General features: G+C 37.2%; 2 protein-coding genes and 1 long non-coding RNA gene across 5 annotated transcripts; 2 read left to right on the forward strand and 1 right to left on the reverse strand.

Moving 5' to 3' along the window:
- The first annotated feature begins 51,415 nt into the window (after positions 1-51,415).
- COL3A1 (collagen type III alpha 1 chain) lies at positions 51,416-105,253 on the forward strand. Of its 2 annotated transcripts, none has more exons than XM_062579341.1 (51): positions 51,416-51,626; positions 68,006-68,217; positions 70,428-70,466; positions 71,039-71,155; positions 73,923-73,994; positions 77,453-77,518; positions 78,153-78,206; positions 78,387-78,440; positions 79,189-79,242; positions 79,397-79,450; positions 81,252-81,305; positions 81,819-81,863; positions 82,063-82,116; positions 83,115-83,159; positions 83,848-83,901; positions 84,409-84,507; positions 84,632-84,676; positions 84,796-84,894; positions 85,691-85,744; positions 85,875-85,982; positions 87,194-87,247; positions 87,369-87,467; positions 88,449-88,502; positions 88,845-88,943; positions 89,119-89,172; positions 89,285-89,338; positions 89,877-89,930; positions 90,301-90,354; positions 90,578-90,622; positions 90,713-90,811; positions 90,916-91,023; positions 91,529-91,582; positions 92,592-92,645; positions 92,750-92,803; positions 93,423-93,476; positions 93,913-94,020; positions 94,103-94,156; positions 94,687-94,740; positions 96,224-96,385; positions 96,504-96,611; positions 97,585-97,692; positions 98,066-98,119; positions 98,309-98,416; positions 99,052-99,105; positions 99,221-99,328; positions 100,548-100,601; positions 100,812-100,919; positions 101,592-101,871; positions 102,362-102,549; positions 102,742-102,984; positions 104,102-105,253. In XM_062579341.1, exons 1-51 carry the CDS (start codon positions 51,548-51,550, stop codon positions 104,246-104,248), a joined length of 4,386 nt encoding a protein of 1,461 aa, XP_062435325.1. In that variant the 5' UTR covers positions 51,416-51,547; the 3' UTR covers positions 104,249-105,253. The 2 variants fall into 2 exon arrangements, with proteins under 2 accessions (XP_062435325.1, XP_062435326.1); XM_062579342.1 differs by having other exon boundaries at positions 71,039-71,143.
- A 9,201-nt stretch (positions 105,254-114,454) lies between these two features.
- Positions 114,455-226,845, reverse strand: COL5A2 (collagen type V alpha 2 chain). 2 transcript variants are annotated; one of them, XM_062578244.1, is made up of 54 exons: positions 226,578-226,845; positions 169,792-170,016; positions 168,303-168,316; positions 166,514-166,546; positions 165,769-165,801; positions 165,066-165,119; positions 161,250-161,360; positions 159,352-159,429; positions 157,198-157,242; positions 156,022-156,075; positions 155,262-155,315; positions 153,958-154,011; positions 151,471-151,524; positions 150,665-150,718; positions 149,013-149,057; positions 148,054-148,107; positions 147,185-147,229; positions 144,105-144,158; positions 142,502-142,600; positions 142,006-142,050; positions 141,803-141,901; positions 141,440-141,493; positions 140,178-140,285; positions 139,451-139,504; positions 138,695-138,793; positions 137,886-137,939; positions 137,034-137,132; positions 136,871-136,924; positions 136,716-136,769; positions 136,169-136,222; positions 135,587-135,640; positions 135,197-135,241; positions 134,628-134,726; positions 133,635-133,742; positions 133,457-133,510; positions 131,701-131,754; positions 131,529-131,582; positions 130,377-130,430; positions 129,436-129,543; positions 129,284-129,337; positions 129,011-129,064; positions 127,774-127,935; positions 127,553-127,660; positions 126,400-126,507; positions 126,182-126,235; positions 125,777-125,884; positions 125,631-125,684; positions 124,235-124,342; positions 123,383-123,436; positions 122,564-122,671; positions 120,101-120,392; positions 119,025-119,212; positions 116,869-117,093; positions 114,455-116,005 (listed from the first exon to the last, which is right to left on the reverse strand). In XM_062578244.1, exons 1-54 carry the CDS (start codon positions 226,678-226,680, stop codon positions 115,859-115,861), a joined length of 4,491 nt encoding a protein of 1,496 aa, XP_062434228.1. In that variant the 5' UTR covers positions 226,681-226,845; the 3' UTR covers positions 114,455-115,858. The 2 variants fall into 2 exon arrangements, with proteins under 2 accessions (XP_062434228.1, XP_062434230.1); XM_062578246.1 differs by lacking the exon at positions 226,578-226,845 and adding an exon at positions 178,025-178,117.
- On the forward strand, positions 176,434-178,349 carry LOC134141809 (uncharacterized). The gene is made up of 2 exons (XR_009958728.1): positions 176,434-176,630; positions 177,513-178,349. It is a non-coding gene; the product is annotated as an uncharacterized LOC134141809 (long non-coding RNA).
- Positions 226,846-284,258: the final 57,413 nt, after the last annotated feature.

Here is a 284,258-nt window from a genome sequence, read left to right on the forward strand (position 1 = left end):
GATTACATCTAGGTCAGCTTTTAAGCTTGAGAAGGAGAGAGTGAGGAGCTTGCTTGATTTCCGTTTATTGTCAGCCTACAGCTCTATGCTGGAGCTACTGAGTATGCACATTCTCCACTTCCTGTGCTTCCTGTGAAGGCAAAGGCTCAGCTGCCTAGCTGACAATTTTGCTGATAATATTTGGTTTACTCTGCTGTAGAAGCACTATCTTCAGTATCAAGCAAACTATGGCTTTGGTCAAGAGAGAAAGCAGCAACAATCACAAATTAGTTGAAATATTGTGGAAGTGGTATGCTTATACTGAATTTTTTTTACTGCATCCAAATTTAAGACACACCTTCGTGTAACAGCTATTCATAAAGAATGGCTGCAGAGACTATAAAAAACTCTGAAGGGAGCAGCTTCTGTTTGCTCTGCCTAAACCACTCTACAGAAAGATTTTCTCTAGCCAAGATTTTTTTTTAAATATATCTTTTTACAAGCTCTCAGGTTACTAAATATGCATTGAATTTTTTTCTAGTACCTTCGTATTTTCCAGTGAAGTTGCTACACAGTTGTTCAAGTAACATCTGTGGAATTAAATTAAAGATCTGTACAAGATGACTGTGTTTTTTCCCATGAAAAACATGCATGTGCCAAATAGCACGTTGTTGTAGTTATTATCAATTGGACATTTTAAAACCACATTATTCTTTCATACTCAGGAAAATATTTTAGTGACTAACTGTGGTTGTCTTCTCTATGGAACACCCCATTCATTCTGTCAGATAGTCTGTTTCTGACAGTGAAAAATGCTGTAAAGGTTTTTCATATCCCAAATGGGTATATGGCTGGTTCTTGTGTTTTCCAATTGCTCTTTAGGGAATTCAGCTTCTTGCTTCAGACTTTCCCATGTGATGTAATGGGTATCTACAGATTGGTAACTACACTGTAGATTTATTATTAAAAAAAAAAATGAACATACTTTTCCAGCAGTTTTTGACATCTCCCTGTAATTATGCTGTTACTGTAGAGCTTGTATGCTCAAAGCAAAGATAAAACAGAAATAACAAAAGAACTGTAAAGGGAAGACCAGATTTAAGTATTTGGGGAGGTCTGAGTTGTTTCTCTGTCTTGGATTTTGTGCAGAACGAGCATTGCAGTATTTTATCTGAAAGTGAAAACACATTTGAATTCTCAACTACAAACATTTACACTGAGTTCTTCAGGATATTATTAGGCAAAGGCCTTTAATGCTCAGCACAAGACACTAATCTTAACTGAGCTTTGTAAGCTGGAATTGCTTAGTAACAACTAAAAGGATTTGTAAGTGAAATAACGCTCTCTTCTTACATTGTTATTTCCCTCCCTGTGTTTTGTCTGTGCTTGTAGCAGCTTAAACTTCTGCACACACTTCAATTTCCTTAATAATAATAAAACTTTAAATATTGATTAGTATTATTCAATCTAATACGTTGTCACTCTGTCTTCTGAGATATGTATTTGTCTTCTCTATCATGCGAATAGTCACAGCACTGTGGTTTTAACTAATCTGAAATCTTAAATACTGATAAAATTAGGGGGATAAGTGTGCATGTTCATAAAGTTACCCTCCGAATGAACATTAAATTATTATTTCTTCTTATTTCTAAACATCCTATTTTGGAATTAAATGGTAGATTTTTCTCATTTTCCAGTATCTGAAATCTTGAGGGAGAAATTCTTTTAAATTTAAAGCATCCTAATTCAAAAAAATTTTCTACCCTGCCGGCATTGCAAAATCTTCATCCTTGCATAAAATATACAAATAGAATTTATGTCTTTTCTTTACTGGGTAGGAGTTGGGTGTGAATTTTCTCAGGCTTTGATTGCATTCAGCTCAGTCTCTCCTCCTCTCTTTGACAGAAGAAGGCATTTGTGTTCACAAAAATGAATCTACTGCTCCATCTCACGAGAATAATATAACAACACTGCGAGAGATCATTGTTTCCAGCTGTGGTGAAAACAATTTGATGACTGTGATTTTGCCTAACGTGAATATAGAACAACAAATGAAGCTCTACAAGATTTCACCATTTCTGGAAATCTTAAATACAACCAATAGGCCAGTGTGTGATTTCTTACTGTATTCAGCTAAGATGTGCAGAAATAAGCCATGCTGGTTGCTGTTACTAGTGTATAAAAGGAGGAGAATTTATGTTCTTTCTCTAGTATCTTCATATAATAAAGGGTGGCTATTGTTTGAAGGCTAAAGCAGTTTCACAGCCATAACTTTGAGATTTATTGCTGACACCAAGTAGCAGTGGTTCATGTGATCTCTTACAGGACAGTAGTAGTGGAGATGCTAAGTGTGTATCTAGGTACTTTGCCTGACTGTTATCTCTAAGACCCTGTCCAGAGGGATGCTCTCACCAGTTAATTTTGTAGTCCCATTTTAGAACACAATGATAATCTTAGAATAATGTCTTGTTAATCTCTTGTTTCAAACCACAGAGAATTTGTATATGAGGCAAATGCTTGCCTGAGGCCTTGGAATTTATGCCTGTAGGTTAAGTGCAAGCGCTGTACTAGAGCAGTACTTCAGATAGTGCCACAAAACATTGCAAAGGATCTGTTGGCAAGATGCTCTCGGCCAGTAAAGGACACTCTCTTCCCTTTAATGTGAGAGAGTACACAGAGTACAGTAATTCTATCTTGAGAGTGATCTTCCGTAATTATGTTGGTAACTCCTGATTCCACTGTGCTGTAGTTCTTCCTCTTGGGAGCTATTCAAAGATGAATCATTACTAGGAATGAAAGCAGCTGTATTTTATATTTCAGCATCAAGAAAAGTTTGCAGTTGCTCTCATCAGGAATATATAGGGAGAGGCAGCTAAATTACCATTATTTATTTGTGATTTAAATTATTTAGTACAGTCTTATGGATAAGGTTATGTTTATACTTAGATAAAAATATGGATTCCTTTATGCTGGCTAGTCAGATGAGGCAGTAGCTTTTCAATGAGTCAATAAGTAAACAGAGAATCTTTGATGCGCTTTACTGTAGCTCTTACTTAAAGGCCAAAGCAAATTCTCCTCTTTGGCACTGCTCTGTTTCAAAAACATTTCTCTTGTATGTACATTTAAGATATTTTATAGCTATGTTTGGCATAGACAAAGTGAGCTGCAAGTATCTTGTTTATCTGTCTTTGACATCAGTAACATAGTTGTATAAATTTCATCTGTAGAATCTTTTCAAAAACTGTCTGAAAGCAATCATTTTCTAAAAGGAAAAACAACCTCACTGTAGACACTCTTGTTTAAAATAATCCAACAGACACTCCTCACAAAGAAACTAGAAGCAGGGAAAATAAATTTAAAAAAAAATCAAGTTTACATATAACTTGTACCATTTTGGAAAAGATATGTAAGCATGGGTCATTTAAAAAGATGTTTAAATTTAGGTATCCTGAAGTATGAAAAATCTAATTGCAGAAGAAGAAGAAGAACCCATAACAAAAAATATTATAACCGTAATAAAAAATTTCTACAAAATGACTTAGAGAAGACAGAGTTCAGAAGTGGAAACAGAGAATATAAGGTATGGAAACTGATTAAAAATTAAAAAAAAAATCCTTCTTGCTGGTATAGTCCTCTTGGACATCATGATGGCTAAACCAGATTTTCTATTTATACTTTTCTGCTATATAGAAATATGAATTTTTATTTTCTGATAAAGGTTAATTCTGTATATGTACAAACACACATACAGCATGTCCATGTCTGTATAACATCTGATCCCCAAAAAAGAGAGGCCTCACTCGAATGCTCTGTACAGAATTGCATGAGACTGTGTTTTTTCCTGACAAACTTTTTGCATTTCTAAACAAATTTTGTCAAAGCCAAATGTGAGTTTCTGTTCAGGCAAGGGAATTTATCTGGAACCCATGTTTTACAGGTGTCAGCCAACCTGAGGACTATTTTTCTTCTCTGCAATTGCAGTTAGAGATGAAGTGTGTTCAAGCCAGCTGAAGCATACTAGGCCAGTATCTTTGGATTAAAAATGTGTGTTGGGACCCTGACAGAATCATCATGCAGCTGATGAAGAAGAATAAGAAATCATTCCTAGCAACAGCTGTTATGATGAGTGAGGATTCTCAAGTGTAAGTGAGCACTGTTAGGCAGTATTGATTTAAAGGAATCTCATCGTTATGAAGACTGTAAAACTTCTCTTTTCAAACAATGGCTTACTGAATGGTCTATTTTGCAGTTCCTGGAACTTTGAGCATCATCAAAGCACTTGTCCCCCGAACTATCCTCTAAAGCCTACTTTGAGCAGAAGAGCTGTTCAGTTAAGCAGCAATGGCAGACTGTCAAAAAATTTCTTAGGCATCTGTTTAATCCCAGTGGGCTGATTCACCATTTCCATGCAGAGACAGTGCAATGTGTGTATAAATGGCAAATTTAAATGGAGTGTTTCAGATCTCTTTGGTGATAGCAGAGATAGCGTAATATTTATGGAGGTGAACAGTCAGCTTTTCAGGAGTCTAGATTTGTTTTGCTTTACTTTGCTTTTACCCCTTGTCCTAGCTCTCTAAGAACACTAATGAAAGAGCAAAAACGCGTTTAAATCTGGTACAACCAGTGATCTACTAAAACAATTTCCTAACTATGTCTGCTTGAATACTATGGTAATAAACGTATTGAGTCCTTGTGACCAGTGCTGCTTGTAGTGAACAATATAGTTCTGTTATTTCTGTACAACACTCCAACTCTCTGATTCAATCCATTACTATGTCTGACTTACAGCTGAAATGAAAACCTTCTGGAGCAGAAGCTAGTTTCAGATATATGCTAGTGTAGTGCCAAGCAGAATGAAGCTCTGGCAGTGGCACAAACTAATAAATAGTATGGAAAGTCATAGTAGCTTAGTCAGGGTCAAGCAGAGATGTTCCCAAACATAAAAGTCGTAGTAGCAGAGTGCTTTGTTCACGATAAATACAACCAGTTCCATTTATCTGTCTATTCATATGCTTGCTGTTAAATTGTTACCCTCTGTTAACTGTAAACTCCTTTTAGAAGAATGAAAAGGCTATCTGCTGGGGCACCTGATTTATGAGGGTTCTGCTCTTCTATGCAAAGTGACTTACTCCTGTAACAGATCAATCTTAAGCTTATCACAATTTAATTGGTGCAGGGATAGCAATAGGAAATGTTGAAATAACTCATTAGTTTTCTTTTGCTCGGTAGGCTTTTTTTAAGATGCCTTCTATAGTATTTCTTGATATCTTCATCCTTCTTTCTAAGGGTCCCTGAAAATATTCTATACTTCTGTAACACTGAGGTGCACAACCTACGGATAAAGTAATCTGGGAGACTGTCCAGGACCCAGGACCATGAAAGAAGACAGTGCCCTAGTTTAAGCTAGGTGGAAGTCATCCACAAGATTCTGATTCCTCAGGATGACTTGGCTGTTAGTGCTAGCAGGAGTCTAAAGATGAGTAGGTTATCATTTACATTATATACATGTACTTCTGTAGCGTTTATGGCCAAGCACTCCAGCCAAGTATGTGCTAATGTGTGCATTTAGGATAATAGGAAAATTCAGGTTGGAAGGAACCCGAGGAGGTTTCTAGTGCTGCTCACAGAAAGGTCATTTTTGAGATCAGACCAAATTACTCGGGGTTTAACCAGTGAGGTTTTGAAAATTTCCAATGATGGAGACTGTAACTGCTCTGGATAACCTGACCTGTATGACTTGTCATGATGAGTATTTTGTTATATCCAATTGAACCTCTCTTTTAATTTGAACTTATATCCGTTGTCCCTCATCCTCCCACCATTCATCACTGTAAAAAGCCTGGCTACATCTTCTCAGTCATCTCCTCATAGGTATGGCACGGCTGTAGTTACATTCCTCTGAAGATGTCTCTTCCCAGGCTGAACAAGCCCTGGTTCCTCAGCCTCTCCTCCCAGAGCAAGTCCTTCAACCCCCGACAATCTCGCTGGCCCACTGTTGAACTCATTGCAGTTTATTGATGCCTTGCCTGAATTGGGGGTCCAAAACTATGGGCAGAATTCTAGATGTTGTCTACTGAATGCTGAGTAAAGGGGAATAATAGCTTCCCTCAATCTACTGACTGTGCTTCTGTTGATACAGCTTAATTAGTCCGTTCCTCCAACCTGTCTATAATAATTCATATTATATTTCCATGAGCATTTAAAAGTAAGTCAGATGAGCCATAAGATGATGATTCATTTTGACAGATCCTGTCTATGATCGTAGGAAAGCTTTTCTATTAATACAGTATTGGGTATTGTCCATGGAGCAAATATTTTCTAACTTGAAATTTTCTATTTAATTTTTTATTCCTTCTCCCTTTTTCTGATTTTCTATCCAAAAATTCTCTTCTGTGATTCTCTTTAAGTGTGACCTCATCAAAATGATAAGATTTTAGATCTCATTTGTTCCTTCTTAATTAATTTTCCCTTTTCCCCACCAAACTAGCTACAAAGTAAGTTATGATTCCTTCTTTACTGAAATAACTTTGCTTGACCCATTTTTGTCTTTCCTGTGTTATGTCCCTGGCTTTTGAAAGTTGGTCAATTATTTAAAGGAACTAAATGAAAGAGTTTTGCAATACCCTTTATTGAAACAGTGAGGCTTTTTCCCCAATACATACAAGCTGGAGATGCAATTGGGCTTTGTTTGTTTGTTTGTTTTTGGTTCCCCGCCACCACCACCTTGATGTACTGCTCAATGGAAATTCGTTCCAGCAAAGGCAGAAAGCTGTGGCTAAACATCGTTAATGGATGAGTCACTTAAAGAACTGGAAAGAAAGGAAAGAAAAAACCCTCTGCTGCTTGATAAGGACCAGAGTACATGCAGATGGTCTCAGTAAATCTTCCCATGCTTGCCTGAAGAACAACTGACAACGTCCAGGGCTATGCTTGCATTGTCAGTAGTTCTTGTTTTCTTAACACAACAGGAGCTTTCAAGCCCATAGGAATTCTCTTCTTCGTCAGATTTCTGCACAGATTAAGGTCGTTAAGACCAAACTCAGTGCTACACTGCTTCTACAGGTGCTGGAACTTATTATCAGCTTGATAATAACAGTTATAACTTATTATTAAACATAAGAGTTAAATGATTAAAGACTTATTAATATGGATAATTGAAAATACAGGAGAGAGAGGTCAACTCCTGTACTCAGACCTTTCAAAGTCACATGCAACCCTGCACTCTAGTTGTAGGAAATCCCTGCTGAACCTTTGGCTCGATTCTAGGATAGAGTCTCTAGAGATTTTAATTATGAAGATGAGGCAAATCCCAATAAGCATGTGCAGGCTGTAGTGTTTCAAGTGTTTGAATTGGGCAGATTTGGGTGGATTTTCACAAGAAAAAGAAATGTTAGGTGGCATCCAGTCAAATTTCAAATTCAGACTTAGAGAGATACTGAAGGTTTTCAACTAGAAGCATGATTTTTTTTCCTCTGTATTATTTTCAGAAGTGATAGAACTGTTTTGTCTAATATTCTTCCACTAATTCTATATCAGGATGAGACAGGAAGATGGCCTAGAAAACTTCAACCAGAAGAGTTAGAGCTGTGCAAATTAATAAAAATGAAAATAGAGTTGTGTGATGGGACACTTGAGCAAACATGATAAAATGGTGCTGCCTGCATGGTATATGTGTGTGTTCAGAATACTGTGTGTACTTATATGTCGAAAATGTAAATGTGTTACACTTGCTACTGCCCCCCCCCCTTTTTTTTTTGCTGCTAAGTATTATATTATTAGGCAAATATCCTTGAACTAAGAGTTAAGAATGTTTTAAAAATGTGAGATACTTGGAGAATGTGAGGAGGGTGTATACTTATGCAATACTTTTTTTTTTGATAATCAGAACCTGACATGGCATACATTTTCTGCAAACTATGTGAAATCTGTATCTTAGGTATGTAATTTTTCCTGTAGGTTAGAGCGTCTGTGAGCTGTTGGTTGATGATTAAAACTGTGTCAAATGACCGTTTAAGTTTAACTTGCAGATCTGCATAGCCATTAGCAGATGTGGTTGCCATGCATCACTCACCACTTACTAATCAGTCAATTGAAATTCAGTGCAAAGGAGATGCAGATAAGAATACATTTTAGAAGAAAAATGACATTAGGAAGCATAATCTTTTTGCAGGCCCCACTTTGCAAACATAAACATAATTACTTTTGAAGTTGTTCAAGTCAGTGTCAAGTCAGTGGGTTTGGGTCTGAAGTTCTTGGCTGAAATATTTCTGCAGGTTGATATGAAAAATAAATTATCAGATGTGGGCCAGAATGAAGTAAAATTTCTGGCAGCTGATCTTTGAATTCACCCTGCTCAGGCCACAGGCTGAAATCTGATATTGTAAGACACCTTTCCAGCTTATCAAAAAAGTCCTACTAGCTTGGGAAGATGTGGATGTAATCACAGCTGTGTAACCTTTGACAACTAAACAACATAAAACTTGTTTGAATTCACGTCATACTCTGGGGAACTCCAATTTCTAGTCTTCTTCCACCCACTTTCTCCATGTCATATATAGTAGAAGCTGACTGTTGTTCACCTTTTAAAGGGAAGTGGGTAGAGCAGTGACCTGGACAACAACATATGAAGTTTTGGAGTAAGTTGCTGGTTCTCTACTGCATTTTTTCCTGACTTTGCTGAAATCAGGGGCTGGGAGTCGTTAAGTTAAACTTACTTCCCTATAAGAGAAATGAACCTAAATCATTTCAGTGGTCAGTACAGCTGGCTTGAAATTTGAAAAGGGCAGTATAGGGACAGTATGCCTTGCTGGAAAGCATGTCAAACAAGGTAATTGCAATAGATTTTTCTTTGGATTTGGCTAGGCTGTTTGATCTCAAAATGCAAAGCAAGTCCCACATAAGCTGAAATAGAAGGAAAATAGCTCCAGACAGTCCTAAAAAAATGGAACTCCAGGGCTTCATTCATTTCACAATGTGAGGAACATGACAAAGGGGAATGAATTTTAAATTGTTTTTTAACCCTGATTTAATTAAATGTGAGCATCTGTTGGGTTTTTGGTTTGGGGGATTTTTTTAATCAGAATCTTAGATGTGAGAAAACCTTTTGCTTAAAAAAAGCTTCTTTCTCCTAGCTGAAAATCTGGAGGGAAAAAAGGTTGGAAATATTTTCAGCGAAGTTAGAAATTCATACCTGACATTAACCAAGCTCATTTTATATATTTATAGTGTGTACATTTATAAATTGGAGATGTTTGATGAAGCTGGTGTTTATGTGTAGGGATGACAAGTTTTTTGACAACAGTAGAGAGATGTGTCAGTGTAAGTTGAACTTTTCTCTCCAGCAGCTTCATTATAGTATAAGCTTCTTCTCTTCAGTAGTAGCTTAATTTCCAGGTTAGGCATTTTTGTGTTTTGAAAAATTATACTATGGCTTTCTCAATCACTTCCTTAAAGCTGTCATGGAATTGCTTTTTTGGAATGTGGTCTGTCAAAAGAAAGTCAAGAAGAAAAGTGGGCTAGACTTTTAAACTGTGCAAGGTCAGCCAAAACCCACAATCTGTAAGTTCTATTCTATTTATTTAAAGGATAAAATGGATGCTATGGAAGTGTTTTGCATTTATTCTCAATCAGTGATTTGATCTCAGAATCAAATCAAAAGATTATGAATGACAAACTGTTTTTTTAAAGCCTCCTTGTAAAGCACTTTTTTTTTTTTTTTTTTTTTTTTTTTTTTCCTGATGGTGGAATTGTCTTCATGGGGAAGTGATGGAAGTACCATCAGTTGAGATATTTACAAAATAATAAAAAAGCTAGACAGAGTACTACTGAGAATAACTCAGCCTTGGATTTTGTTACCTGTAAAATGTCTTCCACAGATATTATCTGTTCCCTAATGGAGAGAAGATTTTGTGTGTCCACAGATTGTTTGTAATACATTCCAACAATAAAGAAAGAAATGCAGAAATGCATTCTTTAAATATCTCAACTGCTGATAAGAAACAACACAGTGTCATTAATGTAGATTGCAAATTCTGCAAACAGCAGTATCTTCTCCTGCTTAATATTCTCTCTGAAGAGCTCTGTTGTAACACATTATCACATTAAGAATGTTCAAGAAAATAATCAAGAAAACTTAGCAAAAATTTCTAGTTTAAACATTGAAATAATTTCCCAGATTTGTTGGAAAAAAATAATTTCTCTTTCACATGACAAAGTAGAAACATTCAGAATTCAGAATTACTTTACTTTCCTTCTAGAGCAAAGTTCACAGTAAACTTTGTGGATAATAGGTATTCTGTGAGGTCATTTTCTGGGTACTGTGCAGAACCAGTCCTTTAAAGAAAAAATGAAAACAATAATTATCAAGCTATTCTGATTTTTTTTTTTTATTTTTTTTCCTGATGTATCCAAAACCCAAAACATAAATTAGAGCCTTTGTGGCAGGCCAGCTAGGTAGCTGTTCACATGTGTGTGGTACTTGCTATGAGACCATTCCCTCTTAAGTACAGGGAAACAAATAACAGCAAAAACACAGGATGCATCTGAAAGCGTTTCCAGAAATTTTTAGTGAAGAATGCAGAAGAGTGTTTTATGAAGTAAGAGTGTTTTGAGGGATTCAGAGAGAGTATGAATGTTGAATAGTAAGAGATATGGAAGAAGAATCTCTGATTTTAGTATCCCCGGGAGTTACTGGGGCAGAGGATAGCACAGAATTACAGAAGGTTGAGGACGGGAGAGACTTCTGGAGATGATCTAGTCCAACTTCCCTGTGTCCAGGCAGATTTTGAGTATCTCCAGAGAAGGAGCCTCCACAACCTCTCTGGGCAACCAGATATAACAGAAGAATGAACAGAATAGAAGATAAAGTATTCATGTATTCCTGACTTCTTCAGACTCTTTCCTTTACAATTCCTAGCCTAAAAGGGAGTATGGCAAGAGTGAAGGATTGGAAGGGGTGGATCCAAGTTCATAACATTAGGAGTGAGAACATTTATATGCATTGAGCATTTTAGCAGTAGTGAGGAAGAAGCTGAATTTGATGCAAAAATGAACAAAACAGAAATGATTACATCAAAGAAATGAAAAACCACAACACGGAAACAGAAAGAAACATGTCAGTCTATTAAAAAAAAAAAAAACTTTAAAAAAAGGAACCACTGATAAACTTGTTATCTTTTATTCCATTTGTTTGTGTTGAAATGAAAACTAAGTAGCACTTAGATACCTATCACTAAAAACTAAACTTCTAAGCTTCAAAATAATTGTGGTCAACACAATTGCAATGAGTCACTCTATTGCCTTCATACCTATCTCTAACTACTTTGAATTATTCAAGTTTCTTTCTGAAAGATGGAAAACCATTAGAAATTAAATATAATTGTTTTTACTTTAATAATGGTTTGAAGCAGAATCTGTGAAATGCAGAGTTCCCATACCATTGTGTAACTTTAGGAATATATGTGTGTACAAATATTGGTGTAGTTTTCAAAAATTTTAAGTAGCTAAAATTGCAGACCCAAATCAGAATCTGGAACAGGATGATTTTGCCTTGGAGATCTGCAGTTCTAGAAGAGCATGTTCTGCAGTGAATATTTTCTTTTTTTTCTGATGATGATTTACAGTATTCACTCTCTCCACTTTCACTTCTCCACTGTCAAATCACATGCCTTCTATATGAGTTCTTGGCTCAAATTCTTCTATGATAAGATTGACAGTACAATTTGTAGGTCAGGAATATAATCTACTTGATCAGTCAGTGTGCACTGCAGACAATTACATACAGACGTAGATATATACTGCTCTACCCTGCAGCTAATTCATTTTATTTTTATTCCTATCATTTCCTTCGGTATGTACATTTCATCCCATTTAGTGTAGCAGAGGGTAGAAGAAGAGCTGAATTTGGTTGTGTTAATTTTACAACGTTTGACATAACTAGATACAACTCACAATTTATTCACTTCCCTCCACCAATTCATTGTAAAAGAGTGTTGCAACAGTATCTTCCTCTACTACAGCATAAAGAGTCTGTGAAAGAGTTGTTGCATATAACTGGGGAAAAAATGACCTCATGGAGCATAGCATCTTTAATGAAAGTGACAGGACAAATCCACCTCTGGAGTGCTCACATAAGGCAGTGGAATTATAATTAGAGTTGTTACAGTTGAGTTAAAAACAAGATGTTTGTTCTGCTGACTAACAGAAGAGTACCAGTTACAAAAGAGAGACTTAGATTTTAGTGAGTTGTTTAATGTTATAATAGTCTGACATATAATTGTCTGATATATTTACAAAAATAAAAATATTAATCTCTAAACATTCAAAAACCACAAGTAAATATTGATACTTTTCTTTTTTTGAAGCAGTCTGTTCTTAGTGAATGAGTTGCTTTACATAACGTAGTAACAGGCAATGATTGAAATAGAAGTTAGGAGCATCCCCACGAACACTATTCAGATATATAAGCATTGGCATGCCAGAGGAACCACTAATGACATGTTGCCATAGACAATTTCCATGATGCTGAATTTAAAATTTTGATTTACTTCCCAAAATATTCTAATTGAAATATCCATAAAATTTATATCAAAGAATCAGAAAGTTTTCACAGATTTTGACTGACAGTCTTAGAATTTTCTTCAAGAAGAAACAAAATTTGGAAGGAACTATATATAGTTATATATAAACAAACCTTAGGCTAGGAGAGGTCAGGAGTAAAGTTTAATTTTAGGGTTTATTATTCTGTAGCAGCTTTGCAAGAACGTTTATACTTTTCTAGGAAGCAAATGATACTATTGAAGATGGAAGTCAGACTAATTTGAGTTCTGATCCAGTACAGCAGTTTGTATGTGGGACTGAAACCTACTCTTCCCCTTTTTTTCCTCATCTTGGATAAAATGTTTAGCTGTGACCCATTGGCAGACTTTCTGCAACAGTACAATGAGTGTAATTTATCTCCATGAATAAACTGTAAGTTACATTAAATAAAAAGGCAGATGGTTACTACTTAAATTATTTCAGTGAATTAGAAATGAGAAACCTTAAGTTTGTTTAACTTTTATAATTAAAAAAATCCCCAAAGAGCTTCCTGAACATGCAGGTTTCTGAAGCAATAGAAGATCTCCTATGGTTTGTGACTGAACCATAGACTGATTAGTTGCACAGTGAAAAGTAAACACAATCTAAGTCTGGAATTTCATATGCCATTGCAATTTTGTGTTTGCAGAAACTGCCTGAGAAAATATAAACAGTCCTGAAATTCTATGGATAAAAAAATCCTTTCTACTGGGCCATATAAGACTAAGTCCTGAAAGGTATCAGCATACTTAATGGACTTGACAGTCCATAAGGCTGTAGACCAGACTTTCATTGCTAAATGTATAAGGAAAGACTGAAGGGACACATCAGATCAAACCTTTTATCTGTGAAAAATAATCTTGAGTGTTTACAAGTTCTAGCTTAGTCTTAGAAGATACAGCCCTTGCATATTCTTTCAAATAAAGCACAGCACATTCATTGCAGACAGTGTAATTTAGGCTGGTCTTTTGTATTTGTGGCCCTTCTTCGTTAGTTTTTCATTTTTTGTAAGCTTAGATTAAACTTAGGATCCAAATGCAAATAGTCTACTCTAGCTCCTGATGGGCATTAATACAGAATTTTCTAAGTCAGGATTTGTATAGCATATACTAAAGCTACTTACATAAGAGTTAATTACACAAACTCCACTGCAGTTTGGACAGACCCAGTATCAAATATTATTCAAAGTAGTTTTATTGTATAAACACTTTAAGAGTTTAGTTGTCTTTTGCTTAGGTAAGATAGAAAATATAGGATCTTCATACAGTTAGCTCTAGAAAATATTGGGCAATTGCATCTGTTCATATATCTAGACCTTGTAATATTAATGCTGTTTAAATAGGCTAAATAATTTAACTGAAACAATGCTAAAGTTCCTCTGAAGCTGAAAAAGTAATATAGGTTGAGATCTCTTCAAAGAACATTTTTACAGTAGTAATAGTAGTAAATAAATCCATTCATTTGCTTCATTTGCATATTTTATTGTAGAGTTTTGGAAAGTTAGCTGTGAGGGTTTTATTTGTTTTTCTGTTCTTACACCTTTATGAACTGGATTTCTGCTGGAATTCAGCATATTGAAACTTCAGGATACTGTTCGCTGATTTAGAGTTATGATGTCGTATGTGTTTGTAATCTGCGTGCTTCATCACATCTGAGTTGCTGTCTCTCCTAGATATTGTGTGGCATTACTATTATCTTACTCTTCACATCTTTGCTCATAGGATCAGCCACCTGAGCTCCTTCTGAGAATACTGCTGACTCTTTATATTTGTCATGAGTAGCTTTACTAGAGAAAATCCACAGCTGCTTCAGCCTTCAGATGTAATGAATACTTGATTAAATGCTGTCTTTTCCTCATCTAAAGCACCTGAAGGTGCATTGTACCCTTTGCTCGCATTTGTATGCAGTTGAAGGTAATAACATGTAGCAGATTTTCACTTTTTAGTATAATTTTGAAGAATAGTTTTTGAATCACCCTTATACCGGTTAGTTTGCAGCTACTGTTTTTGGCATGTGGAGGTTAAAAATGTGCCTATAAGTACTTTGTTTTAAATGAAGGTGATTTGATACTTAGCTGGAAGTGTGGTTGGCCTTGAGGGTTGCATTTCATGGTAGATGTCTACCAGAGCTCCTGCCTTCCATGCCAAGGAGAGATGCTGCTATAGCAATACTGAACCTGAGAGATGCCTGATATACTGTGGAAAAGTTGACACTGCCTAGCTCTCACCAGGCCAAAATCCCCTTCTTTAACCTTCAGGCTAGTAAACTGGGGTCACTATAGGCTTCACCTTGCAATGTAAAGGTTGTTGGTTCTAAGGCCTCCAATTCATTCTGAAACTGCATGAACCTTTCATTTCATCTTAAATCTTAGAGAAGTTTGCCATATTACTGTGCCTTTTCTACAGAGAAGTGTTTGCAGTGTGGGAGCCCTGCGTGTGCTAGAAGGTGGGAATATGCTTTAAGGGCAACTTAAAGCAGATTTGTCACCCTCAGTAGTTTGTGGTGAGTGGAAGCAACTGCAATATTCGCTTAGGAGCCTTGGCAAAGCTGAAACTGCTTGGTCTTCACCCTCAGTTTCCTGCTGTAAGTAGCAATAGTCTTACGAATCTGTGATGGTTGGTGTTGTACAGATGCTATGTGATGTCTCAAGTCTCTAGGAGGTTTAACAGAAGTTCATAGAAACAGTGCCTCATTTTGTATCTTCTGGAGCAGCTAAGCTCATGCTGTACATATCTCTTGCATTTGGACACATTTTAAGGTTGGCAATGAGTTCTATAATCCATCCTTTCAGAACCATTTTTGGAGCATCATTTTCATACACTTACCCTGTTGTGACAAAAGGGTAAAACAATATTATCTGATATTTGTAAGTGGAAATACAGAAACCTTATATAATCATTGAACACAAATGCTGAGATGGATCTGTATATTTAATGTTACATACTGATGATATAATAGACATGCATCAAATAGGGCAAATCTTCATGAATTCATTCAGATTTACAAATTTTACATAGGAAGCTTTCCTTTTATTTCAGGGAGAGTTTGACTAAACAAAGACTGAATCAGAACTAAATAAGCACTACAGTTGTAGTTAGGTACCTTGACCTCTGTACACCTGAACCCCCAGTTTTAATCAAAGCTGTGGTTAGAAAGTATCTTGAACCCACTATATGATGTCAACACATTCTAATGTAGAAGTAATGTGAGGTGATAAAAACATCAGTAAAGGTGTCCCTAGTGTTCTGCTGGAGATATGGAATTCTCCTTAATAGGCAAAATTTGATTTAATTTTATATTTACCTCACTGCTAGTTCTGTTGTTGTTTTCATTTTACCCATCGTTATTAAAAGCTTTTAGCAAAAGGAGTAAAACCAAAATAGTTCTCCACCCAGTATATTGCATGTTCTGGAGGCAATAGAAAGGAAATAGCCTTGTTGTTTGCACAATGATAGTAAAGGCTGTGCAGAGTAACATGCTTAAATATGAAACGTTACAATCAGTGTGCCCTGCTGGTGTTAATCGTGTACCTAACCAGCATTATTGCAATCTTTAAATAAAGTGCAGGTAGATTAGGAAAGCTGAGAAAACTGTCTCCATAACCCTTTGAACCCTTTTTAAAGGAGTATGAGTAATTTTCCATCTTTTTCCATAAAACATAGACTTGATATTCTGTTCATTTAAATGTGCTGTTTGACTTGCTGAAAGAAAGTAATGTAAATGAAATCTGAATTACAGCTGTGTTGTGTTATAATGAATAACGTCTGCTTAGTAAGACACTGAGTCAAGGACCTAGTTTTCTGTGGAAGGAAAATATTTGTGAGTTTCACTGGAAAAGCTGACAGAGGTACATCTGTGTTTCTCTGCTTCCCATGCTGAATGCTAGAAATAAAGCAAATTGTTGATTTGGCTAGAAACAATAAAAACACAGTTTAAGAATCCTACCTTTTTCTGCATGACAGATTTTGAGAAGCAAATACAAACTCTTGAAGTTTGTTGTTGTTGTTGTTCTCTTTGGTTTGCCTTTTATATTTTATATTAATTGAGGTATTAGCTTCAGTCTGGAATGTCTAAAGCAAAGTTCAGCAAGTAAACCAACACTTGGTTTTGTCTGAGGTAGATAACTGATTAGCAAAGGAGGGTATAAAATAGGGTATCCTGTCATGGTCTAAATTTGTATTTCAAATTTTGAATAGACACTTTAGCTTCCGGAACAAGTAATTCCTGTTGCAGAGTTTGAGAGGTTTTTATGATGTATATGAAGGCTATTCGAAGAGAAAATAATCTGTTTTTCAGGTTCACTGTGAAGTCAGCTCTGGATATGAGCAAAATTTAAACATGAGGCTGGACTTTCTTCTGTTTATATGTTCCATTTGCATAGGTAATTTGGAATATATGTAAGAGTTCTTTGAGAATCATATGGCAATAGCATATAAGAATTTGTTAAGTCAACTAATAAACGTAGACTATTTCAACCCTTTCATTCATATACTAGCAGACAGAGTTTAGAAGACATTTGAAAAATCATACAAAAATGTAGCAAACTGGCATGACCCTGTATTAGTTTGTGAGGCAATTAATTTCTCCATGCTCAAATTAAAAAATGAGAATTCAGTATGAAAAAAGTGTTTCATAAAAACACTTATGGGCTGGTTCACAGCCTAGTCTGCTGCTGCAGGAAAAGGATGGAACACCTGGAGTACTGAATCCTGCAGGCTGACAAGGACCAGAGAAGGCCAAACTCACCAAATCTAAACAGAGCTGTAAATTTGATTTCGACAGGGCCAGACTTGATACTGGTACTGTACTTTTCTCAAGCATTGCTTCACTGGTCATGCTGATGACTCAGGGTCATACACACCATAAGTCTCACCTTAAGTAGTGCCTAGCCTTCCAGAAAAAGATTTATATAAATTGAGCCATCTAAGACCAAAACTTCATTTTGAAAAAGGAATCCAAGCTGCTACCAGGTGTATCATCTAGGCAACTTTTTGTTTGACTTTAAATTTACTTATGTACCCAGAGCATTGCTTTCATGCATGTCCAGAGCTGCCTTAATCTGGATAATTCAGAGCCTATTTTCTATCTAGAATTGATTTTGATCCAAGAACTAGACAGCAGAAGAGCTATTCAGTTACAAGGCAGCCATATATAAAACATTCTTACGAAGTTGAGAACTTTACAGTTTTAATAGTTTGTGGTAATTTGAACAAGACTATAGGAGGGAACCTATCATTAAAGAAAGCATGCATGTGTGAATACATATACATACTCTTATGCAGCTGTGGGCCATTTTTAGTTTCTTTTCCTACAGGCTTATTTTAAAAAACTGCAAGGAAAGCTCAGCTGTAACTGTTAAGCAGGCCATTGTGGATGTGATTTCGTTTTCCTTATCTGCCTGAAAGGAATCATACTTTAAATTCGCCAGAGGGAAATTTTCAGATTGCTATCCGTAGACCTTTTAATTATTTCACAGCCAATTCCCATTTTGTCTAACAGGAGCTATACCTAAGTGATCTCTATAGACAATTTCTAAACGTGTAAACTATACTCTTTTTTTTTTTTTTTTCTTTCTTCCCTTGCTGATGAAGAATAACCTCTCTGGATAAGGCATTCTCCTCTCAGAAGAACATCTGGGGAGAAAGGGGGGAAAGTTAAGCTATTGATGTTCTCTAACACAGTAACTCGCTTTCCTGGAGTGTATATCACTCTATTGCAAGAGCATTCTGAAAATCATGGAGCACATGAGCACTAGTATATACCAAAGATTATTGGTGTAATCCTACTGCAGCAATATAACTTTGCCATTTCTGGAAGTAAGAGGATATCTTTGAAGACTAATGTCCATTTCCCTCAAATGGTAATTTGTTATTTTTTTAATATGTACTCCTCTCTGACATTGATAGGTTATGCGCTTACAAATATTCTAGTTCTTCTCAGACCTGAAAGGGTCATACCCATTCTGTAACAGTAGCAAAAATACCATTGGGTTACTACAATGACATTGTACTACAGTATCATTTTTGAAAATAAAAGCCTATTACAAATTTTATCATGGTCTTCATGTAAGGCATTTAAAATAAGAATACCCAAAAATCAGTCTTAATCTAGAGATGAAGCTTCGTGAGTGAATTTGATTTTTAGAATGTCTTTTTGCTTTGAAGGAAATGAAGGAAATACTGATGCAGTCCATATATATGGACAGGTAATCCTTTTTGTAAATAATATTGTCATCCAAACACTTAGTTTGTTACAGCTCTCAAGATCTTGGACGCTTTATTTCGCATGCTTTACCATTTGATCCAATTTTTCAGCAGTGTTATCAGTAGGGTCCGAAGAAATTCTTCATGAATGGCTGAAATCAAAATTATATGCCTTAAAAACAGGATTTAAAGTGCATAACACCAAGTTGGTCTCTGTAGGATATAAATGATTTCCCTAAAAGTTTTTCTTACATAGCAGGGAGAGAGGTGTCTGCCTAGATTCTTTGAAGTGTATTATGTTATTTGATCTGAGTTACCTTATCCCTTAGTTACTGAGGGATATCCCTGAGTTACTTTTCCCTCAAGTTATGCATGTCTTGTTTCTGCTTTTTTGGATGCTTTTGCCTGAAAATCTTTTTGATGAAATTTATACTAGCACCATTTCCTTTTTGTTCTTTAACTTGGAGAAAAATTATTCAAGGACACAATATAAAAATCATGTACTTTTTCCTGGAATTAATAAATGCTTTAAATCTATTTAGGTTAATATTTTGTTGTTTATTCCCCTTGAAATGAGGTCTGTATATTGTAAATATGTGTTTCAAAGCTGACATGTAGGATGCAGAGATTCATTTTCTCATTCCTTAAAATTTTTAAATAAATCAGAATAATTTCTTATTTATTTACCTTTAAATATTTTGTCCCTATCTAATTGGAACAAAAATTTAATTTCACTAAATTATTTTAAACAGATTTTAATATTACATGCAGGTTATAATTTCAGACATAAAATAGGTACAACTACCACTTAACCTAGTCCATTATTTAAATGTGTTTGGTTTCATTCCCTCCTCTCTGTGCTTTTCTTCATGTCTTCCTTTTTTGTTATCTATTTACACAATATGACATTTATATTTGAATGTTTTTTCTCAGTAGTTTGTTGTTGGATTTTTGACATGTGTAGTGGCATATTTAGACAGTGTTATCAAGCTTTTTTTCATTTCCTGTTCCCAAGCATACCATACAGAGCATTCCTTTTAGCACTTCAAATGCACAGGTGTATGTATCAGTTCCATGTTATTTCATCTCCTCGTGACAAATAGTTGAGAAAGGAGTACAAATTTAAGTAAAACTGTAATATATCATTATTAAACTTTCTGAGGATTTTGACAGTTTCACTACTTGCTACACCCCAGTAGGTCCCTTAGCACAGTAAGCCTAATGTGAGCTGAAATTTCCTTTTTCTGTAGGGCATTCTAATAAAGCAGTAAGACCTGGCTGGCACTGCCGAGGTTGCCTCTGACTGAGAGGCATCCCCAGCTAGCTGCCTCCGCTGGCAGCCTTCCAGGGCGAACCATACAGACTCTAAAATTGTCTGTAGCTGGTGGAAGCGCAGGAGAACCAATCATGCTGGAAAAGTGAGGAATGAGAGAGAACTGTAATAACCCTCTAGGGAACACTTCTGAAAGAATATATCCAAATATCAGCAACATTTACTGAGTGTGTAATCCCATACTATCCCTTGGGTCATAGCTATATTGTCTTGAGTGTTTGGAGGCAACAGCGTTTAGGAGAATGCAACTGTTGTCATCATTGATTTCATATCAGAAGATGCAGCAAATAGAGGAAAAGAGCTTTCTGCTCTCTAGGAGATGGTTTCATTGAGTCAGTCGTATTGCTGTATCTGAAGGGATATAGCAAGCCAAGTTCATATTAATAATCCTTTGGAATTTGTTAAAATATGAGAATGATTTTGATTCAGATCCATGCAGCACTTAAACTTTATTTAGGTGCCCAAATTTTGCTTGAAACCAATAGGACTTGGTATCCTAAATCCTCAGAGCTTAAACCCATTGAAAACCCATTCCAACTCAACCCAAGAATTTTCTATAAGAATCTGTTTTTTAATACACATTAGCAACTGTACTTTCTTGCAGTAGCCAGTCTCCCCTGGTATCACAATGACACTTTGAAATGATGTTTCTTGGTTTATGTTGGCCCTCGGCATTCCTTATGAAATTCCTATGAAGCAAGATGGAAGCAGAACAGAGATAAAGCGACAATTTAAAAATATTTCAGTGAAAACAGGCATCTGGGAAGAGGTTCCATTACTTTAAAAATATTCTTTTATCTGAGACTGTCACAAATATCACACATTTCTCTAATATTTGCAGCTTTGTTATACTGCTTTATGACAAAACAGTTCTCTCAAATCTATAGCCACTTCACTCTTTCCCTCATGCTACTGTGGAGAACTGGAGTTTATGGAAATGCGTTTTTTTAAAAAAAAATCTCAATCTCCTCATATGTGAGGAGAGAGGGAATAGGTATTAATGTCAGCCTTCACAATGCCTACATGCTCAGCACCACTTTAATTTGCCCTAAGCCTTTTTACTGCAATGAGATCGAGATGAAAACTGAGTTTTGATCTCATATTGACAGCTGCATTTTAACTGAAAGTCATGATTCTCCTCTGCTCTGCTGTGAGCTGAATCACAGAGCTAAATATTCTCAAATTTGTATGGAAAGGAGTTGAAACGTAAAACAGACCTGAATCCTGTGGCTTCCATCCATCTCTATGTGTGATTTTTCTTTCACTGCATCTTTTATTGCTTTTTTGCTACTAAAAGTGACTATTGCAGAGGTAAAGGAAAGCTCTTACATCAGCCAAGTATAACCATCAGCTCTATCCTCTGGTTTTCCAACTTTTAACAGTTATCATGACTGGTTAGTGACAGACGTACTTGGCCAAGTAACATAAATATAAAAAACATGTTTTTACAGCACAAAGTTTTGCTCTGGCGAGCTGAGCCTTTGTAACTTATATGCCAGACAGGAATGAGTCAAGAACAGCAGCACTTGTTGAAGAGGAGCAGAACACTGTGCCAGAGGGGTAGTGTTGCCAGGGTGGGCATGCATTGCTTTGGCAGCCTCTGGCAGTAGTGTCATAGGGATCGTGAACTTCGTTATAGGTCATGCACTTACGTAGAGAGTCCAGAGTAAGAAGACATATAAATTCTGTCTGCTCTATATACAAGAGGTGAACTTTAGCTCATGCATATTAGTCCTTCCTGGTCCAAAGTGATCTATGTGATATAGTATTTGAAAGATTGTCAAGAATCAGTCAAGACATCCGTGAATCTTAAAAGTATTGTAGCTTCAGAGCAAGTATTAGGTTTGGCCTAGTACTCATTCAAGGAATATGCAAGGATCTGTGCTACAGAAGTCATGCTGGGTGCTAGATTCTGATAATCTCCTAGTGATTTTTCTCTCTGTCCCTCAAAGTCAGTGAAGGCATAATGGAAATGTGTTAGTCATTATACTGCTCATTATTTTCCCATTAGAAATTGTCGGTCTCATAGTGAGAAACTGGAACATACTCTGGTCATATTCTACTAGAATAGAAACAAAGCACTCAGAAAAAGTTAGCAATAACCTTTCCTCTGAAATTGTTTAAAGTAAATCAGAGGATCAAAATACAAAATGCTCAGGAATATAAAAGTGATAAAATCTTCAAAGACAAACAATTCTTTTCTCTTTTCTCTCACTAGAACAGTCTGTCTGCAAGCAATATAAGTAACTATGCCTGAAGATGCCTGAAGACTGACATTAGTTTTTTTTTTTTTTTTCAGTTGTGAGGTTCCTTTTACACTTAAATGAAATACAAGGATACATTATTTTGTGATGTAGGAGACTATTTTCCAAATTTATGGCATCATAGTGAATTATTGTTTTAAATATCACCTTTGGCTTTTAATACTGCTTATAATGATACTGTACTATGGCAAGAATCTCCGTCTTTTTCATAACTAAGCACTTACTTAAATATCGTGCATAATTTAAGTATGAGCCAAGTCTCTGTTAATGCCATCAAATAATCTGGACTTGTATAACTAACTTTCCAAGTAGCACATTTTGATTTACTGCTTCACTGGAAACATGGGAAGGAACAATAGGACTAGAATTTTTTTCAGGACTCTGTCTTCATAGAGGTGAAGCCTAGATACAGAAACAGGCTTAGTAGCACATATCATTTCTCTCAATTTTTTTTTTTTAATTCTAAATCTGATTTTAATTCTTTGTGTTCCTGTACTTATCTTCCTTTATATTTCTAGTAAGATTTAAGTGGGCATAGAATAAAGCCAATGTCTTGTTCCATGAAGTGTGACTTAGAGAAAGTGTTGTTCTCTCTGGTTTTCTCCCCTACTTTGTCCTTCAGCATTTTCCAACCCAAGAATTCAGCAGTCAGTTGGAGAGACAAATGAGAAGGGAAAATTCCTGGGGACTGAGAAGCGGAGTTTAATATCCAAAACTGAAAAAACTCCCAGATTAATAAAACAAGCCAGACACCCATCAGACACAAACTCTGGCCCAAAACCTGCAGGTAAGTCTATTTGCATGGACAATTACCTACACAGTCCAATGGTGTCAGTGGAAATCCAGGTAGAGGTAAGGATCTGAGAGCTGAAGTTTGGCTCTGCTCAGGATAGGTAAACTGTTCAGGTGTTTCATTTCTTTGTAAGGTGAGACAGACATTAGATGTTTGCTCCAGTTACATACTTTTACAGTAGACTATCATACAGTACCAAGCTACTCAGATTACTAGCTGTCAGGCTGAGCTGGGTATTATGCTCACCATTCATTATTGAGAAGCTAACTGCAAATTTTTAGACAAGGGCATGAATCAAAGTAAGATATTTCCTCCTATTGTGATATCCAATTTTTTGCCACAAAAACCAGTTTGATTCAATATTGTCCAGTTTTTGATCATGTCTGGGGGGAGACAAACTGAGAAAAAGTGGAACTGGCTTACTAGCAGAGTTTAATGGGACAATTGACAGTTATGAAACTAACTGAAACAAATGATACTATAATTTATAATGCTTTCATGAATAATCTGTTTTCATGAGGAAGTGATTGATGCCTGTTTACAAATGCTAAAAGTATCTTCTACCTCTTTTATAATCCACCAATCACTTATGAAACAGGAGGGGGAGGAGGAATGTGTTTTATTCATTCATTACACCATGTTATTATTTCAAACTTTAAAATATTTTTATTGCTGTTTCTGCTTATTGTCTCTACATACTTTCTTCTACCCTGATTTTGCAAACTCTTATCCCCAAAGTAACAGATGTCTCATTGATTACTAATGTAGAAGATTAAATTTACTCTCAGAAGTGTTTGGAGGAAAAGAGAAAAGTGCTCTGAATAATTCAGATTTCTTCATCTCTTATTCTTCTTCTTGTCTATGCTTCTATTTTTCTTTCTAGATCCTATGCTCTTTAAAATCACCTTTTTCACACTGTGTTCAGAATGCTCTTTAGAAAGTGTTTTCTCTTAATAACTTTAACTAGTTTAGACTATCTCTTAGACCGAACTAAGAGATACTGAACACACAAACTTTTTTCTAAAATGTGTATCTGTCAGGTTCAGACCCTGTTATTAACTTCAGCAGGTAAATCTCTTGGTGAACTTCCTAACAGAGTCTTGACAGACTTCTAGATGAGAAAATCGACATGCTTGATGATGAATGGAAAGAATTGCTTGTTTTTCTCAACTTTTTAAAAATTTTATTTATTTTTATAGATGTCCTTCTAGTGTCTTTTAAAAATTCTGAGTTTCTGAAGTTGTTCAGGAAGCACATAACTTTTACTCTTTTACTGTTTTGAGCAGTCTGTACGTATACAGTTTATATTTTCCAAGATTATAAAGACAACATTCATATTGAGCACAAATTGAAGAGCATGGTTTCTAGCTTGAGTTTTAGATATTCAGAAAGGAAAAATAAGCCACCTGGTAACAGTGGTCACCTGAAAAGATTTCCAAACTCTTCTTGTGACTGGTTTAAATACATTCTCATTTCTTATGTCTTACTTATTTATAGTTTTATTTTATTTGTCTTTCCTTTGCACTAACAGAATGTCCAATTCATCATCTCTCTGATTCCAGGAATAGCTGACAGATTCCAGTTATTTTGATTATAAATATATTTGGGTAGCTGTCAGCCTGAAAAGGTATTTTTATCTATATATAAATAACTAATTACCCTAAATTCAATTTGTGACACTTGTATATACTTTCAGCTGAGATCCACAGACAAAATCTTAAGTATTTCATGTGTTTTAAGATCAAGTTGACAAGTGCATGACAAAGGGGAAGGAGTTCTAGCATCTATTCCTGTTGTTCTGTTTGACATTTTGGGTTAATGTAGACATGTCATTTAAACCTTCTGGATCTTCCAATAGCTGATCTCTCAAGTAGGATGCTATCAGTGTCTACCTGGCAAAGATGTTCGTAAGAATTACTGCACAAATGCTTATATATATACTTCGAGATTCTACAATGAAAACGTTTTGAAAGAAAATGCAAGATCACTGTGGAAGCTCTAGTCTTTCAACTTTTGTCTCTACTAAAACATAGAAGGCTAATGATATTGCAGACTTTTTAGTTCATTATTAAATGCTTTTTTAATGGATTAATTTTAGTTGTCATCTGCAATGCATAAAAATCATTCAAGGAGAATCTCGGTAGGGAATATGTATAGTAGCCCAGTGTCTCTTGAAACATCACCATCCTGATGGCTAGAACTTCCCGTGTCACATCCCAGAGCCTTACAGTTATGTCTAAACAAGCCTGAAAAGGGCTCTTAGTCTCTTCAATAGGTATTTCACAGCTTTATTCACTTCAAAAAATACAGACTCCTCTGCTTTTGGCTGCTACTTTTCTCTGGCACAGCTGAATTATTTTATAGGACATAAACCTTCCCACACAACTTCAGCTCATGTCTTTGGCAACTTAGCTAACTCCTGTTGCTGCAGAGCCAGAATATATGGAAGGCAGCCATGCAGCTGGCATAGGTTGACTTAACAGACTGTGATCAGAGACAGCAGGGTAATGACTCCTACAAAAATGGGAGGCTCTCAGAAGAGGCCATTGCCATGGCAGATGACTGATCTTTCCATTCATTCCCTTTGGTCTCTACTAAGAGCATCCTGATCTTCACTAAACATGCTTCCAAAAAAAGCTTGAGCTATATGGAGAGAAAAATTGTTTTGCCTACTGTGTACAGGTTTTTTTTTTTGTTGTTGTTTGTTTGTTTGTTTGCTTTTTTGGTTTAGATGTTTGTTTGTAATTCAGAAATCCATAAGGTTTAATTTCTTTGCCACAACTTTGTGATATTTCTAGTACTTACCGAACTGGTATGCTAGATAAATCTTTAAAAGCTGTAGAAAAAACTATCCACTATTCATTCATGAATTCCCACACCAATAGTTATCCCTTGTTAGTGTCTTATGTCCAGGATATGCAACAAATACAAATAATAATAATATAAGAGATTATATTTTACTGGTTAGACTATGTACTTATAGTTTACTGCTTATTGTAGAGGTCATACATAGCGAATATTGTTTGGGTGAACTCAAAGGGATAACTTTCTTGATAATTTGGGTTATAGTCCAGCACTGTTGTCTGTCAAGGGACACCTGCACACAAAAAGCACAATATTCCTGTAGGCTGAGGTATTTCTTCATGCACATTTTGTCACTGATAAATTTATCAAAATATTTAGTAAAAACATATCATGATGCTAGTATTTTAATCGCATTGCTTCAATACATTTCTTGTTACACAGAATTGTTCATATCCCAATAAGGATTAAATATAGAGTATGATTTAAGTTTAGAGTAGTAGACTATGTTAAATTTACACTGAATAGGTTAGGTGAAAATCCAGGAAGCAGGGGTTTAGAACCGTGATCCAGCAGAGCAGTTTGGTGAAATGTTGTCCTGACTTAAGTGGGATTATCCATGTATTTAATGTTAAGTATAAAAGCTTTGATGAATTAGAGCTTTGTTTAACCAAAATACATTCCTTGCTTTTGTAGAATTAAGGGGAAATATGTGGAAGCTAAACCAAACAGCCTCAAACAAGATCTGTGAAACATCCACAGACTAAGAAGAGAAACAAAACCAGAAGCAACACTTGAGAAATTGAGTTCAAGGTGAATATGAATGAAAGGCTTCTCTAGAAGGTTGTGCAGAGAGCTTTTGAGCATGCTGGAGATATTTTCCAGGTTTCTTGTTAACTTTAAATCCAAAAGCCTATTTGAGAGTAAAGAGCTGGTTCAGTTCTTTTTGAACAATTTCAGTAACACAAGTCACAAAAATTCCCTCCTGCCCCCATTTATCTACATTGCAACTAAGACTCAAACCTGTAAGGCTAAGCTTTCTTACACCCACAGAATAAAGGTCTCTAAAGAAAGTAGGAGTTAAGATTGCTGAAGTATCCTGTTGTAATGGGCCCTTAATTTTTATATAGTATATAGTAATTTTGAATAACTTTTTTACTTCTATAAATAAGCTTATCTAGACATGAAACTGGAAGGATGGAGTTATGGTGCCTTTTATGTGTGGGACACCTGTATATTTTCTATCCTGTGTTATCTTTATGCTGTTGTAATATTTCATTCCCAATTTCAGAGGGCAAGCCTCATGCAATCTACAATCCGTTATACTCCCATAGCATCTTTATTTAATCTCAGCCATATATAACTTCCTATCTTATTTTTCAATTTTGAGAAAAACAGGGTAGTTTTCAGAGCTGTTTTGGCTGAGATTACTTATAGTAAATGCAACAGAACTTTTGACTACCTTGGAAGAACAAAGCGATTCTAATACTATAGTTCACACTACTTAGGGTTTAAATATATATATAAACAAATCTAAAGTGATAAACAAAATCCAGATATCTGAACTGGATAATTCATTCAACTATTTGAAAATCCTTGTAGTTCCTATATATTCTGGTTTCTAATTTAATTTTAATCAAATGTATAAAAATATAGGCCAGCCACGATGGGGTTGGTCGACTAGTTTGTGATGAGTTACGCTTTTGCAGCCTGTGGTGATTCTGTGCTTCTTTAAAATTTGCAGTCCTTTGCCATAATGTGATATTTTCATCTTTAAATCTCTCAGGAAACTGTTACCCCCAAGCATGCAGTGGAGCTCTGAATGGACAACCGAGCTGAAATAGGTAATGTTTGGATTTGAAATGTCCATATCTCTTTGTGAATGCAACAGTTAGTATAGCTGAACATATAGTATATAACTATATAACTAACATATAGTATAGCATGACAGAACAGCTTTGTCATTCTTTAATGGAGTGAAGTTTGCTGAGCTCTAGCTCAGGACTGGGCTGAAGTTAGTTACAAATAGTGAGATGTAAATGAAGTACTGGGAAACAATTTGAAAGAAATAGATTGAAAGAATTGATTATATGATGCTGAAATATGTAGCAGGCAACAATTAAATGTGATCTGATCCCTATACCAAATGACTCTCTAAATCCTACTGAAATAATCTTCTTCAAATTTGTGCTTAAAGTTTTGTAATACAATGAAAGGAAAAAGCATGTCTTCTGGTGAGGGTAGTAAGAGAAAATGAGTGTCACGTATTTTGGGGGCATTCTTTTTTTTTTATCATTGCATAAAAGATCCATTTATAAAAGCAGGTCAGTGTGCACGCTGATTTCAGAATTTCGGGGTTACCTGGGCTGGTCTGCCTCACCCTCCTCAAACAAATTCAATATGTCTTAGATAACTAACCTCAGATATTTTGCCTAAGGTACTATCAGTATTCCTCATATGTAAGTGCTGTCTACAAAGATCAGTTACTATAGGAAATTTACGGAGGAAATTATATAGATACACCATCATGCAAGCCAGTTAAGTTTGGATAAGTTTCCTAATGATATAAAAGTGTCAAGTTATTTTAGCTAATATTGGCAAGATTATCTCATATGATTATATTTTGAAAAGTTAAAAGATATTACATGTATGTGAGTGACCTTTAGGTCCATTTTAAATGAGTAATTGTATTCCATACAGCCGACCGTCTTCCCTGCTCTTCATAGTTTTTCAGCAGGCATGTGTTTGAAGGATGTTAATATATTTTGCTAGATTTTCCTTTTAGAAAATTATTATTTGTGTTTCTGTATCTTCTGATGACTGTGTTAGCTGATTCCTTTTCAGCCTAGTTATTTCCAACAGTCAAAATCAAAATAGCTAACGTTTGCAAGAGAAAGTATGCTGGACTCAGCAATTTTTCCAGTGATTATTGTCTATAGTTCCAAATTACTCTTTCTGTTTTTTAAAGGTTCTGAACTTCTGGATATTTAATTTTCCATTATAATTTTAAAAATACATAAAAATATAAATATCATTCCAGATTCTGAAATGAACAAGTTCCAATACGGTTTACATGAAAAAGTCTGGCATTTCTCTTTTGTATCCATTTTTGACTCAACTCCTTGTCATTGAATAAGGTAAATTTTAAATTTCTTTTAAAGTCATGGTGTAATTTTCATTCCTAGCATGATGCACAATGTTCTGCATATCAAACTGTGACCAGAAAGATGACAAAGTGAACTCTTTTGGGGAAAAAAGGAAGGGAAATGTTCTGTTGTTTTCCAGGTCCTTGTTACTTGAGCACAGAGCAATTTCATATCTTTGTCTCCATATTGCAAGAGGGGGCTGTTGGAGCACATATTGTCAAACAATGATTTCACTAGCACTCCTCAGCTTGGGAGGCAGACGAGCGAAGGAGAATATTGTAGTGATTTATAAAATAATGAGTAGAATGGATGAGATAAATAAGGAACGGGAGTGTGCAACCCACAGTTAGGAGAGTAAATGCAAGTAGCATAGGAGGGTAAACTGCAACACTAGCAAATGGCAGTTTCAAAGAAAAGGAGTATTTTTTCACACAGCTCAACACAGCTCAAATTAAGGCCAGGGACCTTACCATGCCATTTTCCAAATGCTAACATTTTATATAGATTCAAAGAGCTCCTAGAAGATTCACAGGAAGGGGGGGGGGGGGAAAGATTGGAAGCTATTAAACATAGAACACCACATGTGGCTCAGGAAATCCCTTAGCTGTAAATTGCTAAAAGCGATTTTACTCTGGGAGAGTATCATTTTATAATTGCCCTGTTCTTACATTCTTCCCAAGGGATCCGCTATTGTTCACTACTCAGATTAGAATACCAGGCTCAAAGGATGTTGAGTCTTATCCAATGTGTGCAAAATAATGCTCTTTTATTAAACAAGAAATGCATACTGTATGTTGTAGAAAAATCTGTGATACATAATGGTTCATCAGTAAAAAGTTAGTGTTAAGTTAAATATGTTTCTAATTGGATAACAGATTCAGTGACAGAAAAGAACCTGGAAATGGAGTGGTGAACCAGCAGTTAGAAAAATTAACTCAGTGCTAAATCACTACTGTCTGATATTCTGTAGAAGCATTTCTTAATGTAATACATGAGCTGGTGTTTTTGTGTCACATATTTACAAGGATATTTTATCTAGAAGATTGCTGGGGTGGGTTTGTTTTGTTTTTCTTTGTTTTTAAATCTATGACCTAGATTCCCTGCAATATTCCTTCTTCACAAGGTAAAGCTACACTGAGAACACTACTCTGTTTGTAATAGTGTTAAATGACTAGAAATATTTATGAATTGAGTGATTCATATTGTAAACCACGGGATTTATATTTACTGTTCACTTAACTTTACACATGTTAATAGCTTCCTTTAGGAAATTATAGAGTTACATGAAAATAGAAATAAAAAATAGTTATCATAACAAAGAGCATTAAATATTTTGCAACCACAATGAAATAGTCCCTCTCACTACTGAATTCTTTAAAATTGGAATCAAGGTCTCATGATAGCAGACTATTTTGTAGAATACTCTGAGGGAAACAGAAGAGGAAATCAGGTATATGCTATGCAGTATATGTATAAGCATATAATATAGTAACCATATGTATCTGTGATTGCAGAGATAAAACATGTACTAGGTTTATAGGCTTCATAGGATTTTGTGTACAGCACAGAGGAAAAAAAAGAGACTACTGCATTTAAAGGATTGTTATTACTGTTACCAGTGAGCTTAGATATAACACATAGTATTGTTTTTCACAATTTTGTTTACTAGACATCACAATAGAATTAAAATAAAATAGAATAGAATAAATATGTAAAAACAGAATAAAATAGTAGCCCCTTCTGTTAAAGAAGAGAGGAGAATCATTTTTAATGGTGACTTTGTATAATCAGCTTAGGACACGAACAAGTAGTCTGCCTGCAAAGAAGCCAAGAGCAGATGAAATTTGCTATGGAGACAGAGAGAGTGAGAGACAGACCACATAAATATGTACAGTACATTATTCTAATTCATTCCAAAGGCTGTAATTTGGCAAAGATTTTTCAGTCTGTTATTTTAACTTCCTAAATGGACCCATTTCACACTCTTAATTCTGTACAGGAGTAAAGTGCTAATGATGATTTACTGTAATTCATTTGCTTTCTTTGTTTCTAACCAACAATCTTTGATTAAATGATGTGCAGATGAGAATATGAAAGTGTTCAACCCCTTCAATTTTCCACAGTAATGCGTTCTAGTTCCAAAAAGTATTTAAGCTGTAACAGTTATATATTACTTCTGTATTTCATATCCTGAAATTCTTAAGTTAGTTAAGAGTCATTTTCTATTTCCTCACTAATTAATCAATCGGTACATTTTGCTTTAAAACTTTTATCTAATCTGCTTGAATAGAAGACACTAAAATGACTCTTTGTTCTTTATATCACATGTGTTTTGAAATGTGGTCCATTTCTTTTGAGAGATTGGCAATAGCCTTATGACTAGTTGAGACTACTAATACTGATTACAAGTGACTGTTAATACTGATACAAGTTATTTTTAAGGGAATGAGTTTTTCATTGTCTGCCATTCCCTACTGTTTATATATTCTCTTCTTCCATTGTCAAATTGTTATTTCACCCACACTTCTAGTTTAGAGTTGCTTACATCTCTTCTCCTAACCTATAAGTACTTGCTGTAATGCTGCTTGGAGTCAAGAAACAGAAGTGAAGCATGATAACACCTTTCATTTTGTTATACTAACACTCTCTAATGCTTTACAGTATCACCCTTTATTGCCTTTTACCCCATTAAGGAACCTTGGATAAGTAAGTAACCATGTAACACACTTTATTTACTTTCAGTTCCTGATTTCAGGACTATGAAGTGTGCATCTGTGTATACTTTATAAACAACTCTTACACACTTACATTAGTGATCATAAATAAATATCTTGTTCTTTGAACATTTTATATTCGTTGTGGAGAAGGATCTTCTAACAAAAAAGAAAAAAAGCACAAATGAAGGAGCTGCTGTTTTGCTATGCAGACAGTGTGTGTGAAAATACTACCTAACCAAGCTGAGATACCTATTTTTTAAATGACCTTGGTAACATGAACTTTACAAAAGGTTCAGTATAAAACCTAGGGCTACCCCTGGTATCAGGAAATATATTTTCCTTTAGGATCTCACATCTACTAAGAAAGCATGTGGGCCTAGAACTACAGTCCTTTAGGAACTCATCATATTACCTTAAATCCATCAAGGGTGATGTTAATTTAACCGTTTATTTCATAGGATACGTGAGTAAGATATTTGACTTTGAAACTTTGGGTCTTGATTTCTAAATCAACATCTTTGAGAAATCTCAGTTGTAAATATGTTACTTGTCAAGCCAAGCAGCGGCAACTATTTCTGTAGTCATATTCAATGTGGGCAACCCACATCTTAGTCTCTATAGAGACTATAGAGAAGTCTCTATAGAGGACACTTCTGTATTTTGCATTATTATCATTTGTAACTCTTCATAGCTACAGAATGACCCCAGACATTTATTGTCTTTGCTGAAGATGATCATTCTTGCCAGCAGCATACGGCGTTGTAATTGAATGCAGTTTAATGTATGGTGAATGTTATCGAATGTAATTGAATTGAACCAAGCTTTCATGTGAAAAATGGCACCAGACTGTTGATTTACAGTAGTATAAAAAAAAATTAGCAAGTAGGAATTGAGAAAGGTAATACCTAATAAATTGTTCACCCTTTTTGAGCCAAATCATTTACAGAGTGAACCATAGCATAGTCTATATTAATAGCTCTTTTCTTGTCTGACCTTCAAGGAGAGGTCAGAGTTCTAACTGTTATACCTTAGGGTATTGTAACATTCAATTTATATTTCCAGTACTGTCTGTATAGGCAATAGGAAGTTGGATTATTATGACAGTAGAACATACTTGACACAAGCAGTTCGAAAGTATCTTATTTTGGTAAAATCCAAAGTATTCCCCTTTCCAAGTCATTTCTCTGTCTAATGTTACATGCTTGAAGATGAAATGCTTCAGAATGTTTAAGCAGGTAGAAGATTTTCAGAGAAAGAAAACACCCGTGGCACAAAGTTGAACTAAATTAGAGCATATTTACCTAAAAAATATTACTGCATTAATTTACCATTCTCATAGTCTGTACTGTAACATTTGTCACATTTTTCTGTCATCTGCTCATGTTCTTCAGACTTTCATTTCTTTCACTCAGGTGCAGTGTTTCTACTTCACATTGAGAAGTGCCAGAGAGAGATCATCTTATTGTTAGCAAGCTCACATCCACATGTGGTAATGGGACTATTCAGAAATTAGGGAGCAAGCAAAGGTTGAAGGAAAGGTTGCCATGTAATAAATTTTCAAAAAAGTTTTTAAAAGATTTCCACATCACTTATTTGCAATGAAAGCTTTCCAAAGCAAATATTAGCCAATTTCCCAGACTTCAGGAAGGCATAGTTCTTTTGGGAGCAAAATTTATACCAAGCAAGAAATAGATTTGATACATTTACCATGTGATGCTACCTGAAATGGTGAGTCAGTGCATTCTAAGTCTAGACTAGTCCATTAGAGCACTGCCAGCAGTCATTCTGAAAGGAAAGTTCATTTGGAATAGTGCAACAGTTGCTCAAGATCATCAGTAAAACAATTAAGCTAAATATAAAGAGGAAGTTTAATTTGATTTTACACGCCAAATCTTAATAGCAGCTCCCAAATTATTGTAAGATGTTTTGGCTTTCATTTACATCTTGTTGGTATACTACAAAGAAGTATAGAAATAAACATTTTGATGGCATTTGGCAAGTAGCTTAGTAAAGGATTATTTTGACCAGTCTTCATGCACGGTTATAACAGTATACTAACAAATTTAAATTTCTATTAGAAGTAGTAGAATGTGGGAGGACATTAAATTTATATCAAATATGAAGTGAACCATCACAAAATGTGACTCAGACTACTTAAAATGATTGAAAAAGTTGATGTGCCATGGTATTATCTGTTGTTTCAACCCTGGCATATAGGTAAAATATTTATTGGGTTTGCTGAGTGTAATCAAAACAGCTCTCTGTTTTGGCCTGCCTGTAGACACTGCCTACTGCTCTGTATGCCGTCAAATTCTGTGTCAACAATTCAGAAGCCTGAATGAAGAATTATTTTTCTCTCTTATAAAAATTGATAATTTTCCAAATAAGCTCATCCTCAGTTGGCATTCTAGTAAAACAAACCCTACTCCCTTAAGTTTACTCATTTAATCTTGGACACTAGAAATGGAAAGCACTTACTAGGTCATCCAATTTACCCGTCTGCCAGTGTATGGTTGTTCACTACAGTGCAGTTTTTAATTCTGTGGCCAATGGGTTTTTAAATGCGTGAAGAGAAGCTCATTTTACCAGTTTAGTAAAAAACTTCTGTAAAGAAAACCTCTCATTTGCAGGATTCTACACATTGTATTAAACTTGGCCAATACAGAGAGTGAAAGATTTTGCTTGTTCTTCTGTCAGACCAAAACCACAATCAGTATTTTTGGCATTAAATTGCATTAAAACTAAAAAAAGCTATTGAAGCTATTGCTCAACTCTTCATCTAATCCATTTGCACTGTAGCTTTCATGGTTTAATATCTAGGTGGCAGAACAAGGTAAAGGGTAAAATTTACTGAGCTTAAACTGTTCAGAAATATGAAAATTACTCCCTTCTTTGTAAAAAAAAAGCTTTGCTTTTACTGACATAGCCCTCAGATCATAACTTTCACTGTCTGTGGGAGGTTATAACTATTTAGCAATAAGGCTGTATGGACTATCTCCCACACTATCTCAATCCTGATTCAGCTTTCCTATACTAGAGCCAATACTTTCTGGGTTGCGGCTATTTCTGCAGATGGAATCTTTGTAAGAGTCTGTTTTTGAATCAGGATCGAATGTCCCTATGGTCAAAGTAGCAAAGTACAAAGTAGTTAAGGATCCTCAGAAGAGCTGTCAGTACTATCATACAATGGGTAGTTTGCTCTGCTACCTTCAGTTCTTTTTGGAAAAAACTTTCTAGAAAGTCAAAGATTAATGTATTGATACATTAGTATCTTCAGTAGATATCCAGGGTCTTGGACTTTTATCTTTTATTACATATCATCTTTTTTTTTGAGGCATTTCCAAACAAACTGCAACATATATGTTCCAATACAGAGAAATCACTAAATGAGCACTCTCAGTAACTCTTCAGGTTCTGTTTAGGATGTTGAGCATTTTTTTCTTGTTTTAAGACTCAGTGGGATACAAAATCTCAAGAATTGCTGTCTTCTGATAAGTTCTGTTATGTATTGGCGCTTATCCACAAAATTAGTTACTTAACAGTGTAGACACCTATTGCATACACTTTGTATTTCAGTTCTCTTTAACTATTGTAAAAGCCTTTGGAGGAAAAAAGCTGTAACATGAATGCATAATTATACAAATTATTACAGAATTAAATGTACAGTTTCTACATACAGATAGAAACTACATTAAATGTCAAAAGATGTTAGAACTAAAACATACTTTATATATAGAACTAATTGTATGCAATGTAAATAAACACTAATTTCTACAAACAGTTACATTTGGAATTCAGCTGCTCACAGCCTCTTCCAGCATTAATTTCTAGATTGGCTTGACTGCTTTATCTCAATAAGAGCAAATGAAACAGATCCAGTGGGAAGAACTAAGAGTACTTATCTCAAAATACTGTGCTGGCCTTGCGAACATTTACCAAGAAGGTGGGAGACTTTAGGTGAAATATTTCCTGTGAATCAAAAAGAAAGTAAGTTTGAACTTTGATCTTCTAATATGTTAGAATGTAATAATGAAAAAGTCTTATGTTTATATTTGAGTTAGGGCATAAATCTAAGAGGTCAAAGAAAAAATTCTAATGTATTTTTTTAGAGTCAGGGAAAAGGGTTAAGAACTCTCCTGCACATGTGTGTATTAAAAAGAATATTCCATGGGGGGGGGGGGGGGGGGGAGGGAGGGAAACTGGTTCTAACTGAACTGATTTCTTTACTCAGCAGCTGAAACTTGTTTGCCCCACCTTATTCATAGTATCTGTTTTGTAGTCATAGAAAACATAGGAAACGTAGAAAGTTACTGACAGTGTTTTCCTGAAATAAGAAGTCAATTGTTCATTTTTTCCCAGGCTTTCCCAGATCTTTTTGCTATCTAATCTAATGTCCACAAACCCATTGTAAACAGACTGATGCAAAGTAAACACTGAAGCCTCAGTAACAGATAAACATAACACTGAAGATTCAAGTTTCTTTCTGCACAAGTCTTCTGAACCTCATTAACAACATTTTCCATATGTATCAATTTTCATAGGACTTTATAAACTTGACATGGTTTGTTTTGATGAAGTCTACAGTTTTGTTGGCTATACTGAGACTTTGATGCTACCCTGTGCTTTCAGAAGATGTGAATTCAGAAAGTAAAGGAGATATTCTGTATAATAACAAAATGTAGAAATAGTACAGAGTACAAAAAGAATATGCTTACTGGAAGCTTTTTTAGGCATACTGGAAGAGTTGTGTCTAAACATGGCTTTTTTGCTTAATTTCATAGAAGCTAAAAAAAAAATGGAAAGTGGTCTATAATGAGCTAGCTAAGGGTACTAAAAGGACATTTAATAATTAGCCCTATAATGGAAGTATGGAAGGCAGTAAAATGTTTTATGGCAAAAAAAAAAATGCTGATGACAAGATTATTTAACTTGGCCAGTTGAAGATTATTGTATGAGGGGAGACCAATGTAATGAATTATGAAAACAGATTCTGGGAGGTTTTGACTTAACTTTAGGTCTAGATAATACTATGGGTGTTATTAGGCATAAAGATATGTTAAGCTTAGAATAATTGATATTTCTGTATTTGTACAGACAAAAGCTAATTTTTGCAGATGAAGTATGGGTAGCTAATTATGTGGGTTTTTTAACAGACTGAGAATACTCAGTCAACCATAATATGAAATTTTCTAATTAGAAAATAACAGGCATATTTTTATTGAAAAGGTTGCAGGAAATGGTTGCAATACATTAGTGGCATTTTCTTAAACATATCAGTTACATCTCCACTTGTGTTATCTGAATAGAAAGTATAAAATAGGAACTTGGAAGACAGAAATAAAAGAGGATGGTGAACAAAGAAGGGGTGTAAAACTCTTGCAGCACCAAATGGAAAAAGCAGATGTGGCTGGGATAATGCAACTGCAATCCAAACATTCCTGAGAAATGTGCAAGAGCTTTTGCAAACACTTCCCCCTTCCATAAACTATGGAAATACTTAATGCTCAGTTTTGCATCTTGTGAACATTAGAGGGATTCTCAAAGTTGAAAATACAAAGAAATTAAATCCTGACATGAATGCCTAACCTGCTTTCACCCTGATTTTAATTAGGCATTCAGTAACTTGGACTTAACTAATAGATCAATATATTAATTTAAAGTTTTCAGATATACTATTGTCCACCTATTACTTTACATAACATAAAAGTTTCTCCACATTACTGTTGTCCCAGACATTAATCAGGAAGTCATTCTGGACTATGTCTGCAGCTCACTAGAAAAAAATGCACAGAAATTCAAAAAAACAGAGCTGTTAACGAAAACCTCAATTTATCTAGGTGAATTAGAACAACCCCTGACTTTATACACATTATTTCTACTCCTGATAAATTTATGAAGTAGTGCTGCAAAAAAAAATATATGTACCCTATAAAGAAATTCCCCCCCCCCCCCCAGCTTTTCAGTCAAGATTTGGGAATAAATTTTCCAAAAATATCATAGGAACTTTTAAATAAACACATGTCCTTCAGCCAGATCATATGTAGGAAACCAGATTCACTGTAAGGTCATTTTATTTCTAGGCAGGCCTGAAATTTGCTTATGTCGCTGAAAGTTTAGAAGAGAGATCAATATCTCTATGCATCTGCTGTAGCCATGTGTGAAATACCTGGCTGATCATTTTGTGGGTGATTCTTTTGCTTTTCACAATCTGAGCTGAATAGTTAGTCTCTCTTCAGGACCTGTACTTCCCAAAGTACGCAGAGAATTTGGGAATGGATAACTAACCACTGTGAAAATAACTTGGGCATCCAGATACGCTTTCTGGGAGGCAGTTGTCTCATGGAATAGGCCAAATCTTTGAAAAGCAGGCCTAGTCTATAGTAATATGCTACTATAAAGAGATTTTTAAGAGCCTAGAAGTGACAGCTTTATATTATTATTACAGCCTTAAAGAGGCTATATTTAATGAAAATTTAGTTTATGTCACTAGGATAAAAGGGGTAATGATTATGTTATTTTCAGATAAGAGGTTTTAGAATTCAGGTAGATGAGTCAAAGATAATTAAGAAAACAGGTCTGGTCAGAAAGAACATACTAAAATCGTAAAGTGATATAAGTAGGTGCCCAACATTGCATAGAAATATAAAGGTGTTACTGTACTGTTCATTAAGAAAACAAGATTTCTCTGCTGTTCAAGTGTATAACTTTGTCATTATAAAAGTCAAAGAAATTAAGAAGCACACCTGATTGAGGAGTTCTTTTTATTAACAAAATTTAAAAAGCTTGAAAGTTACACGTTCATAAACTTTTGTATGCAGTAAGTTGCAAAGGTTTGAGGTACATGAATCGTTTTCTGTTACAGGGTTATTTCATTCCAGAGTGTATACAAGGAGCAAGCACAAATAGGTCAATGCTTATATTAGTGTTATTCAGGCACCATAACCTTCATCTATTAATTTGCCAAAATGGCTGACTCTTGCTCAATTCAATGGAGCATGTGGCTGGAGGTCGTAATGTGCTGAGGATAAAATCTGAGCTGTTGTTGCTAGCTTTGCCCTTGAGGCAAGAAGACAGGAGATTCTAGCAAACTTCTGCCTTGCTGCCAGCAGAGCAGAAACTCTGCAGAGGATGCTGCTGGGGCTGAGGAGGACAGCAGGTATGGGGCCAGCCCTTCTATGTTTCTGCCCTGTCTTGCTGTGCAGTCTGAGGTTGTAGTTTTCTGCCATTCAGAGAGTCTATAGCTCAGTTTCAACACCTGCCTGTGTAACTGTCTGATTTGATTCCTGCTGAAATTTAAGAGTCTCATAGTCCCAGTTCCACTTTTCTTAGTCATTCCAGTAAGACCCATTCTATGCTGCTTGTTAGTACACTGAATAGCTGACACTCTATTGTGACTGTATATTTGGTTGCTGTTAGTCCTGTTCAAAGGGAGAACAAAAATGCAGAACTGACCAGCTTACTGAAATGGTAACTGCTTGTGGATAAAATTGCTTTTATAGAAATAGAATAATGTACAGATAAAGATCACAAGTGAAAATTTGAAAATATTCTGATTCATCTGTGAATGTATCAAGGCTGATAGGAACATTTTACAATATTTATGGCCTAATAATTACAAGCTGTAATTAAAAATATAGATATTTCCTATCTCTGAAATTAACACTAAAAACATGAAGCTTGAGTATTTAGGAATTGACCTAACTGTCAAAGAAAAAGGCAAAGAAGAGATACTGTAAGCTCCATGGGGCTTGGTTAGGCTGCAAATGTACTTGCAATGAGATGCACACAAGGAAGCACTCATTTAGATATCCTTAAATTTTTAATAAAATAAACAGTTTTTAAAAAGCAGAATGAAAAGAAGAAAAATCATTACTGTAATGACTATGAGACTCTGAAAGGTTAAAAGAACCAGAGCAGCTTCTATTTCTTAATTCTCTCAAGATAGCTGAGAGACTGCAGGGTCAGCCAAGTAGTGACTTGTTGATGCAAAGTGTCTAACTTGTGCCTTACTGGCTGACTGTGGTATTGCTTTATATCTCTCTGGGGATGGGGAAAAAAAGTTCTGAGAGCTGATGCTTCAGCTATCACAGCTCTGAATAGCTCACGTTAAACTTAATTTTTGGGTTGGTTTATTTTTTTTTTTTTTCCAACTTGACTGCGGATGTTCAGTGGTGCTCTTTGTTTGTCAGATGATGTGTAAAAAGAGTGAGAACCAGATCACAGCCTCTAATAAAGAAAATGCAGTGAGGGAAAATAAGCAGGTATATATTCCATCCAAGGCTTGTGTAAGCCTTATCTTTTAGAAGTGACCACAGATTCCTACTGTTGGAAATAAGAAAAGATGTATAGAGCTCCTTTTCCTCCAAGCATCTCTCTCAAGAGACAAACTGATAGTAACCTTTTAAAAAGTCATTTTTCAAAGGAAAGTCCTCTGTGAGAGAAAAAAAGAAAGTTGAACACAATTTACTGATTGTCCAGGCTGAGGGACCTTTCTGAGCTGTGGAAACCAGGGTAACATAGGAACTGTGGACAGATAGGTCTCAACGAACCTACTGTCAAGACACAATTTGGATGGGCCTGAACCTGGATTCTCAGAAAGATCAAGTCAGCTTAGGTACAGTAAGTGTAACTTTTGGGGACTCTAATGTGATTCAACAGTAAGAAATGTGGTAGGTCTCTTTGTAATGACATAATAAGTCTTATGATGTTTATATTATATTTGATGTATTCAGGGGTCTGACTTGCATGTTTATTCAGCTCGCTGAAAATAATACGTTGAATTTAAAGACTGCAGAACAAAGTCTCTTATTTTATTCTATATCCCACAGCATTTCCCAAAAATATTCCTAAAGTGCAAGAATAACTCTATGGTGGGAGAATATTCTTTCTTTCATGTACAGTTCTTGCTTGACACTTTTCCAAAACTAGAAAACAGGACAAGATTCTTACTTTTGGTTTCTTCATATTATTTAGTTCACTAAAAACACCTTGATGTGTCTATAAACATAATTCACCTCCACTTTATGGTGCTGCAATACTTGTATCTACAGTGCACCTACATATTTTAGAATCCTAATTTATCTAAGAATGTCCTCAAATTTTCCTTTCATCTTGAAAACCTTTCAGAATCTCAGACTTCAAAAAAATTCCATCTGAGAATATAGAGTGCTTCTATTCTAAGAAGCACTAATAACTATTTTTCCTTTTTGAAGGGTAATTTGCTCTTTCTGTGAGAATCAATATACTAAAACTGTCTTGTTCATTATATTCCAAAATTGGCAATGTATTAAAAACTAGTGTATGTTATTAGGTTGATAACATTAGAAGTTATTTAAGGACAAATTCTTTGAATTTTTATGGTTTGAATTATTTTTTACTCTTTGCCCAGCAGAAATTACAATCCATTTTACAAGTAGCACACTAAGAACATCTCATGAATATTAAAGTACTGCTGCTGATGCTTTCGCAGTTTTCCAAAGAAACTGATGATTAGAATTTTCCTGTCATTTATTTAAAAACAAGGTTTTCAAAAAAGTTTTGAAGAATATTTCTAAAAGCCACCTCATTTTAACTTTGAAAAAGTGAAAAAAGTAAAGATGACCCATGCCAGCAAGCTTGTATGATTGCTATCTCTGTTTTTAATGTGTATTGTTCCTTCAGCTGCATGCCATTTTATTCACAGGTTAGCAAACCAGAATCAATGCTAAAAAAATTTTAAAAATTTTGAATACTATCTGTTCATCAGAAAGCTGCTTTAAGCTAGAATTGAAAAGTGTTTTGTTCACTGAAATGATAATACTATACACAGCAGTTAACATAAACTCATTTTGTACTTTAGGACATAGCTAAATAAGCATGTTAACACTGTTCTTTGCCATGAACCCTATGGAAAATATGTTGAATAATGCCAGGATACACTGACTCTTAACTCTTTTCAGAATCATGTTTATACTGTGTATAACTTCATATTGAAAGCGAGCCATCTGAGGCCTCCGCAGCTACCTCAGCACAAACTAAAAGTAATACTGAAACTAATGGTTTGTTTGTGTCATAGTCATCTACACTGAGGTAGGTATACTAAGGGTTTGCTATGATATATTCTGGTTTTGTGAGATTTTATTATAAATGAGAAGTACTTTGAATTAAAATTCAAAGCATTATAATAATAACATCACTGATGCCTACATCATTTTTTTTAGGTTATACTGTATAATTAGTTATTATGAATTCTTATCAGATTTATCATGCAAACTCTGGAGTTTTCTTGAAAATCTGTGTGTTTGCAGTTGTTTCTGTTACAGTTGTATAATCCATGATAGAAGTCTCTTGTGGTAACGTACACTAACATATCTTACGCTAACATAGAAACAAAGACAGCTCTTACTTTGAGGACAATGTGTGTGGAAGGGGGTCTATCCTTGTCAGAAGTTCATGATCCTGGCTACGCTTTCTTTTTCATTAAGCTTTAAGTGACATGCAATGGTGGCATAACACACTGGAGGTTTTTCACCATTGTATAACAGAGGTAATTAAAACACAGTGCAAAGGTCTTACAACATGTTATACCGTGTAACAACTTGTTGCAACATATTACCTGCGCGTTAAACCTCCGTGCATCTTTTACTTGCTGGCTGCAGCTGGCAGAGATGGGCATGTTGCAGCTTGGCTCTGCACTTGGAGTGTGTGCAAGAGAAAGCTGCACAGTTGTTGAAAAGATAGTACCTTCTATTCTGTTTTGCGAGGTAGAACAAATACCCAGTCTTGTCAATACTTTCTCTACTTTTTCTCATAAAGAACAACCTACAATTTGCTTGTTTTGTATCATACTGTTCTCTGAAATTTCTGTTGCACATCGACAAATATGTGTTCGTGCACCTACAGAAAGCTACGGAAAATTTCTTGTTGAGGCTCCTTCCAGCTACAAAGGCTTAGAGCAGCCATTGATCAGACAAAATCCTTTACTTTGCTCTTTCCCTAAGGCAATGACCTTAAATCATGAAAATGGAATGAACTCTTTTGGGCTGAGAAGAGTTATGGGGCTGTAAAGCGGTATCCATTTCTATTGAATATTTTATATCAGTTAATGAAATCTGTTAGTTTGTTGATAGCTTTTGCATTTCAGTGCCTGATTTAGCTCAAAACATAAACATTTCCAGAAATAGAGCTTGCTGTAGATTGTAATCCTGCAAATTTGTAGAGATGTTAACAGTTCTAATGAGAATGTTAATTAAATGTATCATCAGAAAATTTTTTCAACTCTATATTCAAGAAATGTCATTTTTGTCTTCAGAACTCCAGCCAAAAGGACAGAAGGTCTGTAAATCTAGTGATCTGCACTCTTTGGACATTGTCAGAAGAGTAATGAATCGGCAGTATAATGTTTCAGGGATTTATTATTTCACTTGCTAGAGGCTAGTTGTGGTTCTAAAAACATAGAATCTTGACAGAAATGCCAGTCATGTTTCTGAGCATAAGTATAACATCATTTGACTGGTGAGGACCAAATCTGAGATATGTGGCAATCTTTATGTATTCTAATTCAGTAAATATGGCACTGGACCAGAAAAGAAATAAGGATTCTGTTCATATCTTTACTATATTCTCTTAATATTGTAGTTCCCTGTTTGCCTAATCCATATATGAGACTTTGTAAAGTTCTAAGACATCTGGAGGTTATATATCTAAAACTATTAGTCATTTTAAATTTTCACTAGTTTTTCAAAAGAAAATATTTCCTACACTTTCTGAGTAACTAAAATGGTCAGGAATGATATCTTGAGAGCTGGAAAAATAAAAGTATGCAGTGGTTTTGTTTGCAATGACCAAGAGGCAGTAAGGCAGCTTATGGGAAAGATAGTGCAATAACAGTACTGACCTCTGGCCCCTATAAATTAGGAAGTGCAATTTCTAAATCAAAGACAGCACCAGAAACTCTGGGAATGGAAACAAGCTTAATTCTCTGTTGTGCATAAAACTCAAGATGTTCCATAGCAGCAAGTCAAATTTTCAGCCCTATGTACTTGTCCATTTGTCTCATAAATTTCAGGCAATTGTATACACTGGCATTCTTTGGGAACGAGAGAGAGCCAGTGAGGAAGGTGCATGGTAAATGGCTGGGGAATCTGCACTCATTCTGTGCCAATGAGATGTGGAGTTGCTTAGAAAAGGGGGCATTTGACTATTCCTGAATTCTCACTGAGAAATCTCTTTGCAGTCAAAATGCTTCTTTGCTACAGTGTCTACAGAATTAACTTGAATATTGAGACTGCAGAAAACAACATACTTTTACCATCAGGGAAGAGCTGACCCAGACCAAATCTCTAATCTTAAAATAATTACTTATCAGAGGTACTGGCATTCACTGAGAGATTCTTTCCCTTGCTGCTGCTTTTAATTTGCTGTGTGCAAGATGTTCTTCAATGTTGTGGGTTCTGGAACTTGACTGATCTCTGTCAAGAGTTTGATGGAATATCCCATTGAGGACAGGGATAGGGGGTTCAATTGTGGCTGGGAAAGTGGGATTAAGCATATTTCATTTAAACGCCTACTCACTCTGTTTCTTTGTTTTCAAAATTATGGCTATCATACTTTTCCATAGTTACAATATTAGTCTTATGGTCAAGATTTTCAGTATATTCATAACTGACTATTCACTGATTTGCCATTTTGAAAAGAGATGTTTCATTTTTTCAAATATGGATTTAGTTAATTAAAATAGACACTTCTGTTAATTTTCCTGTGTGTGGAAAACGATCTTCTGAGAAGACTATCTTCTTATAATAAGGGGTAAAAAGATTTTATGCTTCAAACCTGTTTATTAAGAAAAATGTTATAGTATGTTCCACTAAAATGTCTTTTTAATCATATTTATTTCCACTTTTCTGTGAGATGCAATGCAATGGTTAGGAAAGGGAACAAACAATATCTGTTATCTTTAGGAAACAATTACTGCAGTAAATGGATATCAAATGAGGCATAACAATATTTGGACTCACAGAAAAGTAACAAGAGTGTTTCAATTAAAAAGGCTTGTTTTAAGAATACAATTAGTACTACACATCAAGAGGGAGATGTACTAGGGAAATTATACATGGAAGGTTGCACATTATGAGCTTACTTTTTCTCTTTACTGTCAGATGCCTTTCAAAATGAAAAGATACCCTGCACTTCATATATCATATATATACACATATATATATACATATATATATGTGTATATATATATATACACACACACATATATTTTAAGTGAGTGTCATGTTTTATGGGCCCTGCAGATGGTCATGGAATAGGTCATTTTAGCCAAATTTTTGTCCTGGAAGAAAATAAATTTGTGCAGCAGTTGCCATCAGACTGACTGACAGTAACCCAAACCTGGCTTAGAGCAGTACAAATCTGGCTGTATCATTACTATTGGAAAATGGAACTATATTGATCAGCTGGAAAGTATAGATGCTATAAATCTATTAAATTTATGTATGTTATCTGTTGTAGGCATGGAGATATGGGAGATATGCAAAAGAAATCTTAAGAATAGTCTGAGAAAAAATATTACTGAAACCAAAGGTCCCCATTCTGCGTAGAAATCCCATGTTGTGTTATAGCATCTTTGGCTAGTAATTAGGATATGGTCATAGGCTGGTGAAATGCTGGAAAACTGGAGGGGCTGCGGTAAGGGTTGGTGTTTCCGTTAAAAAATTGTAGATTCCAATGCTAGCTCAATTCATATCATTGTTACCAGAGTTGATGGAGCTGAAAAAGAATGAATGTGTGATTATGCCATATTTTCAACTGTTTTCCAGATGACTCTTCCTAACTAAATAACTTGGTCACCAGAGTCCACCACAACTTCATTGTCACTCCTTTGGAGTGGTTTCTTTTTAGTCAGAGTGTGTAATAAAACTTTTCCAAATTTGCCTGCCATAGTCCAAATGGTTCTTCAGGAGACAGAGTTGATGCATTTGAACTGGGATTTTCTGTTCTACAATACTGACACAAAACCTGTAAGGTGGTATAGACTTTAATCATAAAACGGGTTTGGATCAATAGTATGACCATGTACATATTTATAATTTTCTTTTTTTTTAATCTTCTTTATCTTCGATTATACCTGATGTTATTAGTACAGACCTTGAGGCCCTCAAATACTAGGTGGTGATTTAGTGTTCTTAGGTTAGTCTTAATTTGGAGCAAAAAGATACTATTAAAACTGTCTTTGAAAAAGCAGAAGAAATTAGTCCACGTATTTAAATCAAGATGCCGAGTTGTTCTGGTATGCATGAAAATGGACAGATTAATTCATTGCCATTACTTTCCAACAGCAGATGTGTCATGGGCTCTATGAAAATACAGTAGAGTTAGCAGGAGAGAAAAGAATGTGAGAAGAGGTCGTTGATCAGAAGAAATCCAATAAAACGTCAAGAGAATCCTTATACTCAGCCTTCCAGGCTACCCAGCGATGGTAATAGTAATAGCAGCAGAGCTCGCCCCAGCTTGGTAAACTTCCAGGGGTTCCAAAAAAGCAGCTGGATGATATTTCTCCATTCTAGGAATTCTCAATGCTCTTTAGGACATATGAAATACTTACAGTCCGGAAGAGAACGTCATACCTGCTTAACACGATCAGGCAGTGAAAATTGTTCTTATGATGCTATTGAAGACTGACCATTGATTTCTTTGGGATTTCATGTTCTGTTAAAAATATATATATATATTCTCTGATCTACTTGCACATATTCAGTTGTCCTCATTTAAAATTTTATTTTCAACGGATTCTGTTGTTTTGCCCTACTGGTTTCTTTTACTTTGAATAAGGTTAATTCTGAACAGATCAAGAGTTAAAACACTTAATCTTGTGTTCTTCTACTTTCCTTTTTTTTTTTCTAAAGGATGAGTCATATGCGTATGGATGGCCTTTTGTTATGATTTAGTAAACTCAAACAAAAATGTTTACTGACTCATTAGAAAAACAGCAAATCAGAGAACAAAAAAAGTGAAACAATCATTTAAAATAATTCGTAACTGTATCTTACAGTTATTGTTCTGTTTTATGTTAAAAAAGTGAGCATTCATAAAATGTACTGGACTGCCAATTCTGAAGCCTAAAACTTGTTTTCTGGAACCTTTCTATGTTGAAGTCTTAGATGAATCAATAGCTGAGGTTCAGCACACTTGATTTTTACTGGGAACTACACATACTATCCGGAACCACAGAGATCTGAGTAGATCCAACAGATGTAGCAATCAGTCTTTCTGCAAAGCCAGTGGAGTGGCTGTTTTACTCCTGTGATGCACCCTTGCTTTCTGCACAAAAACTCTTGTGGTAGAAGAGTTGCCTACTTTGTATGTTAATTCAATTTCCAACTGTTATGCTGACAGATCTAACAATGTTTTGTTACTTAGAGATAAAGCAGAACATGGTTGTGTGTGATCGTGTAAAACTAAACATAGGTCACCAATTTCTAGATTTGTTCGTAAATAGTTAAATATACCTTTTAAATGTTGGATGTTAATGATGTATGTCCTTCTACAAGTCATAGAGTGCAAAAGCTTGTAGCCTTTGCGTTAAGTATCTTAGGTGGATAAGACTGTGATATTTCTTTAAAAAGTGAAGGTCTTTTTTTTTTTTTTTTTTTTTTTTCAGATCTGCAATGGAAATGCAGAGCAAGCTTGACACCTCAGTAAAAAGGAGGAGCATCTTCATAAAAGGTTTGAGCCAATGTTCTAAGTTAACAAATTTCATCATTGGCTAAGAGAGTAGGTACGTGTTCAATACCAAAATCCACGCCCTGTCCACAGATTTTGAATTCCCCAGCATTTGGTACACCCAAAGGTCATTAAACTAGTTTGGCCTGTGTTTCTGCTATGAAGAGAAAATGCTGTGGGTGCTGTCTGCTTCACCAGTATACAGTCATAATGTTGGCTCTGTTTTAAGAGCCCTCACAGCTGTGCTATAACATAGTTAGTTCCCAGCATGACTCAGATGAAGAATTGTAATTAATATCTGCAGGACTTTTGCAAGAAGAGAAGAAAACTATTGAAGCTGCACAAAGCTCAGAATAAGTACATGTGAAAAAGAGGCTGTGTCTCAAAAGTTGATTTCTCATCCGCTTAGGAAATAATTTCAGTGAAATGGAAAGTCAGAGATAAATACAACAATTCTATTGATATGACCACCTTAATTCTTGGAAGTATCCTATAAGGCATCAGTTCTTTGGTCATAATTTGCATTACTTCTGGCTCATAAACAGAAATGGTTAAAAAATATTTTATTTTTTTGTTTAGTGGCCTTGAATTAAGCTTTGCTTTAGCTCAAATATTTTTTAAAATGAGCTTAAAGAGAAAGCAGTGTCATAGATGCATTTTTTTAGCAGCCTGTTTTTTTCCGAAGAGTACAATGTTGGAGGAAAACAGTTTCCTTTCAGGAGTTCTTAGAAACCTGCTTGGAAGCCAGGCTTCACTGATGTGATATTTTGGGGAATTTATCTAAATACATATCTTTTTTGCCCCCCCCCCCCCCCCATGCACCCACGCTTTGCTTTTTGTCACTATTTGCAGCTCTGTGGAACTGTACATTCCTTTTTTAATTCCAAGGTTCTTTACTATGGTTAAAATCCACATAGAGCAAACTATAAACATCGTATTCCTGACATAGGTATAATGACAATGACAAATACTGATTATTGGAAGTTCAAATTACGTTCTCTTTGGAAAAAAGAGATAGCTGTCAGCCTGTTTTACAGGTCAGAACTTTGGGAACTTTTAAACTTACAGATCGTTTGCTAAAGGACTTTTGTAGAGGTAAACCTGAAGTCACTTGACAAATATATAAAATTGTCTCTCATTTATTATTCTGAAGCAGAAAGTCTCTGACCACAAGACTGAAATATACAGAAGGAATGCCTAATTTCAAAAGTAGGAGCATGAATACTCCAGAGTAATCTGATGTAGAGGCTGGTTAATAGTTCTGGTCTACATATCTTTCGTGGTATGCATTAAAAAGAGCAATTGCTCTTTTTGAAGAGCATTCAGTAGCTGTTCAGTAATTGTTCCAGATTGCCTCGATGCATGAATACTTTGATTCTGATCTGAGTACCTTTTTACAATCTAATTTAGCTGCCAAGCCATTACATTCCTGAAAAGGTGAGTATTACCCAAGCCTACTCACAAAATATTCTGCTAGACTCAAGAATCAATCCTACTGCTGAGGCATACAGCAGCTGGATTTATAGAGGGCCTATTTCTGTGAAGATGAATTAAAAAGAAAGCGTTTGCTTGTAAAGTGTCCATGTATGTTCAAGAAAAGGAGTTGTACCACAATCTGGTCAAGGCAAGTAATCTGAAGAAAAAATGTGAATGTCCAGTCAAAGGGAACTAATTCATGACAGTATATGGCATCTGCTTCCTTGGTTTTCACTAGAATTATGAAATAGTTTCTAGATCCACTATTATGTGAAAGTGTGGCACTAATGAGAAATTTCAGTGCAGCTGATCATTGCCATTCATTGTTTGCTGAACTGCAGCAAATGGACTCCAGGACCTAAAGAAGATAAGGTCGGTCCATTGATTATTTTGCTTTTTATGGAATGTATCCATTAAGCTATATTGGGTGTATATATATATGTATGTGTGTGTGTATAAGTACCCAATATATATATAATATATATATATGTATATATATTTATATATAACCTCAGAATTGCCACTGTAATTTCTGTACAAATTCAAACACTCAGGTTGATACTCTAATACTTAAAGGAATTAGTAGGTATAACTGGTTTGCAGTCTGGGCTTGTAGTCAAGTTAGGGCCTAGTTTCATGTCCAAGTTGAACAATCTAGAACTGTTCTTAAAATTTAAATTTGAATTGAATGATTATGAAGGAAAGCATAGGAAGCATAAATGGAAAAAAGATTGGATAAACTTTAAGAAATATAGAGAAATGTTTGGCATGGTCAAATGGGCTAAATAAATAAATAAATAAATTGTAGGCATGTGTATGAAAATCTGAAACATTTTTTCTTATATACTCGGATAGCTTAATAGGAAGGGGCTTTCCATTTGTTTGTAGCTACCTGAAATTTATAAACCAAATAACCTAGCTTATTAACTAATGCAATAATGCTTATGAAAACCAAAAGTACCATGAAACAACTCTACCATCCCAATACAGAAAATGTGGAGAATTAGGGATTATTTAATTCATGTGAAAAAGTGGCATGTAATTCCTTTGAAATATGTCAAGCTACTTGCACTTTAGGAGTGTTTGAGGTGCAGATCAGCCCTGCAGAATATAAATGACATCAAATTAATTAAGATATCGTCACACTTGCTTCCACCTTGAATGATCCTGGCAGAAGAGAGATTTCCACGTTAAGTGCAAATGTGTTTCAAATAAATACATTTTGAAAAGAGGCCCAGTTCCTATCAGATATAAAGATAACCTCAAGCTGTTTTGACCTTTTTTTTTTTCTTAATGTATGCTGAGGTATAGGTCCCTTTTGGGGGATGACAGCTTATAACATAAATGCCTTATAGGTGAGATGATTCCTTGTGTTACTGTAATCTCAGCAAAATTTAAGAACAAATGAATGAGTACTCCAGCAGTCCACAAACTGGACCAAATTCATCTCTTTCAATTAACTGACTGAGAACAGCAATTAATTTGATCATTGGTTTAGCTGAGATGCACATTGTGACAGCTTTCTAAACGCATTTTGAAGTCTTCCAAATCTGTAAATAAAACTCCGATCACAAGAACTTTTCCTAACAAAACCTGCTTAAGCAATCTTATTTGGGAGATAAGTCTGTGTCCTGAACACTTCTCAGTGAAGTGTTGTATGGAATAAAGAAGGAATTCAGATTAAAAAAAAAAAAAAAAAAAAGTAGTCTCAAGATTTTTTGTTGTATGAGGAGTAAACAGTGAAGAAAAGGTGGTACATTCCTTTAAAATACTGTAATGACTGCATCAACTTGAATTATTTGAAAAGTTCTAGTTTATGAAGGATTTGAGATTTTCATAAGCTTTTTCATAAACTCTTTCATTTTTACTTTTTCTCAGGTCACCCAAAACCATAGCATGAGGCAGAGATGGTGAGAAAAGCACTGGAACAGAAGCATTGCAATTTTAATGCCTCACTTTCATTAGTGCTGATTGCTCATTAACGTAAATATCCATGATTGTTCTTCAAATTCGGAGATTCTTTCAGTTTCTATGGCCACATCAGGTACCTTTTATTTTTGTTAGGAAGTGCTAAGAATCACAAAAGTTATTTGAGCCATATCCATTGATTTCTCATTTACATGAAAAATCCTTTACCACAGAGAGGTCACTGTAAAGCTCTCTTTTTCGCATACATGTAGTGCTCACACAGCATACACTAACTGTTCATATATAGTCTCAGTATGCATTTCATATACATACAAAAGTTCCAGATGTGCTGTTTATCTTGTTTAGTTGACTTTATACTTCTCTAAAGCCAAGAGAAATATTAATCATTCATTTACAGTTAGGGGATGGGTCTTCTTCTCATATTTCAGTAAAGGGGGTGGAAAAGTGAAGTAAGCCAATTTTTTTCCTATTTAAGGCCAAAGCTGGGAAATGCTTGTGGCTGAGTTCTGTACATGGCCCGGTGCTGGAAGGGCAGGGAACAACCGATGTTGCTACTTTGAATAAATTTTTCTTTCCCCCCCATTTTTATTTTTGCACAGAGAGTCTCATGTCTAATATTTAGACATGATGAGCTTTGTGCAAAAAGTGACTTTGCTCATTCTTGCCGTGTTTCAACCCTCACTTATTTTGGCACAACAAGACGGTGAGTAATTCAAGCTTCTTATGATTTAATGTACTGATTTTATTTTTATTTCACCAATCATTTTAGTAGCTTATAAGAAATGTATTCACAAATCTCACCAGAACACTTTTCCTTCACTAATTCAGCAGCGTCAGATAGTTAATGTTGAAGATGAAAGTAGCAGGAGTATGCATTACTATCCCAAAGGTTTCTCTTTGCTTTGCTTTTTCTGTGGTTAAATGGACTGTACAGTGCTCTGTGCCTCAGCTGCATTTGTTCTTGTTCTTTCTTGTTTTCATATTACAGACACTGGAGAGCTTTTAAGCTATTTCTTTTAAATCTTGGAATAACATCTTAAATGCTAGCTCTGCACAGTCTGGAACTTATTTGTCACAAACAGTAAGTTTTTGCTTTCAGCTTTTTTAGTCGGAGTACTCCTTTGTACTTGTAGGATGCCTTCCCCCGCAGCATGGGTTTGTTTAAAAAAAAAAAAAAAAATGGAAAAAGAAAAACAATTTGTGCGTGGAAAACAGCCTTAAAATTCTAATAAGTTTTCATGAAGCGGTTTTTATGAGTGCTACATGAAAATAACTCAGTTTACAGGATTTTCTGAGTGCTACATGAAAATAACTCAGTTTACAGGATTTTCACTTTTGATATAAAGCAGAAGGGTGAATTAATTCCCTCAGCTAGAATAGCTTCAATCATGCATCTACAGGCTGTTTTAATCCCTCATGAGACTGATTAACAGCTGATGGTATCTGGGAGTTTGTGTGAATGTATGTATGCATATGTTTACAGAGAAAAACAGAGAACACCAAAAAAAAAAAAAAAAAAAAAAAAAAAAAAAGAAAGAAAGAAAGAAAGAAAAAAGAGAGAAAGAACATAGAATTTAGAGAAAAACAAAACTTTGTGTACAATAATATACTTACAGTGTATTCAGCTTTAGCTTACAGTGAAGATAAGTGTATTATGAATATTTAAGTTAAACAGATGACATTCCACAAGTACATCTGACCTTTTTTGGTTGTGCTCTGTTCCCGCTTGCCAGACACTTTAAACAAGACCTTCCTTAAGATACAACGTTTGTCTTCCTTAGAGATAAGAAAAAATCTGTAATGTATTTATTCATATATTAAAGAAATGAATAATTTTACAAATAACTTGGTAAGTGGCAGCCAAATAAACTGTACTGCAGTAAAGCAAAGCCACATGCTTTTAAACCCGCATCCTATCCTAGTTTATGTAATACAAATCATGAAAACGGTTGCTTTAGCCATTTCATGGTAAATCTATATGCCTAAGCATACCTGGAAAGGAACTTCTGCCTAGAAGGTTACTATGAGTCTAACAGCAGGCTTTTGGCAAAGGAGCAATTGAAGCTCAGAATGCTCTGCTCATGAGCAAATCAGGTAACATCATCTACGACAACAAAAAGCCCAAATGAATCTGGAAAAGCACTGTTCCTCCCCAAGAATAGACACAGGGTAGATGTTGAAAAGTATCTTAAAAGAAAAAACAGTACTTGTAAAGATATTCTGTAGAGAATAAATATAATTCACTATAAACTGTAACACTTATCAGGTTTCTGATTTTTCAATACATAAATTGTATCTTCAGTAATTCTCAGAGAAGGAAAAAATACTAAACTTGAGCAAATGGATGCTGTGTATTCTTTCTCTGCTTACAGCAGCAATAGTATGCATATATGTATAAATAAATGTTTTATATATATTTTTTTTTCAGTGGGATGAGAACTAAGGGATTATCTACTATAAGAAAGTAATTCCATCTGGCCCAATAAACAAAGGCCTCTGAGTGCCAGGTCTCTTCCCTTCACTTTGAAGGGAATGATCTCTGACCATTTCTAAAGTGCAAAACATATTTGACTCAAGAAATAGTGAATTTGAGGTGATAATACAATGTACATGAAAAGTGTGAGGGAGTATTCTCATTTCTCTGCCGCATTCCTGGTCCATGCTGTAGCAACATTTCCTTACTGGGCTAATTGCCATACTTCTTACAGAGATGGAGTTACTTAGAGAGGCTGATAAAACAGAAGCTGCCCCTTAATATATTGCATTCTGTCCTCTCTTTGGAATGTTCCTTTCCATACAATTCAATATTCTTTTCTCACAGTGAAACTAGTAATCAAAGGAGTTGATTATTAACATTGCTAATTCATGTACATTTCAGTGATGAACTGGGAAGCTAAATTTTCCATGAGTCAAAAGAGAATTTCCAGACATGCTAAAATGCTCTCTCTTGTCAAGAAAAATGTTTATATGGTTTGTATCAAATGTAAGTCAATATAAAATTTTCCTTGGAAAATCCTGCCAGGAGACAAGACTTGGCAAGATATTAAGGAAACAGTACACACTAAGTTTAGAATAGTCACATGTACCTCTGGGCTATGTGTTTCTTTGTCTTGCTATAATAGCTAGCAATGGAGCTTGAGTCAGTTTAGGTTTTCTGATTTGTGTTAAACTTCTTAGCGTAAGATACTGCCAAGCCTCGATCATGTTCGAGATAAAATGCCTCCTAGTGGCTGATAGCTGTGTTTCGAAACATAGATCATTTGAAGGCATATTTTACATCCTGCATATTAAACTACCAAATAATGTAAAGAACTGAGTACTTCTTTAGGAAAGAAATCCGTCTTCTACCCAGACAATACTATTTCCTACAAGCGTTTGCTAGTCCAATGACCTACATTTATCCCATTTAACTGAGGTTCATAGGGTCAGTAAAGACAAGTTCATTCTGAAGAGAGCACAAATTTTAGGCAGACTGGAGATACTTGTCAGGCAGCACACTCACAGCCTCACTTACCTAGGTGCTGAAGTGGAACTGGGCCTGTGCTGAGTGAAAAAGGACATCTCAGTCACCTGTGCGCGACAAACCTTGGATGAACATCCAATAGACTTGGGGGGAACATCACAGAGGTCATCAGAAAAACTCTGTTGTGTCTCAGCTGTTAAAGTTGGATGACAGCTAAGCCAGAAACTCTTCATTATTTTTCCAGCTGATTTTTTGCTCTGAAGTAATTTAGTACTTTCATTGTAATGTAAGTACTTGGATGTTTGGTCAAGAACTCATTTTGGAGATAATGAATGAATCTTAAAATATCTTTGAGAAGACTTACTGACCTTTCATATTAGTCTGAGTGCTAAATTACAGTTTTAGAGTGAAATACAGCAATCATATGTAGGTTTCAGGAGCCAACATGCAAAGGACTCCTTATACTGAACAGCCATTTCTGATTAAAATACTCAGAAGGACATTATTTCAGGAATACTTACAAATAGGTATGCCATTAATTTAGCCATTTTATCTTCTTTTTTTTAGTGGAAAAAAGTTAGATGGGTACTGGAGTAGATGGGTACTGCATAGTAGCATAGGCATGTAGTGTATCTGTGGAATCTCCAACCTGGTATTTTTAGCACTTTACCTATATGCAACCCTGTACCTATGCATTTTTATTTTAGCTAGAGTAATGGGATAATGCTAATGATTGTCTTTCCTCGTGTTTTTTTTGTTTGTTTTGTTTTGTTTTTTGGTGGCATAGATGATTCCTCCTCCAGATTCTTGAAGGTAAACCCAGATGATGCATGTTTGGTACCCTCACTCTGTGCCAAAAGATTGTTACACCCTCATAAGTAGCCTGGGCTACATGAAAGTATGATAGATCAGGAGTCTTCCATTCTTGTCCTCTACTTCTCTAAATATCCTAAATGGTTTGTACCAAGTACATTGCAAGCAAGGTTATTTTTAGGAAAAGTGATAAATCACTTTCTGGTTTGGAAAAATCGGACTAAATGAAAGCCTGGGGAATCCACTCCCTCTAACTAGTTATATATGTGTTCTTGGAAATATGACAAATTTCATAAACACATTCTAGACCACGCATCCCTGGAAGAAATTAGCCTTAAGAAAATGAGACCATTAAATATCCCTTTCTTTGTTTTCTGTATTTGTTTCTAATTTAAGACTAAGGCTAGGCAGACTGAGCTTTTGAAAGTGGAGATGGAGTTGGAAACATCTATTATTTTATTACAGGGAGAAGAGGCAGAGGTAGAAGGGCATTTCTTCTGGCACTATTATTATTGTTGAGGCCTCAGTCGAAGCCATTACATATGCTCTCTTTTTAGTGTTAGAGATTAGAAGCAGGTCCTATTTCCTCTTCTAGTTGCTGACAAAGTTTTGAGGTTTGAAATAGGCAAATGGCACAGCTGCATGTTAGTTTTAATTGATGCTGTTCAAGAGAAAGAAAGGAATGAATTACTACCACCTCTTTGTTTCACAGATTGGCTGATAAACCAGACTTGCAAGGATCTATTTGTCATTATCTGATTATGGACTACTGTTGTTCAAACCTTGCTTTAATCAGAAACGTTCAGAGGATGGGACATACCTGGCTTTATAATCTGGAAAATATGCTCTATATCAGTAATAGAATTGATGCATACTGATATTTATCGTTTTGAATTAGTAGCGATCTCTTCATAGTTGAAAGGTTCAGCCGACCAATAGGGGCAAGCAGTAGCAAAGCATGCTTTCTCTGGCTAGCAGGCAACATGAAAGTTGTGTTACTCTTAATGCTTTTACGGTAGATTAGTAGTCTGGAAAAGAGCACAAACCACAACTGTTGTAACAGTTGCTTGTTTTCATTTGTCAGTTTGAAGTAATGATTCTTCAAAACCAACAGAAGTGGAAATTAACGCAATGGTTGTGTCTATTAATATTCCAGATTATTATGTTTCAGTTGTGCTTGTTTATGAAATAAGGCAAAAATCACAGCTAAGAAGATGAAAACTGTTGATGATGGCAAAGGTATGCTGTTACCTATATTTTTTGGTGGGCTTCAATGACTACATTAGCTTCCAACATAACTGCAGAAATTCTACGTGATGAAGCGAAATCCATTTTATCATTGGCAATGCCTAGAAAGTAAAGCTAGAACATGAAAAGAGTATATAGAATAAAATGTTTTCAGATTTAACGTGAAGCTGTTATCTCATTTCTCCTCCTTGTAGCTTGCTAAGTTGTGCAGCTTTAAGGTGGTTAAGGGTCTGGGTTAAGGGTTTAAGACTTACTCCCCGCAGAAAAGATTTCTGTTTAGCACCTCATGTCTACCTGTATGTCTTGAGATTTTCTGGTTTTGATTTTTGGCAGACATGGATAATCTTAAACCACACAAGTGGAAGAAAAATGCAAGCAATTTAGTATTATCATTTTACCTTGAAGCAGTTACAGCAGTACTTTGCCACTGTCCCTTGTTCAACACTTTTCTATATGTCCTCTTCAGAGAACTGAGCATGTAATTTGTTATTCAGGAGCGATGCCAGAAGAGTTTTTTTTTGTTTCTGTTCTCTAAGAGAGCAACACTTCCACTGGTTCTTTCAGATGTTGCTGAGGGCTGTGTTGGTGGGTCTGGAAGTGTGCCACAGCCTGTGGCCATCACTGTGCTGCTCTGTGCCCAGGATCCCCACATGGGATTCCTGCTGGAGGGAAGGTTGTTTAGGGCCATCCTGCTCTCTCTGATCTTCTGTTTGTTGTATGTTTGCCACAAGGTAACTCTGCAATTGTCTTTCAGTGGCCATGCTGCTACTACATATGGGAGCCAGTGGTTTGGTTTAGTTACTGATGCAGAACAGCTATTTGGAGTTGCTTTCTTCTAATAATGCTTTTGTTGCACAGGTTTTGCAAAACTTTTTGCCCTCGCCATGGTTTCCCTGACAAGAAATACTATCTCCCTAGAAGAGCTCTGAGGAATTCCTACAGAATTTTCTAATCTTTCCATATGCAATACAGACTCAGATACTTTATGGTTTAGGTAAATAAATTTCTCATATTTATGTGTAGATTCTTATTTTTTGTGTAAGGACCGAGTCGTTAGTACTGCTCACATTGATCTGATGCTGTATAATAGCTTCAGAGATTAACCTTTCCTTTGCTCCTGGTTTTGGCTGGTGGACTGATAATCATTGCAGCGAAGTAACAAATCAGAGTATTTGTAAGACTTTACAGAGGTCAGGAAGGCTCTTTAGTAATTTTAATAGTGATAAAGATGTTTCCTAACCCCATCTTAAATGCTGAAAGGATGCAAGGAAGAATTAATTCCCTTTTTGAATATAGAGCAATATCTTTCACACAGCAGCATAATAAATTGTATTTTGCATTTGTATTTTCAAATAATCATTTTTTCTCATCTTGTATTTGTTAGGAAAGGTTCTTTCCATTTTGCTTGAGAAAATTTAGCCCTTCTTCCAACCACTGATTTTATTTACTTTTACTTCAAAATCAATCCTGTTGTCTCTGATTTTGCAGTCAAAGTTGAAATGTCTGCCTGTTTCATGTCAAAATGACAATGGAAAACATGCTATAACCCCCTCCAACAACATTCATTTGTTGGCTTTAGTTTGAGTAAACTTCAGCTCTGGGACTTCTGCCTTTGTTTAGTGAAAGTACAGCAGAGGAGATTCCTTTCAGATTAGTTAAGAGACTACTTCCATTTTCCCTTATTTACGTCAAACCCTTCATTTAAACATGAACTATCAGAATGAGAAGGAAAATAGTACACCCTTTAATAATGTCTGCACATGTTTGTCTTGCTTTGATTCTCACAAATACTCTGTGAAAGAAATGCCTGCCAGGGAAAAGAAAGCATGCATGGGACATTAAATAAGGAAGAATGTGATAATAACGGAAAGATGTATTTTTTTAAGACTGAATATGTTTTTTTAATTTGAAAAGACTAAGTCTTTACTTATGGCTAAAGGGGCACCCCAATGAATCTAAAGACGTGGGGGATAAAAATTGTAGATTTAAGGCTGTAGCTGAGTTTGTACCAGAATAAGCCATTGAACATAAGCCAGAGAAACACAAAGGTGTCCATAGCCTCAGGAGACCAATCCTGAAAGCATCCCTCTTTACTGCTGTTTTTTGATTTCATTTAATTTGTTTTCTACACTGGAAGGTGATATGGAAACCTTTACTATCCTGCCAGGCCAGTAAAAGATTTGCTTCCATGTGTACAAAAACTTCTGTGGTCAACTATGCTAGATTTAAGCTCAGCTTTACTCCCAGGTCTAGTAATGTGATGGACACTAGAATCATGAGAAGACTCCGTGCATGTTTGCAGTAGTAGGTGTAACAGGATGGTCTGTGAGTGGAAACTACTTCTCACAGCAATTCAATATTAGCAGTTCTTGGAAAATTTCTGGACATAATTTGTTTCCACTGAAAATTACACCCAGTGAGCAGTCAGTGCATTAGCAAACATGTTTTGCAAATATGTATGATTTTCCCCTACTCTGTGCCTTTGTGCTGCTACTTCTCTCACTCCCTCTTTTTCTTCTTGCTCTTTTCTTTTTGGAAAGGAGGCAAGAGTAGAATTACAGCTCCTTTTTCAAATAGACATGACAGAAACAATTGCTCACTTGAATACAGCTAATGGAAAATATGGGAAGCATCGCTCATCGTTCCTTTGATGTTCAGTGTAATAGCCACACTAAGCATCAAAGAGCAAATGAACTGCATCCGCCATGTTTTCCTTTAGCTATTTCTATGTTCATGAGAGGGTCTTTTAAAAATTTATATATATTTTTTGTATTTGGCTTTAGATCTGCTGTCTGGTGTTTGCTTGTTTCCCTACTGAGTGGTGGCTGTTCCGTGCCAGTTGCTGAAGGAAGAATGTTCTAGTGAAAGCAAACAATAGGCTGCGTGGTGGGAATTGTGACTTTTTGGAAAGAGCAATTGAAATCTGCTCTGATATTTGTAAGATTCTTTGTACAATATTCTAAGCCTGTTGGTGGCTTAGATGTTGGCAGGGTGGCCCTCTTTTTAGATCTCCCTTTTTAGCATGAACAGAATAACACAAATATACAAAAGTGAAAAGAGGAGTTCAAATCCAACTGATTCTTTTCCTGTTAGAGCAGCTGAAGAGAGAAAGCATATTCCAAACTTATTTCAGTAAAGAAGAAAAAAAAATAGATACAAAGCCTCTTCATTTATCACATTTTGCTGGCTCAAGTTCTTCCATTCATATCTTTTAAGGACTCTGACAGATAACCTCTGATAAATCTGGCTGTATCTGTTTAAGACATCGTAGCCTTCCCCTGCTCTGCAGGGCTGTTTGTTCTCAGTCTGTGCCAGCAGACAATGTTGCTGTATAGCCCTGGGAGAGCTAATGGGTGCCAGGCTTCAGGCAGTCACTTCAGTGCCAATGCTTGTGACCTCTGGTATTAATAAAAATCAGCTCTGTGCTTGCAGGCACAGGCTTCACCATGCTAGAAACATGGCCCTTTACTTGACAAGGGCATTAGTTGGGAAAATGCTTAGATGCTAAATGCTTAGGCCTCAAAATTAAGGAGGTATCCTTGGTTCCTTGAGAAAACTTCACAATATTCACTTTGGTAGCCTGAGAAAGTTGCTAGTAAGAATGTTATACTCAGTCATTTTATAAATAGCTGTTTAATTTCCACTCTGAGGCAGATTAAGAAGAATTCTAAATACTGCCATCTGTATCCAACAACATGTTCAAGATGGATGTTGGGTGAATTAAAACAAACTGGAATAAGGAGTCAATGAATACAAATTGTTTTAAAGATGAAGCTAGGTTAATGATGTGCTATACATTCAGAATCTCCTTTTTCCCCCAACCTTCTTAATTAAAAATGTTTAATTTATTAGCAGCCAAAGATACTATTCTTTTCTTAGGGCAATATGCCAGAGTTCTTTAATACATCTTTGGAATACAAAATGCAGGAACCAAATCTTTCATTTACTTCCAACTTCTGTAGTTATATGGAATTCAATAAAATTGTGCAGGGAGTTACATTAGTGTAAGGTTTGACCTGCTGCTGCTTTACTCGCCTCTGATGTAAATTCACTACAGCCATGGAGTTGCACTGGGAATGACTTTGTCCAATGTATCTGAAAATGTAAATATTATTACCATATGTACTATGCTGCAGTATAACATTCCCTATCTGTTTCTGTCTCAGGAAAAAGGTATTGAATCAAACTGATTTCTTCCAAGGCCTAGAAGCAGCATTGCATAAAATTCTTAGTCCTCTCATTCTGCTAGGATGAAAAATAAGAGCATGCCCCTTGTTAAGTTTTAATTACCTGATAAAAATTGTTTTAATTGCAAAGTTAGACAAAAAAAGAAAGAAGCCCCCCAAATCATACCTTCTCCCACCACTACCTGTGGTCTTTGGATTTTGTCTTATAAGAAACTTCAAGTATCCTGATTTAAGTAGTTATAGTTGAGACTCCACAGTATTTTATATGAGGGTCTAGGTAGAGCAACTTGCAGCAATTACCAGTTTTAAGAGGTTCACTTTCATGTGGTAGCTAACAATATGATTGTTACTTTCACAGTACTTTGAATCTGACAGACTGGTCTGGGAAACATTCTTGTACACAATGACTTTTCCAGTTTTTCTTTCTTTTTGCCAGATCTACTGCAAGAAATGCTGCAAAAACTCTCCAACACTATAATCTATTTGTAGTCCTAGCTAAAATCAAAAATGCAGAAGTACGTATCTTTAACACATACCTTGTTTTTTTTTTTCTTTTAGATATCTGACAAAATGTTGTGCTGTATTTTATACATTTTTCTGCTAAATCGTTCCTAATAATGTTGAGCATGGAGCTGTTGCTCCTTCTTAGAAATACGTTAGGGCAGCTTTTTATGGGATAAAATTAAGATTACCTTGACACTATGACTCTGTCTGTAGAAGTCTTCACTGACTGCCAAAGGATATATGTTTTAAAGAAACTCATAAACAAATCCGTAAAATCATCTGTAATAACATCAGAGCTTTGAATTTATGTCAATTTCTGTTTAGTTTAGGATTTAGACACAAATTTTTGTGCCATTTGTTATCACTCCCTGTAAAGACAAGGAGCACATTAAAATCAGATTACTGCAGAGTAGTGAGAATTTATACCAGCACTGCAATTGAATAACTACAAGTAACTGATTTCAGCCTGTTGCTTATTTTTAGAGTTGACACCAAATGGCACAAAAGGTGATGTGCCAAAAATATATTGTAATCTGAGAATAGAGGGAATGGAAAAATCTCATAGGCCTTTTACTGGTGTTTGGAAGAGTGACTGAAAAATTACGCAATTTTCTCTTTTAAAGGCATTGAATGAACTGAATTAAGATTCTTATTTTTTGTGTGGCCTTCTCTAATGCAAAAAGTTGCCCTTATTAAAATATGATCCTTTCAGAAACTGAAGACCTTCGACTCACTCTGCAATGGTTGGAAGATACATTCTTTAGGTGTGATCCCAATCAAGGGAGATTCACCTAAATTCTAAATGCAGATTGTATCTAAACAAGTCTACCTCTAATAAAAAGGTAGGAGTATAAATATTATCATCTGAGTTATAGGGTCAATATATTCAAAGAGGACTTCAGAGAAGTCCCAGAAAAACATCTCAATAGAGGATAGGTGTCAAGAATATCTTTCTCCCTCATTTAAAAAGAAAAAAGAAAAGGAAAAAAAAATGATGAAAGCCAGAATTAGCTAACAACAAAAAGAGTTCAACCATCCCTTCTATATGTCAGACCTTTTTTTCTCAAAATGGCATTTATAAATTCAGAATCAGGAGTAACAATTATCTGAGCAACTTGAAAAAAGAGGCAAGATGATACATATTTACAGCATTCAGCTTTCTCCTACCCCTAGAATGTCTCAGTTTGAAGTAGTTCAGTAGAAAGAACCAAACAAACAAAAGAAAAAACCCTTTTTCTTTGTTTTCCCATCAGCAGTTTTGAAAAGAGGGGGCTTTTCTTCCATTGTTTTTCATACTGAACACCAGTGAGGCTATTGTGGAGCAGTATCACTGGTGGGATATCACTGGTCCCTATTTCAAAGCAATGATTATGTGGCATGAAAGTCTCATGAAGAACATTGTTCAAGAATGTCAACATGCATAACTGAGTAGAGGAATATGTGAAACATGCCTATACAAACAGAACACTGTGACAGATCCAGTTATTTTAAATATTTTACCTTTGAAATAATAGTTTTATGAAAATAAGAAAATATAGTTCTTAACATAAGTCAAATTTCAGAAGATCAGGAGAAAGCTGATAATCTGCAAAGAGAAATAAGGGTACTTTGAGTTTTACTTAGTAGCAGATTTGCCATAAGGACATTTTTTAATCCTAATTCTGAAATTTCTAAAAGCTACAGAAAAGTTTCAGCATTTGGAGCCTTATCTGGAAGAATGGAGGGAACAAGCAATGATTTATTTAAAATGCAAGTGCTTGTTTGTACCAGTGTATACCTGGTTTTCCTATTTTGTAATCTGAAAGACATACTGGGTAGGTCTCAGAGCAGGAATAGTTTGGCTACTTGACGTAATGATATTTTGTTTCTTAATCCATCTTTCTGATACGTTGCCAGAGAAACAGTATGTGTCTCCTTTCTGCAGTATCTTCTGACATTGTGACTAAACAGCATTATTGTATGCTGCTGCTTCCTCTTTCTTGCTGTGCATCTAAGTTTAGAGGAAAATGGCTGCGACTGACAGCAGTCAGTTCAAATGCCAACTGTTTTGGCAGAACTGTTCAATCTAAAAATGTCTTGATGAGTAAGCCCAAATGGGCCCTTATGTCTTCAAGCAATGTGCAGAACAGATTAAATTAGTTAGTGGACTGTTTTAAGATGGTTTCATCTGAGAGATGTCTGTGGGCTCCACATTAAAAAAAAAAAAAAAATCCATGTTGTTAAACCATTTCTTTTTGTGTATTTCCACCGTTAGTCCTGACTCCTGTGAAAAAGAAACTATTTCAAACTTTTCCAGTACTCAGCATTTACCTAACTGTACAAAATTCAAACAAGCTAGACCGTTTTGGCTTAGCAAGCCGGTGAGTTCATTATGAGAATCCGTTGTTTCCATTACTGATCACAGGATGGAATGAGCATGTTTGGTTTTTTCATAAACATCAGCACAATACCAGACAGAGAGCCCAAACCGTTTGCTTCAAGGTAGACATTGTGGCATTCTTTTCTGCTCGGTAAATGGAAAGCAGCAACGTTTCAGAAGCTGGAATGGAATCCTAACTCTGCTGCAGTATATGGAGGAATTATAACATTTCCACTGAAACTGAGTAGTGTCTTTCCTTTCTACTTTGCCCATTATTAAAGCAATACATACAACATTGTTTTAGTATGTAATAAAGAGATGTACTTATTATAAAAGAAATGCAAAAACATATTTTGAATTAGTCATTCTGTAAAGCAAACGGCCAAAACCAGGTCAGAATAAGGAAACACAAGCTTCATACTCTTTAAGGTCCATGAAGAGCAACAGAAAGACTCTTCCTGACTTCTGGATCCAGTCAAATTTAGAGGCAAGGCTTCTGATCCTTCACTTCAATGCTTTTAAAAATCTCTCTTTGATTAGCTTGAAAGACTTGATCTGATTCACTTCAAATAATAACAGAAAACTTGCTTCATTCTTTGTGAGCAGATTCTAGAAAATCATAGTTTCTCAGGTTTGCTTCTCAAGCTTCCCAAACTGCTGCTGAAAGACAGTGAGTCATATGTGTGTGTACTATTGCCCTGTCTGAGACAGAAGCAGACAAGTTCAAGACATTCTTTAATTTCTAGCAATTTAGTCACAGCTCTGCAAATGGGATATGTGAATCTTTTATTAACGTAATAGCTGGAGATTTTACTTTGCCTGAAGCTGTGGGTTTTGAGGAAACTATTAGGAGATTTTTCCTTTTGCCAAATGTGCTTAAGTCATGATTAGAGTGCCTATACAGGTACAAAGCCAAAAGCAACTATAACACACATTGGATCTTCAGGTCAGTGTACTCGACAAAAAATTCCCATTGACCTCTCTTGAATCAGAATTCTGTCCTGAGTGACATCTGTCAGTCCTCCTGAGACCATTTTTTTCCCCCTGTAAATATTTGAACACTTTTATATACAGTTTTCATAGATCCTTTGAGACTAAGTGGTAATATTCCTTCCAACTATGCCTGCCTGGTCTGCTTACATACAGCATCTAGTCTGCTTAGCAGAAGGGAAATAATTGCGTAGAGCTCGTGTAGAGCTTGTCCAGGGAAATGCACTCGTAGCAAGACAGAAATTTTTTAAATTTTGGATGCTCCAGAAACAGCATAAATGCTAAGTTATTCAAATTTTCAAACAAAAAGTTGTAATGTTTTGTAAAATGAATCAGAAATTTATATAGCTTCTAGCAAACCATTGCAAAAGCTGTCATAGAAATGAAGTTCTATACAGCCACCATGTTTAGGGCTTTAAGAAGTAGAATAAGAAATGACATTGCCATAAGCCAATCCTCTTCAGTTTTAATATTTTTTGAAAACTTAAATTAATATGTGTGTTTGGAAATCAGTAAGAAAAACTGGTTAAGGCAAGTAAATGACTATTTTACCGCAAGTTTAGAAGTAGACAAGTCAGCTTTTTAAAAAACTTATTATTCCTATTACTTGCCAGTGCATTAGCACAAATCAGCTTTTCAAAGTATTTTGGAGCTAGTATTAAATCTTTATGAGCAATGTGCAATGCATTATGTCATATCATGCTGACACACAGATTGACATCTGAGCACAGAGGAGGTGTCTTGAACTGACTAAGTCATCCCAGATGTAAGTTTTCTCTGGAAAACTTTTTTAAGACTTTCATCCTGCCAAAGGCTTCAGCGATTTTCACTGCAATTCTCCTAGCTTATTTCTTAACTCATTTAACAATGTCCAGAAAGTTGGAAACAAGTATGAATGTCATTATATCCAGATGTCTAGTTAGTCTTTCTTTCTGTTGAATGATGCCATCTACTGTGGAATAACGGAATGACAACCTTGTAGAAACAAGGAACTATTTTATTTTCTTATTACTGTAAAATTATAGCAGTCACATTGTGAGGCATTTTTTTTTCTTTAAAAAGAAAATTATCTCTTTGATTCTTCATTATGTTTGTAAATGAGAAGGATATTTTAACCTGTGGAGCTGAAAAAGCATGTAAGTGGAGTGACTGTTGAGTACATTGCTCTAGAGTGAATGGGTCTATGTTCATCAGAGTATATCTGACTTTTACATGGATAACAAGTACTGAGCTCCTCAGTAGCTTTGCAAGTGTTTTGCCATATACAGTATAGTGCTTTCTGAGTCTTCTTTTGTATAGTGAATCACTCATAAACAGTGCTACTCATCTTTTGCAACATTGTAGTTCAGTTCATAGGTGATTAGAGAGACTATTATAAAGAAAATTTCATTCATAATGTTGCAACTGCCATTTCTAAAATACATTTCAGCCTTCGTAGTGTATGATAAATAAAAACATTACCCATCATCTTTCTTCCAGGAATATAAAATGTTTATAGGTTAAAGGTATTTATATCTTGTTATTGTTCTAATCAATCTAGTAGTCAAGAACAACTCTTAACCATAAGTTGCATCAGTCTTGACAAGTTAATATTTTCTACTTTTCTACTTTTATAATTGAAGTGAAGAATTAGTATAAGCAGGTGTAAGCAGAAAGTTTGTAGGGGAATGGAGACTGAGTGAAAAAAAAAAAAAAAAAAAAAAAACTATCTGATGCTGGACCCTGTTCTGAGATCCCCATTCTGTTACCCTACTCAGCTAGCTGAGAAATCTCAATTGTATTGCCCTTATGTATGAGTTCAGATAAAGTGCAAGGAGGAGGAGATGAACTTCATGGATGACATAAGGGAAAAAGGTCAGGTTAACAGGAAGGAAAAGCAATGGACTGAGGAGTTAGGAAGGGATCAAAGTCTCCAAAAATAAGTTCTGTTGAGTGTGGGAGAAAAGAAGGTGGACTGTTAAGGTGTGAAAGACAAGAGGATTAAGGGAAGGTGAAATGGGAAAGTGTCTACTGTGGGAAAGATGAATGTGAGTAAAGACAAAAGAGGAGATGAAAAAGAAGAAATATGAGGAGAGAGAAAAAGTGTAGAAACAGAACAAAGAGAGAAGAGTACAACAGAGGAGAAATGTATCAGTGGGATGTGAAGGTTGGTACGTACCAAAGAGCATGGGTATAGAAATAGATACTCACAAAAACAGAAAAAGCAAAGCAAAGAATGTAAAGAGAAAAAATAGACTGATGTGCTGTAAACAGCATCAGTGGAAAAGGTAGGTAATGGAGATGAAATACCACATGTGAGGAAAAGAAAAAGGGAATATACAACTTGTAAGAGTTCACTTCAGTAATAAAATTGGACTCAGTCTTGCACTACATGATTAGGACTATTATGATAATTTGATGATATTCAGAATTTTCATCTGGAGCCAGCGGTAATTTTAATGGCAGAGCTTTGAATGGTTGTTTTTTTTTTAAAAAAAGATTAACTTAATCCTCATTACTCAGATATCAAAGTTGTAAGGACCGTTTAGGTACATAAATAGCTATTTCTCTTGGATTTGGTGTTTTAAATCTAGATTTTTTTGTAATTATTCATGGAAAAAATTCTTATTTCATTAATCAATACATTCACTGATACTTACATTTATAATCTAAGACTTCTTACAGTTTCTACAATGTTTACTGGTAACTTACCTAATTTTGAAAGTCTTAGTAGTGTTATTTTTGTATTGCTTTCTTAACTGACTGAAGCTTTCTGAATTTTGTTGCTCAAAGAAAATATGACCCCAAAGTTCAATATTTGAAGCTGTTCTTCAACATCCTCTTCAAATTCATTATCTGCGACAAATTTGATTACTGGAATAGCTTGGAAGGAATTCACAATGCCATGAATATTATGGATGAATGACATTTTTCTGAAAATACAGACATGTGTAACATATGACCAGTTCAGGTGACATATTTATTGTAAATCATTTGGGTGATTAATATGAATGTTCTTTTATACTTATCCCGTATGTCAGCTTTCAAAAATATTTTGAAAACACTTCATTCTGTCTACTAATACAAGATGCTGGCAACAAAAGTTCATGCAGGATAGCCTGCTTAACCATATGTCATGTTGGCATACGGGTGCCAATGACACGTTTGTTTGAGAGTTTGGACATGTTTGCTTTCCATCTGCAGCAGAGAATTCAATTATTAATTATACAGTAACTCTGCCCTACATGGAAATTACTCTAGACAGAGGATTACCACAGATTTCAGTGTGCTTTGGATCAGCTCCAAGAGGTTTCCATTGATGTCTACAGGAATCTCATACAGATCCAGAGCGGGCTCTGGAATTGATATAGCAGATCCTCCCAGTGTTTGAAGAGAAATATTTAGTCTTTTACTTCACACAGACAAGCTGTATTGTGGTAGAAAACAAAACACGCTGTCCAAGAGCTTTCATTTTAAGCATCTTTGTTTGGAAAATCCATTTCAAGTATTATTGAACATTATTTTGTCTTTCTTTCCAGTTGCCGTAGAAACATGTACCCATCTTGGCCAGGTTTATGCTGACAGGGATGTTTGGAAACCAGAGCCATGCCAGATTTGTGTGTGTGACTCCGGATCTGTTCTCTGTGATGACATCATCTGTGATGATCAAGAGTTAGACTGTCCCAACCCAGAGATTCCCTTTGGAGAGTGTTGTCCAGTTTGTCCACAAACAACACCACAACCTACTAGAGTAAGTACCTGCTTGATACCTGTTTCTTTAGAGTTGCATTCTTCTTGATCCCTGTTAATTTCAATTAATTTTCATTTATATACTCTCAATTGTGTTTTTCATTTTCTGGCTTCAGGTAAATGTTTAGGGAGGGAAAATTATGCCAAATAAAATAATAATAATAATAAAAGAACGTTCACTGAACTTGAACTAAAATTTTAATCAAGCTTCAAAAATCTTTTTTGTTAAATTCATAGAACATAATTATCGCAGCTCTCCCCCTTATATCTCTGTGCTTCTGTATTCTATCAGAGAATTGGTACCAGATCTGATAAGGTACCAGTTACTTCTTTGATTTATGCAACCTGAAGGCAAGAAGTCCCGGGACAAAAAGCTTTCAAAGAGTGCTTCTGTCCAATTTTACTTAGAAAACCAGCACAGACCCATTTGAGATAAATAGTAAAAAGGGATAGAAGGTAATAATTAGCTATTACATATTTCAATTTAAGAAGCAGCATAGGCATTATGCAAGCAGCTAATTTGCTGAACTCATGCTTAATCTATATCCATGAAACCAATACTAACAAAGAGGTAAAGCAAATCAGACAATTTTCACAGCATGAAATGAGTCTGCTTTTCTGATCGTCTCAATTCTACATCATTGTACAGTATATTTCCTTTTGTGAAGTGATTACTGACTTAATGCACAGTGAAGGAAAGATGATTCACACCCTACAGCTGCAATTTGTCATTATCTTGTTTTTAGATGTCAGCGTTGTCTAAAAGCAGTTGCAGCAACTTAACCTCAGAAATAAAGAATATTAGTGCATGCCAGGCTCCACCACCTAAACTGCTTCAGGGCTTGAGCTAGCTGTACTGAAGTTTACATTATAGAAATACTGAGGTTACCTGAACATTTCATCCTACTTTAAGGTCCATGAGATTCTGTTGGAGTATATGGATTTCCTTAGGGATACTGAAGATTCTTAATTAAAATAGCCTCCTGAGATTGTCATTGCTTCCAAGTTTGGGCTGTATTAAAAAAAAAAAAAAAAAAAAAAAAAAAAATCCAAAGAATGAGCTTTCTCACAGTATTTCAATATCTTCATTTTCAGTAGGAGTAAGAATTACAGAGCAATAATACAAACAGTGATCTGTGCATGTGCAGGCGTGCATGCCTGAAAAAAAGGAGACACTGCATGTGTGTAAAAGAGAAGCGAGAGATGTATATACACAAAATGTAGGGAGAAAATGTCTGGCATACAGTACTGACCTAGTATCAGTCCCACAATGCCAGTGCAACTGTGGTGCTTCCAGAACTGCCTGAGTTACTTCATTGAAGAGTTTGCACGAAGACGAATGAGTGGCACAGATAAGCATACAGGAGATTTAAGCATGAGTTCCTCTCTTATTGCCTCCAAGAGTTGCAAACATTCTTACCAGTAAAGCCTTTTTTTTTTTTTTTAAGCTTCTAACAACCAAAAGGTTCTTATTTTAAGATTGAAGTTAAAAACTTCAATTAGGATGAAACCCTATTTAATCAGTTCTCCAGTTCCTGATAGTAAAGGATGTGGAATACTTCCTCCAGCCTATCTTTGTTATATATAGGTTTGGTCAGCCCTGTGGAAGCTCAGCTGCTGACTTTGGATGATGTACAGTGAAATTCCATGTTGAAAGATCCAAGATCTTTCAGCTGAATATCCTTTGCTATCTTTAATAGTTGAATTCGTAAAATGCTGTTCTGAACTATTAATTGAGAATCTAGATAGTAACTTATAATTGCATTATTCATTAAAGAGTAAATAAATTGGGGGAATTAAGTTTGAAAAGTGAAACTTAAACTCCATTACTTCACTTATTAAATGTATTTGTTAATTGACTGAGAAGGGTAAAACAGACCTGTTCCTTATAGATTTTCACAGTGTACACCTGTCCCCATTGTAGTTAATGGTGAAGCTCTACTGATTTCATTAATTCCAGGTTTTTGCCTACAGTAGGTATATAACACTAAGGATGCACCACGAAAATGCAAATGAAAGACTGACAAAAATATACCACAAAACTCCAATTTTTTGAAATACTGAAGTGAGAATAAATGGAATTAATTTCTTAAAACTGTATTCCAATGTTTAACTGTGTTTTCCTCTTATATATTTATCTTCAGTTTGCTTTTTGTTTTGATTTTCTTTCTTAATTTAGCTACTTTTTCTTTTTTTTTTTTTTTTTTGTAGTCTACTCCAACTGTTGTCCAAGGTCCAAAGGGAGATCCTGTAAGTGCAACTTCTTTTTTTTTTCCCAAGAAAACTAACAGAATCCAGAGCCAAGTCATACAGTGCTATATATTCTATTCAACCTGCTGAGATATCCAGCTTTCACTGATATCTGTACTGTCTGCAGACTGTACAATGTAGTTATTCTGGAGTAAGCTCTATAGCCTCAATAAAACTGTGAAAAATAGACAGAAAAATTTAGTCCAAACTGTATTACATTTGTTTCCTTTTTAATTATATTTCTTCCTAGTAGAAAAAAAATTGTATGGACTTCATTAAAAGTGTTGATTTCAGCAATTGATTTTGCTGAAAAAAGTTAATATTAATAGTGTACTTGATCCAATATCAGCTGGAATAAGGCTCAAGCAGCAAGTAAGTGTTTCATTGTATGAATTTTGTCTACTCTCTTTGTCTTTCTCGAATTGTTGAGGTGTGACCTTAGTTATGTCTAATGGAGAAAGTTCCCTATCAGTCTTTCATAATTTGTTACAAAGTAAAGGATTTGTCCCCCATGTACTTGCACTTAGAAGCAAGTGACAATGTCTGTATTTGTTTTATTTGTATCTTTGCAGGGTTCTCCTGGTATTCCAGGCAGAAATGGTGCCCCTGGCCCTCCTGGACAGCCAGGAAGTCCTGGAGCTCCTGGTCCCCCAGGGGTCTGTCAGTCCTGTTCCGGCGTAAGTGGAGGTGTAAGTAATTGTTATGTTAAGCTACTGTATTGTTGCTCATAAGCATGCAAAACAATATTGAGAAGTACAATACTCAGTGGATACCCTGCCTTTTCAGGAAGCACGAAGATTAGACTCCCGTGGGCTGATACTCACAGTGCCACAAGGCAGTAAAGAACCTAATCTTTGTACCTCCTCACACATTTTGCTTTCAATGGCATGTCCCATTTGTGCCTTTGAAAAATGCAGTTGATAATATGGAAGGGGGTGGATTTTATAAGGTTTGGTTGAAGTGCAATTAAATCTCTGTCTCATCTTATTTCTTAAAATTTTGGGGGCCAGAACTGGTAAGACTTCATGTTACTCAGAAGTAATCTGACCAGAAGAAATCTGTGCAGGAGGAACTATGTCCATTCAAGCTTAATGGTTAGGGAACTCTTCCATTTCTATATTTTATCCAATCCTATTTATAAAGAAACATTCTAGAAGACTTGGACTGAAACTCAGGTCTGCCTGTAGACAAATGCTGTGTGAGTGCTATTTATCGTGCTGCTTCTTGTATTTTGTTTCTGCCCCACTGAATCTTGAATTCTCTTCTAAACAGCTGTGCAGCATCAGCAAGGGAGCTCATGAGTTCTGACTAAAGGGGTGGCTGGGTTGTCATTCTAGGATGTCTACAATATAGGTTTGAATTCCTTCACACAGGTAAAGGATTTGAACCTGGATCTCCCACTTCTTTGCCAATTTCTGTGATCACTGGCTAAATATAAATAGGCCTTTTATGCTATGCAAAAGCTTTGACTATCACTACATTTTACAGAGAGCTCAATAAGTTAGGCAGTTCTGGGTCTTAGGCTGAATCCCAGAAGAGGATATAAGCAGAAGAATACATATACTCTTTTTCCTGGCAGTACATAGGTATAAGATAAGCACCAAGCTGTTCACCATCTCCTCTCTCTCTCTCTCCAAAATACTGCCAGGGTTCTGGTTAAGAAAAAGAGCAGAAGTGTCAGCTACCTATGGAACACTTCATGTAAAACCCTATAACACCTATGCAGCATAGATGCCTCCATGATTAGTTGGCTAGTGAAGAGGCGATTTTAATATTGCAGCTTCAGATTTAGAAGCCTAAAATTTTGTGTTAGTCCAACTTTGGACATCTAGGGATATGGCCCATGATTTTTAGGCACAACCAACCTTGGTAGTTTTGCTTAGCAATTTAGTATAATTAAGGAAAACATGTTCTTCATCTTAATGTTTTCTATGTGTGGCAGTGTTCTTTCTTATTCTATAAATGGTTCATGCTATATCATGGAAATTAGTAACTGAAGATACAGTGCAGTTAATTTAGTTAAGAGAGTTGAGTAAAAGTTGGTGGTTTAAGAGATCACGTTCAGTCTCATGTGAAATTGAGCAAGTCTAGCTTTTCAAATGTTATTGTTTTAGCATAGAAGTATTAAAATTTGTCCCACTTCCAGTTAAGCCAAAAACTGAGAAAAGATGCCTTGTTTTTGTTTAGTTCTTGGGTGATTGCTACCGAAGACTGAGCTTCTGGGAGTTGTACCATTACGTCACTAACCAGTCTCAATGTGCATCATAATAATATATCAAAAGAGCTAGTATTTTGCATTGGCAGATGAAGATATAAGCAAGGAATATAAGCTGAATTATTCACCTACTCCAGTGCTCTATTGAACTTATGCTATTGAATCCTGACAACATGGCTGATAGTGTAGCATTCTTCTTGTGCCTAGCCAATGAAGGAGCTGGGTGCCAAGTAGTCTGCATTATCACACAGAACACTGTATAGATTTAAGCTTTTCTGCTCAACCACATACATGCCAAAGATGTTTAAACTGCGATAATGCATTAATGAATTCAACTCCTTTCCCTAACATCTGCCTAACAGAATTATTATATATCAATTGCAAGGCTAAATTAGGAGTTTCCTGACTCCTGGCTGACTCCAAATTTTTTTTTTTTTTAAGAAGTATTTTATGTAAAAGAGAATATCAGAAATGCTCTCTACTGTCACAGAGTCCCATAGGACATATTTTCTCTTCATGTTTTGGACAGAATTTTTACTGATTTCAAAATGATTTGTCATAAGCAATGAAGCTTGTCTGCTGGGGCTCAAAAGTCATGATTATTTTAAATTTATCTAGAGTGATATAGTCAATGGGAAAGGAGAAAAGGAAAGAAATAGAAAATGATAGATGTGTATGTTCCTAGTTACAAAGTAGAAAAACTTACTTTTAACTCATGTAAGGATGCACATACATGTAGGTAAGAGGTTTTCTGGTACAAAATGCTCTGAAATGAGACATTCATTAGCCACAGGTGGAAGAAATCAAGAATTAACAAATTGTTTCATTGCTTAGACCATCGGCCCAAAAGAAAAATATTTCAACTTTTTTGAGAGACAACTAAGTCCAGGTTGATAAAGTAAATCGGGAGAAAAGCTTAAAAAGAGTCAAACAAGAAAGAGAAGAGAACTGGTAGTTCGTTAGCTCAGCTGAGGCCCAGCTGTCAGCACAAAAAGTGAATGCATGCACTATAGGTAACTCACATTACCACCATCACAAAATAAAAATATTGTCTGGATTTCTCTCAGAGATGATTTTGAGCTATGGCAGCTAAAACAGTATTTGAAAGTTTAAAAAGTGTACTCAGTGTATGTAAATGGGTTATTTCCATACATTTGTCTTACCAAAGTAACAAAGGACTTAGAAATAAAAAGCAAACACCTTTTTTTTTCTTTTTTTTTCTCTCTCTATTTCTGTTACAGAGTTTTTCTCCACAGTATGACTCCTATGATGTGAAGGCCGGTTCAGCTGGTATTGGTTACCCTCAGCCCATTGTAAGATGATAGTCTTTTCCTCTTTCTTTTTTAAAAAAAACAATTTTTCTGCTTATAGATTATACCTTGGATGTCTGTTTGTATCCTGATTTGAATTTAATACATTAATTTTTAATTTAATTGTTGCTTGCAAGTGGAATGTGATGTGAGGCAGCAATTTACTTGGCAATATCATTCGAGAAAGTAACTGTGGATGTTGTCTTTTTCTCTCCCCCTTTCTTTTCTCACCTTCTTCCCAATCTCTCTCTTGTGCTACTTCTTCATTTGTATCTTTCTCCCTTGCATACCCTCCTCACTTACTTGCTTTTATATTCTTCTAATAATTGCTTCTCTCTCCTCCACATTTTTACCTCTTGCACCATCTCTAATTTTCTTTTATTCATTTAGCTGCATTCTGTCTTTCCTCAGTATGATATGATGATTCCGTACTTGTTTACACTTCCACAACTCAAATTTGCCTGATAACAAGTGAGTAAACCCCTTCTTTTTATCCTAGATGCAGCCAAAGGTTTTCCGTCTTTAAATTATTATTATACCCACAGCTATTCAGACTGTTTACTAAGGATGCTGTATTTACCTGATATGCCTGGTACAAGCTTTTCACAGGCTTTTTAGTGAGGCAAAACATGGATTGTCCTAAACAGTTATGTACGAGCTATGCTTCCTCTATAAAATAAATGTAAATGTGCACCTCATGATTTTTCTTCTAGGCACTAGAATTTATAGACAATCACCACCAATGACATAGAGTGCTCTTGCAGTAGTGATATCATACTGATAATAGAAGTGTCTTTCTTGATTCAGGAAATTTGCTAGGTAATGGATGTGGTGAATTACTATCATTTGAGATTGGGTGCTGCTTCATTAAGTATAATTTTGATTTCTAATCTCAAACTGCATAACAAGGTGTGGGCATCATGTGTTGCAATATATGAAGTTAGTTGCAAGCAAACATTATTTTTCTGGAGTCCATAAGATCATCTTATGGCGTATTTAATCATGACGATTGTTTTTGCTGAACTATAGTTCATTATTTTCTCCATTTCTCAAGTTCATTATTATCAGTCATTTATTTCTACCTCATTCATTTGTTAATATGGTCATTCATGCATTGGTCTCATTCAGCCATTCATTTTGTTACTCATTTGTTCGTTTATTCATTTTTCAGCTCCTCACAGTTTTTGCCCGCAGCTTACCATAACATCTGCATTTTGCTACTGGCATCTTAATATCAGATGTCCGGAACCAGGCAGATAACAGTGATACCTTTTCAGTGTGACAAACATGGTTGCTCCTCTCTATTCTGGCATTTTTCTCTGACATGCTTAGTGATTTCTTGTGTTCTGATCATTGTGCTTTGGTTAATTAATTGGGCACCGTAGAATGATTTCAACGAGAATTGGCTATATATTTTCATATCGTATTTCTTTTATATTGCATCATGCAATACATGAATCCAAACTAAGTAACAGAATAGATGTGTCTAAACTTGCTAGAAGTAATGAGCATTTATCATTAATATTATATAGATTCTTCTTGTTAATTTAAATAAATACCCAAAACTGAAATAATTTGGAAGAGTAATAAAAAAAAAAAAAAAAGTCAGCTATAGCATGACCAACCCCAAAATTTTCCATGGGTTGTTACCATGTTTCATTAGTTGCACATTTCTCCATTACAGTGGCTTTCTTACTCCATGTACACTGGTTTTGAACTTCATATCTCAATTTCTCTTCATTTACTGTTATTACTTTCACATCTTGGCTTTTTCTCTTTCTACCAATGTGCATATTCTAACTAAAGTATGCTCGTTTGTTTACAGTCTGGAGACACTGACAGCAAGCAAATGCCATTCCTAACTATGAATTTACCTCCTCAGTGTGCACCTTGAAAAAAATAATGTCGTGTTTGTTTAGCCATATGTTTAATCAACTGATTGCAATTGTTGAGTTGACAAGTCCAATCCATGTTCAATCCGGATTTGATTTGTACCAAATGAGTTCTAATAATCTACTAACTACTCTGCCTCTTTCTGTACTTTCTGACTTCGAAAATAGCAACTATTACAGTGATTCTATCTTTTTGACAAAAGTCTATGAAATAGTATTAACATAGTATGTGTATACTACCTACATTAGTACAGCTTTGCTCAACAATTAACCTTATATTATGAAAATTCACTCAATGTAACATCTGTAGTATATGACAAATTCTGACACCATATGGCAATATCCATGAAACATATGATTCCCAATATTGCCTGTCCTGCAGCACATAGAGTGTTTCTCACATAGCTCATGTCTTCAATTGTTTTGGCAGTATCAAATCCATAAAGAGTTTAAATTAATAAAATTATTTTTTAAAGAACCACAAGTAGCTGCAACAAACCATTGGGCTAATTTTCCAATATTTTCTGTTTTGCAGTATCAAATGCTTTTGAGGTTTTTGCTACTAGAGGTTGAAATACTAGCATTTTTCCAAAATTTAGAATTTCCTTAATTATATTTTATTCCATTTTTACCAGCTAAATTATGAGCAGTTATACTGATTTGAATTTTTCCATATGTATAATGAGGTTTCATCCTCTAAGTCCTTTGGTTAGTCCAGACAGTATTTATTTTTTATGGCTTAGTATTGTACAACTTCAGAAAACGAGCTCATTGGCAAAAACACATGCCCTGCTGATTATTAACAGAAATATGGCCTTAATTCAGTATACCTGTAAGTCCTAAGAAGTCTAAAGTCGTAAACTGCTTACAGGATATGTTGCCAATATGTATCTTTCTCTTAAAGGAGAAAATATTATGGCTACAGGCAGCCAAAAAAATCACTTCTCCTCCTATGTTCTTCTAATGGTTTGTACATGTATACGTAATGTAACTCCTAAATGCAGATGAGAAATTTTTTAGTTTTAGAAAACAACATCTGGCATTAGTAAACCAGCATGCAGGCTTACTAGCACACTTTAACTACACCATTGAGGGCGGAAGGCTAGGGTAATGGAGCTCAGTTCCATGGTAAGGAAACAGAACCTCATTTACTCTGCTTAACAATTTAAGAGTACCAGATATCTGTTCCGTCAGTTTAGCTAGCTGAAGAGCTAAGCTGTAAGTAACTTTTTGGAGGTCTAGAGGAGTGTAACAGTGACCAAAAAGAAAAATTGCAGCTTTGAAAAAGTTTCCTTTTGGAGTAGGATAGCTAGAGCTGTATACTACTACAGAAAGAAACCCAGTAATCTATTTTCTGAAGGGACTGTAAATACTAGACAGTGTATGTAGCAATGTATATATGCTCTTTCGTCTTTTTACATATGTGTGTCATTGAGGATTTTTCTCTGTACTAATAAGCATTTATATTGAAAATTGTATTTCACAGCTCCTGATGACTATTGCAGTTGTATTAAGCTTCATATATATACTACATTGATATAGTGACTATTTTTTTAATCTACAATATAGAGTGGCTTTCCAGGACCCCCTGGCCCCAGTGGCCCACCTGGCCCCCCTGGTCATGCAGGTCCACCTGTAAGTAAAATTAATTCTTTTCCTAAGTGTCATTTCTTTATATGAGCTTCTCCCTTTCTTTCTCATAAATAGTAAGCACATTTTCAACTGAAAAATATAGATATTGTGACCAAGAATTGTATAATTAAATGTCATGTTCTGTTCTTGGGCTGTACTATCTATGTACCACCAAGAATTAATGACTTATGGCCGTATGCTGAACTTATTTAAGTACATGTCCTTGTCCTGAACTTACATTCCATGGGATATCTGCTGAGGTTGAATTTTGCCTTTAGAGATCCTTAAAATGTACTGCTGTTTGTGATCTTCTGATAAAGTTCCTAAATGTTTATTCATACAAAAAATGGTAAAGGAAAGTTGGTAAAGGAAACTGGAAATCCTAGTACACCTTCTATGAGCACAAAAAGGGTTTGAGTATTTTAATGTACATCCCCTTTTAGAGAAGCAGTTTTATTCTTTCTTTCATAGAGGTGTATCTTGCTTGATTCTGACAATTTCACCTTCTTTTGGTCATTTGGTGACAGTTGTGAATGATTTTTTCTTTATGATTATGAAATCATTATAAAATATGGTAGCACCAACAGAATGATGCATGGAATGCCTTATATATTAGCTGTTTCTTTCTGCATAACAGGGTGCTAATGGATACCAAGGCTCCCCTGGAGAACCAGGACAACCAGGCCCTTCTGTATGTATATGTTACATATCATTATATATGTCAAAGACCTGTTTTTTCAGGCATGAATTTTACAGTTCATCCTGTCTGTTTTCTACTGTGTGTGTCGAATGTTTTGATACTTTGTAACACCTAATACATTTTTAATTTGTAAAAAGTTCAAGAAACTTAAAAATTATTATTTTTCTAAAGGGACCTCCAGGCCCTCCTGGACTGATAGGCCCAGCTGGTCCACCAGGAAAAGATGTAAGTTCACTACTCTTCAGCCAGTGATAATGAATGAGAAGAGTGAAAGTTGGTTAAATTATAAAATAGCAGATTGAATTGATGCTGCTCAACTTAGGAGTTTTTAATGTCTCCTGGTTTCTAGATTTGGCAAAATGACCATAAAAGAAATGGATTTGGTTTAAACTAGGTGTAGATGTCCATTCTAAAAAAGCTTAAATTTTAGTAGGCAATTTAATTAAAACAATAAAAAATTGTTTTAATTAAAAACAAAATTTAAAAAAAGAAAACCTAAGCATTAAATATGCTCTTTTGATCTGGTATAAAATGAATTTGTGATTATAAAGGTAAGCAGATAGTAGTGGTGGCTATCTGCTCCTTTCAAGTCTTGCTCTGAAACTTTGTTTATTAAAATCATTTTTTGAGTAACAACCGGGAGTCCTGGAGAGGTATAGTACAGGGAGAGGCAATCAGCTTAACTCTCTGTCTATTTTGAGTGTTTTGCCATGAAAAAACAGTTTTCTGTGACGTTCTTATCTCTTTCTAAAGATTGACTTGAAATATATTAGATGTTATAAAAATCTTATTAAAAATAGAGTTAATAAATTGTGACAAATGTTTTTCAAAAGTAGTTTCATGTAGTGAAATTGTTTTTACTCTGATATAATTTTCCTCATTGTCTGGTTGTGGAGGTTTCACCTACTTATTCCAGCTCACCTTGATTTTGTCTTTGCCACAAACTGTCAGAAAATTTACTTTCTTTCCACAGGGAGAACCAGGAAGACCAGGTAGAAATGGCGATCGAGGAATTCCTGGATTACCGGTATGAAAACACCCCCAGTAGCAATGATCTGATGAAAGGTTTTGTTTTCCGAGTCTAAGTTAATCAAGTGAACATGACATGTAATGTACTTTGGTTTGTGCCCTTTATTCAGTGTTTGTGTTATTTATGCACCTTTCTATATTTGCATATTTAGGGTCACAAGGGACACCCTGGAATGCCTGGAATGCCTGGAATGAAGGGTCAAAGAGTAAGTATTGATAAGACTGTGACAGAATCTGTCACTCCACTTGAATTACGGTGCTGCACTCTTGTGCTTTTTTTTTTTTATCAGTCCCCAGCTAAATAGATTGAATCATAAAATTAAAGGTCAATTTCTAGACTATGTGGTCTGACCTCCCATAGCATAAACTGTTGAATTTCATCTGTTAGCTCAATTGTAGAGCCCCATACACTGGATTAAAGCATGCCTTCCAGAAAAGCATCCAGTCTTAACTAGCAGACAAGGAGAGATTGAGGAGTCAGCATTTTCTTTGGAAAAGTATTTGACTAGCTAGTAGCACTCATTTTTAAAAATATCATAGAATCATAGAATCAGTAAGGTTGGAAGGGACCTCTGGAAATCATCTAGTCCAACCTCCCTGCTCAGCAGGGTCACCTAGAGCATGTTAGACAGGGCTGTGTCCAGGCGAGCCTGAGTATCTCCAGAGGAGGAGACGCCACAACCTCTCTGGGCAACCTGTGCCAGTGCTCTGTCACTCTCACAAGGAAGAAATTCCCCCTCACGTTCATTTAATATGATTTCAAGCAAGTATAATAGGATTTCAAGTCTCATTTTGAGTAATGATGATTGAATGTGTTACATGCTGATTAAAAGGTCATCAACATGCTGCCTACTGAAAAATTATGCAAGAGCAAAGGTACTACCTAAATTATAAAATTCTGAGGAAAAAGAATGTGTTTTCTCCATTTGTACAGCATCCAGCATAAGGTCCCAATCTAAGTGAAATTTTGGGGGTATTAAAAATATAAATATGATATTGTTATAATTTTATGTGTTAATATAGCATTTAATAAAATATAATTGTTATTGTTAAAAATTAATTTAATAGTAAATAAAAAAGAACAGAAGCGACAGACCTTCAGTAGAAATTTATGCTGCTTCACTAAAGTCAACAGAAAGAAACCAGTGAATGTCAGCCAACTATCTAATCCATGGTAACAGCATTTTTTTAAATAAATTTTATAAAGTGTAAGATAATATACAGTCTAAACATAATTATTTTAAAAACAATTATAATATTGGAAGAATTAAGCATTATAGTGTAGAAACATTACTGATAAGTATGCAAACTTGATTTAAGTTAATTGCCATTTTATAAACATCTGATTTATACTAAGTATGTTTCTTTTCAAATTATTGTTTCCTAATTTTATGATATAATGGAAAAGAAAGTAAATGTATGTAAAAGTTAACCAGAGCTAGACCAGGTACTCTAAAATCACTATTTCTATTATTTATCCTTCAAAAATAAAAATTAAACATAGCTATAAAGTTATTTAAGATTCTAGAAAAGCTTTTTTTCTAAGGCCTATTCTGAGCACTCAGCTTACACGTGTCATACTAATGAAACAATGAGAATTTGCATTAGGTATATATCAAAAACATTTTTATAATTAGAGATAGTCAATAGTGCTTAAAATTTCCTCGCTGCATAAATTTTAGATCAGAGCTAGAAAACTGAAGCTGAAATTCCTGATACTGAATTCTCAGCAGTGTAAACAGGAGCTCACAGTTTAACCAAAGCACACAATCCTCTTCTGTTACACTATTTTATTCCTGTTTAACACTTTGTTAAACAATCTTGATTTCCTTCTGCAATTCTATAGGAACACATAAACTGTCTTCCTACAGTTTAAAAGTATTTATAATCCTTCAGATTCAAGATAAGAAGAAGAAATAATGTACTTTAATGTTTGGTCATGGGGAATCAAGTTTTCTAGAGCGTAAGATAAATTGTATTCATAGATGTATTTTTTGCTTCCCGTAGGGTTTTGATGGAAAAGATGGTGCAAAAGGTGACGCTGGTGCTCCTGGTCCAAAGGTAAAATAACTATCAATAGTATAATCTTTGTAGAAGATAGAATTAGACCCTCAATTGTTTGTTATATAGCTATGCCTGGTGTATTAGGCTATTACAAAAATCTCTCAAGCACTGAAGAAATTAATTGCACATTTCATACAAAGGATCGATAGCTCCAAAGGAATTAAACTGAGAACTGTATCTCATCCTTATTTACTAGCTGCAACAAATATGAGATTTTACAATGAAAGAACATGCCTTGATCATTTGACTTTATTGCGTAATAGAAAAAGACTATATACCAAAGAATAGAAAGTCTTTCTGATGTTTTTCAATTTAAACATTTTGTTCTGGCATATCTTCAGATTTCTCAGACCTTACTGACCTCAGTACACACTGAGTACACTCAGCAGCAGACATAAAGTGGCAAAGACCTGGGCTATTTTGTTTCTACAGCTCATCCCCACAAATAAACCAAAAAATCTTCTCTGCAAAGTTAATTCTGCATTGTTTGGTTTTTTCTTTACATGACAGGGTGAAACTGGACTCCCTGGCGCAAATGGATCACCAGGCCAACCGGTAAATATATGTTTCCGGCAGTATTTAAATGGAAGTGCCAATGGTACTTTCCTGTTAACAGACTTACTCATCTTTCTTTTAATTACTCCACCACAAGCATTTAACAATACTGACCTATACACATAAGAACAATATCTCTTTACTAAACCATATTTATTTAGGAAGCCACACTACAGATCAGTTTTCTTGTGTTTTGTAGGGACCAAGAGGTCCAGCTGGTGAAAGAGGAAGACCTGGGAATCCTGGTGGCCCTGTAAGTAACTGCAACTGTTGTTATAATCAAAAAACAGCATGTATTTTGTATCAATATGTTGAGAATTCTCTGTCTCAGGGAATTTATGTCCTAGAACAGTTGTAAGACAATGCAAAGGATTAAAAAACAGTATATCGTCTGTAAAATCACATGTGAAAACTTATCAGCCCCAATTAAAAACGGCAGTAAGTAGCACATGACACGCCTGTTTTAATTTCACAGGTTGTTCACCATTTTATTCTCTATTTCTTTTTGCATGAATGCGTTATACTTTGAGGGAAAGTTCAAGGTTTCAGCAAAAGCTTAGATTCATGTGAGAGGAATAGGAGAAGGAATGGAAGCAAAGTGCAGAAAGGAAAAGGCAAAGATAGTAAAAATACAACTTCTAAACTAATTTGAAGGAGAAAATTAAATTATGTGTTGATGGAGATTAGGAGGTATATTCTATGCTCTGAAGGAAGTTATATTTCTTAGCTTCCAACACAATCAACAAAGCGCAGCTAACTTAAAATAACCAGCAACTTGTTTATACAAGCACTCTGTACCCGGAGTAGCTGACCTCTTGATCTGACATGTTTGCAAGACAGGCAACAGGATTTGAATCAGGACACTATTAGGTTCTTGGAGTGAAATTTTAGTTTTCATGTGAATTATAACTTATTCTGAAATATATGGCATCTATTTGGATCTTATATATTAAACCTTAGGAACTGATCTCACAGGTGTTGTTTTGTAACCATTATTTACTTAAGAAATCTGATATGAATATGTTATTACGTCATGCTGTTTCATCATTAGAGTGCAAGTCATGTAAGGTCATGGACATTCCTTCAGTAATATTTAGTTAATTATTATTTTAGAGTTTCACAGTTCAAGAATCTCTGGGTCCTAGCAAAGTAAATGGGAATGTACAGATTCAGAAACATGATTTGTGAGTCAGGGGCATTAAAGTGTCCAAGGAGAGTGCTTTGTATCAGCAACTTGTGTTCTTCCCATAGGGTGCCCACGGCAAAGATGGATCTCCAGGAGCAGCTGGCCCACCTGTAAGAAGACTTACTATTGTTTGACTATTTATTTCTAGCTGGTGTTCTGTAGTGCCAGCAAACCTGAGACTTGACATGCTTTAGTTTAGGAATAAGCATTTTATTGAACTATATTTCATAACAGTATGTTGGTTAAGATACTTGAATTGCACTTTGAAAATAAGACAGTTTTAACACTGTAAATCAGAAAACACATAAATGCAAAACTAAATCATTCTCAGAGAACTTACTGATGAAGAAAGTGGCTATTGTCTACACAGATCAAGTTTTGAATGGACTTATCAAGCACCTGAGATGGGCAAAAGTTTTCATTTTCCACGTGCCCAGAAACATGAGTGTGTCCATGTGTCTGTGTAACAGCTATATTGGCTTCCTTTTCTTTTTTTATAATTAAAATCAAATTTTGACCATTTTTCATAACTTTATCTCTTTAATGATGTTTTTCATGTTTTTAAAATTTAAAACACAGAAATTGAACCAAACACATAAAAGTCAGGGTAACTAACTTGCAGGTGTGATATTTTAAGACTAGCCAAACTTCATCTTCTACAGCATGATTTATATTTGCCATTTTGCCAGGTGCTTCCTTATTCAGAGAAAAATCTCATAATCAGACTTTTTTAAACTTAAGATTAATTCCATATGGCTTTTACCTCTTGCATTAATAGTATTTCCTTCACTTTTTAAGGGTCCCCCAGGTCCCCCTGGAACTGCAGGATTTCCAGGCTCTCCAGGTTTTAAGGTATCCAGCTAAAGATATGTTCTAATATAGGATTTGCTCCTTTCTCTAGTTAGCCAGTTTATGTTGCTATACATCTTAACTAGGTGCAGTCTTCTTTTCTGGCTGCTATTGCAGTGTTTGCAAGGCTAGAAATGATGTATCTTCCTATGCAGCATGAGACAAAGCCTATCTTAATCACACTATGAGTACCCACCCCAAAACACAATTAAGTGGTAGAACCCATGCTTTATGTCACCTTACAGGAGGAGCTTGACTGAACTTTCAGCAATTAGAGGAAATATGCAGCATGTGCTCTCTGGCATGCATTAATAAAACATACCTCAGTGTTATGCAAGCCATGCTCTATCTGATTCTTGCATTCAGATGATTGTAGTAGCAGCCCTTTTCCTGAACCATTCAAAGATGCCCCAAGAGAGGAAGCAGCAATGAAGCTAACAAGCTAATGCTGTTTGCATTGGAGACAAGATTGAAATGCATTAATTTTCTCCTTACACTATTTTTCTATAGGGTGAAGCTGGACCTCCTGGTCCTGCGGGAGCTAGTGGTACTCCTGGAGAGAGAGGGGAACCTGGTCCTCAAGGTCATGCTGGGCCTCCTGGGCCTCAGGTGCGTAAACATCACTTGAGAACTTGGAGATCCCTTGCCAGCTGCTCTTCACAAAGCCCTATGAATCCTTTGGTTTAAGGACATTAGGTTAACAGCATTAATTATTTATTCCTTTATTTTTCAGGGTCCTCCTGGAAGAGTTGGAAGCCCTGGCAACAAGGGTGAAATGGTGGGTACCTTTTGTATCACTGTCTTTTCCTACACTGCGGGTTAGGGTTACTATTCTGACCAAGCAGAATCCATCAATGCCATGCTCTGTTCATCTTAGTGCCTTTTGGTTCTCTGCAGGGACCTTCTGGTATTCCTGGTGCTCCTGGTTTGCCAGGAGGCCGTGGTCTTCCTGGTCCTCCAGGTACAAGTGGAAGTCCTGGGGCAAAAGGTTCTCTGGTGAGTCACTAATATTCATTACACTGGTCATACAAAGAGATATATCAGAAGAAGTTCTGATAGCATTAAAAAACACCATTGAATCTGCCTGTTCATTTGAGATGCTCTAATAAATTATTTTATAATAATGATATGTAATTATTTCCATAAATATATAACATACTTATCTTTCATACGTTATTTTGTATTTTGATATGTATTTTGGTAATATGTAACTATGGTAAGATTTATTTGCTTTCCTCTGTTACCTACTAAATCAGAACAACACAACAAAATAACTTGTCTAAAATGGCTGTCCTGAACAGAATCTGTCATTTTAAAATCCCAGTTTCACCTAATTAAATTTATAAATTCCTATGGGCCTTAGTTTATAGCCCCCTACAGATAATGATAGTTGTACATATTGTTATACTGCCATTTACCCCAGTATACTCTCTCCTGACAGCTTTACACCACATGAAGTTCGCTCTTAGAGAAACACTCAGTGACTTCAAGTAAAAGTCACATTGATTTCTGAAACTACTCAAAAACCACTTAAAGTTTTACTCAGTTGATGTAGTCGTGTTTAAGATCTCATCCTTTCTTTTCTAGACTGTATTTTTAAAGAGCCTCATACATTCCACATCCAGGATCAACTAAAGTCTGCTAATCCTGTTGCAGAGAGTAAAACAATAAAAACAAATTAATACTTTGAAAGATATTGTATCTATTTGTTAATATAAGAGCACTTTCTAATAACTCTAGAATAATATCTTAATGCAATCCATAATTTTAGTGTGATTTTTCTCTTGTTTAGGGAGAACCTGGTAAGAACGGTGCAAAAGGAGATCCAGGCCCAAAAGGAGAGCGTGTAAGTGATTTTAGAATGTATTCAGATACTCCTTCCCAGGAAGCCTGAATCTTCAGTCATTCCCTCATACAAAACCAGGAGTTTTGAAGACTTCTAACTTCACTTGTGTTGTGATTGCTGTTGTTGCTAGGGTGAAAATGGCATCCCAGGTGCTCCTGGACCTCCTGGTGAAGAAGGCAAAAGAGGTGCAAATGGTGAACCAGGCCAGAATGGTGTCCCTGGTACACCTGGAGAAAGGGTAAGCCACTATAGCGGATGCTGCACAATAGATACATTTTGAATTAATAAGGAGATATCAAAATCTAGTCTTCAAAGTAGTTTAAGGAAAAATTGGCTCTATATGTGGTTTGGACAAATGTGAAACTACTTCAGTCAACTTGGGAAAATTCCAAATTAGTTCCTAATCTGAAATGCACAGCTTGGTTCTGCCTCAGACTGAAATAATTTCATTTTTTGTTAGTGCGGAAGCAGTGATCTTAAATAACTGGTTCTCATATGTAAAGCTTTGAGCTGAAAAGGAATCATGTAATGTGAGATCTACAAAGGAGATCAAAAAAATTTTTTTTAATTTATATACAGCTTTCAGAAGTACTTTCTTTCAATTAAATAATACAAAGAGCAAAAAATGAATAATCACAAAATTTCAGCTCTGAAGAATTGAATTATGAAAATAAAATTCCTGTACATTCAAGATTTGTCTTTATATGAATGTATGTTTATTGTCAATACATTTTAAATACAATAATGGTGATTTTGGCAAGAGGTCTTATATGTCAATAATGTTTTTGTTGTCAACTGGTTTTTAGATGGTAGAATCAATAACTTTGCAAAGTGTGTTTTCACAAAGGAATTTTTTAATTGATTTGTTGAATAAGATAAATAGCAATAACATCATACAAATTTTAATTTTCTGTTCTCATCTAGACCAAATGAAATTGAACTGACTTATTTATAACTCCTATTGTAATAATTGGTTTCAGTATTTTTAGAAGCTATTAGGAAAGCGGAGGTGCACAGTGAACAAATAAATCATGTTAAAAATATAAATTAGCTGCAAATTAAATTTTATTATTAAAATTTCTACTTAGCAATGAAGATAGTAAATATAATTATTAATACAATGTACCTATTTTCAGTATTGAATTAGATTAGAAGAAAATTCTTCAAGACTTAATTTTTTGTTTTATTTTTGGTATGAATTTTAAAACTACTTATGAATAAAGTAGCTAATGCTGTGCCTGTTGAAATAAAATGAAGGACTACTTATGATTTCAATAGGAGGGTTATATCTAAAAAGAAAAAAAAATCTTTAGACTTTCTTACCAAAGTGAAATCTCATTTTCATGTATTTCTTCCATTAATTCTCCTAGTAATATGTCTAAAGGTAAATAGTTGCCATTACCTACGGCATATTTCCTATAATCCTTATTTTGTTATTTTATTTGTCAGGGCTCCCCTGGTTTCCGTGGCTTACCGGGTAGCAATGGACTTCCAGGTGAAAAGGTATGAGTCTTCCTCTAATAACATCCAAACTTCTGTGAAATCCATGTTAATTTGAATGGACAATTTCAAGTTCAATATGACGCCTATTTACATGCTGTGAATTTCAATGTCTGTTTTTTAGGGTCCTGCAGGTGAACGTGGTAGCCCAGGTCCTCCTGGTCCAGGTGGAGCTCCAGGAGAGCGTGGACAAGATGGAGGCCCAGGTCTTCCAGGAATGAGAGTAAGACAGAATTTCTCTGAGAAAATCTGACAAATACTGTTAGAGATTCCTGATCTGAGCTAATACATCAGATAAATCTAATTTAAAAAATTTTCTAGTGACAGTATTGCCTCCTTTAAATAAAGTCCATATGTTCATAGTGTAATGAATAAACATGCAGTGGCATGGAGCATTCAGAGAACATCTGTCACAGGTAGATGTAGAAAGTTTATATGGAGCTGAACATGTTCCACAGTTCTCCTAATATGCCATGCACTATCATGAGAATATGGCTATAATGCGAATTATCATTGAATTATCTTCCCTATAGTCTATTTATATTTTAGCAAATTTTATTTTTTATAATGCAAATATGTTGATTGGCTACAGATTTTCATAAAAGGTATTCAGAAATTTTCAGAAATAATCTATGGTATAACAGGTATAGAACGTAATAATGTTTTGTGAGGTATACAAAGAATTAGCAAATGCTGACAACAAACACATCTAAATCTGAAAGTTAGCAGTTACTGATTCTGAACGCAGGCTTTGGGGAGCTAAACAAGATTTTATTGGCAATGAAAATGAATAAATTTTTAAATGTAACAAAAATAATCACATTTTAAAAACATAAAGAATATAAAACAAGTTACTAAAAATATGTTATTAACATATGTGTTGTTCTTAACTAGAAGGACAGTGAAAATTTTCATTCCTGATTTTGCCATCTGTAATGAATTGTCTTCCCAAATAATAAAACAATAGAGTTTTTGTGTATTGGTTAATGTCTGACGCCTTGATTATCTAAGAGAAAGAAAAGAACACATAGCAAATGAATTTGTTAGCTTTCTCTACTTTTTCCCTCAAATAGGAGGATTTTATTGAAGAGCTTAAAACTAGGCATATAATTAAAATATTTATATTTATATTTTTATATATAGTGACCTAATAATACGCATTTTAAAATGAACAATAATAATATTTTTTTTCCTTCAATTGCAGGGTTTGCCTGGAATTCCAGGAAGCCCCGGAAGTGATGGGAAACCTGGCCCTCCAGTATGTACACAGTGCAAATGCTTTATCCCTGTCCTCCTATTGACCTTACCTGGTCCCACAGCATCTGCATGACATCATGTTATCACAGTCAGATTCATTGTCTCTTTTTTCTATTTTAATTACCAAAGCATTTTATGTGCTTTCTCATGCTAATAGCATTGTGTAAATCTTGTCATTTAATATTATTTGAAATCGAGTATACAGAAGAGCTTAGATGAAATTCAAAACACACACGTTCTGAATGGAAGTTTTGCTAGCCTGACCGTGCCTTAGCTCACTGAGTCATGAATATTCATGTATTTCGCCTAATGGATGCTATGTCTTCTTTTCTGTTTATCCCAGGGTCATCAGGGAGAATCTGGCCGTACTGGTCCACCTGGCCCAGCAGGCCCACGTGGTCAACCAGGTGTAATGGGTTTCCCTGGCCCTAAGGGAAATGAGGTTAGTATGATTTCTCCATTTCTTCTGTGCTTATCACAACAAACAGTTGTTTGTTTGATCAACTTTTAAAATAAGTTGATGTAACTCTACAGTGGAACAATCTGGTGCTGCAGCTTTGAATTACTGTGTCCTGACTAGAACAAGTGTTTTAAATATGATCCCTCTCTTTCGTAAGGGTGCACCAGGCAAGAATGGAGAAAGAGGCCCTAGTGGACCACCTGGGACACCTGTAAGTTTCATTAATCATTTCTTTTCAGTAGTATTGCAGAATATCCTTTTTTGGTCAGTTGCATAAAAATGATATCAACATATAACTACAATGTAATTTTGACTTTTTATAGGGTCCTGCTGGCAAGAACGGAGATGTTGGACTCCCGGGTCCTCCTGGACCTCCTGTAAGTGCAAGACTCTAGTAAGATTCAATCATCATTTATTTCCCAGCTGATCTATCACCTATGAATTTTGTGGAAAAAATATTTTTTCTGAAATATGGAAATCTCTTTTTACTCGGACAGAAATAGTAGAGCTCTTCTTCCTCATTTTTTAATAAATAAATAATAAATAAATACTCACTACTTTTGTTATGAGAAAACTGAGGCAGATATACCTGGTGTAAGTTGAAATTAAATGTCAATTTACAGATTTTCATATTAAGATATACAGTGCTTTCTTTCAGCTCTGTCAGAGCTAGCAGTTCAGACTAGTGTCAAGTATTCCTGTGAGATAAACATCTAAGCTGAATTATATCTAATGGTTAGAGTGAAAAGAGCACATACCAATACACCACGATACATTAGGATTTAGAACTGTGCAATGTTATCTTCCATTTGAGATAAGGAGATTTAAAGTAGAGGTGATGGAAAGTGTTAATACGTTCAAATGCTGTCAAATGGTTTTTTGTTTTTGTTTTTTTTTTCTTTTGTCTCCTCCTAGGGTGCATCTGGGGAGAGAGGAGAACCAGGACCATCAGGTTCACCCGGCCTCCAGGTGCTCTATGTTTGTTGTTTACTGCTTTCTGACTTTTTTTAAAGCGAACTAATGAAAAAAAGAAAGAAGACATCTAAATATCTGATTAGGACCCATGTTGTTGTATTTTGATGTAAGAAAGACAGACATTTTAACCAACTGACAAAATTGATTGCCTAGTATTTTATAATCACAAATAAGAGGGTTGGCTCGGTGGATTATGTCACATAAACCTCTGGCTATCAAATTAGAGTCTTCTCCATTGTAAGGATTAGATGATTGAATTAGATACACATCTCTATATGTCAAAAAAAAAGTTTGCTGGTTAGGACAATGCATATATATCCATATGTCATAGACTTTTACAAGATGGTACTGTTCCTTCATCTAGGGATTGCCTGGTGGACCAGGACCAGCTGGAGAGAATGGAAAGCCTGGAGAACCAGTAAGTAGTATGTCTTTTCTACACTGGAAAAAGAGAAGAAAAGCACATGGAAGATAGTTATTCCCAGACTGTCTTTCCAGATTCAGACAGCAATCAGTACTCTGTAGAGCAGACAATTCTACTTTAAGGGATAAGAGATGAGAGAAACAGGGTGCCAACCACAGTGCAGTTTTATTATGATGTGAAGTGCATAGATGAATTACGTTTATTTTCTCATAAACAGGGGCCAAAAGGTGAAATTGGAGGACCTGGATTCCCAGGCCCTAAGGTAATTTATACAACATTTCTATAAATATACAGATGAATTAACAAACTGAAAGCTTTTGAGAACAAAGAGTAACATGTTTTGCTATTGCAGGGTGAAAATGGTATTCCAGGTGAACGTGGTGCACAGGGTCCTCCGGGACCTCCAGGAGCAAGAGGTGGGCCAGGTCCTGCTGGCTCAGAAGGTGCCAAGGTACCAACAACAGACTTGCATACATTCCTATTATCATGTGCAGCATTCAGGTTCACATTCTGCTTTTTGGAGGGAAGTTTTTAAATAATTTTTGTCCTCTTTAGGGCCCCCCTGGACCTCCTGGAGCTTCTGGAGGCCCAGGACTCCCTGGCCTACAAGGAATGCCAGGAGAAAGAGGAGCTTCTGGAAGTCCTGGACCAAAAGGGGATAAGGTAACAATTCACATGCACACACATGGGTGCATGGACACACACTGCTAATTTTATGCTCCGTTTTAGCTTTCCACAATATGTACTGCATTTGCTACATGTTCTTTTCTGGCCAGATTTCAGAGGTGCTGATTGTGCAGAAGTATTATTGATTTAGCACTGATATGTGGACTATATATGTTCAAAAAAATATGTATTAAACCAGAATATAAATGCTATTCTATGTCTTTACTATGGTAGATCTTTTGAGGGGTAAATCAAAACAGTTCCAAAGAGGCTAATAAACAATGATAGCAGTTTATGACAAACTGCATGCCCGTGGTATAGACATCTTTACAAATTAATTTGAGTTTTTTGCATCAAAGAATTCAGTGTCTGAATACTGGGCAGAATGTTATCCTCAATTTTAGATCTGTGTGAACACAGTAATAAACTCTAGCTATTGTGATACTCTTAGGATGCTTTCTGCTGCATTGTTTTTATTCTTTCCTTGTCTTATTCTTGATAGGGAGAACCTGGTGGCAAAGGTGCTGATGGCCTTCCTGGTGCAAGAGGAGAGAGAGTGAGTAGTCCTTGAAGATTTCACAATTCATGAATCAGCTTCACGTAGTATACATTTACAACATGAGTAAACTTACTTATAGTGAATAAATATCTATCTATCTAAGTGCTGTAAAGTACTAATCCCATTGTATTTCATTCTGGGGGGGTACATATTTGGTTTTGTAAACAAAAACAGATTTAATACTAGTTTTTGTGATTATGTCTGGGTATAGATTTAATGCTGGGTAGATAAAATAAAATTTTGCAAGTGGAATGCTACAATACAGTGGGAAAGAGTTTGGGCGAGAAAGCACCAGTATAAAAGTAGGAAAAATGCTCCTAGCTTCCTTAATCCAGTTGACTGAGGAGGTAGTGGAGCACAGAAACACATGATGTTTATAAGGAATCCCATACAGCATATTTCTACAGCATACTATATATATTTTTATATATATATATATATATATATATATATATATATACACACACACACATATAATATTTACATATAAAATATATACTTAAAATATAGACATATATCTAACAAGGTATGAGGGACAACAAATATAAAAAAAAAAGCATCTTGTTTGATTTGGAGTATAAAAAAATGGGTTTCAAAGTATAAGATACATATTACATTCTCAAGAAGAAAATCAAGGAGTTGGCCAAGAGATGACTGAACCATCCTGAAGAAATACAAAGCATGTTATATATTTGATATATATGTGTGTGTGTGTGAGAGAGATGTATGTATTGTATGTATGTATGAAAGTTAGAGCAATGAATGACTTTGTGGCTATGGGTCAGCTTTGCATGGAGAAAAAATAATGAGAAATCATTCAGAGATCTCTCACATCACAAAACAGTAGATCTCAAAGTAGCAATCTGAAATATAGAGTGGAATAACACAGTGGCATTGTAGATGTACTTTCCCTTAAATATCTTTAGCAGCATGTTTAAATTGACCAAATAGATGAATTAACACTGTCAGATTTTGATACAAAATATGTTATTTTTTAATTGTGTAGGGTAATGTAGGTCCCATTGGCCCTCCTGGTCCTGCTGGCCCACCTGGAGATAAGGTAAAGTATCCTCTATAGTGATGTATGATGCTTTGAACAGTTACGTTGGTGACTGTACCCTTGGAAGAAAAAGAACATGTAGTAAACATTTGTGTTTCCTGCAGGGAGAGACTGGTCCAGCAGGCGCCCCAGGCCCAATGGGTGCACGTGGTGGTCCTGTAAGTAAGAGTACTTCTGTTCCGTCATAACCTTACCACAGCTCCTCTGGCCTGGCGCAGACATCAGTTGTGTAAATTGTTCCTAACAAGAACATGTGCAGCTTGAGTTCAAGATAAAATACATTCAGCTCCCGTTGACTCTTGGGATTTACAGATGCTAAGAATTTCAGCAAATCAATGCTTTTAATGCTGTAAAGGGACCAGTGTGCTAGGGTGGCAGTTCAGGGCAAGAACTGGAGCCGGTGTTCACAAACAGAGGAGAGGGATGTCTGTTTGTTTCATTTCTGTCTTATAGTTAAGGAAACTTTTAAAAATACCATACTGCTATATTTATACTTCAAACTGGTAAAATAGCAATCTGAGTTGCGTATGGGGAACACTGCAGATTGTACTGAGCCTTTTTATACAGCTGTAATTGAGATCAGATTGTCACACACTAGATAATTGTCAAATAAATAATTACTGAACAGTTTATAGAGCTCAGGAGCAACTGTTCTTTTTTTTCCCTCCAGAGGCTGATATGACAAACTTCAGCTATATGCAGGAGAATGTGCTCAAACTTCATATGCGAAAGTTGTTTTTCTAACATTTTCCATCATTGGCATATTGTTTTCCATAGGGTGAACGAGGAGAACAAGGTCTCCCAGGACCTGCTGGCTTTCCTGGAGCTCCTGTAAGTATTAATACATTTAATTAATTCATTTGAGTATGAATACTTAAAGGCAATTAAATGTGATTATCAGTTGTATTTCATTTCTCTTAAATTCAGCTCCATCTTAGAAAGACTGGCTGTAACACAATTTACCTTACACTCTTACTACATACATTCACTACATTTGTTGCTCTTTCTTTCTGTGCCTGGTCACACATACAGCAATATTTCTTTATTCTTCCCTTCCCTTCCCGTGCTGGCAGACCAATAGAGTTCAACTACATTCAAATTTAATGTTACGGTTAAGTATCTATGACAAGAGTGTCTGAATAGGTTTTCTCACCATAAGGATAGTCTGCAATTTTTGAGTCACAATAAGGGACACTAAAGGATGGCAGTATGATCTCAGCAGACTTTTAATAAATTATGTATTTTATGTGTTTTAATTTTTCTACAGGGCCAAAATGGGGAACCTGGTGGGAAAGGAGAAAGAGGCCCAACTGGTCTAAGAGGAGAGGCTGGACCCCCTGGAGCTGCAGGTCCCCAAGGTGGTCCTGGTGCACCAGTAAGTATTTGCTGTTCCTCAGTGCTACAGATGAAGAGAGACTGCTTCAGTCATATTACTGTATCTGCTTCCTTCCATATAGGGTCCACCTGGTCCCCAAGGAACAAAAGGAGAACGTGGATCTCCTGGAGGACCTGTGAGTGTCTCTTTCTTTAACTTAGTAGATGTCTTCTATAGCTCTATTTATTACAGCAAACATGCTGTGAATGAGGCACAAGAGCTTCAGTGACTTTAATCAAGAGTAATTTCAGGTGTTCAAGAATAATCAAAGTATTCCACATGGAGTAATTAAGGTTGAGGTATTTAGTGATCTGGCTTCCATTGGTTTGAATACAAGTGAGTGAGTGAGGTGCAAAATCGCTTTTGGGATAATGACATGAAGCCAAAAAATGGATCTCAACAGATGTTATTAGATCTGTGCACCATCTTTTCCAGTTTCTCTGAGCCCATTAGTTCACCTTTGAGGGACATACGAAACCTTCTTTTGCAAAAAAAAAAAAAAACTACGGTTTTGAAGTTCATGTTCAGGTCCAGGAAATGCAAACCAGATTCTATGCAAAACAACTAAATATAATCCAAAGTCAGCTTTTGTATGCATATGAATTTGTTCACTTTTTTTTTTCTGCTCTTCAGAAATTGACAGCTAAAATCATTGTTATATTATAGGGTGCTGCTGGTTTCCCTGGTGCTCGTGGTCTACCTGGTCCCCCTGGTAACAATGTAAGTTGTCTTGGCACTCTTTTATTCTTACCTTGCAGATACATTTAAACATATTAATATATTAAACTATAAAAAGCTGTATGTACCTTGACAGGAATACAATATAAGCAAAAGTATCCTGGCTATGTTATTTGGCTGTAGGGAAAAAAGAAATTGCCAAGGCAGGCTTACTCTCCTCTTATCCTGTCTGGAACAGCAATTCTTTCACTCACTTACTGTCTTGGTACATCTTTTTCTCATAGGATTTGCTTTCCAAAGCCCATGGAAGTTAGTGTCTTCTGCTAGCTCCCCTGGGATTCGGATCAGGTCCTGTTGTTTTTCTGTTGGTCACAGACATCCTGTTTTCTCCTTGCTCTTTCATGATGCAAGAAATACTTATTTCAGGGTCTTGCCTTGATACAGTCTTCAAAACTACATTTTGTAGATTACTATTGAGATTGATGTTAGTTGTCTGGAGAATGAGACAGCATAAGATTTAGTTAGCTTAGGACAGACGTGTTTGTTTAAAAAGAATAAGGTGCAGAAAGTTCCTTTCTTGTAATGTAGTCCACAGATGAAGTTTAATCTATGTGTCTATTCTACAGTGCCCTATTATAAAAATGAATGCTTACACATCAACTATTTCCAGTATTTTATGCATTATCTGTTTGTGAAGAAAAGCTGTTCCATAAAAATCCCTGTTTGTTCAACATACATACACTATTTTTTCACTTACTTACTTACTTTACAATAGTAAAAAATCAGAAACTGATTTTTGTTCCTTTAAGAAAGGACAAAGACTACAATGGATTTTCACATTTTTTTTAATAAAAATTATAATTGCTCTGTCATTGTATGGTAACACTGAGATATGAAATAAGAAAATTTCTTTTAGATTTGAATAAACAGATTTTTATTTTCTGTCTGACAGTTACAGACAGATGCAAATTAGAGTACTGATGAACAATAAGAAAACTAGGAATTTTATTTAAGGTACTATTAAAGTCAATGCAGTTCCTTCCATAGATTGGCTAAGCTAAGAGTTTTAATGAAAAACATTTCATTCTGCACATGTCTAAGACACCACCTTAAAAGCGTATCTTGGATACATAGGGGTATCCAGCATGAATGATTCCAGGAATGAGCTGGGACTGCTACTATTTGAAGTATCTGTGTCAGAGCCCTGGATAAGGAATTTCCCCTGCATGGGGAAATTAAAAACATTGGACATCCCAAATATGTATTTGTTGCATTATGAAAACCATGTATCCAAACTTTAGGGAGAAGGAAAAAAAAATGGTTTAAAAGCAGTAGTTGAAGGGATTAATTACCTATATAAAACCAAATCAGATTTGAGTGCCTAAGGATTAGGCCGCCCTATATCCTCCTTTAGGTAATGAATCAAGTCTGGCTGGCTCTCATGAAGAACAATCAACACTAGTAAGCGTGTGATACTGGTTCAGAAGATTTGCTCACTCTCTTCTTTTTTTAAAAAAAAATTTAGGGTAATCCAGGTCCACCTGGCAATGCAGGGCCTGCAGGCAAGGATGGGCCTCCTGGACCCCCTGGTAGCACTGGTTCTCCTGGCAGTCCGGGGCCTGCTGGAACAAGAGGCGAGCCTGGCTCACCAGGTGAAAAAGGCTCACCAGGTGCACGGGGAGAAAGGGTATGTACCCGGCTATCCAGCAACTGCTGTATCAACAGATTGTGATTATGTTTGTCAAGAAAAAGAAGGTAAAAGAGGCTTGACTGAGTATTAATAGAACTGACCTTTTCTTAAACAGGGAGCACCAGGTGAACCAGGTCCTCAAGGTATCGTTGGTGGCCGTGGTAACACAGGCTTACCAGGCCTGCGCGGCCCAGCAGGTCCAGCGGGTATGGCAGGTGCAAAGGTGAGAGTGCCTTTACTGACTCAATTATCCTCAAAGCTGATGCAAAAAAATAATAATAATAATAATAATTCCACTGCTAGAAATAGTCTGGATTCATTACAAAGAGTAATGAATGTGCAGCACTTTTTAAGGCTCATAATCTCTTTTATTCATCAGACTTTTGGATAAGTGAAAATTGATCACTCTTCTGAATTATTTCAGAGACTATAGAATTTACAGTTACTTGGGTTTCTACCCATAAAATCAAGGTGTAAAATATCCAGTAACCCCCAGGTGTGGTATATGAGAATTACCAAAATTCTTGGATCAGATTATCTAGAACTATATCTTAAACAAACATATCAGCTATATTAAGAGAGTAATTGCTCATTAACTCTCCTTGGGATAAGTTTTCAATAAGTAAGTAAGTAAGTTTGTTGTTTATCTTTGGTTATTCCTCAGAATATATCTTGCCCGTATATTTATTATAACCCAAATACGAAAATACTTTCACCTCCCTCAAGAAAAGATGTGTGGCATGTTTTATTTTATCATGAATATTGTGATAGACTGGCATTTTTTGTTAACTGCTTTGGCCATTGTTTTTGAGCACATAACAAGTGACTGTACCTGCTCGTTATTCTGTATTTAACAAAGCAATAAGGAACTTCAAAGGTATTGCATGAATATTAAGTAATGGTTCATGTAGAAACCCTCTTAATGTATGTAATAGTGTGCCAGATAAGTGTGTGCAACATCAAGGATGGGAAAAAGTACCTGTAGCTGTCATGAGTGTGTAGTGTAAACAAGAAAGAAACCAGCTTGGCCAAATTTTTCTCCTTATTCCAAGTACTCACTACCACCAAAGGCACACTGGCCCTTCACAATATTGGGGCTCCTTTGTGATCACTGCCTATTTAATCTGCGCTGTGTAGCAGGATGGCATTTTTATAAGTACATTATCTGCAATGAAATGCTTTCCCTTTTTGTTCAGGGTGAAGACGGTAAACCAGGCATCAATGGTGCTCCAGGAGAACGTGGTGCTCCTGGTCCACAGGGTCCTATTGGACAAAGAGGTCTACCTGGAGAACCTGGTAGAGATGTAAGTGGATGTCTTAGAATCTTCCTGCTGGCCTATGAATTACATATGGGAGAATCAGGGAGTAAATATGCTTTAAGGTTCACAAAGCCTCCCTGAAATGCATGATAGACAAGAGTCTACATTCTCACGTAAGCTGGCGTAGCCTATTTCTGCTGTACCTTTTACAACCTGTGGACCATGTCTGTGTCTCACTTGGAACTCAGCAAGAGACTGCCCTGCCATACTTTTACAAAATACATGTCTGATATGCCTTTTATGGGCTGCTCAAGCTCCTTTCTTCCTGAAAATGCTCTTGCTTTGATGAGCATTATTTCAGCTATCTATTGCTAATTCATCTTATAAATAAACTAATTGTACCACCCTGTTTTTCCAGGGTAACCCTGGCTCAGATGGCTTGCCTGGACGTGATGGATCCCCAGGAGGCAAAGTAAGGAACCACCAATAATATCTTTAGATTGCCAAAAAAATGTTACAAAGAGATATCCAGATATGTAAATAATTCTGTGCCACATGACTTGTTCCTTGCATCTCTTAAGCTCCACTGAATATATACTTTATGCTTTAGTTCAATAAAATATTATATTTCTTATCCTGTCAACCATGAATCTATCTGCAGGGTGACCGTGGTGAAAGTGGCTCTCCTGGCCCTCCTGGACCTCCCGGTCACCCTGGGCCTGCCGGTAACAACGGTGCACCTGGTAAAGCTGGTGAAAGAGGATTTCAGGTAAGAAAGACCAAAGCAAATAGCTTACTGCTTGCTTTACTTACCTTTCATCTGCACAGTCCATTTCATGCAGTGTAAGTTTGGAATAGTCAGCTACCATTATTTGTTACTGTCACAATTTGTTGGCATTGAGGACCTCTCTTACAAGACTTCTAAGGGAAAACACATCACAGTCTATATTGCTAATAACTATATAGAGATTAAGCTCAAAACCCACGTGTTTCTTGGGATGCCTAAAAGCACATCATTCCACAAGGTCCTGTCTTAATTTCCATCCCATCTGATGCCTATGCAGTACAAGCTTTTATGTAACTAAGGGAGTTAAGCACTTCGGAAGATTTCAAGTTATTTCCAAGAAATGCTGATATCAGCACAGTCTGAGCAGTGAGCACCTCACAGAAAAAGAAGTAGGTGTCATACATATGAGGTATGTTTTGGTGTGTACAAACAACAGAGTAAAATGAACATTGGTAGAAAATTAAACTGGCTAAAGTTTTTACTGATTAGTGTGTGAAACTCCCCCTCACCTCTGGACAGCTGTAGGCTTTGACCATACTGCTTATCTGGAAATAAAAAGGTGATCTAGCCAATGGCAACTGATCTTATCCAACCACCTTATTCTTGTCATGTCACAGGGTCCACCTGGCCCTCCTGGGTCTGCTGGTCCTGCTGGTGCTCGTGGTCCTGCTGTAAGTCCTTTTTAAAGCATTTGTGATTGATATCATATAGTCACTATTTCCTGCTATTTAGGTGTTTTTTCTTACTACTTTACATATTGCTTTTATTACAAATCTACTCCTAAAGGGTCCTCAAGGTCCTCGTGGTGATAAAGGTGAAACTGGTGAACGAGGCAGCAATGGCCTAAAGGGTCATAGAGGACTTCCTGGTACCCCTGGCCTCCCTGGTCCTCCTGTGAGTATTTTGCATTATTTGGAGAATTACAGTGGTGCTCTTAGCTTCTGTGGTTTGAGTCCCAGGTACCTAATTAGACTTAGCTAATTTACTGAGGAACCTGTGTATTTTGATTGTCAAATGTATCCAGAAGACCAGATTCCCTGAATCAACCTAAAATAAGGATGAATAAAGAGGCTGCTAGAAGCTAAAGCTGAGTTTTCTAAAATCTCTTTGAAGCACACTTCTCTCTTTGACTGGAACAACCATTCTTCTACACTCATTTTCATTCATTCCTGATTAAATTGTAAAAGATAGAAGTAGGGGTTGAAATATCTATGTCTATGAAAAATATATGCTAGAAGACATCTAAATTTATGAAAAATCTACTCAGTCCAAATATTTCTCTTTTGTCACGGATCATTTACAGTAATCAAAATTAGGGCAAAATGGGTATGAAATTGTAAACTTCGTGAACAACTGAATTGTAAAAAGATATTACCATTTTGAATAATTCTTAATAACTAAAATAATTGAATGGTAATAGACAGGAACACCACAGCTTTTTATGACAAGTCAAAATTTAAAGAGGGATTTATACTGAAAAGAATTAATAGCATCGCTTCTGTTCATAAAAGTGAGAATCAAGAAGCGAAAAGTCTTCTAGTACTCTATCAGTGATGCCAAAAAGATGGAAGTTAACTGTAAATACCAACCTGTATAACAACACAGAATACTCTGTTGTCTTGTTTATAGCAAGAATAAAATGAAATCTGCCAATTTTTCTTCATTTACGTTATGAGTGAGTGATATGATTAACCATTTTTAAATATATAATTTAGTTCTTTATGGTGTATCCATAAATAAAACAGCAATTTTTAATGCATTTTTAAACATATTGATGCTTGCCAAACTCTTTAAATAGCTGATATGATTAAAACTGCAGCATTTTGAGAGTATAGTTCCTATGAAGATAAGATATCATCCAAAGCTTGTTAAAGTCAGTTGGTTTTCTTGCATTTTGAATGACAGCCATTACTAATATTTTTTCATTTACAGAACAGTTGATAATTTTTCTGGTTAAAGAATGGCAATCATTCTCTCTCATGTCTGTTACAATCTTTTATAATGATGTGTTTTATATAATTTTAAAGATGTTCTCATTGCCTTTATTTAAGGTACATCCAGCAAACTAGCAAACCTAGAAGTGTATGACTTCTTACTTATCTTTTCTTCACAGGGACCTCTGGGTCCACAAGGTACAATTGGAAGTCCAGGAGCTTCAGGTGCAAGGGTAAGAAAAACTCCCTATTTGGTGTAACGGTAAGATTCGGAATGTTTGCACACAAAAATACAATCTTAACAGGCAACTACTGAAGAAAAAGCAAACAGTTGATACCTGAATCATACAGAAATGTTTGAAATCTCTCATAAAGCATTTCTAAAATTGAGATTATCTGATAAACTATTTTTACCATACTATATGTGTTCACCATTCTTCTAGGGTCCCCCAGGACCAGCTGGTCCCCCTGGAAAAGATGGTACAAGTGGTTATCCAGGTCCAATTGGTCCTCCTGGCCCACGTGGTAACAGAGGTGAAAGTGGCCCTGCAGTAAGTAAATTGTGCACAATCCACTTTAGACATTATTCATTAAAAATAGGACTCCCTCCCATTTAAATATCTATCTCCCTCAGAGCATTCTGTACTTCAGAGACTGTGTTTGTGGTAGGAGTTATCTATCCATCATGTCCAAGTCGAAAAAATACAAATTGGTTATAGCTCAGTGTAACTACTGATTTACTGGACTTTGAGTTAGTTCCACATAATCACTGACCTTTTCCACTGACAATGGGAAAGCAGGAACCCTTTACTTCAGATCACAGGCTCCCGTTTTGTCTTAGAAGCTACAGAACAAGGATACTGTTTTTCACACTCCTCTAGGGAAGCCAACACTACAAAGGTCATTAGCATAGTTTATATATAGTACTTCTTTTAAAGCCAAAGAATGGCCATTCTCTGGATTTTGGTGAAAAAAGTTTCTTTTTTCTTCCGAAAGTCCAGAAAGAAGAAGGCCAGTCACAGTCTAACAATGTTAGGAAAGGAGAATTCCAAGTTTAGGAAGACAAGATCTCTAACAAATGTTCATACCTAATAAATGGTATTATTTAGTAAGTAAAGTAAATGTTCCTGTGAGAATTCTCATAGGCTTTATTATTAGGGTCCACAAAGACTGCCAGTTTGAACTTATGATCTTTACTCAGCATTTTGTTCTTTACTTTTCAGGGTCCACCAGGCCAACCTGGTCTTCCTGGTCCTTCTGGTCCTCCTGGCCCATGTTGTGGCGGTGTGGCTGCCCTGGGTGCTGGTGAAAAAGGTCCATCAGGCTATGGGTATGAATATCGAGATGAGCCAAGAGAAAATGAGATCAACCTGGGTGACATTATATCTTCCATGAAATCAATTAACAACCAGATTGAAAACATCATTAGTCCTGATGGATCACGGAAGAATCCTGCTCGTAACTGCAGAGATCTGAAATTCTGCCATCCTGAGCTCAAGAGTGGTATGTTAGGTTTTTATTTATACCAATGGCAGCAGAAATTGATTTTTTGCTGAGTAATATTGTCTTAAATACTGGAATGCAGAGATCTGCTATAAAAACATTTTGAGTTTGGGATTTTTTTTATGCCACAATAAATATGATAGACATAATCATTTTAAGCATGAAAGTGACTGTGCATATACATAGTATATGCACAGATTTCAATTCCACTCCTTATATAAGTAAATATATGTATAAATCCATTTCTGGATAAGAACTATAAAAAAAAAGAAGTTCTATATTTATTTTAAGTGTCAGTCACCTTACACTACTCAAATGAGCCTATTTATTTATTTATATATCATCTTTCTCTTTTTTATGGCACCTCTTCTATCAAAAATAATATACTTCCTGATTTGGTTCAAGAATCTGGAAAAGAGATAAGCCTCACATCATACATTTGAATTTCTCTCCAAACATAGCAAGCCTTTCAATATTTTGTTCACCATAGGCGAGTACTGGGTTGATCCTAACCAAGGTTGCAAGATGGATGCTATTAAAGTATACTGTAACATGGAAACTGGCGAGACATGCCTCAACGCTAACCCCAGCACTGTGCCAAGGAAGAACTGGTGGACTAGTCAAAGCAGTGAAAGGAAACATGTTTGGTTTGGAGAATCTATGAATGGAGGCTTCCAGGTAAGAACTACACCACCACAGTAAGCAGCCCAAAGAGTAGTACATATACTCGCCTACATTGTAACTTACCAGGAAATAAGCAATATTCGGGAATCCAAGCATGCTAATATTTAGTGGGTGAAATAGTTACTACACTAGCAGTCCCTAGACATGACTAAATCAAAGCTCTCGCTTATGTGTTGTGTTCTGCAGTTCAGCTATGGAGATCCTGAGCTTCCAGAGGATGTCTCAGAAGTTCAGCTGGCATTCCTCAGGATCCTCTCCAGCCGGGCCTCCCAGAACATCACTTACCACTGCAGGAACAGCATTGCCTACATGGATCAAGCTAGTGGAAATGTTAAAAAAGCCCTGAAACTGATGAGTTCTGTGGAGAGCGAGATCAAGGCTGAAGGAAACAGCAAATTCACATATGCTGTGCTGGAGGATGGCTGTACTGTAAGTAAACAAGATTTTAGGATGATAATCTAATAATTAATTCCCTCTGGAGGACTAGACCCTGACTAATGAATGACAGCACTTTGCATGACCTGGATAAAGAAAAGACATAGTTGCTGGGTGACATTATATCTTAGGTAATTGGGGTTATTTAAATTTGTAACACCAGAAGCGTGGTTCTTGTTGCAACAGTAGAAAGTGAGGTGAGCTCCTATTTAAATTTGCGCTTTATGCATCTCCTCCTTTTGTGCCTGTCAGTTAGAGGCCTACAATGAAGTCACAGTGACCATTTTTTGATCCTAACTCATCTCAACTCTAGAACTAAGAACAGTAGTAGGTAAATCATCTTTACTATGGGGGAAAAAAAGAAAAAAAAATCAAAGCTACCTGATTCAAACCAGTCAGATGGGTGATGATTATGGGAAGGGGCAAAATGAGTTATTCTTCAGCCTTGAGCATTGCTAGTCACTGTGTCTTGCTTACCGCAGCAGAAAGTACCGAAAAGGAACAGTAACATCTAAGAACATGCTTGTCTAGACGTATCTGCAGCCTTTTCTGTAAAAAAATAATAAATAAACAAACAAACACCAGGAAGCAGAAATTGCAAATGGTGTTGTACACAGTTCCAAATGCATAACAGACACCGACATATATTGCAAAAACTGCATTTTAAGGATGCACGAATGCATCTACTTTATGGCCATTTCTTTAATATGAACATGAAAAGCTACCTCATTACTGCTACCACTTTTCCCTGGAAGCAAAACCACTTTCCAAAGAGACTAACCATCTCTGCAATCTCCTAGCACACAGTCTATTTCAATACTAAGTCAGCACTGGCACAGCTCCAGAGCACTCTGCTGCCCACATCTTTTCTGTACAGCAAGGGGCTAGAACCCCACAACGTCCCACATAAAAGGTCCAGTGGCTGACCAGAAATGAAGAATGGTTATAAACACACTCATTTCTAAGGAGTTAATGGACATAAAAGTTTTCATATTGCTGAGAAGAGCACATTATACAGGAAAAGCAAGCATGGAATCCAGTAAACTGTACAGTAACTTCCATATGGCCCAATGCCAATTCCTGACATGTTTTTTTTCTTTTAATTTCACAGAAACACACTGGCGAATGGGGTAAAACTGTCTTTGAATACAGAACACGCAAGACAATGAGGTTGCCTGTGATTGATATTGCACCGATAGATATTGGTGGTCCTGATCAGGAATTTGGTGTGGACATTGGCCCAGTCTGCTTCTTATAAATCAAAGATCTTGCTCTTTCTGAAACCCCAGCAAACAAATTCACACTCCAACTGTGCTCCTTTGTTTTAACCTTGTCAGCTAGTACAGGTGACCATCTGCATCCCAGTTATTTATTAACGAAATTTCTGGGGAAAATTAATTTGATATCAAGGGTTATTTTTTTGCTATTACACAGAGTACAATAAAAAATGCTTTTTGCTGTTTTTTTTTTTTTTACCAAATTCCATCTTCAAAACATGTCTCCGTGGTGCTATAATAAAACTTCAACACTCAATAAAACAACACTGTGTTCTAGTAGTTGAATGTTAGCCAATTTACAAAGCACTGATTGCCCCCAGTACCAAAGTTTGCCCTCCTTGCTAAGATGCAGTCCATAAAGCTAGAAAGACTTCCCTGTTTCAACTACCTCAACATGGACAGAAACTGGGATGTGTCTGATGATTCACACCAAAAATGAAACAAATCAATCAAAACACATTGGACCTATTGGTCAATTCAGTGGAATCATTTGGTACAAAATTGTGTATTTCTGTACTAATTAGTTGTGAAAAAGTACAGTGTATTTTAAAAGTTTAAATACCTTAATATCAACAGTCACCATAATTTTATTGTTGCATTGTACTTTGTTATCAAAGGTGCTTCTCTACTTTCCTGTCATAGCTGGTCAAGACCACTAAAATTAGGGAAGTGTAAAAGACTAATATGATGGTGCTAATGTATTTTTCACTCCTAACTCTGAAAGTTAGGGTTATTGACTTGCTTTAAAAAAAATAAAGGATTGATTAACAGCAATTGTAAATGTCTCCTGTCATAGGTTATTGGCATGTCATATCTGAGAACTTTCTCCCTTCACTCTGTAAAAGTCAATAAAGGTGCAAAATTGTGAACTACTTTTGTCACGTTAACACATTTGTAGTGTTGAAGGTTAACCATCTTTGTAAGCTTTATATGGTTGTTGGTCTATTCCTTACAGAGACACATAATAAAATATCTTTTTAAAACTCTTTGTTGTTCCATAAAATGTACTTTTTTAATTTTGCTATTTATATAAGGCAGGCCACAACACTAGCACTGTTTTCACTGATTTTCTAAGGTAATTTTACTTGCCAAATGGGAAGCAGTTTATAGCACCATACAGTGAAATTTTCTTTCTTACTTGCTACTCCTCTCCCTCCAGCAGCTCAGCTTTTTAGGCCCACTGAGGTTCCCTGACTAGCCTCATGGATTCAGCTCTGACAGCAAAACCCAAACTAGTACCATGTACCTGAACAGATCTGTTTGCAGGGAATACAAGAACTGAATCCCCTAGGAAAAAGATGTCATCATCAACAACAGCAAAATACCTGCTTTGATCTAAATAAGCAGGCTGCTCTCTTTCCAGATGACAGCTTAACTGGCCTAAGGGTCTGCTACAGGGTTTGCCCTGAGGAACCACCATTGAGCCAAAGCTGCCAATCAAATCACCTTGATATTGTCTATGGCCACAGGAGAGGCACAACTAAGTCACCCGCAGATCTTAGCGCACCCTCAAGGCAAGGCAATCAATCACCTCAGTACTTTTGGTGGTGTCTAAGTTCAGGCCAGAAGAAAGAAGCTTGGGGCACAGGCGAAGCCTTGCTGTGAACCCTCTCTGGTAGGTAACGCCAGTAGGGACAACACAGGCTTTCCCGCAACAGAGTGAGTCACAATCTGCCCCTACCTGTCAGGACCACCCTGACGCATGCCAGAACCCCGGGTGATTAAGGCCCCTCTACAAGATCAACAAGCACTTCAAATATTGGGGAGGGGTGGAAATTCCAAGTCTTAAAGGCTCTTGTTGATGGTTATAGGTCAGGCATTTTTTGAGAGTATTTTTTGGATTGGCCTAAACACTAAAAAATGGGCAGAGGACTACTGTTTCTGAGAAAGCGCCCTGGACTTGAGTCTGAGCCATGCCACTGACCTGCTCTGGCTCTATGGGTTTCAGCTGGCCCCACACAGACCCAGCACAATGAGGGGCTGGGGAGCCCTTACCAGCACAAATTAAAATCTCAGGACAGAAATGACGCTACTTAATATAACAGAATAGCAATGCCAGTGACGCATAAAAAATACCGATTCTTCCAGGAAATCCCACATTTTAATGATAAAAATAGCTACCATTTGTGGAAGATGAGAATTACATGTAAGTAATAATACTCTTCTGACATAAATTATGTTATTGGAAAGTTTTTTGATTAGAGCTGAAATTTTACAAAAACAGCTGCTAAGAATGTTGGCTGATAGAAAAATGCATTGGAAACACCTGCTCTTAATCCTCCAAGCAGAAATAGCCTCTATAATGTCCAATACTACTATACATGAGAGAGTGACTGGTAACAATTACTTGAGCTTAAAACTGAGGGGGGGGGGTTGGTTTTTTATTTATTTATTTATTTATTTATTTTAAGAAACGCTCATCAAGTCTCTGATTAGTAGAAATTATTAACCAAGAGTGATTATTGATGTATTTGTAGAACGCAATCAAAAAGGAATAACTGAGACCACCATAAAAATAATTTACTTGTTCAAATACCTTCATTTTTTTTTCAAAGAAGCACTTACTAGGACAACATGAACCTGATATTTTGTACTTTTTTTAGAAAGGCCTTAAAAAAAATAGAAAATGAAACAGAACCAGTTGATAAACAAGAATTAGCTTAGAAAATAAGACTATTCTTTGGTAGCATAAGATTCTAATCCTATTTCTTACTCTGATTTACTGTATCAGGCTACAAGAGCTGCTAGTTTTTATTTGACGTGGGAAATAAATAAATAAAAAGACGTTCTTACCTGATATTTTTAAGCCAGCAGCACCATCCCTCATTGTTGGAGTAGCACAAGCTCATGTCACACAGCTGTTGTTAGTTCTGCAAATAACCACCTTTAGCTTAGATGACTGACAGAGGTCTTCCACAGCTGCAGAGAAACATCAACACCTACTTTCAGGCTTTATGATAAGAAAGGTGTAGACTAAGCTGGTGTAGGACAGATATTCAAGTTCATCTTCCTTTAGAATATAACTTTAATTTAGATTGGAGAAAAGAAAAACATATAACCTACACCATTGAATGAGAGTCACGGACAAAGAAGCAAAGAAGCCAATATAGATAAAAGCCTCATATGATCAAAGAAATTTCTCATTCTGATGCACAGTTTCTCCTCAAATAGTTTCCCAGATTCTGAGAGTGTATCAATAGCTTTAGGGTTTCACTAACATAGTGCCCTAGAAACTTTAAGTCCTAGCCTGTTCTTGGAACGTCACCTTCCCAATTAACTGCAGGTGATCACCCAAAGCTGTATCTCTTTCGCAAGACAGCAGAGGGTTGGTTTTTTGTTTTTTAGGTTTTCTTTTTTTCTGCCGAATGGTGGACTCAGTGGCATGGGGCATATTTCAACATTTTCTTATCTCTTTCCACATTCTTTATGAAACTTAGGTTAAAAAAAAAATACAGCCACCACCAAAAACAACCCAGCAAATCCTTCTCTGTTTCTAGCAGAGAAGCCTCAGAACATGGTTAGGCCCTGATTTTAGACTGTCCATAAACGCTTGGGAGTCACAGAGCCTCTACCTTGCTTTGGATGACAGGCGAAGGATTCTCTGCGGCCGTCATACCCGGCAATGACCTGGTGCCTGGTCTTGCTTTCGAAGTCCCAGAAGCACAACCTCCTAGCCCCAGCTGAATCTCAGCGAGTACAGTTTGAGAAATCACAATACAAAAAGCTTGGCTTTGGCTGTCCTCACTGTTGGACAGCTACTGACACGAGACAAGCAAGCCAGTGACGCGTACGCCTCGGCAGTGCTTTACCTTACAAGTAAATCTGCAGCTAGAACCGGGACAAGATAAACAATTTCCTACAACTCGGTTTGGATAGTTCTTGAATTTGAATAACTGCTATGAATTATTTCCTGAAGCTGGCTAACAATCAACAGATTTCCTTGCTAAGAAAAAAGCTGACCTTTTAAGTGTATAGTGGCATAATTTGTAACTCATATCCTGTTGTGATGCCAACCAGATATTCTTAAGCCTCTGGCTGACGAAAGTAATTTAGAGGAGGAGCTGACTACAAGAATTTCAGCCTCCTGAATGGGCAGTATCTTCCCCCAAACACACCTGGTCATGCTATGGTACGGTTGCTGATAAAGGGTAAGTATTGAAGTCCTCACAGAAATTTCATTTTCAGTGCTCCTGCTCAGTTGCACACTATGCAAATAAGGCGCCTATTTTGGATGATTGGTTGTTATTTTTGATTGTAACACAGCTTCACTGTAATCATCAAATTAGATTATATTGATTATAATGAATAACATACCCATTTTGACCAAGATAGAAACAATAATAGCTCTTTAAAAATCATGTCACCTTCTTGTCACCTTAAAAAGCATAGGAAAAAAGTTAGGCCTGCCAGGCAATGGTTTTTAAATTGAATGCTTCTTTTCTGGAAGTGTTAGTAATGGGGCATTTGCTGCACAAATCTTAAACTACAGGAATGTATGAACTATTTTTATTACTATGTAGATACTTTATGTTGTTATTTTAATACTTGGTTACTTTAAAATGTTACTTTAGCTTACAGGTAAATGTTAATGTCCTAGATTATACTTTATTATGCCCTTAAAGACATAATTTTAAGTATTAGAAGAGAAAGCTTATTTGGGGGGGGGGTGGATTTGGGAAGGGAGAGAGGAGCTTACCATGTTTCTGCCTATCTTCTGCTGGGAGAAGGGAACACATCCCTCACCTACACTGTGGGGTTGCCGCTCCGGGGTAAGGAAAGCGCCTTAGAGCCAGCACCCGGCCGTCTCCTCTCCTTGTCCTGTGGCAGCTTCAGCCGGGAGGGCATCTTCCTGAAGCACTGATTGCAGTCCTCACCGTTTCTTTCCTGTGAGAGCACCACTCTGCTTGTGACCTCCCCTTCCAAGATGACCCTTGGTTGTCCTCTCTTCTTCTGTCCTCTTTTATTCATCCTTCTTTTTGTCCTCCTTTTCTAAGCAAAACTGTGCTTAGCCCGAACCACTCTCTTTATTACTGCTAGAGGAGGTTCATGAGATAAACTGCAATGGCCTGTTTTCAGTGCATGGTTAGCCACAGACACCTCTGGATTAAGGGGCTTAAACTTGTTTTTTATTGCTGAAGTTCAGATCTAGGTTCATGTCCATTGAGAATACACTTATTCAAAGAAGTTCACTTCTGGATGAGCTGGAGATGCATTACAGTTATGGTGGATTTTTGTGAATGGTGCTATCACAACTCATATTTCAGCTTTACTATCATTGTTTCAGGTAGTCTAACATACCTGAAAAAGTCTACTCATGCTTCCTATCACTTCAGTAGAGCCTACAAGGCAGAGATGACAGATCTTACCTCCACTAGCAGTGTCCTTTCAAGAGTTTCAGCTGTCCCTTTTAGAAATGGGCTGAACTGCTATGGCAGCTTTTGGCTGTAATCTGTAAATGCTTTTGGCTTAATCTGATTTTGGTGTAGAACCAGACAGCATATTCCTTAGAGGAAAGTGGTTCCTATATTACAAAGCTAGCTCCTATAGTTGTCATAACTCTTATGTCAATGTTACGTTTCCTTCTCATAGGAGTAAGTTTGCTTCCTACCACACATAGAAAAATATTTCAGAGACATTGCTAGAATAGTAATAAAGTTCGTCTTGTTAGAACTTGTTGGGTTTGTATCAGGTCTTTCACTCAGTTGACTAATGCCAAAGTGCAGTTCTGTGATGCTTTGACAAGCATGATCTTGGCATGGTTTTCTGCACTAACACTCCTAACCAAGGTTGTAGAGGATGGACAGTAACACCTCAGCTGAGAACACTGCATCACAAGGGCTATGAATTATTACTACTTAGAGGAACCTTAAGCCAGAGCTCATAAGGAAGATGATTTCTTACCTCCAACAGCGAGGAAATAAAAAACATGAAAGAAATTAACACATGGGAGATGGCAAAAAAAATCACTTTTCTAAGATCTGGTTCAAAGTAGTTTTCCCTGACACCTTAGTACTTTTTCAGACCTTCTCCCAAAGAAAGAGGAATCATATAATGCTAATAGCATGTCAGGTAAACAGCAATCATCTTTCTGAGTTTTCTCTTATATTCTGTAAAAGTATGAAGCATCTCAGAGTTGCATGAGTCTGCTCAGATCCTTCCTCGACACTGTCTAATCCACTGACTCTGCTTCAGTACGTTCTGTTTCTCTTTGACGTCATGTCCTTTCTTCTTCTGCTTGTGGAAAAAGCTGGTTCTCCTGCTACTCCTACATTGTATCGTCCAATGATCACTCACAGGAGTCAGAAGCAGCTTCACAGGAAAGCTGGTCTCTTCTACCTAGTTTTCTCTTTGCAACCACCACCACACACACACACACTCTCTCTCTCTCTCTCTCTCTCTCACTCCTGCGGCAGCCAAGAGTTTAATGTAGGTCTTCATCACAATTCATCATTTTCTTAATAATGTTTCCCATGCTGTCTATTTGATACATTAATAAATATTACCTCCGATTTTAACACGAGCTAAATTACCAAATGGTATGACAGCAGGTCAAATAGTCCAGCTAAAAGGCTACTATCTTGTAAGGAACTCAATCCAAGTCTTTGGTGCATATCTAGCAGTTTTGCTCAAGAAGGCTCCTTTATGAATATTCTGGACTCTGCAAAATATGCTTGAAACATATGCTTTAGCAAAATCTTTAAACTCATAGCAAGCAAATTGCAACTCACTGTACACACTAATCCAGAACCAAAATGATTTTTTTTTTTCTAGCATGAACAGTTCGTTCAGTTTGGACTACAGCTCTCCAGTTTATTTCACATCTACATTTACAGTGTCAAACTGCAGATTTGGTACCACCCTTTTTCATGTGATTATTTTACGATAATACCATCAAATTTTTAATATTATATTGATATTTAGCTTGTTTTCTCCATGGTATTTGCCTACTTTCTGGGAATCTTTACCTTTCCATTGCCATTTTCACATTTCCATTTAGTTCTGCTTTTCCTTTTGCAATTGTTCTACTTTCTATCTTCCTGAAGGTCTTATTCTTTTTATAAATACAGCCCTTCTCAGTGAAAGCAGTTGCCTTGCATGTATTAACCCTTCAACGTAGTCTTAATTTCTGTCCAAAATTACAAATTTTATTTTCTGTAGATTGTGAGTTACTTTTACATCTACTTCATATATATTCACAGTTCTTTCCTACAATATACTTACCTGCTTGTGATGTTTTTCTTTTCAGATGTTTCACTGTAGCTTCAGCTATTACATTAACTAACCCATCAGTGTCGATGCTATGAGTTTTATTGTGTGAGTAATCAATTTCCTAAACATATCCCACAAATAAATTCTCATAACTGTTATTTTAAAACTCCTTGCAGATTTCTATTTCTATATGTGGAAGGTTGCTGAAGGCAATGTCTGTGCAGCAGGTTCTGTTGCTTCGCAAATCCTAATGGCTTTTCCTAAGTTTCAGATAGTTTATTCTAATAGTTTTTCACTCGGTTTCAGAACTGGGAAACCTCTCTAGAATTTGTCTAAAATTCTGAAAGTCTTCCAGTGCTGCTTGGTTAAATAAACTGAATCAAATCCAATGTCAAAGTTTCAAAAAATTCTTTCATTTTCTGATTTCTCATGTGCACCTTATTCTCTTCAAGCATGCCGTGTCTCAGTGTGCAACACTCCTCTCGTATCTTTACACAATCTGGTAACAGCTTTGCTCAGCCTTTGGCAGCTGCAGGAGATGAACAAAACCTAGAGGCCCTTACCCAGCAGTAATAAGAAAAATAATACTTTGTGTTCATACCCTATTTTCAGACTCTCTGCTTGCTTTCATACTTGTTTGCTATGGCTCTGCAGACTTTGGCTGCGTGCTGCTTCTAGCTGTTATTCAACAGTATTTTCTTTCTTACACTTCTGTGTTGCTTGATGTGCTCTTCCACTTCGAGGTAGTGCTCCAGGTGCCCTGCAGAATCCTTTTGGTATTAACAGCTTAATTAGAGCTGGGTATTTATTAAAGCTACAAGGAAGCTAACAAACAGCTGAGAAAGGAGTTTGAGAGGCAATGAGATTTGAACGTGCACTCTCGTACACCCAGAGACAAGAGAGAAACCACTGAACTAGAACGGAGCACCAAAATTTGAGAGAGAGGAAAAGATTTTTGTGGACAGAGGGTGGAAGAGACACATCTTAGGCTGTTCCAGCCTTTTAAAAGAGCAAACGAATCAGCCCAAATCCAAACCCGTTCTCACCGTCGCTCGGAAACTGGGCTGCACACAGCCAAATCTGTGATGCAGATCCCTCTTGTTCAGGGAGGACTCGAATCACTGGTGCCTCGTTTGCCTCACAGAACATATAAAACGCTCACAGACCTAGCAGGCAGGCTGTGATCACGTCTGACACACACAGTCACGCTTGGCTTCCTCAGGAAATGCAGCAGGAGGAACAGCTTCCCCCCCCCCCCATTAACCTTACTTGCTTATATTTTAACATAGTTATATTATTTATATATCATATGTATAGCATATGGTACATATTTAAATTTGTTATATTTAATTTATATTAATATATAAAATAATACTACTCTTGCTCAGTTAAACCACTGGGCAAGTTCAATGACTTGCCCAGTAATCTATATCACTGAGATCAGCTCTGTCTTCAGCCATGTCTCCTATGCGCAAAATAAATTAAGAGGAGCTGTCAAGCAGAAAAAAAAAGTCTTGTTGCAAGAGAAGGCATAACTAAACTCCATTCAAAATACAGTGTAAAACATTATTAAATCTAGTCAATAGCAAAACCAGAATAGGCTCTGCAATACTTCAATCCCAGTCTTTTGTTCGTCGTGTTTGCAGAAACGCCCCTAGGGCGGCTCAGTGTGTTCCCAAGCCTGTAATCAGCTATCGAATTGCATACAGAGTCAAGGCTGATATTTTATATCTGTAGTTCAGTGACACAGGGATAAAACCATTACAGTGATGATACACATACCTTAAGAACCAACATTAGAAAACCGTATTATTTGGTTAAAATGAAATTACAAAAGAATCCAAATACGTCTTTCTATACACTTCAAGATAAACTACCCAATCACAGTTAACCCCTCTGCGTATTGTCAACATACAACAAACGCCAAGTTATGCAGGGTGAATAACAGAGTTTTAGTTTTGAGCTGAGATTTGACTGACTAGTTTCTATGGAGAGGAAGTTGCAAAAAGAGAGACTTGAAAAAAACCCGTCCCCTATAATTAAACACTCTTCTTCAATAACCTCACAAAACATCTATACTCATTATGGATTATGATATTCTGCCGATAAAAAACGGAGATTGCAAATAACTTTCAGACATCCATCCACACTCCAAATGTTCTTCACGTCATGCCCTTTGACTGGTGTCCTGCTGAGGTAGGATCACAGCCACCTTCGCATGAACTTGCTAGAGCTTGCCCTTGCACCCCAGACGATCACCGTTACCCACCAGCCCTCAAGGATCCCACACGATGCCCTCACTCATGAGCTACATATTAACAGCAATCGTTTCGTGCTCGTAAAAAAGAAATCACAGAGCTGCTACGTGGGTCTGGAAAGCTAACGTCAGCACGAGCTTGTCAACGTGCCCGTTCACGGCCCGCACGCAAAGGTGCGTCCGGACAGCCCGGAAACGTGCAGCCTCCTTGGACACTTACCCTGTTAAGAAGGACGGAACAAGCATAAATTCTTGCCTTCCTTTCTACCACGCAACTTTATGTCTGGTCCAGCAACTGTGTTCTATCAGAAGCAACTTAAACTGACACCTGGAACTGAGGATCACCTTTTACTCAGTCTGGAATTAAAATCCTGATTCTCTGGCGTTTCAAACAACACTAGTCAGGTAGCTCGACTACGACTGCTGGTGAGTACTCCTTACAAATCGACACCGATCCTGTGAAAATTGTCACAAAGAGGATATTATTCAGAATTGTGCTCCTATGTTTAAAACACTTCAGGTGAACACATCAAAAATGAGGTATTTAAAATAGCAACAAAATTTTTAAAAAGGTTAAAAATATTTCTAATTTCATGTTCCTGGAGATTAACTGATACAGGACACACTGGAAGGAATTCTATAAAAAGGAAACCACTGACATAGCAAGAAGCATGTATTTAATTAAATGCTTTGCAAAGATACATGAATAAAGCTATGTGCATGACTTTCTTTAGGGATGGCCCCAGCTGTTTATTTTTTTTAAAGAAACAAACAAAAAACATGGAAAGCACAAATGCAGTAAAGAAACAAAAAACTAAGTAAGTTTGTACCTACATGCTTTACAAAATAAAGCATGCTAGTGGCACAAAACAATCTATATACTGTATGACCAACAGATAAATGCACTGTAACATTGTTCTTTCGCACACCACAAGCCTAACAGCCAAACTCTGAAAATGACGTTGACAGTAGGCATCTTCACTGTATCAGCCTTCTACAGAGTCATTTAGCACCATCACTTTTTTTTTATTGTTTTTGCCCTGCCTACCTCCATTCTTGAAATAATAACAGAAGCATAGCACCTTTTAATATCTAAAATAAAAACAAGAATATTAATTAAATGCATCCCAAGTTCTAGAGATGAGGTAGCTCACGCTAAGAAATGATGGAACTTTCCTGCCTTGAATATTCAAGGCTATTAAGTCAAAAATTATTGGTGATGCATGTCTGGATGTCAGCTAAAAATAATGAATTTCTAAACGTTCTCTTTATTAGCAAATTGGAACCATACATAAGACATCTGTATAATTTGATATGTAATGGCTTATTAGATGGACAACTATTGGAAAATCAACAAGCATTGGGTTTAAGATGTATTTTGAAGATAAATGATAAATTAATGAAATTACACGGGTATATTGTGAGAAATAAGAAGTCAGGCCTTGAAATTCATATATGGGACAGTTCTACTGAAAACTCGCAGTTACCCCAGTAGTATTTTTACTTCATAAATTAACTATGGCTGTGGAATCCTCTTCTGAACAGCCTATTGCATAGGAAAGTGCAGGAAAGGCAATGCCAAATTAATATGGTCTTATTTGAAGAGATTTTATTCTATAAAAGACAGATTTCTGTGACTGGCTATCCTACAGGCAACCACAGTAAGGCATGCTGGGGTAGAAAGCAGTAGACCTGACTGAAATACAACCAACAGTTCACACAAGTGCTCTACTCTTCTGTTATTCAGTATGCATCCAAGCAAAAGAAATAATCCTTAGAGCTTTACATAGTCCCATATTAAAACTATCTAATTTGAATACCTGTAAATTTTGAAATAATCTGAAGCAAAAGCAAGGAAAGATATAGATTATGTTTAAAAGGTGATCATGGGTCCTCTTAAAACTGTACTGCTGTACTAAAAAAAGTTAATTTCAATCATTTAAAACAGAAGGTTTGTAAGTAAAATAAATATTCAAAAGGAGGCTGGGCATTTAAGAAGAACTGTATATACAGTGCTGATCCAATATCAGCCATTACTTCAAGAGTCTCAGGATTAACTTCAGTCTAAGTCCGTGTGTTTAATTGCTGCGGTTGCTGGGTAGTGTGTACGTTTCCCCCCTTTCTCTTACACAAAGCAAACTGGCCCAATTTCAATGCCAAATTCCTGGTCAGCGCTGCCGATGTCCACCGGTGCAATGTCTATGACAGGCAAGCGCGCCACGTTCTGCGTTCTGTACTCGAAGACAGTCTTGCCCACGTTCCCGTTACGTTTCTGAAAAACAAGAAAGGAAGAATTAGGCCAGCGCTCGGGTGAGAAGCAGGCTGAAAGCCAGTGGGCGAGTGAGCCCAGATCCTGCAGAAGGATCTCACTGCATCTCCGCTGAACAGCGCACGATGCTGTGCGCTGCAGCTTGATTATTTCAAAATGTATAATACTGCTTTTACAGCGGTGAGCAGATCCTTTAGACTGATACGTTAAGACCTTGTCCTCAAACGGGACTGATTTTTCTTCTTCTTAGGAAGTTCTTCCCTATGTAGAACAGCTCACATGTATTTTTGGGCTACACTCCTTTAACACACGCTAATTTATGTAAAGTCTAAAGTTAACTTTAAAAGTATTTTGCCAATATCCTGTTCTACACTGAGAATGTTGTTGAACATGATACAGACTTATGCAACTTCTACTCGATTGTTTTTTTTCCCACTGGAAATTTTTTGGTGGTAACAGCTCTCCTTTCCCGCTAAGTCAGCCACAGCACCAGTGGATTTGCTTTAGTGGGCAACGCAATGATCCTATTCACCTGGCAGAAAAGCACCTGAAGTTATTCAGTTTTTTTGGGTGATCCCACAGAGAGGTAAACAAGTATTGGGAAATGCAAGATGGTAAGAGATTCATCTCAGTACGCTTACTAACAATTAGTAATTTATAAATATTCTCTAAATTGTGCAGGCTTCCACTAAATGAACGTAGAACTGTACTAAAACATCTATTTGATCGGCTACTTCTATAACTCATGCTGAAATTCTGCAGCATTTTAATTATCTTGTTCTATTGCTAAATTGAGGAAGAATTGACAATATTAGAAGACGAAAGTCCTTTTTCTCCATACCAGATGATAAAAAGACAGAACTTACAGAACAGCTGTCATGAAGAACAGTATATCTGAACCGGCTGTTTCCCTCTGCTTTGATCTCCAGGTCATTGGCGCCTTTCAGAATTACGGCTTTTTTCAGGTTCTTAGTCTGGTCATCCATGTATCCGACACTGTTCTTACAATGGTAAGTGATATTCTGGGAAGCTTCCTTTGACAAAAGGCGCAGGAATGTCATTTGAGTGACAGCAGTATCCCCATACACAAACTGTGAAGACACAAAATAGATTTACATATATTACATGAAAACTCATATAAAGTGTGTGAATTTAGTAAATGTCATTCTCATGATCCTTCCCAGACATGACTAGCACGAGGCCTATGACAAAAAAATGTAAGAATGATTTTGTTTGTAATTCGCTGGAAGTCGAGGGCCGAGAAGTATAAACATCCTGTAGCAGGAGTCATTTTGGGAAATTTTGATCGTAATGCAGAAACTCTGAAAGCAAACAAGTGACCCTATTCTGGAAGGCACTTGGGGCTCCACAGATGTTTCACATCTTGGATTGCATACCGCATTCTTGCAAAAAATGGATTCAGTAGGAGCTAAATATTATGTGCAAAATAGTAATTTATAGTAATCTCAAACTAGATAACAAACATCGACCACAAAAAACCCTTTTATACTGTACCTATTATATCACAACTTTAGGAGTTTATTTTCTCTGCAGTTTACATTTAATTTAGAAGCATCAACAACAGCTAACGCTTGACTAAATAAAAATACACTTGCATAAGGATGTTATAAAATTAACTTAGGCAGAAATTTGAAAAATGCTTTTATATTTCTTCACTGTGTCTATAAGAAACTCCAGTAATTTTTCTGTAAATAATAAAAATTCTAAAATAACTGAGGTTTTTGCCATACCTGTGCAGTTTTCATTTTATTCATGCTTTGTGAATGATTGCAACACAGAAAACCACAGATAGGAATGACTAAAAATCCACCAAATTTTACCCAAAAAGGAGGAAATCTTCTGTATTGCCACTGTCATTAAACATAGATAACACATTTTTTATGTAGTGATATCAGAAGTATATTTATTATTTAGAATATCTGAAGTGTGCATATAACTATTGCACAGATCATACTGGTAGTTACCAAATCTGACAATGCTTTCAAAAGTTATATATTCTTTTATAGTTTTCCTTAGGATAATTTCTTCCATCAAAGAGCGTCTGACTTACAAAAACCCTTTTTGTAGTTCTGCAGGCAGCTATATGTCAGCTGTGACATTCTGGGTGATGGCAAGTTCTTCTGAATTATTAGGAAATAAAAACACTGAGTATCTCAAAAATGCAACCAGTATCGTATCTGCTCCAAATTGTTAAAGTTCTGAATTCTCATCAGGAATCCAGCTGATAGTGGCATGACTATTTTCACCCACCAAATACTCATTTTAAAGATATTTAATTACTCCCTATGAAATAAAAACTGCAAATACTTGCTAAGTTTTTGATTCAATTAACTAGGAACAAAAAGGCAAAAGCTGGTGGAATAATTATATACAAACTTATGTTATTTGGTAGTACCATTAAGCCTACTTTTAGAAGTTATCACAGAGGGAAAACCCCATGGAAAACTGAGAGGGATTTTTGTCTGTCTAGACACTGATGCATTAGGCATGGAACATTCCTGACACACATGATACAACAATTATGCTTTCTTTAAAATCAGCTTAGTTCAGAGAATTTATAAAAGAGGCTTTTTTTATTATTTTTATTTTTTTAGGAATAAAGAGTATTCTAAAAGAAAATCTGGATTTCAATATTTCAATTAAAACAAAAGTTATCTAAATTATATATCAGGATTTTAAAAAAAAGAAAACACTTATTAAGAACAACACTGGAGAGTTACTAAAATAGATTGCAGAAGTTGAAGTCTTTAGGGTTAAGAGAAATAAACATCCACGAGCAGCAGTCTGGTTATTGCTGATCCTGCCCGAGATATCCTTGCATAGTTTCTCCCAGACTCCCTTCCTGTAACTGCTGTATGATAACAACAGACGGAATATCCACTAGTCAATCAATATTTTTATAGTTCTGACTATAGCAGACTGCTTAGTACAGCAGATAAATTTCCAAACCAGACGAAATCAGAATAAAAGAGAATTCTTGAAATTAAATCTGTTCAGTTACCTGTGATCCCCTGTTCATATCAAGGCCATACCAAATAGGCTTCAGATCAGATGACCTGCTGGTCCACCATGTTTTGCGTGGTATAGTAGATGGGTTTGCAGAAATGCAGGTCTCCCCAGTTTCCATGTTGCAGTACACTTTTATAGCGTCTTCAACACATCCCTGATTAGGATCAATCCAATATTCACCTACAAAGAACATAAAATGTGGACTCTGCTATATTAATAAGATTCGTGAAATAACTGAGGAGACAATGCAAAAAGAAAAATAGGTATACCCTTCATGTAACAATTTGGTATGTATTTAAATGCATGCTTTAGATATATATTATAATGTTTCTTTAAGATACAAGCTGGTCAATATTTCAAAATACTTCAAAATCAAGGAATTCAGACTTTGAAGTTGTTCAAGATTAAGGTGGTTTAAATCTACTGCAAAGCTGCTAGAAACTCTCAGAGCATAAAGAGAGCACAACAGCTAGAAGACAATTTTCCCTGCATACGAGAATCCGATGGCAGCTTCTCTGATTGTTGATCCTGGAGAAAAAGTTTCAGGACACGTGGAAAAGCCGGAGAGGCTTGCCATGGATTCTCTCTGTCTTCCAGTCTGTTCTCATTTATCACTTGCAACCAGCACGTTAGGCAAACCGGCACATTAGTGAATTACTACCTACAGATTGCCAATATGGAGATGCAAAGCACTCACAGGTCATCAGCAACAGAGTGCATGGGTCACCCACAGGCAGCACTTCGAGCTAACAACAATTACGCAAATATTAGCAAGGGAGGTACCAACATATCTCTGCAATCATGCAAGTGCTCCACTGTGATAACACTTCAAGAAGTGGCACTCCACGACAACATAAAACATTTCAGATGTAAAAATACACCTGAATAAATACGGGATCCATCAGAAGATACACTTGCGTACATTTGTGAGAAGTTTTTGAGCTCCTAGTGTGAATGTCAGTTTAGACCATCAAAATCTGCATTATGCATTTTTTCAGCGACTCAGATACACTCTGGAATAAGTCAGAACAACATGGCACATAGAGAAGGTAGTGTGTTTATACGCACCACTCTTCTTAGAGGGGTGGCAAAGCTTCAGGTCATCACAAGTCCGTGCTGGGTGCTTCTTTGAACCATCAGGACTGCGCATAGTCTCGATCTGGCTGCTCAGTGACTTCAGTGTGGCATGGACTCCTGGATCTGTTTTATTGTGATCATCTGGGGCTGCTTCATCTTCAGTAAACTCTGGTAGTGGATCTGCCATAGCATCATCGTAGTGTCCCATAATGTCTCCAATGGCAGCAGTGAGGTGTCCTGGAGGGCCTGGGGGACCTGGAGGGCCTGGATCACCTGGTGGACCCTGAATTAAAACAAACAAAAACAAAAAAGGCAAAAAAGGGACAGCTGAGTCAACTAGACAAAATGATAGAGAAGGCAAGGCAGTCAATAATAAAGCCAAACTTCAAGGCAAGTCGCCCTAAGGCACAGGCAAGCTTCAGGTACGAATAACCAGTTCACTCTCCCAGGAACAGAGGTAAGCGATTAGAACTGCGTGCGAGGCATTCTCCCTGCTTCGTGTCCTCACTGCCTGTCTTATTACCTTGCTCAATTTTTTCTTATTCCCAGCTTTTGGACTAAACAGCTGCAAAATGTCAGAAAGTAATAGCCTCTTGATTCCATTTTTTTAAGCCATCCCTCCCTCCTTCAAATCCCTGCCTAATAAAATTATTTCTTAAAACTCCCAACAGCTGTAAGTGATTTTTTTAGAACAATCTAAAAATCTTGTTTCTACTGAGTTGTCTCGTCTCAGGCACACTTTCAATTAGTAAAGTCTGGAGGGAAAACTGAACACCAGAAATATCTTTAGGTTTATTGTGCACAGTGCTGAACTTTCTGGCCAGAGGTCTCCAAACACGTGACACAAAATTCACTTCATCCTTATTTGGCAGAATAGGTGTTTCCCTGAGTGAGGCCATTTCCTGAATGAGGGGTTTTGAGGTCCTTCTGTCAGCCTGGACTGTGATACTTGGGGAGGTAACTGAGTCTTGAGGCAGAAAAGGTCTGTTAGTACACACTGTATCTCCACCTGCAGACTCTACCAGCTCCTCACTGGCAGCAAAGTGTGTGCTATGTCTCCCTTGCAAGTTTGATGCTCTGGTGCACCGCATGGCATATCTGAATGTGGTGTTTCCTTGGACATTAATTACCTCAGAGTTTGAAATTAGTGCTCCAAATGTTTAATACAGAACACACATTCAGCCTAACACATTCTGCATCTGGCAAATGCAGCACGCAGCTTAATTTCTTGGGTTTTGGTTCCAATTCATAGTCACACACAAATATCAGGAAAAGTGAAAGTAAAAGTACTAGTATGCAGCATTTCTTGTACTGTCTCATTACACAAATGAAATATTTGGATATACATTATATTCCTGTGTTCTACTGTAGACTATTCACTCCAGTCTTGGTGCCTCAGCAGAAGTGGAGATAATGAAAATTGGGAGAAATTCAAATGAAACAGGGTAAATAATAGCACATGATAAACACAGGAAACAACAGGAATGCTCATGTTATGAGACAAAAGAACAACAGAAACTGTTCACAGGAAACAACAGGAATGCTCATGTTATGAGACAAAAGAACAACAGAAACTGTTTCTCTATGTTGCTCATTATTTTAGATACCTTTATTCCACGTTGCCCATATCCATTCCAAAATAAGCAATGCAAATCTTTTAACTCTTCACATGATCATTCATATCAGACTGCTCTCAAATCTCTCCAATTTTTTATCTATATTTCTTGGGATGGCATAAATTACATTTTATGATTTAGAAGAACACAGATTGGTAAATGTGGAATGTGTGAAAGGCATTTAGCCAAGTTTAGGACATTTTCCAAAATGATCAGATTAATTTTTAATTTGTTGCAAATTAGCTCACAGTGATGTCTGTAAACTTCAGGTTAGGCTGAAGGTCAGCTGAGGTCAGGGTTAGAGTTTGGGCTAGTAGTTTGGACTGAAGGATTTCCTCAATGCAAGGCATGATGGAGCATGCTGCTAGCAATCAGGGTCATATGGCTGTTCTGAAGTCAGTGTCACCTTCATGGAGCTGGAATTAATTTAGCGGTAGGGCCTACATGAAAGCTGACTTTGGAGTACTGATGGTTCCAGATGCAACAGCTGAACTATGCTTAGGCCTGAGACCTCAGGGAACAAATTGCCAAACAGCTGTGTTGAGCTGTAGATCTAGCAGGGTCCAGCCAGCTAATTACAGACGTAACTTCAGTTTGGACTCAGGATAGCATAGGTGGATGAGACTAGGATACTCATAGGTCTGGAAGAAGATAGTAAGAAAGTCCTTTTCAATACAGTTACCCTTGCTATATCTGTTGGAGATCTGTTGGGGAAACTATATCTAATTTTATGATTTGTCTTGGGCTCATAGATATTTGAGAAATTGCTGCAATGGACTATAAAAAGAATGTCATTATTTAAAGATAATCTCTTCCCTCCATGTTCCCATCAACTTACTTCAGGTCCAGCTTCTCCCACACTTCCTCTAACACCAGGAGGCCCGATTGGCCCAAGTGGTCCAGGACTTCCATCCTTGCCTGAAGGACCAACTGGACCTGGAGGGCCCTGGAAAAAAATGAGAGAAAGGAAGAATGTGTTTTAACATTTAATAACAAAGTTATCGAAAATAGCCTTTTATAAGCATTATCTCTTTAGGAGGCAACATAATTCTTTTTATCCATTACCAGATTATTAAAAATATCACCCTTTTTCTTCTTCTCCAAAATTAAGAAGGTGGCAGTTTCAATGCTATTCTTCTGAAGTCAATTGCCTGAGACAATATACCTTGGCTATACCTTGGATCATCTGTGTTTTTCCCAAACCATACAGGTAGGTTCAATTCTGAGTGCTACCCAAACTTTGGAGTAGCTGCTTTGTGCCCAGCTGCATATAGACTCAGAGATAGTCAGTCACTTGGGAACACCCTGGGGAGCCACAGCTCTCTGCTACTTTTGGGTCAATAACATTCACAGAGGGTGTGAAGGCACAGTTGCAGCAAGCAGAGCTGCTGCCTGTATGGCTTCTTTGCATCAGCTGCAGCAGAAGTCTCTGCTTAAAGACACTGTAGCACCGTAGTGATTCAGAACTGTCCTTTTTGTCTAGCTATAATTACACTCATGTTAAGCTTTGTTATATTAAGCAAGGTAACATCCCTCAGAAAAAGTACGGTTAATCATCACATGATACTGAAGCGATAAATAGCAATAAACTAAAAATGAAGCCCAAATAGAAACATGGCAGCGGGGAAAACACCAAAATCTGAAACATGATACTCACCCGAGGACCAAAAGGGCCTGGAATGCCAGGACTTCCCTGTTCACCAATAGGACCCTAAATGGAAGAAATTACGGTATCATTGAGATATCTAAAGCATATTCATTCAGCCTCAAAAAAACCCACCACGTGACCCGTGCAAATACGCAGGCATAGGCTTATACTATGCATGAACAGTGGGCAGCACATTTTGCTCTTATGATTCATTTTCATCCCATTGTTTTGTTCTGTCACAAAGACACAGTAACAGCAGCCATCAAAATTTACACAAACAGAATTTACTGTGCTTGGCCACGTGCAAAGCCATTCCTGCAGAACAACCTCGCTTTCGTGACATTCAGAATCAGACCGCGTTACGAACGAGTAACTGGTCAGCGCTATTCTGAAGCCGAAAGATGCTTTGGGGTTCTCTTCATTGACTTCCTTCCTGGGTGTTGAAACTTTCAGCTCTTGCACAGGATCAGTGAACAAGTGACAAAAAACAAGTTTTTCATGGCATTGCTAACCAGTTGCCACTGGAATCAGGAAGTCCTTGCAAATATTTTACAGACACACCGGCACACTGGCACAAAATCTTCTAAACTCTAATGTGCTTCTTTGAAACTATCAGCTTTTGTAACCATCCCGTGCTGCCAGGTCATAGATTCTCAGTGGTTGGCCCCTTTGGATTGGCACAAATGGATAAAGAGCAAAACACAAATTTTGCAAAGCACAAGTGCAGACAGTCAGGCTACTAGCAAGCACCTACTGGGGAAAAAATAGTTCTTGTATCTATTATGTATTTTAAATAACTATGGTCTTAATGCATGGTTCAACTAAAAAGAAAATAGTTACAGTAAAACCAGAACAACTTACAGGAGGACCAGGAAGACCTTGAAGCCCAGTGAAACCCCTGTGTCCCTTCTGGCCTCTGTCACCTCGATCTCCATTGTCACCTTTGTCACCACGAGGCCCTTGGGGACCCTGTAAGCATCAGTGATGAAATGTAAGATTCTGGACTGAAAAAAAAATTCATTTTGCTTTAGACACTCCTCTCTGACTTCCTTCACTACTAAAGCTAGAAAGGTGATGATGCTGGGGCAGCTCCAGGAATCTTAATTTTTACCAAAAATAAGTAAACAATTACATAATTTTATTTAATTATAGTTGCAGTAAATTTAGCCTGTTTAGTTCCATCATACAGTCAAAACAACCTCTGTAATTAAATATTTAATAAATTATAAAACAGAATTATTTTGAGAAATATTAATTTTGAGAAATACTTTTGTCATACCAGATATAGCAAAGAAATGTTACATACAACATTAAAATACTATGAGTCTTTACCCTTGGAATCATAAAAAGTACTTTCAGTATGACGTCCTCCATATTGCACCTTTATTCCTTCATTATGATTAAAATACAACTGAAGTTCCATTTCCTAATCATAGACAGCAGTGTTCAGACTCTCCAGTACAAATGGCCTGGTTCTTTTACTGCTATAATTTCATTCCTCGTATTTTTGACAGTTTCAAACTTCTCATACTGATTTTTAAAAAAAAATAATTGGAAAAAAATAGTTTCTGCTTTCAATTCTGTATTTCTCACCTCAAATCTTCTAGCTAAATTTCTCAATGCAAATAGTTTATCAATGACATCATTAATGTGAACTATTTAATAAACCTTTCCTTTTTCTCCTATGACTTATGCTTAGGGATAGGACAGCATTCTTTAGAATCTCCCAAGTTTGAGATTAAGTTTTTGTTCCAAGGCTGGACTGTGAGTGAGTTATGTAACACAAAAAGATGAGTTTTGTTTGTTTTTCCATTTGGATTCAAGTCACAATCTCATGAGTTGTATAAGGCTGTTTCATGGGAACAGGTGATTTTGTTACATTTCTGCCATTTTGATCTAAAAATCTGTCTTTCTGTTCAGTATTCATTTCTTTCTTCTCTCAAAATTTGATCTGTCAAACACCCTCTAGCCACTTCCAAACTCAGGTCATACTGATCATTTGAACAGCATTGCCCTTCAAATAAAGAGACTTCAAAAACATTTGTTATTCCTCTGAAACTATTTTTAAAGAAAACATAGGAATATTAAAAAGATTTGTACAGCTTTAAAACTTGGAAGATATTCTACATTCATTTGCAGTCAGAACACTAGAAGTTCAATTGCTTTTCAGCATTCTAAATTGGGCTCAATTTCCCTTATATTCCCTTGTAAAAAGTATCTCAGATTAAACCACACACAGTGATCACAGACAACTTACAGGCAAGCCTCTTTTTCCCGCACGACCTGGGGGACCCACTGGACCTCGAGAACCCTACAAGGATTGCATAGAGATGACATGTGAAGGAATACACAAAAGCATACACAATACATTTTTGATAGACAAAAATAAAAGGCCTCACTTACAGTTTCACCTCTTTGACCTGCATCTCCTGGAGGGCCAACAGGACCTGGAGTTCCTGGACCCCCTGGGGAACCTGGTAAGCCTGCAGGTCCAGGTTCACCACGATCACCCTGAGAAACATAATTTGAACATCATTTATCTAAAAAACCTTCAGCATTCCTAATCTATTTTCTAGCAATTATGATTTATTAAGATATCTTTGCTGTAAGAACTTAAGCCTGAGTTTCTGGAGGCAAATGTTTTAGCCAGGTTTCCACAGCTTTGAGAGGCACTTCTTATTCAAAGCTGTAATATGTTTTTTTAAAAGTCTCCCATTCAGGGAAATTGAATGAAGAGAAATAACTTGCAATGAATAAATAATAAAATAGAGATTTACAATATGACTTAATAAAATAATATATCCTTACACGTTCTCCGACAGCTCCATCTCGTCCAGGAGTACCATCATTACCAGCAGGTCCCTAGAATTAGAGCACCAAAAACAGGACTGTTGATTTGCTCTGTAATCTTGCATTTGTATAAGAACAAAGAACTAGAAAGGTGTTCTCCATCTCTAACTGACTCTAGGACCGTAACTGCTAGACTCTTGCCTTTTTTTTTCATGGTATTAGGCTCCAGTACTTACTTCCGGACCAGCTTCACCTACAGGTCCAGTTGCACCTGACTGGCCTATAGGTCCTGGAGGACCTTTATCACCTGGTGGCCCTGTAGGACCTTGTTTTCCTGGTGTACCCTTAAAAAAAAAAAAAAAAAAAAAAAGAGAGAGAGAGAGAGAGAGAGAGAGAAATACCACATCATAATTTAAATCACAAAATAAAGAAGACACAAGAAAATTGCTGCCTGTAAAACACTACTTATGAATCCATAAGCCACAATCTGAAATACCAACATTAGTAACTTCCAAAAACTGAGACTGAAAGTGTTGGTATGGATTTTCAATATATATCTGATATACTATGTATTTTTAAACAGTTTCATTGTGTTACTTGTTTTTTAATAACAGCTGTTTGAATAGGTCTTTAACTAGGAGCTGCATTTCAAGTTAGTCTTTCTAGTAGTAACTCTAAGCACATGCTTTCTTGATATGTCAATATGTCTGGTGGCATTATCCACGACAGACAAGAGCTTGCTGACTCTAGGAGACTAATCAGTGTCTGGAAAAATGTAACGTAGCTTGAAAAAACTAACATAAATTTTTTGTCTGTCTCAGCACCAACATAACTTCTGAGCCTGCAATAATCTCTGGTTCACCTTAGCTATAAATTGACTTTATGGATTCAGTGGTGTACAGCTGTTCTCTACAATACCCTCTAACTAATACTCTATTTAATGTCTTGCTCTGCTAGATCATTATGCTTTCTAGGAAATATCTGTAAACCCCATGTGGAAGCCCAAACGGCAATTTCGAAGACTGTACTTCACAATGACATTTATGAAATATTCCCATTCAGGTGGCCTTTGAGTATCTAAATGAAGTGTGGAGTCAGTTTTTATTTTTTAAATATCTTATTTCCAGTCAAATTCTAGCATGTTAACTAGAAGGCTTAACACTATTACCAATTTACTTTTAATTCAGGTTCAGATCTTACATTACGGCAAAAATAAAATCTGTTACATTATGCATTTGCATGAGGTTTAGTTATTCATTACTCTTTCTACATTAAATACTGTAACGAAGGTTTCCAACTTTCTCCTCACACACTGGGCACTATAATCTCAAACTCATAAAGCTGATGAAAAATGCTTGAGATTGGTATATTGACTTGATTGTTACTTACGGCAGGACCTGGCAGCCCAGGCATGCCTCTTTCCCCTCGCTGTCCTGGCATGCCAACAATACCTCTCTGACCAGTAGTCCCTGCTGGACCAGGGGGGCCATCTGGACCCTGAAATCCACAAAGGATAAAACATTATTATTACTTCACTACCAATAACATAGGTAACCAGATCAAGCCTAGAGTTAGCTTAAAGAGAATTAACACCAGCAACGAGGACGTACCGGCTGCCCATCTTCTCCAGCATCACCCTTGTCTCCTGGACCTCCAGGGGGCCCAGCTGGCCCTCGATCTCCCACACGGCCATGAGAACCAGGATCACCGCGAAGACCCGGGGGACCTTCTTTTCCTGGTTCACCAATAGGCCCAGCAGGCCCTGGAGCTCCCTAGTAAGATTAAAAGACCTCATCACACTGCATACCACTTTGCATACCAGACTTTGCTCTTATCAGGACAGTTAAACTCTAAGGACTGTGTTTTGATTAACTATAAATACACACATGCTAAGGAAAGACCGATACGTGATGACCCTAAGCTATAACTCATTTACAGCAGTGGTGGACTCCTAGGATTTTCAAACGATGTACCAGCTCTACCCCTCTTCCCCCTTCCCCATTGCATTTCCAAGCTTCCTCCTTTAAAAGGACTTTATTTTTTTTAATCTCAGATGTGCAGTTACAGCCAGAAAATTTACCCTCATTCATTCCTTCCAATATCATCAAGCCAAAAGTTCATATTCAAACTTTCCATTCCTTTTGTCCCAATTAGTGTTTTCTTGTACTTTCGACCATTTACCAAAATGCTTTTGAAAGACTTCACATTTACATTATGTTTTTAATACAACTGCTTTAATTTCCCTTCATCTTTTGATAAACTCACAACGACTGAGTCATTTTTTTCATCAAAACATAAACAGACATACGAAGACAACAACACGCAGAGAAATGGAGCTGAATTTTTACATGTTGAGCCACAGCTATCTTATTTTTCATTCCAGTGTTTCTGTAAATGTTTAGTTGTAAGAGTTCTTTTGGGGCTATTTATTTATTTATTTATTTATTTTAGTGGATTATATGAATAACTACTCAGGGCAGTAGGCTGGCAGGGACCCGGTTCCTTTTACAAAAGCTCACCTAACTTCAGACGCCACTGAAGAAAAAAAAAAAAAGAAAAAATAAAAGGACAAGATGACACAGGATGCAGTTTCGTTTCTGCAAGTAATTAATCCATCCGAGCAGTTTGAACAGCTCAAAGCCTAGCCAAAGCCTACTTTACCCAGTGGAAAGTCTTGCACTAACTTGGATGTAGGATGCAAACCTGCAGTCACAGAAGTCTGTGCTAACAAGCTGCTATAGCTTCAGGCCACAAACACTGCTTCATCTTTCCTGCTTCAGTTAGTTTTCAGGGTTTCAACTATCATTTTATGAAATGCACCTATTAGGAATATACGAATTAACTTACAGTAGGTCCTGGAGGCCCAACTCTTCCAGCAGATCCTGGGAATCCAGTAGCACCCTAGAAAGCATTTTAATGACAATTTTACTGAAAGACATGCAGCATATTTTTTACCTGAAATGTTATTAATTAAATTAATGAGCAACTGTTATAATTACAGTCTGTGAAATGCATGCTGAGATGAAGAAAGATGTGTGTGTTATCTCCTTTACATATTTTATGTAAAATTGTATTATTAAATTATTTATAGACAAGTTGCAGAAAATAAAATCTACTTACAGGTGGACCCTGAGTTCCTCGACCACCTTTCAGACCAGGAACACCTTGAGGACCCTAAGAAGAGAGTGGTGTGATAGTCAACACTCAGGAGATTTTTAATAAGCAAGATCAGCCTATACCACTGGTTCTCTGATAATGTTCTTTACACTTACTGGTGGACCAGGAGATCCAGCAAGGCCTTGCGGTCCTGGAGATCCAGCATCTCCTTTCTGTCCAGGTTCCCCAGGTTCACCTTTCACACCTGGCTGACCATCAGGGCCCTATAAGAAATAATAAAGAGAAAAGAGAGCAGGTCAGAAAATACCAAATCCTTCCAGTTCGAGAAAGTCAATCTGCAGGATATTTCTGGGAGGCAACAAGCCCAGGAGAACAAATCAGCACAGAAAACAGTAGTAGTGCATGTGCTCAATGAGACAATTCAGGAGAATTGTAACATTTCATCACAATCTTTAGATGATCACAGATTGGATTTTCTGAAAATTCTGTGAAGTCAATATCTGCATTAAAAATATTGTCAAATCTAGTTCATATTTTTCTTTTCTTTAGACCCTTTAGCATCTATATATTTTCTATTTTTCTTGGCAACTATTACATATCTAAAAGTAAAAAGGGATTCAACAAACATTCTCTTTTCTAGATTTGTTCACCCCAAGAGAAGTAAGACACCTAACTGTTTGTGAAAGGTCCCACAGCTGGAAAGCTGTGGGGTATTCACAGAAACTTACAGACTTTCCACTTGTTTCTTTTATTCATTCTGACCTCAACTTCCCACAAAGCGTATCTTGCTATGTTTCAGCAGATGACAGTTTATAATTTTCCTCATTTTAATCTCAAAGGAAGCAACACAGCAGATTCAGGAAGATATAAAATCTAGTGAACAATTACATAATCTTATCAACAAAAACACTTTTCAACTGTCTAGGGTATTTATTGGCCCTTTCCTTTACATGATATTATAATGGGAAAAAGAAACAGCTCTTTTTGTAACAAAAATGTGACTCATGTTCCAGAATTATACTCCAGAATTATTCATAATGTAAGTAATGAAATGTGTCAAAGCATGAGTAAAGGATTAGTGTTATACAACACATACCGGAGGACCAGCAAAACCAACAGCACCAGTTGGACCATTTTCACCTCGGGAACCCTGGTCAAAAAACGAAGAATAATTGTTTTCCATAAAAAAGGATTTCTATATACATGATAACTTGCAAGTAAAAAGAAAAGATATAAACTGTTTACTATCATAAGTATAATATTCTTGCTCTAGTTATTAGAATCAAATGATCACTTAATCACACAATAATCACATATTTAACACGTTAGTCTCATACGTAATCACACAATAAACAAAGTGTTAACTATAATGTTAAGATCTAGCAGGTGTTCAACACTACATATAATCTTTCAAGAACTTTCAGAATTTAGAAAATGAAAATATGTGCAAGGACTAGAAGTGCAGTAGGAAAAACTCTATTCACAACCACTTTCGGTGAAGCAGGATTAGCTGAGAGTACGCACCCTGTGCAGCCCTACCATTCCAATCAAACAGGGCAAAAACACCCCAGTAGTTCAAACATTTACATTTACTGTAAGGTCAGACAGCCTGTCAGCTGCTTCAGCTGAGCTTACCACAGAGTGTTTCTTTGGAAAAGAAGCAGATGATTGCTACCAAGGTCCAGCACTCCCCAGAGGGGTGGAAGCTGTTCCAATTTTTACTGGAAACAAGGTTGTTCTGATTTATAACAGAGATAATCAATTCCAAGCAGTATCAAGGATCTAGAAGGGCTGAGCCCGTAATTCCCTAATCTTCGAAGTAAACATTTAAATTCCTTAAAATCACAAATAAGCAGAAGATGATAAGTTAACATAATTAGATGAAGTAAGATGCATCTCTGCCCATTATCCTTCTAAGTATTTATATGTGTAGAGTAGTAACTGGTATAAGCATGCTTTTTAAAAATTGAAATATTTGAAAGTGGTAACACGCTTTAAGCAGTGAGGGTAAATGAGGGAAACTCTGGGGGTGCAGAAATTGCCCTAACACCAAGACAAAATCTGACAATAGTTTTACAAGTGCACAGCACTGAGATAGGCACTACAGATTTTGGCTAAAAAGAAAAGAGAAAAAAAAGAGGAAGACCTACTGACAAGTGAGAGAAATGCCTAGCGTTTGAATCACTGTTAATTATTAGTCCCTAGCAATATTTGTCAGCTCAGGCAAAAATCAAACATGTTTACTCACAGGGTTTCCACGGGAGCCAGGAGGACCAACCAGACCACGAGGACCTGGTTCACCCTTAAAATAAAATTAAAGGTTATTTCCAAAATAACTTGTCTGAGGGGAAGTGAAAGTGTGAATACAGTGTGCTGCTATTAGGAAGCTTCAGTAGCGAATGGCATAGAAATCTGGTTACCTTTTCACCTGTGGGACCTGCTGGACCCATTGGGCCTATTGGACCAGGTAGACCCTGTTGAACAAATTAAGATAAAAGAAGGTTAGAAAAGAGAAGCTTCAAAACCATCCAGTTAAAACTTCTCTTATATACTATTTTCATGAGTATTTTAGCTCCTTTAAATTCTTCTCCTTTACCTCTGCAAGATGGTGGTCTTCTTCATCTAAAATTTACTCACATTCTCTTTCCCTGTGACTGAAAACCTGTATCTCAAAAGTCCTCCTTTCCCTCATTCTCTCATTCTCTACTAATTTCATCTTCTCCGTTTTGCAGCGTTTATGAAAATGACCAAAGATCAAAAAGCTCTCTCAGGAGGAAATGATGCTCTTTTCTCTCACTTGCACAGAAGCTTTCTAGATCTTTTCTGCTAATACTTCACTGTTTGCAATAATGAAAAAAAAAGTGTGTCATCACCTTTGAAGATTCATTTATTTATACCATGCAAACTCCTGAAAAGTGTCCTTTTTGTCTGTGTAGTGGCATTTAGGCATATCAGTTCCAATCTCTCCATTCAAACCAATCAACTGCACTAACTATATTACTTTCTTGAATACTTAGACACTCCAAGTATAATTTGCTTAATACAGACTTTGTGCACGACATTTTTATTGAACAAAATTACCCTCCCACAAAAAGGCACCCTGGAAGCTGCCTCAAACTGTAGAGAAATACAAAAAAGAATATATTAAAAAAACAGTACGGCACCGCTGTCAGTGCTCTAGTGACAAGGAGCAGAGATAGCTGCAGATACCTGGTTTTAGAACAGGAATCTACGTTAAGTTCACTAGGTACTTTATTTACTTACTCGTTACTTTAAGCTATGAACATGCCTTTTAACAACTAAGAACCGTTCTGTATCCATGGATACTATCTGACTTACGCAGCTAATTCCAGTTAAGAGCTGATAATTCTCAGGTTAAGACTTCTGTATACTACAGTTTCTCCATAACCCTTCTCTCTTAACAAAAAATTAATCCAGGTCATATCCAAGGATCTTTCATATTTATCTCCGATTTCCAGGTGTCTGACAGCTAGTGCTCCAACTGGTTTGCAAAGTTGAAGAATCTCAAATATATGCAATATATGTTCAGAGTAACATCAACACTTTAGGGAAGCAGAAATGGTCAGTGCATACACAGCAAAATCAATACTGTTAGGATTGTTGGACAGCTGGTCTTCACAGGACAGCGTGCAACATGTCTTGACCATATTGAGTTTACCACATATGAGCCCATCTGCATTATTTATGCACAGGAGAGTCAAAGCTTTGCAGAAGTGTCAGTAACTCTCTACCCTTATGCTATACAGTATATTTACAGGCATTTTTGCCTGCAAAATTCAAGGCAGAAAAAGGGCACATCAATTCAAGTGATAAAGAGGCATTCAACACCAGTAGGTCTGCTTTTGGCTACTGAACCCTACCTTTCACCTTTTCATTCTTGTTCAGCTTAGGTAAATCCCAAATCAACATCATGCTTCTGAGAATCTTTTCCACTGACATCTTAACTCCCATTACCCTTCATACAAAACATAGTGCTTTGCAATCTTGAAAAAAAAATTAGAGATCAAATTTGCAGGGTAAGTGGGATGAGATTATTGTCAACCCATGATATTTGCAAGTTGGATATTGTTTATCTCTATCAGCTGAGTACCGCTAGCACAGTAGACAATCTGCTGTGCAGAGAATGGGTCTAAAAAGAGTGATAAATTTACTTACTCTTGCCCCATCATTGCCAGCTGTACCTTCAGCACCTTTCTCACCTACGCCGCCCTATGGAAAATACCCAGAAAGTCGAAGTTGTGACACCAAATCACGAATATTTCATATCCTGAAACAATTACAGTCTTAAGAGACAGTTGATTCTACACAGCAGAAGAGAAATAAACAGACTTACCCTATCACCCTTGGGGCCAGGAGTTCCAGCAATCCCTCTTTCTCCAGGCATACCTTGAAGACCTGGTGGGCCTGGATCCCCGGGCGTCCCACTAGGGCCTGGGCTTCCCTGAAATGAATAAAAAGTGAGATTTCTCTATTCATTTGAGAAGTATCTTTGTCTTCAGGCTGTGCCTGAACTGCAGCCTCAGGGGTATAGTTATAAGTAATAATTTTCTCCTAAATTTGGACCTAATTCATATCCAAATACTTTTCTTTTCCCATTGTATTACTCGGGAAGTTCAGCTGTAATACCCTAGTCTTTCCAAAATACATTAGTATGTACTAATGTGCATCCTGGGGCGAGGACTGGCTGAAAGAAGCTCTAGCCTCTTTCTACCTTGACAAAGCCTGAGATGCAGACAGGTCCATTATACCAGATAGCAACAGGTAGAAATTGCCAGGAGCAGAGATGCTTTATTTATGCTTTGCTTCTCACAGTTACGTCCTTCATGTGCATTACAAGTCCCATCATAGCACAGGCATTCACTTTTTGGGGTGATCCTCCTGGATCCATCTAAGCCAAATGCATTTGAAAGTAACGGCTCGCTGTTTTCTGTATTTTCTTTTAAACGCTCAGTCGCCTATGTCTTTTCATGTAAAGTGACCTGGTTCTTAAAATAGGGCCAATGCTAATGAGTTTTCTGCAGTTTAGAAATGGCTTTACTCTGTTCTACTGAGAAACACACAAAAAAATTAAATTTAGATCTATATAAATGAAAACAAAATGTGGTTTCTCAATATTTTACTACCTTGCATTGCATTCACAGTTATACTGAAATAACCTATTCAATACTGCACGAAAACTCTCCTCCTAGAAACCACATCCAAATAAGATAGCTTTCTCAAAAAGATAACCATTTTATAATAACAATGATCTCTCTTTTATGATCTTCTAAATAAGAAGAATTATACATAGTGTCACCACAGCAGTATAAATCTCTGTTCTGCTTACCTTTGGACCATCTGGACCATGACCTCCAGCCATACCCTTTTCACCCTGAAGTCCTGATGCACCTGGCTCCCCCCTTTCTCCTGGATTGCCACGTTCTCCCTACAGAACAGATAATTAAAACATATTTAACAGGCAGTGAACAATTCTGGTAGGGAAATGATAAATACAACACTACTATTTGAAGAGAAAACCCAGGAGAACTGATCAATTTTTTAAAAAAAAAAAAAAAAGTGCTTTTATCCTTAAAGTTGCATAAGATAGTTTGTCACTCAACAAACCGATAATAGTGTCATTTTCTCAGGCTGCAAATCAAGTAGTTTTGCAATCTGTATCACCTGAAGAGCTCAAGCTACTTAACAATTATTAATTAGTACAGCTTCATGAGCTATGAAACTGTCGCTCGTTTATAGAACTAACACACCATCTCAAAATATATGTATGCTTATAATCATTTTATTGGTTAAAAAAAGATAAAATATTGATCAGAAGTGTTCAAGGCCTGTATACTATAACAACATTCAACCTCAGACCACTGTTACAAACGTTCAGTTCTGAAAAAAGATACGCACCCTAGGGCCCAAAGGACCAACAGCCCCAGGATCTCCAGGAACACCCTGTGCAGAGGAGAAGTCACTATTAGAATGAAAGCATTACAACTATGGAAATTGGAGATAAACTTTTTCATCGTTTTCATAGTACTGTGAATCTAGATGGCTAGTTGGGAATAGTATCTGTTCATGACAAGAGGATGTCAGTGTCGGAGAGCATGTCAGATCAAAACAGATGGCTGGATTTTAACAATTATTTCACACAAAACCAGTCTTCAGTCTTTGTTCAAAAGCAGTTTACAGACTACATCAGTATACACTTTGAAACACAATGAGAAATTAAATTATAAAGAGAAGCAAAGATAAAACTCCTTTATGAAGTGGATTCTCATTAACTTATACAAAAATTACCTGATCACCTGGCTTTCCTCCCTCACCAGGAGGACCTGGCGGCCCAGGCAAGCCCTGTAAAAAAGTAAAATATAGTGCTCACTAATGTGATGAAATGTTATGTAAATACAGATTTAATTAAGAAACTAAGAATATGAATTGTAGTACTATACACAGTAAATAAGATTATGCTCTCAATGATCTGCAAGCAAAATAGTTACATGAATATAGCATCTAACTGTTCTCCTCTTCTCTAAAAAGAAATGACAGTCCTTAGGTATTTTTAGTGTTGACATATATATGTCCTACAAGTGTGGAAGCTCCATTTTTGGATCAAATAAATTTGAAAAATCTCCAGTTCAAAACTAAAAAAAACAACAAAGGTTTTCTCAAGAGATACAGACTGGTACTTAAGACTTGTACCAGTTCAGTTGAACACATAGTTGGTGTTAGAACTAAGTATCACTAATTATTCTGAGCATCATTGCTTTAGTTCTTAAGTTTTCATTTTGTTAAGCATCACTCTGTTGAATTTCTCTAATCTAAGTTGATAAGACATATCTGTTTATTTTTTCCTCTTTAAAAAAAAAAAAGTACACATACTTGAAACCCTGTAGGACCCGGAGGGCCTTGTTCTCCTCTTTCTCCTGCAAGTCCCTACACAAAAGAAAGGAATAAGTGTACAGTAGAGAAATACAGGCAGGTTCCACATTTTTTTTCTGTTAGAATAGCATAGGTATTTTCAAGTATGTATTTGTTTATTGTATATTTTTACTTATCTCAAGTCAACACATACCCTATCTGAAAGATGTAGTAAGATATAGCATATCTTCTTATTTCTTTAAAATCACACAACAAATGTTGTGTCAATGGGAAAACATTCCATCCCCTGAAACCAAAGCAGCTGGGAAAATGCACTACCAGAATATTCTGCAATTCCCATTTTTTTTTGTAAAAGTCAGCAAAAGAAATCGGAATATCACTATACAAACGTTTCAACACAAAGCTCATCATTTTTCTAGGAAAACTATTATTCATTTATTTATGGAATCAACAACTGGCATGAAGACATAAAAATAGAGGCAGAAAGATTAATGAATGGATCGAAATACAAGCAGGTAGGTAGGTAGTGTTGAAAAAGCTGACTTACTGGCGGGCCAACAGGACCGGAAGGACCAACTTCACCGTCTTTACCAGGGGCTCCCTAAATTAAAATGACAAAGGAAGAAAATTTACATCGTGAGCGTGTACAACAGAAATGCATCATTTTCTATAGTCACTGAGAACAGTAACAGTCACACTCACTCGTTGTCCTGGAACACCTGCATTGCCTGCTTCTCCAGGTTTTCCAGGATCACCCTAATTTCAAGAAAGAAAAATAACAAGTTTTAGCTACTGTTTTCATCCACTAAAATACATGTAAATGCTGAAAGTTAAGCAGATGCTGGGTACTAGGTGCCACACTCACACTGCTGCCCTTGGGTCCAGGAAGGCCCATGCTGCCGGGCTGTCCTCTGATTCCTATTGAGCCTGCGGGACCCGGACGTCCGTCTTCTCCTGGGGCACCCTATAGAGACAGGGCATTTTCCAAACCGAATCAAAATCACTGTATACTCATATGAGCCTATTTACACCTGGAACATGACTCCCAGTGATACTAGAGCCTAACAAGCACCATTAGATCTTGAAAACAGTCCTGAAGTGAATAGATACTTAAATTATTTCAGCAAAATAGTTGCCTTTAAATAGCATTAATATATTGAATACATGTCCCAGAGTGCACTAATTGAACCCACACTGTTTCTCCACAGTCTCAGATGAAAAAGGTCAGCAGGGAAGATAAATGGTTTTCCAACATGAAAGCCATTCCTTTTCCAGCACTCATATTATTATATATATATTGTATTAGTGTGGTTTTGTTGTTATATTTATCAGTAAAAAATGTCGTAAAAGCAGATAGAGTGCTTTACGGAGTTCTAGGCAGACTGCTAGAGCTAACCAAATGTTATGCTATTATTATCATAGAACCACTGCGTACAAATAGTTTATTGTTACCAAAAAGAGATAGTTTGAAAAGATATTTAGTTTTCAAAGATTTAAAAATCTTGCAGCGCAGCAGTTGCTAAACAATTGACAGATACAGCTAAAACCAAAGAAACATTATTTTTACTTATTTAGGAGCTGAGAACCTGAACACTTAGAGGAAACGATAAACCTTTAAAAATGAAGACAACTCAGTTTAATAAAAATAATTTCAATGTGCTGGGACTTTCAAATCATTGTGGCATTAACTGAAAGGACTAATTGTTATGCAGCTTACCAAGGGGCCAATTTTTCCTTCAGGACCTTGAACACCTGGATTTCCTGTCAAACCCTAAAAATGGGAATAACATTAGTTTAAAGTTGTACATAGAATTCTAGAACAAGAGAAAAATGTAAATAGACTCCAAAGATATGCTCAGTAATTCATATTATAAAAACAGTAAGATATTTTTTACACAACATTTTCTTCGCTGCAGCTAAGGTCCTCGTCCTCACTGTTAAATTTTTTTACAGCTTAACACCTAACTGTCCTTGATCTTCTCTTTTCCTGTGCCCTCTTTTATTGCTTTTACACATCTCATCAGTGTCCCACAGGATCATCATCTTTATTTCTCCACTGTTGCCCAGTGATATATTACATCTTGTTCTTGCTAAACCCTTTTTCTTTTTTTGTGATGTTCCAAATTCTTCTCAAATATTTTTCCTGAAAAAATTTTCCGCCACATGTACTGCTCAAATGTATAGGTTATCTATCATCTATTTAATGAACGTTTGACCTTACATTAATGTTTTCTGTGATAACTATGTTCTTTACAAGCACGCATCCTTCAGCTGCCAGTCTAATCAGGGCTATCTATCCTTCTTTTGAAGATAAATGGGATCTTGCTTTTAAGATCATGGGAAAAGAGTCAGAATTTTGGCCTTTACTCTTTAATTCAGACATTTCACTTCAAAAGACAAAGGTAAGTCAAAAGAATGAGAGAAGTCTATTCTTATACAACAGCTTTCCAATTCTGTGAAATTCACTGTTGCCTTTTGAAAACAGAAAACGCCATGGTTTACAGCGTGTTGCTATTAGTTCCTTACCCTTGCCCCTGGGAGGCCAGGTTCACCAGGACGCCCGGGATCCCCCTGACCTCCTTTAGGACCAGAAGAACCTGCAGGACCACGCTCTCCTTGAGCACCCTAGAAAGATATCAACAGGCTATTAGGTAACAGGTAGAACATCCATAGAAGAATTTAAATAACATCTTGTATTAAGGCTATATTTTTGCAGAGTTCCAAAGTATCGGAATCTTTATTATTACTCAAATGTGGCCTCTTCCATAAAACAAATTTATACTAGGAATTTAGAATCCTTGTATTCGTATGAAGAGTTAAGAACTGGCAGAAACACTAGCCAAATACATCTGTGAGTCACTGCCCTGGAAGTGTTACAGCAGTTAGGAAAGCCAAAGACAGATAAGTCCATCTGTTCAATGGATAAGCCTAGAAAAACCACACACTATAGCAATGTATTTAGCAATACAGTAATAGTGACAGACCAACATCTCCCATCTATTCACATTTGAATATGACAGCGCATTAAGTCAAGGACATGCAAAAAAAGCTGAACATCACAGGACTTAAAACTGTTTTTCCTCCAAAACATTTAGGTTTCAAAACATTCAGATGCCTTTCCGGCATTTGTCAGGTCCTTTGACCCTACTCTGAGGGATTCTGAGGATCTGCCTATTTGCCCAGAAGCATATTCTTTTAATGGAATATTTTCTTTCCATATATCTGCATGTATGAGAATTTCAAAAATGACCCAGTGAAAGATTGGGCACTAATATTATTTACCTTTGGTCCAGGCAAGCCATCAGAACCTGGAAAACCACGATTACCAGGAGCACCCTGTGAAAAGGGATGCGAACAAGATTATCATCTTAATTTTTACATAACTTATTGCAAATAAAGTAAAAGACTTATGGTTTGGGAGTTCGGTTTATTTTCTTACAAATTCCTTACTTCAGTACTTTAAACTTGTTTCTTTGGAGTGGTAAAAATATCTAAGTGTTTTATTCCTGCATGCTGCACAGCTCTTTCTATGTGAACAGCCTCACTGAAAAGACAACTACCATTTGTACAAGGATTAAGCAAAAGATGTATTGATTCACTCATCAGACCTCCAACGTTTTTGTTACTATGCTATCCGTGCACTAAATACACTAACGAAAATTTTCAGTGAAAAAAATAATGCACAGTATCACAGAACTCCTTTTCCCTCAAAAGAGTAATCAGAAGTAAGAACTATTCAGGATACAAAAAGCATCATGCTACGTTTTCATATACTGATCATTACAGTATCATTTTCAAAGAGAATATATTGTATCAAAGGAGAGCAGCATCTGAAAATTACTACTCTAATACATAAAAAAAAAGTTACAGACATAAATTAAACTACTACTAAAAAAACGATGTTTGACTCCACCTACAAACAAGCTGCAAGAAAATTTACGTTTAAGTCAAGAGGAGCCGTTCGTCAGCCTGGCGATGCCTGTCTATCGAGACACACTGGATTGCTTACCCTCTCTCCCACTGGACCTGGTGGACCTACTGATCCCGGATCACCTCGAGGGCCTCTTTTCCCTTCTTCACCCACAGGGCCAATGGGACCCTGCGGACCTTGTGGGCCCTATTAAAAATAAAAATTGTTTAAAAGTTCTTCATTAAGCGCACAGTTTCTCAGGTCTATTGAAATGGGGTGTCTTCTAAACATCAGCAACATTTTCCCAAATAAAGGAGAAAATTATAGTTATGTTTTGAATCAGTGACAAAATGCTGCTATTCAGGGTCAGCTTTTCTTTCCCTTTTTCAGTATTTATAAGCTGTTTTTTCAGCAAAAAGTGCAGTAGGAATAAACTGTAGTTCTACAATTCAGCTCTGCTGTGCTTCTTGTAATCATCTATTTGCTCAGACAGAATAATTTGTAATTACATTTAATCCAGCTGAATAGGAAACAACAGACTCAAAATTCAATTACATTCTTACAGAAATGCTCAAAGAAATGAGATTCGTCCAGTGCTAAAGAAACCATTACTGCATGCGTATACTTCTGTCAGTTATTTTGTGATGACTAAACTACTAAGAAGGAAAAAAATTTAAAAAAAATGTTGAACTGACTTCAACTTTGTAGAATCTTTTTTACTTTAAAATTCACACATCACAGCATAGAATTAATCATTTTGCCAAATAATTTTTCACAGACATGAGCAGTGACCATCTAATATCTTTTTAAAAAAATAAAAAAGATATTATATCAATATAATTAAATATATTAATTTATAAATAAATAACGTAAATATACATCATCCCTATATTTATATTCATATTATTTTTACATTTAAACAAAAAAAAGTATTAAATCTATTCTATTTAAAATGAAAATGGGTTCTTTTCAATACGATCAGCATGCATCTGTTTGCTCTTAAATGCCCAGAAATGTATGGCACCCATTTCTCAAGAGATGAAATCAGAATAAAGTCATTCGGTAAGTGCTAGAGAAACCTCAATAGATATACTAACTGGTTTCTCCGTCTTCTAGCCCTTTGAGGCTTATAAGGCTAAACTGGCTAGATAATTTATAGCATCCAAGGACCAACTTTACCATCCATTCTTAGTGCTATCTAGGTAAGCTGACTGTGGTTTGTCTTCCACAATAATTATTTGATAAACAAAAGCAATCATGAGAAGTAGCATAAGAGATGTCTTGAAAACTAACAACCTATCAAAACATTCGTACGTGGCTCTGGGATTTCTTTTCATTTTACAAAGCATGTAGGGACTTACCGGTTCACCTTTGGGTCCTGCTTCTCCCTTGAAACCTGGAACACCAGGGTCTCCCTGAAAACAAAACACAGGAGTAACACCCAAAAGGTAAAAATCTGCATAACACATTCAACCACTTTGGATTATTCTTCGTAATAAAAAAGCGTTTCCTGGTTTAGGAACCAGTTGTAGGTAATATAATGGGATGTTTACAGTGGTCTCTCTTTCCCCGAGGCATTATGTCATCATCAAGACAAAAAAACAAGTGAGACCTAATTTCAGAAGTAAGTTGTTAGTTTTTGCACGCAAAGAATCACTGCTAATCACTGTTTTATTTTACTGAGCGACATGCTTGAAAAACATCACTAAGAAAAAAGACATTACCGGCTGGCCTCGAATACCAGGTGGACCAGTACTGCCTTGTGGTCCTGGGGAACCAGGTGGACCTGATAAGCCAGGGGGGCCTCCAGTGCCTGGAGATCCCTATAAACAGAAATACCAGCATAGTAAGGAGGAAAATAATTTTAAAAGGGAAATAGAATAAATCCACTTACAAAATTTCTTCAACAGATGATTTGATTACTTACTGTTGGGCCTTTAGCGCCTGGGGAACCATCTGTCCCTTCAGTCCCCTAAAAATAATATACCAATCACAAAAAAGGAATTTATGAGTTGGGTATCAGTAACAAAAACAGAATAAGACAATCATTTGATCTGCTTTAAAAGAGCAGACAGTAAAGGCTATTCAATAATCTAGTAATATAGGATCTACCTGGGCAAATGTAGATATGAATGACAAAGTATGTAAGTTCATGTGACTTTTAATATGCTTATGCTTTAAGTACTTGTAGGATGCAGACTACATCAGGCTGTGTAACTTTTGGTTTTCCAAGTTGTCTTAATTAAATAATGGAAAGTTACATGCAACAAAATAAGTAGAAAAAATATGAATGATATCTTTCTTGAGGAAAAAAATGTTATTTGGGCAAAGTTCATTGTCCATCAAGTGGAATATTAAAATCCCAACTGTGAGCAAATAAGACACGAGCTGAGCACAGAGTAACCAAAGTTTAATGCACTTACAGGAAGCCCTTGAGATCCAGCTGGGCCCTGTGGCCCTGTTTCACCTCTTTGTCCCTGAGGACCTTCAGGACCACGAGGACCCGTTGGTCCTGCTTCACCCTAAGATTTCACAGAAGAAAACAACTGCGGATTACTTTTCTCTAAAAAGCTGCATTTTGAAGTAACTAAGGAAGAATAATGAGTTTATAAGAGAAAGATAATTCAGACTTTGAAATAGTTTATGATCCTTAAAATATATTTTTACTTACCTAATTCTGCCTCTACTGCTTCTATATGAATGTAAAACTTTAAAACTACAAATTTTTGCTCAGTTTATATATGGTCATGGGAACTTTCTGCAAAGAGGCAGCATTATATCTAGGGCAAGCGGTCCACATCACACCGGGGGGGGGGGTACTTTGAATCTACTGTTACTTCTCTAAGGTAGACATCACTATATAAAATCCTAGTATGTATTGGTAATTTGGTAGTGTTTTTTCAATTTCATTAACAGCAGAGGCTTGAAATTTAGAAATGGTAAGACATCTGCATTCTGCTTAGATTTTATGAGTTCAAAGCAGCTGTTTCAATTACATCATCTGATGATGAAACTTGAAGGTAGCTTCTCCTTTTCAAAAAACCTATCTTGATTCCTCCCTTGACAACGTCTCCAAATATTTATTTAGATATTTAGCACTGTTTGGGCATACCAAAACATTTTATGACATGCATTAAAAGGATTATCATCTCACTGTATAAACTGTGTTAATATTCTCTTATTGAGGCTTGTTTCCAGATAACTGTTTTGTAAATGTTGCTAGCTTCACAATAAAACAAACATCTGCTGAACTTGGCTACCTGGAGTGGAAAAAATAGTTTCTTCTTGTATAATTTTTTCCTATCATTCTTAGGAGCATAAAGTAACAAAGAGGAACCACTGGGCAAGAAGGGGGAAAGAAGTATAAGAAAACGCTATGAGTCTTCTTTTCAGTCTTATTTGCAGACATGTTCTCAGCTAGAAAAAAAACATTGAGTTGTTTCATGAAAGCCAACAAAGGAAAGTCAAACATTGACCACTCTGCAGCTAGTTTAAGTTTCTTCTTTTCAGCTCAATCAGAGAGCCACAAGAGGTTTTAAACATCATTTGCAACGTTGTGATGAGTAGTGTGCAAGCTCCGTTGTGGTTCAGGCATCCTTCTCATCAGTCTAGGTCATCACAGAAAGTGTATTAGGCTGAAAATGGTCACTGGAAGATGCTGTTTCTGTACAGACTCCTATATTACCAAGTCTTAGACTAGTCCTTGCAACTCAACTTGCAGAATGTAATTTTTGTAATTCTTTTAATATACTGCACAGATTTTTTGGAGCAGAGCAGGATAGTTATCCTAAAACCATACTTTTGCACAACAAAAAGCAAAAAGAGTATCCTAGTTATGGTTGATTTTTATTACTTCATTTGGCTTCAGATTTACAGCTTCTCTCTCAAGGTCTTAAGCAAGATTGATTTCAGCAGCTCTCAGGGATCTCTATACCTGTCAGTCTGAACTCTGTGCAGTCTAGGACGTACTTTATAATTCTATGGTGCTAGACATACTCAGAAGGGTTGGTTTGTTTGTTCTTTTACCTTTACACCAGGAGCACCCGGAAAACCTGGAGAACCAGTTATGCCCAGCGGGCCCTATAAAATACAAAAGCACAAAGCTATAATTCTACAGTTTGGATCACACGGATTAGAATCTAATCACTGGGTAAACATCATTCTGTGTCTAAATACAATGTTACTCACAAAACATATTTTTTCATAACAAAAATACCAAGTAATTCTATAATTATCATTTTTCTAAGTGACACACATGCTTATTGTTTGGTGTTTCAATACTGTATTTACTGACCGGAAAAGTTACAGCTCTTGATTCAACTATCAATGCCCAAATTGCAATGTATACAGTATACTACTATTACAGTAACTGATTTTCAATTTTATATTTTAATAAATAATTTATTATTTATTATAATTTATAATTTATTTCCTCCTACGTTTACGTTAGAGTGGTAAGGTAATTAAAAGATTTTTTAAACAATCTCTACTTGTCCCATGAAATGTAGCAGAGGAGAGTTTTAGTTCTTTTAGAACATTAACCTACAAAAAGAGAGAAACTGAAGCTATTTCTGCACTGAAACAGGTTACTAGACAAAATTTTTTGAGATGAACAATATGACAAGTGAAAATACAAATAAAGACTATAGAACTGCCCCTGCTTCCCACTCCTTCACCCCACCGAGATTCTCAAATTCATTGCTAAATTCACTTTCAAGCTTCAAAATGCAGATTATTTTTTCCACCTTTTCAAGGCGATACAGACAAAGCCATGCACAGCAGGGGCAGTTCCCCGCCTGGATGGTTGTTCAGAGATACGCAGACCCCCGTGGGAAGGGACAGGCCAGGCTGCGGCGTGCCGTGCGACCGGACGCGCTGCAGCGGCGGCGGCTCCCAGCAGCACCGCGGCTCTGTCAGAAGAGCACTGAACCCGGGATAGTTAATGCTGTGTCTGAGAAGGGCTGATGGCTTGAGCTCAGCATAGTGCTGACGTGGCTATACGGGTTCTGACTCTAGAGCCAAATTCTTGGTGCGCTGCGTCGCAGAGCACAGACCATACCTTACGCGGCTGAAAGGACACTAAGTCTGGGCACAGACGCAATCAGCTGGAGTTACGTTAGGTGAGGGACTGTCCAAGGCTGCTGGGTTGTCAAGCAGCCTTTGGGTGTCTACACTTTAACATGCCTGTTTTGTTAAGCATGAAGACCTCCAATTACAGGCCTTAGTGTAAAGTTTTAAAATATTTATATAATGCCTTGTGCTGAACGAAACCTTCCACAGGAGCCCCTTTCTGCTGCATTATAAACTCTCTAGAAAGCGGCACACAGTGGCCGTAAGTATTTACTACAGCTCCATGTTCCCAGATGATTCCTCATTATCTTTCCCTGCCTTTCTCCTTTTTTTGTGAAGTATGATGCATACTATGAAAGAATGTTTTATGTAATGAAGTTCTGCTGACAAGTCTAATAAGAACGATCTGTCCCAGTATTAATTATAGGTAACATTTCTGCCATGACCTTGCAATGGATTTCTACAGCACTGATGTAACAGCTCCCTAAACATGTTCTTGAAAAATGTATGTTCCAGTTTATTGGATCACAAACGTATGTCTGCCAAATCTCTCTCTTGTTGCAAGGAGAATTCGAGAATTAGGATATACCACTCTGTACTAAGCCAAAAAATCACACATTTGAATAAAAGTTCCTCCAATGAGAAACATGTGTATTAAATATCAGCATCTCCCTTGTGACACTATATGCCAAAAATGTTAGCCAACCAACCACCAGGTCCAGTGAAGCTGAGCTCATGTTTTATGCCATATAAAATTTTCAAACTTCACATAGAATAACACTACTAGAGGGTTTTTGCTCTGTTTTAGATTTTGCTTTCAACACTGAAAAATCTTTTCACTGTTTCAGTTTCTTGTAATAGCTATATTTACACTTCTTTTCACTATACATCAAGTATTTGAGTTTTGCAGCCTTTATACATTGACTCATGTCTTGATCTTCTGTTATAGTTAACTGTTTCTTAATGAAGTTTGCAATAAAACAGTCCATTTATCAAGAAAACATGGGAAAACAAATGTTTCTCAGGACTAATATCACTATGAAACAAAGAGCACGCAAAAAATGAAATTTTACTTGTGGGCAGGTCTGCGGGTTTTTTTCTTTAAGCTGAATGTGACAAAGCGACAACAGTACATGTTGCCTGCATCAACAGGCAAAAACTTTGTCAGCTGCATCCCAGAAGTAACGCTTTCCGGAAAAGCAAACAAACAGAATAACACATTTTTAAGGCAGAAGCTTGCCTCGTGTGAATAGTATGAAATCATCAAAAGCTTTGACTTGGCAAAAGCGATATACGCTTAGTACACATGACCTCCTAATACGTTTGCTCGTGTGACTTGATTCAAAGACATCTTGCAAATGCAGGCTGGGACTGGACTGAACACATCACCTGTTGTTACACGAACATCCACCGTTTAATCCGCCACAGTCACCTTCAGCTCTCCCGCAGCAGCGTGAGAACTTTTGGTCATGCATACCCGGCTTCCTCAGTGCGGCAGTTATTAATTGGAAAGATATTTGAACACAGGCTTCGTGTTCATTAGCTCACCCTATGACTATAATTAAAACACTATTTTTTACACATTTTGTAATTGATCAATTCCAGGTAGCAAGTTCTGATACTGGTGAGCAGCATTTCTTCTTGCCAAGAGTGGGCATAACTTCATTTGTCAGCTTTGTATGTGAAGGAAGACAATACGAAAGTATACGTTGTTTGCTATTATAATAGGTATCTTTAAGACACTTTTCTCCCTGCAACATGGATCCCACTGCATTAAAGCAGCAAAGTCTTATCTCTCCAGGAAGGATGTTCTAGCCTACTCTCCTGCAAATTAAAACTTTTAGATGCAGCAGACTACAGCTAGTATCATCAAACTTGCAACAAGCAATTTGATGCCAGAACCAGGAATCATTCACATGTTCTAGGTGCACTTACTGTTACCAGCAACCGGCAACAGTTTTTTGTGCTTCTTTTGACAATGTCCAAAGGCAAGTGGCAAATACAAGGTGAAATAAAGAGATTATTAAGAAACTTACCATGGGCCCTGGTTTCCCAGGCATACCATGCTGGCCACGTCCACCCTAGATTTGAAAAGGGGCAAGACAGAATGATTATTAGAACACTTGCTAGATTTTTTATTTATTGTTAGCATTTGTGATGACAGTCACACAGACTAAAGCACCCAAAGAAATGATGGCTTGAAGATCCCTCGGGACACTGGCAGAGAAAACAATTGAAAGAAATGATGGCATCCCTTCAGGTAAGTGGATATTTTGATAGTGTCATTGTATGGAGAGGTAAGGGGGGCACACATAAGTGTCACAAAGAGAAATGCCAGAAAAAACAACAACTTGAAAGCAGATGTAAGGCCATGGAAAGAAATTTCTACTCAAATATGATCTCATGTCAAGGCTGATCCCTCTTTTTGCTGAAAAGTGAGATAATTTTAACAAGCTTGTTTTTATTATCTTGAACTAAACTGTAAGACCTTAAATTAAAACAATAAATTTTCATTTTAAACTTCTTTTTACAGACAAAATCAAAATATATTATTTCCAATTTGGCAATTTTGGGTTAAAATAGCCTTTCAAGAGTAATTTCAGAGAAAGAAAAACAAAGATAATGACTCTTTGGATTACAGACCAAAATGTTGTGAGGATACTCGGCCTCATGGGCAGTTCTAAGAAATTACGATGCTGCTGGCATTTTCCTTTTTCTTGTGATTTTTTAAATTTACAGTAAAGATTTCATCTCACAAAACTCTGTTAAGGCCTTATCTTTCTTAAGCTATAGCAGAACACACGGAAGTGACTAACAGTCACGTGAACATTTTCAGGCTTAAGACTTTAAATTTAAGTAAAGCAAGGGAAGAATTACAAGGAGACAGAAGCAAGGCCTTACGTACAGGGGCACCTTGTGGTCCAATTCGACCTCTTTCTCCTGGCATTCCTCTAGGTCCCTTCAAGAGAAAAGAGAAAAGTGCATTACTCAGGAGCTCATCATTACAAAACAGTGAAAAGTGAAAAATATAGTTCATTTGATTCCTTCTACCCCATAGCAGATGGACCGCTCCTTATTTTTATTTTTTCTTTTTCTTCAAACAGCCTTGACTTTTCCTTTGCTTCAAATAAGTTTTGTACTGCAATTCTGCAGTCAGCAGAAGTCTCAGCCTCGTTTACTATGGCTCATTCACAGCTAGGTTGCACTTCAGGGATATTACATTCCGCAGGACACAAGACAGTGTCTTGCAGAGAGGTATCATCTGCTATCATACAGGCACTACACTTGCATCACCACTGCTGAAAGTGGATTTTTGAATATTATAATGCTCACTATCATATAGTTGTCCAAAACCATACGTGAATGAAAAATACTCTGTGAAAACTCTTCTTGTTTCATTTTCATGTCATGCATGCTTATCTTCAGCATTACCTCCAAAACCTTCTATCCATGCTTTTCCATCTAACATGTTTCTGACCTAAATTATTTCAGTTCTATCTCAAAGCAAGCTAATCTGATTTTTGTCATCTGGATCTCATTCCATATGATGCTTCAGGATGTTAAAAAAGAACATTTAATCACCCTAAACTTCCATGAGTTGGTAACTAATCACAAAACCTACATTCAAATATCTGTTAAGCTTTCTGATTTATTTCTGTTTTTTAATAGTGGTTGTGAATTGCAAGGAATAACAGCTTATACTGTAGTAGAAAATAAAACTAACTGCACTAGAAAAAAGTTTAACTTCAAGACATCAAGTGTGGGTCTTAAAAACATAAAATTCCAACATGTACTATATTAGCAGCAACACGTGCAATATTACAGCCACTTCTGCGAGTAAAATCCAATGCATGTGACACTCACTAGAGGACCAGTTGCACCCATGGCACCTGTTGGGCCAGATTCTCCCTAGAAACAAAGAAGTAACAATACAGTTAGAGGAAAAAAGGTTAGAGGAAAATAGAGTTACATTTTTCATCCCCTTTCCGTCAGCTTGTGCTAAAGAGGCAGATTTACATAGCAACATGTGTGCATCGCACATACTCAACAGAAGAGTATCGTTCCCCCTGTTAGCACGAAGGGTCCTATTTATATGATCTCAAAGAAGCAGAATTAACTCTTTTTGAGGAGATACCATACATCATGCACAAATCGCTATGTGTGATCGGGAGGTACCTCCCAGGATTTTCATGTCTGATTCACCAGTTAACTACAATTATGCTATTTTAGTACTGAGCATTGCTGCCCCACTTATCCGAAAGAGAAGCTGACCAGCTTCTCATCAGCTGCGTAGGAGGAAAGCAACAAAACAAGGGAGAACCAGCAGGATTTACAGGCAAGAAAGGGACATATTCTCCTCCTGCTTGCTCTAGCTGACAGCACTGCCTGCTGCAGTGTTTCTGCCTACTCTAATTCTCCTGTTGTTGCTGTCTCCACTGAAATCGATGGGAAATCCTGGCAAAGAAATGTTATCTTAGACAACCTGTCCTGGACTATTGATTTAACAATCGAAAAATCAGTATTTAACATTTAAAATAAGATTTTGGAAGATTCACTTAATTTACTACATTTTTAATCCCAAGGAAGAGTACTGTTTCCCCTGTGATTACTGCCCTCAGCTGGCCAAAAACAGCTTCAGCAACAGCACTGATCAATGTAGAAAAGCCTGGAAAAGTTGTCCTATGCTCTTTTAAAAACATTTTAATCTAATTTGCAAGTATTGACTCCAGTTGACTACCCTGTGTTTAAAGTGCCTAGAGTTAAAGCAGTAAGGGGGTGGCAGTACCAACAAGGGACAAAAGTTCTAAGAGAACAAAACTGTTAGGAGAGAAATAGTCTGATAAAATATATTCTCTCTCCCTACCAGGCTTGTTTCTTTCAAACTGATCTTGTTTAAACCTAATATGCCAACCTGAAAATCAGTTTTCAGCTGAGCATTGCTTTGTGGTATTATATACAGAAAATGTTAGGAAAGCCTTTTTGTTTTCTCGCTGAGGTTTCAGTTTGGCTGCCCCAAGTTACAAGCTGGATCTGCAGATTTCCGGGAGAATACATAAAGCAGCAGCTCAGCGGTCTCCCTGTTGGTCAAACAAAACTAACAAGACCTGCAAAGTGGCCAAAAGGCAAATTAAAAGATAGGTATGGCCTCTATCTTAATACATTTTGCTGCCTTCAGTAGGTGACACAGGCACCTAGCCAATTCATACAGTGATATACTGGTGGCCTAAAACCAAACCCCAGCTGCAATTGTGATTCTGTAATTGTGATTTGCACTGCTCAACTCAAATGCTGTCTTCCTGTACAAAAAAAAAATGCAGTTCATAGCAGCTGATGTAGATTGAACACACAGTAAAAATAGGTAAGTTCATGCAGTCTCTTCAGGAAAATGTAATCTTCATGCAACTAGTACTAACAGGAGAGAGATACAGAGCTTTGTTCTAAAGATAATAGTCTTTCATTATTTGGCATTACAGAAAGCATGCTTCAGCATTTAGTTCTTTGGGCCATGAAAATACCTTGGCTCCAGCTGCTCCAATTTCACCTTTTGGACCATCAAGCCCTTTCAGTCCCTGTAAAAGTTATAAAAATATGATATTTATAAATATGTATGTATAAATGTGTATACACTTATAGAGAGAATTTCTACAGTTCAAATAACTTGGAACTAAAGTGTTAAGAACAGATCTGAGGTGGCAAGAACAAAAAAAGAAAAAAAGAAAAAGAAAAAAAGAAAAACCCTCAAACCCAGATGGAAAACAGTTTTTAAACATTTTCTAGATGGAAAACATTTGTACAAGCTACATTTCCTTGGATTTGGGGTTTTTTGTTGAAAAAAAATGCTAAAAGCAACAAGGAGGAGGCTCTGAGCCATAGGAAACCTATTTATTCCTCCCTGAAGTAAAGTTCTGGCCAGAAAACTTGGTAATTTGTAATCACTCTGTCTTGCAAAGATATCCAGCTCCAGAGTTCCCCACCCTAATGCCAGATTTGCCAACAAAGTGAGAGAACTGTCAGGTTTGTCCCTCCTGAAGTTTGGCAATTCTCATGTAAGCTCCTTCCAGACTCCCAGACCATTTGTAACTAGAGTGAAGCAAGTACCAAAGAGTATAATACAGAGGTCAGCTGCACTTAAAGAGGACAAGCCTAGATTTTCTGCTAGGTCCTCTTCCTCTCTAATGCCAGCAATTCCACTGTAACTGGCAGGACTAAGCGTTTAGTAAAATTCACCACAAATATCAAAGAGGCTGGGTATCTTTATATGTATACTGTCTTGAAACATTATCTATAAGGAGAGGAAAAAAGGAAAAACTTTGTTTCTTACCCTGTGACCCTTGAGACCTGGAAGACCTGGAGCACCAGGAAAGCCTCGAGGCCCCTGAACAGGAGTAAAAAAAAAGTAAAAATAAAATAAAAACACTCTGATTTCTACAGTGATATGCTTGGTGATAATGCTGCTAACAAGGAATAGACTAGTGGCATTATGGCTAAGAGTCTTAACACTCCTCCTTGCTGACATAATATAGCACAGCATGACGTTTAGCAGGTAGTCACAGAAGATGAAGTTCCCCCTATGAAGTTAAAAAGTCTCAGCATTAAATAAGTTTTTGCTGATATTAAAAGCTTTAAGGCTTACACAGGTGTATGATCAAATCTTGAATTTCTATAGAAGCCATGAAATAAGAACCAAAGGTAGATCCAGTTTTGAGGCTTAAATGGAGAAACCCCAGTTAAGCAGAGGTCAAAAAAAAACAGAGCTATCATTTAACATAAAACAAAAACTGAGATCAAGCTGTGAACTGTTACATCAGAAAATATCAGTCAAGTGGCATGATAAGTAACTTCTATGAAAACACCTTTAGCAGTTACATCAAAACTGCCTTACTCTTAGATTTCTACCAATTTTAGCAGATTTCTTTTTCAAGAAAGGCTAAATAATGAAAGGGAGCTAGATGCCCCGTGTTATAACATTGGCTACATTAATTTATAACAGAAATCACATTAGCACTTTCATACTCTTTGGCAACCATTCAGCAAACTATTAAAACATACTATTTCTCCTCCTACAGTACAAGGAAAGTTTCACTTGAAGATTGGGTAGGCAATTTCCACCTCAACAATTCTCTGGTACTGCAAGGATGCACAACTCATCCCTCTCTCACGCAGCAGTCCACGGGGCTTGCCTTGAGCCAAGACAACGTGCACTTCTCTGACAAGGCATTAGTGTAATCAGAGCTGTTCTCTACAACGCTATGCAACTGCAGCAAAATCTAAAAGGCAACGAGAATTGCAACACTTCTTTCATTCACTGGTTTTAATGGGAAAACATATTCCTATTTTTTTTTTTACCAGTTTGTCACATGATGTCTCAGAAAGCACCTGCTTTCTGAAACATGCTCTCAGAAAGCATGTTGTTAAATTGGATTTCTTACAAGTAAAAGGGAGAAATATTTTCTGAAGCTACTGGCTAAAAGTTCCTAGTCCGTTAGCGTCCCCAGTTCATCAGGGCCCTTTTTACCACATCATGCCCTCTGCAGTTTCCCAGGTTGAGCGCATATGTAAATACTCTCTCTCATTATAAACCTTTTCAAATTTTTCCAGGATATTATCATCAGTGGGGGATAATTAAATGGGGAGGATGTGCAACAGCATACACTGCTTTAAAAACATACAAAGTGGAGACAATTTTATTAAGCTTGATCAGAACTGGGCAATACTCCACAGATGATGTTAGCACGTTAGCCTCAAGCAGCTTACAAAACATTGCCTTTAATCTATAAAACTGAGGAGAAAAGCTTAGGAAACAGCACTCAGAGAACTCTCATGGAGAGACCATTTTGCTCTCTATGAAATAGCAGGTCCAATTGCTAACAAGATCACTAGACTAGAACTGTATTGCTTGAAAGAAGAAAAGACGGTGTGTATCAGGTGGCTTCAGCTCTGGGATATACCTGTCCCCTTTTCAGCCGCACTACATTTCTCTTACAGTTGCAGAAATTTGATGGATGAAGGCAGAACTGATAAAACAGTATCCAGTGACAAAATGACATTTCACATATACCTGTTCCTTTTATTTCTACAGTGAACCATACAGAATGTCCTCTGCATCACATGTACTATTTGGAAATTCTTTAATCACTCGTGCATAATGAAAATACATGAAGATAAATTTTCTATACTTCTATGATACAATCCCTGCTTCTCCTGCCCCTCAGACTATTTTAAATCTAACCAATACCACCCTAGCCTGACACCACTTTACACTCTGAGCACTTATTGCAAATGACTGTAAATAACCACATGAGATACTAGAAAATGGCTTCATGAATCCTTATCTTTCATCTAAATGTATTCACTTGTAGGACTCTTAATCATACATCAGCAAAGAAAAATGTTATTAACTAACCAAGGTAAAAATATTGTATCCATTTCTACTATATAAGCTTACTAGTGCAGTCATTTCATTATTAAATATTTTTAGATTTTGGTAGGCATTATCCAGTCTGATGACCATGTATGAGATTACGTCTAAGTGGATGACATACAGAAATTCAACTTGTATATACTGTCATCTGTTTTACACACATCATCTTTAAAATAGCTGGAACGTGCACCTGTGAAATGATTTAAGATTAACTCAAGGACATTTGAATCACCTGCCTGGTACTTAGCTGTCACACTGCTTTAGATCAGAGTAAGCTGACACAAGTACTTCAGAAAGTGCACGGAGAGCTTTGCAGTCATTATTAAACCAGATATTGATGACACAATTATAACTATTTTCCTAAAATCTAAATAATCATGCTCTTACTGGAGATCCTGGAAATCCAGGCTCACCGACTTGTCCTGGTCTACCAGGTTCACCCTAAGAAAAGAAAAAAAAAAAAAAAAAGAACACACAAAAATATCAAATAAGAAAATTAAGTTCTCTTATTCCTCTTCCATGCAAACAAATGAGGACATTCCAGTGTTCTCATTCAGCACATCAGCTTTCCAGCTTCCAGTAATATAAATTAATCACACACAGGACTAGCAATGTATATTAGATTGCAATGATTCCATTAATCTAAACATTTATTTTTAACAAAGAATTGTGAAAAATTGAGTCTAAACTGCTTTTCAGCATCACAAGATGGTGATGCAACATAGTTTTGCTGTGAATTAAAGATGAGGCAACCTTTTGTCATTTTTACATTGACAATCACTTGATATTTTAATTTTCTGTAGGAACATTTTAATTGTCCACCTAAAACTGTTTTGGATATAGCTTGTTACTTCTCCTTCTATTCAGATGTTTTAAAATTTGTATAATTTAATTCTAAATCAGCAAATATTTTCTGTGCATTATGTTAGCAAAGAAAATGCAATATGAACTAAATAAGCTTATTTTAAAGAATATTCAAAGTCCTCCACAGTCACAACCAAGCATTCTTTTATGTACGAATTAATTCAAATACTCAGAACTCTGGACTGGTGGACTATGAAAGGCTTCAGAAAAACAGTTTCTGGACTGAGAAAAGGTAAAACTCTTCATAAATGCAATTACAGAAATTCTTCCAACCACTGGAAATCGAGCTAGTTGTTCAAGTGATATCTAGATTTGGTTTCACTGCATTGAGAGTTAACCATTTCTTAAGATTCTTATTATTGTAACTCTTGGTACAGTTTATTGTCAAAGCAACCATTGCATAAGTTATGGTAAATGTCATCCTAAATGATCTGGCATCTTCAGCTTTTAAGTCATTTCTCAGTTATAATCTACAATTCAGATGGATTTTGCATGCTTTGCAAACAAAGAATATGTGTATTAGAAAATCCTTAAGCTATGTGACTCAATTGAAGGGCTGGGTGAAGCAAGAAATAATAAAAAGATGGTGCTTTAATCTTAGGTATCATGGTGACATGCAAGGAAAACAAAGGAGGGTTCTGAAAGAGAACACATCTTTTGCTAAGGATTATAGTTATGATACTGGACTTAATTAGAAGTACAGTTGCAAAGAAAAGGAAACATAAAAGTTGTCCGAACATGCACATCTGCTGGTTAGTCACTGTTTCAGAGAAGCCAGTATTTGTTTTAATAAAAATAAAACAAAATGTGAGTAACAACAAACTTACATCTTCACCCGGTTTGCCTGGAGGTCCTTCTGGTCCACGAGAACCAACTGGACCCTAAGAAATATAGACATTTGTTGAGAATTCAGCCATCATTAATATCTATGTGCTTCATCTGATAATCTTGTTTTGTAAGAAGAGATGTAGAAAAAGGTTGATCTTTTGTCTTTTGTAGTGCTCTTTCTAATCATCCAGCCCCTATGAAACACGCATTAAGTCATATAAAAATATAGGAGAGATTCCTTAGCAGAAAAAAGAAAGAAGTCAGTTGTTGTTGTTCTCAAAGGCATAGCAAGGACTGTGAAGAGGCACCTTTCAATGCTGTTTCGGCAAGGTCCAGGGAGAGAGGGCTACGTTCTCGTCAGGCTATAGCTAGCAGTGACGATAGCACTGTAGGCTCAAGAGAACCTGGTCTATGCTTTTGTTTTTACCTCCTAGTCATTATACCACCTCCAAAAAATAAATACTCTTATCTTTCTTTGTCCAAGTTAATCGAGCAGGTGTGGGGTTACTAGTGTTCAGTTCTGTGGTGGAAAAGTAACAATGATTGTTTGGTACTATAATCACTATCACTCACATTCAAAACAATTAAAATTTACTGATCTAGGACAATATGGCTTGAACATCATAACTCTTAACTGAAGTATTAGTTACTTAACAGCTTTTGTCAATGCAGCGTAAAAAAAGTCTGTTTTAAAGTAAGGAAGTATAATAAGTTGTATCCAATTTTATTGTAGAAAGGTTTGTATTTATTTGGTCTTACCATAGGTCCTGGATCCCCAGGTTCACCAGGTGGGCCTGTGGGGCCAGCACCACCCTAAAATTAAGAAAAGATGAATACAATTTCAACTTTCAAAAAGTAAAAATATAAGAACATCAATTAAAATCTGCGATCAGGAAAATCACAGTCCACAGTCCAAGCGAGCACCAGCTTACTTTGCAAAATGAGGGAAAGTTTCATGCTAAAATCCCCCAAACTTTACAGAAGTCCTGAGCCATACACAAATCCTACTGGAAGCTAACACCATGCCAACACCGAAGCAAGAAATAAACAGTCAGCATTTTCATTGGTATTTCCTCATTAAAAATGTGTTGGGTTAAAGTGTTCTCTTCAAGTTAACATGACTACCTCCATAAATCTGCCAGAAGCATCATTGCAGTTCAGGATACTGTAATTTCTAGTTTGCAGCAAACAACTCCAAAGAATAATACTCTGACACAAATCAAAAATTGAAAGAGACAAGGAAGCACAGATCATTGCTGGACTGAAGTACTGTACGTGGAGATAGGAGTGATAAAATCTCACCTCTTTTGTTTTGATTGGAATCAATTTTAAAAGCAGCAAACAAATTGTGACTTAATTGAACATGGCATATTTTCATTAGACAGGAGAGAGCCCCCCTGTGTATCTAGACCCCAACAGTGCAACTTTTAAAAAAGACAGTGGAATAGAAGTGATAATGTCATCCTCATTCAATAGAGTGCTCAGTGCTGTTAATTAAGTAACACTTGGATTATCTAGCTTAATTCCTTGTGAAAAATGCCAGCAGGTGACTCTTTCAATAGAAGGCATTTATTTGGGGCAATCTGAACAAAGATGCCTACTGTATATATAACATAACATCTAAATACTAACATCTTGTGAGAACAAGTTTATAACAAAAAGATAATTATAGGCTAAACATGCCATAGGTTTACCTCCATAAAAGCAAATAGGCTAGAGCAAACCTCTTTTCAAGTGGAGCTGCTATATATACGGTAGATCTGGAGCAGAAGCCTCGAAAGCAGCATATTTTGGTTCACCTCTAGAGGAAGATGGATTCAGCCATGCTTGAGGATGGACATGCCTCCAAGTTACTGGCTACATACACCAGTTACTATGGATTTTGTCTTCTTTTTTTGGCCATTTATCTTAAATCCCAAAAGACAAAGCACTTACTTGTTTTCCCTGAAGACCTTGAGGACCTCTTGGACCCACTGGACCCTATTAAAAACGTAACTTGTTACACTCTGAAAAATACACTTCAATAACATTCATTCTGCAGAGACAGCTAAATGGCTTGATAGTGACCTTCAAGATAACATTTCTACAGTCAAAGCCTCTGAAAGGTTTTTATTCAGGAGACAGATGTTACGAAGTACAAACAAAGTACATAGATTTGAAATCTTCAAACTCAAAAAAACCCCAGAGATATAATTCATTAGCAGCTGAAAATACTGGCTTGCTTTCTTTCTAGAAGGTCACAGTTTCTTGTTTCAGTAATAAGAACCTGGATGCCTGCATAACTCCACTGCAAAAAGTGTAAAAATTGGTTGCAAATAATAGGCGCACTTTGAATTGAATCTCATGACTTAGATTAATATAATAAAGGAATCAATGACAAAATAAATTCATCCAGCTATTCTCAGTCATGAGCAGGAATACATACAGATGGAAGAAAGTATTTTCATGAATTATGTAAAACATTACAACAGTTTCAAAATGGTTGAGTTTTGCTACAGGAAATTCAGATCTTCCCTTAAAATGTTTCAAGGGATTTTTTTAGGAAAAATCTTATGCTTAATTATATGTTGTACTATGAAGTAAAAATAATGATCACTGACAATAATTCTCTTGCTTTGAGCAATACAAAGAAAAATACATCAGATATAACTTGTATTTTGACAGAGGCTCACAATTCCTCTCTTCAACACATACTCCTTTTTTCCCATTTTTTATGTTGTGTTTAATCTACTTTAATCCTTTTTACAAAGCCAATGCAAAAGAGCTAGTAAGAGGCTAGTTAAAAATTCTAATCAATAATAAAAACAAAATCCAGTGGTTCAACTGAGTGATGGTTAGATACTGAGTCTACAAGGACAGGAAAAGGGGATATCCCAGAACATGTTGAATCAATCCAAAACATATTAATGTCAGTACCTGATTTCCAACCAACTTTAATAGACTTTGTGTAAGGCTGTAGATAGCCTTAGATTTTGAAAAATAAAGATCTTCAAAACATATATTAATATTAAAATGAATCATATTTGGGAATGGCAAAAGAAGGGAGAGTACAAGAGATGTGATGTCTGAGACTCTGAGTGAAAGGAATAAGCAGAATGATGGTGGGCAACAAAATAAGCAAGACAGACTTATACGTAAGCACAGCAAATTCGTAGACAAGAGACAATCATAATAAAGAAAAGTTCTTTAAAGAAATCAATCCAAAAGTTAATCCTACAGAAGAACATCAGATTTTCTTTAGAAGCTTTTCTTCTAAATTGCATTGAAACTGAGTTCAAAGGTTACTGGGGACTTAGAAGGAAAATGTTCAGATAGGTAAACTCACAGACAGTGCCATCACTGAAGACTTATTTCCTTAAGGAGGCATGTTAAAAGTAACAATAAACAGGCTGACAGTATCTACAAGCTATCACAATATGATAAACACAAGTAGTAAAAAAGACACTAATCTAAAATAACCCCAAGACTTCCAGCAGATACAGCTTAGGGTGGTGAAATGGGTTTTATAGACCGTAAAAAGTGTCACTATTACCACTAAGTCCTCAGTGCTCTAGAGGTAAAGGGCATATTTAAACAGGGAGAGATGCTAACAATAAAACTGGAACCACTGGAAAAATAGAATGTCTCTTTCAAATAATACCAATTACAAAACTCAATTTTCCGTTCACAGCTGGTTTCAGAAACAATCTTTAAAATGCTGCTAAAAATAATCTTTGATGTCACAATGTGAGAAAGAAACCTTCGGTGTTACGTAATTGTTTATTTTGCAGTGTGTATTCTGCAGTTACTCAAGAAATGAGAAAAGCAGAAATTGCTTTTTTTCTATACCTTACTGGTAATAGCTACTGTATTTCAAAAGTAGGGAAGAAAGATAGCAGGAGGGCTAGGGGGAGTGGGAAAAAAGCTTTCATTTTAACACAAGAATATTGTTTTCATTGTTTTCAAACACTGTGTAAAACTGCACTAAAACATTCTGTATATTCATGTTCAATAAGTATACGAAGTTCAAGAGGGTCCATTCCCCTTTTGGATTCTGTGCCTCATTCCGCTTCACACCTGTTTTACAATACAGAGGAAATCTGGTCTTACCACTGCACCAGGCATCAGTCCCATCTGACTACCAAGTCCAGACTTCTCATCCAGCCCTGCCATTTGAGCTGCAAATGGCTGAAAAAAAAAAAATGTGTGTGATTTTTAGCTAGCAGTCATGTTGATGATTCACAAGGCAAAAATGTATGCAACCAATTCTTCATTACTTACATTGAATTTGAGGTACTAACAACTAAATTCTTACTTTAATCATTAAAATGAAAGTGTTCTTTCCTATAAATTTAAGTTGGATGAAGGCTTCAACACCAGTTTAATGCATCATCCTGACTGCTTACTATTCTGACTCTAATCCCCTTTAGCACTGAACAATGGGAAGAGGACATAAAAGAGGAAAGTCTCCCATAAATTAATTAGATCTCTTTCACTGCCTTCAAATTTAAATCAGTCTTTAATTTCAACTGCAATATTTTTCAGGTCTTGTAAGACTTCGTTTTGTTTTCACTTACTGTGCTTCAAGTTCAGAAATATCTGAAAATAAATGGAAACATAGCTGATTTTATCACTGTAAATCAGAATTTTGAGCATGTTACCCTTAGCCTTCAAAGTTGAACAGCCACTACTGATCCTGCCAATCCACACAGACAAACGAGCAAGAGTAATGAATTGTCAGTACCCTTCTCTTCTGCCTTTGTGCTTCTTGACACACTTGAACTCAACAGTTTTATTTTGCATCTTTCTGGGCCAGATCCTCACACATGGCCACTCAGAGCTAAGAATGACTGAGAAAAACTAACAGCACAAATGTGTATTCAGTTCTTCTATAATTTAGAACATGGTTTTCATCAGATTGGTCCCCAAACTCACTTTTGAAAAGGCTAGAGACTTCAGAGATAACAATACAAACCAAAAATAACTTAAAACTCTGACTACTCCTATTCTTCCATGTTTTCTAGGTAAATCTATGAAGAATGTGGGTCTAGCACCCATCCTTGCTCTTCTGCAATTCTAAAGGATTGCTCTGTGCTGAACAGATTCCTTTAAGGTGTTTCTGCTGGATTTAGGACCATTTGGAAAGGTGATTAAGTCCAGAAACACTACCCAAAATTGCAAGCTATTGGTCTGATCTCAGTATTTCAGCTTACTGTCAATATAACTCCCTTGTTGTCACAGGAACAACGGAGTGAAAAATCAACACAGATACCTTCAAAAGAGTAAAAAATGTGTAACCGAATGTACTTGAAAACCACAAACAAATATTTCTTTATCAATCACAGTTAGCCTTCCACAGTATTTGTGAAAAAGATATGTTACAGAGTACCTCATTTATGTCTAAGGCTAGCCAGCATTGCTTTTCACAGATCATTATTGATTTAGTCATCTAACACTTGGCCTGAATAGTTCTAGCAAGAAGTAATCCACCATTTCATTAAAAATTAGACCAAACCACATTTCAATTGCTTTTGTTGGTTATTAAAATCCACCTGAAATTTTTCTTTTCTTGGTTCCTAATTTAGTCTTCTACTCTCTCTGTACTATTTCCCTCACCCCTTGGGTCTAAGTCCAGTAGAATTAATAGAACCCAACTGATGGTTTTAGATTTGGGCACACTGGCTTTTCTAGATGTTGTGAAAGGTGCACCTTTTCATAGTTTTCTCAAGTTCACCTTGTCCAAGTCATTAATCATCTCTGTTGGTAAAATCTGTGCTGCTGCTAGCTGCATTCCCTAATGACTCCGGGACAAGAACTGCAAGCACAACAATGCAATCCAAATGGCTATTGCCTAGGCCATGGAAGAGGTTATACACTATGCATCTGCAAAAGGCTAATTCTGTGAGATGCTGCATATTCACCGAGGCAAACAGAAGTTACTGTGTGTTATCATACAGATCTGGTCCATCAGTCACCTGACTTTCTACTAAACCAAGTGTAAAACTTACCCTGCTCAGTCCATCTGGTCCTGGGTGGGTAGGATGTCCTGGAGGACCAGGATCGCCAGGCTGGCCAGGAATACCAGGTTCCCCATCAATCCCTTGAGGACCACGGGGACCCTAGAAAAAAATATGAAATGCAAACATTACATGAAGGTTTTCATTAAAAACATCAAACCAAACAGTTGTAAGCCAGTCATATGACAAATCTGTATTTCCACAAAAAGATCTTCAACCAAACAACATCCCTCAATATCTGTTCTCACCTTGAGATCAGAAGCACTGGCTAAAATTAGTCACACATTCAACACAAATAAATTGCAGTAATTTCTCTCAAGGCTCTACTAGATGCCCAGGCTCCCTATCATTCCTTCTTACAATATATTACTCCTGAAAAAAACTACTTTGCTTTGTACACAGTATAACAATATCAAGAATTTATTTCTAAAATACAGATAGCTCAGATGAGTGTAAATACACACGAAATTCCAGTAAGGCTGGATGTTTGTAGCCTCCTAACATCATGAATGATTTAGACAGCTCACACCAAGGCTGAATTGTCAACACAGCTACACTACTGAAAATGCAGAGTAGCTGCACCAGTGCCACTTTCACCTCTAACTAGCATCTGCAGGGTAAGCTAGGAAGCCATCTCATTGCTCTCATTTTGATCACCAAGTTTTGATTTCTAACTGCATCTCTTTTATCATGTATCAGAACCAAAATTATCTGTAGAAGCAGCTGATGAAATATCAGTGATACAAAATCAATAGCAATGAGGCCAATACAGATAAACAGTTGTCTCCTTCATGAGGAGAAAATGATGGACTAAAGTGAGCAAAAAATATATGCAATATAATGAGCTCATTTACTTTAAGGATCGTTAAACATAAAACTTCAGAAGCCTAGCTCAGTGAGTCACCGTTACAAACACAGCGATAATCAGATAGACTGCTTTTATTTCTAAGAGATGAGGACTGTGTTTCCTTGCAGTATGTGACACATTCCAGGGGCGTTTAGGGGCTGAACTGACTGTATAGTTTGCATGTTAATGAAAAGACATTCCTTTGAGAAAGGCTACAAAGACATTGGGATCTTGACCACAGGATTCCTAGAAACTTCCAGGGAATGAGTTAATTTTTTCCTCTTAATTCTCAACAAATATTCATAGTCTGAAACTCATAGGCACTTCGCAATCAGGGAAAAATCTTTTTTCTTATCAGATGGGCATGTATGCACACACAGACGTACTTGATACAGAATCGCTGCATTGAGTAGACTGCAGAGAGAGCATCGAAACAAATGAGTAGATTCTTGCATGTTGGATGGAAACAGGAGGTTCCATCAAAATGCTTTATTAGTTACCATTTTTTATAAGCAGAAGCACACACTGCCAAACCTTAAAGTCCATACTGCCTAATGGGGAACAGTACAAGGTATTAACTTGAATTTTTTGTTTTTAAAAGCAAAAGAGAACAAAGCTAAGCATTAGTGAAAAACAGGTTTGCCAATAAAGAATTGAGCAAGCTTTGGTAAAACGGCTACCGACTTTCAATATCTATACCAAGGCACCTTAACAGAACCTGATTCAGAAGAAAGGGCAAAACCTCTTCTCCCAGACAAATCAGTCTTGCTGTAAAATATCTCCAACTAAGAATGCCAAAATTGCAGAACACCAAATAAGCAACTATGTCTTTAAATGATGGCCACGATATGCATCTTTTCTCTCTAGATGTTTTAACTATCCCACAGGCACTAAATCCTTCTCAGTAAATTGAACTTGAGTCAAACGAAGTCCTAGCCTTATGCCAAAGGCACAGATGCACTGTGGTGAAGGAAGACATAAGACTATTTTTTTTAGTCACTAAAGATCAAACTGTTTAAAGTAACATAGTAAACTTTTTTTCCTCAGAACCCCTTAAAACTCAGGAAAAAAAAGTTTGCATTTGTAGATGGTAACTATCCAGTGCTATATTACCAATATTTATTGTTTTATTTTTATAAAATCTTGCTTATATGCATAAAACTCATTTTCTTCATCATCTCACCATCAATGAAAAGGTTTTTAAAAACTCCCCCAAAGGGCCACAGGGGGGCACCCTTTAAACACGCACACAGCGGAGTGAAACCGCGACTGTTCCGGACCATCACTGCAGCTATTCAGGACTCTATACAGATTCTGTCGCTGATGGAATAACGAGAGGAAACGTAGTTTCTCACAGCTACTACAACCACTGTCCAGTGTAAAACCACGTTGAAACAAAACACGTCGATGGTTCTGAGCATGCTTTATCTTATTTCCTGTCTTCCAAAACTCATTTGTAATCACACGAAAATTGTGTCATGCTCCAAAACTGCCCTTCCCAAGAGGCATTTTGTAAATGCAAGTACATTATTCCCTAGGTATTTATCTCTCACTGTAACACCAACAGTGAATTTTGATGGCCAAACTGGAAGCAGAAAACATGTATACACTCCTGATTTTACTTTTATGCCCGAATGCCCTACTTTTGTAAGATACACAGAGATTCATAGCACGAGTGAGTGATTATGATTGTTCACCAGTTAATAGCAAAAACAAACAAAAGGCTTCAAAATGTGCTTAGCAGTTTTGTAATATCAGCAGTCAGCAACATATTTGTCGAGATGAATTTTATAAAGGGTATCTATACAAGCATACCTGCTCAATGAGCTGTTTAAAGAGACTTGCAAGTAATATGGGGAGAGCTTTTTCTCATACGTACGAGAGGTACATATAAGCCAGAGAAAAAAATTATTTAGTGTCTCATTGAGAGCATGGCACATTGATAAAGCACTTTAGATGTCTCTGAAACTCATTCAAGATTCCTCTACGTACTGCAAGATTTCACAATTACTCCACCAACTCTTTTATGCAGCTTCATAGTTACTCATCATAGAAACATCTTATGGTGAGCTCGACAGCGGCAGTGGCTTGGCACCTCTCTCAGAATGGCTACACACTCATTCCACTTCTTTACAAGTGGCGTCATGACCATCTATGGACCACAGTGATTCACTGGGGAAACAGTGGAAAGGCGTTAAATTAAGGCCTATGACCTAAAACTCAGGTCTGTTATTCAGGCAAAATATGTTAAGTATTGGCTTACACGCTACATAGGGATAGGAAATATCCAAATGGAAATTAAAATGATATAACTCTTTAAAACCTGTTAAAAGCAGCTTCTGCATTTACCTAGCTTTTTTAATAGGAACGTGTTGTCTTCGGCATATTCAGCGCTCCCTTTCGGCCGTTCTGTGGTTCTCCACATTCAGACACAGGCTGAAATTCCCTTGTGAAGTCTTTATTTCCACTGAGCAAGCTTGATTATATTATTCACCAGCATACCAACATATGTGGTCACATACTGACTCCTACGAACCTCCCAAGCTCTGTCTTCTATTCTGAAACACTCCGACCTTAGAGTTAATATTGCTTCTGATACACAGTAGTCCCTAGTAAAAAGTCAGTGAGTACCTAAACAGAGGAACATAATGTTCCAGAGTTTTGCTCTTCTTTTTTTCTAAATTCTGGAGAAAGTTGTACTGTCACACACAGTACTTTGTACTGCTGAAAAATCATGGATTTAGTGGAAATACTGCTAAGCTTAGGTCACTTTTCTCCAAATACTTAGGTTTAAAGCTAATCAGAGAACAGTGAGATATAAACATTTTTATGTTTGTTCACTGATTCTTGAGAGATAAGGAAAGTATCTGGAATTGTAGAAGGCAAGGAGACAGCTTAAAGCAATTTAATCTTTTGAGGTTAGTCCACTACTTAATTTCTGAGAATATTTAATAACTTACAGGTCTTCCCTTTGGTCCTCGTTCTCCTCGGGGTCCTTGTGAACCTGGAGGTCCCTAGACAAAAGACAGAAATATTAGTTGTCTTTTTACCTAGCTAATGATTTACAAAGCTCTGAAAATATAAAGTGCAATTCTTATTTGAAAATTTCTTTGTGGTTCTTTATTTCACATGATCGTAAAGAAAAGGGTTCAGTCATGGAGTACTCATGATTTCTTCTCAATTGCCTGAAGGGGGTAGAACCGGGATGCAGAGACCTATAAAATGGTTTCATGTCTAGTGCTCTAGAGCTCAATTTAGCAAAGGTTTTCTAAATGCTGAAGGCTCTTAACACTGAGATGCAAAATTTTGAGACATCCTCTCTGCTACTCCAGAACTGCTCTCCACTTAGCTGCGCCCGGGGAGCCTGCTGCATCTCCTTTTACTGAAAGGAGAAACTCTCCTCAGCCACAACCTTGCACTACAGGTCCTCACTCATGTCTGTACTACAAACCACACATCCATTCCCTTGTGGCAGGGGGCTAACCCGGCTCTGGTACCGAATCCCGTGACCTTGCTACCGCCTCAAGCCCAGCAGCTTTGCACACTGTGCCAGCTGAAGTGGTCACACATTCCTCCTGCGCATCGTATTCGCAATACAAAACAGAAACGGCAGAAACTGGGAAATACTACCATTAGAGAAACAGAAGTTCAGAAACTACTCACAGCCGGTCCTGGGCGGCCTCGTATTCCTGAAACCTAAAGAAGGCAATATAAATGAAAATTACTGCACAATAATAGGGATACATTTCTCATGACCACCTTGCACAAAAATAGCTACTGAAAAATAAACAGTGGCAGAGAAAATCAAGATACCTGCAAACTGTAAGGCTTCCTTTTTTGGGGGGGGGGGGGGGAGGGGTGGAATTACTGGTTCTCTCTTCACAGTTTTGGAGCTTTTTTATAAGAAGCATGAGCAAAATCTTGGCAGCACCATTGTTACTTTGTGTAAAAAACAAATTAACTAAAACTAAAGATTCTCTAAACCTTTATAAAAAAAAAAAAAAGCTGAAGTGAATAAGTGAATGACAATGATTTAGTCTCCACTTCTCTATTTTTTTTATTTATATCATTCCATGATAGAAAGCGATAAAAATAAAGGTGGAAAGTAAGAAGTTACTTATAACTTTCCTTCATGTTTCTGCACTGTCTAAATACTAATTTACCACTACACTCCATAAAATTCTTACTACAAAAATAAAGATTATGAGAGTTTTAACTACCATTTTTTTCCTGAAATTCAATTGACAGGAATTTCTAACGGCACACATGTGAAACAGCACAATTCATTTCATTCCTTTAATACCCCATATATTTTTATTTTCTTTTATTAATCGCTTCAATTCTGCTATAAAACACTGAAAATTTATACTTTCAGAAAGTGCTGATAAATGAAGAAAAATGGACTTACAGGTGGTACTATTCCAGGTTCTCCTTTTTGTCCCTGTAAAAAGATACAAAAATATATCAGATGCCGTATAATTGATGACATATAATTAATAGTACCGGTTACCTCATCATGGTCACTGGCACATGACAAATGGTGAGGCTTTTCTACCGTTATACAACTGAGGCTGAACAGAAGTACCTGCAGTAGCTAAGCCATATTTTTAATGAGTATGGACACTGAGTGGTTAAATTAAGGCTATAAACTAACAGAGTTTCTGTAACTGCATAACATACTGGCTGCAAGATGAGTCAAACTAAAAAGTACCATGATTTTTTTTATTTACTGAAAAGCACGTTGTAGTTCTGTTATTGGCTAATTTGATTCATATGCAATGCAGAGTGCACAGAACAATTCAAAAGCATTCAGATCCCATTTTTCCAAAGCATTAAACTAGCATTTATCACCTCATTAAAACCTACAGACATAAAAATCCTGCACGTCCATCTGCACTGTAAGGGCAGAACAGAACATACACAGGATCGCTATAGCTGGCGGTGCCCAGACTAGACTTCCGCACGCAGCCCTCCGACTCGGGCAGACCCACCGCCTCTGCAGCCGGCAGTGGTACGGGACACTCGCCCCTGCTTGGGCAAGTGCTTGGGCAGTGCCTTAGCACGGACTTGAGTATAGCCATGATGGTATGCAACCTGCCCTGCGTCATCTGAATTATTACCACAGTGAAATTAAAAATGGTGCTGAAAAGGTGTTTTGAGCATGATTTCCTGCACATATATAGGGCTAAGGAGTATGTTCACGGTACTGTGCAATATTCCAGTGATTTATACCAAAATTCCATTTATTCATGGCCAAGTACATAACATAATGAAATACAACAGCAAACGCAAGAAAAAAAATCATATTAAAAATCATTTAGATCAAACAACAGTGTAAAACTGGTACAAAAATTTGAATTACTAAGTTTAACTTTGCAGTTAAACTTAATTCATCATATCAATGCTTCAGGAAATCAGCTAGAAGGTGGAATAGTTTCTGGGTATGTTTGCCTAGCAGTCAAAGGTGTCCTTTAAGCACCTGTAAACACCCTTGACCTCAGGTACCAATAAGCAGAGGGGCTGCAGAGCCTGCCTACCGGTTGTGCATGATACCTCAGTGCTGGCAATGACCTGTGCGTAGTGTTGCAAGAATTACGCTGTTATCAGTACCTGAATTAGGGAGTTTAAAACTAACCTAAGGAAGCCTTGACAAGCTGCAGTAGCAGCATGGACCACAGTACAGGCACACTGCCTGCACAAAATTTTAACAAATAGAGCAGGAATGTTTAAAGAAGGATTGCAGGAGCTACTGCACACTAGACTGCTAAGTCTCATCAAAAACCAAGCTGAAGGTCCTAATAGTCTGGATCCTAATGACCTAGTGGTCCCTTTTCTTGTTCTGTGGTACTGCTAGAGATCAAACAACCAAACTACTTAAACTGAGATTTATTTAATGCAGACTGCCAAGGTATTCTTTATATTAAGACCAGGTTTTTTGCCTGAGTCCTGAGTCCCAGGATTTTTGCATTTAGGTTGCAATCTCCTAATCACTGAGGAAGAACAAGAGAAAAGACCATATGGATTTCATTAATAACCTGATGTATTGTTTTCTGATATCTGCTTGTGCATATTAACATAAATTAAACGTTTTTACAGGAGTATGCATATAATTTCTGTGAAGTGGTGAAGTGCTCCAAAGAGATGTGAAAGACTAATATTTGTAATATATTTTTCAAAATTTTAAAAGAAAATCTTACCTTTCTTCCTCTACCTATTAAAATAAAAAAAAAGGGGGAGGGAAGAGAGGAAATTAATGTTTTTACTGTTAAAGAAAGAACATGGTAAGAACTGCATAATGGTGTTACAACTAGAACTGTCCTACATCCTGGATGCACAGGAGATGGTGCAGGATTAAGTTCACACTGATGTACGCACTCTCTGTTCAGGGGTGAGCAAGGTTTCAAAAGCTGTTCCCTGAACCTCAGCCTTTTGCAGTGTTGCACGGAGTAAGACAATGCACTTCAGGAAAGTGGAGTATCTTGTGGGGAACATTTAGAAGCTTTTACCACTAGCCTAATGTTTGGCAATGAAGTCAAAAGGAGTTTTATTACTGACTTGTACACAAGAAATGTCTAACAGGAATCTACAATATAACAGTCAGGAACCCTGGAATCTATCTGTAACGCTCTAATATCTGTTGGGTGTCTTCCGTTGGCCTAACACCTCCCAAAACACAGCAGAATGCACCATCTGTTTATTAATGCTTGCCACATCTTGTACCATTTCTCAACTACACAAGTCCCTACTATGGTCTCTTTATCACTATTTCATTCTATATTAAGCTACTCAACAGCAATTACATCCCTTGTAAAAATTGATTTAATTATTTTATATTGAATGTAGCTGAAATAATGTAATACATAGTATTCATGAGTGTTAATTGCAAGTTCATAGATTTTTCACTTAGGAAAATTTGGGGGTGATTGCCTAAATCAAGTATGTCCATGAATAAAAAATTAACCAGAAAAGACATAATCTTTAAGGTATACTACAGAAAGTATACAAACAGGGAGATCAGAATCTTTCTACATTTTTTTTCCTTATGTCTCAGAAGCAGTTTGCAATAGCCTTGGCTAAATGTTAGATTGGCTTCAAGAACTGCATGTCCATATTTCCACTCGGGGAAACACTTTATACCAAAATAATGTTTACATTTATTCATCTATAAACAATGGAGGGGCCAGGAATTGAGCATTTTGCCAAACTATGCACTCATTTTCTTATATGTCTTTAATATATTCATTTGTTTAGTTTCAGATGAACCAGAAAAAGAATGCCGAATTCAACCTCCTTGAAATATCAAGGTGGAATTAAGATCAATCTTTTAGTTATAAAGTCTTTGGACTTGTATCAGATTTCTAGTCAGAAGAGAACATTCTCCAGAGCCAGCTCAGGTGCAACCTTAGATGAAAAATAACTCCCAAGCATTGATTCTCTGCAGATTTAAACTTTTACCATGGAAATACTATTAGAGTATCCCAAAGTTCCTACTTCTTTAGGTTGATTTTAGAGAACTTTAACCTCAGCACTAATCTTGCTGCATATTCAGACTTCAAACTGGGAACAGATGTAGATTTAAACACCCTCTCCTTGATCATTTTGAACCACAGCAGCAGAGCAAACATCTTTCAAAAGGCCAGCCTGCCTAGCTCTCCTTTCAAAAAGGCAAACTGAAAGTAATCTTACCAACGGTCGTGTCAAAATCACGCGTTGTGTGGGGACACATAGGACAGCATTCTCCTGGGGGCACTTGCGGGTTCTCGCATTCTAGGACATCTTGACACTGGATTTCATCACACAGAATAGCTCCGTTGTCGCAGACACAAATCTGGCATGGTGAGGGCTTCCAAATATCCCTGTTCAGGTACATTTGGCCATTCTGAGTGCAGGCTATTTCTTCAACATCTTCTCCTGGAAAAGGACAGAAAATACAGCATGGATTTTCCAGCTGTGAAACCAGAGAAGTAGGTCTAGGCAAGCAAAGACCACGTTCAGAATTCAAAAGCAGCACCAAATACATGAGAAGAAAAACCATCATCTTTGTTGAGGTCACTGTTACAGTCTTGAAAACATCATTCATCTTAAATGTCTTTCCTATCTTACTATCTTATATCCTGATCAGAAAAAAAATGTCATCCTAGAGTGCAGAAAAGCACCACAGTATATCATCTCAAATAAATATTGCCTTATGAGTCTTTGAAAGCCATTTTGCTCAGTAGGGCACTAACTTTGTGTTGAGGAGTTCCTGCCATGTGCCAGCTCTTCATAACTCTTGCGCACAGCATGAGAGAAGGCAGACTAGCAAAAAAAGCCTGCAATACTTTTGTAAGAAACTGCGTACATTAACTACTTGCTACTGCAAGTACTCATTTATTAATCATTAACATTAAACATCATTAAAAAATTCATCTATTGGGATCTTGGCACAGTGTAATACTTGCATTGTGAATCAGGTCTCCCAAACGGGTCAATTGCTGTCCTATTGCAATGGTAATCTCCACTGCAAGGGTCCTTGCAGTGGCACCCTTCAGCTGGATGAGGAGAGGCTCCTCAAACCACTAATTTTGCTCAGTTCCTGTAATCCTGATGCCTGTGGTCCTACACAATCACCCCAGCACATACATAGTTCAATGCTATTAATATTATCTTAACTACATATGAATTATTCCTTAAATACCTCAACTATAGATCAAAGACTGTCCTACATGACAGCTTCTGCAGGAACAGCTTTTACTGATTATTCACAGATGTCTTACCTATGTACATATTCTCACATTTTTATAGAGGTCATCATATTTTATTAAAGAGACACATCTTTAAGAACTTTTTCCAGGCAGAATTTCTTTTTCTCTCTCAATGTTCTGACGGAACTTAGAAATTTAAAAAGTTTCCCATTTGACTGAGGGCAGGATTCTAGGGGATACAATAGTCCCTGCACATACTGTTATAGCTAAATCCATGTCTTTGTTTTCTTCCTCTTATATAGTCAAATGCCCCAAATACCTGGATTTCTTTTTAACCATGAGGTGAGCATCTGTCAATATCTTCCTTCTCCCCCTCCCCACTAAAAATATGGTATGTGTGATAAAGATTTAAAAAAAAAATCAAATAAAATGAAAACTTTTCTTTGGATGTCTAACATCTTAAATAAAGTCCTAGTAGCAGAAAAATATATTTTTGCTCTGTCTCAATGAATATTTTGTTCTCTGTACAAAGAAAACAAATTCCAACAGGAGGAATCAACTGTCTCCAGACTGTTCCTAAGCAAGTGGTCACAAATCTGCAAACCAAGAACCCCAGTGCTGAGATCACCCACCCTATCCCAAGTCATACACAGCAAAGCTTTGAAGTATGAAGCTTCTGCACCTCAAATGATTGTCCCAACCCCTGGGATACTATGGAGAGTTTTAATCTTACCCTGGATGGAAATTCTATCTAACCACAGAAACCTTCTCATCAAAAATGTCTTTGAAACTGCTATGGTCCAGTTAAAATCATTATCTGGTAATTTCCAACCAACTATTAGTTTCTACCTGAACTAAGTCTGGGAATAGGAGCAATTATACATACATACATGGAACACATCCAAGTAGTCAAAGATCATAACCATTATTTTAGAAAAACTGTTACACTAGGGTAAAAATTAACAGCCTTTAAGTACAACGTCAGTTGCACTGTTCTCTACATTTTTGTCATAATTTAAACCAGATGTAAGCAGAAAATCATGAAGTAATAAATATGAACAGATTTGGGATTTCAGCTTCATTACTTAAGTCTGGTTATTCTGTCAATCTCAAAGCTAGGAGAAATGGAACAGATGTGGCATTAACTGTTGCCTGCCATCATTAGTTTCTGAAACTTTCGAGCAGAAACTGAAAACCAAATATATGCCAGGTCAGCTCCTCTCCTCAATTGGTTTATCACACAGACTGACAAAATGACTCTAAGGGGTGCTGCAGAAGCTCAAGAGGAAATATTTTCAGTGTGAAGTAAAGGCATCAACCAAGTTTGCTGTATAGTCCATTTATGACACTGTGAGAATCATTTTCCAAACTACAGAATGTATTCTGGAAAGCATCCTTCTCACTTCTCCCTTGTGTGCATGACATAACGCATTGTCTGACATATTTAGCCTTTTTTCCCCAGATGTCTGGCATATGGTCTATGTCCTCCTTCATGTATCACCAGTAGGACTCATTGTGGTGTTCAGAAGAGCAGTAGTTTGCATAAATGAAATTTTTAAGTTGCTGAGTCCAAAGTCAGCATTCTGTCATAACTTCTAATAAACCACATAGCAACTGCTTTGGCACATGAGAGTTGAGCCAGATGGTGACTAGCTTCTGCCTGAGTCCCACTCAGAGACTCACTGAGAGGAGAAAGACAGACAGAGGCAGAGAAAAAAGAGCACATACTAACTTCTGGAAATACATTAAGTCTGTCTTCCTGACAGATTGCAGGTATGCTGATAACAAAAAAGTTGCAGTACTTCCAGAAAGCACATTTTTAATCCTACTATCCTTTGATCATGTTCCAGCTTCTAGTCTTCCTTTATTCTATGACTGCAATATGCTGACAGAGTAATCTGGAAAAAGCAGCTATTTCAATTCCAACTCAACCCACAAGCACATTTGGACATTTTACTCTCAGGCCTAAACTGTAATCATGCTGCCAGTTATACCCAAAGTGGGAAAGGCAGCAAAGGAAATTCTGTTTCTTCTCTAGTTTGGAAACAGACAAAGTGAAGCATAGAGAGCATCACACACTCTTCCTGTCTCAAGTTCTTTAGACCTCAGGAGCTGTAATACAAGAAGCTACATGACTTTAGAAGCAGATTTGGAAATTCTTTATGTGGCAAAATGATATACTAGCCAGTTAGCCAATTCCTTTCTTCCCAACAAAGAAGTGCAGCTATAATTGATATTGGACTTGACCAGAGAATCTACAGTGTCATGAACCTATTTAGGTCAGTGAAAATGAGGCTCAAAGCATTCTGCAAATGTAACAGGCAAGGTACAAAGAACATGAGATGATATGTTCAAGGATTCATCCATGTGTTTGTAGGTAGGACTTTGTAAAAGAGAATTTCAATGAAAAGCACAGTCAGTACAATGTGATTTCTCTCCTTCCCCCCCCCCCCCCCCCCCAGTACACTGGTCTATTGGAAAATCATTTTTGTGTTAAAGAACTATTCAAACAGAAGTCACACAGTCAACTATAGTTTATATACATCATAGTCAGAGACTATGTATCAATGGCTTGGAAGCAAAACCACATCATGCACTGACATACTCAGGTGCAATATTGCAGCTTCTGAATTTGTACAAAGAATTATCAAAAAAAAAAAAAAAAAATCCTAGCCACTAGATGGCTGTCAAAGCCCATCACTCATCACAAGCAATAGTCATAATAAAGTAGTCTATACACAGCAAAGGAGTTACTTTTCCTTTCAAGTAAATTTTTCTCATGGTTCCCCCTCCTCAACAACTCAGCAATAGGAAGAACATTTGAAAAGAGAGTGTATGAAACCATTTAGCTGTGGCACTACCAGTCATGCATCACTGTGAAAGCAGCACCTGGAAATTCACTGCTGCTTACTCACTTCCACCGCGCACATATGGTGGCAGAAGAGTCTGAGCACCAGGCTGCTCTTCTAATGGCTAAGGCAGGGGAAAGAAATGACAATGAGGGAGTGTAAAGTGGGAGAGAATATGACCTGGTTTGCTGTTCAAAGTTATTTCACATTACTGCAACCTTATTGCTTTTACTAACTTATGATTACATCTTACATGAGAAAAGAAAAATAAGGCATGGAACCAGAGAGAACAAAAGGAAGGAGAGAAGGAAAATGACACCTTAAAAAGAGAAGGCGAAGAAGATAAAAATAGAAAAAAAGTATCCTGAGCAAAAAAAAAAAAAATTTTTTTTAAGAGGGTAAAAGAGGGAACAAAAAGATCGCTCCACACATACAGACTAGTACAGGTACATCACACATTGATGTACCTGCGTTTCAGTCCCTGGAGAACAGGCATTTTGCTTGCCTTTTTAAGGATAATTTCCTACACAGAACAATCAAGAACAATGCTTTTACTATTAGATCAATACATGCTAGATATGAAGGTAGAATATCGTGGGACCCCTTCCAGTAGAAACGATTTCTCTTGGTGGTCCTACAGTATCAGCTAGTGTTTATTATCCTGACCGTTCAATTCACTAAGACTATCTGCTGTTGTCATATATCAAGATTAACTTCCTTATTCCTGAGCTAATAAGCAAGACTCAAACGTGCTAAACGCCCCATCTTGTGCTATGGACAAGGTAGCGAACCCTGCAGCAATGACGCTAATGAAAGATTTGTCAGGCTAGTCCTTCTCTGCTGGTTACTCCGAAGTTCTGTATCAGGGTACTTTGAAAGACTTTAACTATCCCGCTAGAGTTAGCCCATAAACAAGGATGGATGTGAACAAAGTTCTCGAGTTTTAGTTCAGTTCACAAAACAGAATAGATGGCAAGTTGCTTGGTGCCTGTATTCGAACAGGGGGAAGGAGGCAGTATCAAGAGGTTGATCTGCCAGCAGCACTTACACAAATAGTCTCCGGTGACAGCAATCGAGCCTCAAGCATACAGGGGGAAAATGAAATTACTTCCAAATGTCTAAGGCTAAACACAGATCGTAATGAAGAAGCATGTAGGGCATTTCTTCAAAAACTCTGTAGCAGATTTCAGCAGCCAGAGCGAATCGGTCAAAAGCTCGCATCTGCGCTGGGGAGGCTGGTCTCTGCTGGAGCCCACGCTGCCAGAAATCCACTGCTTTGACTTTGTCACTCACGGTAGCTACCGGCAAGTCAGTACAGCTATACCCCATACCACTTATATCATACTTTACTTCCTCATTGCAGGGTGCACCTAGCTGGAGGTTAGATGTGTTTATCATGGGGAATTACTGCATTTTATTATTTCAGAATAGGCTTGAGGCAAAAGAAGATTATCTGATTTTCTAAGCAAAGTGTTTCACCTTTCTTGAATCTAGTATAATTTTTCTTTGTGGAATCACTTTAATTTGTATGAGAACAAGCTGGTTGCACAGAAAGAGCAGATTCCTTTTGATGGTTAACTTACAAAGAGAGAGCAGAGGACATGCTGAAATAGTTTCACTCAGTGGAAAAAGAACGAGGCCAGAGATGAGTATCCACAAGCGCAGAAACACAGGAATTGTCTTTAACACACAATTCAAAATTGCAATTAAAACTTTTCTTAAGATCTAAGAGGCTGAGTCCTTCAGCTTCTTTCTGGAAGCACTCTCCAACATGAGGAATTTTGCCTGAGCTGATGTTGCTACAAGTCAAAGCAAATCTCAGGACACAAAGAACTCTGCCTAATATATTTTAACCTAAGTCTAAAATAGCAACAGTTTACAATGAAAATACAATATTCTTCTCCTGTCTACTTTGGCGTACTATTCTGGAATCTGTGAATGTTTGGTTTTGGTCTTTCCAAAGTCCAGTGTTAGACTGCTATGCATCAGTAAAAAATGATGCATTTTGGCTGTGAAGAAAATTCTCTCAGCTGCTTCCTGTGCCAGTATCAGTCAGACAGTTTCCACTCACAGTCCATTTGGCTTCCTGTAGTAAATCTATCAGCAATTCACAAGTAGCCATCTTGGCTGTCCAGTCAGCCAGAACCGGATTCCCCAAACAACGTGCTCTGAAATTGCATTGTGCCATTCAGGCTCCAAAATACTCCATTCTTATAAGATCAAGGGAGCTACACGTTGCACAGTTGTACAGATGATTCAGGCTGCCTTACATTTTTATCTTATGAGAAATGATAAAAAACCACACACTTTGATCCCTCAGTGTAGGTCACCCCTTCTACAAGCATACCGTTTTCTACAATACTCCTAGTAGACAATCAGCCTCTCTACAGACTGGACTCACAGAAAAATGTAGGCTGGAAGAGACCTTCTCCTCACTCAGAAGAGGACTACCTCCAGCTTAGCTCAGGTTGCACAGAGCCCGTCCAGTCAAGTTCTGTCTCCAGGGCTGGAGACTCCAGAACCACTATGTCCAGCTTGTCCCAGTGCTAAACCACTCTCACTGTGAAGACTGGTTTGCTATGTATCTGGTTGGAACTACCTTTCTGCACCTTATGAACATTGTCTCTGATGCTTTCATTGCACATCTTTTAGAAGAATCCAGCTCTACTTTCTCTTTACTCCCTCCCCTAGCCCTTTAGGCGGTCAAAGACAGCAATTAGATCCTCCCTCTCAGCCCTCCCTCCTACAGGATGAACTCACCCTCTCATTGTAGAAGGCAAGCAGATTTAACCGACTCAACAGCAAGGGCAAAATTTATGTGATAGCTAGCCCCAGTTGCAGTCTGATCTTTTCTTCTCTGTACCCTTTCTATCTAAACTCTTACAAGTTTGAACGGAGCTTGAACTATTGACACTGAAGGTCAGTAAGAATCTCCAGAATCCTTCGTTCCCTACAGAAGTGTAACACCCAGATAGAGAAGCTGACAATAAAGGTAAAATTCTAATCATTAAATTGCATCAAACCATACATTTTACAAAGCGGGATACGAATGTAAAGAAAAGAAAGAAGTGGTTTGTAGAATTTTCCTCTGATTTGCTAGCTTATAATTGCAGCGGCCTGTGACTGCTAAAGGCTGTATTCATTGAACACTTCCACTAATAAAAAAAATTGCCCTATATATAGACTTGCTCTGATTATTTACTTTTTTCCAATAACAATTGCCTAGTGTTAATTATCCAGCAACCTTCATGTAACAGATACTACATGAAGTACATACACACTTCAATGCGTACGAAAGTCCATAGCAAATTAACTGCCATAGTACAGTAAGTACATGCTAAATTAATAAAGTAAGGCTTATCAGTATCTATAAAGTACTTAGAGCGTTAAAAATGCACGCAGTGTGTAATAATATCAAATGAAAGAAATTAGGGCCTGCTATTCTCTACAATAGAATAAGTCATTCATCTCAGGATCTTAAATGGCTGAATTACTCAAAATGAATGCAACTTTTACCACTATCTGAGACCATCAGGGATGTAATTTAGATTTATCAAGTGACTGAAAGTATGTCTCTACTATCAGAAGATTGGATTTAGACTGACTAATCTCCACGCATATAAAGCACAACTATTTATATGCTGTAACTAAAGTAAGTTCTCCAATAGGGCAACAAAACTATTTTTCCAGAACCTCAGCTGCAGTAAATTGGGTATTATTTCAGTGATTTCAAAATCTCTAAGCCAATTTATCAACCTAGTCAAAGATACACTGTTCTAGTTTCATGTATTTAAGAAATACTCTTAAAAGTCTGACTAATAAAAATAACTACTTTGCCCTGCAAAAGAACTAATCTGCCTTTCTTATTTTATAGGATGTTGCTGCTTTGAAGTCAGGGAATACCAGTATGAATGTCCTTTCCTCTGACATCTAACAGAAACACACTTTCTGCTGCCCAAGCATCCTCCTTCTTTGCAGCTGCACACATCAAAGTACAATAGAAACCTATCATTAGATGCTGCCTTTTCCAGAAAGCTTTTCTACATTGTGGTTTGCAAAGTGGACACATGTAATCCCCTAAATGCATCCTCTGCTGACTCTTTTTAACTAAAGTTTTATAATTAGTAAGAAAATTCAATTCCATAATTAAAAATCCTTGCATACCAAGATGCTCAGCACTTCAAATTTTGAAGAGAAAACCACCCAATGTTTGGGTGGAGTAGGAAGGTATTGCTGGAAAGCTATACTCATAATATACTCTTTTTACAGCAAAACTATTCATTTACTGAAACTCTGAGCTTCTGAGAAATTAAAACAGAATGGTAAGCAAGAAAGTCTGCAAAAATTCCAGCAACAAAGCCTCTTTTTCTTTTCTACTACCATTACCTTTACCACACTTCAGACAGCTCCGTCAGCAACTTCTGGTTTCAAGATGACATGGAGCAGGCTCGGGCAGCCCGCAGGGTATCCTAGCTGCTTTCTGCACAGCATCGGCGATGAAGGTCATAAAGGAGCAGCGTGTTTTTTGAAGTGATCTACAGGCAAGCGTGTGCGTGCATGCACACGCATGCGTGCCTGGAGGTGTGTGATTTAGATGAGTCTCATGATCAACAGCCTTTTCTATTACTTCAAGATATGTGAAAGACATTTCAAGTTCTTTCTATAATTCCAAATGCCCTTGAAATAAAAATCAAAATAATAAATTTCAAAATGCGTTAGGGCCTTGATCCTGTAGACACAGGATAGCTGTAAAGTGTTACATACAAAGTGAAAGAGGAACAAAAGTTAAGTGGGTTTTATTTTATTTTCAGTAATAACACTTCTGCTTGAATGTCTTGTTACGCCTTGCTAATAATAAGGGTAAAAGGCCAGGAAACTCAGCTTTTGGTGGTCCGTGAACTGTCCAGTCGAACTGTTCAACACACAAGAGGATACTTGGACATTCTCAGAATCAAGCTCCAAAGAAACAACATTGGTAACTCACAGCATTAACAATTAGCAAACCAGTTTCTGCCAGGACACAGGGGGATTCACGAGCATTTCCCACTTCCAGGACACTTACATTCTGCAGAAGTGGAACCTGTAATTCATTACTTATGGATATCAGAACCGTAAGGAGTTTTCATCTTTAAATGCCTAAGAATATTCAGAATTATAAGTGACAGAGAGTGGAGCCCAATTATTTTCAATAACATTTAGAGCTGAGAAAACTCTTGAGACTGAATGTAAGAGTGAGAGAACTACTGAACTACCAAGGAAGGTAGCTTGATCAGACATCCCTATTTGAATCAGATTCATCATGAAATTTCAGTGCCCCTAAATGTATAGGGGCATCCCTATATATATGTGTGTGTGTGTATATATATATGTATATATATATTTCAATTTGAGGAAAAATGTTTTCATTGACTTGCCCTGATTCCATCTTTTCACCATTACTGATTCAAAAAGATCTAATTCTCTTTAAATCTATGAGTAGACATTGTGAAAAACCTGCTGTGAAAACACAATTAGAAACATCTCTGCATACCCAGAGGCCTTATGTGACTGCACCCTGCATTTGAACAAAACTACATTTTTTTAATTTTAATTTTATTTAATTTCATATTTAACTTGCCTCTGGTATTGTCCCAATCCTTGATCCAGGCAAACTAAAAAGGGTGATGAGCACAAAAAAAAGGATATTGACAGGCATATAGAATTTCTTCTTTGAGGATTTTTTACCATTCATTTAGATAGATAAGGTCAATAAAGGTTCTTAAAAAAAAAAGAAGAAAAAAAAAGAAGAAAAAAAAAAGACCATACCAGCCATTACTTTGCCCTCCTACAGGATTATGGTTTCTAGGACAGAGGAAATGAAAGGCTTTTCTGCAGGCTGATTGTTGGATATTCTTCCATACTTTAGGAATGAAGCATTATGAACTTTTAACAGGCAAATAGCCCATACTAAAAAGATTTTGAATGAATTAAAATTCAAGTAGGGATGCATAGTTTAAAACAAACCAGCTGTCATCACCTCCAGCTACTGTCTGCTTTGAACTTCTATTTTCTGTTTCCCTTAGTTCTTCCTTTAAAGACTGCTTCATCTTTTTTCCTATCCTTTTAATTTTATCCTAACACAGTATCATTGATTTGAGCCTTTAAAAGACCAAGAAAGCAGTGAAGTCACAAGCCAGGCTCTACAAATACTGACACCTTTTTGCAAGAGTTAACTCTCATGCTGGAGTTAAGCTGCAATCAGGTGCCTATAATGCATAAAGTTAAAAACACTATTTATTTTTGCATTTGTAAGAGAGTGAATATCTATGTGGACTTGAGAGAAGCATTCAGGCTGAAGTGATATAACTCAGATGTTTAGCTGCAAGTCTATGCTCCACATACGTTTGAGATGACTTCCAAGGAACAAAGCAAAGTATGCAGCTACCCTGCAGTTAGAGCACGATTATATCTCACTGTTGGTTTTAATATCCAGTCTTTCATGACACTTAGAAACCTACAAGAACTGTACAGGAAACTGCAGTTTCCAATCAGATCTACCTTGTTCTTTGAAGTGGAAGTTATCAGCTGGAACCCAGGAATCCTGCATGTTACCTTAGACTAAGTTTAAGGGTGGAAAGTTGTGTCCTGATTTACTTACTTCCAAAATAAAATGATAACAGCACATATCTGGCAGAAAAAAAGGTATTTTTTTTAATTGCTTAGTCTTCAGTGATATTAAATGAAAGGGGACTAAGCCACTAAAATCAATCAGGAAACCCATTAATTTCAACGAGTTTCAATCTCATGCAAAGCATTATCATGTTACATTTAGGGGCACTGAAATTTCATGATGAATCTGATTACTTCAGCTCCTTTTATACAACTTTCAGCACAGGTTTATCTCTTGGAATCTAATACAATAGACTGTAAGAAGTGTCTATTACTGGCACATCAAATGTGTCTCCAAACACATCTGTGACACAGTATTTAGGACTGCAATATAAGCAACAAATAAGAACAGTCTAATTACTTTTTCTAATCTTACAGTTTAGGACTTTCCATAACCTTAGGGCTCTCCTCTGCTTGAAAAGCTTCTGGGAATATAAACATGACACAAGTCAGTTCACTAGCTCTCTTTGCTATTTTCAGATGACTCACAGTATGTTCTGCTTGGTTTACATGAACTCCGGCTTATCACAAGCTCACTTGAGCCTTTCCAAGATCTTATATTTCTCGAAGAGCATCTCTACTTCCTTTTTTTTTTTTTTTTTATGTTTTTATGTCATTTCATTTTCTGAACCTCAAAACCCTTCCAGTTCACTTTCCTCCTCCAAATCCCAAATTTCTCCTCTGAAACTTTTTTGTCTTTCCCTAAGAAAAGCTGTTTCTCTCCTTCACTTTAGCACCTTACGTGTCTTTGAGTTACCATCAAGAAGATGCCTTAATTTTACTACTTCCTATTTGAGAACCTCTCAATAAAACTTTGCAATCTTCAGTAACTCACTAGGCAAGAAACAATTCCAAATACCTCAACCTAACCTTAGTTTAGATTAAAGCATTAGCACACATGAATTTAGGACAATCATTTGCCATTTTTTACTATCGGTTTAGAAACAGATACTCATCTCAGCAAGGTACTAGATATGTTGGAACATGCTGTTAATAACAGCAATAATTTCTGATGCTTTTTGTGATCAAGATGAAGAAATTAGATTATCATTGTTCTTCAAAGTCTTTAACATTTTTATATTCAGTTCCTTCAAGCTGTGGCTTTATTGCTTAAGTCATCTATTGCCATTACTGTGCAAAATAAGACTGCAATTTCTGCATGCAAATTAATGTATTTTGTTTTCTCAGTCTACTGAAATCCTATTAGCCCACTGAAAGTTAAAAAATTAGGCATGTTATACTACAATTTTACCATAGCTTTAGAACAACACTAATGTTTTACTAATGTTTTTCCTCTTTCAGAATCTTATGATCATAAAGAGTATCCTAGTGCTCGTTTCTTGTGTGCTTGCAGAAAAAGGCTAGAAGTTAAGGGCTGTATTCTTAGCGGATCCAGTGATTCACAGCTCTGAAGTCACTAGCTGCCAGAAAATTGAATCTTCTCCAGTTTATATAAGTTGAAGATTTTGACTTTTAGTCTCTCAATTAGTATGTTTTCTACATATATGTATCAATCATTCTGTTCCACAAATGTTCCCGGAGAATTAGAAATAGCTGGCATCTATCCACAAAGCACACTAGAGGTTTGTGACAATTTCCAGAACACGGTGTCCTATTGCTAAATTTATTCACAGCAGTCAAGAAAGTTAACATTGCCAGTGTCCCTCCTCACGAGCTCCTCCTCCTCCCCACCAGTAGCCTGCATTGTAATCCAAGTCTCATGCAGCTATAATATAACACAATCTTCTGTGCAAATAAGGTCATACTGTCATAATACAATTAATCCTACAAGATTAGCTGGTGTGCAATCAAATTCAGTAGTATAGTTGAAATGAATGAATTTTTCTAAAATAAAATGCAGTACAGGAAATAAGGAGTGATTACTTCAGAAACTGAAGATGTAGACCAGGGCTGATTTAAGACATGGACTGCCCTGGGGAATCAGTGTGGAGTAACGGAGCTGCAGTGCATCAGCCACACTTCCCACTGCACACACACAGAGGCTTTGGCAATACGTTAGCCACGTGAGGTCAAGTTTTCACGTGTGTGTGCTGTGCTCAGGCCTTCCAAATACTTAATGAATGGCCAGTACTCAAGGCAAGCTTTTCAACTGCCTTCAAGTGTAACTTAGTTTAAAGCGTAACTTTAGTTGCCTTAAAGAAACAGTGATCCAAAGTGAACTGCTAACACATCAATAAACACCCCTGGTAAAGTGCTTTGCTGCCTGGGTCTTTTCCAAAAGAAATGCAAGATTTAGGACTTTCAGTAATTTTGCAAAATATACCACGTGCATGTAATTAGACATATGTATATGCATCAGGGCCTTATTTACAGTTTAAATAAAAACCCTTCAAGGCTTACAGTCTCCTAACATCTATCTCTTTTAACAAACCTACATATTGCATATTGGACAAAGAATAATACACAAAATTGCATTTAGATGACCAAAAGACAAAAAACAAACAAATTTGCACAGGCTAAATACCCGTGGCTTGTGCAAACAGGCACAATTGCACTGAAGTTAATGGAACGACAGCACGACTGACAATCTATCCCACACCATAGCTCTTCAGTACAGGCATCTGGCAGACAATTTTTTAACAAGTCAATTGAGTAGCAATTTTTCTAGTTGCAGAATAACATGCGTGTGTAAATGTGGTTCTGTGTGTTGTAACTCTGAAGAACTACCAAAACTGATGACCTGGGATAGTATAAAAAGGAATATATACATTTTTTTGCCTCTAGAGCTGAAGTATAAATTGATCCATTAACTGCATGGCATCAAAAGGAACAACCGTCTTTCATACAGTTCATTTTCTCTACTTCAGTAACTCCACTTCTGTATGTCATAGCTATTGAAAGAGAGAGCAAAATATTTCCATAGTGATAAGTTTGACAAGAAAAGCTAATAACCACCTTATAGAAAACAGATGGTTTGCACTGCTCTGCTATAGATAAAGTTGCGTCAGCATTTCCATAGAAGGCCTCCCTGTATCCAGCAGTTTTCAAGCAGGCAGACAAAATTCCTGCATCGACTAAGAAGATATGATCCTGGGAGTTATTTGGAAAAACTGGGGGAAAAGTCACCCTCGAGCTAATACTGGAAAAGAGAGAAGGTAGGTTTTCGTAGACAAATTTGCCATAGGAAGCGATAGTATCTGAGCAACAAACTGACTTTCACAAATGATTGTCTAGGCAGCAAGATCTTGTCTGCTTCTGTTGATGTTCATGACATAACTGCCAGTGACTTCACTGATGTGGAATCAAAATGCATATATAATCATACCCTATCCACCTATATAGGAACACACATGCATATACAATATGTATTTTTAAGAATTCTTGTAAACCAAGGATAAGATCAGCTAGAAACTGAAAATAACACAGTTCAAACAGCTATTTGTGATAGAGCAAAAAGTTTAGATCCTAAAAAAAAAAAAAAAAAAAACTTCATCTAATAAATGATCCATCACAGATTTCGCTACAGCTAAAACAAATCCCGAATTAATGTAAACAACATTCAGATACTCTTCAGAGAAGAGTATCTGAATGTCCTTGTCCTTGTCAAAATGATTTAATCCTGAATACTGTTCTAAATATAGAAGTTAGGCTCAATGTCTGCCCCTAGACACATAAGGGTACTTGCGCAAATATATCTTTAGGCAGAATTTGATCCAGAATCTAAGATGATCCAAAACTATTTAACAAGTTTATACTAATCTTTTGAAATGAATCAATTTTTCAAGATACATAAGTCAAGAGTAAAACTGACTCTGTTTCTCTTTCCATTCAGTTATGTGATGTTCAGCTCTGGAGCCAACACAGAATTTAACATCACAGTTTAGGCCCCTCTGAGTTAAGAGTTAGGAAAATATGTCCTCAAAATATTTTCCATTTCTGTGTCTTTACTTGTGTTTAGTTTTATTTATTAACTTCATTAGGATTTGGTGTGAGCTCTTTGTACACTGATTCAATTAGCTTTACATCGACTGTTCTTGTGCTCTGAGCTTTTGGGTATTTGCATTTCCTCCTTCATGTGGAGCGCAAATGCTTTCTGGCAAGTAATTTCCTTGCTGCTTGACAGGGGCTTTTTTGTTGTTGTTGTTCTTTTTGCTGTTGTAGAAGGCACTAAAAAATGATTAATAAATGAAACACTGCCACTGTGAATGGTGAAATCTGAATCAGATGCTCTGTACTAAAAATTATCACAGTTATTCTCATATAAAACACAGGAATGTACAAAGTGCAACAAAGTTTATACCTGCCCAAAGCCAGCTACTAGTGAAGAGGTATTTTGACATAATTACTCCAGTTAAGTGCCTGGGAAAACCCCCAGAGAGGCAATTTTCAGAAATTTAAAGACCATTGCTTTATTTTTGAACGAATGGCTAACCAAGCTTAGCATTGAGCTTGGTAGCATTTTGGCAGGGGTTAAACCTCCCAAACAAATCTATTAAAAAAAAATATATATGGATGCAAGAATCTCTGATATAAACTGTGCTTGCTTTTGGGCACAATGTACATCTTCCCTATAGTCATACTGCAGGAGAAATGAGCAGAAGCATACTTCCAAGATGCACCTCATTGTGCTTAGTGGATAGAAACTGCCAAATCTGCTATAATTTGATTTTAGTAAAATATCAATCAATTTAGAAATCTATCAACTATTGTGGAAAATATTTTTGCAGTATTTCTTTATGATTTAGTTTTATTCATACAATTAGCAAATGTACCAGATAAAAACGTGCTCTTCTTCAACAACAGGGAGAAGACTGACTTTTTTCTTTTATCCCCGACGTATCTTCTGAAAGAAAAGTAATTTCTGAAAGAAACTGTAGGTGCCGCAACTCATTTGCTCAAGGTAACCACACACACAACAGGACTCGGTGCTTCTGGGGTCAGAGAGCTTTCTTGCATACTGTCACTCAGGTGTCTCGGCAGCACTACAAGTTACGAGTGCAACCTACAAAAGCTGTGCTCAGACAATTCTGAAAAACACTCATTTTCACGAGCAAAACAGGATAGGGAGCAGGAGGAGGTGAACCTTACTGCTGGATATTTAAGGACTGTTAAATATCCTGCAGTAAAATTCAGCTGGACACTAAGGCGTTAGTTCTTTGACTGCTAGGAAAACCAGGCAAAGCTAGCTAGATCGGGTTATAGCATTGCTGTCACTTCTCTACCGCGTGATATCATTCATCATATTCATCTCTCAGACTATTACCAAAAGAGAAGATTGTTGGATAAAGCCACATACATCCACATAAAAAGGAAGAAAAAGTCAAAAAGAAGGTTTAAATCTGATCTGTTCTTGCTAAGCTCTTCCGTAAGGCTAGTCTACAACCCAGCGCTTCTGGCAGTTTGCTCCCTACTGTCCAATATTCATAGTCAGCTCACCTACTCCTATCTCTGTGTGTGATTTTATTGGTTTTGTTACGGCCATGTTCAAAAGCCAAAGCCATGTTACTACAGCTAACAAAAAAATTCAAACGCACAGAGCATATATTTCTTGTTACCTTCATGAAGTAAATGGTGTTAAACTGTATTGCACCAAATCAGATACTACCCCCTGGCCACTACAAATTATAGCTTCATTGTATTAATTATCTTTATTAAATTAATAAATTTATATCTTTATTATCTGTATTAGTATCTTTAATAAATTTATTTAATGACTTATTAAGTATTTAAATTATTGTTTATTAATTAGTCATATTTAGGAAGACAGTGATTCAATAAGTGGAGATTTGGGGGATGCAAAATACTCTTTCAATATATTAAGAGAACAATTTAAGTTATGTAGTTCCAGGCCATCCACTGACCCACATAGCACTGCTCTGTATCTTTGGCACCCTTTTGACAGACAAAGTTATAAATAAATTGTGTTCAGAAGCCAACCTCATTTTCATGCATTCCCTGGATGTCAACACTTGAAGACTATAAACAACCTGGTTGTTTCAGGGCCCCTTACACTCCTGATATTACACAGAACTGGGTAGTTAACACTCAAGAGTAGCTATAACTCAAATATAGTAAAAGGACATACCTCAGAGATCGCTTTTTGTACTTTACAACGTGTTTCCAACTAATCAGAAATCTGGCTGCTGAGTGACATACAGCTATAGCACTACTAATGGAGTAATTAAAAAAAAAAAAAAAAAGAAAGAGAAGGATCCTTTATAATCTCATGCACTTGCTGAATATCTGACCAAAAGAACTAGTTAGAAAAATGTAATGTTTTTTAATTTTGAATGCAAAAGCCAGATATATTGCCACTGACTTGTTTCTATTTTCCAGGAAACACACTGAAAATATAAATTAATTTTATTTCTCTGAGAAGATTACCAATAATCAAGCTGAAAATACTATGCCGTAACATCACTTTTAGAGACTGGCATTTACTGATTGTTCTATATAACACGCCACATAGATTAAAAGCTTTAGTTTGGTGTAAATGGGTTCTGTGTACTATTTATACAATTATCAGTAGAAACCATGTTCTCTAAAATGACTATACAGTTTTTTGTAATTATGTAACAAATTTAATTCAAACAATGTTTGTTAATGGTGTTAATTATCTTTTTATTATATAAATTAGTAGGACAATGCACTGCTCTCTTTTAAAGAAACAATATTAAATATGAAATTAGGTGCTTATGGAAATTAAATGTTCTGCAGTTGAAGCTTATGGTTCAAGTTCTCAAAATATTACACTAGTTCTTTTCCTCAAAAAAATCATTTTAATTCACTATACTCTTCATGGTTGGCTTGCAGGTTAAACTTAAGTAACTATTTTTGTGTATTGCATCTACAGTTTAGGGTAATTTACTTGAGATAGTATTCAGAAAAGTAGAAAAGTTATATATCACAGACTAGTTTATACATCTTGAAACATTCAGATTCTTATGCTATATTTTATTGTACAGTATTTAAGAAAAATTGTTATCGAAGTAGTGCTACACATAGGTAATTTTGAGATGATTCACAAGCAGACTACATGAGCCGTCCACTGTCCATATCATACTTTGCAGATGGCATCACAACTGACTACAGTATGTTATTTATTGAGCAATAATTTTAAAGTGTATTTCTGGGTCCCCCACGTGGAGCTCTTCCAGGGATGTTTCTGAGGACTTGCCTGCCCCTTTGGAAGTTATCGCTACGCACGTGCGGAGGGAAGAAACACGTTTCAAAATGACAGAAGGCAGGAGCAGAGCAATATTATTGGCAGTAGATTTCTTGTGCTAGAGACCTGCACGTTTATGCCTTATCGCAGTTAGTTTCGCAGCAGCTTCAGGACTCTTACACAGGCACAGAAAGGTGTTTAGAACATAGCTGGTCAGCGCACATGAAAGCAAAGAGAACCTAAAAATCAAGTCTGACCACCAGTATAGACACAACCCTTTCCCCAGACCACTGAATCTCAGCGAATGTAACTGCAATTCCTCCATCCTCTGTAAAAGACATCGTAACCTTTTAAGTGCTCGTAGTTGTAATGGGATCTGCTCCAGATCCCTGACCAGTATTTTGTAACGACGAAGTTACAGTCAGCCTTCAAGAAAACACTAAGCATTTCTACTGCACGTGACTACTGATATAATGAAACAACCTACAAATTCTGGGCAACAAATCACTATTGTGTTTTAATACTTTTACTGAGGCACAAAAGAACAGTAAATATTGTCAAAGTAGAACAGTGGCTAACAGACAGATGATAAAGGTGGGGTTTTTTGTTTTTTTTTAAACTTAGCAAATCCCAAGGTTCTGTGACTTCCAACAACGTGCAAATGACCAAGACTCCACTGGTGTCATCAGGAGGCACAAATGACGCTGAATATCCACGTGAACCTCACCTGTGACCAACAGGGTTCATTTTCTAATTGGACAGATAAGGAACCATCAAAAAACTAAAATATACCTTTATAATTTTTGAGAAAATAGAAGGAAGATGTGTACTAAGATTTTCAATAATGATGTAATCAATAAAACATACGGTTTGGTCAAACATATTACTGGGCTCAAGGGGAAAGTGGTGAAAATGAATGAAGTGTGATATACGACAGCCAGAGAATATATCTAGCTGATATCTAGTGATCTAGCACTTAGATACCATGATATTCTTTTCATTAGATTTTATTTCATACTAGAGAATTTTACAGGGACCTGTACCACATGCTACAGAATTTGAGTTATTCACTTAAAATACTTTAGAAGAATTCTTCTTTAAATCCTACAGAACACTTCTAGGGTGAAATTTAGCCCTTGCAGATGAACAAAATATTGGCTTTTCCAGAGTAGTGAATTCTGTCTAAGACTGGCCACTTCAGTTTAAAGGGGGTGAGCACACACGGACTTCCCCACTCGTTCGCGAGGAGATGGACTCCATTCAGTGTGTACGCCCTAGATATTTACTGGCCTTTATAAAACAGGCCAAGATTTCCATGTCTGTCCTCCAATTTCACACTTGTTTCACCCTGGACTCAATGAATATAGCACTATCTTTGACATTAAGCAGTCATTCAAAGAGCAAGGGACTCATCCTTAATATATCTATGTTATAATATTATCTTTCAGCAGGAACTTTCCAGTCTACACCAAGGGAGAAATTAGTTTAATCCACCTGCAGAGATTCCACCGCAGGTAATAACAGAACAAAAAAAGCCTCCATTAAATTGCAATACAGAATGAGAACACATCATCCAAGACTTGAAATCCAGGTAAGGTTTGGGAACATTACAGACTGTTATATGATTGAAGCGCCATCAATGGTACTACCATGCATTTTGAAAATTTTTGCTTTCTATGAATTTCTTAACATGAAGGACACCATGGGAGACCTAACTTGAACCTAATGTTAAGGCAGCTAGTAAAGCAGTCCTGAACTAAATATTTGCATTCCCCAATTAGTCAATCGAGAGTGATAGGCAAGGGTCTCCAAAAGCCTGCAGATGCAGGCTCTGCCTATCTGGGCAGATGGAGTTTCTTCACAGGTATCTTCAAACACACTTTCACCACGCACGTCCAGAGCCCCTGAGCCTGCGGGCAGTTCAGTGTGGGCCCTGAGAGAGGACCGGAACAGCACAGCCCATCCCCAGGTGAACCCACTCTGGCTACCTGGAGCTGCTGCAGCCAGAAGTCACTCTGAGACCTGGCTAAGTGCCTGCACCACAGGAACAATTGGAAGAATCAACGCACTAAGTCTGGTAAAGCAGCTAGTATTTAATTCCCAAATTAGACAAGCTGATTACATAAATTTTTCCTGCTACAGATGCTTACTGCCACATCAGTATATAAAAGGTTCCTTATACATGAACCAGTTATTTTCAAGGAAAATTGTACTTACTAAACTGTAAGTCACCATGTGCTTTCCAGGATATTTCTTCTCAAAAGAGTTAATTAATTGAAATTCGGAATATCATAGAAATCTGTTTTAAAAAACAAAAAATTTGAAACATTGTCCCAAGGTTACTAAGATCCATTAAAAACTTCAGATTCCATGTAGCAAGCTACAAAAAATTGACAGGAATGAGATACAGAAGACTAATATGACTTCAATATAAAACAAAAACATTGTCCTCTAAGTCACTCTACCACTGCTGAAGCTGAAAAATCCACAGGCAAGTCCACATGTCTAAACCAAACCCTGCTATCCAACTTAATTATTCCTTAAGGATTCTCTCTCATTTCACGAAGGTCCATTTTCAAAGCTTTAAAAGCAAAAACAAAACTGAAAGCCTCTAAGCCTTCTGAGAAATCACCAAGCTTAGTTTTAAAAAAGCATAACTATGTTTGCTATAAAGTAAGATTAGTTCCATTTATGGTACAATAGATAAGACTTGTATTCAATTATTACGGATGTCTTTTGGCTCTAGAATCTCCCTTGCTTCAAAAGCCACTGCAGAGCTATTGTTTCAGTCTTCCTTCAGCAAAGGACTGTTAAAACTCTCATCAATACCTCCAAATAAGCACTTTTGCATGACTTTCCTTTCTTGCAGAAAGCCTTGCCAAGCTCAAGAAACAAAAGCGCTTTTGTGCCACATTTCATATCTATTTTTATATCATAGGAGCTCATTTTTCTAGGATGTAAGCGGCAGCTTCCTGCCACATCTATCCACTCACATTACAGCTTCTCACAGTGACCTCTTCAAAACACCAGAGTAGAAATTACAGTTTATTTTAACATAGATTAAAACCCTCAGCCTATGAAAACTATTGATCTAGCTTTTGTACTCTGAAGTTCTAGTACTCAGTACATTTTCTTCAACATAAGTTGTTTACATCAACATACATGAATATAGGCTTCTACAGATCATTACTGCTGCTCAGTCTTGCATTTCCTGCACTCACGGTGATGGACCTTGTGCCTTCTTCAAGCGTTAAGTGTTCAAGCCATGTTGGAAAAAATATTGAGAACTACTTATAATGACATATAGTCAGGAGCTGCTAGTTAAGAAATAGAACTATTAACACTGCTTTTATCCTCCATTTTACTTGCCCTGCCAATAGGTTTAGATTGCTTCTGTTACCTCCTCACCAGGTATAATAAATACACCTAGTAAAATTCTCTCCTGGTACCAAAAGATTTGGAGAGAGTTAAGCTTAAGTAGTAGAGTATACTGAGCAACACTCATTCATTTTGTATGCAGTAGGTTGAAAAATTTTGAAAATTTTATTTTTAAATTAAAAAAAAAAAGGTCCAAAAGAAAAAGCAAGATTCCTAACAAAACTGTGGAAAAACTCAGGATTTGCTTCCTTTTGATGTTTATAAATCAGGGAACAATTTTGTGTTTATGTGTAAGAACCCTCAATTCTTTTCACCATCTTGCACATCCTTTCGTCTGATGGAGCAGAATATGATGGAGATTTTCGACATGGGAGGATTTTATGATGTTGTTCAAAACAATGACTTGCAAGCTTTGCTCTTCCATAAAGGGAAAAAATGCACAGAAATACCACAAATCAGATGAAGATTAAAGGACCTGAGGGAAAGTAGGTGTCAGAGCTACTTCTCTGATCTCAGATCAGCCTACTTGGTTGGTCTAGCACCAAAAGTGATTTCACAACTGCTTGGAAACAATTACATAAACTAGTACTTCCACCTTCTTTTGTAAGGAGCTTTCTCAAAAGATAGGGGAACACAGTGAAAAGCTGGTTGCAAACTTCCAGGACTTTAAAATTTATTTACAGATTGTGCTATTGTTTCCCAGCATTCCTGTAATGTCGTCCACCCTTCAGGAGTGACCAGAGCTCTGGGGTTTCATCAGGCCAACATGGATTCCTAGTCAAAAGGAACTTTGGACTGAACAAAAATTAGACTCCATTAACCCTTAACCTGAGCCATAAGCAATTTTCACGTTAGGAAATCATTCCTCAGAAGTAACTCATGAATTAGGGTCAGAAAGGAAGTTGAGTTCATCAACATTTTTGTACTGCAAACAGGTGATTAGTTCTTAAAATTTATTGGTGTTCTTCACAAGTTTCCACTGACTAAAGCACAGTGTATTTTTGAAGGGTTTATTTCAATTTATTTGCACTCTTTACATGTATATTGGAAAGCTTGGCAAATACATACTGAAATATCTAGAAACAACAAACCAAATCATCACTTGCCAGAACAACTTCAACATGTTCTCAGGCATAGCAAAAACTGAAGCAATTCTGCAGACAAGTATCTTCCAGGCTCTTTTATTTACAGCTTAACAGTAGCACTGTCTTTTAAGCATTACCTCTTTTTACTTACCATTTGGTAAGTAGAAATACCTCCTGCTGCTATTTACTGTTTTCTGGCACCAGCTGCTAATCACAGAGAGGCCACAAGTTCTGAGATTTCACTTCCAGTCCTCAGGTCAGCCCCATGACAACCCTACCTCAGGCAGCTGGAGACTGTAACCTCTAGCATTTCCACTCCCTTTCCTGTAGTCATGTCCTCCCTGCAGTTACCACATATTTTGTGGTAATGTCAATGAGAACTAGATGTGTATAATGAGAGGAGATCCAGAAGGTAAGAGTCCTTCCAGTGAGAGTTACTAAACCATGCATGCAGAAAAAAATCTGCATTTCATGTGTCTTTATAATTGATTACATCCCACCTTAGTCCTGAAGAATAAGAGGACATTGTCCAATATTTTAATACATATGGGAATCTGAGACATAGCCAGGATGGCTATTTCATATGGAAATAGCTTCAGCCTTCCAAAGTTCAGAAAACTATTCCATTTCTTCATAAATATATCTCTAACCCCAAGGCAGATTAAATCCAAAAAACATGGAATAAAAATCAATCTGAAGGCCTAGCTTAGCACAAAGCCTGGTAAGATCAGTTTTCAAACCTCAGGCAGAGTTTATTTTCCTTCCCATTTACACTCAACAAATCATTGCTTCTGCATTTTCTTTCTTCCCACTTCACGTTATTACTCTGCTTTTCAAATGGACCAGATCTTTCTGAAGAGCATTTTGCTGTACAAACAATTCTTTCCAGTGGAGAGAAAACAGCACAACCAAAGATCACAGCAGTTCACTCCTCTTCTTGTTTCAGTTTATAACAATTAAAAATACTGTATTTGAAACTAGAAACAAACAGTTTACAATTTACACCTTGTTTGCACTAATGTACAAAGCAATATATTTGTAAAAGTTATCAAAAGGAGATAAATTCGCACAGTTTAAATATTAATGTGTCCTTATGCTGTTTTAGAGAATAATTCTAAGTTTTTACTGTGAAGATGCATGAGCAAACTGTAACAGAGTGCCTAAGAGCCCTGGCACTACTACCTACAGCTCGCAGATCATCACCTGGTAAATCCTCAGTCTTTTGGGGCAAATTAGTATTAATCCCCTATTCACATATGGGCTTAGTTCAGTTATAGAGTATGAGCTGTTTTGCAAAATATTACCAGAAATCACCATTCCAATGCTGTCTGCTCTATCCCTTCCTGTTCACAGTAGAAGTAAAAAGAAAGGTTTTCGCATATTCTTCATCTCTATAGTCAACTACTTTTCCAAGCCCTTGTGGCAGTTCTCAGAAATTACTACATTACCAAAAAGGAAAAGGCAGGCAAATTGTTTTAGTTGTTATGGTCTGAGGGCATAAGCAAGAAATGGCTTGTAGGCAAAGATCTTTTATCTGACCTATGAGTCAGAAGGAGCAGCCAAGCTGAAGTCTTAAATAGAAGCAGCATACCTTCTTCATAACTTGTTTCAGAGAAGGTTTAGTACCAATTATTACCTACATTAGTTCTTTAAAAGTCTTGATCAATATTTCTTAGCTACCATTTACCTGTGAAACCAGTTAATACCACATTTTCTTACAGAAATAGTCTAACTGAACAGATTTTGAAATTTCTAAGAGCAATGGTGCAAAAACCCATTTGGAAAATGTATTATGCCATTCTGCATTCAGTTTTAGTCTGTCTGACTGGGCCTCTCAAGGAATATCAAATATACATACTAGATACTCTGTGTAATATCAAAATAACATCATTACAGAGAGCTCACAGATCTCTATATTTAAATACCAGCTTACAATGCACTAAATCCTTCTTGTTGTGAGTAAACATGTATCTTGTTCAATTCAAAACAGCCAATAAAGTGTATATACATCCATATACATATTGTGATACATATTGTGTGTATAATAATAATGAAAAGCAAAAATGTTCTTCATTGTAATAATAATATAATACAAAAGTTTTAAAAGCAGTATACAAAATCCAGTTGCACTTTGAACTAAAGTTTAATTCATACGGAGTTAATGAATGATTATATATTGACTAGCCTAACATTGTGGTTTTCTCATGATCTAGGAAATTATCTATTTCTCATACTTCTCGTGAATAAAACACACTTATATCTGAAATAATAAAACTCCTTTCAGAGAAAATTATTAAGTATCATTCAATTATTAAATGGAAAATGAATATAAAGTATAAAATGTCCTACCACTATCGCAGATATGATGCAAATATATCTGCATCTTTCAGTACCTTCACCAAGAATTAATGAGTAGAGAACGTATTACCTTACATATTGTCATGATTTCATGGTGAGTCTGAAGACAGACGATATTTTTCTTAAAAGTATAGAGTATGAGTCACATTATGTGCGAGGCTTTAGGCTGTCATTAAGAAGAACGTACTTTTAATTCCCACTCTTGCAGAGGAAAGCTCTAACATTTGAACTCCAAGTGCTAACAAAAATAAAAAAACTAAGAACCCAAACAAACCCAGAAGGCAAATAAAAAGCTAAGCTTGTGATTTTTTTTTTTTTTTTTTTTTTTTTTTTTAGTGTAACACATGATTTTGGAAGGTTTTAGATACAGACTCCTTTAGAAGTCTGTATAGACTGCCCATCCTTTCTTATCAAATTATTCCATTTCTTGAATTTCAGTCCCATTCATCCTTTAAAATATTCCTCCATTATCCCCTAAAAACTCTTGATTGTCCTTTCAAAAGGAAGGGATTGCCTTGAGCCCTGCCACTCTCTCCATTTCTAACTAGACTGCTAAGTTTCAAACTAATCCTACCCTCTTCACATTTCGTACCTAATATGTTATAAATTGCAGTTGGAGAAGCAATGAATATAATTTAAGACACATTTTTTACTACAAAAACCACAAATCTGGTTCATTTGATAGCAAAAGGTTCCTCTTTCTCTCTCTCTCTTTTTTTTTTTTTTCCTCAGTGAGATAACTAACATCAGTTAACTCGCTGTAAAATCCCTATGGATCAACCATCAGTGAGGTTTATTGATCTTAGACATCTACCTTAACATTAAAATCCAGGATAATTTGTCTCCCCTAGCACATTACACAAAATGTCTATTAATTATCTAGTGGTGAAAACACATTTCCTTTGCACTAAGGGAAAAAAAATCATCATTTTGTTCACCTTGGCACAAAAACAGTGATTTATTCTCATATTACTGAACCACTTTATAGACTCATTTACAATATGCAAACTATCATTTGATGGTTGATAATCTGAAAACAGTTTTAAGCAGTTGAAACTAAATAGGCAAATGGCACCTATAAAACTAGCATGAATTCATTTATCATGAATTTGCTGATATAGAACTTCATTTTATGCCAAAGACTAAATCAGAAATGAACATCAACCTAAAATCAAGAAATTAAGGAAAGATAAAAGTGCAGTTGTAGGCAAGCACACAACTCTTTTCTATCAACTCTAATGTGTTCCCCTCAAATCATAAGTCTACAAAAACATCATTTCAGTTGTAAAACGTTTAGGCTACACTTTATGGAAATATCCTGCAAATTTCAAAATAGTCTGCCAGTGAGTTCCTGATTTATATGTGGTTCTTTTCTAGAAGTGTGTCCTTAACTCTGAATTTCCTAGGTTTCTAACATTTAGTAAGATTCTTCTAATTTATCTTCTGGACAAGGACAGGACAGGGCAGGAAAGGAAAGAAAAAGAAAAAGAAAAAGAAAAGAAAAGAAAAAAGAAATAAAAGAATGAAAGAAAGAAAGAAAAGAAATAGAACTTTCTTGGGCCTGACCCCAGCATTGTGTTTGCACTGGCATCATACAAATATTTTTGCTCTATTGATAAAATCATACAGTTGAAAAAGAATTCAAAGGATCTTCCCATCCACCTGCCATTCCTGACAGGTGTTCTTCTAACCTATTCTGAGACACCATCCATGACAGAATTTCCCCAGATATCCTCCCTAGATTAACCTGGTGTTGCACAGTACACCAGTTTCCTGTGTGAAAGGATTTTTACTGTAGCTACCTTGAACTTTCCTTGCGCCATTTTAATTTGTTACAGCTTTTAAGGTAGCAATCACTGGATCACACCTTCCAACAAGATCAGAGTTGTGCTGAGAGCATGAGACCTACATCTGAAAAAGGCATGATCTGGTCATCTGTTTCAGCTGATCCAGTCTCCCTCCATAAGCTGCAGGGGAGGAGAAGCCAGATCACCAAGACTCCACCGATCTCAATAGGAGTTTTACTCACTGAAAGGTATGATAGTTGCAGTAATGCCTTTGTATTTGTGAGTTTTGTGGGTACAGCATGACTCTTGACTCCTCTGCAAAGCCAGGTCTCACCAGTTTGGGTGACAGAGTTTCTGTTTGTCCCAGAAATTAGTAGGTGCCATCACTCAGCAGCAGCACCTTGCAGCAGCTTCTGGGCCTGGCTGGATTGCTTGGAAAGTATTTTAGTGGGAGTGATGGCTGTCACAAACTTCCTACAAGCATTCCTAAGAGAGCACCCAGTAAAGCTTAAGTGTCCTCTAAATCCTAAAAAGAAAAACAATGAAAAACAAATGGAAGTATGGCATCCTATTACACCTTCCTGCTCCAGCCATGACAGGTACAGCTAAATCCACACAGGCAGGGTGCAGTGCCATTTTCAGCATGCTGGAAAATACCAGTTAATCAAATCTGCATATGTAAACAAGGCCTTACAGAAATTTCTTTTTAGGATGGATTTGTATATTTTTTCTCTGTAAAATTGTACACACATCCATTTGTGCACGCTGACTCACTTGTCCATGCAAACAAGATCAAATTTGTATAAATTCATGGAGCTGAGAAAAGGTCTCAGTTTACCAAAACCAGGTTTCACATACACAAGGGAGTGCTCAGTGCAACAACTGCCAGTTTATATAAGCTGTTCATCTCCCCTGTATATTAATGCATGTAAACAGAGAACATCTCCCCCAGTTTGGCTAGATTTAATCTACTATTTTGAAGATTTTAGTCTTCTACAGATAAAATATGAACTTAATAATGGACATCTTTTGGCAAAAGTATCCTACCCAGTCATGCTTTAAATTCGTAAAAGCTAACTTTACATAAAAGTAAATGAGATCTTCATCAGCAACACAGCAGTAACTGTATTTCAGTTCCACGACATCAGCCAAGTTACTGTTAGCAACATCAGATTGTTCCTTCTTTTTGTTTAGGTCTAGCTTTCCAATTCAAAATGTTCTCTTATCGGTAACCCAGCTTTAATTAATTGCATATGTATTTCCATAGTTACCAAGACAAGGCTAACAACATCAGCATTATATGTATCAGCAGTGCGTAAACATTTCCCAAAACCTGTCTGTGCTCTGTCATCCTCCTCCCACGAAACATCTATACACAAACACACATGAATGCACCCCCCAGCTAATAAATTCACATCCACCCTGCTTTAGGAGTACTCAGTATTCACCATATTCATTGATGCAGAAACATCAAAGTGGACACTCCTTTTTTGTGTTATCCAGCCATTTGAACTCCTTTTACTTCCGTAGATTGTAGAGTAAAACTCAACCATAAATAAAACAGAGTTCAAGTATTTTGCTGAGAAATTCATCCTAGGTCACGAGAACGAACGTCTCTGCCGCCGGCCCCGTGCTTACCGGCAGGCCTGCACCAGCCACAGCCATTCCTCCTCAGCCGGGCCCGATCCTAGTACACGAACTGGTTGTACTTTCGGCTTCACAGGCCTCCCGGGACAGCTGGGCTAAAGATTCCCGAGTCCCAGCTCCCGCTCGCTCCCCCTCGATCCCACCCCGGCTTGCCGCTCTCCCGCTCTAGGCGGCCGCTCGTGAGCCAGCCAGGCGCCCGCGCGGCCTCGCCCCGCCGGCAGCCGCCCGCCACCACGCGCCTCCTGGGCCCGTCGGTCGGCCTGCCCCGTTCTTCCTTCCCTGGCGACCGCCGCTGGCAGAAACCACCGTACGGCGCGTATGCAGCCTCCCGCGTGCCTCCGAAGAGGCGTTTAGCCCGGGCAAGAATTAACGTGACTGCTGCTTTTATTCAGCAGCTGAACCGTTGTTGTTAGTTCTCTAATTTTCAAAATCGCTCTTTGTAAACCCAAAGTTTCAGGTGAAAATGCTTCAATTAAGAAATTTCTTGGCACTAGAGGATTTGAAATATTGCACTCATTTCATTAGTAACTTAAACGAGTCTGTTAACTGCCCTTCAAAAATGAATTACAGGGTTGCACATGACCAGAACAGTCTGAATATTACCTCAGGCGCAAGACAGCCACAAAAACAGTTATCAACAGTACAGAAGAGAAAATTACAAAATATTGGTCTTGATTCAATGCCTAGATACAGGTGGTCTTCGGATGCCATAGGGTGTCCTTGACCTCCACATAAGACTGGCAGATGCCAAGCAGGGTATACGGGAGACCAGCGCTCTTCTGGGCTAGCAGCTGAAGGCCAGGCAGAGCGCACTAAGGCTGCTCAAACGGCACTAGATGCCTTTATTTAGGCAACTGTAACGTCCCAGATCCAGTATGGCCCTTAAGTTAAGCACATACTTGAATATTTTGCTGGATAGAGTAAAAATAAGCAGCTTGTGCTTACTAGGGAATTCAGCTCAGGGCTCCTGGTCGCTGGGAGTTACCCCTGCGCACAGAAACTCTGGCCAGCGTACGTAGCCCCAGCACGTCTAAAGTGCATAAAGACCCCGTCTTATTTTACATACTTGTGTTTACTTATTTGCCCCAGTTTGCCAGCTCATATTTGTTTTCTGCACAAAATAATAAGCTGGTGAATTAAACTTATTTGCCATTTATTATAAATCTATTAGATGGTTATAAAGGTCAAAAGAATTAAAATAAAAAAACAATGTAAGTGGATAACCACATTCTGCTTGCGTAACCACTTTGACTGAGGTAAGAGAAACCAGAATTTACCTGAGGCTGTACTAAATTGAGTCTGAACTGATTTAAGATATTTAGGGTTCTGTCTTGACTTACAGAAAATATCTTTTCCTGAGGAGTGCAAATGCGTGTCTAAATCAAACGAGCTGTCACGTGGTATCATTAACAGGTTCTGTCACGCTGTTGCGTTCAGGATCGCTGCTGGCACTAACTCGCAAACTACACATTACTTCTGAATAACTTACACATAGGGTTGGGTTTTTCGTTTTGGGTTTTTATTAAAAAAAAAAAAAAAAAAAAAAAAAGAAAAGGTAGGATAACTTGAGTTTTGGTTTGACTCGGCTCTAGTTTCAGCTTGCACCTGCCTGGCTTTGCAAAAAAACCTGATGTCTGAATCCAAATAGAATTATTAGAGATTCTACTAGCAAAACTATTCAGAGCCTTGGGTCGCACTTTGTCTTCTCTTATTCTATTACAAACATGAAAATAACGTGCCAGGTATTTAGTTTACATAAATGATGTAAATCATTTGCTTAAAAAAATTAATAAATTTGGAAATATTTTGCAGGTATGTAGGGCCTTTGGGAGAAAGAGCTGAGGTTGCTAGTGGTTTCTAAAACTTAAAACCTCTGATGGAGCATCACACGTAACAAGATTATCAACAAAATTTTATGACACCCTACCTAAAAATACAAAGGTTAATAACACTCAGAAAATTCTTTAGAGATATCTTTTTTTGCTATTACTTTCTGTTCATTGAGTGATCTCAGATAAGATGGATTCTGTACTAAATTTTCTATGCAATTTCTTCCTAATGAGATTAGGATGTTTACCTTTGCATTATATAAATTATAGTCATACATACATTATGTATAGATGCTAAAGTATTTCAAATGTATAAAAATAGTTTGATCACGCTATGTTTTTAGGGTTATGATTAATATTCTGCAAAAAAATTATCTGTGAAATTTGTAACTTAGGGAGGTCTTTTTCCATTGTACTGTGAAACACTAGTATTTTAAGATAGCATTACCTTTAGGAAAAATATTTTGAAAACCTAACTAATTCCATCAAGGGATATTAAGTGCTTTAAAGTTTAAAAAAAAAAAGAGATTATATAATACTACTTTGTTGCTATTTTACAGTTGGGAAGTGTGAAATATTTCAAAGTTGGCCCCTGTTTCTGGTTGCTCAACTGGAAAGATTTCTTTTATTGTTTTCTAATGAAACGATGTACAACTACCACTCAACCTGAAGTAAAAAGGACATACAAATTGTTCTTCTCAAATTCAGGCCCCAAATCTCTCAAGATCAAACACTGAAATATTCACCCCTTTGAAATACTAGGCTCATCTTGAGATTTGAGCTACTTGGAGAAAAAAAAAAAAAAAAGGAATGTGCTTGCTGAGTAGTTATCCTTAGTTATTTTTCCACTAGCCACTTAAACATTCAATTAGAGGTTACTTTTCAGAAACCTAGTGCAGACTAAGGTCAAGTTACAAGGATAAAATCTTCTCTAAATCTTTTTTCTTCTCTCATCAGATTCTATTTGCCACCTAAACCTTGTAAATTAATAGCTTTATAAAATTGGAGAGCATTTTTCAATATTAGCCTGAAATCTATTGTTTTGCTCAATTCCAAACAGCAATATTGGTTTTGGTGTTAACGATATTTCAACATTTCTTGGCTAATCCTATGTTGTGAGAAAACACTCAGTTCTGCTTCATGTAAACAAATTTGTTCCCAAAATTTGCCAAAGGCAATCTTGTATTTCATCTGTCTTCCTGTCTATGCCTTAAAAAAAAAAAAAAAAAAAAAAAAAAAAAAAAAAAAAAAAAAAAAAACTTATAAAAAGAAGAAAAGCAAAAGGAAATGAATATGCGCTTCTATTTTCTCATCTATCAGCACCACTGTTAACTTTAACACTACTGCATGTAGTGGTTTTTACTTTTCCAAAACTCGTTAGCCTGTTCATCCTAATGTGGATTCTCAATTTATTTACATTACATAAACTGACTAGGAAAAGTGTGTTTTTGCAAACAGCATATCTGTCATCCTTCAGAAAGGGCATCGAATAACCTAGAAAATTGGGGTTTTTTTCGCCCCAAACAACTTGAATTTTTATTCTTAAATTATACCCTCTATTTTGAGGGCAGATACTATTCACACATCTGTCCACACATCTGATATTATTTGGGAACAATTGTGGCACTGTAGGACAACAGCTATGGTCAAACACATATGGCACCAGTTAAGGGACAATCTCTTCCAGATTGCTCCCCCTCGTTCTGTAATGCAGCCCTCCTTATCAGTTCACAGGGGGGATTTCAAAGTGCAGCGGGTCTAAATGGGGGAGCAAGCACAACAGTGCCCACTTCTGTGTCTCAGGAATGCCCTCTCTATTGAAGAGGCAGGAAGCAAAGCAAAGGCACTGCAAATACTACCAGAGGACCAAGCTTACATTTTAGGTTTCATGAAATTTGCAACTACAGAATTTGGCCATTTTATAATCTCCTATTTCAGTTCTAGTTTAGGTCTCTCATAAATCTGGTGTCATACCACTATTACTTATTTAAATAAGAAATTAATTGCCTATTTTAAAAAATCTATTTACATTGTAGAGATAAACAACAGCAAGCAGATTTTCTGAGTACATTTTACCATCCACTTTTTAAAAACGTTGAGATTTTTAAGTGAGATGTCTATTAATTACAAATACGACTACATCACCAACAACATTAACATCATCAGTACTTCAAGAACTCAACCAGCCACTTACCCTTTCACCCTCTAGAAAAAAAAAAAATCCACAACTCTTTTCCAAAACACTCCATGTACACCTTTTTTCCAATGTTGTTAGAAAGAAACCAACACATGCTCTTTGCAGCCAAAAGTCTTTGTGACACTCTGCACGTCACAGCTTGTCATGCTCAACAAATTAAAGCCTGAGATTGCCGGAAGGCAACCGCTAAGCAAATGCACTAGCTGTACTGATTTCTCCCCGTGACTGGCAATGCCGTTAAAGACGCTAGGCACCCGCGCCTTGTGCTCTGCCTTTCCCGACGGGCTCTTCACGGGGAAGCCGACGCAGGCGTAGCAGAGGAGGAAGTAAACAAATGACTTCTGACTGTCTCCAAGCTGCTTAGTTTTGGTCTTGGCTGAAACCACTGTTTTCATACTTGCTCACGTATATCCAGCAGCTGGTTTTATATCTTAATATGCAAACCTCATGAACAGATTTTACTCTTGAACACTACATAGTAAGCTTTGTTTCTTTCTTCTCTTCTGTCAACTTCTGTCTGATTATCACTAGCCTCCCCACATCAATAGCCAACAGAAAAATGTGAATTCTCAACATTCAAACTTTGTCACCATGACCATGAAAACTGAATCAACTGCTGCAAACATAGTTACCTACACTGCCTTGATCATAACCAAAAATGATCACTTATAATGGGAAAGTATCTTCTTTTGGTTTTGTTTGGGGGGGGGTGTTGTTTTTTGGTTTTTTGAAATTAATCATTTATCTCAGCTGCCTGGCAATACAAGAGAGACCCTGTGGTCTCTTTACTGGTCATGAACAGACCTAAACTCGGAAATGTTTGCAAAAGGAGAGCTACGCTCCAGATTCAGTTTTAGAACTCGCCGTTCTAAATTCTCAAGCTTCCAGCACTTGAGTTCAAAGATGTCCTCCTAATCAGCATTAACAGTAAATAAGTAGATAAATAAAACCAACTGTCTTCTTTCTCAATTTTTTACTCTGAATTCATTAAAAAGGAAGTGAAAGTCAACATTTTTTTAAAAGGAAATTGCCACTAAATCCATAATAGAGAAATTATTTAACACATTGGTGTAACTTCTCATCTCCCCTGTTAACTGATAGTGTGTTAGTATCTGGTTCCCCAGAAATGAAAAAGCGGGAGCATAATATATGAAAAGGCAACAAAATGCTGAACTCAGCCTAACTCACTCCATCATTAGATTAGTGATTTAACTCCTTCAGGATCTACGTGATTTAGAATGAATGTTGTACATCTTTTTTATCTCATGCAATTTTAAATGCGAACCATCATTCACATTTCACCTTGAAAGTAATACATCCTACAAAATAAACCTTAATTACAACTAAAAAACAAACACAGTCCATGTTGATATTATTGAAACGGATGTGATGCCAAGATATTAAGTATTATCAAATAGATGTCTTCTCATCTTCAACATATCAGCCATATAAAACTCTGCTTTAATCCATAGTTACAAAAATAAACATCAGAGGTTAACACTGTTTCCTGCCTCTCCATACTGCCTACAAATTATTTGGATTGCACTTATTTCCATATCTAATGCAACTATACAAAATGTTTGTCAGAACTGAATTTTAGAAAGGTTTTTCCACTGCCCTACTTCTATCTTGCCAAACTACTCTAGCAACTACTCAGTGCAAACTAATACTACTGTTCAACTTATCAGCTGGGGAAAAAGAGAATGCTAAATGCACAATAACATCTTAAAGTTAATATGGACATAAAAAATGAAATATATTCTAACAGTATAAATCACATACATTCATGAAGTTACTGAAGAGGGTTACTTAGAGACAAAATCATATCTCATCTCACTCTGACAATCCACTAACTGCAAAAGTAGGTCAGGCCATTAATAAACCGTATACATTTGTTCGAGTCCTTTTTGTTTTGGAAAACAAGATATTTTATTAACTAATTCATAATACTAAACAACATTACTTAGCTTTGAGCAAACATAAAATCCCACAGAGATTGAAAGTATTAAAGCAAAATAAAAATAACAAGCTTTTTTAGAAAGAAGGGTATACTTCTTGGGTTCACTTGTTGGTTTGTTTTTGTTTTTTTCACTTCAGTGCTGGCCTATGATGCTGCAAAGCAAAGAAGGAGTAGAAAAGTGAATGCCTCCTCCCAACGTGGGACTGACTTAACTCTTCCCTTGCTCCAGTTTCACGTGTGAATTCCTTGGCCTGCCGTCCCTTTCCCCCATCTGCATTACTCACGTGTCTAATCATGTCAACATACTGGAAACGTCCGTGCTAGCGCTCTAATGAGGACACTGATCTGCCTGGCCTTACGGGACAGCAGTTACAGAGCTTGTGGCAAGGTAGGCAGATGTTTATTTTATTGCTTTGAGGAACACTTTGACATGGAAATCAGTTAAGAATTTTCCCAGTGGTAAAAAGCCTGATGTCTAAATTCATTTTTGCTAGTAAATAGTTTGCTGAAATGATGAATTTTGTTTTTCAAAACAAATGAAGTCCATTTTATACCATCTTCTGCTTTTTGGTTGGAAATACAGCAATTTGACCACAACACAAAGAATTCTTTAAGCATAAATTATTCCTAAATGTTCCAATAAAAGCTGGAAAAGAAAAGAATCATCAACATTTCTCTGTCCCAACATTCTCAGATGTCTTGTGTATCTTTTTGAATGATATACCCTAATATTAATTGATTAACATAATAAACCTTTCTTACTTTTGTCCTACATACGCATACATAAATTCCTTCATACATTCTTTACAGTTTCAATGTTTTACTCACCCTATTCTGCTCAAAGTCAGTATTTTTAAATCAACTACATACTGAAGTTAAAAGGGTTTGGCCAACATTAAAGCCAATCCTGATTTTCTAAACAAGGATTACTCTTTAATGCTTTCCATGAATAAGCTTTAAAAGAGAGGGAAATAGAATTGAAGAGGATAAAAAGACTGACAAAGTGCAAGCAAAAACTACATGGTTATTTGCAGACATAAATCACATGCTTGATTTTATTCATTTTACTAGAACTTGATGCCATACCAATGCTCTCTCTAAAAAATAAAATCTTTAAAAATGTTTCAGTCAAGGTGACACAAACCAGCCTTCTAAAGATACTTTCAAATGGAAATCACACTATTGGTAGCATTCTTGAATCTATTTTACAGTAACAGCTTGAGCCCCAGGGAGCACCTAACCTCTGAACGATCAAGCAGAAAGGCCTGGTCTGTTCTCAGAGTTCACAGGGGCATCGCTGGAAACAGTATGCAGTCTGCTGTAGACTGGGAATTAGTACACCGAGACCTGCTTGTTTCATTGCTCAGTCTTTACCTCTGGTGCAAACTTCCTAACACCTTAAACCCAGCCGTTTTCATGCGTAACACTAAACACGCGCTCTGAAAGAACATCATCTGAACACTGGCACAGGGTCTAAACTGGGCCCAGTTCCTCACCCTCGATAGAAAAGATAGAAAAAATAGTGTCATTCACAGTCTACAACTGGGACCTGAAGAGCTCTGAAACTTGTCAATAACAACATCCGAACAACCGAGCAAGGGCCCGATCCAGGCTTCAATTCTTGCACTTCAGGGCTACGTTGGATCAGGGCCTAGTAAGCGGCAGACAATGAGCCGTTACACTTTTATTTGCTGTTTTTCCGGTTTAAAAGTGTGCGTGTTGTATGAGTTTGATGTATCACCAGATTACAGCCTGAAGGCTAGGGAGTGAATTCAAATGTACTGGTGTACTTTGTACACAAAGTCAGCATTAACGAGGATAATACATTGCATACTTGCTAAATATGATTAGCTTTAAAAATGCACACCAAAATGAACGGACCAGCACTACACTAGAAACCTTCCAGACTGTTAATATGCACATTAAGACTTCATGGACAACAGGAAAGGAAAAAAAAAATCACATGGCACATCTGATAATGTTGCAGATCTTTGGCTAGTGCAAGTTATTCTGCTGAAGCAATGGAACCGCTGTGATTTACCCCAGCTGAAGGGGTTCCAAGATCTGCTGCTTCCAAGCAGAAATGTCATGACAATAAGTCAAATTAATAGAGATTTTTTTTTCATTTATCAGTTACCTGACTATGACATTGTAATCACAGGGAAAACATACTGCAGAAATACTCAGCTTTCACAAGTAACCCCAAAACTCCACTATAAAAGTGATTAATTACTGCTCAACCAAACTTTGCAGAAATGGGCTGGATGGAAGTTAGGCCTCAAACTCAGCACCCTGAAAATCAGCAGACTCATGAGGGTTTTTGCTTTTATTTTTTTAAGGCAATAAACTCAGCAGGCAGCTCCTCTCTACTGGAAGGCTTTTATTCTAATTTCCCTGGTTAATGTATTCAGAGTCCCCTTTTTATATCTCCATCAACCCTACCACACCAATAGCCAACAATCCCCAGGTTCATTTAGTGCCAACAATAATATTACAGGACTTTCTATTAGCAAGGTCAACAGAGCAACAGACTAGAAAGAACCAAGGATCCAGAACCAGGACTGCAATTAGATAACACCACATTCTCTCCCTCCCCAAATTAATAATCTATCATTTCACCAAATATAGGATTGCTTTAAATTATCACATTTAAAATACGGCCTTCGGCAGAAATTTCATTGCTTTTAAATTTCTACCATGGGAGAAAGGCAGAGGATGGAAGTTTTAATGAAACATTTGTAAATAAACTGAGATAATTCTAAATTGCCAGTTCAAGTCTGATCTCAAAAAGTTAAATGCAGCCTATTCCCTGTCCTTTGTGTAGCTAAACGAAAGCAGACCACACCATTTATTGAATTTTTAATGCTAGCTATGCCGAGAGAGGGGTTTTGTGCTGGAGTCTCAGAGCGCACGGGGAAATGGTGGCAGCCTGCATTGATGACCTTCTGCAACCGAGTTCTGGTTTAGAAACAGAACTTTTCAAATGTTTCAACGCGTTCAGTTCTGGGGGTTTGGTTCAGATCCAACACTCATGGTTTGTTTAATAGTAGGATTCCAGGCAGTCCACAGCTGACCCTGGCCCTCACGCTGAAGCTTCAGCTTGCTGACGTGGAGGACGAATACTGCCCTGGGGACTGAGTAGGACCAGATGCGTCTTCTCTCTTTAGAAAGGAAATTATAGTCTATGGAAGAGGAGCTTGGCACAGCCAACTTTCTAAGCTAGGAAATTTCATGAACTGTTGGAACATATTAATATGTACATTTTTAACTCCAGCAGAGACATAGCCTGTTTCTAGAACAAATGTTTGACAGGGGCTAAGTTGCAGAGCCTAAGGGACTGTGAGGGGCTGGATGATTTAATTTTCCCTAAGCTAAGCAGTTGGCAAATGTGGGTATGGTTTGCTGGTTTTTTTGCTTTTATCGTTATGAATTGTGTGGATAATTGATGGCAGGCTGCCTAGAGCCTGGGATAGGCCTCTTTTTATGACAGCTGAAGTAAATAAACAGTGAATTGACATTATTTCCCTGGTTTGGTGCTGATTTCAGAAAAAAACAAAGAGCCACTTGGCATTTAAAGGTGCCAGCCTAAAAGAGCCCAGGCTGGTTACCTATATAGCAACTGCCTTGATGTAGCCCTTGGAAGAGGAACTGCCCCTGCGTCGCAGTGCTGACCACACAGTCTCTTCAGGTGAAAGTTTCCAAGCAATTTTCCCCAACATTATTCCCAAGCTCTGAACGTACGTTAAACACTGCAGACCAGAGGAAAAAACAGGTAAAACACATGAACCTCCTGAGAGCTGCACTAAGAAATAGCCATGTTTCAGTCCTCATTTTCACCACCACCACCATTTTTCTTGTGTAAACAAACTGTTAATATTGTGTTCAAATAAAATGCTCATCATCTAAGTTAAGTAGTTACATATAGTATCTGCACAGGTGTCTCTACCTCAAACTACTTCAGTCTCTACCACATGAAAAATATTTCCACTATAGGTGAAGTATCTGAGTTTGGCAGTGCAGTGCCGAGTGGGACAAGAATGACAGTTAAATTTCCTTTTCAAAGTCAGCTTAGTTTAGTTGTGAAAATAAAATCCTGCTGTTTGAAACATTCATTTGAAATTAATCACTTTGTTCCCATTATGCTAATCTACTACGCATGACAAGAAAAATTGAGATGTTTTTTGAATTTTTCAAATGCAGAAATCAACTCGGTCATAATAAGAGCTGTTAATAAATCATTGATTTTCTAACTGTTTGTTTCACAAATGGTAATTGGTAAATATCAAAATAAACCAGCTTTCCCTTTTTTTCCCTCAAAATAGAGAGAATGCCTAAAATAAGCACAACTTTGGTGTAAGCGGGACGTTAGGCGCTTGGGAATTCCTAGTTTCCACCAGCAGCAGGAGGTGAGACCCAAACTGAGCTCGACACATGCTGGGCGTGCGAAAGGAACCGAAACAGAGCGCTGGCTGGTTGCGTTGCTTTGAACATGGAAAACAAAGGAGGAAATTTAATATTCTCAGTTAAATAAAAGTGAAATCTCTGCCCAAAACTTGCTTCCCGCCCTGAGAAGGAGACAGATTTGCAGCACAGATAGCAGGGAGAGACTCCAAACCCTGCTCTGGTGCCCTAAATGTCAGCTTTCCAGACTGAAACTCCCTTCATTATCTCCTGCCTGTACACTGCAAACAAACTCTGCCTTCTGAATCCACCTGCCCTTAATGGAGGCCTGAGTAGCATGTTCAAATTTGAGCCTGGAGCTGGAGATTTTTTCTAAATACAGAGCCATATGAATAGATGAATGTCTTGACTGGTTGAACTAAAAATATCAAAGAACACATTTGTGCAAAAATTCCTGTTTGGGAAATGAACATTATTGTAAACGTATCTAATTAGCAACATGCAGCCATTATTATTATCCATTATTGTATCTATATTGTAAATAATATTCAAATGGACAACCTCACAGACGTGCTTATTCAGACGATGTCTCTCATGGCACAACACTGGAGGAAGGCACAGCACAGGGTACAACTAACTGTACAATTTCCACAGGTAACTAGGTAATTTCAACTTTACTGCAGTATAAGCTCCGTAAAGTAAATTTTCTATAAGCATCTCATTGCTATGGTTAGCTGAATTCAAGTAATTATGTACTACTTATGGTTAACATACAAAACAGGCCTAATTCATTACTGGCAGTTCTCTCCAAAAAGACTAATTCCTAGGGAATCAAGTGATCAGGCACCCAGACAGGAAAGCCTACTTGTAAGGTAAAAGAATGCAATCTTTTCATTCGGCACATAATTTTTCTTCAGAATATCTTAAGAGCAATAATTTAAATCCCAGATGCACATCTGGTAACAAACAAGCAAAGAGCGAGATGGCATCCATGTACACCTTCTCTGTTAAACAACAGCACCTTCTTCCAAGCAGGACAGCACATGAAGATCAGTGCAATAGTCTTTTTCCAAGCCATACGTTCTTTTGCAACTAAGCTATACAATAAAAAATTTCTGGTGTAAAAGAGGTGCCTAGGGCTCACTGTGAAACATCCTCATTCAAAAGGTGATAGCGTGAATAACTCTGTGAGTGCAAGGCCGAGATAGCCAAGTGTTTGAGGTGAACATTCAGAATTAGCATACATTTGGAAATACCTATCTAATCACTCTACGTTCCCATTTCCCTACCTAGTAGCAGCGTAACATTCTTAAACGCATTAAGCAACGCAGGTTTAACCCATCAGTGTGCACAGACTGCTTTGGAAAGGGGATGATGTTTTACTACAATGAGAAAGTTCAGACGGGTTATGACTCAGAAGGAATCCTTCCCAAGCAATAAAAGCAGAGTAGTCTTCCTGTTAGCTCGTGCTCCGGCCAGCCCACTTTGGCAGGGGAAGCGTGGCAGAGCAGCCATCGTGCTGCAACCTTTACGGAACACAGGGGCACAAACACTTCGTTCAATTCAGGAGTTCTCTTTGACCATATCTTGCCACCAGCTTCTAAAAATGTTGGCAAGGGTCTATACACATTCTTTGTAATTTCAAGTCAATTTGGATCAAAGGGAATGGTAATCCATGTAGTTTTTTTTCTAAGCTCTCTTCTGCCCTTCTTAATATTCTGATATACGCATACCAGCCCTGTTTAAGATTTCACCAAATCTTTTCTTTTGACTAGATAACAAAAGGCAGATGTTCCTGTCCAGATGGAACAGTACATGTTAGCGACATTTCTTACTCAGAGAAACTGTCTGCTGAAAGAAACACCTAAAGCACTGGCACATCCCACAACTTCAGCTTTAATCACACACGACACACCAGAAATTTCAAAGGCTAAGAAAACCTGAATTTTGCAAGCATGTCAGGCTCTCGTAATATGACAGTGAACATATTACCACAGGTGCCGGAAAACTCATTACATATTTAGTTGGGTTGAAAGAAAAACATTGCCTTTAGGCACTGTGTGTGAAGACAATTGCATTTTCAAAATCAGAGCCGTCTGGTAGCAGGCTTCTACATGTTTCCCACAGAAAGAAGGGGGGGAAGAAAAGAAAAGCCAAGAAAATCATTGTAAGCTAGCACAGATGGAGGAAGCATTTTAAGAAAACATTTCATGTCCTTCAGACTATAGTACATGAATAGGTAAGGCTAATGGCCATATCTACAATTTGTCCCAGCTCCAAATCTATTACTGGGCTACAAAAATGTATAGAAGAGCTACAGATGAAGAATTGCACACACACCTACATCATCCTTAGGAAAACAGGATATATTTAGTTCATTAAGACTTGAAAGAAACCTTTCAGATGCCTGAAAAGATTGTGCCAAATCACACACACACAAAAAATAATGTAATGATTGTAATTGTGTATTACCTGCAATGCCCTATGGGTTACACAGCTGTTGCCTCTTTCCCTCTCTAACATCTCAACGTTTTCCTGAAAAATTGACTTTGCTATTCCTAGTCAAACTGACAATATTAGCTTAGTTTTTCAGTTTAACAGAGGATACCAGACTCAAAAACAATTTCTTTTATTAAACTTACTTTAACTGTAGTTGCATTACACTATTTGTTGTTTTCTCAGAGCAAGACAAGGATCTTGGGCTGGGATTATCAGTACTGGAAGCCTTGCCTCTATGGACACACGAAGCAGCAAGACCAGCTTATCTTGCATCAGCTCAAAAATCTTTTGCCAAATCCCCATCATATTTATACTGGATAAGTGATGAAAAAGAATCCTTTTACCTATTGAAAAAGAGTCCAAGAGAACCAGGCCTAAGCATACTCTAAACCGCACAATCTGCTAGATACCAGACAGGCTCGGGATTATCAGCTACTTGCGTTGCCTGCCTGTTGACGAATGTCCTACAGCTAGCTCTGCCGTTTGGATAAACAGTTACAACTCAGCGCTATCCACATGCTTAGGAGCCTCAGAGTCCTGGTATTTACATTACATTGTGAGCTGCATTACACTGAATAAACAATGACTTAGAAAATTATAAACCTTCCAAACTTCAAGGAGGAATTTCAGTCCTTAAGCTTCCACAAGCAAGAAGATGAAAGAAAAGCAAGATCAAGATGAAGAATTAATTTAGCTGTCTTAAAAAGAAATGAAATAAAATATCAAGAAAAAAAAATCACTCTGATCTTTATTTTCTGTGTGACCAGAAGTGTAAGCTGGTAGTTCTAACAAGCAACCACTGGAAACTAGTTTAGAAAAAATGTACCCTTTGGCTAAATCGGCTCCAAACCCCACAGCTGCGCAGTTCACAAAGTAAAAGTCAGAACACGAATGACTCCGTTAACCCTAACCAGATTTAGTTTTATCTTCCTGTGGTAGGAGATAATAAGGATACAGTAAACCCAGTCCTTTTTCCTTCTGTGAGGATAGAAAGAAAAGAACCAACTGGAGAACAGGCTTTAGGTACAGCCTGCACGTACAGCGTAACTCACTGCAATAACTGCTGCTCAGTGTTTCACAATTCTCTCAAGGAACAATGTTCTTCAGTTACCATTTGATGAGCCTATAAACTCCAGGAATTTAAGAGTTTGCTGGCTAATCTGAATATCAGCAAATGGTTAGTAGATCTGAATAACACACCATACAACAGCACGTGCCTTCACTTCAGCTCATCATCTTTCAGCCCACAAATATATTTTATCTCACAATTAGACATAACCTTTTCAGACCAACAGTCTTCAGAAGTTTCAAATTTAACCTATGGGATTAGCAAGATCAAAAAAAAAAAAAAAAAAAAAACACTTCCAAAGCCTTAGCCGCATGAAGCGGCAGCTTTCACTTCTTTGCTGGACAGTACCTTACTCGCCAAGCGATCGCAATGAAGCAACTGAGGCTTTAAGGGGAGGCTTGAGGCAGGCGTGAGTAAGAGCAGCCAAACCTTGCTCTCGCGCGGCTTTTGCAGATGGTGCATCACAAATTGCTCGGCTGTGATTCCTGCCCCAGCACGAGAGAGGCAGGGGCCAGTCACGCCAGAAGGTTTTCTCCTCGTGGGACTGAGGCAATGCGCACTGGCATTTGCAGGGCTTAGCGAGCCACAGCTGTGGCCTGTTAGAAAGCAGGGCTGTAGGTAGCCTCCCCCTTCCAAGGGTAGTCAAGTGCTCTCCCAGGACCGTCACCCCAGGGTAGGTCTCCTGAAGCACATTCTTCCAGGCAGAGCTACGGATTATGATATTACACACACCAAATATCAAATTACTGTCTAGTTTAGGCATGCCTAATCCTACCTCAAACTTAGATCTTCACTGAACATTATGTGGCTTCACATAAAATTTATCAGGGGTTTATCCATAATACTAAGTAAATAGCTGGTCTTTAGAAGTCTGAACACATCAACTTGCTTTTAGTTCTTAAGCACAGAGTTTCATGATAAACTTTTTCATAAGATTTGAGTAAAAAAAAACTCACATCAAAGCCACACAGATTCTCATGGCTTCTGCTGAAACCAGAAATTGGGCTGTGTTTGTTAATGGCTGGGTGCATGAGCTGATGTTTGCTCTGGACTGCTACCACCTTTAGTCACAACCATGTGAATTTGGGCAGAAAATACAGATAGCAAAACTCAGCATTGCTTAATATCAGTGTCAATCACAAAAAGTTTGCATATTTTTAATATTCCAGTGGTAATGCATTTAAATAACACTCCTTATGTGAAAATAATCTCTACGTGCACTTAAAATAATTTCAATATAATTGATAAGCACTCTAAGACTATGAACTCAACTCTTTGATCACAACTTACCTACTGCTGCACCATTTTTCCTAATTAATTCTTAATTCTTATACCAAATGAATAGCTTCTGATGTTCTTGCCATCTTCCAAATTAAAAAGATATACATACATATATATATATATATATATATATAGTCTTTATTTATTAAGGTAGTAAGGCAAATATAACTAAGTGCAAGTCATCTCATTACAAGAAATAAGACCTTTCACGTGGTTAAATTTAGGCTTGCAAGTACTCTGCTGAACTGGAGTTTTAAACCCAAATATTTACTTTTTCTGTTCATTACAGTCAAATACATATAAAATAACCTGCCCATCTTGCACAGTGCCTGTAAATTAGGGAAAAAAAGGGGGGGAGGGGATTTCCCAGGAAACCAGGGCAGTCTCAAAGAAATGGAGAACAGCTGGGGACAGGGGGAAGGGAAAAAAGAAAAAGAAAAAGTCCATATCCTCACTTTTAAAACCATTGGAAAGACACCACTAATAAAAATCAGCTCCCAGTGAATGGCCCTGGCATTCTTCATGACAGCAAATGAGTAACCTGAAGATATCAAGAAACTGGCCTGCACCCTCCTCCTCTTCCTGCCCTCTCCTCACCCCGTTGCCCCCAGGGTATTTATCCCTCATACACAAGTGTGCCATTTGATAAAATGTGCTAACGCAGAAAGGTGTGCTTCCTGAAACGCCACAGCTGGAAACAATTTAGTTGCTTCACTGTCTAGAGATTTCTTTGCTCAGGAACCGAGCTAAGGAGCTCGGTTCCACCACTTGACCTTGGTCAAGCTATTCAGCATGAAAACCCATGCAATTCGACAAACATGTTACTGGCATTGTGTCTCAGTACGTATATTATAGTAGCACCCTAATGTTTCATCTGAGATCAAGGGTGCTTGGCACTGAACAAACTCAAAGGAAGGTCCTGCCTTTTAAAATAGCATAAAAACAAATCATGCCAAAAGCTACTCAATCTCAGTATCCAGGTTCAGATAAAATATTTCAGTCCTACAGCAAAAGTTTCCACTGGAAAAATGAAAAACAGGTAAAGGATAATTTGTCAAAACCTCTCACTCCCAATCCTGGCACTCTGCCAGTCACTAATACAATTTTAGCGCCCAGTGCTACCAGAGCAGCCGTACTGTTCTACTGGCTTCTCCTTCCCCACATGGCTCCGTTTCCCACGTTCTGCTCTGCCTGTCGTCGGGCCCGATGTCTCTTACACCAGGTTCTTTACTTCCTTTCTTTCTTTGTTGCCAATGCATGTTCCAGTATTTTGTGCTTCTTGCCAAAATAAGCATTTAAACATCTGGAAATCATCCTCCATCACTTTCACCAGTAAGATGCATTTGTCTTGCAATGGAGTTCCCATGCAGTGGGAATGCCTGATGTCTTGAGACACCACACTACCTTTTATTAAAAAAAAAAAAAAAAAAAAAAAAAAAAGAAGAAAAAAAAGAAAGAAAGAAAAAAGGCCGCAGCTTTCTAAATATCCAAATACTCCCTGGCGATGGAATATTTAAGTCTTCTGACTGAGAGTTCAGGGACTTTCCTCCAAATTAAAATCATATTTCATTGCACTAATCTAAAATGTAACATGCAACAAGGTGCAAACACTTCTGAATTTCTATTAAAAAAATAAGCATTTATACTGGTAGCTTGAGATCCCAATATAAACGACATTTTTGATTTAAATGAGTTCTAAATTAAGGATATTTTAAATAAATACAGAGCATTACATTCAGACCTTTGGCGGTTTTCTCCTAGTACATGCAATTTGAAATTAACACATTATCAATTCATTACACTAAGATTTCTTGGAAAAAAAGACTTTAATGGTCAAAATTGCATTTCAGATGAAAAACTGAGAGTCTATGAGATCACAGCCTATAATAATCAGATGAAAGTACTATGATTCAAATACCTGGTCTACAAAAGTCTCAATCACACCTCCGGAAGCTGTTCCCATACGCATTCCCCTTCACTGTTCAGGAAGTTGTTCTCATGTGTATTCCCCTCCACTATTCAGATAATTGAAATTGTGTTTTTAAAGGTTCATTTTATAAAATACAAGACGGCTAACAAACTGAATGCTGTGTGTCCTGAGGTGCAAAGTGCACATAATGCTCCAGTTCTACCTTGTAAAGCTCACCTCAAAAACATTAATACCTCACTTTCCTAAAGAAAGGCTGCTAAGTCTGATGGTAGCATGTGAAAAGTTAGCTCCATCAGTTTGATCTGGCTGCTCTTCTATGTACCTCTTGAGTAAAAATCAACTTTTGGAGTAGTTCTTTAACTACTTTAACTACTCCATCAACTACTGCATCAAGTAAGAGGCTTCTCTTTAGCAATCTGACAGATTTTCAGTGTATGTATTAATTTTGTTTTTTTAATAACAAAAGTCTCCCTTTCAATGGAAAATGAATGGAGAAAAAAAAAGATACTACTTGCTGCCCGTGCCAGTGAAGGAGTAGAAAATGCAAGCTATTTCCACTCCTTCTTCCAGAACCTGATAGCACACCAGGGAAATATTGTCTCAGTCACAGAGAGTCAAGGGCTCCTCAAGCGGTATCAGCTCCACCTCATACCCAAAGCACCTCTGGGAAGTTCTTGGCTGTCTTGCTTCCTTTCGATTTCCTTTCTTGGATCTTTGGACACACTGAGGTTTATTTGGTCTAGCAGGTGAACATGTGGCAAAAACCTTCAATAAAAAAATATAGTCGTCCGAATATCTCCTCTATTCCGGCTGGCTGTGTACCCTAAATTTCCATGCATCATTTGGGCTGACAAGCTCTTAATCATTCAAGGATGAGCAAAAGCCTCTTCTCCTATTCCACATCTGTTTCTCCTAATTTGGGTCATGAGAAATATTTTTCTCTATTAGGTCCTACTATGTAACAAAGAGAATAGCACTCTTAGTTTTACTTTTCTCTGATCGCACCGCATAATACCATCTCGCGTTTTGTTTTTTCCCCTCAAGAGCTCTCTCTTCTGCACCTTTCATATAGTTAGTTCTTGGGGGTGAGGGGAGGAGCAGCACTAATGAATCGCTCTGCATACCTTTTCCTAAGATAATTCTGTTCTTTTTATTTCTTCTCCGTATTTTTTGCGCAGAGGGTAAATACTTAAATCTTCAATATCATCTATAAATTTCATTAACATCCTGTTTCTTTCCTGTTCTAGATGACTACAGAAGACCATCTGTGAAGCCATGAGATAGCACACACAACACAGATACATTACTGATAATCATATACCTTATTAATTGATTTCCCTCCTCCTCACAACAGTTACATTCAATCCAACACTAACTTTGAGTCTAGGATTTCATGAGACAGCGGACCAAATGCTTTACTAGCAATCAAATACTTTTACACTGACACAGCATAAAGCCATCAAGCAGACGTCTTTTAAAACTGAGAAAAGCAAGAAAATCTTTAATATCTTTCCCCCACAACAACAGTATAAGTTACAATTCCACAGTACATAACATGAATGAGGCTAAAGAATGAGGCTCCCTTACGGGGGCATAGAGAGCCTATAGTACAGTCCATGAATTTGACCTCTGAAATAACTTGGAAAGATCTGTTCACATCTCTAAAGACTTTAAATCTCTCAGATTTTCAAATTTCCTGTTGAATAATTGCAGAATTTTCCAAAACTATAAGAAATTACCTTGGCCTGTGGAAGTAACACCTGACAGCTTAAGAAAGCTTCGGCTTGCATGGATATCAGCCTCACACAGTCATTCTGCCAGGCAACGATCGGGGTGATCGCAGAACGAAAGTGTACTTTGCCAGCTAACGCCCTCAGTGTTTAATCTCCACTTCAGTGACAGGTTTCTACGGGTCTGGCCACAGGTTCCGCCAAGAATCTGCTCCTTTCTCAGCCACAACTTCTTGTGCTACCACTGGGACTGGGAACCTTGTGGAGATAAGTTACAATAAGGTAAATCCACACTTTCAAGTGGAGCTTTGGAAAACCTCCAAGAGTCTAGGAAGTGACCCAACTACTGGATGGTATCTTTCCTCCCAGGAGGTTGATCGTTAATGCAGACTGTAAATGAGAAAACCCAAGAAAAGAGAAAGCCTATATTCTATTAAAAAGGTATACACTTGCCAATTCCATTACTTTTTAATAATTCATAATTCAGGGTAACCTCATTCTCTTAAAATAGCACTGACTCTTAAAATAGCTGAATTGTACTTATGTCTAATAATCTTAATCATATACCACTGTCTACAGAAAGTTCCTCTACCCTGTAAGATTTCAAATATTTATCTCAGCAATGGGCCACAGGATACTGTTACCCATCCACCGAACATGTGACCTGCAGCATTTGGGAAACGTAAGGCACTATAGCTGAAGGACAGAATTACTTTAGGATAGGCAGAAAATGATACAAAAACCATCATCATAGGATAGCAATCATTATATCATTGCATCAAAAGATTTGTTAGAAAGTTGTAAATAAAGCGTTTGTGAAAAGCTGAATGGGAATGGACAATCAAGCAAGAACAGCTTCTGTCTGTTGCTTCTGCTTTGATTTTTACTCATCTGTTTTTTCTTGGCCTGTTGGGATATTTAACAAGACAGGAGATGTGAGAACTCAGATTGGAAAGTAAACTAAAAATCAATCAAGGTATTCGTATTCTATGAGCTCGTGGTAGAGAGAGGACTTTTTAAAGCAAGACTCTCAAAATAGCCTCTGAAGTTAACTGTAATCCTAGAATGGTAAGGTTGGAAGGGACCTCTGGAGATCACCTAGTCCAACCCGCAGCATAGTCCCATACAGGGACTGAACCCACAACCTTGGCATTAGTAGCACCACGCTCTAACCAACCAAGCTAACTCACAGATCAACTGAATAAAAGACTGCAATTTTATAGTCAATTTTCAGAAGAAAAAAAAATGCTGCATTACTTACATTTTAAAAGTAACACAGAACTACAAATTTAAACAATATCTATACTTTTCTCATCTTCCTGACTAGAGCTATGGCTTCAACCATACTTCAAGGAAAAAGGCCAGTTCATATCACAGAACACCCAAACTGTTCTAGCATTCTAGCATAGTTCTCCGCCTTTCAAAAACCACACTCCCCCACTCCCTCCTACCCAAAATAAGAGATATTAAATGTTAACATGTAAATTTTTATACTTAACATTTTAAATGATCAGTAATGTCTTTGAATCATTCTTTAGTACTATGACTATTCAGGGAAATGTGATAGAAGTTCTTCTAAAAGAAGGAACAGTTTCTTCATGTCTTTTAGCCTGTATTTTCATTATCATTTTAGACCGCAATTTTAATCTTGGAGCAACTGGGCCAGGACACGGACTCGTGATGATACTTTCGATCCCCCTTAGTCTCTTCCTACACTACATCATTATGCCTTTATTCTTTCACTTCAGATCTTCAGCTTGCCGAAGGCTCTCGCAAGCATTTTATGACCCAAGAGTATATGGAGAAGACACGGACTTTCTAAATCAGATATCTACTGCACAGCAGGGAACAGGTCTTTGAGACAGTTTATTCTTCTATTCCTACTCTAAATGAAGCTGTGAATTCCAGCCAGCAGTACTAGAGACACTGCTTGTGTTTCCATTCAGCCACATCATCCAGAGAACAGAGGCCCAGAGATTACAACGAATTCTTTAGCCCCTCCAAGCTACTGTTGCTAGTCCAAAGCTGTAAATGAAAACCAGTGAAGACACAAAACACTGTGGAAGTCTTTCAGTACAAAAACACCTCTGTTAGATCAATTTCCCACCTGCAATATTTTACCTGAAGTTGCAGAATAACACACATTCTCCAAAATATCTCCAATAAGGCTTCAGCTGGCAGCAGCATGGCCAAAGACCAAGCTTAGAGAAGCCCTCCAAAGACAAGACCTATCTTCACCAGCTAATAAAAACAGAATAAAAAGATTTTGGCTCCCACACAATAATGAAATTGTCTCTTACTACAAGAATAAAAGACAGCATAGGAGACTATGGAAATTTTACACTGCGTAGTAAGAAAGGTAATTATATGCAACAGTTTGGATATTTTATCTTAACTACCACAGTAACATTGGTTTATCGGCATCCGAAACTTCCTGTACTTTATTATTTTCATAGCCATAAATCAACCTCGTATTGAAACAAGTATCTGAAACAAGCATTCCTTATTAACAAATTCACTGACAGCCAAGCTCTCCCCATAGCTGATGCCGCATGTCAGAGTTTTAACTGAGGCTGAGTGCTACGTGGACCTTCCAGCAGAAGGGAATCTCACACAGAACGATGTCTGAGGCATCTCTTAGGATTGTAGAGGAAGTTCACATGCCTGGGCTCACACTTCATCAAATTATAAAAGCTGAAAATAGAATTCAGTGGGAAGTCAAAATATATGATTATATAATCAATATGAGATCTTTAAGTGCACAAACTACTATCATTTTTTCTAGGAAGAAATGAGTAACAATTCTAGTCCCAATCAGTGATACTAAAGCATTAAAGAAAGCCACAGTTAGAATATTCTGTATTAATATTTTCCAGTAAGAATAAGCCCCTAATGTAAACTCAGAATAAAAATTCAGAATCCTCAACAATTTTCTTGGTCTGTTGTAAGAGTTTTCTGTGCCATCATGATATCAAAATTCCCTATCACTGCACAGACTTAAGGAGAATTGCATTTCCCATTGTAAGTAACTATTATACCTCCTCTCACATATTAAAACTAAATATTTTAAACTTTAAATATTCACTTGGCTATTATTCAAAATTAAAATATGCAATTTCATCATGGAAATAGTTTGGAAACAAGAGAGTCTAATGCCCTTGCTTAGAAATAGCAATAATGAAGTCCAAACTTCTTGGCCTTTTAGATTATTAACTTGGAAAATATCCAAAACCTACTGAACTATTGATGAAAATTTTATGACCTCGTCAATCACACAGCACACCAGGTATACAGTATGTTTTGTCTCACCAGTTCCAACAAATTTCTTACTTGAAATGGTATAAATGCAGAATACATGTTACAGTAGACTATTTCAAGTATTTAGAAAGAAAATTGCCCATCAGTTTCTCTTTGAAATCAATCTCCTAAGCCAGTCCAGCCTGATTCGTGCCCATGTGGCTCACCTGCCGAGGAGGGTCTACCAGATGCAGTCTGGCCCAGCATCCGCAGACACCCAGACACCCATCCCAATACCTCACTCTGCAGAGTTCCCGTGACTCCTGCAGGGTAAAGATGAGCCCCTCATATTGCACCTTAGCACAAGCCCACAGGCTCTGCACAACCCATGAGGGCACACTTTAACTCAGTTCATGAGCCCATCCCAACTTGGACTCTTTTTAAGCAATACAGCTGTTTTCAACATAAACCACAGCTGCAGAGCCTGCAACATGAACAGAAAATATGTGGGTCACAACATCTACTGTGCTTTAGTGTTCCTGAGGCCATATTTCAACAAGAGGCTTTTATGGCCAGAGCTGCTGGAGCTTTGCTTCAACCTTTAATTCTTCAAAAGTAGTCGGAAGACTCTCTCTGGCTTAAAATTGCTTAACTCTACAACTTAGTTAAGTAGTAGATGATAACAAATGACATGGACTGATAAGCCAGAGCCATGATAATACAGAGGAATTAATGATTTGGCAAAATGATTTAAGGAATTAAGGAAATTATTTCCTTTGCAGGATTAATTATGGCAAAAAAGATAGGTTTACAGCTAAAGTCTTCACCAACTGTCCCCCAATTACCCCTGATTATAGTCAAGATTGTGTTACTTCCTATAGATGGTATCACTGTTTTATCCTTTTTGGTAGCTCAGCAACAGAACTAACACTTTTTATTTCTCTGAACTTAAATCCAGGGCGACCTTTTCAAGTATAAGAGATTATAAAATTGTATCCAGGTCTTTAAAACATAATATATGATAAAAAGCTGTGGAAACAAGGTGTGATTTGTATACACGTAACGTACTTAAGACATTAAATATGTAATCAGTAAACATGTGATCTCTAAAGTACCTCTCATCCTCAAAATGTTACGTGACCTACGTGCAATTTTACTGCAACTTCAAAGCACCTGATTTCTTAAATAACTGAAGAATAATTAATGTATGATATTACTGAAAAAGCCGTTTTCCTTATACCCGTCTCATTATTTACTGAATTAATGCATCACACAAGTTCAAGTTACACCTGACCTCGTGCACATGACACACTAGCCAGGGCTTTAGAGCTGCAGTTTAACAACGTGGGTCTGTTGCCACTCGAGATTTCACGCAGAGAGCGCAACAATCTTCCCTAGTGTTCTGAAGTTTCAAACTCCAAGAAGCCTTTGTTAAAAACTGAAATTCCTAGTTAATCTGATTAATTTATTCATTTTACACTGAAGACTACTTATTTCTGCTTTATGCATTAGATTGAGAATAGAGTCTTTTGTCTATAGAACAAGGTATTAAAGTGCCAATCCATTCTCTCCTCCCTGATCTAACTGTGCATCTCCTCACTCAGCACTATCTGATTTATTCTTTCTAATCAGTTATTTCTCAGAACGTCTTCTATCATCAGGGCCTTACATACAAAAATGAGCAAGGCCACCAAGACATACAAGGGGGAAACAATCAGTGTACATATACGGATAGATCACGTCTCCAGCTGGAATTGCCACTATTTTTTATTATTACTTTTTTTCTGGCACTGAGATCATTGCCTTTCTCTATGTACTGAAAAATAGTTGCACACAGGCCATGAACATCTGCTCAGTTCTCTTAAAGGACTGTAATGCTGGATGGAGGTCTGCCATCCGAGTCCCTGGCTCCCTACGCGTACACAGCAGAACCCCTGCGTTTCTTCTCTCACAAGACTGAGCAGCCTGGTGAGTTGACCAGTTACAATTCTGATCACAGACAAACCACATAACGTCCTGTGACTCACTTAACCCCGATGGGAATCTGGTTAGATACCATTTCAACAGCAGATGATATTTCTAAGCAGGGTTTTCACAGTAAATTTATAATAAATTCAGGGGTTTGGAGGAGATTTGTTTTCAGTGTTTTACATGAACAGATCAACCCAAAATAATAAACTGTTAGCACATTGAAATAAATCGCAAAGTTGAATTTGCCCAAGAAATGGGCTAGGAGAATGCCAAAGCAAGAATGAGAGTGCGACTGAGAGGAAATCGAGAGGATGAAACGATCATTTCGTTTCTATGGCAATAATCTATGTTTGTAAACACTGTGGCAAAATTTCCTGCACTAACAACCAAAGCACACAATTACTCTTCAAGCACAAAGTATATACTAAAAATCAAGTTGATGTGTACAGCTTGTGTGAACCTCAATTACAGACTCCATAATTTTGAGCTAGAGTCCACTCAGAGTAGAAACAATTTTCTTGAGGACTCTTCTTGTGGAAATTTCTGTGCAGAATCTCCTTCCCACAGTTTTACAAGCTGGGGAGATAACCACAAATATTTAAAAATCATGAGTCAGTCCCCAAAGAATGGCAACTTTTTTTAAAATGAGGAATTCTCATTTTTTGATTTTTTAGGGCAATAATCACTTCTATTTTCGAATCCTTTGGAATGATTAAACCCACAAGCATAAGTATCTATATACATGAGTGCACACACACACGCTCAACTCTAAGACAGCAGAGGTATGCATATAAGCAAATGATCTTGGGATCTGAAATTTTGGGGGAAAACAAAAATCAAGTATCATGAGATCCTCACTAAAATTATTAGAGCTGGAAATGCTGAGATTTTTTTCCCTGTCACATCATTCTCCTCAGGAGCTTTAGAGACTCTTTATAAGGTTAAAAGAAAGGAAAAAAAAAAAACAAAAACAAAAAGAAAAAAGGGAAAAGGCCAAAGGCCAAAGGGAAAGAAAAACTAAGAGAACGTTTGGTGTCAAGAATTTTCCTTCCTCCTCACAGCTACAGCAAAATTTCCTTGCTAGTGTATTCCCAGCGCTTACAATGGAGACTCTGCGATGTAGCAACCTTTTTCCTCCCTAAGTTCAGTGAGGGGAAAATGGATATATTTACTAGCCCCCATCCTTCCAGCTCAGTTGCTTCTGTCTCCGTTAAGGCCAGACCATTTTCCTCTCTCCTCTGTCTGGTCTCCAGACAAAGTGGAGGACCTCCAGAACTCAAACAAGAGGACAGAGCGGATCATGAACTCAGACGGTGCGGCCCTTAGTTATTATTGCTTAGTCACTCAGCAGAACAAGGGAAATTAGGCCAGCTATTTTTAAATCAGTACCAGATCCCTCACTGGTCTTAGCTGAAGTAGGGCTAACATTAAAGGACTGGGATGGAGATACATAAATTCCCACAAAATATGCAGAATCTGGTGAGAGCCTAACGGCAAATATAGGATTACAGTGAGGAACACAGGAAATCATGGCAACGCTTGGATGCAATTCACAGCAGACAAATCCTCCACAGGGAAACAATTCCCACAGTTCTGATCCAAGTGAATCAAGGGAAAGATTTTTCACTGAGATGCTTGAAAGGCACTCTAGGTTTGTTTGTTTATTTTTTTTTCTAATAACTTCTTCGAAGAAAGCAATCACATTTACACTTGTGGATGGGAAAGCAACTACCTAGAAGCATGCACCATTTCTTCTAGTGATTTCTTCTATACTGATTCCTAAAGGAAGAGGAAAAAGGACACTGTGCATGGAAACTCCTGCACTAAGCGTTCAGGGCCTCCAAGTATTCAGTGCTTACGCAGCTCCTGATTCCAGCTGTCTTGTGGGCATCTTTTGGCCCTATTGCTCTGCTGAGCCAGTTGGACCCTATGAGGAACTGAACGTAAAACTAGGATCTTTCATTCTTTCCAGGCCTTTGAAGTGCTGACTTTATTCATAAATGACATTTAAAGGGACACACTTAAAACATCTAGGTTCAAAATGGCCTAGAGTTATTTTGTTGTGCTACTACTTTTCACGTTTTTGTGTGCATTTTAAGTGTGTGTACTACAGAGACCTACTGGCCAAGTGTTCTTGAGAAAGATCGAGCTACAATGGTTCCAAAGGAAAAAAATGAATATAGAAACTGGCAATAGTTAAAAGGGACTCAACACAGAAATGGTAAGTGCCAAAAACAATTGTTAAGGAGTACATTTGGTTTGAAAAGGCATTGCAGTTTTTGTAGTAAACATTTTGGAAAATCATTTTACTTGCTTTATTATTTTGAGTTCACCTATCAATACACAACCTGGCATGGATCTCATACTCATGGTGGCGATAAATTCTAAAAGATACTTTTTCAAAAGCTATTGCTTTCTTTCACTGTGGTTTGTGAGAACTAATATTTACTTCTTCTCACTTTTTCAGTGTTGGCATGAAAAATGATGGCTAGAAGTGTTTCACATATTTTCTGAAAATCCAATGATCTTTCTTATTTAAGCTTTCTAAAGTGCCCTTTTTCCTTCTCCAGAGATCACTGAAATTTGTTTACTATGGCACCTACACTCAAATAGCATGTCTGACCAACTAAAAGGGAAAAAGTGCAAAAGCTGCAAGGTGTATAAAATTACCTAGAGTACAATACAATGTACACTAATCGTAGACCTCTGCACAAGTTAGTATTAAATTCAAGACAAAACTAAGGGGGAAAAGAAAAAAAACCAAACATTCTGCAATGTTTGCAGGCCTCAATCACAAACTAAATCAGAACTGAAAGAACCTTGCATACACAGTTAAACCAGGCCCATATGCAGGATATATTCCCTTCCTCCTCATTGCGCACCTTCCCTATCAACACTCCAATCACAGCAGCAGCAAGGCTGGAAGGGACCTCTGGAGATCATCTAGTCCAGCTCCCCAAAGAGTTCCTGGTGCTGGTTCCACTGGGGCTTGAACCCAGGACCCAGCACGTAAAGCAGATGTGATAACCACTACACTATCCCTCTACTGTTTTATAAAATAGGGTGTGGGTTTGGGGTTTGTTTGGGTTTTTTTAAAAAAAAAAAATAAGGAACATGGGAAAAGCAGCTCCCATGTATGGTAGACAAAAGTCACTACATTCTCCAACAGAAAAGCCAGTAAGTGAAATAAGTGCAAACAGATGTCACTAATTTCTTACAGCATATTTTACGCTCTGGCAGATCATGTACCTCTCACAGTTTCCCCAGCCATCAGTGCATGGGAAGTACATCCCAGAAGGTGGTGTTACTGGCTCGCCCCATAATTTCCATAACAGCAACAAACTAATAAATGACACGTAATAACTTAACCCCACAGAAATCCGGGGTTTTTTAAACAGCAAGAAAGCCATCCTCTTTTACTAAATGGATACTGAAAAGGGACTTCACTATTTTCACAAGTGTTTTCTTTGGTTGTATACATACCTGAAAAATATGTCTCTTCTATAGAAACAGAGGGAGTTATACTCCCAATCTCATGCTAAGTGGCCTCTCTGTGGGACTTCTTACACAGCTGTGCACAGTCAGAATAATCTCATTTTTATTTGTAGAGTGGTGTTATCAGAACTACTGCACCACCTGATTCATTAGGATTTCAATCCTCCTCAGCTGTGTACTGCAGCATATTACAAGAGAAGTCCAGTTATAAGAAAAATAAAACTCTTGAAAATATACCCCCAAAAACTGCAGATTGTATTATATCTTAATTTACTAGTCCCCCTTGATTTCTTTTCTAAATAATGTCTAACGATGTCTCACAAGAAGCCAAAAAAAATATGTACAGGAGTGCAATAGCTACAGAATATCCTACAATCAGTCTTTTCACATCTCAGGAAACTAAAATACAGCAGCACATCTAGATTGAAGAAAGAGTACAGCCACTACCAAATCCCCTTGACTATCACTCTCTCCTACAGGGATTGAAGCAATATTAAATAAAAAGGGATATAAAAAAGCCTAAGAAAGTTCATATTACGCAAGTCAGGTACTCAGCTTGCCAGCCTCACTGCCTTCAGACAGCTCGCTAATCCACTGCTCAGAAGTGGTTTAGAAGAAGTAGTCAGAAGGGTGGGAAAGCACCAAGCAAGGGAGCCTGTATTCCATCAAACCCCGTCCCTGGGGATTAACGGCAAGCGCGAGACGGTGGGAAGGACAGAGAGAAGGAAAGCGAGGAGGAGGAAAACGAAAACAAAAGAAAACAAAGAAGGAAAATCTCATTTTTGTACTTCCCTAAAGCAAAGAATGTAATAAAACCGATGTAGTTCAGTGCGAAAAAGACTCCACCCTGCAAGGCTTCTGTGTTTACTGCTCTCAGCTCAGATTGTTCAGGCTCGCCTCCAACCCCAGAGCCTGCTTTTAGTCTCATCTGAAGTGTTTTCTTTTGTTGCAAACTTTTCGGTCTCCACAGCCCCACATGTTGGTAATGCCAGGCAACAGGGCTTATTCCTAGAGCCCCACAGCAGCATTTTGCATTTAAGTGCTCTTCCCCTGTTCTGTGTTCACACAACAGTGCGCAGAGAGACTTGGGAGCACTACAAAACTCCAACTTTAAAAATTTCCCCGTGTCTTCTGATTATATTTCCAAAGCACAAACCTCGCAGCCCCCTTCTCAACATACAGAACCAAAAATCTTGTAACTCTTGTATCTCAAAGGTTTTCCATTCCACTTATCCAAATCATGCAATAAGCACACTGCATACCAAGACAGAAGAAAAAAAAAGAAAAAAGAAAAAACAAAGAGAAACTCACCACCATCGTATTCCTCCTCTTCTTGTGCTTTTATGGTTACAAATCGCCCTAATAAAGCAGCAAGGATGAAAAAAGTTCTCGTTTGTACCCAGACTGCCATCATGCCTAGATATTAGGCATGTATCCTCCTGGGCAGTGAAAAGTGCAAAAACGTAAAGTTATTTTAGCACCATGAAGCCAGCTGGGGAATCTTTCTGCCTTTCAGCATCAGTTCCAGGACAAAGTCTGCAAGCCCTTTTTTTCAGCACCAGCTCCAGCACAGTCTGCAAACTCTCTTTTCAGGGGATGCAGCTTTAAATAGGAAGAATGCTGCCTCCACTTTTCTTCCTGCCCCTTTTCAGCTTGTTCAGGCTCATAATCATCCACTCCCTGCCAAGCAACAGTCTGATTGATGGTAAACAACCGAATCAGAGCTAGCTTCGCTCTTCCTTGAACTTTTCTCTTTATAAATACACTTTCAGGATATTTTGCTGCTGCTGTGCAGTACATACACTGTGTCAGAACAAGTTATTAAGAGGACAAAACATAATTCAGTAAGAAGCCATCTGGAGGAGAAAGTTCTGCTTTTAACCCCCCATCACACACACACACTTCCTGGGAACGAGGATACAGCCCCATTTGGAGCTGATTCACTGTTTAGGAACTTGATCCCTTCCAGCTTGCTGAGCGGAGGGTTTCCTCTTCTCTCTTGATAACTGCCCCCTGCCCTGCACTAACTGTATTACCAAACACGACCGCGGTCCTTCGAGGGGGGCAACAGAGCTGTCAGGATCCTGCACATCACCTCCTCCTTCCCCCCAAAGGGGGTCTGCATTATCTTCCCCCGCATGTTTAGTGTGCTATATATTTGCTGTCCTACCTACTAGGATGACTCTTGCAAATAATAATAGTTCGAACCATCCAGTTATCTTGTTTTCTCCTAGGCTGTCTCTGTTCGCTGACAGCTGGCAATCTACCGAACCCCCAGGCTAGCATTTAGCCCTTCACAATATACTTTAATTAACCTTCTAGCCTGGGCACTAGTTAAAACTCTCTTCTGTGTACCACTTGCCACTGGGAGTACACTGATACATTATTTTTTCTTCCTAGAGTTATATGGTCTGTGGAAAAGATGCTCAGTCAGTAATCGCCTTGCTTCCTAAGAGGGGGATATCACCTCTACCCGTCGTGTGGGAACACGGATCCAGCTGACAGCATCTGCTGGAAGCTTTTCTGTCCCTCACAGCCACTTCAGAATCCCAAAGCCTGTGAAGTTTTCTTCTGCCTCAGCAGAAGAGCAGCAGGCCAGAGAGGAAAAGCAAGCCCAGGAAAAGGCAATGTGTAGCACTGCAATTCTACATCCAAACCTCCTCTAGTATAAAGACCAAGGATTAACCAAAGAATGCAGGTGAAATAGAACAAAATCAAAAGGACAAATTCTGTTCCCTACTCTCCTCCATCAAGCAGTCTTGCCACAGCAGTCTTGAAACTCTTATGGAGTTTCACTGCAGAAAAAGAATCCCTTAGTCTCTATGGATGAAGAAAAGTAACCATGGGAAAAGATGGAAAATTATTAGTACAGCTGTGCAAACCATTGCAATTTTATTTTGAAATGCTGCCATAAGTATTGGTGAGTACTAGCTGAAAAACTTTGAAATGGAAAAAAAAAGTTACCATTTGTTAATCTGTTTAGTCATAAGTAAAATTCTGTTTTGACAGGTTCATGAGCACTTGCACTTGTTTGCTGATCTCAAAAGTGATATATCTTAGATGTCATACTTCAGCAGAACCCAAAAATCTCCTTTGAAAAGTTGATGTTACGTGATGCTGGATAGAAACATCAGCTGCTTTAGATATATCTAGTTTAGAACGAGATCTGAACTTTGAGAGTTGCACTGTTCTGTACATACATTACTAATGAGACAGCAGCCAGCAGGAAAATCTACAGTCCTAATCCAATATGTTCCCACTGCTAAATCATCACATGAAAATTACACAATGTAAACATCATATACATTACTAAAGGAATATATCACATTATTAAAAGCATACTATACAAGACTTCCCACAGACGGATGGTCCGTCCTGTTACAGGTAACCTATCACCCATCTGACTAAGAACAGAAATATTGATGTTAATAACAGTAGTCTGAGACTACAGCTAGGCTTTTGAATAATCCCTGTGCTCATGAATGAAAAAAGCATTATGTCAGGCAGGTAAGTGATTCTGAACTATTGCTACAAACTATCAAGGATTTATGTAAAAATTCTTGTAATAATGCTGACAACTGCTCTAAGAGGTTACCACTGAATGCCCTGCACTCAGCCTGAGGAAAGCTACCACAAAACCACAGGGAATTCAGACTGTACCTCAGAATGATAGAGGATGGCCACACACAGGTAAAACTTACCTTTATAGTTGGTAATTTTGTTTTTGAAATTAGATAAGAAGTACTTACACTTATTTCCCCAAGTATTAAATCTACAACAGGTTGGTAAATTACTGGTGTGTTCAGAACAAGAATAAGCCTTGCCATCATTATTTCTTGGTCTCCAAGACAAACATCAGAATAACAACACGAGGGAATTTTAGTGGTATTTTCTCCCCAACAGTTCATTGAGGAAAAAATCGGAATGACACCCTTTGCCATTTTCAGTGAAGCTTTTTTCTGAGGAGTCAGAGAGATTTTCAAAGGCACCTTCAGCCATTTCAAGTCTAATCATTACTTTGAAGAGATTCCCATAGCAGTATCTAGAAGTTGCCCTTCAAGTCTATTTGTGCCTTGAATTCACTGCCAAATTATACCACGTAACTCAAAAAGATGAGCCACGGAGAAAAGGATGCAAATTGCTCGGTGAAGCAGTTCCTTTATGTCTCCTCATAAGCAGTTGCTTTCACCTTGGATGTACATTTGAATAGTTTTTCAATGTTATTACAAATATCGTAACTCTAGTCATTAAGTCTATTATTTTTCATTTAAACAATTCTAGGCCTAAGCTATATCACATTGGAGAGACTTTCCTTAGCCAGTACGGCTGTAAACAGACTCAGACTAAGCAATTAAGAGCGGGCAGATGAATAATTCCCAGTGTGCTCAGTGTCACCTCCCGTCATTCCTGCCGGCCTCTCTCAGTAGGAGAGGAACTGACCTTCCATAAAATAACACTGTATGTTTGTGGAGCAACTTCTGCCCAACTACTTTTTACTTTTTCTATAGTTTTTAGAATTCTGTAAGAAGAGAGGAATGTGGAATTTAGCAGACTAGCCTAAGGTCATACGTTCAGTAAAGCAAAGCCAGACACAAATTTCTCGGCGCTCATTTCTCTTCTGTGCCAAGGAAAACTTGGTACAAGGGCCCTGATTCGTGGAGTCTGTTCCGTTCCTATGCACCCTAAACCTATCCATTGCTATACATTAAACATAAAGTATTTAAGAAAGCCAAAGCTAGTAGAGACATCCTTGGCAGGAGTAGTAGCACCGAGACTCTCATCCTTCTCTTGCGTTTCTGCAGAGCGACTGAGGTAGACACAAAACCGATTTCTTTCACCAGGAGATGCTTTCTGATAGGGACAGCCTCTGACCCCAAAGGACATGAGAAAGAGGTACAGAATTGCTAAAGACCACTTTCTAAGGCTTCTCGCCTCACACAAGAGCAGCCACATACTTCCAAGTTCTAATGACTTCTATAGTGAACGAAGGGAAACAGCAAAACAAAAACAAGAGCAAAACTTCTACAAGAAAGCAGTGCGTGCCTCCTATTTTACATGCTGTAAAAAGTCTTCACGGACTGACAGCTGCCTCTGCAGCTAAGACACTTGACAAAATTTAAAGGTAGAGTGATCTGAAGAAAGATATAACTACATATTCCCCAATATGCAGGCTGTTGATTCTCCCCTCTGTGTTTTGGCCAATAAGCGGAACTCTAGCTATCTGAGCTAAAAAACTTATGTTCTAAAAATCTCATGTAAAACTCCAGAGATTGAGAGGAATATAGCAGATGAACATGACACTACTTTTAACTCAGATCTTTAAACAGACTAGATTCCAAACTGATAGTATCACCTCAAAATCTCAACCATCATGCTCAAAAAATCAAGCAATAAAGCTGGTAACTAGTATCGGCTACAAACTTAAACATTGGTAACTTTATTGCTCACTTATGGGAGAATTTTCCCAACAACTTTTAGACAGGAAAGTTTAGGGAATGAGTTGAACTCCTTATGGAGGAGGGGGAGGAAAGGTTTCTTACTTGGTTACGTTTAAACCTTGTAATGCTGTTTCACAGTCTGAATTTGGAAAAGCAGGATGATACTTTGCTTTTAAATTGCTAGTGTGGGGTCTTGGATTATGTCAGTCATTATAAATCTGCTTTTGCTACAGGCTAGTCCAAATCTAATAAGCTCAGCGAGGTTATTAGCGCTGGCAGCCTTTTCTTCAGAATGCCTCAATTAAATTAAACCTAACATTACTCTAAGTGAAAAATCAAGAATGATTAGGGGAAATCTTGCATGAAATCCTTCTGAAAATTATACTTATTCTATATCTATTACAGGAAAGGCAGCATCATTATTTCATTGTTATTACAAACGCATTGTCAAGCTAGTTTTCTTCTGCCTGAGGACTTAAACTGATTAAGCAAAAACATAAAAGGGTCACAGCAAGCGGCATACTTAAATGGCAAGGTCAAATGCTAATCTGTAATTCAAATATACCTCCCCTCCCTCCACTTCTTTTTTTTTTTCTTTTAATATCATTTACTTTGTGATCCTCAGCTATTTTGTACTTTTACACCGACTGAAAATCTGTGCAAACATGAAGTCCCATCCAGCAAGGACATTCACATCTCCAATCATTTTTCTTATCCAGGGACTTGGTGAAAACAATACAACTGCAAACAGGGGATCTGGCTGAAAGTTCCTCTTCCAGCCCCTTCTCTTTCAGGAACAGGCTTGCTGAGAGCTGTGTCTGCACCCAGCGACCCATTCCTAAGGGCACTCATCACAGTCCCAGCACCTGATCCATCATTTTAAAAGGATGGTACAGTATTTGTTTTATCCTCATTTCACTGCCATTCCTTTGTTTACAGCTCTGTGTATAAGACTGTACAGAACTGTTCAGTCTTATTGTAGCTGCAACTGATATCCAACAACTGAACTATGTTTTAGTATATTTTAGTATATTCATTATAAACAAATGCTAAAAAAGACTGTACACACCATGGGCCAATAATAGTCTTGGCCTATAAATGTGAATTGAGAATGGCCAGAGATATAACAGTAATAGAGAAGAGATTTTAGAATTACCGTATTACTCATGGCAAACGTATGTAAAAAGTAATCTTAAAGGGCAAAATATATATCGTGTTCCAGGGAAAGCTAGTTACTGATCAAATTCTATGGACTATGTTGCCAAATAAGATAAAGCCCAAGGTATACAAACGTGTCTTTTATCTTAAACATGCTAATTTTTCTTTAGTTGTTCTCAAACTGCAGCCTGCTGGCTACCGGGGAGCTGTGACGGAACCGTTTTGGGTGGTCTAGAGCACGGAGCATCTTGAGCAGATGGGGCACTGCCATGCCAGAAACGGAGCTGGATCTGAGAGGAGTTGCCCTTCTCAGAAGGGGAACGCTGAGAGAAAGGGCCACTGAACTCCTACAAATTTTTATATATTACATCTCTTACAAAACCATATTTATTACTGCTTAGCAACTATACACTTCCATGTAAAACAAAGTGCTTATGACTTCACACGCACTATAAAGTAAGACTGAAAGGATCCACTTACACAGGATATTGTTTCCCATGCAAAACCCCTTAGCAAATGTCTAAATATAGCATATCATAAGTAAATTTACATTTGCCAGAAAATCTCCATTTTTGCATTTGCCTTTACTTACCTTGTAAAATTAGGAAAGGCATCAGCTCCATTGACAACAGGAACTCAGCTTGCTCAGGGTACCTTACTGGAATTGTTCAGCTTTTTGTAAGATAAGGTTGTCAGTTAAGAAAAAAACAGCTAATAAATTGAGGGCAGGTATCCTCAAGATATATCAAAGCAAACAGCAATACAGCTGTGGACACCACGGTGAAACCCTTGTCCAGTTGAAATTAGCAGTAGTTCTGCTACTGAATTCATATTTTCCTCTGAGATGCATGTTTCTAGTCCTTCTTAGCCATCTTATCATCACACCACTTGATTAACAAGGATTTAATTCGTAATGGGGCATCCTTACTTGGAGTTCTGAGCATAACACCCTTAGTGCTAGTGGCAGAAGCCAAAGTCACATTCAATCTGTTTTTTTCTAAAATAAACAAACTATGGTTCAAACCCTCAGTACAAGCACATCTTCATATTAGCCCAGCTTTAAGAAAATAAACAGTGTTCCTGGTCATCTTTTATAGTACCTCTCCCTTGTTCTTGAGCACTCAAGAGAATGCGAATGTAGAATCACTTAATTTTTTTGTGGCAAATGAGGAAAACAAACAAAAGAAACACATTAGCCATACACAGTACATACACCTCATCGGCATATCAGCAGTCCTAGGAAACCAAATCATGACTACTTCAGGTACTTCTGGGCTCTTCTCTTTCCTATGCATCCTAATTTATTTTCTATGAACAGTGTGGTGTTTCTGGCCATATGCAGACTCTGGAGCACTTCCCTGGAAGCACCAGACCTGCTGCACAGGGCCAGCGCAACAGTGAGGAGCAGCTGCACTCTGAGCTTCTACTTTCCCTACCATGGGATGTCTTTAAGAACATCTTAGATAAACTTTTGTCAGGAATAACACAGGTACAGTTCATCCTGCTTTAAAGGATGGGAACAGCTAGATAATCTTTCACATTCTTTCCAGCCCTATTTTTCTTGGTGTATGAAAGATGATTTATTAGGATAAACATTTTATCTCTCAGAGGTGAGTCATTTCTATCAGACAAATTAAAAAAGGCAAATCTGAGGATGAGTAAAAACCAATTTTAAAAGGCACTTAAAATAAACCCATAGAAAAGCAAAACTTTTCACATTTTCAGTATTTTCCTTCTCGGTATGGATATTCCATTTCTCTCTCTTGAAAGTAGCAAGGAAAAGACTGTGTCAACATTGACAACACTAAGGATGATTAACAGAAGAAAGAAAGGGAACAGCAGCAAGACCAGAAGGAAGTAATAGAGAAAAGGAATTGGAATTTGTGAAGGCAGAAGACTTTAAGATGCAACACCTGAATCTATGCATCACACTCGCACAAAGCTAAAACAAGCATAATTCAGCGGAACGGAGCTGTAACTGCAGCACTGTGTGCGCTACACACTAGATCAGAAAGATAAGCCCAGGACAACACCCTGTCCCTGTGAGTACAGCTGCCTGGCTACTTGTGCTAGATTCAAATACAGGATGCAAAACAGATTCATTAAACAGAATAGTTCATCCTGCTTCCTTTACTTTCCCTTATCCTTTCTATGCTGTCTTCTTTCCAATATTTCATAGTTTTTTTTATGAACTCTTTTGCATTATCATTTGAATATGTATGTGGAACATATTTCCTACTGCCTTTAAAGATTAGTGAAGTACTAATTGAAAGCATAGTTTATTTGGAAACAATCCATCACATCTATATTTAATTTTTGCTGTGAAAAAGTGTTAAACAAGCCTTTTAAAAAATTTATGCAGGACCTATTTATAAGGTGGGTTTATTTTCAAAGCTATGGTCCATCAGCAAATGGTTAACAGGCTGCACCAGATTGTTCAGGGGGCACCTATCATCCATATACCCTGGAATGCTTTATTTTGCTTCAACAGAAATGACTCATCTCAGGGAACTAGCTTCATAGCCTTTTAAAAGAATGATAGCTGAGTCTACTTTTTTAAAAAATATTGTTATTAATGCTTAAAGATCTTCTTACATTTCCTCAGTAATGTATATTTTTTAATTCAAGATCCTTATACCCAAAATTTTTCATAGTAGGTAAAATCCTATTAAATGTCTTCTTGTATCTCCTGTTAGCTATGTAATTTCTGATTCAGTAATGGGTTGGTTTAAAATGCATTCTGAGATAAGTAACATCCACAGTGGGTGACTGGATTTCTGCTTACTCTGCATTTCTCAAGTAGCAACTCTTTGGTATCAGGGAAAGATTTACAGTTCTTGTCAGAAAGCCAGAAGGTACACTATAAAGGGTTTATATTCAAATACTTTAAAGTACTACACTGTGTCACATAACGATCCTTCGAATCTCCCAGAACCTTTATTTACATCAACATCAGTTCAGCACATAAAATCAAGGCTAAAGAGTGTTACGCAGAGCAAAGCCCATACAGACTTTGGTATGTGCAAAAACATCCCAGACCAAGCTGTGGACAAAGCCTGCAGATCTCTTTCACTGTGTTTGATGTTATGCCTGCCAATCAAAATAGCATCAAAAAAGTCGCAACTGCTTCGTTGCGCATATTTCCACCTTCATTTCAGATCCTGAACATGCCTGGCAACTAGGACAGAGCTGGCTGGGCAGGCTTCTCTGCAGGTATGTGAGGCAGCTCCCAAACTCACATTTTTAACACCTTACCTGCTTTATACCGTATTTATTTCTTTGGGTTTATAGTTCTAACTGTCACAAATATGCAAACTTTATTTGACTAAACTTTATTCACTTAAGCCCAGCACAAACCCATCCCCAAAGTTCTTGATGCATGATAAATTCCTTGGAGAGGAAAAGGAGGATGATAAAAGTGAAGCTGGAGGGCTATAAAAACAAACAAAAAGAAAGTATCAAAGCCATAGTGAGGATTTTGAATTTCCCAAGAATGCTTCCTTTACCACACTAGCAACCACTCCCAGAACTTTGGTGAAGGAATAAATCACTTTCAATGCAAAAAACACTGAATCTAGATGGCATAAATGTTCCTTAGACCTAATACTGCATATATATATACGATGCCTATATCACTGAAACATATATGCAGCTTTTTATGCTTAATTTTATATATCTCATATATATGGCATACTCTTTCACATTTTTAAAAAGGAGACAGATTACACAGTACTTCATAACATGTTCCTACTATTTGGTGGAACAGGGAAAAAGAGCATCCTTCTCAGGGAGGCTTTCCCACTCTTGCATACTGAAAGGAATATAAAGCACAACTGACTAAGATAATTCCACACATTTTTCATATTATCTCCATAAATCAATGGCATTAATTTTTTATTATATTTCTAACCAATGCAAAGTCCATCAAAGTCAGTAAGACTCTTTCAACTAACTGATTTTATACTCTGGCTCAATCCTTCACAGAGCTGATATGGTAACTGACAGCCACAGTTGAGACTTAGATAATATGAAGAGGTTTCTTCTGGAAGAAATGCAGAGATAGCTAATGGAGTTGCTTGCTCCTTTGGGTCTTCATGGTTTTAAGCACTCGCTGTTTTACACGTGAAACAAAAGCTGAGTATAGCTATGAGTTAATTGAAACCTGTACTTCTGTAACTGGGTCTGTTGGTTACCAAATTCTCTTACTATCATTTCTATTCTGGTATTTCTAACAATCTTTCATGTTATTCATAAAAGGAGCATTTGCATTTGTTTATTAACATGGTCTCACACAATATCATCTCTTAAATATATTCCCGAACATACATTTGTAAAAATAGAGGCCCAAATAGAAAGTATTTAGATTTCACAGATTTTAGGATACCAGGAATGAAATATTTAATTATAATTGACTACATTTTTAAGCTTATAATTAAAATATCTCACATACTAGTTAGAAAACACAAGCAAAAATGCTATTTTAAATTCTCTTACATATTTCCAACATTCAACATTGCAATAATTCTCCTACTAAAAAGGGCAAAGCTTGATCTCCTTGAACTGTATTTTCAAACAGAATGGTTTGAAACATGCTCCTGCCTTAGTGCTAATACGAAAGATTTATCTCAAATTTTATGCAACTGGGACAGAAGCTTCAAGTATTAATATTATTATTTCATGTACATTTATAATACTAACCACAGATATGAAGCAATTCATATGCTCTTAGTGAAGGTGGATGATTTTTCCAGATTTTTCATCTGATTCTTACAATTATTTTCCATAATCATACCTAAGAATAGGAGATTGGGGTGAAATCCTAGCCCTATTCTATTGAGACTAAAGGAATTTTTTTAAATATAATTATAAAATCTTAACCTAATTTACTTGGACTCAAGAAGTCTGTGATAGTGCCTCTCTGAAGAGAAAACAAACAGTTGTATATCAGAGGTAGCGTCCAATCATGAACTAAATTTCAGCACAGCCTTATGTCGCTATGTGGGCTTAGGAACAGTTGTCAGAACTGTCGCAGGTCCCTGACTATCGACTGAAGTCAGCAGAGCTCCACGCAAATGATAATTTAACGTTGTGCAAAAGCTTTTACAAGTCTTTTCTAAAAGAAAAGTTTTAAAGCTTTTAAACTAGCACTTAGTTAAGTATTTGTAGGGCTTGATCATTCTCCTGGCCTTCCTTGGTTCAATGATTACATCTTCTCTGATTTTTTGTTTATTTTTTTTTTACCATTTTCTAAATCTTAGATTCAAGTTTGTACACTAAAGCTGACTTGCATTTTTTAGATAAAGCTCTTTTTAAGCATCTTTAACAAGAAGGAGACAGAGGGGAAAGGAAGGGGGAACATTACTCCAAATCTCTACTCAGTGCCATGGTCTTTCAAGTAGACTATTTATACCTAGTAAGAGATTTTTTAGGCCCCTGAAAAATCACCTTTTTTTGTGTAATAAAGCACTTTCCAGTTACAGTGTAACCTGTAAATCAGAGAGCATGGCCACTTAGATATCACAGTTCTGGAAGAAAAAAGTCAGTCCAGTGATCGGGGAAAGTATGTGTTTGAAAAGATCTTCCACCATGGAAGAAGGTGCGGAATCAGTAGGAAGCCCATATTCAGTAGCGTAAACTCCCTCTCTTTCAACAGTGAAATAAATAAATTCAGGTTCTATGGACCAAAATATAAAACAGATGGAGCCTTTTATATTATAACCACAGACTAAGGTAATATAATAGACGGTTATTACGATAGACTTGCAATGGCCTATTTGAATGCTTGCTACTAAACATAAATCAAAGAATTTACAAACCCACCATCTTACATTTAAGTATAAGCTCCAATAAACCATCAACAAGACCAAGCTGAACCTAACACACCCATGGACTAGAGGAAGTGCTTAGTTAGGGTGGCACACAGATGAATGTTTTCCTTGGCAGAGAATAAGTCTGTACAAACAGGAACACAGCTGAATTCTGCACTTTCTACAATATCTGAAGTAGCTGAACTAGAAGAAAGAGGCTATCGCAAGTTACTCCATATAGGAGAGAAAAGAACAGGCCAGATGCAGAATTTAGAACACTCCCTTTGCTTTTATGAAGTTAGATCACTTTCAGCATTTTCAGCAGCATGTTCCTTCTTGTGCTGCTTATAGCAATGTTTTTGAAACTCTAGTTGTCATCTCGTGCACGTTGTGCCCAAAGGAACATTTGGTTCCACAAGAGTGGGACTTTCAGTAAAATTCTACAATCCATCTACAGAGAGTTTGCAATTATCTGTTTCCATGGTTTACTTCGCATCACATTTTCATGATCCATTTCAATGTGGCCACAATGACCCTTTATGAACATGGAGGTCAGGATACTTCAGGAAAAAAAAAAAACCACTTTTCTTATGACAGTAGGAAAAAATTTAGACAAATGGCAAAAACAGTTACTCCGATATTCAAACTTGAATCCCTGTGCAGACCAGCCTTCACGGAAACCATTCTCCAATATCTCTAAGAAGGGTATTCCAAAACCAGTTCTGTCTGTTAGTCGCTCACATTTATGCAGAGGCTACTGGACGGCTCCAGTTCAGCTGCTTGGCTCGTCTGCAGTATCCTTCCCCAAGTACACTGGTCCCCAGGGTTCATCTTGACAAGTGATCTCTCAATATTTTATCCTATTTTTATTTGAAAGTGAACTTATCCATATTAATGAGGACAGAGAATATCTAGATTTTCATTTTCTCCTCCCTCTTCAGCAAGCATTCATGGTCTACTCCAGGCTTACGAAACTTTGTCCTTCTGCAAATTCTCTCTCTTGGTCTAGGAATTCTCTAAATTAAGCTATTCCTCCACCAAACCTATACACAAAATTTAAGCAACAGTGACACAGATTGCTTATGTTACCAAGAACTGATCTCTCAGCCACTTGACTAGAATGAGATTAAGCTACTAAACAAAATATATAGAACATATTAAAGTACTGTGCCAGTTTGCTTCTGATGTGAATTGATGTGGATCCCATGAAGCCTCAGGCACTTCAGCAAGTAGTCTTCTAGCAACCTGGCCCTAACTTCTCAGTGAAGAGCTTTCCATAACCTTGCAGTATACCTTTAAAATCAAGTCTTCTTCCGAGGTAAGAGCTAGCAAAGGATACCTGTAAGTATTATGTTTGCCACATTTAAAATGATGAATGCAGGACTTTTGTGAAATGTGATGGCATAATTACATGTATACTTAGGAACTTAATTAATTACAGAATTTGCTTGTGCAAATCAGGTAAACTTATATAGAAATGAGTTTTGTTTGTGCAATCCTCTTCTCACTGAGGAAATGAGGAAGGGTTTAAATAGTAACTGAATATTTTTGTAAGAAAATCTGCTGTGCCTGGCTTGGAAAATTCAGTCACTAATGTTCAAATAAAACCATAAAATATTTTGAAATCCCAAGGCCATCAATGCAGCTGCATAGGGCTCACTAAACTTAATAGGCATTACCTATATTCATTAAGGGCAAAACAAACTCTTGTGCAGCTGCAGCCCTTCTTAAATGACTGCTCATTCTCACGGCTTTTTATGACTGTAGGTCAGCATATGTTTTAAACGGGCAAAATACAGTACGTTTCAGCAGCCTGATCAACGCTTTCTGGCCTCAGGCTTGTGTGAGCGTGAGGCACAGCCCTGGGTATGGGATGCGGAGCACCACACAGCTGCAGCGCAGGATGTTACCACCCCTCCAGTCGTCTCCACGCTGCCGGAAGGGAAGCGAGGGACTCAGGCTGGTAATTTAACACACGCCGGCTTGAAGGAGAGCGTGTCTGAGTGGTTGGGCCCGCCGTGCTCTGACTTCCTCTCCCACTTGCTCGCTAAGACGAGATCTGGGCACGAACGCAGCTGTTCTCCTGCCCACACCTAGTGATGAAATCCAGGCAGGCTCATACAGCAGCGTACAGGGTCGGACACAATCTAGCCCTTGTTTGGCAGATGTTGCTTAAGACTGGTTTTTACCTCTCAGTAGGGTTTCAAATGTACCACTTCAAATTGCTGTGAAAGTGGCTACAGCGAGGGTCAAGGCTAGGCCAAAGCCAAGGAGAGAACCAGGGGAACCATAACGCATTTCAGCTCCTCCCGTCTTTGGCACCGGCCGATCCCACACACCGCAACGAATCTGTCCTGAGAGGCTCCGGAGCAAGCTACCAAGAAATCAATAGTTCATTTCCTGCTCATCCACCCAGCTTTTCCACCCTCTCTGATTGCACATGATATATTCCACGTCCCACCACAATATTTCTATTCATATTCTTTTACCACTTGCCTCATCCCACAGTATTTGAACATTTGCCAGAAGTAGTGAGCTATATCATTATTTTGTAAAGGAAATAAGCTGCTGAATGTGTGGTATTGCTTTTTTATACTGCTTATTAACAGTAGAGTAAAATTACTGAATATAGTCCCAGCTCATCTTAAGTCAAGCCAGTTTTCTGCCATATTGTAATATGTTGACCTGCAAGTGAGAGATGGTGTTCTACTTTACGAGCTCTGCAGCTGATAGGATTTGCAAGACTATAGAAGCAAACGGACAGCTTACTAACTTTAATGTATAGCAATTAACATTGGTGTTTGCTTTAATGAGTAATGCTATGTCATGGAGTAACATCTTGAAAATCATCACTTGAATAGAAAATGCAATTTTAGAACTTCCTGGCAATTTGTTATTTTTGCAAACGTACAATTGAATCCCAAGCCAGTTTTGGTGACAACTCACAAGAATCAGGTAAAGAGATGGCGTGCCTCTAGAGAGTACCTGCGATCCTCATTTGCCCTACACATACCTTGCCTTCCAACGTGTGCCTCGGCGCCGCCATCTGTTCTCCAGCCATTCCCTTCCAACCCTATCACTGTTCTGGCTCACAGCAACGAGGGCAGGTAAAAGAGAGGCAGAGAAGCATCCTGTTTTTCTGCTCTGTAGACACGAAAGAATATTTCAGTTGCCAAAGGATGCTGTCTTACAGAAACTTATCTTCTAGCATTGTTTCCCTACAACTAATGGTACACAAATGACTTCAAACTATCCCATCTCACATGTGGATACACAGTAAAAGGCCAGGGAAATGGGGCTAGTGCCCTGGCCTAGGAGGGTACTGGCTCTGAGCCGGAGGTACGTGTAAGTGAACGCACGCGAGTAAGAGTCTGTGTTGGAGTCATGCAGGAGCAGGGTTGAGGAGAGGGAGAGGATGGAAGCTGGTGTTTCCTTCACGTATGCACCTGGCACAGCACAGAGCCAAGACCTACTGCAGGTAGGGCTGGTCCCCGAGGCAAACAGAGAAATCTGCAGCTTAGAGCATTAGAAGGTCTGCAAATTCCACGGAAGTCAATTCCAGACAGATTAGGAGAGATGGCAAACATGCAGATGAAATAAATCATCCCACCTTCTTCAAGGAGTTTCCTGTTTTCACCAGAGTGCCAACCATTCCCCCTTGCTTTCCTCTTCAAGCCATTCCTCAGCATCCTGCTTTCTCCTTTACATAGTCCTGCTTTGATGAATCCCTAACCAACTGCCTGTCACACTTCACAGTGGTGTCCCAGAAACAGTTTTTATTTCATAGCTTTGTAATTCTCTCTACTAACATCTATTTGCTCCTCCTCCTTCCCTCCCCTTCTCCCTCTCAAATAAATAAATAAATAAACAAATAAAAATTAAAGGGTTTTTTTCCCAGCAAGGTTACTAAAATAAAGCAAGCAAAGAGATTCTGAGCTAAGGTATTCTCAAAATCAAAAAAACTAAACTTCTTTTCAAAAATTAATTTCCCATATATTTCTTAAACAATACAACATTAAAAATCTTTTTCCTTTCTCTTAACCACATTCCCCCTAAAATACCTAGGGAGGTTGAAAAAAAGAATTGCACTGAGCAGAATCTCACATTACCCTAAACAATGAGGTTACTACAGCTGCACGGTCCTCGGCCAGGAATCCCTCTCCATGGACCGTAAAGCGGCTGCTTCACTCGGAAATTCCACTCGGGATTTGTAAGCTCTAATACAAGGTTCATGTGACAGCCAGGAGCAAAGAATTGACTTGGGGGGGGGGGCTCAAGTCTATTTAATGATAGCAGGATTGAAAGAAAGTAATTTCTATGAAAACTTCTCTCCATCTTTTTTTTAAAAATATTGAGATTCATTTTGGTTGAAATATATCATCTTAGACTAGTTATAACTGTTCCCAGGTTTTGGCTAGAGAAAGTAAAAATGACATCAGCAAACCAATCCCTGACAAGCAGGATGAGTCACATTTCAGTCTGTTTTCACTTAATTAGTTTTTTTTTTTTCTTTACGTTTATGGAGTTAAAAAAAAAAAAAACGCAGACAGCCACTGCAACTGGAAAATGATTAAAAGTCCAAATATGAGGTACTGACTCATTGGCGAGGTATTCTTGACTGCAAGCGAGCTCTAAGGAAATAATGGTACCCTTTGTAACATGCAGAAATAATGATACAAACTTGTGAAACGACATCCAATATATTCCTCAAACTTAACACGTGCTCTACTCCTAGCTCAGAAAAGGAATCCTCCCTATTTTGCATTAACTGGGCAGGTCTTGTTATATGAAAAGAAGAAAGAGTGAAAAACAAAGAGAGAATGAGAGGAAAAAAAATAAATGAGAGAGAAAAAATATTACAGCATGCTTGCTATTTTTGCAATTGTTTTCTATAAACATCCAGTGCAAAGATGGTTCCAGAGTAAAGCATTTTAATTTAGTTTAAAAAAAATTTTAAAAAAAGCATGGTATCGATAACAGTTAATAATGAGACTTCAAAGATAACAGCTAAAAATGAGATTTCAAAGTTTTTTTTTCCTCATAGCTGATAAGCCAATGCAAGCTAAGAACTCCAATTATCCACAATTATCCAACTCCAGCTCTTTTTCCTGGATTTTTAGCCTAAGTCTCATCCCTGCGCAGTGAATTGGTACTCATGTTTACCTACAAACTCAACCACCACAAGTGGATTAATACAAAGACAGGGTAAGAGACTGAAAAATAAAAGTGTATTGCCCTGTTTCTAAATAGAAAGGCAGGTGCTCAAGAGATGAAATCTTGACCACAACTGAAACCAATAGCAACAGCTTTGTTGTGCCTATGGTTTTACCTAATGTTAGTGCATACAGTGACTAGAAGCTCATGCAAGCATTTACCTTGCCAACCAGGATTTCCAATTTCTGCATGTTTTTACATTTCTAACCTGTACTGTTCTAATCTATAATTGCCTCCTCCTCCTCCTCTCTCCCCTCTCTACCGAACTTTCTCTCTCCAAAGAGATCAGAGGCCTGAGAGTGTCAGTGCCAGGTTATTACCTAGGTGACAATTTCCATAAAGAAGTGAGACTTTGGAGAGAAAAGTCTCACCAAAGAGACTTCAATACAGAAATTACAGTGAAAGTAGAGTAAGCGTCAAACTTTGCCTCTGCTGCAAGCATTTTGTATCCATTTCAGAAAGGGAAGGGAGAGAGGAAGGGGAGAGGGAGAACACACAGCCCCTGTTTTATAGCCCCCCTCTCAGTGCCGCTCTCCAGAAATGAAAGTATTGCATAAGTACAGAAGACTGAACAAATTTACTGGTTTAAATAAAAATTCATTATCGACATTTGTATTAGGCCCAGAACAAGTTGCTTTACTTGTCTATGGCTTAATTTCCACACAAAAGCTCGGTCGCAGTAATTTCGTACAACCACACGTGTCTGACTCTCCAAAGCAGTACCGTGCTGTTACCAGCCCACGGGCACCAGTCAACCGCTTTGCGCTAGGGCGCCTTTAACGCACATTAGGAAAGTCATGCGTCTCGCTCACCATGATCCTGATTCGGTTTTGTTAATATGGCTCAGGATTACAAAAAGCTTAATTGAGCCCTTAATCTATTCACGATGCTCAGCGACAGTTTACTTCCAGCCTCCTCTTTGTATCTGAGTTCTTAATTACCGTCTCCACTACCATATTGATTAGGGCAGTTATTACTATGTCATCAAATTTTTCTAATGAAACCAAGCCAAAACACATGGAATTATTATTGGAATGGAACACATGGAATCTCTCTTCTCAAAAGCCATAGTTCCTCTGGAATTAAGGCCTTTTCAAGAAATCAAATCAGACATACAATCCACTTACTAATATCCACAATAAAGTGGAGTCTCAGATTACAACTGATTAACAACTAACTGAAGAGAAAGCAAGCAACAACTAAAGCCTGTAAATAAAAAGTCTCAGGAATATATGCAATACCAGTGGAAAAGTCACTTTATGGGATGTCATGACAGATCGCAGCAGGAGGAATACACACAATCTTTCAAATGAGGCTTGCCGTCGTTGACAAATACAATGAGAAATTTTCATCGTTTTAACACGTACGATAGCTTCAAATACGTAATTTGCATCACATATGTTTGACAGTCCAGAGGTGAAGTCAAACCATCTCACTCAAAAAAAAGGCAATGCTTAAAAACCAGAGAAGCAGTAAACAATATCAGAGCCAAGGTCATTCATTACATTAGCTACGCTATCATTCCTAAATTATGTGCTCAAAATTTGTAAAAATAACATTTTCAGATGGCTATTACTTGTACGATACCTTTAAAAAAGAAAAAAGAAAATTAAAAACCAAGCATACCATCCTGTTTACAAAAGTAGTCCACAATATCCCTCAGGGCTTTTATTTCAAGTAGAAGCAATTCACCTTTATTTGGACTAGTGATAAAAGAAAAGGACTTGGAGGCGGGAAATTCAACACGCTACCACCATTCCTGGCATTTGCCTGAAGGTCACAGGCACAGAGGGAGACATCCTGACTTGGATGCAAGTAAGAGAGTAAGTAGCAAGGAGTGAACAAGAAGAGGAAGGAAAGAAAAGACAAGGCAAACAAGTTCCTTTGGGTGCCTAAAATCCATATCTGACCACGTAACACTCATAGCCCCCGAGCAGGAGGGAATGACCAAAATGTTGATCTCCGAGAATATATCAGTCCACATGAGGAAACGCTATGGTTTGTTAGCTGTGCAGAACAGCTGCCAGTTACAGCCTCCGGGGGATGACTGAAGCATTCTTTCTAAGGTCCAGCCTTTTAGTGGTGGCATGATAAAGACGTGTCAAAGTCCTACCAGCTCTGTGATTCAGAAATGAAATGAATTTATATAACAGCATCAGCAGGTAACGGGGAGCTAATTAGGCACTTTTCAGAAACCTAAAATGCAATGAAACTGCCTGGATAAACTTCTCAGGTATCACACACTTCATCACACCACCTGGGAACACCTGATGGTGAAGTATCTGCCTGCCTGACAGGAACATGCCCCCTTCCTGCTCCTGACTCTGTAACGCAGGAGTGGGGAAGAACAGTTGCAACACAGGGACATAAAGAGGGGACAGACTGTGCTGCTATGAATCCTCTTCTGCCCCAAGAGCTCATGTGCAAGATCCATCTAGCAAATGGGTTAAGAGTCCAAAAGCAACTACACTACAGGGACCATGTGGGTGGCAGCAAAGAGAACAGTCGTTTCTCGCACGAGATGTTATAGGCCTACCAGAAGTACAAATACAGGTAATAAAACCTTCTCATAAAAACACAAAAACAGAAGAAAAAAAAAAAACACAATTCCCTTATCAGTAGTGATACTTCTCATTTCTTGAAAAGTCCAGGCAAATATATAATTACGCTTTATTAATGCAAAATGGAAACACATAGATGGTAGAAAAAAGTCTACTTGTTCAAGTTTTATTTGAACGCGACAGCCTGTGCTTGATAGTTTTTACTGCTTCTCTCCAAACACAAATAGCTTTTAACTTCCAGTAGTGAATTCACTGAGCCTGCAGTAATGACGTGTATCATTTCCTGCACTGCTGAGCTTCTGTGGATGCTCTCTGATGAGCAGGGAATCCACGCAATTGAGAGGACCTGTAAAACAAGCAACTTTCTTCTTACTTGAAGTCTTTCCATATCTGGTTTCCTGTCATTTTAACTGTTTTCATTCACTGTGGATCTATTTGACATTAAACAAATTTCAGGCAGCCCTCACTTTTACTTCATTATACTTGATATCTTAGTGATGAAGGAGAAATATAATTTCATTATATCCTTGTTCTTTAGAAGTTTGTGATAAACAATTCTGCCCGGCCACCCTGACACAAAAGGAGGCAATGCAGACTGGCTCTTCCACCAGAATGCTTGATTTAGGTGCAGAATTTTTTTGTGGACACTTTCTTCTCATATCCTTGACCTGTGTTTCCTATACCTGTCATCTGAATGGTATACACATAGAAAACTATACTGAAGGTGCTTCTTGGCAAAGAAATCTGTCCATTGTGCAAATACAAAACACAGCAATTATGCAAAGTTGTTTTGCACATTTTCATTACATTGAATTTGTGGTCTCTTCTATGGTTGTTACACAAAACCATTCTGTAAAAACAGACATAACTCTTGTTTCTTGCCATACATCACATAAAGCAATGGAAATAATGAAAAGTGTTTGGGAAATAATAAAAAAAAAAAAAAAAAGATCAGGTCACCTTGATCCCTTGATACTATTAATAATTGTTCTTAAATATATTATCACTTCAACTTGCCTTATTTTTGACCTGGAAAATCAGTTTAGCTTTTTTTTCTTTTAATAGCTTTGATGATTTGGATATTAAAATGAAGATGGTTTATACCCATCACTGACTGTGTCACGAAACCAGGCTTTCAAGGAAAGATCATCTCCAATATATATGGATGGGAGAAATTTGGAACTTCTCTGATGGAAATTCTTCCCCTTTTGCTTGTAGAAGAGGTGCCTCTTCACATTTGCAGTCACACATAATAAAAGGAGACAGCTGTATGGCATATAATAGAAGACTCAAAATGATCAAATATTTTGCTTCCGTAGCAGACAGCAAGCTGGAAGACTGTATCGGGGCAGTTGAAAAAGCATTTGTGGGACTTAAATTATGTCATTTAAGACATGGCTTTTGGCTAGTGCAAACCTGCCTGCTTTCATCCTCAGGAGCGGCAACTACATTTTTAGTTTACAGAAAGAAGAAACTGCCCATTACAATTACTGATAGATTGCTTGCCAAAGAACGTGATCATGCAGCTATTGAGGTGTGAAAAGCCACACAACTGAGGAGAAACAGAAATCAGGGCTGATTCATCTTTCTCTGTACAAAGCATTTTTAAACTCCTTAGCCCTCAGCTGTGCTTACTGACGCCTGCATGTTCAGCATTTTACTCCAACTAAGTAGGGGAAGGGAGAGCGGATTCTGGTACCTTTTCTGTGACCACTCACATAGGCTTTGGAATGCCCATACTATTTTAATTAAAGATGAGTGTCTCAGATCACATCAGAACACCAAGAAAGATTGAGCTCAAAAGGTGAAAACCATTATTTTTAGTTCTCATCACTTTTCCCCCAGGGACTAGCTTTGAAAGTTTGATCCAACTCACTAAAGGTGGTAATAACTAGGAATTAAAGAAATATGATAGAAATTCAAAACTTGTGTTAGTTCAGTTTTTGCTACAAATACAGTGGAAGCATCCCTGTGTAATCACAACACACAGGGAGCAGAGCACCGTATTTGGTGTCAGAACATGGGGATTTTATTCTGGGTTACTTTACAGGTTCACTAGATTTGGCAAATCACTTCAACTTTAGGTCTTAATTTTCCAAGGATAAAGTAACAATGATGCATTTTGTAAAGCACTAGTATATCTTCTGAGGAATGATGCTTTTTAAATTCAACGTATATTTTGTACGGAGCAGGATCCCCTAAGAGGACTGAGGGAATTGGGCAGCAGCATCCATCTGAAATATAATGTATTGGAGCTCCTTAATCACTGGTAACTGAGATTCTGAGCAATACTTTTCAAGCTGACACGGTGCAGACAGAAGGTCTTCAAGCTAGTTTTCACCTTTCTTCATTAAGTGTCTACATCATGACTCTCAATAATTTCTTCAATTACTTCCACTGTAATGGATCGTTCTGTTGATTTTTAAGATGCATCCAACTTTAACTGCTTCTTTCTACTTAGAGATGTCTATTTGGTAGTAGTAGCTTACATTTAAAGGTCAGGCACAAACTAGTTTAAAAGGGCATTCTCACCTGGAACTGTGAAGGTAATTTGACTTACAAAATGACTGAATCTGTTGCACCACCAGAAGCTGTCTACTGTTCTCAAAAAAAATATTAACACAGTGAATACAATTTCCTAAAAGGAAAATCAAAAATAAGAAAACAAGTTGTCTGATGCCTTAAGTTACAAATTGTTTGCATACAGATATTTTTAAATACAAAAAGCTAGTTGAAAGTTTCTTCCACAAAGTTTCAGACTTAGATTAAGTAATGAAAAACAGTATTTCTGAAAAGGAATTCACAACTCAGTCTGACCTCAAATGGTGTCATTCTCATGACATTAAATATTTCTTCTCCTTTAGTTCCAAGGTTTTTTCCTTTGAACCAAAAAACCCTTATATAGCATTTTTCATACTCTCTGAAATTTCAGCACAGCATTAATATAATCAGAGAATTATGTAGGGTGACGCATTGCTACTACATCAGAGTAATTTTGTGTCTTCAGTTTGTGCTCAGGTTTTCTTTCTCAGGATCAGAGGACAATTCAGATCCAACCTCCAGCTCAAAGCAGGGTCAGGTATGCAGTCGGATCAGGTTGCTTGGGGTTTTATCCAGTCTGGAATTGAACAAACCTAAGGCAAAGGACAACTGGACTGCTCCCATTACTGACTGGGGTTCCATAAAGTGGGAAGTTTTCCTTAACTTCAGAGGCATAGGATGAGGGCCTAACTCCCTAAAACAGATCAAAGTGCAGCCATCCACATTAAAAATACCTAGGGCAAATTTGATAATGATAATACTCCCATAGCTGTTGATTTAAGAAAAAAAACAGACCTGTTCAAAGCAATCTCAATGACCAAATCAATAATGTGCCATCTAATTATCATTACTTAGAGAAAGAGATAAAAAGGAGGCAAAGACATACGCTGGAACTATAAATCAAACAGGAAAATAGCCTCCATTGCTGCAACTTGCTGGAATTAGACAGAAACTTCAATTCCTTGTTCTCAGGCAAAGCAAAAATTAAAGTTTCCAGACAGCCTATGGGGGGGGGGGGGGTGGAAGAACTTTCATTTTGCAAAAAACAAAGACACTTTATTTTAACCTTTTCTGAAGTTTGGAGCTACCCGAACCACTGACAGCCTATCAGGGACTCCCACGCTGGCAAGAAATCCGGAGTCCTTGAACAGCAGCAGCATAAAGTTCTGGTGAGTTATACAGTAGAATAGATTGAAGATATTCTGATCCTTACAGACAAAATAAGGAGACATATACAACAATATGATTCAGTTACACCCATACTGAGGGTGCTTGTCTGCTTGGGATTCAGCAAATGTTTCTAATTCAAATGCAAGACTTAAAAACTGCGTAGGTGTGCAAGGCTGCCACCAAATAGCCATTAAACAAATGAAAACAGACTGCAAAAGAGCTGGGAGGATCTGAGGATGATGGAAAGTTGTGAGTTGTCTGCAAAGCATCTTATGATGTTTCCCAAAGCTATTAGATGGGTTTAAAGACATGAAAAAAAGCATCCAAGGGAAAAAAAATAGAATGATAAATTTCACCATTGAGCTTTCAACATGGAACAAGCTCACATGGAAAGGTTTTAAAAACAGCAGCATGGAAAGACCCCAGAAATAACTAACGTAATGCCAATTTGACCTCTGTTTCTTACTGCTTAAAAACCATCTCTAACATCCATCCAAGATATCATTATCACATCTTCTTTTCAATGGAAAGAAAAAGAAGATTATATACTCAGTCACAAGTACAGCAGTAAAGAAAAAGTGTGAAAGTTTTCAAATAAATCCCACACTGTAAAGGCAACTATGTAGAAACATATCATCATATCATGAACCTATTAGGCGTTAGGCCTTCCAATCTTTGGGTCTGTTTCTCTCTTACCCCTTCAAGTTCCGCAGAGTAAACATGAATGGCAGAAAGGAAACTCAGGTTTTCCCCCCATTTAATTGTTAAATAATTTTACAAATGTACCTTTTAAATTATTTAATAAAATCAAAATCAAAAATGGTATTTTGAACTTTGTATGATACTCTGAATATCTGCTAAGAGATAGTCTCCATTTAATCCAAAATTCAAGCACTATCATATAAAATCTTGAGGCTGGGTAGAGAAAGAGGAGGAAGAAAAAAAAAAAAAAGAGCAGTAGCAGCCAGGAACAAACTTATGCCAGCTGCAGAATATAAAATAAGTCATATGGAAATTCCAAGTAATTCACCAACATTTCAGCATTTCTTTTTCTTTTTTTTTTTTTTTTTTTTTTTTTTTTTTTTTTTTTTTTAAGAAAACAGTAATTCTACATAGCAACTTTGGAATGGTAACTAGCACAGCTACTTTATATGTCGAAGTTTCCTACTCAGTCAAACCAGTTTACTTTCTCCAGTGCAGAGTCCAAAATTATTCAGTAACTAAATCATGATGCTTCTTTGTTTTCCTTTCAGAAAATTAGACCAGTTCATCTGTGTCAAAGATTTTCTTCCCACCTTAGGAAATGTTTTTCTAGTTTCACTGTAGTTAATAAAGACCTCACAAATTGACTTCAGAGTCCAGATTAAATGCTTTCTTTTCGGGGTGCCATGTTTTCCTAGGAAGTCCGATTGCCCTGACTTCTGAGGATTAAGCTCAAAGACAATTACAAGTGAACAATCAGATATTCATTTCAGTGTATAAAAATTCCATTATTGAATACCATGTGTTTTTGCAATGACATGGATTAGCAGTTTTCATTTCCCAAAATAGTTGCATCTGTCATCATTTATGCTCCTACCAAATAAGTCTGGTATTTCAGAGTGGTTATGCTTCTCCACAACTATGCCAAGTGAAGGAAATGAAGAAGAAACAAATCAGGAATGAAGAGCTCTATTTTAAGTATTTGAAAATGCCCTCAAGTATAAAAGCACAAGGCTTTCTAAAAATAATCTTTGTTTTTCTTTTCAGCATTCTGAGGAACCAAAGCTCATTCACTTTGCCCAATCTTTATGTATCTTTCACAAATCAATGCAACTGGTACTTTTTGCAATGTATTTTCCATTTGATGTCAGCTCTTAAGAATTAGAAATCTAGCTTATAACTTGATATAAGCCAAAGCAAAGAGATTAGAATAGGCACTCTCACATGTTACTGGTCTTAAAAAGTGAATAGAAAATTTTAAACTGGTTCTGGCAGTCATAATTCATAGCTTAAATAATGAAACACCTTTGCTAAGTGAATATGAACAACAAAAATATAAAAATCTCCAATCTCTAACAAGCAAGTTAGATGGACATACAAAGCTATCAGAGACAATTATAGAAATTACACACCAGAAGCTTAAAAATATCATTTACCATATATTACAAATAAAGATGAATGAAATCAAATCAATTTGTAATAAATGCGTATTTATTCTGCATTCCAAGCTTTTGATTCACTTTCAAGGTCTGGATGCTCTTAGGTGTTCTCAAGGAGCATAACACTTGTTTAGGTCTTTTCCTTAATAACTCTGCTATTTAAGATTTTTATATAAAGTCTATCTTTCAATTTATTTCTCTTCTCTTTGCTCCTTTAAACATTGTTTATAATTAAATGTCGTCATTGTGATAACATAAAAATTAGCCTGCTAGAGGAAGCACATACTCATTCACACTCCAACAGTGGTCTCATATTTTCTACTCTGCAGCAAGATAGGTGTAACTGCCTTCTGCATTTATCACAGTCCATGCTTTTTAAGGATTTCTTTGCATCATTGGTATAAATTCTAAACTATGTGGCAAAAGTCTCAACACCATTGATAAAAGCAGTTATAAAAATAGTTTTTTAAAAAACAGTCAAGACCACAGACCATGAATCCCAAAGGAAACATTATGCTGCAACTAGAAGGAAATATTTGGGATAAATATCCAGGCACCGAGACATTCTCCTGCAAAACCGAAAGAGAATCCTCTAGCAGAAAGAGAAACGGTGCACTGCCACCTCACGCCTTTCTAGTTAATACAGGCTGGAAATGTCTCTCTCCTAAATGTTTCCCCTATAGTCCTTTTGGAGTGGACTTTTCTGACTGATCAGCAAATTTGCTAAAATAAGGGAACATTCCTCCAGCTACGAGAAATCATTTCCCATTAATGCTCCTAAAATGACAAAGCTCATTCCCCTCTTTTTTCCTTCAGAGGTTTACTTCCATCAGGATGGAGCTACTATGAACAGCTCACCTAGCAAGTTGCAGTATTAATATTTCCCATTTTTAATTCTCCCTTTGAACAAAATAGTCCCATTACATTGTTTTATCATTAATTTCTCAGCTGTTAATAACACTACACTCCATGTAACAAAGTTAACTGAGATCTCAAAACAATCTTGAAGCCATTCAGGAGTTTAAAAAGGTTGATAAAAAAAAATCTTTGCAGAATACTATATACACAAAAATATATTAAAATATATTTTAATTCTGTTTTTGTCTCTAAAATTCATCCAGAATATCATGGTAGCTGTTGTGACCAAACACCAATGTCAATAAAATAAAGCAACACTGATTATTTGCCTCTCAAGCTCTCTTTTTATAACAGCCTCTCTATTCAGCAATTAATGAACTCATCCGGTCTTGTCCAGCTAAAGAGCTTAGCACAGAAAATAGCCATATCTTTGTGTAGAGTATGTAATGAAAAACTCCTGTTTTCTTTCCAGAATACACAGTTATTGCATTTGGAATTGGAATTTGGATTTTACATCCCCTATGAACATAACTGCTCTCCAGGATGAAACAGCACTAGAACCACTGATATAAGTGGAGCTACCAAGCTGCAAAATCAGCATGAGCAATGGAATGAGGTCTGCTAGGGCCAAATATTTCACATTAAACATACAATTGCTGGCACAAAATCAAATTGCTCTCATGCTCTTTCCCTTAAAAAAAGGGGAGTGGGATGTGACTCAACAGAATGCATCATAAGTCATTTAACACTGGAGGCACTCTATTTTACTAGTACAAGTCTAAAAAGTATTTGAAGAGCAGACTAAGCACAGATCTTAATTAAGGCACTAATGATACCTCCTCAACAGTTTAATCAGTGGCAATAAAATATTCAGATTTGTTCTACTGCAAATGCTCTATCTACATTGCTTAAAAATACGTGCTGTGCCTCTTCAGTACTCAATGAACTGCTGCTATTTTGTGGTGCAAAGAAAGAAATTTCCATTCAACAGAATGCTGTCTGTACAAATCCATTTCACAGGCCAACCCAGCTGCAAGTCCTCTCTTTAGACTCTGATAAAAATAAGCTAAAATAGCTTGAGTAATGCTATTTTTAAGTCCATAAGACTTTCTAAATATAGGTCTTTCTAAACTTAGCCCATCTTGATCCAAAACTGCAACTCAAAGTTCCTCATGCAGTAATATAGCACATTGTAGCAAAATTATATGGCAAACATGACCCAACCGCTCTCTTGTTTCTACAAAACAGAACTTACATATGAAGGAAAAAATCCTGTCCAACTGGAACAGCAAAAGACCCATCATCTTCTGATAATCTTCAGGGAACTGTGTGCAAAGAGCCTTAAACGTGGAGACTGCCACATTTCCTCCTTATGCGGTTCTGCTTAAGAGTAATCCAATAACAGCAGCACAGAAAGATGGATTCGGGGGTCTATGAAGACAAACCATAGCAAATTGTTTTCTGCCCAACAGCCAGGTTTGGCTGCAAACACAGGAGAGGCTGCTGAGAGATATCAGGGTGGGCACACAACCACCTTAGGAATCCACAGAGTTTTTTCCCTGCTGCAAGACTGCTTGCCCCAGCTTTAAGCAAGGGAAGGACTTAATAGGATACTTTATTCATCAGACTTATGTTTATAAATATTGCACATTCTCAGGATTTCCACTATTAAAAAAAGTTAAAAGATTGTTTTCTGACAATTCACAAATTTTGAATTTCATGTAACACACTGGTCACTATCAGGAGAAAAAGACAACTCCTGTCATGCAGTTTATACAGTATCTACAAAGCACACTTCCATGATGAGGAGGTGCAGTTTAATTACAGAACTGTAGAATGATTATTAGCACCATCTACATTAAATCAAGGGATACCAAAAAAAATCTGACAATCATTTCCAGTATACAGCCTTTTTTTTTGTTGTTACGCTTGAATTTTTGGTTTTAGAAACACTAATTTCGAGTTTGCCTTGAATAGTGGCTGCATTCATGTGCATCTAACTAGCAGTTACATCATTCCAAACAAGGCTAGTCATCGCAGGCCAGATGACTCACTGTCAGCCATCAAGTCTTCCACTGTATAATGCATACACAGTAACGATTCAAGAGGAGAGGATTCAAGATGTACATTTGCTTATTACAGGGTTAAGAATAGCAGAGAATTGTTAACTTTCTAGAGTTAACATACAAAGACTGTATCCTATCAAGATGTTCTGTGTAACTGTGCCGATATTTTAACACTACGCTATTAAATTCATTTATTCTCCTTATTTTATAGCAAAATGGTAAATAGTAAATATAATGCACCCTGTATGCACCAACTTGACTTTATACTTCTCATAATCCTGCACAAGATTACCGTACCTAGGTTTTCTAAGTTATAGATATTATTTTCCTTAGTTTTGTTAAAATAAAAGTGAATTTAAGTACTTAAATCAAGTTTTGAGAGATTAGAGGTTTGATAATGAAATGTAAGTACTTTGACCTATAGGTTTCCAGTTCAAATAAAATCCATTCCAGTAATGACTGACAATTAAATTGCAGGATGACTACAGAAGAGATACTAGAAAAGTATTTTCTAATGGATGTGTCATTAGTACATACACTATCACAACTACCCATCACAAGAAGCCCTACAGGCTGAAACATGCCAAACAAGTGTGTCTGTATTAGGATGAGTACATTAGCAGCTTGATCTACACCTGTCCATGCTGAGTCTGCACTCAGAAAAGATAAAATTCATTTTCTGGCATTATCAATCTGATATATTTCACAAGCATATTTGATCAAAAAAAGAAAATTTGAGGATTAGCCATCTTGACAGCATCAGTCATTTTGTTAATATACTGTCAAACCAGAATTCTCCATTCACAAAATTCATTCACTCTGCGTGCGTGCGTGTGTGTGTGTGTGTGTACACACTCTTCACAGAGTGAGTGAAGAATCAGGACAGTATACCTTAACCAGGAAACAGTTGCACTTTTCTGACCCCTTACCTCTGCCTAAGGCCATGACAGCTTTAGCACAAAATTCCACACCTGTACCAAAGACCACAGCCGTGCTACGACCCAGGTAGGAGAAAAGGAGTACCATTTTCAGAATTGCTCATGACCCACTCTGTGATTTTCTGAAATAAGCATCTGTAGTTGTCCAAGCCAAGGTGCTGGGCCTATAAGGAACCAAACAATCACCCAAAGGAGGTAAGATGATTTATCAAGACATTTAGTGCCGTCATGTACCAAAATACTATAGTGTCCAGGTCCCTAGACATACATTGCATGTCCCTCCATGTATTCACACGTAGTGTTAATTTTGTTACGTTTCTGTTCAGGCCTAAGACATAGCCTGCTAGATCTTTAAAAGCCTGAAGAGGTAACTGATGTATTTTACCATTAATATTTTCTTCATACTTTTACCCTGTGACCTACTGCTTAGAAGATAGGCCTCATATATCCTTTCCCTCTCTTCACCACAAAGTTAACTCTCAGAATGAAAATTTCAGTTATTTCAGAATTCCCAGTTACTTTACTGAGCACTCAAGATGTAAATCTTTCATCCGATCAGTTGGTCTGATTGGATTACACATTGGATTACACAGCATTACACAAGTGATAACTTCTCTAGGTTCACAGATGAAATAGTGCACTATTTCATTTATTAGAGATATGATAAAAGACAGGAAAGAACACAGGTTCTCTTCTCTTCTTCATTTTCCAAACAAATTAAACAGTCACCATTTCCTAGAACTGCAAATTGCTTGCAAATACATTTCTCAAGAAAATTCCCTTCACTCACTTTCCTCCAGTAGTAGCTAAAGATATACAAATACATGAGTGGCAAATTCCAGAGAAGCTTCAAATAGATTATTCTATTTAATCACGTTTACTATAAGATAGTGCTAATCCTTCCTTGCGGCCACATATTTTGAAGCTATATTTGGATACTCAAAAGCGCAGTCAGCTTGCAGGGAACACAACTATCATTCACCTGATTTTTAATTTAAACTGATTTCAGAACCTGCCTGTTTATGTAAACACTCAGATCGTTTCTGACATAAGTCTGGGGAAAAAAAAAAAGGACTTATTTCAAATAATAATAAAACTAAAAAAAAGAAGTTTTCAGGCATGTCTTCAGTAGAAACTGTCAACATAATCCAAGAGTGGAATCCTAACACTAAGGCAAAAGTTTTTCTTACCAAATGCCAAGCTTTCACTCCAGTCTCCACTCCTCTGAGACCTAGCAACTGCCAGGAGTTACTAAATGACTACACTTTGCAGGCGCCTACCCTACAATTTCAAATAAGAATCTGGGGTTAAGGTGGAAAGCAAAATACTGAATCATTATATTAAGGAAATTCTAGATCATTTTGTTATAAAATTGGGTAAGAAATCATTGAAAATATCAACATGAAGTTGCATCAGAAAAATGTGTCCAGAAACTTGTTTCCAGATTTGTCTTCTAAAGGGAGATTGTTTTTTTAAAAAACCTTGGGAAAATGGGAAAGCAAGATGTATTAAAATTAGAGATCAGGAACTTCGTTTGCTCTCTTACACTGTACTCTGAACAAAGCCTGTAGAAGCAGCAGCACAGTGCTGGTTCTAGAACTACTTTCTGCTCTAATGGGAATAACAATAAAAAAAAAAAAAAAGGACATTTAAACAGTTTCAGAAGTCAAATAAAGATACCTTTACTTATTTGAGTGACAAGATGCATGCATATAGGGTATATATAACACTAAGTTTTGGCTAACTGGGTTAAATTCTATGCTTGATAGGGTAGATGGCAAAAAAATAAAGTTAATGCAACTGTTGTTTCAGGATATCCAGTGTGCCAGACTAACACTACTTTCTTTCAAATCAGGTGCCTGTTTTCAGTATACAGTTTTCCATTTTTAAAAAATTAAATTTACATCTATATAAGTATATACATATATAAACTATATTCTTTATGTACATTTTTTTTATGTTTTTTATATAGAAAGAGAAGTCACTTAGTTGCCCAGAGTCACCTGAAGCTAACCATAACCAATGGACTATCTAGACTACTCTCCCAGCAGCTCCCCAAACCATACAAACCAGTATGAAACACAAACAACCCCCGAGGCTGTTCTCCTCGCTTCACTCACACTGCGAGCGCTGGATCGGCGCGCTACCCGGTGCTGCGAAGGACCAGGCAGCGCCGGAGCTTCCAAGGGGAGTCGCTGCGGAGCACAGAGCCGGGTTAAGGGAGAACTCGGCGCGAGGGGCGATCCAGCCAGCCAGCCTGCTCGCAGAGCCACCCAAAGATTTATAGACACACATCGTGATTTCTGTACGAGAATAAGCAGTATAAAGATTTCACGTTGGCAGAATTATGACGACTGCTCTTTAAAGCACGTCTTCAAAAGAATTTGCTGCAAAATACACCCCCTGACTCTAAATCCTACTGCTGTATGGAAAGAGAAGCTCCCCTCCTTCCAGCGCCCTCAGGCTTAAAGTCAGGCCTTTTCTCATCCACTTTCTCACATCCAACAGAGATTGCCAACTCATAAAAATATTTTATACTGCAGCGGACATTTCTGGACACTGTTACAGAAGAAATCTCTGCCGATTTTCCCCTCAGTGTTGAATGTGACAGCAAGTTAAAAATTTTCTTCAAAGCCAAAATATCTGTTGACTTGTTATCTCTAAAATGCATTTATATATCATCAACTCCACATCAAGTTAAGAAAAAGAACTTGGAGGTAGTGCTGAGGAGGAAAGCAGCATTTCAGAGACATAGCGGGGTCAAAACATCCACGTCGTAACGAACTCTATAGCAATGGGAGTCGGTCACAATATCACAGCAGAGATGAACACGGAGACGACACCAACGACCCCGTGCATACGGCATCTACCTAGGCCCTAGAGAAAGTCTTTACAGGAAGGTGGCTTTACTTAGGAGGCAGAAGTAACCAGCTGCGATTAGTGGGACAGTTCTGGAGCTCCTCAGAGGGAATTTGGCCACAGCACTGCAGTTATCAATCCTTCTCTTTGAAAGAAGCAACAGGAGAACATTGCACCTAACAGGCTAAGCCATTAAACAGTGTAAATGCCATTAAACACTTAGAAACTGATTTTCTTATGCTTTGTACTTTTCAAATTTATTTGTATTTGAAAATACATGTAAAACTCTTACCTTTCTAGGATGACAGCTTTATATAGCATATACCAGTTTTGTACAAAAAAACTATAAAAAGACAGAACAGTTGAGATTCTGATCTTTAGACTGGGGTAGGTTAACTAATAATCTTTCCAGAACCATGCTGCAAGTCTCATTACTACCTTAAAAAAAAAAGGTTTAATTCTAAAATATCTAAACCTGTAAATCTTTAGGTGATTAAAACGAAAAACAGAAAATGCCAGCATAAACTCACAGTGGTAAGAATGAAATATCCTTTGACACACAAATTTATATCCAGCTAGCAATACATAAGAAACCAATTTGAAATAAAATATCAGAAAGATTAAAAATTAATAGCCCAACACTGGCAAACTTTTTTTTCCACCCATCAACATCTTCTAGGGGTAAGTAAGTATGAAACAGGATCTGTTAGTACATACAACAGGAAACATTTTTGTCAAAGGAAAGTGCTTTGCAATTCTGTTCTTGGGCTTTTCTCTTGTATGGTTACATGCCAAAAGAGATGCTCAGGCACATCTCTTGCTTCACAGAAAATTTGGAAAAGATGAGGATATTTGTAATAAGACTAGTAAACTTTTTGTTTTCATTCCCTGGATGCTAAACAAAAACCTCTTTTTTTAGAACTCAACCTTGAAACTGTATGAAAATAATGGCGATAACCATAAAGTTGAGTCATCCATTGAGCTCACAGGAAAAACTGCTGAGTGAATAGCTCGTTCATGAGCTCCTCCAGCTACAGCAGAGGCATGCAGCGAGAGGTGCTAGCCTGGAGAAAGCCTGTTTCTCCCTTAGCCACTAAGCAGGGATAACAACACGTTAAGACGCATTCCCTGGGACGGACACATTTTCCTGCTCGCACACGCTGAAACCCTCTGCCTTGCTCCGTTACAAGGTCGAGCGTTCTCCTCCCTTCGGGGAGGGTCAGAGGTATGCCTGATCTCGTAAGACACAAACTTGCAGAAACGTTTCCTCCTCGAAGACGACTATTGCTGCCCGGAACTGCGCCAAGCTCGTGGCCTGGCACGGCCCCGTTGGGGGACCCCATCAGGACGCCACAGCTGCGCATCGCAGCAGAGAGACCCCGCTTCCCTCAGCTTCCTTGAGCTTACTGGAATGCCTGTGACACTTTTTCCCAATAAAGTGACAGTTCAGTTCTTATCTGAAATGCAGGAATAAGAAAAACAGGCACTGCGAATGCTGTGCTTTGAAATCCGCGATGCTCTTGGAAGCAGGGGGAGACTTAGGGCCAGGGATGGAGGGATGAACGACGCGGTCTGGGACAGCCGAGGTGGCCATGGCCCCAGCTGCTCAGCGCCTGAACCGGTCATCTCCTCAACTGGTACCATGCACACCACAGCATTTTTAAGCCACCCAAAACCTAAAAATTTCACTCATCTTTAAACACTGCAGCAGAAATTGAACAGGTTCAGATGTGATCGAGGAGCAGCTCAGACAACACTTCATCAGCCATCCCCAAAACAGATCTTCTGATTAAATTAAAAATGCAATTTAGAAACCAAAGCTTTAAATAAGGCTTCTGCTTCTGTTATGAGAGGGAACAGCCCTGTTCACAGAAGGGAGCATGCAGCAAGGACAGTTCAAGCAGGGAATACTCACAAGAGCAATTTTATTCATCTCAGGTACACAGCCTTCCCTGCGTTCTAAAATGCCATAAAATCCTCTGAGCTGATGAGCTACGTCCCTGTGAGATGCATCATTCCTTCCCGAGTGGGTGCTGTTATTGCTGCAGTATACATTATTTTTTTCCTCTGGAATTTAAAAAGTGCAATAGTGCATTTTAATGAATCCACAAAATAGAATATACTTTTTTCACAAACTGTGGCATTCTGTTCCAGGTCAGGTTTCTTTTTACAAAATGACAGTTCTGTAACATTGCTTATGTGCACACAGTTACACATAAACAGCAAGGACTTTTCAGGATATGCAAAAATGTATTTACTTAATTGCTCCTTACTTTTCTCTTAAAAACAATGTTTGCTACCAGCTTGAATACTAGTATTTTCTGGACTGCAAATCTAATTAATGTTCAGGAAAAAAAAAATGTATCTAAATTATGAAGCATATATGTATCTGAGTGCTACGCACATTTATACAATATTTAGCCAAAAAGTGCTTTACATCAGGTCTTTTAATCTGCAGTATACTACTTAGATTTATAACTTATCCTCACATCCTCAGAACACAGGCCCCAACCATCACTTCTTAATCCCGTGTTGTACATGGAAATACACGGTTAGATCACATGACTGTATAATTTTCTTAGTGTTACAGTCACCAAAGGGTTAAGCATGACGTAGTAAAGAGTTTCAAACTCAGAAAGTCTTTATGGTGTGCTGCCCATGTGGCCAAGACTCTTCAGATTTCTTCCAGATAGCGCTATTTTTATAGTTCCACTGCAGAAGCAAATCTTATTCTGCACAGGCTTTACCTAGATGCAGTGTTGGAGGGAAACTGCATGCCTCAGACGTGACAAGACAACAGCTGCCCAAGCTGCTCACGGAAAATTTCAGTGTAACAGGTTCAAGCGCAGCCTTAAGGAGCTCAGTGGAGGAATTCTGGAAGTACTGTACTCGCTTTCAAATTCTACTGCTTGTTTGCGTGGGAACTGTGCACCTTAACTTCCAGCTGTTATCCTTCGATTTTTCCAGCCAATGGGCCGGTCAGACTTTGACAGGCAGTGAAGCAGTCAGACTAACACTGCCACTGAGCGAAACTGAAAAGAAGTACGACCAGGTGCTCAGAAGGATAGGAATAGCAACGGAGGACAAGGCAGGCAGAGGCTGAGAATTTTTGTTGTTGTGGCTGTTCTTGTCAAGATTCCTTCATTATTATTTTACCTGGGCCAAGATGATTGGATTTTCCGACTTTTTTCACAAAGCAATACTCCAGATCTGCCTAGTAGTCTTACTTCCCTCTCCACGAGCCACGCAGAATACGTAAACCTTGGGAGAATTCTAGCTGGTGTTACCACAAAGTGGTAACGTACAGCACTTCTGTACAACAACAACCTGGAGCTACCACTGAGGACGTGTGGAAAGGAAATATCTACAGTATTAATTTCCTTTCATATAGTTCCTGCTACATAACACAAAGTTTTCTTTTTAAAAAAATAAAATATTACCGGGAAACTGCAGCTTTTTATAGACCTAGAAAAAAGGTAACTTTTTAACTCAATTCTAGAGCACAAAAGCTAGGACAAAGTGCCAGGCATCAGAAAAATCTGCAACTACTACCCATATGGGTTTTGAATACATTACATCGAAGATACAATTTACAGTTTTTGACAATACCGGGAAGCCATATTATCAGTTCAGTCCCACGTTAAATCTAGGAAGTGTAACGAGATTAATTTGCTCTCACGTACGGTGCACAGAGGCTATTGCTATTTCTTTGATTTCCTTTCCCCTAAGTCCTGAAACCAAACCTTTCTGAAATTGAAGAGAAACTTTCCTCAGATTTTAACAGCTTGGGCCCAAAACGGTCTTCAGGAGTGACTTCAAGAGCTCCACATCCAAAAGAAAGTGGAGTCAGAAATAGATATTTCATTTATGTCACCCCTTAATATCAATCCAAAGTTTGGAGAGTGTCTTTGTATCTAATACTCAAAGAGAAATATATCCATCCTAGTGCATTTGTCTCACATTTTTAAAAGCAGTCATCAGGCTACTGCCCACCAAGAAATGCAACATTTATTAATTCTCATACAAAACTGTTATTGAGTTGAGTTACAAAACACAGAAGAGAACTATCCCTATTTCAAGTAAGTGAAAAAAGAAGAGAGGTTCATAGAGCTGAAATGATTCTCAGAAAAATGCAAGTCTTTGAAAAAAAAAAAAACATGAAAATAAATGCCTTTCACTTCTACTTCCTTCTGCATGCTAATGAGGAAGGAAGAATAAAATTAATCTGACTGGGAACAGTCTTGTTTATCCACATCACCCATGTCCTATGCCTACCGTAATCAATAGCAAGCGCTTTCCTGGAAGGGGCACGCTGACGTGGAATCACCCACACAATTCCTCAACTTTGCTCCTTTCTCCCCCCTGCCTGTTACCACAGGTTAATATCAGAACCATAAAAAATTAGTCTGTAAGTAAATCACCTTTTTGATTCTAGGTAAACACAGGTAACATGCTCTCCCTTATGAAGGGGATAGCTTCAAATAAATCAGAAAAAAAAAAAAGTATGTGTAACTACGTTTGCCACAACATTCCCTCCTGTAGTTGCCAGATTTATAGTTTTCAGGTATGCACTCTTCTCATACTAAAAGAGTGGAATATTTACTAAAACTTTTTCACCCTCAAAATATCTTATTTTAAAATCTATATTAAATTCCATTTTGTCATGGATGTTTAGAGAAATGGTTCTACCTACTGTTAAAACTGGAACCCTAACCACATGTAAAATTGTTGGTTCTTTAACTAAGTCTTAAATAGAGCAATTGTACCTTAGACTCTTCCAAAAAGGAAATGTATTTTGTTTGCCTATATATTTATGAAAGGTCCAGCAACAAGGAACACAAGATTTGGCCACTGTGAGCTTTTTGATTCACATTCACAACAGTATAAGTTGGTTTTACAATATTACAGTATTTCAGACTTACAAATAAGGTTTTTTTCTTATTTATTAAAACTCAATAGAACAATGGTGTTAGCATTATGGTATTTTTTGAAAGAGCCTATGCCTTCCCTAGTAAGGTCCATAGTACCCTTTCATCAGTGTGATTCACTAGATAGTTTTAGATTCTTAACCACATTTTGTTACGTATTTCAATGTCTAATGCTCTCAGAAGCCACAACAAAGCTGCATTCCTATTGCAGTAGTCACTGCACAAACACATATGGAGTGATAGAGCCCTTTCCCAAAGGCTCAGATGTACTGTGGGAAGTTATCAAAGACAAAAAGAAGGAGTTCAGTGTCCAGCTACAGAGGAATTTGAATGGGAACACTTTACTATACAGCTGTGAAAATCTTCATAATACCCAGTGAAATTTAGAAATATTTTAGAAGACATTTGTTTCCAAGAAATACACAAGTTTCTAGAACAAAATTTCTATAATACAAACTGGATTTCTATCACATTTCATAAGATTTTTCCATAAAGTATTATGTCAGAGAATTGAAAAAATACGTTTATAGCCTAAAGCAGTATGAGGCTAATAGTAAAGTGAGAAAAATATATTTTTAAAAGATAGCAAAGTTGCTCTTGTCCTTCTCCATTTATTGATTGCTTTTAAACTCAAATTTTTTCCTTTTCACAAGCCTTTTCCCTTTTCTCCTCTGCTACATAATTTAATGAGGAGTCCAAATTACCTGATGAGAATCACAGCTAAGAAAAACACATCTGGACACTATGGAAAGACATCAATTCCCCAGTGATTTATTATAGTGCCTGTTAGTTAAAATCCAGATTGGAGGATGGGAGGAGGGGACAATAAAAGTACATGAATTCAAACTTTATAGTCATAAAGTTTGGAATTTTCTATTCTGAACTTTCTGTTCTGGACAGAATAGAAGAAATACAGAACTCATTTATACTAGTCCAACCCTGGAAACTTTCTACAGGCAGAAGCAAGCACTATATTACTACTAGTGATACTACAAATGAGATTCCTTAAAATTACAATTCCTGCGGATGCCATAAGGACTGTATACCAATACTTAGAATTGCTAAAGCAGCTGGGCTCTAGTGTAGTCACTATCAATCTTTTATCATTCAGGATAGCAGCCTTGTCACAAAGCCAAGAAGCCACAGCACAATTTAAGATGTTAGGAAAGCAGAGGCTTCAAAGGTAACATAAACAATTTGTGCAAGATTTATTGCTTTCAAAATTAAGAATAATAAAAACATTCCTAGACACTGGTCATATATATGTCAAATTATGTCTTTGTAATTAAAGTATATATATAAAAACAGCATGTCAGTTAGATCCAGAATAGTTCACTTGTAAGATTATTTATATTATTAGACTAATGTCAAAGACTGCATGTAAAAGCAGACGTGGCTCAGAGGGCATTCTAGGTCACCACTTCAAAGACTGGTCAGCAACAGCAGACCCAGAAGAGCCTGAAAACTGGCCCCTGAACGCATGTTGGTTTTTGCGGTTGCTTACTTAGCGTTCCTTCGAAGGACTGTGCACGATTAACCGGCCTGGTGAATCCACCGTCAGGTGTCTCTGCTTAGGTTTTGTATGTGTACAGGTGCACAAGATCACACCCCTGCGTCATAGGCTTCAGGTGTGCCATCCTGAAAGTGCCTCTATTTCCAAAGTCTTTGGTAGAAGAAACAGTTCATCAACCCCTCCAGGGACTCTCCACGGGGTATATATCATAGCACAAGAGTAGCTGGAAGTAGTGTCTCTTGTATCAGAGCCGACTACTGTGAGTATTTAAAGATCTCTTTGAGATGAAAAAACAAATTGTTACTTTGCCCACCACAAGAAAGCTTATTCTTTATGACTCCAGCAAACCAAATTTTAGAAATTAAAGGCTCAATGTTAATTATGATCAGTGCATTTCCACAAACATCCCCGTGCGTGCGCTCACCTAGAGGAGGAACAGAGCCAACGCGGCAGTTTGGGTTCTCACGCTTCCTGTCGCACGTTGAGCTTCCTGCGGCTTTACTTCTCCTTGATTAAAAAGATAATCCACTTCATAAAAAAGTCCAAAATCAAAGCTGGCATTTCCCCTAAATTTACACTACTACTTTACATAAGCAAGCTTCAATGTCTGACAAACAAGAAACCTTAACAGCTGCCCTTTCTAAGTGTCTGTTGGCTCAGAACAACAACAGAAGAGGCCAGAACAGATATTTCTGGTTGTAACAGCTTGGCTTCTGGTTAACAACACCCACATTCCCACAGATTTTTGGAATCTCCAGGATTTTACAATTTTTACCAAAACCCCTTAGAAATTTTCAGGAACATTCATTCCTATTACTTCATGGGAACTACATGAAAAATCTCTAATTTTTTAACAGAAAATAGCAGCTTCTGTTGACATTACAGTTAAATTAATATCAATACACACCTTTTTTAGAAAAATACATACATACACAAAGCATTCTGAAACTGCAGAGACTCCATCACAAGTAACTCTACAAAAATACCTCAAAGGTTCAGTTAACATGCAGATGCTCAGGGGGCTTTTTGGGGAGAAAAAAAAAAAAAAAAAAAAAAGCTGGGGGAGCAAAGCACATCAGCTAGTTTAATACAGTCTCAGGCACAAAAAGAGAATAGCTGCACACAGCAACAACTTCACTCTGTCCCCTCCTCGAAGCTCTCGTACCTCTAGAAGCCCAGGTCAGCGATAACGCCCAGGGCTACCTCCTCGAGCGCCACGTGAAGGCTGCAGCTCACCACAGGGAGCCCCCAACCAACCGGGCTGCAGCCCCCTCCCCACCTGGGCCCAGCTCCTCTGGGAATTAACCTGTTAATCACAGTGACGACTCACAGCTGCCACCAAGGGCCCACCAGGATCGCTCTGGGCTGACAAGCAAGCGCCTTTTATTTATTTATTTGTGGCAACCGTGCAAAATAACTCTAGGAATGTCACTCGCTGCAGGCAGAAGGCCCGTGCCGTGTTGGGTCGGAAGACGTTCTGCTGTCAGGCGTCGCGACAGCGTGCCGTGCCGTCGTCAAGCTTCCTTCTCCCAGCAGCGTCAGGCGTGCCCAAGGAGACACCGCGTTTAGCCGTCGGTTTGCTACGGCAATAAGCTTGCGCCACCCTTTTCGGGAAGCTTCTCTGGTGTTTAAAAATGAGCAAATTTTAACAGGGCGGGGATTTAGTACAGAAAGCCTCCTAACTGCATTTTGTTACCGACTTTGATGGGGTTTTAAATGTTTAAAGAATAAAGGAATTGTTAAGGATTTTCACCACTTACTGCACATAATTTCTCCTTCAAAATAAAGACTCTCTCAGATCCAGTCTTTGTCACACACATGCCTCTTTCTCAAACAGCCGATCAAATCTACTCACAAAAAATGTAATTGCTGGTTACAGTATTATAGAATTTTTTAATTCTATGAGTTGCTTTCAGACAGCTGTGGCTTCCCTTCTACGCCGACTGCTGCCTAGGCAAGTCTGTGCACCGAGAGCGGCTTTCGGGACTCGGGCCCGTCCGCCCCAGTTGCTGTGCTTGCCGGGCGCAGGAGACCTGCTGCGTTCACGTGCCGCGGCAGCTGCCCCTTTAGAACAGCAGGCAGAAGTTACGTCTTACAGGCAGTAATATTTTAAATCCGGTCCTGCTTGGCAATACGGGCAGTGGGCAGGCAAAATCCAAAAACTAAGACCAGGCTTTGGCCAGAAACGGAAGCAGCAGAGGCAAGGGGGCAAAGCCGCTGCCTGCCAGCCCCTCAGATAAGGCACTTTTTTAACAGAAAAAATACAAATAAAATTTCGTAATTGTGACAAGGTTCATTTTCACTTTTATAAGAAATCCTGTTCTTTGTAGTAGGTAGTTTAAACAGAAATACAGTTTATAGAAGCTCATTTCCTGATGTATGGTGACGTAGGCCACTCCAGTAAATTTTAGTCTGGGACTGAAATGCAGATCAGTTCTTACTTATTTATGACTAAGTTGGTGCCTCTTATAAATCCTCAGAGGGTCTGGAGTAGATGCACCTGTGCTCCTGACCTCATATATATAGAGATAACAATTCAAAATTTACTTTGATCTTGTTTCTAGGAATGTAGGATTACGAGTTGCCTTGGGAACTCAAATGTAGCCTTCATATGGAGATCATGTGTTGAGCAGAGAGGTCACACATTAGGTCTCTTCTGTAACTACAGCAATCTTAAACTTTGTCACCACATATTTGCAAGAAATCAGCTGAACAGAAACATGATACTGGAGGGAATGGGCAAAATTATCTTTCAAAAGGTATTACTGAAAGCCATTACCTCCCCAAACTGTAGGAAGCCAATGCTGACACTATTGCTTTTTAGCTGGTGGGCTTCCCAAAAGAGAACTACAGTGCAAAAGCAGTGTATTTGCTTTTCCAAGGTGTTGTGGTGCTGGGCTTGGAGCTGGCATGTCTGTCATCCATGCTTTATGCAGGGCAGAAGCAAGACTCAGAAAGATTTCACAGGGGGTTACAAAAATCTGGTGGGGCTGGCCACACTGCCCCACGGTAGCAGCTGCCCCTACGGGCAGCACTGCATTGTTTGCCGTTGAGTTTATAAAGTTTCAGTGTCCAGTATCGTAACTTTGGCTAGTCTTGTTATCTACGCTGATGCAGCACACATATGAAACATTATTTCCTGCAACTGGTTTTTATTTGAGGATTACTCTTGAAAATGCTCTATGAGAACTAATTCTCAGTCTTATGCCCTTATAGTTTTCTGTATTTCTGTACCTTTAAAAACTTAATCTTGTGTCTTGGCTCCATACTTTATTCAGACTTTTCTTCTTTGTGAACAGATCAGCATCTGCCAGCTGCGTAACGTAAGAGAAATTTTATGCCAAATAGTTCCACATATCAGGGTGCCCAGATTTCTTTTTCAAAACAAAAATCTGTGCAAACTGGTAAATTAAATTAGGCTGGCCTATGGGAGTGATGTATTGAGTGCCACACACAGGTCATACTGCATAGTCTGGCACATGGATAGATAAGTGATAGCCAGAAGATATTTAGCTGTTTGCTAGCTTCAAGCTCAAAGTGCTAACTTGCCAAACAAAGTCATAATAAAAAAATAGTACTAATTGCCACATGAAGAACACAGTAAGAAGCACAGACTTAATAAAAAGTAATTAATTTATTCTGAATAGAATTCCCTGAAGCTGTCAGAGATGAATTGTTGAAAAATCACTGCTCTGCAACTTAAAGTGAATGGAAAATGTTAAGAAAGCCGGATTGGACAAGACTTATGAGTCACTGCAGAGCAATCCAAAGGGATACAGAGGTCATCCAGTCATTAGATTGTGGGCTGAAACATTCGTTGGTTTATTTTCCAAGAATTCCAATAACAAGCACTCTCAGGGAAGCACAAAACAAGAGCCTTTGCCACAATTGTAGCTACAAAGATGACTACAGTAAGAAATTCCAGCGAGTGTTGGTGGCTACAATAGCAAGGCAATCCTGTACTCAAAAACCCTTGAGAATTAGTATTCTCACTGCTATAGAAGCAAGACACAATTACAGTGGCATACCTAGGATGTACTACATATATATATATCTATACGTGTGTGTGTGTGTGTGTTTATATATACATATGTATATTCATATGTACTCTTATTAAATACAGGATCTAGATGCAGTATTTGGCACGCAAGCTTTATGACTGAGATTTTCAAATCAAATGTTTTCAGCTAGCTCTGGACATCTATGAATCACAGGATTAGTGGATAATCCTTGCTAGAAAGGAATATAGGTAGTGTTACATTTATTGCTATACTCATAGAGTTCATTCACACCCTTCATTCCTCAGAAATGGTAAACTCAAATTACTGTCTTCAGACTGGTGAAAAAGATGTGTGGGACTACCTGGTGAGCTTAACAGGACAGAATATAAAATTAGATGACACTATAAACAGTCTTTCACTGTGAGTTGCTGGATCAGCCTAAATGAGGTTAAATACAAGAATTTATTATTTTATTGAGAATAATAAACCAATTGAATTATATCAATAAAAAATAAAACATCTAACTTTAAGGCTGTAGGTGATCTAACTGAACATATAATACACTAAAATACAACTAAAACACACTCCATAAAACCTTGGCTAGATACTACTTTTCTCTTCCATAATTTTAGAAAGAAAGTTTTTAATCTGTCTGACAATATTCCTGGAAGTCACCAAAATCACTTGTCTCTGAGTAAGCTGGGCAGGATTCCTGGTCTTTGAGACCTTGTGAGGTGACTTTGTGTGCAGCCCAGTCACTTTTAAAATAGGAAATACAGCTCCGGCTGCTGTTCTAATTATACCTGTAGCACTCTGAACTATACATTGAAGAAACTCTGACATCAGCTAGTTAGAACTAATCATATTGTTCATATGTTCATAACATGCATGCTAACATTACAATTCTGACAATGAACAAAGTGGACTTCTGCAAAAATTCAGTGATCTCTGAACAACACATGGTGTCATAAGACTCAGAAATAAAATGTCAAAGTAAAAGACTGAAGGAGTTAAAAGTCTCTCCAGAACTGTGAATCTGAACATGTAGAGAAGAAACAAAGAAGACATTACAGCTATTAAGGATGGATATTAAGAGATAGATAATAAAAGTGATTTATGGGTAAGCAATAAGCATCAACAAATAAGACTAGTCAGAGGGCAGTTTCGTATGCATTAGTAGCTTGTTTTGAAACACTGGATGCTCTGTGAAATTATCTTATATGACATTAAAAAGCATGGTCCCATAAAAAATTAAATACCTAAGTCATATAATTTTAAATAAGGAGTCGAGAAAGGTGACAGAAACATCAGGCATCCATTTTTAAATGATTTTAAATGATTTATGAGTGATCTAAGGCTGAGGAAACAACCCTGCAAGTTAGGAGACACGAACTAATGACTTAAAGAAGTCCAGATTGAAAGTGATTAAATTAGTACATCTTAAGAAGTTATCATCGGTCAGCTATGACACACTAACCAATTTTGTCACACTCCTGCATTCACCAACGTGTCTTTTTGTTTCAAGCTCAAAACTTAGTTTTTTGCAACATATAGGTAATTTATCTGTTTTACCATCCCTAAATATAAAGAACAATAACCACGATTTGTTTTCTGATGCCAGTAGCATTTCTGCAGCTGTTGCTAGAGGCCAGGCTCGGCCACACTAACTTTGCTGAAGTTCACCAGAAAGTTCTGGTTCAGAAGCTCCCAGACACCTGGCCATTCTCATCCTCACCGTGACCTCCAGCCACCTACCTACGTTGCCTCACATATCACTAGCTATGGAGCAGAACCAGTGAGAATCTTCAATTTTCAGTTCTTCCTTCTTATCAATAATTTTCTTCTGATGCCTTCCTTATTACTGATTATTGCTTGATGAATGCCCTAACTGAGCTGCAAGACAAAAATCAGGCTACAACTAGACTCTCTAATCTCCCACGGCTAAAGCTTCACGTTTAACCATTAAAGTAAAGGTGGCACTTTGCAGTCAAAATCATTCTTCCTTAGTATGATAACATATATGGCCTCCTTTTAGCATTTTTAATGGTATATGTACTTTAAATGGGGAAAATAAGCACAGAACTGCATAAAATCGCTCTGCCAGATGCTGATGTAGTGGAAGAGGAATCCCAGAGATATAATATACTGGAAGCCACAACTCATCTAGGAAGACAACCTGGAAAACCTGAGTAATGCTGTGGGTAAGGTTGGAGTTCAAATGTCTGTCTTTTTTCCAAAGAAAAAATCTGGAATTTTTAGAGCTTCATATATCAATGTGCTCTGAAAATGCCATGAACTTTTATGTGCTATTTTCTGGCCTGTTTTTTAAGTAACCTCAGTTTGAGTGGAGATATGGCTCTTGATTTCTGTCTATAAAAGATGACTAATTTCATTTTAGTGAGAAATGTGCATTTGTGAGAAAATTATTCTGTATGTTTTGCATCAACTGTCCACACTGAGATGGGAATTATTAATCATTACATCACTCTGCTGCACACAAATAGATTCATTTCACAGATGTAAGATTTAAGTAAAATGCTCCACTCATAATGAAAAGTCTGGAGTAAATCCAATACAAGGAAAATAAAATTAATAGCAGGAATCAACACAGACCATATCAAAGGAGGAAATTGGAAGAAGTGTCCTAAACCTCCTTCTCAGCCTTCCCTTCCTAGGAGAACAGTGGGCAACCTTGGGGAAGAATGAAGAATTCTCTCTGCTTCCTGAGGGGGGAAAAAAAAGAGAAAAAGAAAAAGAACAGAAAGTGGTTGGCCCTCACCTTGGAAAGCTGACTCCAGCCAAACATTACTTGCACAGAACAATAAAAAATGTAAATGAAAATCCTACAGAACACTACAATGCCATAAAGAGGCATTCTTCTGTCTGGCTTCCACTAGTGATTAGATTTACAGTCTGAGAGATGAGACGTTCACTTGTATAAAAGTTAAAAGCTTTTTATAACCTGATGCAAAATCTATTGAGACAAACTAGAATGTTCTTCTTTAGCTTCAGCAGAAGTTGGATCAGAACTTTGTTGAATTATAGGATGAAAAATTAAATGATGTGTACTATACTTTTTTCCTGGACAAAGCACACAAAAAACCCACAAATGAGAGTTCTTCCGTGTTCTAGTAAATGAAGATAAAAATCCCCACAGGAAGACAATCCCTTTCAATGGTCAAAATATTACCTCATCTTTCATAACGTTATTGAAATACCATTCCCATAATGCCGGTTAGTCGTCTCACCACCAACTAGGAAAATTTGCGTAAACGGAACGTTTCATTTGCAGTCTCACTGCATAGCTAAAAAAGCATCAGTGTTCTTCAGGGATAATATATAGTTGTAATAAATACTGAGGCTATATTTTGGTTCTAACATATTTCTAAAATAGACTATTTCCATTTTTAAACCAAGCTATTATAGCTTTAATATATTTTATGTTATTGATGTCAGAATATGCTCACAGAACTGCTGATTTCATTTTATTTTGTGGAAGTGCTTAGAAGTCAAAGCTTATGTCATAGCAGTATTAGGGTAAGAGCAGGAAATTGAGATAGTGCCTGTCACTGATAACAGAGATTGCAAATGACAGGTGGAGAACTGCAAGGTAGTAATCAGACAGGATATAAGCAATCTGAAGTCAGAACTAATCCCTTGACTAAATATTGTTGCATATGCAACGAGATCACTGTACCACTTGTTTAAGGAAAGTTATAAAGATGGGCAGCAGGATTTTTTACAGAATGCTTCCATCAATGACAGAAGCTTAGGGGAAAGCAAAGAGCTTGCTGCAAACAAAGTGGTCAAGTTGTATATAACTGGTAGGGAAGATATATCAGAGAGCTAGAAATATCTTAGTTAGCAAATAATACTCAAAAATTTGGACCATCAGTCGTATTAAAAGTGAAGATAAGATTTTATTAACAATCACAAATGTAGAGTTTAAAGGTTATTATAACTTTCTCTTGATTAGAAAAATTTATCTGAGATAAAATTTCTGTTTGATGGAACACCTGAACTACAAGTTAAGGAGGAAAATGAAAGAGCACTTAGTGCTCTATGCAGTGCTATTTGAAAGTAAGCAGAAAACACCAGAAATATGAACTGGAAGAATGCAATCTTATAAATATTTAAAGGAATAGAAAACACCAGGTACTCTAGAACAATCTCAGAAATTAGATAATAGTAGTCAATTTTCACTGGCAACATGTTTGCAAAGTCATACATCTATTTCCACACTTGGGAAATTAGCATGGAACGTACTTATTCTTGACAGAAACAGAAATGCTTTAGTTATTTTTTTTAAATAGATATCTTTGATTATATGTTTAAGAAAAAAAAAAGATATAATGCATTTCTAGCCAGAGCATCAAAGTTACCATTGCATTGCACCCTAGGATTACAAATTTCTCCAGAAATGTCAGCAAATGTATGTACTTCAAGTAAAAATAGAATTTTCATAATTTATTCACATAAATAAGATCTAATACACCACAGTGAGCAGGTTTTATATTGTCACATTCAGTGTGTTAATTCATATGTCTTATTGTCAGTTCAACAGAAGACAACAACTAATCATCATATACTTTAATGCCCCAATGGGGCAATCAAGGGATGTTTATTAGTTATTCCTTGGCTTGAGGATAAAATATTGTCTCAAGTCAACCTAACAGAATGAGGTGGAAAGGAATTATGGGCTGAACTCTCAGGTTACTCCATGCTCTTTGTACACTAGCAGCAACTTTGCCAGAACTGGTTTCACCATGACTTCAATACTGCAATACTAATTACTTAATATAATTATTAAACAGTCATTACTTCCTCACTACTTAAGTAACGACGGGTTATGAAATATAACTGTCAAATGGACAATCCAAATACCTAGATCCTCTCTCATTGCTAGATTGCATATTCCAACCCTACAAACTCATTTCAAAAAAGGGCATGTCAGACAGAGAAAATATCTTCACGAAAAAGAAACAGATTAAATTAATTCTGCAACATGGACTACGAATGGGATTAATTTGGAGGGAAAAACTCCAGAAGTAATCTCTACAACTGACAACATACTCTGTACTTTGCTTGCAGTAAAACAGGCTTTTGCCTACAACACATACAGTGCTGTCATTGAAATGAGTCTGCAAAACGTACACAACTATGTCTATAACATGATATACATTTACTTCTTCTGGTGTGACTCATTTGTTTCTTCCTTCGTTAATTCTGTGGGGGATTTTTTTTTTAAGTGGTGGTAAGGATCATGATGTTTGCCAAATAGCTTGAGTTTGCTGGAGTTCCCATTTCTACAAACCAAATAGAAAAACAGTGGGCATAAACTGTCATGTAAGTGCATAAAAACATCCAAGTCCATAGTCAGTCACTAGCTCCTTTTAGAGAATGAAGACGTGAAGTTGAGATGCTGCTGATACATCGACACCTTCTTGAGTCCCAGTGTTCCCATTCTAAGCCATGTCCCTCAGCCATGAGCTTTTACTGTGCATTCAGACCTGGGAAGTGCGTGTGTTGCATCCTTTAGTCTGTTCTCAGTTAGTGAAAAAGTAATTTTTTGATAAATTTTTGCATCATATTTTATATCACAGATAGTATGGATTGCATTTTCTTTAAAAAAGAAAATATAAACCAACAAAACACATGTATGGTAGGTCAGATTGATTTCTTATTTCTATCATTCATTACTATGGTTTTCCAAATTACTGAGAGAAAAGCAGCAGAGAGAGGTTACAAGAAGTATCTTTCTTGCTAAGAACACTGTTTCTTACTTCTATTACAATTATAACATAGGAGAATAACAAGAAGTTTCCTTCTATCCTCTTAAAATTTAGTCTGTGTGAATCTATTCTAGAAATGTTTCCATACTTCCATGGCTTCTCATAGGTTTTTTCCAGTTACTTCTTCTAATGGAAACATTAGTTTAGCATGCTTTTCAATTAAAATAACATTTCAATTCTTTGACTGGTGGTATTTTTTTCTTTCCAAATAGATTTTTTTCTCTCAATATTACTAAGGTAAAGTTTGACTGTTTCACCTTTCTTCACGTTCTCCTTTGTCCGAGAACGTTTTAATGAACATAACAGAGATCAATTAATATCATTGCAGTTTGATGGAAGATAGGGAATACGGTGGGAAGAGGGTAAAATAGAGGTACTTAACATACTATTCAACTATGATGTTGCCATATGCTTGGAGATGAATGTGGCTAACAGAAAATCTGGGAGCAATTACAGCAATTTTGAAATAGGTTATGTTTTGTTTTCACTATTGTAACTGAACTCTGGAGCATGTAAACACAAAAACATTTTGCTTGTTATAAAGGACCTAAGTATATAAAATTAAACTGGCTAAAAGTAATTACCTCTATACCAAAACCAGTTATGAAATAAGCTATGAAATTGTTACTTCTAACTGTATCCATGTTCCTCAAAGCCTGACTGGGCTTTCATTGGAAGAAAGTTATCTTCTTTCAACGAAAACAGAAGTGGCAGATGTTGTATTTTGGGCAGGTCCTCTCCTTCAGTGCTGCTAAGGCCAGCACTGATGTTTTCCTTTTCCTATTAAGAGTTAACATGGAGGATTTACCTATAACTTGTTCAGACTTTCCAGATGAGACTTTTGCTGCTTATATTATGGAAAATTGATGCAAGTATTTTATTTTATATTAAATAATAAGACAAATATATACCCTGAAAAAAAATACCACATAAAATACTGACTGGAAAAAGGAGAGTGATACAGTGCGATAGAGAGATGGTAATTAGTTGTCCTGCTTTCTTTAAATACAAGAACTACGCAAAACTAAATTATCAAGGGGAATGCTCAAAACCAACTAAAGGAGAAACCTCTGTCCAGAGCAGATTGTTAAACTGTGGAACTCACTGCAGCATGACACTTCAGATGCCAAAAGCTTGTGTGTTTTCAAAATGAGCTTTTATAAATTAATAGAAGAAAAAAATCTATCAAAATCTATTAAAAAACAGATACTACCTTTGATCTCACATAGGTTTAAGAATTTAAATGAAATATTTAACCCAAAGGCTTGCTTGTGGCATGCTCCTCTATGATTCAGAGATAAACAGGAACCTCTAGAGCACAATTCAAACCACAGGTGGGCTTTCGTTAGGTTACCTCTAATGACTCCAAGCCAACTCGTATATCCCCTCCAAACTGAGGATCCCAGTTAAGGAATTAATCCAGTGTCCCTAACCCTGAGTTCTATTATATATGAAGTTCAACCCTGTAACAGCAGTACTGGCAGAACATGCTGGCATCACACTTCACTTCCCTGTGCCCATTAAAGGTAAGGCTAGCCAGCCTTAGTTTCCATAACACAGAATAACACTTCCCCGGCAAAGTTATGCCAAAAGCTATTTCAGCCCATGGATCACAAAGATCCAAGAATTCTCTACAGTCCTCCCAGAGGTGAAACACAGAACCTCACTCAGAGGTCAGTTCCGGTCACTGGCCCCAAAACATGTCCCTGCCCATTTTATCCAAACTCCTTTCTTTCATACGCGCTTCAACAGGTTGAACTCTCATCATTTTATTATTCATTACAGCAAGGACTTTACATCAGGTAATTTTAAATACTAACAACCTACTTCCTTATAGTATAAAGTACCTTGAAAAGATAACACAAGACAGTAGGCTGAAATAATTTTAAGTAATTAGTGACTAGCCAAAGAAATTTGCCTATGAATAATTAGCACAGCATAACTACAAAATCTGGTAGGACTCCTCCAGATCACATTTCTGTCATAGTTACAGGAGTAGTAGGTAGGGTACTCCAAGAATTAGGTATAATGCAATAGTTTGCTTTAACTAAGGAAGCACAGTTTTACAGAAGCGGCTGTTCTTTTGATAAAGCAATTTAGCTTTATCAAATTTAACTATTTAACCAAATCTTTTCTAAAAAAAAATTATTTTAATCAAAAAGCAAATTTTGGAACATTTAAGCAGTATCAAATCTTTTTTGCATTTTGAAAAAGAATTCACTACAGTCCTTCCGCAGCCATGTTAATCGGTCTCTACAGCTCACTTCTCATAAGTAGCTTTTCAAAACCAAAGCAGGATAGACCCCTGTGAGACCAGCACACACATTACTAAAACAACTTGGTCCTTAACTATAATACATCTTTGTAGACAATAAAAATGGTAAACAATCTTAGAATTATGAAAGATTTATAGGCCTACTTGGTTGGACAGGAGCAGTACAGAAATTAAAAACCACGTAAAATGTAAAAGAGAATGATCTTTGGCACACGGCAAAGAGGACTGTCATCTTAAACTGCACCTGCCTATCTGTGTTTGCCAAAGACATTAAGACGGGGCACAGAGCACCACGTGAATCCGCACAGAACAGCAATCAAATCTGCAGAGCTGAAATGGTCTCCGGAGTTAAGCAGGAGTCTCAAGGCTAAAGCAATTTGTGCCAGTGACAACCTGATTTTTTGCAGAGCAATCTTCATCTCAAACCTTTTTAACTGGTTTAAATATAAGCTCATCAGAAAAATGATTTAGACCACTGGGCAAAAATACCTAAGCAAGGCCCAGTATTTTGAACAAAACAAATTATAACCAGTCAGAAAGACTTTAAATGAAGTAAATTGAAATAGCGCTCTCTTCTGCTTTCTATAGGTAAGAAAGAATTCGTATCACTCAATAGCTCATCCACTGATTTTTTTTAATTCACTTTAAAGTTTGAATTGCTTTATTTTTGCATTTTCAAACAATAAAGGGTAATAATTTTAGCAAAAATTTTTTACTGTTGTTTTCCCATGACAACTCTAAAGAACTCAAATGCTGTTTCTAAGTAAGCTATCCTGTCTTTGCATGGCAAAAAGCTTCTCATCTCTGGTTTGTTCACATCTTGATGACAAATCAGCTGTCCAAATGTCCCTCATGAGTATTATGAATCTGCTGGAAGGTAGCATTCTGAAAAGATAAGTCTTACATTTAATAATATTGAACAGGTTGGGAATTGTTACTGGAGGAAAAAAGTTTAAAATGGTAATATTAATAGTGTTTAAGTGCAATTAGTATTTAGAAAGGGTATCTATGTTAAAGGCCTGTGGAAACACATGGTAAGCCCTCAATGTATTACAGCTTCTCTATTCTAGAATAATTTTAGATAGTGAGTTAAAAATAAATTATATAACCATAGTTCTTAATGTGTTTTTTTCAGTCAGTTGATCTGAATCTAAATCTAGACCTTAGTAGAAGAAAATTAGGACAAATTTAAACTTAGTTACTGGAATCAAAATTGTGAAGAATTAAGTGGAAGTCTGTAAGAGACCGAGAATGACCATGTTCAGAGGAGCACAGAAAAGGATCCACTTTTTCTTCATGTTCCCAGTGTCCTATGAAGTGAGGTATCATTTTCTAACCAGAGTTTGGTTTCATAAATTCATTGTCCTGATCACATTTAGATAGAGCTTTTCATCTACAGTCCATTTTTAGGCAAAGGCAGTTCACAAACAGGTGGTCACCATTTTGAGCTGTTCAGTCACTTCAGTCTTTGGCACAGAAAGGGACACACAGATGTGCTGTTTCAAGGGTGTTAGTACAGACCAACACTGACATCTGGTGCCAGCAAAACCATTTTACACTGCGGCAAAGATTCAACCTTAGAGCTCACTGAAAAGTTGCTCATTTGATGCTAAGATATATTAGTCCCTCCTATCCAGCACCAATCTACATCAGAGGTTGCCTATAGGGAAAAGAAATGAACCTAAAAATACCAAGGATATACATAAAGCCAGGAGAAGAAAGTGAGAGTACATTCACAGTATTTTTTTTTTTTTTTTGCAATACACTTTTTCAAGATTTATAGTATTGGCTGGCATATCTCAAAATAATTTTAGCTGCTGCCAAAATAGGGAGATCACCATCTCTGAGAACAGTATAAACACGGTCTTTGCCAGATAGAGGATGTGCAAGAACTTGCACACTAGAAAAGCACAACAAGGTGTATCCTGACCGCAGCTGTTCAGACCGTGGCTGCCGCGAGTCTGCTCTGGTTGCAGTGCTACAGTGGCTGTATGCCGCGTTCTGGAGGCTCAGGGATCAGTCACTCTGTGCCAGGACTTCTGGCTGCTTGCCGAGGACAAGCTGCCCCTAAGCAAAGGGGCATCCAGCCCTCTGCATATCAACATGTCTAGCACAATCAGGATATGGGGTCTAGCAGCTTCACATGAACAGCTAATGTCCATTTTCTCACAGGACGTAGGCTATCACTACCAGGAGATCCAAAGACAGGCCAACAAACCAGAGAAGATAATCCCAACTGTAATACAACAAGTTTCTTTCAATGCTGTGAAGAATCAATTACAAAGACTAAAATGGCTCTTATCTAATACGGAACTGAAGCGATACTGTACTTCCTTCTACTAACAACCACTCGCTCAAATGTCTCTGTGGAAGATTCACAAACCTGCCACAGCTACAAGCCAGCCTCACTTTTCTTTCATGCAACTGGCCAACAGAGAACTGTTTCCAAAGTGTAACTGCTCTGTGCATCAAAATACTTTGCAACATGTTCTCATTCCCGTAAGGTACTCTGTAGCCAGCAGACTGTTGTAATAATACTACTTGCAAGTACAGACGTGGAAAATAATTGCTTTTTATTATTACATCTTTGTGCCAGCGCATACAGTGTCCTAACTCACCAGATGTTTCTTATTTCTTTTCTTCTAAACTGCACTTCAGCTTGTGGTATTTTTAGCACTTGGAAGTTTCAAACAAAGAGCTTTCTGTTTTACTCTAAGAAATAATAAAAAAAATGTATTTAAGATGGTCTTGAAAAGATTTTGCTTATAAGAGTAAAGGTTGATTCTGAGCTCCTGAACTGCACCACGTCTCCATACAAAATGAACACTTTGGGTCACTCCTTGTGACCCCTATCTCCTTAAAGAACGTGGAAGTAGCAATAAGCTTTGGAAATTCCATGAATGGAAAAGTATCCACTAGGTAAAGTTTTGAAGTTTTGGGCTTGCTCTGTTCTTTTTTCTGTTTTTTTTTTTTTTTAATCAGTGAAAAATATTGAAATCCACAAACTACACAGGGCTGTATATTTTGCTGAGAAAAAAGCATTATTCAGTGGGGGATTTTTTTTGCTTAAGCATGCAGGGCATGGGGTACATGACAGCATGACACAAGTAATATTTCACATGCCAGCTGAAATAGTCTTTGTCTAGTCAGGGTAAAGTGTAACAGATAGTTTTCATTTCATCTTAACTGAGAAGGCAAAATCTTTTTAAAGTTTCACAGCTGCTTCAGAAGCAGATGTGTGATGGAAGTTTTTGATTTTCCTGCTTGCAAGAGATGCCAGTACATTTCAGTTCTCCGACCCTTAACAAACAGCAGCTTCTGCTGTAAGAAAATACGAGCCAGTACAGAAGGTAAACAGTTTACAGCAATTGATTTGATGGACTAGTTTGAGAATTCAGTGTGCAGCAATTACAAGAACAGTACTTGACTTATGGACGGTTTTTAAGCCCCATATTAGATGTTCACATCACTTTTGAACATTAATCATAAATACTTTTAAATCTTTACCCAAGCCTCTAACTCAAACAACATAAAGGAAGCGTAACTCTCATTCTTTGGATGATACGCAGGACAGAGTGAAATCACTAGAAGAGAAATGAAAGAAATCCTAGCACAACAGCACACTATTGGGCAAGAGGCAATGGCAAATGAAGAAAACTGCCTAGCCACTGCAAAAGCTCACCATGCAATTTACAATTTAAAATAATGCAGCTCTGCAGAAAGTACACAGCGATCTAAACCAGTATGTCCTCTTTGGTTTATTTTCTACCCTACCTCTGGATTTTCATCATCAAAGCAACAGATTACTACACCAGGATGAATCATTTGTTTTCTTACTTAATGTCCTGCACTGTAAGGAGGGAAACACAGCTGACTGTTTAAACACTTGTCTAACTGAAAAAGGTTCCAGTTGCATCTTTTTTGCCATCATTGCCAAAAAAACTCGTATTTTTGAACGCCTTTACTCACAGGCTGCTTATTGACTTTTATATTTTTACAACTACTACTAAGTTTAAACGATGGAAAATCAACGTGGGTAGCTGGGCTCCCCATGATATGGGAGTATAATTCAACATCCATAGCGGTTCAAACTATTGAATAACAAAATACTGAACTACAAATTCGTATTTGTTTTTACAGTCTTGCAATCTCATATGCATCTTTTCTCCCTGTATGTACAGACATTTACCACCCATCATTGTATAACTTCTTCAGAGTAAATAGAATCATGGCCAGTGTTAAGACTTTGATATAGTCACTCCTGACTGTTTTTAGGCCTCATTGCTGTTGCCTCCTCTTTTTTCTCCTTTTCCTGCCAGCTCATTCCTGGTAGCAACGGAGACAATCATCTGCTATTTGAGAGGCTTATTGCATGGTAAACTGAATGGTGGGGATGAAAGCCTGGAGTGTTTGAAAAGTGAAGATATGCTCAGAAGATTTCAATGTAGGTCCGCATACAAACAGTGACGAGTAAAGAATATCTAGGGATGTCCTAGGAGTGACTTGTTACATAGTTAGAGGAAGTATTTCTCTTCTTCCCTCTTCGCAGCTGTCCTTTCTAAAATAGAGTTCTAGCATGCTTCAAAAAATTAGACATACAACACTAGATTTACTGCCATTACCATTCATTCATTCCTCCTGCTGTATTCCCTGCCATGTGACACAATAGCCTGAAAAAAAAGGGGCTGTTTCATGTGGTATCTGTTGAAGAATACAAAAATCTAGTAAACAATGGCTTTTTTTCCATTATTTGAATCAGATGTGTTTTCCTCTGTAATATTTCACATTTGGTACTCTTCTTGTTGCTTAGATGTAGCATCCACTACTGTAAAGGAGTTATGAGTGTGTTTCATGAGGGAATGACAAAATACCACAAATTCAAGCAAACTGACTTGAGGGGTAGCTTGTGAGTATAGGTCAATGTTGCCTTAAATGCCAGTTTAAAAGACTGAAAATGGAAAATCTATTTTTGCAAATAAATGGTCCTGCTATGTATTTTTGCAAAATGCAGCATCAGGCATCAGCATAACTTTGCTTTTATGGAAATCAATGCAAGATTCATCATCAGTAAAGTCAAAATAATTATGTCAATATCAAGCATGCAATAAAACTATTTAGTCCTCATTTAAACTCAGAATTATAGCAATAACGTGACCCTACAGAAAGGAAACAGTACAGAAGGTGATGTATGAAGAGACAGAAACACCTCTAATAAGCACAGGCTAGCACTGGCAAATTAAAGGAAGATTTGGGGCAAGACAGAGATAAGAACTGTAATATGCTTTCCATTGTCTCAGATACGGGCTTTTAAAAATGCCTGTAATCAACGGGTAAATAAATGAGCTCTAATAACTGCTTGTCAATTTAAAAAAAAAGTATGGCAGATGCTGACAATGCTATAAACTTGTCTATGTAGTTCCAAGGAATATCAATGAAGATCAGAGGGAAAGGTAGGACTTCAGGGTATTTTTCTTTGACTGCAAAGAGCTTTAGATTGTTCTTAGATTTTTTTTTACGGGATCAAAACCAGTTGGACAATCTCTGGAGTATCTGCTAATGGTTATCCAATTTTACCCCCCTTCTACAGTTCTACAGCCACTATGATGAGAAAACTTTCCATTCCCTCATAACAAAGCTTTTCCAAATTCTGTCTTGCTGTGCTTCAAAGCTACTCAAATGATTTGCAGAACAACTCTGAACCAGGGAGAAAATGTGCTTCATCAGTGAGATAAAACTCAACTCTGTATTGCTGCCTCTGCTTTGCAGTGGTGTTTCTAAAGCAGAAACTATAACTAAAAGATTACAGAAATTAGAGGAAAACAGACCTTTCTGTTGAAAAAGTTTGGTAACTTAATTTAGAAGTGATTTAACTGGCAGTTACTACACTTGGCCTTTTCTCTATTCCGCAGTACAAACTCCAACAGTCTAACACTGTTTCTTTCTCTCAGTGCTGGCTAGTTCAAAGTGTGCGCTTTCCAATAGCTATGTAATTCTAATTTGGACTGATGTCATGACTGCTACTCCACCAGACCCACTAAAAATATAAAAGGATAAAACGTACCCTGCTAGAACTTAAGCTGTTGTCCAAGCCAGATACATGCAACTGAAGTAGCACTCTACACCATCTTATAAATAGATTTGTTCTACAGCATCTGTTTATTGAGGAATACTGTAGCTTCTTAATAACTAGAGGAAAGTACACAAGGTTTAAGAGCATTTAAACTCCAGAAAAATGACATTGTGAAGCCTTACAAAATAGTATTTTTTTCTCCAGATTTTCTCTGATTCCTACGGTAGCCACAAGAATATAATAAATTGATGTAACTGTAACACTTGGCAAATTTACTGCTCTACAACATTTCCCCATATGGTTCTATTTTAACCCATTGTAACACAAGAGAGAAGCATGACAAGGCTGCTGCTTGAAAATAGCATAATAAAGCATCAGCCTAGAATTAAAGCATAAAGAGAAACTCAGTGTTTCTTCAAAATATAATCTCATAAGGAATGCTACAAAAGATGGGAGGAAAGATCAAAAACTGTTAAAAATGTACTTGGTGATGCTCGTCAGAAGACAAGCTGACAAAAATCCATTTTCATGCATGAAACATTCATTTCATAGCACATTCATATTTGAGAAAAGATGTAGAAAATAACTGAAGGATGCACCTTGACAAATGCTTAATGAATATGGCTTTCTATCTCTCTAACTGAGAAAACAAAGCAAAGACATGAGGCTTTCCACTTTATCACAGTAAGGCCAAGTAACAGATAAATATGTAAGTGTCAGTTTAGATTTATGAATTAGAAAATTAGTAGAATTTCTGAAAAATGAATATTCCATACATGGTACTAACAAATTTTCAACAAAAAGCAACTGTTCAGAATTTCAGAAAAAACACTGAATAAGGGTATTTCTGATAATAGTCTTGCTCAAATATGTACAAGCCTAGACAAGTTAGCTTTGAACTCAGGTGATGCTAGCTAATTAATGTAGCTGTAATAGCAGAAAAGTCAGAAGGGTTAACTATTTATCTAGCTTTTCTCAGAATGTAGGAGACACCAGCCATAGTAAAAACAATTGCTGGGTTAAAGAAACTATTACTGATCCAGAGAAGGATTAACATGTGCAGATAAAGAACTACAAATCCTCAAATCTGACACTGAAAACCAGCCTGAGTCAAAGAAAGAAAACACAGTTCCTCCCTTCTCAACTGCTTATGGTTAGTTAAGTGGCTAACAACAATATAAATCTTGAAAAGAAACCAAAACCCCAATATTCTTATTTTCACATAGAAATACCTCATGATCTCATTAGCTGAGTTAACACATCAATGTTTGGGATCATATACTTTCTCATCTGTCTCAAACATGCTAGGTACAGAAATGGTTAGAAAAAAGTAGTGAATTTTTTTCTTTCACTATAATAACTTAGCAAAGCAATCCCCTTTACTGCAATGCTGTATGCTCCAGCCATAGGGTAGTCAGAAGATATTCTAGAGAGCAGAACTTACGGTACTAGCAAGCACAGGTGATTTGCTGATTCTTAACTTTTAAGGAGAGATGAACTGTTCCTTAGATGTAACTTCTACTTGTGGTGCTAACTGTACACATCACACTCCTCAATGATGTTTCAGACAAGATAGTAACAAATAAGGCTCCTGATTACTCCAGGTGTCAGTAAAGCTCCACAGATACAAGAAAACATTTTAAAAAGTATTGTTCTAGTATT

This window comes from Rhea pennata, chromosome 6, assembly GCF_028389875.1.
Source record: "Rhea pennata isolate bPtePen1 chromosome 6, bPtePen1.pri, whole genome shotgun sequence".
Lineage (NCBI taxonomy): Eukaryota > Metazoa > Chordata > Aves > Rheiformes > Rheidae > Rhea > Rhea pennata.

What these genes read in the sequence shown, in the direction of transcription:
- COL3A1 (XM_062579341.1), top strand. Translation starts at nt 51,548, where the DNA reads ATGATGAGCTTTGTGCAAAAAGTGACTTTGCTCATTCTTGCCGTGTTT. An exon ending in CAGGTCTTCCAGGAATGAGA is followed by an intron (nt 87,468 to 88,448) that starts GTAAGACAGAAT and finishes CTTCAATTGCAG; the next exon opens with GGTTTGCCTGGAATTCCAGG. An exon ending in CTGGTGCTCGTGGTCCTGCT is followed by an intron (nt 99,106 to 99,220) that starts GTAAGTCCTTTT and finishes CTACTCCTAAAG; the next exon opens with GGTCCTCAAGGTCCTCGTGG.
- COL5A2 (XM_062578244.1), bottom strand. Translation starts at nt 226,680, where the DNA reads ATGATGGCAGTCTGGGTACAAACGAGAACTTTTTTCATCCTTGCTGCT. An exon ending in CAGGTCTCAAGGGTCACAGG is followed by an intron (nt 150,719 to 151,470) that starts GTAAGAAACAAA and finishes TAACTTTTACAG; the next exon opens with GGACTGAAAGGGCTTGATGG. An exon ending in GAGGAAAGCCAGGTGATCAG is followed by an intron (nt 135,242 to 135,586) that starts GTAATTTTTGTA and finishes TCCTCTGCACAG; the next exon opens with GGTGTTCCTGGAGATCCTGG.